Raw genomic sequence first — 208,533 nt, 5'->3', positions numbered from 1 at the left:
AATAGCAAGGCATGGACAATTTATGCAAGTCAAGAAAAGTGGTCAAACTGCTATCTCTAGGGCAGCACGGTGGCCTAGTGGTTAGCACAACCGCCTCACGGCGCTGAGGTCCCAGGTTCGATCCCGGCTCTGGGTCACTGTCCGTGTGGAGTTTGCACATTCTCCCCGTGTCTGCGTGGGTTTCGCCCCCACAACCCAAAAATGTGCAGAGTAGGTGGATTGGCCACGCTAAATTGCCCATTAATTGGAAAAAATAATTGGGTAATCTAAATTTTAAAAAAAAACTGCTATCTCCCCTGCCCTAGATGAATATTGGGCATCTCCTGGCAAGACCAATAGATACATTTTAAACAAATTAATGCAACATCGTAGACTGATTGTTTGCAATTCCTGTGGGACTTCCAGGACATCTCATGAGTCCTAGATAATATGTCTATAGGAAGTGCCTCTACCAGATGGTCAAACTCAAGCTTTGGGTTTTCAAGCTTGAAGAGTGACGTGATTTTCGTCAAAGAATATAGGAGAATTTCCTGGAATGCATATTCCAGAAGGGGATGTAAGGGTCCTTCCTGTTTATTCTCGTATTTCCCCTTCCTTTTATTTTGCCATTATCATTTTTTTGATCCATGGATTATTCATGGACATGTATCTTTAAGTCAAGCAGAAGAGAGAATGAGGAATTCAGAAGTTACAGGAGCGAACAATGCTAGTTTCTCCTAATTTGAAAAGGAGCTTCAGGCCTTTCAGCACCAGAGAGAGAGAGATGTGGTGGCCTGAATGAATCTATAGTAAAGCCTCAGACTGAAAAGAGTTTGAAGAGGAGTAAGGTTTTGGAAACAACCATCTGAAGCAAAGACTCTTTTTCCCTTTTACTTATTTTTTAACCCCATTCTTGGCCTGTGTTTGAATGTCTTGTGCTGGTGTGTGTAGAGGGGGTGGGGCAAGGAAGTTAAAGAAGGAATTATGAATTAATTGTTAACCAGTCGTATTTGCTGCATATTTCATTACAGTTCTTGTTACTACTAAAGTAATTGCGTTTACATTTACAAGCCTAGTGACTGTAATTATTGGCCCATAAGGGCCAAAGACTTTGGGTATTTACCTTAAAATCTTTGGTTAATTGTATTGTGACTCCGGGTCAAGTGTGGCTGGAATTGAGCGCGCACTAGCCCAGGGTGTCGTAACAGCGGTTACTCTGCAGTCAAAAGAATTCTGAAGAATATTAAACAGTTGCCACCCAGGTATGAAGAGACAGGCAGTGCAACAACCCATCAGGAGCATGGCACTCTCAAACCTATTTTCAGCATCACTAATGCAAGCGATGACACCTTGGAGAATTTTAATCCAGAGCACATTCATAGCAGTGAGGAGAATGATTGCACACAGGGCAGAGCAAAATGGTGAATGCAATTGCCAGAGGATATTTGATAGGGGGATAGACAGACATTTCTGCAACTGGTGAGTCTTGCATAGTGTTGTTTTCCTAGTGCCATGGTAAAGGACATCACTGAAAGAGTGCAGGATATTTTTGAGAGGGGAAAGGTACAGCTATAAGTCATAATCCGTGTAGGAACCAATAATGTAGGAAGGAAAAAATGGAGGAACTTCAGTCAGAGTTTAGGAGTTAATGTGGAAGTTAAAAGGCAAATCATCGTGGGTGGCAATCTTTTTCATCAGATTCCAGGGCAGGTCCTGGGGCAACCTGGACTAATTCGGGGCAGGAGGGACCTGATTGAAGTGGAAGAGTCACAGGTCAACAGAGCTAAGAACAATGTCCCTGTGGAACATTAACAGAGCTGAGTGGAAGGGTTTAAACAAAGTTAACAGGATTATGGACATTAGGGCAGCACGGTGGCACAGTGGTTAGCATTGCTGCTTACGCCGCTGAGGACCCGGGCTCGAATCCCGGCCCTGGGTCACTGTCCGTGAGGAGTTTGCACATTCTCTCCGTGTCTGCGTGGGTTTCACCCCCACAACCCAAAAGATGTGCAGGATAGGTGGATTGGCCACGCTAAATTGCCCCTTAATTGGAAAAAATAATTGGGTACTCTAAATTTATTTTTTTAAAAGGATTATGGACATTAGAAGGAAACAATAGTGCACAGAGGACTCAGAGACACAAGCAACAATGGAATTTTTAAAAAATCAGAAACGGGAGGGAGCAGACAATGGGGAAATATGAAGCAATCTAAGGTGGGTTTGGAGTGGTGAGCTGCAGATTCGACACATGGGATTAAGACAAAGTGGAAATAGCAGCACTGGCTCAAAGAAGAGGGGGGGGGGGGGGGGGGGGGGGGGGAGGTAGGAATTTGATATTCCAGGCTACAATGTATTCAGCAAAGATGAGAAAAAAGGTTGAAAATTTTGACCAATGAAATTATTAAAGCAATGTACAAGGATGAGGGATCAAAGCAGAGTCTACTTTCTTAGTATTAAGGAACAATAGGGCAGTTTTTTCTGCTGTTTATACTATAGGCTAACAAATCGTGGAAAGGAGATGGGGGAGTAAATATGCATACAAATTAGAAACAGATGCAAGAATTTCAAGTGACATTGCAGCTCTTAAATTATCCTAATAAAGACTGGGTTCATATGTGTACACAGGGAAATGAGGGAAGAATTACTGAAATGTACCCAGCCCACTGAGAAAGGAAGTAGTGCAGAAACTAGTTCTGGGGAATAATGTGGGGCATGGTTTAGTGGGTGAGTATTTGGGCAACAGTGACCATATCATCATATGGAAAAACATCGGAAGCAAGCAAGGGTAAAAATCCTTAACTGGAGGGGGGGGTCTAACCTTATTCAGTTGAAAGCAATTTGGTTCAGGTAAGTTGGCATCAAAAAATGGTTGAGAAAACAGTAACTGAACACTGGGAGGATTTCAAAGAATAGATCATTCAGATACACGGAAAGGAAAGGCATCTAAAGCTTTCTGGATGACTAAAGATCTGGGGGCGCGATTCTCCGACCCCCACGCCGGGTGGGAGAATCGAGGGAGTGCCGGGCGATTCATGCCACGCCGCCCTGGCACCCGCACGCGATTCTCCCACCCCCCTCAAAACAGCGTGTCGCGTTTTGCGACAGGCCACTCGGAGAATCGCCGCTCCGGTCGAGTGCCGATTCTCCGGCCCAGATGGGCCGAGCGGCCTGCCTAATCCGACCGGTTCTTGCCGGCGCCAACCACACCTGGTTGCTGCCAGCATGAACAGCGCGCGGCCGCTGCATGTGGAGCCTGTGCGGGGGGGGGGGGGGGGGGGGGGGATCAAGCACCAGGGCGGTGCTCAGGAGGGGTCTGGCCCACGATCGGTGCCCACCGATCGTCGGGCCGGCGTACCTGAAAGACGCACTCTTTTCCCTCCGCAGCCCTGCAAGATCAATCCTCCATGTCTTGCGGGGCGGCGGAGGGGAGGACGGCAACCGCACATGCGCGGGTTGGTGCCGGCCAACCTGCGCATGCGCGGGTGATGTCATTTAGGCCCCGCCTGCCGCGTCATTTAGGCAGCGCCGCTTTGACGCGGGCGCCAAGGCCCGGCACGCAAAATTGACGCGCCGCCGCTCCTATCCCCCTGGGGGTGGGAGAATAGGGGGCGAGGAGCGGCCTCCGACGCCAGAGTGAAACACTCCGGTTTTCACTCCGGCGTCGGCACTTTGTCTCCCTTTGGGAGAATCACTCCCATGGAACTTAAAACGAGACAGAAAGAGAAGTTTTGTTGAAACGATACAATGTACTAGTTAGACAACACCTGGAATATTGTGAACAGTTTTGGTCCCCTTATCTAAGATATACTGGTATTGAAGGCAGCCCAAAGTAGGTTCATTAGGTTGATCCCAGGTATGAAGGGATTTTCATATGAGGAGAGGTTGAGTAGTTTGGGCCTGTACTCAATGGAGTTTAGAAGACTGAGTGACGACCTTATTGAGACATATAAGATTCTCAGGGGGCTTGGCAAGGTAGATGCTGAGAGGTTGTTTCCCCTTGTGGGAGAGCTCAGGACCAGAGGGCATAATCTTAGAGCAAGAGGGCGCCCATTTAGATCAGAGATTTGGAATGAATCTGTGGAATCCTTTACTGCAGAGGGCTGTAGAGACTGGGTCATTGAGTATGTTCAAGGCTGAGATAGGGAGATTTTTAATCAGTATCTTATCAGATCAGTTATGCAAAAGCTTTATAAAACAATTCTATCCAACACTAAGTCACAATCGCCCATTACCTCCAATCTACATTTCCCATACCCTAATTATTTTTCTTTATTCTTGAGATGTGGGTGTCGCAGGCATTTTAAAGAGTCTACCACATTGCTGTGGAACTGGAGTCACATGTAGTCCAGACCAGGTAAAGACGGCAGATTTCCTTTCCTAAAGGACATTAGTGAACCTGATGGGGTTTTCTGACAATCGACAATGGATTCATGGTCATCATTAGACTTCTAATTCCAGATTTTTTATTGAATTCAAATTTCATCACCTGCCATGACAGGATTCGAACCTGAGTACCCAGAGCATTACCGGGGTTTCTGGATTACTGATCCAATGACAATATCACTACGCCACCACCTCTGGAATGTGTTAAATTTCAAATACCTGTTCTCATTTTTATGGCATTGCCTTCTGTAACCTCCTCCATTTGTATATCCTCTTGCATTAAACATGTATTTCTTCTATTTCGGCTTTTAATGCAACCTTATCTCACATTGTTGTCTCCCCACCCTCCTCCCTGGTAGTGCCTATTTTATGGAATTTATGGAATTTCACCCCTGAAGCTCTTCAATCGGTTTCCTTTTTTAAAAAAAACTACTTGAAATTCGAACGATTCAAACAAGCCTTTGGACACCCTGTCTCTCCCTTTCTGCCCTTGCATCCGTTTTCTTTATGCTTAACAGAGAAGTCATTCTTTATTTTAAATATGTGACATAAATGCAAGTTGTCTTACTCCGGCTAACGGAAAATCCCATGGGACAGGAGCGTAAGAAGGAAATGAACCTGGATTCTGAAGTGCTCAGTGTGACAAGAGGGAGAAAATGGTGGCCAATGCCTGATTCATTGGATTGGTGGGTATATTAGTATTACTGTCTTGTCAAGTGGGGTGCTTTCGTTTAACTTGAAATATCCCAGTTTGTTGCAAAGTAATGGGCAGGTGTGATATTTGCCTTCATTAGCGTTAGTATAACCGGAATCTAAATTACAGGAGTAATCTCTCGCCGAGAAATGAAGAATCATTGGGGGAGGGGAGAGCAGGGGGGGGGGGGTTGGAAATCCCGGCGACGAACAGGAGTTTTAAAAAAATCATAAACGCCAGTGATTACCTCCCCTAATCCTCATCTGCTAGCGGTGAAATCACCGGGTTTTAAAACGACTGATCGCTCACTCAACTCCACCAACCAATTGCTGAGCCACCCAGGCCCCGGGCCTGGGGGGTTGCCACTGGCAACGAAAGGCGTAAAGCGCAGCAGACATTTTCCGGCAGCGGGAGCCGAGCGGCTTAAATTGTCCGAGAAGTCCGCGCGGGAGGGACGGCAGAGGTACCGATTCTTAAGTTAAACCTGATGTTGTTGTACGACGCACTCACTAATGCACCGATTTTAAAAAAAAACTATTGGATGCCAACCAATTCATTGGCGCAGCAATAAGCTGCTGGGTCCAGGAGGCATAGGTCGGTGTTTGTGCTCCAAACAAGCTGCAGCTTCACCATCATGATCCTCTTATTCTTTTCTGCTGCATGGATTTGTTCTGCTTTATTTCTCCTAGATTCATTTTGTCATCCACCTCACATGATGGCCCAATACAGCGCTGTTAACATTGAGTTCAACAATTTGAGACTGTGAATGCTCTCTTTCACCTTCACCCTATTTATTTCTATCTATTTTCATTTCTTCCATGGGTCCATTTTTCCTTCAACATTGTCTCCTCCGCCATACCCCACTTGAGCCATCTGTTCCCTGTTCCAAGTTATCCTTTGGCACAATATTTACCCTCTGTTCAGCTATTAACACATTCTGATCTCTTAATGTACCACTGTCAGCACCCCACATAGTCATTATCACCCCCATTTTACATTGAGGGAGGGGGCAGTGGCGTGGTGATATTGTTGGACTAGTAATCCAGAGACCCATGATAATGCTCCTGGGACTGGGTTCGAATCCTGCCACGATGGTGAAATTTGTATCTGATTTTTTTTTAAAATCTGGAATTAAAAGTCTTAATGATGACCATGAAATATTGTTGATGTTGGAAAAACCCATCTGGTTCATTAATGGGAAGGTAATTGCTGTCCATACCTGGTCTGGCCTATACGTACATGTATGACACTTAAATGCCCTCAGGGATGGGCAACAAATGCTGGCACAGCCAGTGACGTCCTCATCCCATGAACACATTTTTAAAAAAGATGCCCATAACATCTTTGTCTCTCTCTACCTATTGCTGTCCCTCCATCCAGCTCCACTGCTACAAGCTCCCCCCCCACCCCGCTCTCAAAACAGTATAAATCTGACCCTATTTGCTGTTCCCTCTAGCTTTACAGAGAAATCCAGACTAGAAACGTTAGCTTTGTTCTCTTTCCACAGATGTTGTCAGACCTGTTGAGATTGTCCAACATTTTCTGTTTTTGTTCCACGTTGTGGGTAAAGAAGTTTCTCACTAATATCCTGTTGGATTCATTAATGACTATCTTATGGTCGGGTACAAAAGGTGAAACCCTGGATGCTGGAAATCTGAAGGAAAAACAGGAAATGCTGGAAGTACTCAGCAGATCAGGCAGCATCTATGGAGGAAGAACAAAACAGGTTAACATTTCATGCCTGTGACTTATTGTTAGCTGGGAAAAAGTTTAACAATGCCAACTTGCATTGAAGGGAGTTTAAATATATGTCTATAAATTGAAATATGACACTGAGTTATGTAAAGAGATATAATAATAATCGCTTATTGTCACAAGTAGGCTTCAATGAAGTTACTGTGAAAATCCCCTAGTCGCCACATTCCGGCACCAGTTCGGGAATTGAACCTGCGCTGCTGGCCTTGTTCTGCATTACAAGCCAGCTGTTTAGCCCACTGTGCTAAACCAGCTCCCTCCCCAAGATGGAGCGGACCAAAGTTGAGTGAAGGAGTTGGGTTTGACCAACACCAACCTTGCCATGGCTTCTGCTGGCATACAAGCAAATTTGGCCTTGGCAAAATTCATGTGAAAGTGGGGGTGGGAGATTAATTTTCTTTCAGCCTGGGTTTTCCTCCTCGGGGCCCAGTGTGTAGATACATCCTTCCTCTCTCCCTCCTTCCCTTCCACCCCCTGGCACAGGAGGTTTGGTGATTACTATCACTGTGGGGAGCTGTGAATGTGGCAAGATTTCTCTAATACCCGAGCTGCATTCGGCTTTGTTGCGGTTGCCGCTCCTCTTGGCCTCCCTGGCCTGTTCTGCAATACTAATAATAATATTAGGACAGATGACCAAAATCGTCGTCAAAGCAATGCAGTTTCAAGGAGTGGCCTGAAGATGGAAAGTTAGGTAAGGAAGGTATTCCAGAGACGTGGTCACTGTTCCAAATTGGGGTGTGCAAGAGGCCAGCATCAATAGAGTGCAGTGTTGCCCCCTCATCTCCTCGAGGGTTCATAAATGACACAAGACTGACCGTATTCACTTAAAGACTCTTTATTTGTACGAATTTGTCACACAGACTTTAACTCGATGAATCATGGCTGCATTCGGGTTTCAACCCAACTTTCCTATACAATCCCCAAATCCTTGAGAGACCAAAGATCTCAATATTATTCATTTTCTTACAATAAATTAAATTTAAATGCAAAAATCTCAATATTATTCATTTTCTTACAATAAATTAAATTTAAATGCAAAAATCCACAGTATTTTTAATGTTATACAATTATATGGGTGCACTTCATGCATACATTTATTGTGTAAATTTGTTTTGGTGATTTTTCTATTAGGTCATGATAGGAATTAATATTGTTTAGATGAGGGGTTCACAAGTGGCAGGATTGGTATAATTTTTTGACTAAATGCCAATTCTGGTTCCACTGCCATGTTTTTGGACACCTAGCCAAAACAAAATTCTGGAGGCAGGACCCACAATGTCAGAGTTCACCTCGCCAGAAACCTTAAGCTTCAAGCGATTGGGAGAGTGCCCTGATCTTGAAAAAAAATGGGTCTCCGCCACAGAGACAGGAACCCCATGAAAGGGGGAATTCCCAGCATGGGGTATGTGGTAAACCATGTTATTGCATTATATGTATTGTATTGTGCATGCCTGGGCTTGTCCAGGCTGGCTCCGCCTGTGGCTTCTCCCCTCGGGCTTCGGTATAAAGGTGGCAAGTCTCCGCCTCTGGACCCAGTTCGGGTCCAGAGGCCAGGAGGCTTGCTGTTTAGTATATTAAAGCCTCCGTTACGTTCATCACTCGTCATGTGTTATTGATGGTGTATCAGGGTGACAATAGAGCGGGAAAGCCCGCTAACGATATTTGAATGTATCGTAATGGGGTTCCCGACCTTTCATGGCGGGAGCTCTATTAAGTAATTGGCGGGGGCAAGGACAATTCAGTGGGGAAATCCTGCCAGCATAAATGTCATTTTGGGATTCTCCCTTGATTCTCTGCCCCCAAAATATTTAAATGGACTATATTTAAGTAATAGTCTACATTCTCTTCTATATATGTGTGTGTGTGTATATATATATATATATATATATATATGTTTATATATATATATATATATATATATATATGTGCGTGGGTTTCCTCCGGGTGCTCCGGTTTCTTCCCACAGTCCAAAGATGTGCGGGTTAGGTGGATTGGCCATGCTAAATTGCCCGTAGTGTCCTTAAAAGTAAGGTTGTTGGGTTACGGGTATAGCGTGGGTTTGAGTAGGGTGATCATTGTTCGGCACAACATCGAGGGCCGAAGGGCCTGTTTTGTGCTGTACTGTTCTATGTTCTATGTTTCTTATCCTGTGTACATAACGGTAATTATACCTTGTTCAAAAACCCAATAAAAAAACATTTATAAAAAAAAATAATAGTCTACAGACTGTGGCACCACAGTACATCAGTAGATTTAGCCACAATTAGAATCTTCAAGGCTGCCAGTCTGTTACAAGCTCCTATTCGCCCCCCCTCCCCGTCAAAAACGGGGGGGGGGGGGGGGGGGGGATTCCCAGCCAAGATTTGGAGAAAATGAAGGGAGTTCATCAGGAAGTTCTGCAATGGGAAAAGTGAAATTCAGCTGATCAAAAACCATTAACCAAGCAGAGTTAGAGTAGAACAGACTAAAAAGCAAGTACTCCACACTTGAGTGATTCTTTTGTTACCTTTACTCCGTGACTATAGTATTTCTGCTTGTATGTGAAACTTGCACAGAAATAATGAAGTTGCGTAGTTTGATTATTTCCTCTATATATATATATATATATATATATATATATATATATTAAGAGAGTTGGTGATCTATAATATGAATTTGATTTGTGCCAAAAAAATAGCTCATGTAAATGGCTTATTGTTTTCTCCCTGAACAACTAGCTGTGAATTTGAAAATATGTCAACTGCTCCTTTTTGTATTGCCTTTGAAGGTTGGAACTGATGAGCTATGGATTCACATAGCTTGGAGGCAGTTGTGGGATAGAATCTGTTTATGATCCCTGCAAGTGCATTTAAATACAAGTCAGTATTTTCTCAATTGTTATATTTTCAAATTGAAACTGTTACTCTAGTTAAACCAGGTCAAATGAATTTTCACTGTGTCAGTAGTGTTGCTGGGGATGCTGTGGCACAGTGGTATTGTCACTGGACTTGTAATCCTGAGACCCAACGTACTGCTCTGAATCCCACCATGGCAGATGGTCAAATGATAACCATGAAACCATGGTCAATTGTTGTAAAAACCTATCTGGCTCACTAATGTCCTTTAGGGAAGGAAATCTGCTGTTCTTACCTGGTCAAGGGCAACACGGTAGCAGTGGTTAGCACAGTTGCTTCACAGCTCCAGGGTCCCAGGTTTGATTCCCGGCCTGGGCAGAGTCTGTATATTCTCCCCATGTCTGCGTGGGTTTCCTCCGGGTTCTCCGGTTTCCTCCCACATTCCAAAGATGTGCAGGTGGATTGGCTATGCTAAATTGCCCTTGGTGTCCAAAAATGGTTAGGTGGGGTTACGGGGATAGGGTGGAGGTGTGGATATAGGGTGGAGGTATGGGCTTAGGTAGGGTGCTTTTTCCAAAGGCCGGTGCAGACTCAATGGGCCAAATGGCCTCCTTCTGCACTATACATTCTATGATTCTATATGTGACTCAAGATCCACATCAATGTGGTCGGCTCTTAACTGCCACTCAGTTCAATTGATATTAGGGATGGGCAATAAATGCTGCCCTTGCTAGCGACGCCCACATTCCATGAAAGAATAAAGAGAAAAACTCACGGAACTCTCGCTCTAACAACACTGTGAGTGTATCTACATAACAGCCTCCCCGAATAGGTGCCGGAATGTGGCGACTAGGGGCTTTTCACGGTAACTTAATTTGAAGCCTACTTGTGACAATAAGCGATTTTCATTTCATTTCATAACATGGACTGCAACAATTGAGGCTCACCTCCACCCTTTTTAAGGACAATTAGGGATTCGCAATAAATGTTAGTCTTGCTGAGTACCAACGAATTTAACAAGAGAAAGTTTGCTCTGAAACCTGTTTCTCACATTGTGAATTAAATTCAAAGTTGTGAGTGTGCATGTTCACAGTGCTGGTTTCTCCTCTTCCCCCCCCCCCCCCCCCCCCCCCCTCCACTTCCAATTTTTTCCCAACCTCTCCTGAAGGCTTTAGTTTCCTCACTGGAATACAGTTCAGCAGGCTAACTGACTGCAGAATATATCATAATTGTGCCCAAACCTGTACTTACCCAATATCTATTGTTATAGGCCAGTGTTTAGAAACTCCATAGCATATTATGAAGTTCACCTGACCTACAACCTTTTTGTTGAATTTGGCTAGGATGAGCCTTCCCTTCAGGTGTGATTCACCAGTCTTCCTAGACACTTTAATCAAAACAAGCTTTATTATAAGAGCTTAGTTAACATATAAACACATAGCAAGAATTTTTATCAATTACAAAATAAAGACACCACACAGCTACAGTAATCTATGTATAACACTTTATGAATTCCCCCTTAACTGTTCCAATTCAATAACAAAGTTCAATAAACCAAAAACCCCTTTTCAAGGGCGTGGCCCAGTACACTGTATTCTTGCTTGACTAAGACTGGTCGATTTACTGAAATTCTGATCCAATTTTTAACCAGCAGATTCAGCTCCTTCCGGAAGGCAATTATATATCCAAAGCCACCACCAAGGTGATTTTTACTGGAACAGATATTTAAAATGAAATAGAGAGAAACAGGCCAAAACACTTTTCTCTGTAGTTCACAGCCATCAAAACTGAAAATGTGAGAAGACAAAAATGTTTATTAAAGGGACACTCGCATGAGACTATATACACAATTTGAGTAGAGCTGTCTGAATGCTGGTTTGGAGTAGGAACTGAAGCTGATTTCAATTTTTAACCTGTGAGCAAATTTTGGTGCCCAAGGGCAGCGCAGTGGTTAGCAAAGCTGCCTCACGGCGGCAAGGTCCCAGGTTCCATCCCGGCTCTGAGTCACTGTGTGGAGTTTGCACATTCTCCCTGTGTTTGCGTGGGTTTCACCCCACAACCCAAAAGATGTGCCGGGTAGGTGGATTGGCCACGCTAAATTGCCCCTTAATTGGAAAAATTAAAAAAAATGTTTTTATTAATCTAAAATTAAAAAAAAAAAAAATTGGTGCCCTTACTGTTTTCCTGGCTAGCATCAATAAATTCAACACTGATTTCAGCACAAATCTGGGATCTTCCATGTCCATTGGCTCAGAGAAGCATTTTGCTTAATAAACAACGTCGTGGAACCATCATGCCAATTAATATTGTCAAAGTCAAATTTGTAATATTTTATCAAGTAATTAGGAAGATAAGCAATGGCTATATTCAATATTAAAGCAGTCATTATATTGTTGCATGTAATTTATTTTTAAACTTAATATTTTGTTAGTCTCTTTTTTTTAAAAACAGGTGCAGAGAATGGGATATGATATTGAGCGATTTGTCGGCTATGTAAATGAAGGACTGCTGTGTTGCATCTGCCGAGATGTGTTGGAGAATCCTTTACAGGCTCCGTGTGAACATGCCTTCTGCACATCATGTATCCATGGGTGGTTGGTGCAAAACCATAATTGTCCCGAAGATCGTCAGGCCCTGGATGTATCCATGCTTCGGCCACTATTTAGGTAATCTGGACATCTGTTTGTAATATTTAAAACAAAGGATTTGCATGCTTATTTCTTGCACACTTTCTCAGTCACACTTAATAGTCAAATTTATTCTGGGAAAATTTCTTACAGAAAATTGGCTCAAATGCAAATTTCTTCCAAAAAGATATGCTAAGAGACTTTCCCACCAACTGAACGGAATGCCTGTAGCCTATATCTTAGACAATATAAATTTTTATCCAAGCTGACACTTAACTTCGTATTTTCACGAGCCTCTGTTGTTTTTGAATCAGCCTTTCATTTGGTACTTTGACAAATGTTTTCTTCAAATATATATGGACAACATCCATCGTGTTCCCTTTATCAACTTCGTCTGTTTCGTCAGTAAAAAATTAAATTGGATTAGTCAAACATCTTCTACCTTTTTAAAATCCTTTCTGACCCTCCTTCATTAACTCAAACAAATATTCAGTGCATGTTGATTTCTTCTTTTGAGTATTGATTTTAAACCCTTATAAACTGATAAATTGACTGGCTTATAATTACTAGGAATGTCCTTACACCCTTTCTTGAACAACGGTAATATTTTCTGCTTTAAAATCCTCTGGCACCTCCCCCATACCGAATCAGGGAAGATTGGAATATCACACCAAGCCTTTTGCTATCTGCATTTCCACGTGCCTTAGCAACCTGAGGTACAAGCTATCGGGATCAGCCAGTTTATCCATTATAATCATAGCCAGCCTTTCAGTGTATCCTGACTATCAATTTTCACTCCACAAATTATCTCTATCATCTTCACTTTTCTTCCTGCATGTAAACCTTGACTTTTTCTTTATCTTGGGAATTGTTAATAGAGATGAACATTGCAGTCAATTGCCTCAAATCCCACTGCATAATGCAGAGTTGGTCTCGATGATGCAGCTGAAAATAGTTGAGCCCAGGACACTGCCCTGATGTGGTACTGAGTAAAGAAAGGTGCAAACTTGTTTAACTCGTTCTTAAGTTCATGTATTTCTTCATCCTCACTATAAAATAAAATCACACAGTTAAAATGCCTATTCACATCCTAGGAGTAAATTTGCGCGCGATTCTCCAAATTGGAGACTAAGTGTTCACGCCGTCGCGAATGCCGTCGCGTTTCACAACGGCGCAAAACGGACGCAGGGACTACTGATTCTGTTCCCCACCACAGGGGGCCAACACGGCGCTGGAGCGATTCACGCCACTCCAGCCTCCCTTCGCCGTGCCAAATTTGCGCCACGCCAACCCGCGCATGCGCAGTTGGGCCGCGCCAACCCACGCATGCGCAGGGGACTTCTTCAACGCTCCAGCCCCGACGCAACATGGCGCGGGGGTTCTGGGGCCGGAAGTGGAACAAAGTAGGCCCAGGGGGGGAGAGGCTGGCCCGCCGATCGGTGAGCCCCGTTCGCGGGCCAGACCCCATCAGAGGCCCCTCACCCGGTGAAGGAACGCTTTTCCCCGTCCCACAGGCCACCCCATGACCCTTCGCACAGAGTTTCCCGCCATCAGCGACGAGGGGTGAACGGCGCCAGCGGGACTCTGCTGTTTCCGCGCGTCTGCTTGGCCCACCATGCCGGAGAATCAGCGGCCCGGCCGCAGACAGCAGCCCGCAACTGGAGGCACGGCAAACGCGCCGGCGCCTCAGTGAATCGTGCGCCAGCGGCGTGACGTGGTTGCGGCAAATCTCCGGCCTGGCGAGGGGCTCGGAGAATTGTGCCCCTTATTCTCCCCCTCCCCCTCCCCCCCCCCCCCCCCAGGAGCAGGTAGACTAATTGATTTACCTAACTATGTGTGAAAACCTTTTTTTAGTGCATGTATCTATAGTGAGGATGCAAGATGCTGCTGATTTCTAACAAACTAATATAAATTGCTTGAACTTTCTGTTTCTGAGCTGATGTGCTACAGGCTTGTTTTTGAACAATTCTGTGGGCATGTGCATTGTTCACCAACTCCTTCACCCCAGCGATCACTCACCTTTTCAACAATGTAAACTCCAACTCACTGTGAGCTATGTTATGCAACAGCTCTTATTTTAACTAAGTTTTTTGTCCGTAAAAATAGCAGTTCTACCCCTGTTTTGATAGATAACAACATATCTGTTTGGTACCTGATTGATTTTAGTATTGCTTTTCACCTTGCACTCATCAGGGCACTTCGCAAGAATACTGATTAGATGGTAAACAACAATTTAAAGTCTATTAGAAGAAAGTGCTGATTGGTTGGCAAGTAGACTCTGGTAGGAGTTTTGCTATGGAGAATGCACGAGGTGACTGATAGTTAACTGACAAGCACTGTTTGAATTAGGCAGTTTGATTCTGATTGGTCAAAGCATTGCCCTGAGCGAATGTCTGTCACTTTGTTTAGCTGAAACAAGCACAATACCTGTACATGTTCTTTCTGTCTGCAAAGAATAGGACCTGTTTTTTAATATATGTAGTTTCCAGCACATGCAAATGCCCAACTGTGAGCCTGACTGACAATCTTAAATTGGCTGTCACCGTAATTCTTTTTATGAAAAAAAATATTATATTGCCATTTTTCATATTAATAAACAATTGTGTGTATATATACATCACATTTTTCTTAACCACGTTAATTTACTTTATTGCTGTCACCATAATTCTTAACACACCTGAGGATTTTGCTTTGCCAAAAAGACGTTCTGTCTATCACACAAATGGGTAATGTCAATGGCAAATTTCAATGCCAGTGTGATGCTAGGTTTGTAGGGCATACATCTCAAAGACTGGCAGATGGTATCAAACAGCATGTCCTAGCCACTCTTCGCAATGGGCAAAATACAGTCTGAACCCTACCAGCCCATGTGTGTGAAACTCAAAAACAGTGTCCAACATCAGATATGACTCCATGATTGGACAACATTTGCTAAATAATCCTGAGTGCAAGACTACAGGCTTCAACGTGTCTCTCTTTTTCAGCAATACTCAACTTCCGGAACTAAACAACTTTGATTTATTTCAAATATTGATTTTCATTTACATTGTTTAAGCATGAGGTTTAATGTTCATGATTGTGGTAACTTGACCGCAAAAATGTATTTGAAATGCATTAATTTTAGTCTTTAATATATAAAAATAAAGAAGTGTAAAATACAGTATGGACTCAAGAACGAGAGCAGTTAGTTAAACATCGAAATAACAATAACTGAATAGAATTAGAACTAACGGCAGTTAAATACAAATATACACAAGTAACAATAACTAATAATGTCACAGCACTTACTGATGACATCAGCACTGGATTAAAATAAGAAGATGCATAATAATAACACTTTTCCACCCTTAAATTTTAATCCCTCTTAAAAAAAATAGAAATACAATTAAGGGCGGCACGGTGGTGCAGCAGTTAGTACTGCTGCTTGCGGTGAGGACCCGAGTTCGAATCCCGGCTCTACGTCACTGTCCATGTGGAATTTGCACATTCTTCCCGTGTCTTTATGGGTTTCGCTCCCACAACCCAAAGATGTGCGGGTTTGGTGGATTGGCTGCGGTAAATTGCCCCTTGGAAAAAAAAATTGAGTATTCTAAATAAATTTAAAAAGAAATACAATTCAAACTAATGCCTTAATTATAAGTCAGTCTTTCAGGAGCTTTGCAACTATGCTGTGATCAGTGCAGTGCCACAGATAATTCTGTCAACTCTGGCGATGCGTCTTAGTTCAACTGAACTTGTGGGTGCAGGTGTAGGTTGAGTATCTGTGCATGTGTCCCTCCTGAAGTAGAGTCCGCTGGAAGTCCTGATACAACAGGAACCACTTCTTGTTAAATTTCCACAGCCGCATTCCCTCCTATTGTGCTATCTGGAACTTTTGCCGTTTCCAAGTCATGACGTAAACAAATATGATCTTGGTGCCTATGACCATATCTTCCATTGTTCAATTTCATTATCAAGGATATTGGACCACTTGGGTTAAGAATAACCCCAGGTAGTCAACGACGGTTACTGCCAAAATTCCTGATATAAACGCAACCATTTGGATTAAAACGTCTCGCCTTAGCATGATAATCATGTCTCTCCTGCTTTTCTTGTTTCTTTCCCATTTTGCTTTGACATCTGGATGCAGCAGATCCAGGTGAGACTTTGGTTTTCCAACCAACAATAATTCAGCTGGTGAGAGTCCTGTAGATTGTGGTGTGATGTGATATTGAAATAAGAAGCTTGAGAGCTTGGTCCCTAAAGTATCACCTGCCGACCTCTTCAATCCTTCCTCAATGTCTGAACAGCTTGCTCTGTCAAACTATTTGAAGCTGGATGAAAAGGCACGGAAAGTACATGGAGTCAGCATTTGTTGCCCATCCCTAATTGCCCTTGAACTGATGGTTTACTAGGCCATTTCAGAGGGGGGCAATTAAGAGTCAACCACATTGCTGAGAATCTGGAATCACATGTAGGCCAGACCAGGTAAGGATAGCAGATTTCCTTTCCTGAAGGACATTGGTGAACGAGATGGATTTTTATGACAACCTGCAATGGTTTTATGGTCTTCATTAGACATGTAATTCCAGATTTTTATTGAATTCAAATTTGACCATCTGCCGTGGTGGGATTTGAACCAGGAGCCCCAGAGCATTACCTTGGGTCTCTGGATTACTAGCTTAGTGATGATACCACTACGCCACTGCCCCCCGATACGTTTTCCATTTGTTTACATAAACTCTTCGAACAATTCGTTCAGCATGAAAGAACCTGCCACTCCCAAGGATGTAATGGTGCTGGTGATGCCACCTTCTGGTTAGATTGACATGCAGAACAGGAATACGTTTTGACTCGCTGAAAAGGCTCATCAGGGGGTTGTGGTCAATGTATATATAGTGATCAAATGCTCACAAAGGTACTGATGGAATATTTTTACTCCGGAAATGATAGCTAGACTTTCTTTCTCCAACTGTGACTACCTCTTTTCAGCCTTTGTGAGCGTTCTAGATGTAAAATCAATGGTGTTTTCAGACCCGCCCTCCATTACGTGAGAAAGTACTATCCCCACATTGTAGGGCACAACAGAATAAATTCCCTGCCTGGAACAAAATGGTCTAGCAGATTTTTCAATTGCAGCAGCGCTTTCACATCTTTGAAAGCCTTCTCCTGTGCAGAGTCCCACTTCCGTTTGGTTTCTTTATGCAGAAGTAGGTACAGAGGAGCCAACTATTACGATCCCAGGCCAGCCCCCGACATTGACAAGGACACCCTAATATTTTAGTTTATTTGTAAAACTGTGCGGAAAGATTGATTCACTCCAGGAATGATTTCGTGACGAAACAGGGCTTTGGTATTTTTAAAACAAAACTTTATTATAAATGTAATTTGGGAGGGGGGATGGTAGCGCAGTGGATAGCACTGGGTCTATGGCGCTGAGGACCCGGGTTCGAATCCCGGCCCTGGGTCACTGTCCATGTGGAGTTTGCACATTCTTCCCGTGTCTGCGTGGGTTTCACCCCCACAATCCAAAAGATGTGCAGGTTAGGTGGATTGGTCATGCTAAACTGCCCCTTAATTGGAAAAAATAATAATAATTAAGTACTCTTTAAAAAAAAAAAAAATTTTTTTTAAATGACTATAATTTTTTTTAACCAGGACATAAACAGATGTGCTGAAAGCTATTTACATCTAAGGTGAGAGAGAGTTGGGGGTTAAGGATAGCGAATTTACCTTCAGGTAGAATTGCTAATGTGTCTAATGTTATCATGGGGAAGAAGGCGGAAATTACCATTTATTTTTGAAATAAGAACAGAAAATGCTTGGAAATCTCAGCATGTCTGTGGAGTGACTGTGTCTGGTAGTATCTGTGAAGAGAGAAACAGAGTTAATGTTTCAAGTCCCTATGTCGTCTTCAGAGCCATTTTTGAGATTATGTTGAAAGCTTTTCTACAAATAAGTGAAAATACAGACATATAGTAGTTTGTGTGGTCAGCAAAGAGCAGGCGGAGAAGGTGACTAGTTGAAGAGACGCATTCTGCAGCTTTATACGTATTTCAGGAGATTTGTCCCAGCATGACCTGGGATGAACAGTTGGAATGGGTATTTTTTTGTAAGGGGCAATTTAGCGTGACCAATTCACCTACCCTGCACATCTTTTAGGTTGTGGGGGTGAGACCCACACAGACACAGGGAGAATGTGCAAACTCCACATGGACAGTTACCCGGGGCCGGGATCAAACCTGCATCCTCAGTGCTGTGAGGCAGCAGTACTAATCACTGCCACTGGAATAGGTATTTCAGCTGGTGGTGGGTTTAAGAAACTCTCCAAAAACTGAAAAAATTGCTTGGAGACAGTCGCTCCAAGTTACTACTTGGTGAATCAGGAATATGAAAACCCATTGGAAGCTGAGAGCAACTGTGGACTGTTTATTGTAAGGACTGTAATTCCATGGCATGTGTGATCTGTGATGCATGTAAAAGGGGAAAGTTCCCCTCTCTATTTTAAAGTGTAAGTTGCCTATGAAAAGAAAATAGTGTTTACTCAATGGTGCTTTTGATTATTTGCTAAAGTAAAAGTTTTAAAACACAAAATCTTGCTGTATCATTCTTTCAGCTAGCGAAGTTTGAATCTTTTTTTTTTAGTTTTCTAATTAAGGGGCAATCCACCTACACTGCACATCTTTGAGTTGTGGTGGTGAGACCCACACAGACACTGGGAGAATGTGCAAACTCCACACGGAGAATGACCTGGGGACAGGATAAAACCCCGGTCCTCGGCGCCGTGAGGCTCTGCACCACTGTGCCACCCTCTTTGAATCTTTTAACTTTTACTGGTCTCTCTGGCGATCGTAACACTAATAAAATATAATTTCTGGTAAAGTAAATTGCATGAAAGCCTGAGTGGGGAAATAAAGTTTAACTGACCTGCAATGTGTTTTTTTTCCCTACCAGGTATATGCGAAATGATTTGCATCGCCTTCAGATTAGGTGCAAAAATAGACAGCATGGTTGTGAAACGATTTGTTCTTTAGAAGCTATTGACCGACATGAAAGAGAGTGCGAATACAGCCAGGTTCCTTGCCTAAACGCTGGTAAGTAAAAAGCAACAAAAATCACTTTGAAACAGCATTATTATTAGCTGGAGGAGCTGGGTTTAGGTCTAATGAAAGAGAAGAGCATCCATTAACTGAAGTCAGAAATTGGGCCCGAGTGCAAAATAAAATGTTTTTAGAAATGATTATAGAAAGAGGGGAAACATCTAATGATATTAAAATGTCTACTGGGTGTTAGGCTTAAAAAATTGTATGAGAACAGAACTATTAAATGGTCAGCTATATTTCTTTTTTGTGAAGTAGGAAAATATTTGTATAAACTCTTTGGGCGGGATTCTCCGGCCTCCCAGAGCGTGTTTCTCTGCGGCAGGAGGTGATACACCATTCGCTGGCAGTGGGATTCTCTGCCGCAGTCACTGGGAATTCCCATTAAAGCTACCCCACATCACCCAGAAACCCGCAAGCAGGGGTGCACTGCCAATGGGACCAGAGAAACCTGCCACCAGCGAACAACTGGAGAATTCCGGCCTTTATCCTCTGCCGTAATTGTCTTTATTATTGCCTGAAGTAGTGTTTTTAATATCTCCTAAAATTCTTCAGAATTAGCTCACGAAAGGAAAAACCCAAGTTCAACTTATAAGTTCGTTGTGCGTCAGGTTAATTTCATTCTGATTTCCAACTTCTTTGTCACTATAACTGACGGTGTAGTTGAACTATGCCCCCTGGTGGTTAAATCGATACTTAACCCAAGTCTGTTTAAATGCTCTTGATAGTGGAGATTTTAAAATCTAATATATGAGGAAAGATTTTAATGAGTAAAGTTATTGAATATTTGCAAGCAGTACTGAAAATTATGCTGTGGACTGTCTTGCCTTTGAGAAACGAGAGAATTATCTAACAAAAAAACGTGGCGAGAAATGACGATTTGACCTCGTCATTTTCCTTCTAGAGACCATGTACGTTTTGTCCCTCCTATGTGTGACTTTTATCTTTGCTGATTTTTCATTATAGAAGTTAGGGTGGACTACCTTCTTTAAGCTGAGACCCAAGTCTAACTGTTCATATGTAAAAAAAAATAGTCTCATGTCAAATTTGAAAAAACAATCCCTCATCTTGGAATGTACAGTTTTGATCTCCTCAAGGAAGAAATACTTGCAATGAAAGTAATTCAGATAAGGTTCACTGCTGATTCCTGGGAGAAAGGGTTGTCTTATGAGGAAAGGTTAAGTAGGTTGGGTCTATACTGTGGCGTTTAGAAGGATATATAAGATTCTAAGGATTTTTACAAAGTGAATGCTGAGAGGATGTTTTGCATTGGGAGAATCTAGAACTAGGAGGCGCAGTTTCAAAATAATGGGCTTTTTAAGAATGAAATGAGGAATTTTTTCTCTAAGAGAGTCATTCATTTTTGGAATTCTTTTCCACAGAGAGCAGCGGAAGCTGGGTTATTGGACATATTCAAGGTTGGGTTGGACAGATTTTTGATTGATAAGGGAGTTGAGGGTTATGGGGAACAGGCAGGAAAATTTTAGTTTTTTAAAAAATTCAAAGTACCCAATTAATTTTTTCCAATTAAAGGGGCAATTTAGCATGGCCAATCCACCTACCCTGCACATCTTTGTGTTGTGGGGGCGAAACCCATGCAAACATGGGGAGAATGTGCAAACTCCACACAGACAGTGACCCAGAGCCAGGATCGAACCTGGGACTTCGGCGCCATGAGGCAGCAATACTAACTGTGCCACCGTGCTGCCCAAACAGGCAGGAAAACGGAAGTCTAAAATCTCATCAGCCGTGATCCTGCTGAAAGCCGGAGGAAGCTTGATGGGCAAATTGCCGATTCCTGCTCCTATTTCTCATGATCATATAGGTTCTCAAAATATCCTGGCCAACCAACACCATTATGAAAGAGAGCAATTAGCCATTTAACTCTTTTTAGAATATTAAAATATGGAATGGTTCACCAGAAACAGTGGTGGCAGCTGAATCCATGAATGAAGTTAAATGCCAGTTCCTTCTTTCCATCTTTCATTGTTAAACACATTCAGTCTCCAGATAGAAGAACCTGCAAACTTTCTTCCTCACAAAAAAAAACTCCATAAGACTTCAGAGTAAAAGCCAACTTAAATATCTGAAATTTTGTCCAGTTGCCTTGCTTGGCATGGTATTTCAATGGTCCAATAACTTCTAATATTCATCTCTTCACATAACCTTTTAGCTTTGTTTCCAGCCAGGTCTTTATCTAGCTCTGTGAAGCAAGTTAATTGCTGCATCAGGGAGCCTATCCATCTCAACTATATCAGAAAGAAAGCAGTCTACCTGATACTGCTTTCATATACTTGGCTTCTCTAGTTGTCTGCTTAGAGTTCTATCCTTTCTAAGTCCAATCGCTGGAGCAGCCCAACAGCCTGAATCACTTTGCTGAATCACGCCCTCAACTCAGCCTTTTTTTGTCTTTATTACCAGAAAAATATACATTTCTCTCCATACCCAGTTAATGTCTCTGGAATGGTCTCCTCCTTTGGTCCCTCGGGTCCCGGGGACGCAAACATAAATATATCTGCCGTAGAAATGGCTTAGCAATTTTGGCATCAGCTTTGGCTGGACTACATCAAGCCCAATCAGGATTCTTTGGAAAAGCCTCTCATTACTCTTGGATCGTCTTTGTGAGCAAAGACAATCCTTGGCCTCTTTGCTTTATGACTGACCTTCTTAGCTCCTCCTGTTATCTAACTTGAAGTCCTTGAATGTGTTGCTAACCCCATCTCTCCTGCAGGACTCTGTTTAAATCCCAATCAGGTTTCCACCTCTCCATTAGCACCAAAATGGCCCTAACCAAAAGCATAAATGATATCCACGTTGACTGTGATCCGAGTGGATAGTTTCTTACCATTCTGCTCAATCTCTCCAATCTTTGATCTGGTCAGTCACCCAATTCTCCTCCAGTTCCTCACTTTAGATGTCTTGTAATGTTCTCCATTATGTAATAATAGTGGCAATATAATGGACATTGTCTCTTATATGCCTTGTAACATTCTAAAGATTTATACAAGAGTAAAGCCATACTTTTCATTTATGTTAGCCCAAGTGTTTGAAGTATCATTTTACCAATTTTGTTTTAGGTGGAATTTACATGTGTTATGGATGTGGTATGTATTTAACAATTTTTTTGTTGCAGTGCGATATTTAACCTTTGATTTCACAAAGTTTAATTAACATTCATTGTTTACATTTCTGATTTGCAGTGATTTGATTTTTTTTTCTGTATAAGCTAAATTGGTAGCACACTTAACCCTGGTTCAGATGATGTGACTTCGACACATGAAATAGACTGACACACCAGTGCAGAAGGGAGGACATAATTTTCAAGCATGTTATACTTTGGATGGGATCAACAGTAGAAAAATATAAGATCTGATTGTCATCCCAACTCCACTTTCCTATCTGCCCCCCGTACTCTTGATACCCTTGCCTATCAAAAATCTTTGTGCTTTCCCCATTAGGGTTGGTGGACATTAATAATCCAATGTCATCATTCAAGCTTCGAAGAGTAAAATCTCCCAGTGTTAGTCAATGATTCCTCAAGCAAGCAACAGCGAGAAACATCTGCTTAGTCTTTGGGGAGAAGAATTACCCATGCAACATTTGTTTTTTTTAAAACCCGATTTATATAAAATACAGCTATTTCATTTCTTAATTTGTTCATTCATGGAATGTGGACATCACTGGATAGGCCATCATTTATTGCTTATCCCCAACGGTCTTTGAGAAAATGGGGATGAGCTGCTGTCTGTTTAGTGTAGGTACACCCACAGTGCTGTGAGGAAGGGTGCTCCCAGGTTTTGACCCAGCGATAGTGAAGGAACGGCAACACGTTAGTCACAATGGTGTGTGGCTCAGAAGGAAATCTGCAGGTGATTGTGGCCCCATACGCCTGTTCCCTTTGTCCTTTAAAGTGATAGAGGTTGTGGGTTTGGAAGATGCTGTTGAAGGAGCCTTGGCAAATTGCTTGCAGTGCATCTTGTAGATGGTACACACTGCTGCCACTGTGCATCAGTGGTAGAGGGAATGAAAGTTATTGGTGGTGGATGAGTTGCCAATCAAGCAGGCTTTGGTCCGGATGGTGTCAAGCTTCTTGAGTGCTGTTGCAGCAACACTCATCCAGGCAACTGGAGTGTATTCTATCACACTCCTGACGTGTGCCTTGTAGATGGTGGACAGGCTTTGGGGAGTCGGGAGGTGAGTTATATGCTGCAATTATCAAGACTCTGACCTGCTCTTGTAATCACAGTACCTATGGCTGCTGCAGTTCAGTTTCCTGTCAGTAGTAACCCCCATGATGTTGATACTGGGGGATTCAGTGATAGCAATGCCATTGAATGTCGAGAGGAGATGATTAGATTCTCTTTTTGAGTTGGTAATTGCCCGGCACTTGAGTAGGACCAAATGTTACTTGCCGCTTATCAGCCAAGCCAGAATGTTGTCCAGGTCTTGTTGTATATAGACACAGACAGCTTCCTTATCTGTGGAGTTGTGACCCACGGTCTTTGCTGTATCACTTGGCTGAAGATTGGCATTTGTGATGCTGGGGAAGGATCATCCACTCAGCACTTCTGGCTGAATATGATTGCAAATGCTTCAACCTTGTCATTGTGAAGTGTGCTACAATTGGGCAAGATCTTCCAGTTATTCATGCCGGGGGGATCTTCTGGTCCTGCAGACGGCGCAACCCCGCTGTGGGTTTCCCAGCGGAGTGGGGTGGATTCAGTGGGAAATCCCATTGACAGTGGTGGGACCTGAAGAACCCGCCGCTGATCAATGCTGGCTGCCTCCCACCACCAAGAAACACATTGTAGAGAGGTCAGAGAATCTGACCCATTTTACTATGTCACATATTTAATTCCTCTGAGCTCTATTGCTACAGTGTCCCAAGTCAGCATAATCACATCTGGATCTCTTATTAACTGTTGAAAATAGACATTCAATGAAAAGTTTCACCTAGATTTAATTCTTTTTGATTGTTTCTCAACATCCCCCAGACAGGAGGGCCTTAGTGGACTTTCCCCATTGAGCCTTGGTAAGAGTTGCCTGATGCTCAAGTGCACCCCTCTGCACATAGTCCTCGACCTTGGAAAATGCCAGTCTGCAGCAGTTTGTTGTGGATAGCTCTGGAGAACCACGGTTTCAGGCAGACCAAAGAACATCTTTCCCCTAAGTTGATGGTCCTCCAGCACCAGTCGATGTCTACCTTGGGGTGAGCCACTGTGAATAGCCTGTAGAATACAGGGTCCTGTGTTACAGAACTGCTCAGGATGAGTCTTAAAAAAACAGGCATATTTTTCACCGATCGGCTTTGAAAAGGTACATTCCAGAAGGAGTTGGATGATGTTTTCTTGATGTTTTCTTCCCCATCACAGCGCCTTGAGGGCAACATGTCGAGGGGATGAGATTCAGGTGATAGAAAAAGATAGCATGTTCTCCATCAGATGGCTAGGGAAATTGCAGATGCACTAGTGATAATTTACCGAAATTCACTAGACTCTGGGGTGGTCCCGGTGGATTGGAAATTAGCAAACGTGACGCCACTGTTTAAAAAAGGAGGTAGGCAGAAAGCAGGAAATTATAGGCCAGTGAGCTTAACTTCGGTAATAGGGAACATGCTGGAATCTATCATCAAGGAAGAAATTGCGAGGCATCTGGATAGAAATTATCCCATTGGGCAGACGCAGCATGGGTTCGTTAAAGGCAGGTCATGCCTAACTAATTTAGTGGAATTTTTTGAGGACATTACCAGTGCAGTAGATAACGGGGAGCCGATGGATGTGGTATATCTGGATTTCCAGAAAGCCTTTGACAAGGTGCCACACAAAAGGTTGCTGCATAAGATAAAGATGCATGGCATTAAGGGTAAAGCAGTAGCATGGATAGAGGATTGGTTAATTAATAGAAAGCAAAGAGTTGGGATAAATGGGTGTTTCTCTGGTTGGCAATCAGTAGCTAGTGGTGTCCCTCAGGGATCCGTGTTGGGCCCACAATTGTTCACAATTTACATTGATGATTTGGAGTTGGAGACCAAGGGCAATGTGTCCAAGTTTGCAGATGACACTAAGATGAGTGGTAAAGCGAAAAGTGCAGAGGATACTGGAAGTCTGCAGAGGGATTTGGATAGGTTAAGTGAATGGGCTCGGGTCTGGCAGATGGAATACAATGTTGACAAATGTGAGGTTATCCATTTTGGTAGGAATAACAGCAAACGGGATTATTATTTAAACGATAAAATATTAAAGCATGCCGCTGTTCAGAGAGACTTGGGTGTGCTAGTGCATGAGTCACAGAAGGTTGGTTTACAAGTGCAACAGGTGATTAAGAAGGCAAATGGAATTTTGTCCTTCATTGCTAGAGGGATGGAGTTTAAGACTAGGGAGGTTATGTTGCAATTGTATAAGGTGTTAGTGCGGCCACACCTGGAATATTGTGTTCAGTTTTGGTCTCCTTACTTGAGAAAGGACGTACTGGCGCTGGAGGGTGTGCAGAGGAGATTCACTAGGTTAATCCCAGAGCTGAAGGGGTTGGATTATGAGGAGAGGTTGAGTAGACTGGGACTGTACTCGTTGGAATTTAGAAGGATGAGGGGGGATCTTATAGAAACATATAAAATTATGAAGGGAATAGATAGGATAGATGGGGGCAGGTTGTTTCCACTCGTGGGTGAAAGCAGAACTAGGGGGCATAGCCTCAAAATAAGGGGAAGTAGATTTAGGACTGAGTTTAGGAGGAACTTCTTCACCCAAAGGGTTGTGAATCTATGGAATTCCTTGCCCAGTGAAGCAGTTGAGGCTCCTACATTAAATGTTTTTAAGATAAAGATAGATAGTCTTTTGAAGAATAAAGTGATTAAGGGTTATGGTGTTCGGGCCGGAAAGTGGAGCTGAGTCCACAAAAGATCAGCCATGATCTAATTGAATGGCGGAGCAGGCTCGAGGGGCCAGATGGCCTACTCCTGCTCCTAGTTCTTATGTTCTTATCTTATGTTATCAGCATTTTCCTCCTGCTCTGCTTTTTGGAACTACACTTGTGTTTACAGTTGCTATTTAACTGAACTGAGCCACTGAATCCTCAGCAGTGTCCTCACTTCCCACCCTCACTCTGACTGGATTCTCTGGTTCTTCAACATCCTCCTTGCCAACTCCGCCCTAATGTTCAGCGTATTGTTATCACCTCCCACACCCATTAATCTTCCAACTCTGACCTTCTGTTCATCCATGTCTTTTTCATCCTACCGTTACTGTTAAAGCCCTGAAGTACCTCCAGCAAGGAGGATGCTGGAGTTTCCTTCCTAAACCCCTCCATTTCTGAGCAGCTTTTTAAAAACGTACTTAATATCCATCATTTTAGTTAGGCTACAGGTCACCTGCCTTTAACTCTCACATTTGACATCAGTTCTATTTGTGCGAGTATATTTTTCTCCTTTGAAAACTATTATGCATTAAAGATGTTATGTAATTGCAAATTGTTTTTATTTAAAACAATATAATGTAACCCATGTAGTTAAAAGCTCAAAGATTCTTAAAATGACTAATTTTGGAACACTTCATTTTTACTTCATATAGCTTATATAATGTGTTTGTCAGGGGTGGGGAGGTTGGAAGAGTGAGTGAACAGACTTTAAAAAGACAAAAGGTAACAAAAACAAGTCTCAATATCAAGGCAAAGCTGGTTCAAATGCCAGCAAACGCACAGTGGGCTAAACGCCTTCTTCTGTGCTGTAAACTTGCATGATTCTGAAATAAAATCACCAGCCCCACAGCATGGCCAACGGACAACTAATTTTGAAATGGGGAGGCCATAAGTTGGCTCAAGGAATTGCATGAAATCTTTGTGTCACAATGCCTTGTTCATCAGTTGAGATAAGATTCCCCAACCAATGTGCAAGGGTGCCATATCTCTAAATTTGCTGATGACACAAAGTTAGCTAGGAAAGCAAGTTGTGAAGAGGTCATAAGAAGTCTGCAAATGGATATAGATAGATTAAGTGAGTCGGCAAAAAATTTTCAGATTAGTATAATGTGGATTAATGTGAACTTGCCCACGTTGGCAGGGTATTATTTAAATAGGGAGAGATTGCAGGAATCTGAGGTATGGATGAGTCGGGGTGTCCTGGTAAGTGAATCACAAGTTAATATGCAGGTACAGCAAGTGATCAGGAAGGCAAACTGAATGTTGTTGTTTATTGCAAGGGGAATGGAATACAAAAGTAGGGGTGTTTACTGCAGTTGTATAGGGTATTGATGAGATCACATTGTAGAACTGGGTACAATTTTGGTCTCTTTATTTAAAAAATGAGATTAGTGCATTAGAAACAGTTCAGAGGAAGTTCACTTGACTGATTTCTGGAATGAGGGGGTTATCCTATGGTCTTATTGAAACATGTAAGATCATGAGGGAATTTGTCAAGGTGTTTCCTTGAAAGGATGTTTCCTTTGTGGAAGAGACTAGTGCTAGTTTAAAAATAAGGGGTCTCCTATTAAGACTAATTTCAGAAGAAAAAATTTGACTTTTGAGTCTGTGGAACTTTCTTCCCCATAGTGTGGTGTAGGCAGGGTCATTGAATATTTTTAAGGCTGGTTTAGATATATTCTGCATTGTCAAGGGAGTCAGAGTATAGGGGCTGTGAGGGAGAGTAGAGTTGAGGCAACAATCAGATTGGCATTAACCTATTGTATTTTGGTGCAGGCTCAAGGGGCCGAATGAGCTACGGCTCTTAATGTGTATGTTCCTATGTCTTCCTCTGAGCAGGCATTTTCTTCACTTTTAGAATGGGCGGGAGGGAAATTTAATTGCATTTATTCGCTTATTCCTACTTCGACAAGTAGGCTTACATTAACACTGCAATGACGATACTGTGAAAATCCCCTAGTCGCCACATCCGGCGCCTATTCGGGTACACAGAGGGAGAATTCAGAATGTCCAAATTACCTAACAGCACATCTTTTGGGACTTGTGGGAGGAAACCAGAGCACCAGGAGGAAACCCACACAGACATGGGGAGAACGCGCAGACTCCACACAGGCAGTGACCCAAGCCGGGAATTGAACCTGGGACCCTGGAGCTGTGAAGCCACAGTGCGGCCCATTGTGCTACCATGCTACCCATTAGGCCCATCAAATTAGAAAGTTATATTAGTGTTAAAGTCTTTAACCGGAAAAATAAATTTTAACACAATTTCAGTTACAAACTTATCTTATTGTCCAGAAACTCACTGGCATCTTGTACCTTTTGCATGTTGTTGTGCTGCATTGCATGCCTTGTGATATTTTAATTGGTTTTTGTAATAAGTTTATATAATTTTCTCCAAAGGTTGTACTGTTCAGGTAGAACGACGCAATCTGGAATCTCACCTGGCAGTGTGTGAATATCGAAGTCGCGAATGCCCAAATGGATGTGGCTATGCTATTCTCAGTGCAGATGATGCACAACACAACTGTATAGCAGAATTGAGAACAGAACTGGAATTGCTCAGGTATGTCGTGGATCAACTCGGAATCTGACCTCAAGCTGCGAAATAGATTGATTACTCACTTAAGCTTCTCCATAACTTTCAATCCTGATCCTTGTTGGATTTTTATGATCTGGTCATTTATCCTTCATACAAGTTTGAGGATTAGGAAAAACTCCTTATTTGTTAACTCCACGATACAACACATCCCCTTACATGCAACATCCATGAGATTGGTACTGTTTATACCTGTATGCAGAGGACCAATCAGGATATTGTAAGCATTTCCTCTGTAATGCTCATGCTTGCCAGAGTAAGACTCGGGAACGAGTGCATTTAGCCGCGTGTTTCCCGGCACTGCATTCCATTTGCTTTCTTTATCTGCTGCACCTGCATGCTCGTTTTCTGTCTCTCATGCAGGAGGACACTCTGATCCCTCTGCATCGGAGCACCCTGAAGTCTCTCCCCATTCAGATAACAAGTAGCCTTTCCATTTTTTGGACCAAAATGCATGACTACACACTTACTTTTGTAAAATAAATTGAGAGTACCCAATTCATTTTTTACAATTAAGGGGCAATTTGGCATGGCCAATCCACCTAACCAGCACATCTTTTGGGTTGTGAGGGCGAAACCCACGCAGGCACGGGGAGAATGTGCAAACTCCACACAGACAGTGACCCAGAGCCGGGATCAAAACTAGGACCTCAGCGCCATGAGGCAGCAGTGCTAACCACTGCACCACCGTGCTGCGTTTGACTTCATACTTATACACGTTAAACTCCATCTATCACATTTTGGCCCACTCTCCTAACCTATCTATGTCCATTTGTAACATTCCCATTTCCTCATTGCAGCTTACTGTCCCACCTATTTTTGTGTCATCTGAGAATTTGGCTATAGAACCTTCTATCCCTATACGGGCAGCATGGCAGCACTGTGGTTAGCACAGTTGCTTCACAGCTCCAGGGTTCCAGGTTCGATTCCCAGCTGGGTCACTGTCTGTGCGGAGTCTGCACGTTCTCCCCGTGTCTGCGTGGGTTTACTCCGGGTGCTCCGGTTTCCTTCCACAGTCCAAAGATGTGCAGGTTAGGTAGATTGGCCGTGCTAAATTTCCCTTAGTGTCCATACAAGGTTAAGTGGGGTTACGGGATTGGGTAGATACGTGGGCTTGAGTAGGGTGCTCTTTGTAAGGGCCGGTGCAGACTCGATGGGCCGAATGGCCTCCTTCTGCACTGTAAATTCTATATCCAAGTCGTTGATATAGATTTTAAATAGCTGGTGCCCTAGGACCAAACCCTGTGGCACCCCACTAGTTACACCTAGCCATCCAGAAAAAGACCCATTTATCCTGACTCTGTTTCTGGTAGTGCCTGTGCCAACTAGCAATGCCACTAGCTGGCACTACCAGGGTGCCCAGGTGGCACTGCCAGCTGGCATGGGCACCACCCTACCCAAAGGGCATGCAATTGGAGGCCTCCAGTCCCTTGGTAAGCCCCAGAGTGCCATTCCCTCTGGTCCCCATTTGACTGGACTAGTGCTGAATGGCACTCGCCCGAGGTCTCCGAGGCAAAGGGAATGAATCCCAAAGCTTCAGATACCTCGAGAATCCACACATTAGAGTGAGACTAACTGCCTCGCTCTAATGTGCAGATTTGCCAAATAATTATCCCGTTGGATCTCGCAAAGCATTGCAAGCTGGGTAGATCCAGGGAACAGGGTGCCCTGCCTATTTATCGACCTCACTGCGCCATGGCGAGCTGTTTTTCCGGTACAGCGTGGCCAATGGATTGCGCACTAGATCATAGCCAGACCATCGATTGTTTACATTGATTGTTTCCACTTGTCTTGCATGGTTTTTGTCTTTATCATATGCTAAAGACATTGACAAACAAACTTTGGCATAACTTTTTTTTTTTTAATTTAGATTAGCCAATTATTTTTTCCAATTAAGGGGCAATTTAGCGTGGCCAATCCACCTACTCTGCACATTTTTGGGTTGTGGGGGCGAAACCCACGCAGACACGGGGAGAACGTGCAAACTCCACACTGACAGTGACCCAGAGCCGGGATCGAACCTGGGACCTCAGCGCCGTGAGGCGGTTGTGCTAACCACTAGGCCACCGTGCTGCCCTAACTTTGGCATAACTAGGAAATCTCCAAAAGAAATATTGATGGAACAAGGCGTACCAATTTGAGTTAAATATGGATGATGATGAAGTCAGCTGTACATGCCAGAAAAATGACTGGTCAATAATTAAGTTGATGATTAAGTATGGATGCTGTTTATACACTTGAACTCTTTTATTGATTATGGAAGGAACCTTTCTGAAGGGACACCACTGAAAGTGCACATGTATACATCGAGTGGAGACATAATCGGGCTTTGCTGTGATGCTCTGAAAAAAGAGTCTAGTGAAAGGGAGAAAATTGGGCAAAGTAAATCTAACATCAAGTACCATTTATAAATCTGTTTTTTTAATATAAAAGGTCTGAGATGATTTGTAAAATTGAAGAAGTGAGGCATGAAATGGAGTCCCGTTTAGATTCTCAAAGACGACACATGGTACAGAAAGAAAGTCTTCTGCAAAATGAAATTGAGGAACTTAAAGTTAGTATAAGTTTATTTATCGTCATTATTCTATGAAATTTGAAATGTGTGTGTGATATATATGCTCTGAAAATGTACAGGCATTAATTAATTTGAGGGCATTTTATTTGAGCCAAAGGTGTCTGTGCTACTTTCCCTGTAGCCTAGGTATTTGAGTGAAAACTGCAATGCTGAGCTGTCATCAGAAGGTGAGGGCCCCAGGCCCTTCCCATATTTGGGGTATAAACTGTTTCTCTATCTCCCTCATGGCCCATTTCTGATCACCGGGTAATTTGGTTCATTTCTGGGTTTGAGAAGCAGCAGGTCCTTGAATAGGATGTTTTTATTTCAGACCTCCAGTGTCTGCAGTATTTTTAATTTGCAAGATGTTGGACCTGTGCAGATTAGTGTGGAAATCCTGAAGTTGTAACCTGTCACTTGGGGTTGTCACCTGTCATTTAGGCCTCTGCTGCAGACCGCTGTAGTCGCTGAGATCAGTGAGAATTTCCACTTTCTTGCTTCCATATGGCTGTTTGAACAAGGCAACCAGTTCAAAGGGCTTCAGCCAGGTGTAACTTGGTTTTAAATGGTGATGTGACTAATACAATCTGATGAACAATAGAATTGGTGCCGTGAAAGTAATTTTATGACAGGGAAGTGCTATTAAATTATTGATTTGTAGATTGTTTTAAAAATTAATATCTTTAACTTTCAAATCATACTTACCTTCTACCTTTGCCCCATGTGTTTCCCCCCCCCCCCCAATCTTTCATTTGCTCCATATAGAAATTTATGAAAATGATTTTATTTTACTGTTTTTGTTTCCTATGTGGGTAGCTGAAAATTATTTTAATGTGATGAGCTGCTTGCACCCCCTGATCACATCACTCCAGCTCCATGCTATGAAAATGTAAAGAACACGGCAATCAGTTCCAGTACCACTACGTGGCGGGGAGATTCTCACCAAAGAAATTGTCTATCTTTTACTGAGACTTGCATCAAGTTCAGTGGCAAGCCTCCTTGTTTTGCCACTGACTGTTAAATCTGGCCCATGGTGTGTACTTCCTGTACATACAACACTTAAGAGTGCAGTTTATTTCAAGGGTTATAATGAAAATTCCTCCTTTTTGGACAAAGTTATGAGATGATATTCACACTTTAAAAGAATCCAAGAACTTCATGTGCCGTAGTTGTAAGATGTAGCACAGTGGGTAGCACTGTTGCTTCACAGCTCCAGGGTCCCAGATTTGATTCCCGGCTTGGGTCACTGTCTGTGCGCAGTCTACACGTTCTCCCTGTGTCTGTGTGGGTTTCCTCTTCGTGCTCCGGTTTCCTCCCACAAGTCCCAAAAGAGACCTGCTGTTCGGTGAATTGGACATTCTGAATTCTCCCTCTGTGTATCCGAACAGGCGCCGGAATGTGGCGACTAGGGGCTTGTCACAGTAACTTCATTGCAGTGTTAATGTAAGCTTACTTATGACAATAAAGATTATTATTTTTTAAAAATAAATTTAGAGTACCCAATTATTTTTTCCAATTAACGGGCAATTTAGCGTGGCCAATCCGCCTATCCTGCACATCTTTGGGTTGTGGGGGCGAAACCCACGCAGACACGGGGAAAACGTGCAAACTCCACACGGACAGTGACCCAGAGCCGGGATTCGAACCCAGGTCCTCAGCGCTGTAGGCATCAATGCTAATCACTGTGCCACCGTGCTGCCCTCAATAAAGATTATTATGCTGTAAAGTGAAAAACACAGGTGTGCCCCTTCATTATCATGGTGGCTAGCACTGTTGCTTCACAGCGCCAGGACCGATTCCCGCTTGCGTCACTGTTTGTGCAGAGTCTGCATGTTCTCCCCGTGTCTGTGTGGGTTTCCTCCTGGGTGCTCCGGTTTCCCCCAACAAGTCCCAACAGATGTGCTTGTTAGGTGAATTGGACATTCTGAATTCTCACTCTGTGCACCCGAGCAGGCGCCGGAGTGTGGCGCCTCAGGGATTTTCACAGTAACTTCATTGCAGCCTACTTGTGACACTAATAAAGATTATTATTATTAATATTAATAAATTATTGTCTACCAGGTTAGTTTTATCTTTTTAAAAATAAATTTAGAGTATCCAATTATTTTTTTTCCAATTAAGGGGCAATTTAGCGTGGCTAATCCACCTAACCTGCACATCTTTGGGTTGTGACGGTGAAACCCACACAGAGACGGGGAGAATGTGCAAACTCCACACGGGACAGTGACCCAGGTCCGGGATTCGAACCAGCGCTGTAGTCCAAGTGCTAACCACTGTGCCACATGCCGCCCTAGTTTTATCTATTTTTAATGTTATACATCTATTTTATATTCTTATCCTCTCCCTCTAGTTTCCACCTCTGTGGAGGCTTGTATCGCTCTCTCTATGGAGTCTTTCATTGCTCTCTGTGTGGAGTCGTGCTGTGGTCTCGCTGTGGAGTCTTTCATCGCTGTCTGGAGTCGGGGACTCTTCGTGGTGCGTGGACCACTGGTTTGGCGTCAGACCGCAATAGAGTCCTGTACTCTTACGGAAGTGTGCCCATCCCGCTGAAGACATCTGGGTACTGGGTCAGGAAGTCGTTGATGCTGATCCGGATGAGACGGCGTCATGGTGTAGACCCGTCGGATGAGGTTCAGTTGCTTGCAGGCGTGCACACCTAGCAGGGATGCCCTGTTTGGCTGAACAATCTCTAAGCGTGGGCTTGTCTGTATGTATCGGTTGAACACTGTCAGGTGGCAGCATCTTAATTGCGTTGCCAGTGTAGTCCTGGAGTTTGCAGGCAGCTGGAAGGAGCTTGGGAGCCTTCTAGATTCTCGTGAAGTCCGACTGCGAGATCAGGTTGGCGGAGGCACCTGTGTGCAGTTTGAACCGGATAGGGCATTGGTTGACATCCATCAACAGGCGCCGGAATGTGGTGACTCGGGGCTTTTCACAGTAATTTCATTTGAAGCCTACTTGTGACAATAAGCGATTTTCATTTCATTTTCATTCGTCCTCGAAATCCACGGCAAGGATTGACGGGACTTGCAATGTGCTCGGTGTGGCATATTCGCACTTCATGATGATGCCTACTCGGCATGCATTATCCAGGTAGTCATTGTCTGGATCTGTAGCACTGCCTTAATCAGAGTCATGCGTTTGGTGTCGCAGGCTCCAGATGCCAATGGAGTTGTTCAGTACTCGCTGTGTGGCATCGTTTTCTTCTTGTTCAATGAACAAATCATCATCTTTGGTTTTGGATTTATCATTGTGCTCTTCACTTCGGGTGGTGCAAACTGCTTGTTCCAGGGTGCTGTGGAGGTTATTTTCAACGGCTGGTTGAAGTTCAGGCATTGTTCTGTCTTTTGAGGTGAAAGAATTGTGTTTTGTGGCTTTAAAACTTTTCTTTTTAATTTTCGGACATTTCCCCTTTAAGTGGACGTGGTCGGAGGCCTCTGACATCATGATGCTCGGGATGTCATGCGTAGGACTCAATTGCGCATGTGCACATCGAGGTTCCTTAACTGTGCGCTCTTTTCGCAACTGCGCATGCACGGTTTACGTCTTTTAGGGAAGTGCGCATGTGCGGACTGGTCAGACTAGATGGCTGCTATTCAAAACTGCCGTCTTCTTCTGGTTCAACACTACCTCTGCCTCGTGGTGAGTATTCGTCCCATTTTTACCAAATTTGTTCGTGTCCACCTCAGTGGCTGTCGAATTTGTCCAGGATGGTCTGGTATTTAGTTTTGTCCTGCCTTTGAGTATTGAAACGAGTTGAAGATCTCTATCACACGTTCACCCGCAATGGTGAGTAGAAGAGCTATCTTCCGAGCATCGGTCGTGCCATTCAGGTCGGATGCTTCCATGTATAGTTGGAATTTTTGTTCGAACGAACGCGAGCTAGCACTAAGATTACCGGTGGACCTGAGTTGATGAGGAGCCTGAATCTTGTTCATCGTGCCTGGATTCGGTTGCTGGTTGTCTCTAACCTTGCTGAGTTGAACTAGGGAGATTGAGCAGTCACTCCTGTACCATGTTGTGTTATGTTATTGCTCATAACATAAGCTGCCACTTGATGTAGGCTCTGCTGAAAGATGCTCCAGACTCGGAGATAAGTTTAATGTATTTATTGAACGATTAACAGTGCTCTTAAATGAGTTTGACACTCTACTAATCTGCCTCTAGTAACTCAGTCTATTCTGCTAACTATACAAGCTTGCTCTCGACCATGTGCTAAGGTGTGATGTTGCTGATAATCAACCTTGTCCTGCCCTCTTGGTTTCTGCCGGTGGAAGAGGCAGAGCCTGTGTGCTTTCTATATGGGTCATGTCGTGCCCCCTTGTGGTAATGCCACCTCTTAGGTGTCCTGATTGCCCATTGGTTGTGTCCTGTTCTAATGACCCATTGATTGCGTGTCTGCATGTCATGATATCTCTGATGCTCCCTCTAGTGGTTGCTTAGTTGTAGTGTATTTACATTAACATAGAACAGTACAGCACAGAACAGGCCCTTCGGCCCTCGATGTTGTGCCGAGCAATGATCACCCTACTTAAACCCACGTAACCTGTATACCCATAACCCAACAATCCCCCCATTAACCTTACACTAAGGGCAATTTAGCATGGCCAATCCACCTAACCCGCACATCTTTGGACTGTGGGAGGAAACCGGAGCACCCGGAGGAAACCCACGCACACACAGGGAGGACGTGCAGACTCCACACAGACAGTGACCCAGCCGGGAATCGAACCTGGGACCCTGGAGCTGTGAAGCATTGAACCCCTTGTGTATATACAGTGATGTAGATCGCTACACACATCATATATTGGATTTCTTTGATCTACAAAATATTGCAGCTCTGTAATCTGCAGGCCGATAATCACAGAAATGATCCTAGGTAACTGGGCTAATGGATCCAATTTAGGTGGGAGCTATAAAATAAATGGCAGAACCATCAGGAGCATCGAGACACAGATCCTTAAAAGTGGCAGCACAAGTGGAAATGGTGGTAAAGAAAGCATACGGCATGCTTGCCTTCATAGGATGGGATATAGAGTATAAAAGTTCAAAAATTATGTTGCAGTTATATAGAACGTTGGTTAAGCCACATTTGGAATACTGTATCCAATTCTGGTCACTGCACTGCCAGAAGGAACTGGAGGCTTTGGAGAGAGTACAGAAAAGGTTTACCAGGATTTTACTTGGTATGGAGGGTATTAGCTATGAGGAGAGATTGAATAAACTGGGATTGTTCTCCCTAAAGGTACGGAGGCTGAGGGGCGACCTGATATAAGTATAGAAAATTATTAGGGGTGGGGTATAGATAGGGTGAACAGTTGGAAGCTTTTTCCCAGGATGGAAATTACAATTACAAGGGTGTACAAGTTCAAGGTGAGGGGAAAAGGTGCAGGGGAGATGTGTGAGGCACGTTTTTTTACACAGAGGGTGGTGGTGGCCTGGAATGCACTGCCAGGTGAGGTGGTTGAGGCAGATACATTGGCAACCTTTAAGACTTACCTGAATAGACACGGACGGCAGGATCGCAACAATGGACGAACTGACAGAGAAATTTCAGCCAGCCAGGGGGAACAAGCTAAGGTACCTGCAACTGAAAAACTACGAAAGGAGACAAGGACATACCCACAACCGCCATGACAGACATTACTGGACGCAAGCATACTAGAGAAAGGAAACTAGCGACATGTATGACCAACTGGTAGAAGGGGCCGACACCGTACTGGACGCAGCAAGAATGGAATGGGAGGAGGATTGGGGATCGAAATAGGGTGGGGACTCCGGAGCGAAGCACTGCATAGGGTCAACTCCACCTGACGCAACTAAAAGTGGTACATAGAGCCCACTTAACAAGAACCCGTATGAGTAGGTTCTTCCCGGAGGTGGAGGATAGATGTGAACAGTGCCAAGGAGGCCCGGCCAACCACGCCCACATGTTCTGGTCTTGCCCCAGACCTGTGGAGTACTGGACAGCCTTCTTCGAGGCAATGTCCAAAGTGGTGAGGGTGGAGCCTTGCCCGAAGTGGCGGGCTTCGGGGTTTCAGACCAGCCAGATCTATTTCTGGGGAGGAGGGCAGACGTCCTTGCCTTTGTCTCCGATTGCCCGCCGTAGAATCCTGTTCGGCTGGCGGTCAGCAGCACCACACAAAGCTGCAGACTGGCTGTCCGACCTCTCGGAATCTGTCCAAATGGAGAAAATCAAATTAGTCATCCGAGGGTCAGACGACGGCTTCCACAGAATGTGGGAGCCATTCACCCAATTGTTCTGGGACCTGTTTGTGGCCAACAAACAATCAGAAGAATAGCCAGGTCGCCAAGAACTAGGGGAAAGTAGCCAAATCATGAGAGGGAGAGATAGATGGGAACGTTAACAAATTTGGCATCCACAGGAACAGAGAAAAAGGAGAACACAGGCGGAAGACGGGAGGGCCGGCTGGAGCGGAAGTGAGCACAAGACGACAACGGCAGCGAAATCCGTCCGGGTGGAGCAAGCGACAGCACCAGACCCATTCGAGTATTGCCCTTCGTCAGTTACTTTATTTGATTTTGTATTTCTCTTGTGTTACTTTTTTTCCCTGTGATTTGTGTGTGTGTGCCCTTCTCTTCTATATAATATATATATCATATCCTGTGTACATAACAGCAAATATACTTTGTTCAATAACCCAATAAAATACATTTACATATTTAAAAAAAGACCTATCTGGATGGACACAAGAACAGACGGGGTATAGAAGGATACAGGTGGTTGGTCTAGATAGGACATGTGATAAGCGCAGGCTTGGAGGGCCGATGGGGCTGTTCCTGTGCTGTCTTGTTCTTTGTTCTATTCCAGAGGCCTGAATAATTAATGAGTTCATATTGCACCATGGCAGAATGAGAGTTTGAATTCAGTTTTTAAAATTTGGAAATAAAAAGCTGGTATTGGTATAAGTGACCATGCAATGATAAAGTTGTCATAAAAGCCCAACTGTTTGCTAATAGCCTCTAGATGAGAGAACTTGCCGTTCATTCTCCGGCTGTGCTATACAGTATATGACTCAATTTCCACATCAATGTGATTGACTTTGAACTACCCCCTGAAGTAACCTAGCATGCTACTCAATCCTACTGAACCAGGACCAGAAGTTCAAAACAAAAGCAACTAGGAATGGGCAATAAATTCCCACATCTTGGGAACGCAAAAAATAAAATTCTGACAGGGAGCACAGGTGAGCCCCACAACCCACGATAATCCGGGAAGTGTACCAGGTCTAACCAGACATGATTCGGCCAATCATGTACAAATTTCAGAGAAGGCCAAGTCAGCACTTCAAATCCATGCATGCATTTCCTTCCCCGTTAGGATGATGGCTAATTTCAGCATGGCAGAGGTTCTTGCCCCAAACAAACACTCAAGGAAACTTGTACTTTCAGAGTCAGATGTCACGTGTGATGTCAGATGTGCGGACACTTGTGGCAGAAGAAAGACAGCATCGGCAGGAACTAGAACAAGCAGAACTTGAGAAAAGAGAATTGATGGAGTTGCTAAAAAGCCTGCATAAAGAAAACAAGCTTGCCACTGGAGAGGGAAGTAGCAAACGAAACACTAGTGCCAGACCTCTCAATCGACTGGAAAGCATCAAAAGGAAACCCAAAGAGGTCACTGTTATCTGAGAAATGGTAAGTTACAAAATTTGTGATGGGAAACAGTTCCCTCAGATGCATCTTTAAAAATAAAATTCTAATTTTTTTCTCTTCACCATCCAAAGTACAGAACATTTAACTGAGTATCATGCAGAATGGCAGAACTGCCAAAGTGGCTTTGTGGCAAGCTATTCCCTAATTGGAAACTGAGCTGCTTTAATAATTAAAAAATGAAATGGAAATACCCAGCAAGTCAGGCTGCATCTCTGGCGTGAGGAACGTGTTAACTTTTTAAGTTGCTAGGTTAAAACAGATCAACATAAAGAGTTAACTCTTACTCCTGGGATGTTCTCTGGGCCTTGTAGCCGGTACTCTCAGTTGTTTCTTGATATTACATGGAGTGGAGTGAATGAACTGAATACTGGCACCTTTGCTGATGGGGACCTCAGGAGGAAGTTGAGATGGATCTTCCACTAGGCACTTCTGGTTGAAGATGGTTGTAAATACTTCTGTCTCGTGTTTTGCACTGAACTAGGCTTATCCATTGTTGAGATTTTTAGGGACCTGAGGAGTTACTCCAGTGCCATGTTCTGGGCCAACTTCAAATTTGTTCCTTTTGAGGAGAATCCATAATTGCTATGTGACTCAGTCCCTGGGCAATGAGTCAACCACAGTATGAGACTGGAGTCATATGGGGTTTGTAGGTTCCATTCAATAAAGATAATTAGTGACCCAATTACATTTACAACTATAGAATCCCTACAGTGCAGAAGGAGGCCATTCAGCTCATCAAGTCTGCACCGATCCTCTGAACCTAGGCTCATAAACCTGCACATCTTTGGACTATGGGAGGAAACCGGAGCCCATGGAGGAAACACACGCAGACATGGGGAGAATGTGCAAACACAACACAGTCACCCAAAGCCACAAAAGAACCTGGCCCACTGGCACTTGCTAACCACTGTGCCATCATGCTGAAAATCTGGTGGCTTTTAGACACTAGCCAATAAATTGCAAGATTAATTGAATTCAGTTTCACTATTTTCTATTCCGGTACTTGAATTCATTGGTGGAGAAATTCAATTTACACCCAAAATGGACATGTGCAAAGATACTGGCGAAACAGCACCGAGTGTGCAACCTGGGACCTCAGAAAATTTGTTGGACTATCTTTTAATGCTGTGAGTTGTGAGAATAAAACAGACTATAGATTGGAGACGGTGGGAAATTGATTGATTCATTTACTGAGGTGTTGTGGCAGATGGTAGGTTTTGATAAAAATCTGGTGGGTGTTTTTTTTCCCAGCAACCACCAGATGTCCCTTCAAGTGCACTTTCAGCGCAGTTGATCTAATGCAAAGTTTAACAACGCAAAGAATAAGGTCCATGCAGGGAATAGGCATAAAAAAAAACAACATTGAAGTCATTTTATCTGAATGCGTGGAACATCCAAAGTACATTAGATGAACTGGTGGCACAAAATAGAGATAAATGACTTGGATCTAATCACCCGTTCAAAGATAATAGTTACAAGGCGATTACGACTGGCAACTCCAGGTACACAACATTTTGTAAAGACCTGCAGAATGAGTAGGGGTAGCCCTGATAAGGGCATTAGTGAGAAAGGCTCTGGAATAAGAAAATCAAGTATAATCAATATGGTGGGGATTAGAAATAGCAACGGTCAGAAAATGCTGGTGGGAGTAGTGCATAGGCCTCCCCAACAGCAGTAATACTGTTGGACAGAACATTTAACAAGAAATATTCGGAGCCTGAAGCCCTCCACTGACCCCCCTCAACTCGAACTTTATTTTCTCCAACCAGAGAAAGTCATACAGGTCCCCCAGCCAGGCCGCCACCCCTGGCGGTGTATCCAACCTCCAATTTAGCAGGATCCTTTGCTGGGCAATTGGAGAGGAGAAGGCCACAACATCGGCTCCCTTCCCCTCCAGCACCCCCAGCACTTCTGATACCTCAAAAATCACCACCATTGGGTCCAGCCTGACATCCACGCCCACAATCATAAACAGCGTCTTAACACCGCTTCCTAGTATGTCCAATGTCTCGCAACCCCAAAACGTATGCGTGTGATTCGCTGGGCCTAATCCACACTTCTCGCACTCATCAGCCATCCCCTGAAAGAACCCAATCATCTGTACCCTATGCGCCACCTTAAACTGCATCAAACGCACCCTTGCACAGGAGCAGATTGAGTTCACTCTCCGCATCACCTCGCACCACAGTCCCCAGCCTATCTCCCCTCCCCCACCACCGTCACACACACCAATTTATCCCATTTGTTCTGGACCCTGCCCCAACTCATACAGGAGCAGCGGTTGCTCCAATAAAGTGTTTTCCGGCAATCTGGGAAACGCCCTCCACTCTTTTCACGCAAAATCCCTCGCCTGCATATATCTAAATTCACTCCCCCTCGATAACTCAAACCTCTCCTGCAACTCATCCAGACTTTCCAAGTACAGGCCTCCACCTCTCACACATCCCATCCATCTCCCCTGGTTTAAACCTATGATTCCCACACAGTGGCATCAACACCTACATGCCCTCCAACTTAAAATGATAATTATCAGCTGATTCCACACCCTAACCGTTGACTGTACCACCAGGCTCTCCGTATACTTTCCTGGAGCTAATGGTAGCGGAGTCGTCACTATCACCCTCAGACCGGAACACCTACAGAATCCTCCTCCATCCTGACACACTTCCCCCTCCACGTTCACCGCCCAATAATAGTACAACAGATTCGGTAACGCCAACCCACTCTTTGTCTCTGCCTCTATAACAGAGCCTTCTTTGCCCTCGGCATCATCCCTGCCCATATGAACTCCAAAATCACTATCTCCAAATTCCAGAAGAAGGCCTTGGGGAGAAAGATCGGGAGGGTCTAGAAAACAAACAGGAACCTTGGCAGCACATTCATCTTTACCACTTGCACCCTCCCTGCCAATGTCAGGTGTAATGTATCCCATCTCTTAAAATCCACCTCCACCAACGTTGTCAAATTCCACCCGTGCATCGTAGCCCATTCCCTCGTCACCTGAATCCCCAAATGCCTAAACTTTCCCAGGTCGACCTTAAATGGCAACACCTCCAAGTTGGCTTCCTGCCCCAGCACATTCACCGGAAACACCTCCGTCTTCCCGACATTTAACTCATATACCCGGAGAAAGCCCCAAACATCTCCAATATTCCCTTAATCCTGCTCATACTCCAGTGGGGCCGACACAGATAACAGCAGGTCATCCATGTACAACAACACGCTGTGCTCCCCCTCAAAATCCCCCGCCACTCCACTGACCTCCTGAGGACCATCACCAACGGCTTAATCGCCAGCGTGAACAACAGCGGTGACAGACACCCCTGTCTCATTCTCCTATGCAGTCCAAAACTCCGAACCCATCTCTTATTTGTCCGTACACTTGCAACCGGGGATGCATACAGCAGACGCACCACGCCACGAACTTCAGGCTGAACCCAAACCTACCCAAAATTTCAAATACCTCCACTCCACCAGATCAAAGGCCTTCTCCGCATCCATAGAAACCATAACCCGATAAATTGCCCTTAGTGTCCAAAATTGCCCTTAGTGTTGGGTGGGGTTACTGAGTTAAGGGCAGCATGGTAGCATTGTGGATAGCACAATTGCTTCACAGCTCCAGGGTCCCAGGTTCGATTCCGACTTGGGTCACTGTCTGTGCGGAGTCTGCACATCCTCCCCGTGTGTGCGTGGGTTTCCTCCGGGTGCTCCGGTTTCCTCCCACAGTCCAAAGATGTGCAGGTTAGGTGGATTGGCCATGATAAATTGCCCTTAGAGTCCAAAATTGCCCTTAGTGTTGGGTGGGGTTACTGGGTTATGGGGATAGGGTGGAGTTGTTGACCTTGGGTAGGGTGCTCTTTCCAAGAGCCAGATCAGACTTGATGGGCTGAATGGCCTCCTTCTGCACTGTAATTTCTATGATTCTATGATCTCTTGGCCAGCTCCGCTCCCAGGTCCAGATAGATGCGCACCTCGCTGTTCTCCCATCTGCTGCTCCAGTCTTTCTTGGCCCACCGCAACATGAGTTCTTTGTCCAAAAAACGGTGGAAACGCACCACCATGGCCCTCAGCGGATCATTCGCCTTAGGCTTCCTTGCGAGGGCTCCATGCGCTCCATCCATGCCCCGGCCCCCAGCAGCGCCCCAGCATGCTCATCACATATGCTCCCGCATTTGACCCCTCAATTCCTTCAGGGAGGCCAATGATCCTTAAGTTCTGCCTCCTGGACCTGTTCTCCAGGTCCTCCAACGTCTCCTGCATTCTCTTGTGGCGCTCATCTAACACCTCCACCTTGTGTTCCAGCACGGTTAGATAGTCCTCCTGGCTAGATAACTTCAGCTCAATTTCTTGTATCACTTTCCCTTGGACCGCCTGATTCAAAACCACTTGATCGATCGCAGCCTTGATCGGGTCCAGCATTTCCTTTTTCAGCACAGAGAAACAAACCTTAAAAAACGTCATCTGTTGCTCCTTAGACCACTGAGCCACCGCTCCCTCGTCCTGACGCTCCACCATGCTGCGCCGCTATACCAGCTCCGACTGCTTCACTCTATCCGGGCTGAGTCTTTTCACACAGCCACTTCTAGTCCATTTAGCCATACATCGGAGGGGGAATCCTTCTTAATATCGTCCACTGCACCGATCTATCCCCTAAAGTCGGGAAAAAAGGTCCGAAAGTCCGTTCCTGGCGGGAGCTATCGAATGTGCGACCTACTCCTCCATGGTAGCCACCGGAAGTCCAGCCATGATGTCATTGAATGGCGGAGCAGGCTCAAGGGGCCAGAGGCCTACTCCTGTTCCTAGTTCTTATGTTCTTATGTTCACTGCCAGCACCTGGCCTGCCGACGACAGGAAGATCATCCCACCTCGACAAATCAACCATCTCCACAAATTAGAGAAATTCTACTTCCAAAGACGTACCTAGTCCTGAGCCACCTGCACCCCAGATACCTGAAGTGAGACGCTACTACACGGAATGGCAACCCCTCACCCCAGCCCCCGTCCTTGGAGAGGAAACCACAAAATACTCCCTTTTCCCCAAATTCAGATTATTCCCTTTATGTCCCGCACAAAGGAGCCCGGCTCTAAAGTACAACAGCAAATCATCTGCGTACAAGGATACCCTATGCTCCACCCTGCCCTCACTATCTCCTTCCACAACCCCGAGCTCCTCAACCCAAAAGCCAAGGGCTCCATCACCAACGCAAACAGAAGGGCGAGTTATGGGACACCCCGCCTCGTTTCCCAGTGCAATGAGAAATACCCTGAATTCATATAATTCGCACGCATGCTCACCATCGGCTCCTTATACAGCAACTTCACCCATGCAACAAGCTTAGGCCCAATCCCAAACTTCACCAACACCACAATCAGGTAACTCCACTCCACTTGATCAAATGTCTTCTCTGCATCAAATGACACCTCCAGCTCCCTTCCCTCTGCCTGAGAAAGCACCACATTCAGCAACTGCCGCACATTTGAAGACAGCTGTCTGCCCTTAACAAACCCCGTCTGATCCACCTTAATCACCCCTGGAAGGCACACCTCCAACCTTCACGGCAGCATCTTGGCATCTACATTCAGCAGAGATATGGACTTGTATGACTCACACTCCACCGGGTCCTTATCCTTCTCTAGCAGCAACACTGTCCCAGTGTTTTTGGCAAAAGCCCTCCTAACCGGCCCGTCCTCTAACATTTCCACCAGCAACGGCGCCAACCTATCTTTAAATTTCTTGTAAAATTCCATCGGGAACTCAACCGGCACTGCTGCCTTCCCTTCCTCTGCTACGACCGACTTCTCCACGTTCTTCATTTTATTCAATCTCGGGCACTCTAACCTTCTCAAAAACTTCCTTATTGCCCGCTCATCCTGCGGTGGTTCCGGCTTATACAAGCCCCTAAGAAACTCCTCAAACACCTTGTTAATCTGCTCTGAGGCCACTACCAGCTCCCCCCGTCATACCTCGAACCCAAACTATCTCCCTTGCCTATGATACTGGCCTACCAACGTACGACCTGCTTCTCCCCATACTCATAAACAGCTCCCTTCACCCCTCTCAGTTGACATACCACTTTTCTGTGGACAGCAGTTTGAACCTCGCCTGCAACTCTTTCCTCTCCACCAGGAGCCCTGGATCCAGGTACCCCACATACCTCCCGTCCACCTCCAAAATCTCTTCTATAAACCGCTGGGGCTCCTCTCTCTCCACCTTAGCCTTAACCAAAATCACCTCACCACTGCCTTCAGAGCCTCCCAAACCACCGACAGCGAGACCTCCCCCATACAGTTGAACCCCACGTACTCCTCAGTCACTTTCCCCACCCTATCACCGATATCGCCAACAACCCCACATCCTTCCTCCACCCCGGCCTCTGTGTACAGTTCTGGTCGCCCTATTATAGAAAGATATAATTAAACTAGGAAGTGTGCAGAAAAGATTTACTAGGATGCTACCGGGACTTAATGGTTTATAAGGAGAGGCTGGACAGTCTGGGACTTTATTCCCTGGAGCTTAGGAGGCTATGGGGTGATCTTATAGAGGTTTATAAAATAAAGAGGGGCATGGATAAGATAAATAGTCAACATCTTTTCCCAAAGGCAGGGGAGCCTAAAAACTAGAGGGCACAGGTTTAAGGTGAGAGGGAAGAGATACAAAAGGCTTCAGGGGGTAATTCTTTCTCTCAGAGGATGGTGAGTGTCTGGACTGAGCTGCCAGAGGCAGTAGAAGATGCGAGTACGATTTTGTCTTTTAAAAAGTATTTAGACAGTTATATGGGAAAGCTGGGAATAGAGGGTATCAACCAAATGCGGGCAATTGGGACTGGGACTAGCTTAGTGCTAAAATTTGGCGGCATGGACAATTTGGGCTGAAGGGTCTGTTTTCATGCTGTCAACCTCCAAGACTCGAACCCTTTCTTCAGCACCACATCCCACCAATGTGGGGCATGATCTGAAATCACAATTGCGGAATACTCTGCCCTCTTAACACCAGCCACAGTATCTTCCCCACCACAAAAAAGTCAATCCTCGAGAACACCTTGTACACAGAGAAAAAAAACAAATACTCACAATCCCTCAGGTGTAAAAATCTCCACGGGTTCCTTCTTCCCACTTCATGTTCTGCTTCACTCAGCTCAAAACCTTCTCCTTCACATGGTAGCTGCGGAAGCAGACTATGACCGCCCTTGGTTGTTCTAGGCTTCAGCCGGTGACCAAAAGGCCTGATCCAACTCCTAGAGGGAGGGCTCTCCTCCCTCCCCCATCAAGTTGGCGAACAAGTCTGCAAAGTATTCGGTCGGCTTCCGGCCCTCCACCCCACCGGGCAAGCCCACGATCCTCCAATTCTGTCTCCTCGACCTGTTCTCCAGGTCCTCCACTTTGGCTCTTAGCCCCTTATTGGCGCCCGCTACCCTCCGTAGCTCCTCACCTGTCAAGGTGAACTGATCACTATGATGTGACAATGCCTCCTGCACCCCCTTCTTCATCTCTCCTTGCTCTTGCACCTCAGCCAACGTCTTTGCCAATGCAGCTGTTATCGGGGCAAGCGCCTCCTCCACCCACTCTGAGTAAACTGTCCCTCTGAAGCCATCCATCCAAAGCACCTCTAAATGCTTCAAACTTCCCTGATACCAGGGACTGCAAAGAGGTTAAGTGAGTGGGCAACAAGCTGACAGAGTGCAGATACAGTGGGCGGGATTCTCAGTTTCTGAGACTTGGGTGTTGACGGTAACAGAGAATCCGTGGACAGAAAAACTGGCGCCACATCTGGACCCGATTCCACTACCGTTAAGGGGCTAGCACCGGTGCCACGTGGAACATAATCGATTCCAATGAAAAACGGTGCGGGATTCGCCGGGTCTGTGATCGACACTGGAGAGGCTGACAAGCTGCAACTGCACATACACATTACAATCCCCACACACACTCATTCCAGCCAACAAGATGGCACTGGTTGTACTGGAGTGCACCCATACAGCTGATGGGTCGTCTGGGGCCAGAGGGCACTCGGGGGGGGGGGGGGGGGGGGGGGGGGGGGGGGTGCCCTGGAGGGACACCTATTTGACCCGTGACACCAGGTTCAAAGTGGGCTGTTAGCGGTGTGCACAGCTGCATGGCTGCTGCAATGATGCTCCGTGCATGACCACCCTGACCCCACAGCCCACCTCCTGGCCACCCCCCACTACTCCCCCCAGCCCTGGCAGAAGCTTCCCAGCCGGCGGCACAAATGTCAGCAAACTATGGCAATGTTGGACACCTTCCATAACCCCCTCTCTCTCCCTCAGCAGGCGCCAGGCCGGTTTTAGGATTTTTGAACCACACTGTCGGGAATTCGGCCCATTGGAGGCGGAGAATCGCGGAGGCCCTGGAGAAGACTGGGTCAGGCCCGCTAATGATATGCAAATAGTGTTTACTGTACATGCGGAGTGAAACGCCGTTTGAGGTGACGGAGAATCACGATTTGGCGTCAAATCGGCACCTCCTAATCGCATTTGCCGATTTTGTCGCCGGCTAATGGAGAATCCCGCCCAGTGACTCAAATCCAGCTACCTGAAAACTGGCTATGTCCGAAAACCAGACATTTTTTAAACTCCCTTCCCATGAAGGAATTAGAATTATTATTGATGAATAAAATAACTTAGCGGCTTCTTCAGCTCGATGCTGCATTAGTACAGTCCCTGTCTTTCCCTGTGGTCCAAGCGACTCTCAACCCTACACAACTTGGCCCAAACCACATGACCTTGCAAACTAGCAAGATCCTAAATCCAACACAGCTTCTGCCCCGGAATTGCTGGTTGAGATACTAAATGTGAGGAAGTGTGAGGTTATTCACTTTTATCATAAGCAGAATATTTTTTTTAATGCATTAAACTTGTAAATGTTGCTGTTCAGAGAGACTTAAATATACTGATACAAGGAACATTGTAAGGAGATTGGAAGTACAGGAATAAGTCCTACTACAGTCCAAAGATGTGCGGGTTAGGTGGATTGGCCATGCTAAATTGCCCGTAGTGTCCTAATAAAAGTAGGGTTAAGGGGGAGTTTGTTGGGTTACTGTTATAGGGTGGATACGTGGGTTTGAGTAGGGTGATCATGGCTCGGCACAACATTGAGGGCCGAAGGGCCTGTTCTGTGCTTTACTGTTCTATGTTCTATGTTCTAATTCTACAGGGCTTTGGGGAGACCACAGCTGGAATACTGTGCACAGTTTTGTTGTTTATTGTCCAAGAAAGGATATATTTGCATTGGAGACAGTATAGCAAAGGCTTGCTAGATTGGTACTTGGGCTGAGTGGGTTGTCCTTTTAGAGGCTGAGCACAGTAGATCTATATTATATGAGGATTAGAAGAATGAGACGTGATCTCACTGAAACATTCAAGATGAAGGGACTTCACAGGGCAGATACTGAGAGGTTATTTTCCCGGCTGAGGGATCTGGAACAAGGGCCAGTTTCAGGATAAGAGGTCCATCATTTAAGATTGAGTTGAGAAATCTCTTCACTCAAAAGGTCGGAATCTTTACAATTCTTTACACTGGAGGGTTGTAGACATGTCATCATTGACTAGATTTAAGGCTGGGAGATACAGATGTGTGTCTTCGGGAATCCAAGGATATGGGAGCAGGAAGCCCAAGATGCCATACTGAATGGCAGAGTAGGCTGTATGGTCTTCTCTTTTCTTTTATATCTCATGTTCATTAAACTTCATGTTACAGTGAAATCAATGTTGTGTACCTTTTTTTTCAATGCTGATTTCTTCTCATTCCTTCCTCAGAAACTCTAATTTCCAAGTCATTACCTGCTGAACTTCAGAAGAACTCACTTCCAGTATTGCTGCCAGATGTCTCCAAAAGTACTAAATTCGGACTGATGTTATGGAAAGTTTCTTCACTATTCAAAGTTGTTAAATTGGCAGAGGATAGACATTGTGATTTTGCAACTTACTTCTCCTGCCTCCTCATTTTCCCAACTGAACAGAAACAAAGCAAGGAGCAGTCACTGATTTCTGTCACTATCAATGATTAGATCAACTATTGTGTTTGCACTTTAACCATATAGCCTTCTAAAAGGCACCTATTATTCTTAGGCAAAATATAATAAATTTGAATTTAAAGAAGCAAGCCGCAACATTCAAACTATGTGATTAAGTTATGCCAATTCATTAACCATTCTTCTACTGCCAGTGTGAAACACGACAATTAGTTGAGGCATTGAAGCCTCTTTTAAGGTTAAAAAGTGCCTTCACGCTACAGTGTTGTTACAACACAGGAGGAGGCCATTTGATCAATAATATCGGCACTGGATTTCTTAAATAAGCAATTCACTTAGTGCTATTTATCTGCCTTCTCCCTGTAGCCCTGCACATTTTTCCTTTTCAACTGACTTAGTTCGAGTTGATACGGGGCAAGTAACATTTGCAGCACCCAATGGAAATCTCCAAGAGAGAATGTAACCATCTGTGCATTACTATCACTGAATCCCCCACTATCAACTTCCTTGGGGTAACCACTGAACTGGGCCAGCTACAAATACAGTGGCTACAAGAGCAGGTCAGAGGCTGGAAATATTGTAGAAATTAACTCCCCAAAGCCTGTCCACCATGTACAAGGCACAAGTGTAGGAGAGTGATGGAATACTCTCCACTTGCCTGGTTGAGTGTAGGGTTCAGTGCAGCTCCAACAACAGTCAAGAAGCTCAACACCATCCAGGACAAAGCAGCCTTGTTGATTAGCACCCCATCCACAACCTCCAGCATCTACTCACTCCACCACAGACACACAGTGGCAGCAGTGTGTACCATCTATAAGATGCACTGTAGCAACTCACCAAGGCTTCTTTGACAGCATCTTCCAAACCCATAACTTCTACCACCTAGAAGGTCAAGGGCAGCAGGTGCATGGGAACACCACCACTTGCAAGTTCCCCTTCAAGTCTGAAAATGAATGTGTGTACCTGAAATTGCCAACCTTCTACTTTGATGACCGACTGAGCTTTTACTTTTCTCCCACAAACTCTGAAAACTGGTGAACGTATCTCAGTTCAGCTTATGCAATCAGTACCTATCTGGATAGTATAGACTCATGCTTTTTGAAGATCGGTCAAGTACAAAAATATTCTTTTCCTTGCAAAATACAAATCATATGGTACATATGATTACCTACATATGCCAGGTTCTCAGTTTCAAAGAATTATGGGTAAAACAGCCATTTTAAACCATTTAGTTGCTATATTTAATGACATACATGCAAGACAAAGATAAATGAAACAACAATGTATATATCTACCTGGCACTTAATACAGCTGTTCATTCTTATCATGCTATTGTAATTTTCCGTTTACTGCAGATACCTTTTCAGTGGTATACCAGTGAAATGTTTATAACATTTCAATCAAATACTAGATTATAAACCAGATTGTAACTTGTCACATAAACAGACAAGACCTTGGCCCCTTATGCTTGAGCCCTTCTGCATTGCATGTCCAAATGTAGACAAACAGGCAGTCTCCTTTTCACCAAATTGGAACCTCCCTTTGGAGGTTTTATCAGGAAACATCTGATGGACAAACTATCTAACATTTCTATCGGAGTGATAAGAATGGTGGTTGGTAATTGTGTGTAATGCCTGCAATACTTCTGCTTTCAGTCTGCCTGATTTGGCAAAGGGCAAAATATTGTTACTGTGCTAGAATGGGGTTTTGAAGAAGCAGTGACTCCATTGTCGAGCATAGCCACATACATTGTAGTGGTATGCTTACTTGGCCCTGGAGTAGGTCCAATTTCAGTTTGTCTTTTTCGACAACCCCGAACCTACCAATTGATCATATGTTTTGCATTCATCAGTCAGCATGGTTTTATGAAGGGTAAATAGAGTTTGACTTATTTGCTACAGTTCTTCAAAAATGTAACAAGCCAAGTAGACAATGGGGATCCTGTAGATGTAATATATCTGGACTTCCAGAAGGCATTTGATAAGGTGCCACGCAAATGGTTAATACGCAAGGTAAGATCACATGTGGTTGGGCTAATTTATTAGCTTGGATAGAGGATTGGCTAACCGACATGGAAGGAAATTGGGATAAATGGGTCTTTTTCTGGATGGCAAGATGCAATTTGAGGGTTGCCACATGGTTCGGTGTCATGATGGGGAGATATTAGGAACTTGGGTCCAGATATGGAGTCCAGTACACAGCAGGTAATTTAGACATTAAACTGACCAAAGTAAAAGACTGCTAGCAGCAGAGTCAGTGGGATATGCCCCCAGCCCGAGTTACCTTGTCCCATTCAGACTTAACTTCATTCGTGGGAATACATAGGATGTCCCGGTTCAGTCAGGATGATCCACTCAAGATCCATTGTCATTCGGGACAACAATGTTTTAACGAGAATAGATTCAAGTCTGGGCACCTCGGATGAACCTTTGTTGAGGGAGTGGGTGGAGCTTAGAGAGAGAGAGGAAAAGCTTGTGGAAATTGACCAGGGTTTTTATGAAAGTTGCCACTGAGGCAGCCATTGAAAAAAGGATTCTGAACAAATGTCCTGAATAGAAGAAAAGTGCTTCGTAAATACAAGTATTGCCTTTGTCTGTGATAGTGGAACATGAGCTGCATTTTCATGTACAGTGAAGTTTAATGGGAACTCGTGTGTTATGGTTAAGAAACTGCACGTAATCTGTTAGTGACAGTTGAAGTAAAAGTTTAAATATTGTTTTCTTTTGTTTTAATAAAGATTGTTTATAAAATAACCAAGCTCTTTCTTATATTATCACTCCTGGAACAAATTGATATTTCTGCACCACTTTATTAAATTAAAAATTTACGTGACTGGTTCAGTGTCTTAGCCATTATTGAGTGTTGACCAGGCATCTGTAACAAATTGGGGGCTTGTGTCAGGATACTTATGTATAATTCTTTGTTTAGCTTGGGGTTATCAAAGACAATGTGTGTGGATCGATTGCATTATTTTCTGGTTTAAAATATTGAATAAGGAGTGACTGAAAAAGGTCCTTACAATTGCGAAAGATGTCCTGGGGGTGGTGGAAATCACTCAGGAGGATTTAAAAGGGGACTCGAAAGCAAAGCTGTTGTGTTTGGCAGAGAAATTGCAGTTAGCTCCGCCAAAAGGGTCAAAGAAGGTAGAGATAATATAGACCATAGCTTAATATTGAAATTTACCAGTAACACAGTCTAACCCATTAGAATTAGTTCAAATCCAATTAAAAATGAAAGAATTGGAAATGCAGCAAAAAAAAAACAGAAATAGAGATGACAAATGAGGCCAAAGAAAAATAAAGTTTATTTCTAAGGGAAAGATTAGCAAAGGAAGAGAGAGGACTTGTTGACCACCAGAAAGGCGGAGACACAGTGGAGGAGGACGCAGGGCGCGGTATATGAGTATGGAGAGAAGACGAGCAGGATGTTGGCGCATCAGCTCCGTAGGCGAGATGCGGCTAGGGAAATTGGGGGAGTGAAGGATGGGGGTGGAAATGTAGTGCAGAAGGGGACAGAAGTAAACGGGGTCTTTAGGGACTTTTACGAGGGATTGTACCGGTCGGAACCTCCGAGGGGGAGAGAGGGGATGGAGAGCTTCATGAACAGGCTATGTTTCCCAAGGGTTCAAGAGAGGCTGGTAGAGGGGCTGGGGGCGCCGATAGAGTTGGAGGAGCTAGTCCGGGGGATCGGGCAAATGCAGTCAGGTAAGGCCCCGGGGCCGGACGGGCTCCCGGCAGAATTTTACAAAAAAATATGCAGACCTGGTGGGTCCCCTGCTGGTGCGAACTTTCAATGAGGCGTGGGAGGGGGGGGGGGCTGATCTCTTTGATCCTAAAACGGGATAAGGACCCCTTGCAGTGCGGATCATATAGGCCTATCTCGCTCCTTAACGTAGACGCTAAGTTGCTGCCGAAGATCCTGGCTACCAGGATAGAGGATTGTGCGCCAGAGGTAATTCATGAAGATCAGACAGGATTTGTCAAGGGGCGGCAGCTCAACACGAATGTGCGGAGACTTCTCAATGTTATCATGATGCCGGCAGTGGAGGGGGAGGCGGAGATAGTGGTGGCGCTGGACGCAGAGAAAGCGTTTGATAGAGTTGAGTGGGGGTACCTGTGGGAGGTGCTGGAGAGGTTTGGATTTGGGGAGGGACTCATCAAATGGGTGAGGCTGCTTTACGCGGCGCCGATGGCGAGTGTAGTCACAAATGGAAGGAGATCGGAGTATTTTAGGCTTTATCGTGGGACCAGGCAGGGGTGTCCCCTGTCCCCCCTGCTCTTTGCACTGGCGATTGAACCGCTGGCCATGGCGTTGAGGGAGTCAGGGAAGTGGAGGGGTCTGGTGCGGGGTGGAGAGGAGCACCGGGTATCGCTGTATGCGGACGACCTGCTGTTATATGTGGCGGACCCAGAGGGGGGAATGCCGGGGGTGATGGAGCTGTTAGCGGAATTTGGGGGCTTCTCGGGCTATAAGCTGAACTTAGGAAAGAGCGAGGTATTTGTAGTGCACCCGGGAGATCAGGAGGAGGGAATTGGGAGGCTCCCCTTCAGGAGGGCAGTGAAGAGTTTCAGGTACCTGGGGGTGCAGGTGGCCAGGAGTTGGGGGGCTCTTCATAAGCTTAACTTCACCAGACTAGTGGAACAGATGGAGGAGGAATTTAAAAGGTGGGACATGGTGCTGCTATCGCTGGCGGGCAGAGTGCAATCCGTCAAAATGACGGTTCTCCCGAGGTTCTTGTTCCTCTTCCAGTGCTTGCCCATCTTTATCCCTAGGGCCTTTTTTAAAAGGGTGACCAGCAGCATCATGGGATTTGTTTGGGCGCATGGGACGCCGAGGGTAAAGAGGGTCTTCTTGGAGCGGAGTAGAGATGGGGTGGGGCTGGCGTTGCCCAACCTCTCGGGGTACTACTGGGCGGCCAACGTGTCGATGGTGCGTAAGTGGGTGATGGAGGGGGATGGGGCAGCATGGAAACGGATGGAGAGAGCGTCCTGTGGGGATACAAGCCTGGGGGCCCTGGTAACGGCGCCGTGGCCGCTCCCTCCCATGAGGTATACCACGAGTCCGGTGGTGGCGGCTACCCTCAAGATTTGGGGGCAGTGGAGGCGACATAGGTGGGGGGCTCGATGGAGGCTCCGTTAAGGGGGAACCATAGTTTCGTCCCGGGGAACATGGATGGGGGATTTCGGGGATGGTATAGAGCGGGCATTAGTCAGCTGAGGGACCTGTTTATCGACGGAAGGTTTGCGAGCCTGGGGGAGTTGGAGGAGAAATTTGGGCTCCCGCCGGGAAACATGTTTAGATATCTGCAGGTAAAGGCATTTGCTAGACGGCAGGTGGAGGGATTCCCTGCGCTCCCCGCGAGGGGGGTGAGTGACAGGGTGCTCTCAGGGGTCTGGGTCGGGGAGGGGAAGATATCCGATATCTACAAGCTTATGCAGGAGGTGGAAGAGGCGTCAGTAGAGGAGCTGAAAACAAAGTGGGAGGGGACACTGGGGGAACAGATCGAAGACGGGACATGGGCTGATGCCCTGGAGAGGGTAAATTCTTCCTCCTCGTGTGCGCGGCTTAACCTCATCCAATTCAAGGTGCTGCATAGGGCCCACATGACTGGGACGAGGATGAGTAGGTTCTTTGGGGGTGAAGATAGGTGTGTCGTGCTCGGGGAGTCCAGCGAACCATGCCCATATGTTCTGGGCATGCCCGGCATTGGAGGAGTTCTGGAAGGGGGTGGCGAGGACGGTGTCAAGGGTGGTGGGATCCAGGGTCAAGCCAGGATGGGGACTCGCGATCTTTGGGGTTGGGGTAGAGCCAGAAGTGCAGGAGGCGAAAGAGGCCGGTGTGCTGGCCTTTGCGTCCCTAGTAGCCCGGCGAAGGATTTTGCTACAGTGGAAGGACGCAAGGCCCCCAAGCGTGGAGACCTGGATCAATGACATGGCGGGCTTCATTAAGCTTGAGAAGGTTAAATTCGCCCTGAGAGGATCGGTGCAAGGGTTCTTTAAACGGTGGCAACCTTTCCTCGACTTTCTGGCTCAACGATAGGGTACTGGGACAGTAGTAGCAGCAGCAACCCGGGGGGTGGAGGATGTTGATTATGTTTGCTTATTTTATTTAAATTTGATTTATTTAATTTAAATTTATGGTTAAGTTCTCTTGTTGGGGGGGGGAGTGTGATACATGTGATGTTACGGTATGGGGGGAATTGTGGGTGTTATGGGGCTGTTAGCTGCATATTACTGCTTGTTGCTATACTTGTTGTTATATTTTTATATTTTCTGTAAAAAATTCCAATAAAAAATTTTTTTTTTTTTTAAAAGCAAAGGAAGAGAGAGAGGGTGGCAGAAGCAAAGGAAAGAGAATTTGAACTTCAGAAATTGGCACTGCAAGGAGAGCAACAACTTTAAGTGTTGGAGGCAAAGGCAAGAGCTGAGGAAGTTTTAGGTGAAGAAGAAATAACCCATGGAGAAATGTTTAGTAGGGACATGTTTAAATACATGTAAGCCGTGCCAAGATTCAATGAGAACAATTTTGAAGCGTACTTTATATCCTTTGAGAAAGTAGCTAAACAATTGAATTGGCCAAAGACCATGTGGGTGGTGTTGGTAGAGCTTGTGATGTGTTTGCCTCACTATCAGAGGTGGTGTCTGGGGATTATGATGTGAAGAAAGCCATATTAAGTGCCTATGAACTAGTGTCAGGAGCCTACAGACAGAAGTTTAGAAACCTAAGAACCAGGTCAGGCTTACAAGAAGGAATTAAACAAGCTAATATTGATAGATGGACGAGGGCACTAAAAATAAACCAAACTTATGAGATGCTTCGGGAGATAATTATTTTAGAGGAATTTAAAGATTCATTGGCCGCAGTAGTGAAAGCACATGTGGAAGAGCAGAGTTAAAACGGCTAGACAGGCCGCAGAAACGGTGATGATTTTGAGTTGGTTCATAAATCAAAGTTTAGTGTCAGACATCAATTTCAGTCGACGAAGGATAGAAACTAAGGACATGAGATGTTCACGGGAGGTCCATGCAGAGGAGATATAGTTGGTGATGTTAAGGAGAGTGCCTCAGAGTAAAACGGCTCCAATGACAGTGGTAGAGAGACAAGAAAACTCAAGTGTTTTCATTGTAACAAAGCTGGACATGTGAAGTCGCAGTGTTGATGGCTTACAAAAAGTACTTGGAAGACAGACTGAGTAAAACAGGAGAAGCCAGTAAGATTTATTAAAGTGGGAAGGAAAACCACTGTCCCAGTTGAAGAGGTGCCACAGAGTGTGCAAACTATTCAAAAACTGGTGGATAAGCAAATATCAGTTTATTCGTGTACAAGGTGGACTAAGTAAGAAGATTAAGTCAATCTTTAATGGTAAGAGATAAGGAGATGTGGTTTGGGAGGCATTGTCGGAAAAGGTGGAAATATGTGGGATTGGTGGCGAGAGCAGTAGCTTGCCACTATGTAAGACAAGGTTAGAGAGTCTGTTGAAAAGCGGTAGTAGGGATAATAGAAGAAATACCATTGCCAGAGATACAACTTATCCTGGGGAATGATATAGCTGGATCACAGGTGGGAGTGCAGCCTACTATAGTTGTAAAGCCAGTGGAAAATCAAACAATCAAGATGTTAAGTATATCAGGGAGTGTTTCTTGATTGTGAGGTAACCTGATCACAAAGTCACAGGCTGAGGCAGGAGGAAGAGAATATGAGGAGGATGAGATTGAATTGTTGATTTTGTTCGTTCATGGGACATGGGCATCGCAGGCTGTGCCAGCATTTATTGCCCATCCCCAATTGCCCTTGAGGGGGCAGTTAAGAGTCAACCACATTGCTGTGGGTTTGGAGTCACATGAAGGCCAGACCAGGTAAGGACGGCATATTTCCTTCCCTGAAGATGTTCAAATAGTGAACCAAATGGGTTTTTCCGACAAATAGTTTCATGGTCATCATTAGACTCCTTAAATTCTCAATATTTTATTGAGTTAAAATTCTATCACCTGCCGTGGTCAGATTCAAACCGAGGCCCCCAGATCATTCTCCTGGGTCTCTGGATTACTAGTCCATCAACAATACAACTATGCCACCGCCTCCCCTAAAGAAACAATGTTTGATTATGTGGGCAGCACGGTGGCTGGCACTGCTGCTTCACGGCAGCAAGGACCCGGATTCGATCCCGGCCCCCTGTTTATGTGGAGTTTGCACATTCTCCCCGTGTCTGAGTGGGTCTCACCCCCACAACCCAAGATGTGCAGGGTAGGTGGATTGGCCATGCTAAATTGCCCCTTAATTGGAAAAGTTTTAAAAAAATGTTTGATCAGATGATTAGTCAAGACAAAGAGCAGGTAGCGGGTGAATTGCTGGAACTGTATTTGATCAGATGGCTAGTCAAGGCAAAGTGAAGGCAGTAATCAAACTAGCACCTTTAATACCCATTCCTGCATTCAAGGAACTATTAAAAGCACAACTTAGTGAGTCTTATCAAATCAAAAGGAAACTGAGTGAGGTAAGTGATTTGATAATAATGCTCAAGAGGAGGAGGACTCAGAGTGTCAGGTTAATATACTAAAAAGTTCTTTTGATAGAGAGGAGGAGGAAGTGTTTGTTGTTGTGACTCAGAGAGAAGTGATAATTCCAGACAATTCTGAATTTGACATTCCTCAAAATAAATTGTACAATGAGAAAACATTCAAAATTTGGCATATATTAGAGTCACCTTCCAGAGGAAGGTCAAAATGATCTGAAAGAGTCATTACAGTCGCATACAGCTGGGGGGGGGGATATCTTGGGATGCACAAAAATAATTATGTGGCTATTGGAAATAATGTTCCCATTAAATAACACCCATGGAAGCTCAATACGCTAACAACAGCACAGGCACAAACGGAGTTGGCTGATGTACGTAAACAAACAATAATTGTTCACTTGGCACGAGTGAATGAAGAAAGAAAGGCTAAGAAGCAGCTGCCATGCGAACTTCATCCAGCAGGAGGCATCAGGGATGGAAAAGAAAGCTAGTCTGGAAGGGCAGATTTGGAAGAAAGCAGAGCATCAGATTGCACATGAACTCCAGCATACCAGCAATCATCTGCACGAGATCAAAGAGAAATGACGACAACATCAATAAGGGAGAGAGATACTCACCAGACAACAGGTTGCAATTAGAGAAACTGCAAGAACGGAGGAGTTCCAAGAGCAGTCAAATTCCCATCGTAATGGTAACACAGGAAGTGATGACACTGGGATCTGGTCAGAAGGGACAAATGAAGGACTAAAGTTGTCTCACCGTTTCACGGAGAGCATCGTCCATGATGGAATGCGGAATTTGGAGGTGGGAGAGCTGGTACAAAGGTAGCCAGAATAGTCAGCTTTTCAACAGGAAATGACTGGTGTTTTGTCACTGTCCAATGCACCAGCTGGTACCAATTGTTTTTCCTATCCTCAACAAATGGATACAGAAAGGTTAGGTGATGGACCAAAATTTGGCAGATGAATTTTAACGTGGATAAGTGTGAGGTTACCCATTTTGATCACAAAAATGGAAAGGCAACTTATAACTTCAAAGTGCTTCGATGCAGAGGGATCTGGGTGTCCTTCAGTATTAATTGCAGAAAACTAGTACAGGTATGCAGGTACAGCAGGTAATAAGGAAGGCAAATTGAATTTTGGCATTTATGTCTAAAGGAATAGAGTATACAAGTAGGGAAATGTTGCTGCAACTGTACAAGGCATTGATGAGACCTCACCTAGAGTACAGTGTACAGTTTTAGTCCCCTTATTTGAGGAGGGGATGTATTTGCATTAGAGGTAGTCAGAGGAGGTTCATTAGATATATTCCAAAGATGAGGGATTTGTCTTATGAAAAGAGATTCAGCAGTGTTGGCCTATACTCTCTCAAGTTTAGAATAATAAGAGATCTAATTGAGTTATACAAAATGATAAAAAGTATTGACAAAGTAGACGTAAAGCCGATGTTTTCTCTTATGGAGCAATCCAGAATGAGAGGTCATAGTTTTAGGATAAGGGGTAGCAGATTTAGAAGAGACAAGGGGAAATTACTTCTCTCAAAGGGTCATGAATCTGTGGAATTTACTACCCCAGAATGTGGCAGATGCCAGGACATTAATAATAATCTTTATTATTGTCACAAGTAGGTTTACATTAACACTGCAATGAAGTTACTTTGAAATTCCCTTAGTCGCCACACTCCGGCGCCTGTTCGGGTACACTGAGGGAGAATTCAGAATGTCCAATTCACCTAACAGCACGTCTTTCAGGACTTGTGGAAGGAAACTGGAGCATCCGGAGAAAACCCACGCAGAGAAAATGCAGACTCCGCACAGTGACCCAAGGCAGGAATCGAACATTGGACCTTGGGGCTGTGAAGCAACAGTGTTAACCATTGTGCTACCATGCCGCCCGTTATGTAAATTTGAGAAGATAGAAAGATTTAAAATTAATAATGGGTTGAAGGGTTATAGAGAACGGGCAGGAAAGTGGAGTTGAGGCAGAGATGAGATCAGCCATGATCATATTGAATGGCGGAGCAGGCTCGAGGGGCTGAATTGCCTCATCCTGCTCCTTGTTCTTATGTTCTTCATGTTCAAATTCGGAGTACTTTCCCATCTTAGACAAGTCCCAAGTCATTTTAACAGAAGCTACACATCAGTCTCTTTTGCATTCCCTTACCCTGGAACTGTATTCTGGGTGCATAGCCATTTCGGATTGAAACAACACTTGCTCATAAAGAAACAGAAAATACGAGACCATCTCAACAGGTCTGACAGCATCTGTGGAGAGAGAAGGGAGCAAACATTTCGAGTCTGGATGACTCTTTGTCAGTCAGCTAGAATCTGAAAATGTACTGTATCAAATACTCAAGTAGTAGATTGTACTTACATACTTACACAAGTTATCAGTAACAGCCAGGCTGATGTCACCATTTACTTCCGATACAGAGTTGCATGCGAAAAATGCATGTTTGTTTTGTGTGTGGTGTAAGCAAGGCCACATTAATTCACACTGTCTGCCCTCTGCCGTTCAGCTAGACTGTTATTTGATATTGCACCATATTGCGTCTGTATTGTGCAAGACCTGCGAACATTGCATCATGACTTGGTTCACACCTTCTTAACAAACCTTTATTCGCAATGAGGCAGGTTTAATCTTAACCAGGGGTTAGATCCACTGCTAATTACAGAATGCCATTGAAGTGTAAATTGACAGAAGTTGATATGATGAGCAAGTTTGCCTGTAATTAGGAGTTTGGAACATTTAATGCTTGAATAAAACAATTGTATTTCAAGAGGGATTGGAAAAAAATGACAAGAAATATGCCCTGAATTTCCATTCCCACATCATAAGAAATTCATGTGGTTCATCGCTTCAAAAAAATTCCACCTGATTTACATTAAATATAGCAGCATTTTTGTTGTGCATCATACAGCCAACAGAATGTGCAAGTCCCCCTCTAATCACAAAACGCAGAATTGACTTGAATCAAAACAGGCATAGATGAATATTGCTCACTTGAATTGCAAGATGTAAATGCAACTATGTCAATTGCATTGATGTCAGTAATTATGGTATTCTAAATGCTAGCATAGAACATAGAACAGTACAGCACAGAACAGGCCCTTCGGCCCTCGATGTTGTGCCGAGCAATGATCACCCTACTCAAACCCACGTATCCACCCTATACCCGTAACCCAACAACCCCCCCTTAACCTTACTTTTTTTAGGACACTACGGGCAATTTAGCATGGCCAATCCACCTAACCCGCACATCTTTGGACTGTGGGAGGAAACCAGAGCACCCGGAGGAAACCCACGCACACACGGGGAGGACGTGCAGACTCCGCACAGTGACTCAGCCGGGAATCGAACCTGGGACCATGGTCATAAATTACCTTAAAAAAAAATCAGCTTGAGAGCAGAGTGGCCTACTACTCCTAACTTGTAAGCATGTTCTTACAAATCATTACTCAAGAGCACTGAACACGTGACTTTCTAATCCTGTCTCCTTTTAATAAGCATACTCCCATTATTTTACTGTGTGTCTCCAGTCCTGTCCTGATCCTGTTTGCATTGCTCCTTCCCCATCCTGCTCCCATGTGTCCCACTCCCATCCATTCTTCATTCCCTTCGGTCATTATTTCTACCCCATCTGTTCCAATATAATTTCAACTCTGTTACTCACACTCCACTATTTTTGCTGTTGTTTCCTCTTTCTCACTCCCGCTCAATTTTCAATTGTTAAAACCCCATCTCAGCATTGCGGGAATCTAGTGATGGCATCAAATAAATGAATATTTTGGCTATTAAATAATTTTGAATAAGCAGTAGCATTCACAACAAGTTTGCATAAAAGAAGCAAAGATGGGCAGGCATATAAATAAATCAGAGAAGTAAGGATTATGATACCTTTTATATAGCACACATGCACAGCTTGCCTTGTATGTGCGTTTTGTTGAGCTTGGACTACATTTGCCCGCATTATTGGGAGATTTTGTTCGGCCATGAAGATAGTATTGCATGGGTAGATAGCATATGCATGTACTTACCACTGACTTTGAATAAAGAATTAAGAGCATGCTGTAACTGCAAAACAATTTATTATAGATTAAGAACTTTTTTTTTGGGAATACTAGCTTGTCCATCAAGATAAGTTCCTTAAACAAGTAGTTCTGGAAACTGTAAAAGGCACCAGAATAGGAAATCTCTATGGGCTGAATGGCCTCCTTCTGCATGGTAGGAATTCTATGGTTCTAAGTACAGAAGTGTGAGACATTTGTGTGATTTTTTTGGGATAAAATATTTTATTGAGGCATTTATAATTTTAACAATTTTACACATCAAATTTTCAACAAAAAGAAAAACAACAATCTCACCAACCCCCCCACCCCGCCCCCCCCCCCCCACCTCCCCCCGCGCAAGCATAAAACCCCGTCCAACATGGCTTCAACAGTGCCACCTTCCCAACCACCCCTCCATTGGTTCTCCTGCCCCTACTGGTCTCTGTTATGCCTCCCCTCCCTCCCTCCCCGCTGACAGCTTAATTCTTCGCGAAGAAGTCGATGAACGGCTGCCACCTCTGAGCAAACCCCTACAATGACCCCCTCAAGGCAAATTTAATTTTCTCGAGTCTGAGAAACCCCGCCATGTTGCTAACCCACACCCCCAACTTCGGGGGCTCCGGATCCCTCCACCCTAGTAAGATCCATCTCCGGGCCACCAGGGAGGTAAAGACAGGACAAAGGCAGGAGAACCAACCTTTGGACTTGGTGCCACCCTCATTTTTAAGACCTCCGACATGACATCAGCAAATCCCTACCAGAAACCCCTTAGCCTCGGACATGCCCAAAACATATGGACATGATTCGCAAGACCCCCTGCACAGCACCTGCACCTACCCTCCACCTCTTCAAAGAACTAGGCATGTTGCTCTGTGGACCATCTTAAACTGTAGCAGGCTGAACCTGGCGCACAATGAGGATGCATTAACTCTCCTCAGGGCCCCCTCCCATAACCCAGCCTCCAACTCCCCACCCAACTCCTCTTCCCACTTTCTCTTCACCTCCCCTATCGGGGCACCCTCCCACTCCATCAGCTCCTTATAGATCTCTGAGACCTTCCCTTCTCCCACTCCTATTCTCGACACCACCTTATCCAGTAGCCCCTAGGGCGGCTGGTGCGGGAAGGTCGAAACCTGCCTCCGCACAAAATCTCTCACCTGCAGATACTGGAACCCATTCCCCCCTGGCAACTCAAACTCCTCCTCCAGGCTCCGGAAACCCTCATCAATAAATAAGATCCCCAAATCTCTCAACCCCCCTCCCGGAGCGAACCGGTGGCTCACACCAACCCCCCCTCCCCCCCCCCCCCCCCCCCCCACCACAACCCCATGTGCTGCCTCCACTGTCCCTAAGCCCTCAGGGCTCTCACCACCACCAGGATTGTGGAGTACAGAGCCGGCGAGAATGGCAGAGGTGCCATTAACAGCACTCCCAAACTAGTGTCCTTACATGAGGCCACCTCCACCCGCTCCCATACCGACTCCTCCCCCCACTTCCTGACCATTGCAAAATTCGCCGCCCAGTAGTAGTTAATAAAATTCAGGAGAGCCAGCCCCCACCCCTGCTCCAGCAGCACCTTTTTCACCCGGTTTGGGGGGGGGGGGCGGTTTACCTGCCCAAGCAAATCCCGAGATCTCTGCATTTATCTTTTTGAAGAACGCCATGGGAATAGAAATTGAGAGGCTCCGGAAAAAAAAAACCTCAGGAGGACTGTCATTTTAATTGTCTGAACCCGCCCCACCAATGACAACGGGAGCATGTCATTGGGCAGCACGGTAGCATTGTGGATAGCACAAATGCTTCACAGCTCCAGGGTCTCAAGTTCGATTCCGGCTTGGGTCACTGTCTGTGCGGAGTCTGCACATCCTCCCCGTGTGTGCGCGGGTTTCCTCCGGGTGCTCCGGTTTCCTCCCACAGTCCAAAGATGTGCAGGTTAGGTGGATTGGCCATGATCAATTGCCCTTAGCGTCCAAAATTGCCCTGTGTTGGGTGGGGCTACTGGGTTATGGGGATAGGGTGGAGGTGTTGACCTTGGGTAGGGTGCTCTTTCCAAGAGCCGGTGCAGACTCGATGGGCCGAATGGCCTCCTTCTGCACTGCAAATTCTATGATCTATGTCCCACTTACGAAAGTCCCCCCTCATCTGATCTACCAACCAACCCAAACTTAGTTTATGCAGCCGCTCCCACTCACGTGCCACCTGGATACCCAAATACCGAAAACTCCCACCCACCACCTTGAATGGCATCTCTCCCAATTTCTTCTCTTGTTCCCTCACCTGGACCGCAAAGGTCTCACTCCGATCCATATACAATTTGTATCCCAAAAACCAGCCGAATTCCTCTCATATCCCCATAATCCCTCCAATTTCCCCCAGCGAGTCCGGTATGTACAGGAGCAAATCGTCCGTGAAGAGCGTTCCACCAGCCCTCCCCCCCCATACCACCCTCTGCCAGACCCTCGACGCCCTCAATGCCAATGGCTCTATAACCAAGGCAAACAACAGTGGGGAAAGGGGATATCCCTGCCTTGTCTGCCGGTACAACCCGAGTAGTCCAATCTCACCCGATTCGTCCGCACGTTCGCCACCGGCGCCTGGTATAGCAACCGAAGCCGATCCACAAATCCCTGCCCAAACCCAAATCACCCCAGGACCTCCCATAAATATTCGCACTGCTTTGCATCCATGGCCACCACCACCTCAACCTCGCGTCCCTCTGGAAGCATCATAATAACATTAAGCAACCTCCTAATGTTGGTCGCCAAGTGCTGCCCCTTAAAAAACCACGTCCAATTCTCCCCTATTACCCCTCAATCCTTGTGACCAAGATCTTCACCAATATTTTGGCATCCACATTTAACAGTGAGATCGGCCTATATTACCCACAATTTTCCAGATCCTTATTCCGTTTTAAGATGAGGGAGATAAACGCCTGTGACAACTTCGGGGGGAGCACTCCCAACCTTTGCTTCATTGAAGGCCCTTGCCAGCAGCAATCCCAGAACCCCTGAGAACTTCTAATAGAATTCCACCGGGTCACCCATCCGGTCCCAGGGCCTTACCCGCTTGCATCACCTCCATCCCCTCTTATACTTCTACAAGCCCAATTGGGACCCCCAAGCCCTCCACCAGCTCATCAACCCTCGAGAACTCCATCCCTCTTCCTCTGATGGGGAGTTCTGACTTATACAATTTGCTATAAAACTCCCTAAACATCCCATTCACCCTCGCCTGGTCCGAGACCGTGTTCCCTCCTGTGTCCTTCACTTTCCCAATTTCTTTCGCTGCCTCCTGCTTCTTCAACTGGTGCGTTAACATCCTGCTCGCTTTCTCCCCATACTCGTATACCGCCCCTCTCACACTTCGCAACTGCCCAACTGCCTTACCAGTGCTTAACAGCCCAAACTCCATTTGCAGCCTCTGGCGTTCCTTTAACAGCCGTTCCTCCGGGGCCTCTGCATATGTCCTGTCCACCTACAGGATTTCCTCCACTAGCCTTTATCTCCACCCTCTCTGCCTTCTCCGTGTGCCCTAAATCTACCCAGTGCGGGGCATGGTTCGTCACCACTATTGACGAATATTCGACATCCACCACCCCTGCCAGTAACGTCTTATCCACCACAAAAAAAATCTATTCGGGAGTACACCTTGTGCACAAGAGAGTAAAACGAAAATTCTTTCGTCCTTGGCCTCCCAAATCTCCACGGATCCACCCCCACAATGTGCTCCATGAACCCCCGAAGCTCCTTAGCTGTAGCTGACACCCTCCCCGACCTCGTAGTCAAGCGGTCCAATTTCAGATCCAGGGCCGTATTAAAGTGCCCCCATCATAATCAGCCGATGAGAGTCCAGATCCGGAACCTTCACCAGCACCCGCCTCGTAAATTCCACATCGCACCAGTTCAGAGCACACCCTCCAATTTCCCGCTTACCATTACTTACCTCCTCCCAGAGTACGCCACCCATTTAATGACCGAAATCACCACCCCTAATCTGGTCACCCACCTTCAGTCGATTCAAGTATGCAAACACATAGGCCCTCTTGACTGGCCAATTTAATCCTTGCATGTTCCACCTGACCAGACTGGTCGGGGGGGGCGCACCCTGCACTGCCCTACACCCCCCCCCCCCCCCCCCCCCCGGCCGATCAACCACAGGACCACAGTCCCTCTTGGGCCAGCCTCCAGCTTGTGTTCCGCACCTCCCCAGGCCCGCCCTCGGGCACCCACCGTCATCAATGTTCCACCCTTTACACTTTAAATATCCCTTCCCTAAGACAGCACGGGGGCGCAGTGGATTAGCACTGCGGTCTCACGGCGCCGAGGTCCCAGGTTCGATCCCAGCTCTGGATCACTGTCTGTGTGGAGTTTGCACATTCTCCCCGTGTTTGCGTGGGTTTCGCCCCCACAACCCAAAGATGTGCAGGGTAGGTGGATTGGCCACGCTAAATTGCCCCTTAATTGGAAAAAATGAATTGGGTACTCTAAATTTAAAAATAAATAAATAAATATCCTTCCCGTCAGCAGTACTTTCCCTCACACCCAGCAACAGCCCCTACCCCCATCCCCCCACATGGGGGTCATTGCACTTCCGTGAACTAACATGCCCAGCTAACCTGGTGGCCACCACCCATGGCACCTAGCGTGCTAGATTCCCCTCCCCCCTACTCAAACAAACCAAAAACAACTCCTCCCCAAACCCAAAGAGATCAACTTAACAAAGAGATCTCTGAACAAAGGACAAAAAATAAACCTGAAGCCAAAAAAGAAATTACCCCAATCATAAATTAACTGTAACATCATAACAGCATCCCCACCAAAGTTCAAGGTCCACCTTCTCTGTTCATAGAAGTTACAGTGCAGACGGAGGCCGTTCGGCCCATCGAGTCTGCACCAGCTCTTGGAAAGAGCACCCTACCCAAGCCCACACCCCCACCCTATCCCCATAACCCAGTAACCCCACCCAACACTAAGGGCAATTTTGGACACCAAGGGCAATATAGCATGGCAAATCCACCTAACCTGCACATCTTTGGACTGTGAGAGGAAACCGGAGCACCCGGAGGAAACCCACCCAGACATGGGGAGAACGTGCAGACTCCGCACAGACAGTGACCCAAGCCGGGAATTGAACCCGAGACCCTGGAGTTGTGAAGCAATTATGCTAACCACTATGCTACCATGCTGCCCAAGTCCTGCCAGTCCATTGTCTCTGACAAATTCTACCACCCCCTCCGCCAATCCAAAGTAAAATTCCCGGTCTTCATAGGTCACCCACAGACGTGCCGGGCACAGTCGCCCAAACTTCACCCCCTTCTTGTAGAGGGCAGCCGTGACCCTGTTGAAGCTTGCTTTTTTTCTTGGCCAACTGTGCACCCAGGTCCTGGTACACTCTGATTTCACTGCCCTCCCAGATACAGCGCGTCTGCCTGGCCCACCTCATAATTTTCTCCTTGTCCAAGAAACGGTGCAGCCACAGCACCATCGCCCTCGGCGGCTTGTCCCCCTGGGGCTTCCTCATTAGCGCCCTGTGCACTCGATCCACCTCCAACGGCTGTGCAAACGCAATCTCTCCAGGCAGCTTCACCAGCATCCTCTCCACATACGTGCCAGCATCAGCTCCTTCACTTCCCTCCGGCAGGCCCACGATCCTTATATTCTGCCTGCGTGACCCATTCTCTCGGTCCTCGACCTTCTCCGGGAGCCGCTTCTGCTGATTGCGCATCACCCCATCTCCGCTGCCATCGAGGCAAACTGCTCATTTTTGTTTTAAATTTAGAGTACCCAATTATTTTTTTCCAATTAAGGGGCAATTTAGCGTGGCCAATCCACCAACCCTGCACATATTTTGGGTTGTGGGGGCGAAACCCATGCAGACACGGGAAGAATGTGCAAACTCCACACGGACAGTGACCCAGAGCCGGGATCAAACCTGGGACCTCGGCGCCGTGAGGCAGCAGGGCTAACCCACTGTGCCACCGTGCTGCCCTGCAAACTGCTCCTCATGATCCCATGTCACCTCCTTCATCTTCGTTTCCATGCAGCCGACCACAGCCCTGATCGAATCCACCACCCGGGCCAGGTGCTCCAGACTCTCCTTACGTTGCTGGGTGAACCTCCCATTTAAGAAGCTCACCAGTTGGTCCGTCAACCACTGAGCCCGCAGGGCCGCTCCCTACCCCTCCACCATCTCCACGCGTGTGGCAGGCACCACACCAGCTCCAACCGACTGATTCCCTCTTTTTTGACCGGTTCTGTCCCTCAGCTCCTTAACCGAGAGGGTCAATCTCTTCCCCTCACTTCCCTGCACCTATATTCCACCTCACATCCACCCGTAAACTGGGGGAAAGGTCCAAAAAAAAAAACACACCACGAGCGGGAGCCACCAAACATGCAATCACTCACTCCATGGTCGCCTCCAGAAGTGACATTTGTGTGATTGACGTTGTGATCCATTCCCTTCAGGCAGTCAGGTTCAAACACCCGAAACCCAGACAGCAAATCTAGCTTTGTTATCAAGGCATATTATTTAAAAATTTTTTTTTTTTTTTTTTTAAAGAGTGCCCAATTATTTTTTTTCCAATTAAGGGGCAATTTAGCGTGGGCAATTCACCTAACCGGCACATCTTTGGGTTGTGGGGTGAAACCCATGCAGACACGGGGAGAATGTGCAAACTCCACACGGACAGTGACCCAGGCGGGGATTCAAACACGGGTCCTCGTCGCCGCAGTCCCAGTGCTAACCACTGCACCACATGCCGCCCCATCCAGGCATATTATGGGGGAAACTGGATTACTGCCCATTTTTTCTGAGCCAATTATCAGTTATTCAGGTGCTATACCTGGGGAAATTACCATTTGTTTTCAATGTCCTGAAAATAATAAATAATAGCATAATACTTTCTGGACTGATACTAACTGATATTAATGCCTTAACAGCCTGAAAAACTTAAACGTAAACACAAAGATCCAGACTAGCTGTGCAAGCTGTCAAAATGTTTTATGGTCTAATGTAAGACAATTGTTTCTGTAGAGGAGCTGGAGAATGGTGTAAAATGGAGGGGGGAGGTGTGGCATAAGTAACAAAGAACTCTAACTGTGGCATATTAAACTGGCATAATGAAGTAGGTCTTGGAAGTGTTAAACAAAGCAAAAGTAGGCCACCAGGCAAAGTACTACCTATCTACCATATATCATTGGCATACGGTTAGTCTTTAGAGAATGGGGAATAAAGAGTGCAAAATGAGTGCAATGGTTACACCAGTAATTTTATATTCAGCTGATCTAATGCTTATTTTAGAATGTTATCAGCACATTCTCAGGTTACTGGGATTAAAATGTCAAAAAGGATTGCACTTACTTGACTTTACACTTTTGGTTTAAAAATTATATTTCTGCACTGATATCTGCTTTAGAAAAGTGCTTGAATGGAATAGTTTAAATAGGAGTTCTAGACCTGTTCAGTCAGCAATAACCTTAAGCACTTTTCTTGATATAAATGATCTTCATTTATAAATCTGAACCACTCTGCAATTTAGTCTCTCGTAAAATTTAGCAAACCAGTATGAATTAGTCATGAGAAAGCATGATTGAGAGTTAGTCCATTAACTGTATATGGCACAACATATTGAATGGAAGATGGCATGCTGTCACAATCTTGACAACATTTTGTACTGCACCTGTCATTCAGTTAGTGATCGCAATTATGAAAATGAAATCAAAATGCACTTGCCTTTTTTAATGATCCATTTTATTAAAATTTCAATACTGCTATAAAAGGACAACATCTTCCAAATTTCTTCAACGAAAATATCCACTTTTCTTGAAACTAAATCTCACAACCAGAAATTACTGGAGTCAAATAATGGTCCTTCAGTGCCACAAACTCCACTAGAATCTTTCACACAACTTCATCCTCTTGAGGGCAATTTTATTTTACTTGTTCACAGAAAGAAAACGTGCAAAAATCTCCCTTTAGCGTGTAAAGGATCGCACGTGTCTACCCCTTCCACCACTTCCTCCACTGAACTTTCCCCTTGAGCCGCCTCCTCCCCATGATGGTCCAGCTCCTCGACCTCTTGACGTACGGTCACGGGGACTCTGGCGATATCCTAAAATAAGAGACACAAAACAGCAAAATATTTGTCAAGTTTTGATAGAAAAGCTAATCTCAGGCACTAAATTGTAATATTCCCCAGGTATTAAAATGTATGCGAAAATGCTTTTCGAACACACTGATGTGTAATTCAGCTGTAGTTTCAATAAATGATAACAATATCCTTAAAGAGTCCACTTTCCAATGAATAAAAAACAAAATACTGCACATGCTAGAGATCTGAAATAAAAGCAGAAAATGCTGGAAATGCTCAGCATATCTGGCAGCATCTGTGGAGAGAGAAACTGAGCGAATGATTCAGATCAATGATCTTTACTAGAAATGTTGGGTTAGATTTTCATCTAGGAGACAGTGGGAGACAGAATGTTTCCTGGTTCGATGCACCCACCTCAGGAGAGAATGCCTACAAAAGGTAGCCATGATGTGGAGATGCCGGCATTGGACTGGGGTGAGCACAGTAAGTCTTACAACACCAGGTTAAAGTCCAACAGGTTTGTTTCAAATCACTAGCTCAGGTGATTCAGCTGAGGAAGGAGCAGTGCTCCGAAAGCTAGTGATTTGAAACAAACCTGTTGAACTTTAACCTGGTGTTGTAAGACTTCTTCCTATAGAAAAGGTAGGGTTTTAATTCTGGGGAGTAGGTGCTAATTGGAGTAGGGCTTGTCACCCCAGAAACAGCTCAAAGGCATCCACAGGAGTTGCAAAGTGTCGAAATCCCAGACCACCAAAGTGGGCTATGTGCCAATTATAAAAACAGAGGTCCTCTGGCCCTCGCACACCACCTATTACCCCTGCCCCCCCCCCCCCCCCCCCACACACACACAATCCATGTTAACCCAAGTCCCTCTACCCATCTCTTTCCCCTCATACTCAGTGCCAACCTGTCCTTCCACCCACCTCCAATAGCCCCTCATAGCCTCCATGCCAACCATTGCACTCCATGCCCATTCAGTGCTATACGGAACCAATGAACCCTATAGTAAAAACGGCATGTGTGGAAAAGCTTTAACTAACATTATTCATCCATAACGTTAGTAGGAACTGTTTATATTGCAGTCCTATAAGCAGATCAATTATCCAGACCTTCAAAGTATCAACAGCTGAAAGTACAAGCACTGACACCTTTACCTTGTGTAAATAAACATTGTGAATTTGACAAAATAGATCTCAGAGAAAGGACTGTCAATCAAGCAGTGTTTTCCCTTGGGTGCACCTGTTTCAGCAATCTAATGAATGTCTGGGCGCCAAGCCTCGTAATGCTTTTTTACATGTGGGCACAGGTTGGCATGGATGGCATGAAGGCCATGGGGGGGGGGGGGGGGGGGGAGAAGGACATAGGTCAGCATCAAAAGGTTCCCTCATCCAGACTACGATGCATGACACCTCTGAGGAGCCTTGAACCAGGAGGGAGCCCACATCCTTATCCCATGCTGATGAAAACTGGGGGCGCTGGGAATCCTGGAATTGGGTCTTGCCCATCATTTTGTAGGCCCAGAGTCTCCCCAGCTCTGCTAAAATCCAGACCATTAACTGTTTTTCGCTCTCCATGGACGCTGCTAGACCAGAGTGTTTTCAGTCATTTTTGTTTTTATTCCATTTCCCAGTGAGAAAGATTGAGGATCATATCGCCCTTTATCCTAATGTAACTGCTGTCTTATACTACGCACTGCTGCTTGTCTCCTCCAGTCAACCTTAAAAAATATCCATCTGGGCTAGAAGTATGAGTATTCCAATCAAAGCAGGATATGGATATTAGACCATAAGACCATAAGACATAGGAGCGGAAGTAAGGCCATTCGGCCCATCGAGTCCACTCCACCATTCAATCATGGTTGATTTCAACTCCATTTACCCGCTCTCTCCCCATAGCCCTTAATTCCTCGAGAAATCAAGAATTTATCAATTTCTGTCTTAAAGACACTCAATGTCCCGGCCTCCACCGCCCTCTGTGGCAATGAATTCCACAGACCCACCACTCTCTGGCTGAAGAAATTTCTCCTCATCTCTGTTCTAAAGTGACTCCCTTTTATTCTAAGGCTGTGCCCCCGCGTCCTAGTCTCCCCTGCTAATGAAAACAACTTCCCTACGTCCATCCTATCCAAGCCATTCATTATCTTGTAAGTTTCTATTAGATCTCCCCTCAACCTCCTAAACTCCAATGAATATAATCCCACGATCCTCAGACGTTCATCGTATGTTAGGCCTACCATTCCTGGGATCATCCGTGTGAATCTCCGCTGGACCCGCTCCAGTGCCAGTATGTCCTTCCGGAGGTGTGGGGCCCAAAATTGCTCACAGTATTCTAAATGGGGCCTAACTAGTGCTTTATAAAGCCTCAGAAGTACATCCCTGCTTTTATATTCCAAGCCTCTTGAGATAAATGACAACATTACATTGCTCTTTTGCTCTTTAACACATATTGCTCTTTAACACATGATAAATAGTTTAAGGGACTGTCTTGTCACTTTTCCTCTTTTAGAGAATGTAAGATAGATTCAAACTAGAATCAAGTTAAATAAAGAACAAAAGGCACCAAGTGTAACTATTAGACTCACACTTTGACTTCTAATTAGGAAGTCTGATGCAAGGGCAGCACAGTGGCGCGATGGTTAGCACTGCTGCCTCACGGCGCCAAGGACCCGGGTTGGATCCTGGCCCCGGGTCACTGTCTGTGGGGAGTTTGCACATTTGCTCATGTCTGCATGGGTCTCACCCCCACAACCCAAAAAGACGTGGATGATTGGCTTTTCTAAATTGCCCCTTAATTGGAAAAAATAATTGGTAACTCTAAAAAGGAAGTCTGATGCTGTGGTGTGGTATCACTAACTAGCACTGCAACAGTTATCCAATGGTAGGGTGGCAGAAACCTTCAGAACCAAATAGGCAACTTTAATCCTAAAATACTAAAAGGTGGTATTTGCAAATACTGCATTGGCACATCCTTATATTTAAGAAAAACGTTTCCCTGGACCAAATTATGGTCATCCAAGACGGCATTATCCTGACAGATGAGGTAAACAGAATATTGGTTCTAACTATTTTTTAATTGCTGTTTTCCCAGTTTTCACTCCCATTGACATGATTCACAAGGTGTTTTCCTGTGAAATCTCTCTGATCACCAAGCCGAAATACAGACATTACTGATTAAACACCTTTACCATTGCTGAATAGGCTAATAACTATTCTTCTGAGCTTTTATCTCATGTTAAAGTATTTTATTACTTGATACTGTCCACTCAATATTTTAGGGGTGTCTGTCATCACTATCTCCTTTTTATACTCACAAGATCTTTTAATAAGAAATATACCAGATTACATTTACTGTTTAAAAAATAGGACATCAACACTCTACTGAGCAAAAGTATCCAACTTAAAATCTGTGTTATTTGCCTACCCAATCTACCTCGGTCCATTCGATTCTTCTTCCTTAATATATCAGTCTTAAAACTATAAAGTAAGCAATAAGAACTGCAGATAGATTTTGAGTAGCCTTACCTGCTGAAGGCTGTCTTGATGGCAGTCCTTTGTTAAAGTTGCTTTGACCACCCCGATTTTCACTGTATGTTCCACGGGGGCTATTCTGGACACTCCAGCTTGAGCCACGTCCTCCTTCACGACGGCTGTAATTTCCTACAGTAAAAATACATTTTTTCAAAAAACACTCCAGAAATAACTAATAAACACATAATGCATTAGAAGAATAAACACAAATTACAGCTGAAAAGAGTTGCCTCAATCTCTAATATATTTAAATATTTTGTAAGGAATATACCTTCACCATGCAATCATTAAACACAGACATAGCGAGCTTCCCAAGGAGTGGGGAAATGGCACATGTTTAGAAGGTCAAGAAAGCCACAAGAAGACAAACAGCTATGCACAGAGGAGTGGGAGAATGATTTACAAGCCAAACCATAGCATGCTTCCCACTACTATCCTGGGTAAGTAGAGTTGCAGTGGGCATCCTTCCCAACAAGAGGATGCCATCTTTTCTGTTGCATATCCTTGAGTTTTGTTAACCGTTAAATACTGTGCAAACAGATATAAATATGAAATGTAGTATTGTAGTACCCCATTCATCCAGACTGTTTGCTGCATAAAAAGGGCTTGAAATACCACCGCACAAATGAAATTCTGTAGAAATGAAAGGGACTTTAAAAAAATTGTTTATTCATCAAAAAGCACAATTGTGACACTGTTAAAATTAAATTCACAAAATAATCTGCAGATGAAACATTTAGCTGCAGTGAAACTTATTCTTACAGCAAGATGGCCAGTTTTGGTTCTGACATTTTACAGCCAAATGCATGAGATTTAAAATGTATCTGTAGCTGACTGGGAATTGATTCATTTATGGGACACATGCAATTTCACATATTTGTCAGTAAAATAACTGGAAGTAAGTGACTTTGAATGTTATATTTTCATGTAGTCATATGCATTGTTTTTGCTTTTTGATAAAACAAAATTATAGTTGCTCACTTAATTTGTTAATCATTTCAACATCTTGAATGGACATCTATATTAATAATTTTAGAAAAAGGTGAAATTTAAACTCAAAGTGAGAACTGAGAAACAGAGTAAACCATCATTAACAAATACACAGTCAACAAAGGGTACTGTGTAGACTTAAAAGTTTGACAACCTTGCAGTATTATTTAAATACATCCACTAGCCTAATAACAGCAAAAATATTTAAGTGCTCTAACATTTACAACATCTTCCCAATTTTCTCCCTCCCTCTCATGAAGGTACTAACTCATCAAAGTGGCCACCTTAAAGTCTGAGCCTTGACTGCAAGTTTTAAAGGCCTATTTAACTGCAAGTAACTACATAGCCAGTCCGATCTTGTTCTCAACACATATTTATGCTCTTGCAGAGATCACTGAAAGCAATGAGGAACAAAAAAAGTGATTTTAACTCCCTCCTCTTTAGCTCAGAGGCATTCAGGTCACTTGTCGTAACCAGTATGATTACCTCAACCTACATATAATGTAAATCAAACCCAGGATTTTGTGGTCTTAATGTCTTCACTCACAACACCATCAGTAGAGCTCCAGGTACTTAATATTTTCCATAGCATTAAAATTTTTAAGTACATTTGTTTGTCTCAGTTGACAATGCTGTTAATAGTAAATTCTTTCTAATGTTTAGGGTTGAGATACTACAGCCTTTGTTAGATTATTTTGGAGTGAGAGAGAGAATAGTTATAGTAAATAAGCTAAAGGTAAAGAATGGGTAATAATTACAAGTGTTAGCAATTCTGAAAAAGTCAAAGAAACCAATTTTCAGGAAGTTAGTTAACTGAGCTGGTTAAAGGCAGTTAGTAATATGTGCATCAAGTGAACAGGGTAAATGCTTTTGTAGGACAGTGTTCGGAAGCAAGTGAAAGCTTGGTGAAAAACTAAGGATGGGATAATGGGTTTAGATAATTCTATGGAACAGGTAAACGCTCAACATTTAAATTATACCCTGGATCGTTTCCACAGTCAGGTGAGGATGATGAATAAAAAATTGGGTTAGAAAGAAATGCAGCATCAAAATGCACATTATGGAAAATATAATTTCAAGATGGTTTTAATTGCTATTCATAAAAACAGCATTTCAGTCATTTTGAGGGATATGGGCGAGACAGGAAACCAATCATATACTGAAAAAAACTGAATGATTCACTGAAAGAAATGATTAGTTTAGGCACAATATTCCTCATTATTAAAGAGGAAAACATTATCTTATTCTTTAGCCATCTCCCAGTAATATATATTAGGAGGGTTTGGTCTCTGGCAGAGTGAAGCGTAACTCAAGCTATACTCATCCAATGATGCGGAAACCAATATGTAGCTAATTACTGTCAATGATGAATGAAACAGGCTAACACATGCAACTGGTCTCCAAGCAACTTTTAGTACAGTATTCATTTTAGATTCCTCTGCTGCAAGTCAGTGGACTCGTGTCTGCTGAATGGCAGGTTTGTCCAAACTGTTGAGCACAGTGAACTCTGCAGATGTGTATGGAACTTAAATGAATGTCTTATGCAAGATGGAATTCCAGTGATTCTCATGCACCTTGAAGTAGTGCTGTATTTGTATGACTGAGTCCTGTCCTGTTTATTAACACAATTGTGCTGTCAGTTTATATTTCTGTCGCAACACAATTCACTGGAAGCTGAAGTCAAAAAACATGTAGTGGATGTTGCAAGGAGTCCTCATATCCTCTACATGTGGATTTTGCTTCAACCACTCCTTGTGGAAAAGCATTCCATGCTTTACCAACTCTGTAAAAGGAATTCTCCTAACCTCTCCCCTCACTGACACCCACCACCCTCATCACTGACTTCCCAAACTAGATGAATGAGGTAAAAGCTATCTGAGCATTTCAAATGTTTAAAAAATGCTCAATCAAATTTTATAATAATCTTTGTTCCAGTAGAAATAATCCCATTATCTCAGGTCCCTCCTCATAACTATAGTTTCTCATCTCTGATATCACACACACATAGAGCTTGACAGCACATTCGGCCCACCGTGTCAGAACGGCCATCTAACACCAATCTATTCTAATCCCATTTTCCAGCACTTGAAATGCCATGGCATACCAGGGTGGGGACCAAGTGCTCACCTAAATGCTCCGTAAATGTTGAGAGTTCCTGTTTCTACCACCCTTTCAGGCAGTGAGTTCCAGATACCCACTATCCTCTGGGTGAAAACATTTTCCCTCAAATTACCTATAAATCTATACCCCTTGATTATTGACCCTTCTACTAAGGGGAAAGGTTCTTCATATCTATGTTCCTCATAATTTTGTACACCTCACTGAGTTCCCTCCAGCCCAGGCAACATCATGGCAAACCTCCTCTGCAACTTTCTGGTGCAATTACACAGAACTCTAGCTGTTGCCCAACAAGCTGTTTATGCAGCTCCATCATAACCTCCCTGCTTTTATATTATATGTCTTAGCTAATAAAGACAAGGGCCAGGATTCTCCTCTACCCGGCGGGGCGGGGAGTCCCGGCGTGATGGAGTGTCTGAACCACTCCGGCGTCGGGCCGCCCCAAAGGTGGGGACGTCTCCGCACCTTTAGGGGCCAAGCACTTACCTTGAGGGGCTAGCCCCGCGCCGGAGTGGTTGGCCCCGATCGCGGGCCAGGCCATTGTGGAGGCACCCCCCGGGGTCAGATCGGCCCACGCACCCCCCCCCCCCCCCCCCCCCCCCCCCCCCCCGGAGCCCGCCCGCGCCGCCTGCTCCCGCCGGTAAGGTAGATGGTTTGATTCACGCCGGCGGGAGAGGGTTGACAGCGACGGGACTTCAACCCAACGCGGAGAATCGCTGGGGGGCGCCGACCAGCGCGGCGCAATTCCCGCCCCCGCCGAATCTCTGGTGCGGAGAATTTGGGACACGGCACGAGCGGGATTGACGCCGCCCACCAGCGATTCTCTGGCCCGGCCCGGGGGGGGGGGGGGGTGTCGGAGAATCCCGCCCCAGTAATCTACATGCCTTGTTAACTATTTTATCTACCTGTTGTGCTGCCTTCAGGGATCTTTGGACATACACCCCAAGGTCCCTCTGAACTTCGAATCGTTCTACCATTCATTGTGTATTCCCTTGCCTTGTTAGTTCTCCCAAAATGCATCACCCCACACTTTTCAGGGTTAAATTCTTTTTCCACTGTTCTGCCCATCTGATTAAACTGTCTATATCATAGTGTAATTCAAGGCTTTTCTCCTTGCTACTTACTACTACATCACCAAAGTTCATGTCATCTGTGAGCTTATTGCTCATACCTCCCCACATCCAGATCTGGATTATTTTTTTTTTTTAATTTAGAGTACCCAATTCATTTTTTCTAAATTAAGGGGCAATTTAGCATGGCCAATCCACCTACCCGGCACATCTTTTTCGGTTGTGGGAGCGAAACCCAAGCAAACACGGGGAGAATGTGCAAACTCCACACGGACAGTGACCCAGAGCCGGGATCGAACCTGGGACCTTGGCACATGAGGCACAGGTCTGGATTATTAATGTACACTACAAACAGCAAGGGTCCAGCATCAATCCCTGCAGTACACCCATGGACACAGGCTTCCAGTCACAGAAAAAAAAACACTTTCAACCAACACCCTACCCTACCAGTAAAACAATTTTGGATCCAATTTGCCAAATTGCCCTGGATCATATGGGTTCTTACTTTCTAGAGTGGTCTCCCATTAGAGACCTTGTCAAAATCCTTACTGAAAACCATATACATTACATCAACTGAACTGCCCTCATCTACAGAGTCAACTCCTCGAAAAATTCAATCAAATTTGTTACGAAGAGCACCATAGCTTTAAAATGACTGAGTAGGTAAACGCACCAATGATTGAATACAAAAAGCAACAAGTTCCAAATTTGCTTCCTTGCCTCCATAGAATTAGCTAGAGACTGTGAATGACTTCAATCCTCTGATTGGTATATTAGATATATTAGGAAAGTGCCTGTGTGGTTATTATTTAAGGACAGACTGGGCTTGTCAACCATACACCCAGGGAAGAGAGTTCATGTCAGATCAACGACCACTTGGGCAAGGTGGTGGATGGCTGCTGGCATAAATGAATCAAGGACAAAATGGGAAGAAAGTTTTTTTTTACAAAAGGCCAGACTGCAGTTGGTGAGGAAACATTATGGAAGCATGCCAGGAAATACTGATAGTTCAAAGAACATAGAAAAGCAAATACAATATAAATTTTCAAGAAAGAAAAGAGAGAGGATCTCAGAAACTCCAAGTGAAGCAAGCTGAAAATTAGTTTAAAGAAAGTGTTAACGAAAATTCTATAGGATGTATTATAGTATTATTTTGTAAAATTGAGAGGGTTGGCAGAAATACCACATTTGGGAGTATTCTGCACTGTTAATTAGATTCAATGCACTGGTTAACCTTAAGTCAATGTTAACTAAGGGATCGAATTTGGTTCTCCCTAGTCACAATATTTTGGATAATAATGAATTTAGGCCTGGAACAATGAAGCAAACAATTAACTGAACTGAATAACTTTACTCATTAAATATTGCTAACCAATCGGATGAATACTTGGAAGTTCAAAAAAACTTTAAAATTGAAAATCAGTAAAAATCTTTTCAATTTAAGAAGAACACATTTGTATTCTCCACATGTGCATTTGGATCATGTCAGGAGGATCATCAGAAGCATGGATTCTCAACGCAAGAAGTAAAATTTGAGGGCAATTTCATAAGACTTGCACCTTTCTCACTACACCAGATTTAGTTCTCCATTGTTTAATATGTAAAATCCACAACAGCTGATACTACATTTGTACAGAGGAACAAGCCAACATACCTGTCTACTTTTTAATTCAGAACTAAAGGCATTAGAGCAAGTTTAGAGTTAAATTGCATTTTAGGATTAAAGTCATTGGTTTCCAGAATAACCAGCTATTGGGATAGTAGGCCGAAATGTATTTATAAATTTTAGCTTTAAAATAAAATTGTTTTCAAAGAAACTGCCAATTTATCACAGTGGTCAACTTGCAGTATCCTGTTCTATTCAGATTGTTTAACTTTAACAATGAAATCAGAGGAAAGAGGTTTCTTCTGGAACTGAAATGTATAGTCAGCTGATGAATTAGCTGAATTACTTTACGTGTGGTAAGGTTCTGTGCTTATTTAAATGGTGTACAGCACATTCTCACAGCCTTATTCTTAGAAGAATATACCTAACTGTACCACAGTACGTTTCATTTCCCACACTAGTCATCCTTGGAACCTCTCTGATTAAGATTGTCAGTTTATAGTCAAATTTAATCCCATTAATATGGGATGGATTCAAGCCCCTTTGTGCCACTAACTATCATGGATGGAATATAGTGCATGAGCAATCACATCCAAAAACCATTACAAGAAGGGATACTTACTGCCCAAATATTATTTCAGATAAATTCAACTGTGATCAAGTTTACAATGATTATAACAGATTCTACTTTGTAAATTCTTTCTACTCTTTATGTAGATTGATATACAATTGTTTTACACAAAAAGAGACACTAAATTACTTACGATTTCTGGTGCTAGGATGCAGGAGTCCTACAGCATGACCTGGAAGAAAAGTTAGATCTTCTACAAAGAGAAAAAGAAAAAGGTTGAAAAAGAACCACCAACTATCTGGTTGCTATTTCTGACTTATTCCTCCTTTGTATTATACACAATCACTATATCACATTTTTTTGAAACACAGTATTTAAAATTCCCAGAGCAAAGAGTACAATGAATATTTTTTTTAAAATTTAGAGTACCCAATTATTTTTTTCCAATTAAGGAGCAATTTAGAAGGGCAGCACGGTGGCCTAGTGGTTAGCACAACCGCCTCACGGCGCTGAGGTCCCAGGTTCGATCCCGGCTCTGGGTCACTGTCCGTGTGGAGTTTGCACATTTGCCCCGTGTCTGCGTGGGTTTCGCCCCCACAACCCAAAAATGTGCAGAGTAGGTGGATTGGCCACGCTAAATTGCCCCTTAATTGGAAAAAATAATTGGGTAATCTAAATTTATTTTAAAAAAGGAGCAATTTAGCGTGGCCAATCCACCTACTCTGCACATCTTTGGCTTGTGGGGGTGAGACCACACAGACACGGGGAGAATGTGCAAACTCCACATGGAGAGTGACCTGGGGCCGGGATGGAACCTGGGTCCTCAGCGTCATCAGGCAGCAGTGCTGACCACTGCACCACCGTGCCACCCAAATATTTATTCTTCATTGGTTGAGTTCTCTTTCCCAGGTCCAATTCCACTGTCAAGAGGGAATCTTGGTTTGGAACTAAAAAACGCCAGTGCTGGGATCCAGATGATAATTTCTGAGGAGACGGCGGAGCCCTGTCCAATTAAGAACGAAAAGCACACTCTCAAGATTGGAGGGTCAATAGGAGGCTGCAAGCACTGAAAGATCTGCAACAGCATCGTCAGATTTAGGAGCTGCTAATGCAGGTAGGGGACCTAGAGTTATAATCTCTGGATTATTAGTTAAACCAGATACAAATTGACAAATTGATTATTGGATTAGGGAGGTGAACCCGTGGTTGAAGGAATGTGGGAAGGCGGCATTCCATTTCATGGGGAACTAGCACCAGTACTAGGACAGGAAGGAACTGTACCATTGGGACGGGCTCCACCAGAACCGGGCTGGGACTGGATTCCAAGAAGTGTTAAACAGGGCAGACACAAGCACTTCACCCAGTAAATGGGAGGGGATGTGTAGAGGAGTCAGGAGGAAAAGGTTAAAATCAGGTCAGCCATGGCCGTATTGAATGGCAGGGCAGGCTCAAAGGGCAGAGTAGTCTACTCCTGCTCCCAATTCATATATTTGTTTACCAATGGTTTGTCTCAGCCTCAAGCAGTGGACAGGAACATGGCATGGAATGGAATTTGTGCCAGAGGCTACAAGTAATGCTTCAATCTTCCCAATGGCCATGCAAGCAGTCTGACAACACAAAGGTCATAAAGGATCTAAAGTGACGATTTTGAGGAAGACCACAGTATTACCAGCTTACATATGGAGCCTGGGGTCATGACTTTGGATGATGTTTCTCTGAGGTAGAATGCAGATGAGAAATGGGAAGGGAAATCAGCGCAGGTAATTCTTTGGCTATAATTAGATGGGTGAGAGGGGAATAAGGTGAGGGCAGTCCTACCCAGCTGGACTAGAGTCATTGGATGAGAATGGCACGGTCAATCATATTAAAGCTTTCAGACAGGTTGAGAATTAGGCAGAATAGTGCACCGTGGTCACTGTCAAAGAGGATATAACTTATCGAACATAGAGAAATACAGCACAGAACAGGCCCTTCGGCCCACGACGTTGTGCCGCTCTTTTGTCCTAGTTTAATCATAGTGTCCAAAATTCTATGATAATCTAAGGGCAATTTATCATGGCCAATCCACCCAACATGCACATCTTTGGACTGCAGGAGGAAACCGGAGCACCCGGAGGAAACCCACGCACACACGGGGAGAATGTGCAGACTCCACACAGATAGTGACCCAAGCTTTAATCGAACCTGGGACCCTGGAGCTGTGAAGCAATTGTGCTATCCACAATGCTACCGTGCTGCCCTTAAGAACAAATTAATCTACACTCCATTATTTTACCATAATCCATGTACCTATCCAATAGCCGCTTGAAGGTCCCTAATGTTTCCGACTCAACTACTTGCACAGGCAGTGCATTCCATGCCCCCACTAATCTCTGGGTAAAGAAATATGATTTGGTTAGTGCCATTATAGTGCCGTGGAAAGAGTCGAATCCTAATTGGAGAGGTTCAAGCATTGAGCTCTGGAAAAGATGGATATAGATTTGGGAGGCGATAACACGTTTGGGCAGGAAAGGAGGATTGGATTTGGAGCAGTAGATTGCAAGGATGGAGGAATCAAGAATGTTTTCGAGGAAAAGTGTGTTTACAGATTGGAAAGGAAGGGGAACAATATAGAAAGACAGGGGATTATTTATTTTGGTTCAGAGTTGGAAGAAAAATATTACCATGATTTTTGCATACTGGTAAAGCTGTCTACAATAGATACCTTTTTTAGTGCACATTTGCAACCACTGAAAGAGCTGCTTTGTTCAACAAGTAGATACAAGTATGATGAATGCATGCTAACCAGGACCAATAAGGAAACCCAAATTCTGGAACATTCCTCTCCAACTCCCTCAGGCAATGGAAACAGATCCAGGTGATCATGTTGGTCATGTGTTTATCAGCTGTTAAGTTACTTACCTCCCTCATCATGCAATTTTGCCTCAACGAAGGGCCTGACCCAGCTCCCTCTCTAAGGCTTACAGAGTCAGCATACTCCACAAAGCCGACAAAGCATTCCAGAGTCTTACAACACTTGGGGGGGGGGGGGGGGGGGGGGGGGGCTAACATTTAGCCTCTTCCTACTTTTTTATAGTTTAAATACAGGTCCCTGGTTCTCCACAATCTGTCAAACTGAAATAATCTATCAATAAGCACAAACAAGCAGTTTCATTATTTCATATACCTATATCAGGTCGCCTCCAAGTCTTTGCTTCTCTAAATTAAATTGATGGCACTTTTTAAGCCTGAGTAAATATGGTTCTTTGAGCTAGAAATAATTCTTCTAACTCTCCTCTGAACCTTTTTGCAAGACATAAATATCACCCACCATGAGGGGTCCAAAACTAGGCTCAGTATGTCAGATGTGGTTTGACCAACGATCTGTATAATGACAGAATTGTGTCCTTCAATTTATACTGAAGGATTCTAATAATATAACCCAGTTTGCTTTGCCGACAGCTTCTCTGTAATGTTTGCAAAGCCTCCGTGATCTATGGGCAATAACACCTCGATATTTCTCTCTTAACGCTTTTCAGTTTCATTCCTTGTAAATGGTAAATATGTTATATATTAGTCCTACCTACATGCATGACACCACAATTATCCAATTTAAATGTAATTTGCCATAGTTTGGTCCATTCCTCGAGCCCATCTAAATCTCTGTATTAGATTGTAACCTTTGATTCCTTTAACCATTGAATACATTTTAATATTATTTGAAAACATACCAATCCTATTCCCCAACCATTGTCTAAATCATTAACAAAAACAATAAACAGACACTGGTCTAACACCACTAGTACCTGTCTCCAGAGTGATCCACAACTGTTGGCTACACTTCTTTAGCTGTAGAATTGGAGCCAATTCCTAATCCAGATTCCCACTTTTACCACAAGATTCTATCTCATAAAGCATCTTACTGAAGTTACTTCATCAAAGGCTTTCTGGAAATCCGGGTAGGTACTGGAAACCAGAAAGCCGTTAATCACTAAGCTGGTGAGTTCCTCAAAATTCTTGAATCAAGTTTATAAGAAACAACATTCTTTTCTCAAAGCCATGTTGAGCATTTCAAATGGCCTCCTCTTTCCCCGTGGTCATAAATGATATCTCTTCGGATCCCTTCCAGCATCTTATCAATGATGGATGTAAGGGCCGACAGTTTGCTAGATCAGATTTATCCTTTTTTTTTCTAGAATTGGAATTTTGTAAGTCATGCTGCAATCTAAGGCAACTATCCCTTATTTTATTGAGCTCTTGAAAATAGTTCTTTTTGTAAATGAATTAAATTTGAAAATGCAAACAACCAGATTACTTTAGTTTGCTCAGTATCATACTAAATAACATGGGAGTTGTGATTAGCAAACGTTAACAAACCTTTGGGAGCAGGTGGAGAAAAGAAACGGTTCTGACTGTGAAATACACCTCGTCCTCGATTTCCAGAAAATCCACCACGAGGAGCTTTCTGAGGTCCTTTATTTGTCCTTTTTGCTGGGGGTGGGCCAGAGGAAGGAACGTCTTTGCATTCTGCTGCTACAAAATCGTCTACGTGCATTGAAGGCGGTCTGCTGGTATTTTGCTTTCGTTGCCGAAATATGTCATGAGGTCTACAATTTGACCCAAATCCCCCTCTACCTCGACCTCGGGGAGGCGGCACTATATGGGCTCGTTTAGCAGGCTCAATGTATTCAGATTTTCCACTAAAATAAAATTCAGAAATAAATCATAGAAAATTGTAAAATGATTATGAATGCTGTTACACATACCATCACTTAAAACTGCAAATATAACTTAGTATACCATAGGTATATTTTCAGCAAATGATTATATTCAATGTTAAAGTTATGATGATGAACATAAATTTCTATCAAAGTTTAATTTCCATAACAACCTCATCTTTCAGAATTATCCTCCAGTGGCCTTCCATTCACTGGATACATTTTAATTTGAGATCAAATTAGAACCTACAAAAAAATGTTTTATATATTTTTAACCTCCTGAAAGCAGATGATAATAGCACTGGGGAATGGAATGTCTTCTGATTTTAATCACCTAGTGACCACATCAGATAACTGTGAAAATAATCTGTCCAGACTTCCTCTTACTATTTCAGTCAGACATTTGCATTTAATAGGCCAAAAAATCTGTAGCTTCTCTGAATTATATTGTGATTAGTACCAAGCTTGAGACAATTGCATGTTATGGCCCACACTCACGAGAAACTCAATTGCGACGGCTCAAATCCATTTTATATAGGACCTTTACACTTCCAGTCCACAAATCTACGAGACAATCACCACATCACTATTGACTGCATTTAAACTCAAGCTCTGTGAATGAAAGAGCACTTTTTTTTGGTATAAATATGCCATGGGTGCAGTAGGTTGATTTTAATCCTACCAATTTACCCCGAAAGTGCAACTTTGCTTCACCCTTTCCTTCTACCCGATTCTTGCAACCATGCAACAAATACAATAGATTCTTCCGATGCTGTTTGCTCTGACTCTAGTGTCTATGCAATTATGGCCAAGTGATATATCTCCTTTAATTTGTTTCACTTCATAATTTTAAAAAAGTTAAAATAATGGATGAAGGGCTTTGGGAGAAAGGGGACTTTTACAGGTACTTGATATTGAGAGCCGTGATATACATAAGTGGTTAGAAAGGATGGTGTGAACTTTATAGCTCGGAGCCCCCCGTGGGGCCGGAGGGGATGAGACGCTTATTAGACAGCCTGACATTCCCAAAAGTGGGCAGGAAGCTAGTAGAAGGGCTGGTATTACTAGTAGAGGAGATATTAGAGGGCTTAAAGGCCATGCAGTCAGGTAAGGCCCCGGGGCCGGATGGGTACCCGGTAGAATTTTATAAAAAGTTCTCCGGGATATTGGGGCCGCTGCTGGTCAAAGTTTTTAATGAGGCATGGGACAGAGGGGTGCTTCCCCAGACGATGTCGCAGGCTACCATCTCTTTGATTTTAAAATGGGACAAGAACCCGAGTTGTGTGGGTCTTATAGGCCGATCTCCCTTCTTAATGTGGATGCCAAACTGCTGGCAAAGCTTTTGGCCACTAGGATTGAGGATTATGTACTGGGTGTTATTAGGGAGGACCAAACAGGGTTCGTTAAAGGTAGGCAACTGGGGCGAATATAAGAAGATTGCTCAATGTGATCATATGCCCCTGGAGGGAAAGGAGGTTGAGGTAGTGGTGGCTATGGACGCGGAGAAGGCATTTGACCGGATAGAGTGGGACTACTTATGGGAGGTGCTCGGGATTTGGGGTGGGTTTCATCGACTGGGTCAGGCTGCTATATCAGGCCCCGGAGGAGAGTGTGAGGACAAACAGACGACTTCCAACTATTTCAGACTGTACGAGCTGTTTGTGCTAGCTATAAAGCCGCTGACAATTGCTCTGAGGGCTTCAAGGGGTTGGAAGGGGCTTGTTCGGGGGGTGGAGCATAGGGTTTCATTGTATGCAGATGATTTGCTTTTGTACGTTTCGGACCCAATGGCGGGGATGGACGGAATCATGGCGACCCTGGGGGAATTCGGTTGGTTTTCGGGGTATAAATTGAATATGACAAAAAGTGAAATGTTTTTAGTCCAGGAGAGGGGCCAAGGGGACCGGCTGAGGGAACTGCTGTTCCGACTAGTTGGGGACAGTTTCAGGTACCTGGGAATACAAGTGGCGCGGGAATGGGGTCGACTACACAAGCTGAACCTGTCCCGGCTGGTAGATCAAATGCGAAGGGAGTTCCGGAGGTGGGATGCGCTCCCGCTGTCGTTAGCTGGGAGAGTTCAGACAGTTAAAATGACGGTCCTCCCGAGGTTCTTATTCGTGTCCCAGTGTCTCCCCATTTTCATTCCACGTTCCTTTTTTAAGAGGGTAAGCAAGATCATTTTGGGCTTTGTACGGGCGGGCAAGTCTCCGCGAGTAAAGAGGGTGATGCTCGAGCGGAACTGGGGGGAAGGGGGGGGCTTGCACTGCCGAATTTCAGCAATTATTATTGGGCAGCTAACATAGCCATGATAAGGAAGTGGTGGGGGGGGGTCGACTTGGGAGCGGATGGAGGCAGCCTCATGTAGGGGCACCAGTCTGGGGGTGTTGGTGACGACGCCTCTGCCGTTCCCGCCGGCGCACTTCTCCACCTGTCCTGTAGTGGTGGCGGCCCTTCAGATCTGGGGACAGTGGAGGAGGCATGTGGGAGCATTGGTCTGGTCCCCAATGTGTGACAACCATCGGTTTGCTCCGGGGAGGTTGGACAGGAGGTATCGGGTATGGCGGGGATTGAGCAGATGGGAGAATTGTTCTTGGAAGGGAGCTTCCCTGGCTTGAGGGCGCTGGAGGGCACGTTTGGGTTGACGAAGGGGAATGAATTCCGGTATATTCAGGTGCGGGACTTTTTGCGCAGGCAGGTGCCATCTTTTCCACTCTTGCCACTAAGGGGGATCCAAGATAGGGTAGTGTCTAGAGGATGGCGGGGGGGGGGGGGGGGGGGGGGGGGTCTCGGATATTTACAAGGAGCTCATGGGGGTGGAGGAGATGCAGACTGAGGAACTGAGGCATAAATGGGAGGAGGAGTTGAGAGGGGAGATTGGGGAAGGCCTGTGGGCAGTCGCGCTGAGCAGGGTTAATGCGACTGCAACTTGTGCCAGGCTCAGCCCGATTCAGTTTAAGGTCATCCACCGGGCCCATATGACAGTGTCCCGGATGAGCAGATTCTTCGGTGTAGAGGACAGGTGTGTAAAGTGTCTGAGAGGACCAGCAGACTATGTCCAAATGTTTTGGGCGTGTCCAAAACTTAGGAGATACTGGCAGGGGTTCGAGGACGTCATGTCTAGAGTATTGAACATAAGGGTGGCAATGGGTCCGGAGGTGGCGATTTTTGGGGTTTCAGAGGCCCTGGAAGTCCGGGGGAAGAAAGAGGCCGACGTTTTGGCCTTTGCTTCCCTGGTAGCCCAGAGACGGATAATTCTAGCTTGGAGGGAGTCAAAGCCCCCGAAGTCGGAAGCCTGGCTGTCAGAAATGGCGAGTTTCCTGGGCTTGGAGAACATCAAGTTTGCCTTGAGAGGGTCGTTGTTGGGGTTCGCCCAGAGGTGGCAACCCTTCATTGACTTCTTTGCGGAGAATTAATTGTCAGCAGGAGGGCGGGGGGGGGGGGGGTTTTGAGTTTAGGGGGACAATAAGGCAGGTCCGGGTAGAACGGGTTAGGGCAACTGTACTGTGTACTTTGTTGACTGTACAGTCCTTTTGTTTTCACGTTATGTAATTTTACTGTTTGCAATGCCAAAAAATACCTCATTAAAATTGTTTATCAAAAAAAAAGGATGGTGTGATAGTAGAAATACTGGAGAAAGACTTGGGAGTAATTAGTTTGGGAGATATTTTGAAGCTAAGTGCATTTAAAAAATAGCTATCTTGGTCCAGATGGTAGGATCTCAAATAACAGTGGCATTTTCAATGAAAACATGGAAGTAGCAGACATGTTGAAGAGTTACTTTGCATCAGTGTTTACAGTGGAAGAGGAGGAATCAGGAAAGGACAACCTACCAAAATTAACATTAATAAAAGTTGAGTAATGAAAAAATAATAGTTACATACACAGCCTTTGCACCGGATGGTTTCCACCCTAATTTAAAGGAAGTCGGTGAGAATATTGCAGATGCCCTACTCAATCTTCCAAAGTTTGCTTGATTCAAGAACCATTCCGTCAGGTAGGAAAATGTATGTCACTTGCTCTTTAAGAAATATAGGAGACGGAATCAGGGGAATTATGGACCAATTACTTAAACCTCGATTGTTGGGAAATCAAGCATTGACATTTAGGGATGACATCTTGAAAATTTTCAGCTAATCAGAGAAAGCTAGTTTATAAAGCCAGGTAGGGATGTTTTGAAGAGGTAATAATAATCTTTTATTGTCACAAGTATGAATTAATGTGAAAAGCCCCTAGTCGCCACATTCCAGCGCCTGTTCGGGTAAGCTGCTATGGGAATTGAACCCGCGCTGCTGGCCTTGGCATTACAAACCAGCTGTCTAGCCCATTGAGCTAAACCAGGTGACTGCACAATGACATGGGACCATCTACGGATATAACTAATATAAACTTTCAGAAGGCATTCAATAGTATCCTTTTAAAGAAACGATTAGCTAAAGTTAAAGCTGATGTAATTTGTGGTAAACTATTAACCTGGTTAGGAAACTGGCTGAGCAGGAAGAGGCAAAATCAGGATAATGGATACAGTGCTCAAATTGGCAGCATATGCTAGCAGTATCGGTTTTGGGTTTCACAACGATTCATCATTCTTATTAATGACATAGTGATGAAATAGAAATCCATGTACCCAAGTTTATTGATGACAACAATTACCAACATAGTAAGCAGTGTAGAGGAGGCATAAAATTACAAATAAATATTATTAGGTTAAGTTAATGGGCACAAACTTTGGCAAACAGATTTCATGATTGGCAAATGTGCAATCATCCACTTTTGACCTAACAAGGATATTTCAGAATACTTTCTAAATTGTGAAAAACTGGAAACAGTGGAGGTGCAAAGAAACTTGAAAATCCATGCACATTGATCATGAAAATGTCACAGACTGATACAAAAAATGATCAAAACGGCTAAATGGAATGCTAACCTTGATATGTAGAAGACAATAATATTTGGGGATAGAAATCATGCTGAGTTATACAAAGCCCCAGTTAGACCACACCTAAGTACTATGCGCAGTTCTGGACCTTAGGAATTATATATTGGCCTTGCAGAGAGTGCACCATATATTTACCAAAATCATACCTGGATTCCAAGAATTAAATTACGAGGAGAGATTACACAAACTAAGGCTGTATTCCATAAAACGTATAAGGCAAGCCTGATCAAAGCTCCAAAATATTAAGGGAAGGCATTGGTTAAGGCATTTAAGATGAGGGGATATAGCCTAAAGATAATCTAAGAGGTTAGGAAATACTTCTACATGCAAAGGGTGGTCTCTTCTCCAAATGGCAATAAATAGTGCATCAAATGTTAATTTCAAATCTGAGATTTATAACATTTTTGCTAACTGATTGTATAAAGGGAAATGGGGCAACAGCAGATCACAGGTCAATCACGATACAGCTTAATGAATAGCAGAACAGGCTTCAGCAACTACATGACAAACTCCAATGCGCCTGAGGAATCCCAGGAGGTTTAAACTTTAAATCTTAAGAAATTAGAAGAGTAGCAAAAAGGGCTGCATGGCAGCAAACATCGTACCCTTTTTCAAAATAGAGGGGGACAAAAACGTCATCAAACAACTGAATTCAAAGACAGGCAATATGGATTTGTGAAGGGCTGATTATGCTTTACGACCTTAATTAACTTTGAGCAAATCACAGTGTATAGTTAATGGGAATGCAATGGACAATGTAGATCAAACAGTTTTAGGATATGTTCAGGCCTGTGCACCCCAGAAATGTGCGCTTGGACCTCTTATTTTCCATTTAAATAAATAAGTTGGACATACGTACAACAGGGAGTTTACTGACAATATTATGTTAGAAGGCATGGAAGAAAAATGCAGGAAAATATAGACAGACAGATGGAAGATATAATAATAATCGCTTATTGTCACAAGTAGGCTTCAATGAGGTTACTGTGAAAAGCTCCTAGTCGCCACATTCTGGCGCCTGTTCGGGGAGGCTAGTACGGGAAATGAACCCGTGCTACTGGCCTTGTTCTGCATTACAAGCCAGCTGTTTAGCAAACTGTGCTAAACCAGCCCCCTGTTACTGTTCAATAAATAAAATGTGAACACGTCGCCTCAAGGAGAAGAACAGTTACAGGAAGTGTACCCTAATGGCAAGATTTTCAACAGAGAGCTAGAGATAAATACATGTATTCATAGATACAATGACAAAGATTGTTAAAAGTTCCAGTGCAGTCACACAAAAAAAATCAAAAAACAGGCACATGGGATTCTGGGTTATATGTGGGATACAAAGTAAAGACAAAAATGTGTTTACTTTGCACAAGAGATGAGTTACAACAAATCTGGAGTCGTTCATACAGTACTGGGCAAAGACTCACTAAACTGGCTTCAAGTATGACAACTATAATCATTTATTTTATTCTTTCACAGAATGTAGGGGTCACTGCTATTATTTAATGCCCTTCCCTAATTGCTCCCGCGAAGGTGGTGGTGAGCCACCTTCGAGAACTACTGCAGTCCATGCAGTGTTGTGTTTTCCTAGTGATCTGGGACCCACAGTGCTGTTAGGAAGGGATCATGAAAGAAGATTTAAATATTGAGGCTTTGTTCACTTGCACAGTGATGTTCAATGGGGAATCAAATATTATGAAATGTTCTCAAGATATAAAATATTTGAGTGGTAGTCAAAGATTGTTCCTTCTCATTGAGTGAACAGTAATAAGGAAACATAGAATTAGATTTAATCAGTAGGACAATGAAGAGAAAGTTATAAAATAAATGTTTCCACAAAGGTTATTAGAAAATGGACTGCTTTGCCACAAGTGGCTATTGAACTAAAAATTAATATCCAGTTTAATTTACAAGCATTTGCAAACTTTACAATGCTTAAAGAGAAAGAGCAAGGAAACAGGGTTAGAAGATAGTTCCAGGTGAGAAGTTAGTATTGGCATAAGCTTTCTCCTGTCATGTCTTCCTTTGATTCTAACCCTAATCCTCGGGCTTCTGTGGAGCTTAGATAACAACTAAGCAGCATGGAGAATCAAACATTTCATCCAGAGGAGGGTAGGATTACAGGAAGTTAGGAAAAGAGGAAGGAAAATGATGGAAAAAGCCATAATTCCAACTCACAACTGATAACCAGTGTCCCTTATTGGAAAGAATGTTGGGCTCAACTGTGAAAATATTGCTAGTTTCAGACAGGATTGGGCTGAGATAATGTCTTGATTCTCAAATAGCCTTCCAACATGCTGAATTCAGTCTCACACATGAAGCACCGTAATTTGGAAAAGTACCAGACTGGCACACACAAACAACTCTCTAAGGCAGTCAGTGTCTCCAATCAAAGACAATTAGTTTGGAGGAAGAAACAGTGTAAATACATAAAATAAAGTTAATTGGATATATTGGTATGGATTTGAAATAAAACATTCAGAACTACAGTCAGGAATTAAAGTCTAGAGGTGAATCCTCTCCAGAGCGGTTGATTCTTGACTTTGGGGGGGGGGGGGGGGGGGGGGGGGGGGTTCTCAAGAGTGTTTTGTGCCGCTTCGCTTGTTTCAAATGGGCCCTGTGGCCTACCATTTACTTTCTTCAGTCATGACGCTTGGGTTCCTGTTTGGTGTTGAAAGGGTTGACATCCAGATAGTAGTTTGAACAATTGCAATGTCATCCATTCCTTCAATTGGCTCCCTTGCAGCAACCCATGACTATTACAGGAGGCACCTTGGTTCTACCTCCAGTAATAGTTCATGTAGCAGCTGAGCATGTTGGAGTTAGATTCCACACCATCCAGGATTACCAAAGTCTACAGCGGGCCAATGGTGGATCAGTTTTTTCTTTGGGAAAACTCAGAACCATCCAGTAAGGACAACCCTGTCGGAGTCCTCTGAGAGTTGGAAGATAAACAGTATCCTGCCTCAAGAGATGGTGAGGAAATGACATGTCAGTGAGCCCAGCAAACCTTCATCTTAATGATTTGGCTTCTGAAGTCAACGTTAGGAATTTCAGGCATTCCAAAATATAAATCTTTAAAATAAGATCGTGCTTTTTTAATAAATTAATCCTTGTTTTTAATTGGTGGGGGATTGTTGTAAATGTATGTCCATTTGGCATTCTTTGAACATCTAATAAATGAAATACTTAAGCAGCCAAAAAAAAAGGAATTAAAAGTCTAATGATCATAGAATCATAGAATTTACATGCAGAAGGAGGCCATTCAGCCCATCGAGTCTGCACTAGCCCTTGGAAAGAGCATCCTACTTAAGCCCCACGCCCCCACCCTATCCCCTTTATCCCCGTAACCCAGTAACCCCACCGAACATTTTGGACACTAAGGGCAATTTAGAATGGCCAATCCACCTAACCTGCACGTCTTTGGACTGTGGGAGGAAACCGGAGCACCCAGAGGAAACCCACGCACACACGGGGAGAATGTGCAGACTCCACACAGACAGTGACCCAAGCCAGGAATCAAACTTGGTACCCTAGAGCTATGAAGCAACTGTCTAACCACTGTGCTACCGTGCTGCCCATGATGGCCATGAAACCATTGTCGATTGTCGTAAAAATGTCACGCGGGGAAGGAAATCTGCCAGCTTTATGTGGTCTGGCCTACACGTGACTCCTGATCCACAGCAATGTGATTGACTCCTAAAATCCTCCATTTGAGAGCAAATAAAGATGGGAAATAAATGCTGGCCCATCCAGCAATGCCCACATCTCATGAATGAATTAAAAAAAACTTGAGAGGAAATGATAATGATAAGTACTTAATGTTGGAACAGCCAATTAGGTGACAGGAAGCTAGTATTACAGAGTGAGTTGTGGCTGATCTACATCACAAATACATCTATCTGCCCTAGTCTATAAACCTTAATGTTTAAAACATTATCAAAGAGTAATCCAGGTTCAAAACATTAGCTCCTCCCTCCACAGATGCTGTCAGATCTTCTGAGATTGTCCAGCATTTTCTGTTTTTGTTTTAGTTTCCAGCATCCTCAGTAATTTGCTTTTGAAAAATTATCAATCTGATTTGAATTTTCTCCTGACCTTGCCTCAATATTAGGGGGACAGGGTCTAGTGGGGGAAAGAGAAGGTCCAGATCTCTATTTTAACTGTATGTATCCAGTCTTAAATAACATTTTAAATTGTAACGTATTATTTCCACACAAGTTGTAATCATTTGGAATAGATTCCCAGATCACTAACCAAACTTGATGATATAATTATTAAAGGAGGCCAGAGTCAATCAATAGGACAGATTGTGATGCATTCGAAGTTCTGCATTTTTGATACAATGAATTTGATTTTAAAAATGGAAATTTCTGCCCAAAATAGCTAATGGAATAAAAAAACATTTAAAGATTTAAAAAGGTATATGAGAAAATAGAGATGTGTAATGTAACTGGTACAACGGTAAGCAGAAGTAGAGAGCCAGTTAGAATCAACTAACATTGCATTTCAAAATATGTTTTATATTCATAAGTTATATGCAGAATTCTCTAGATCTAGAAAAGAATGAAACTATTTTTTAGTTTCTTTATCTTGTGGTTTAAAGAAATAGTCTCAGCTTTTGACATCTCACCTTGAAGTAATGAAGGTTTCATGCTTGTGTTTTCCTAGTTTAAAGCCTTTTGCTACCTTGGCGACACCAGGAGATGACGGCTCTGACAGGAATGACCTTTCCAGTTCTGCCTTCAGGTCCATATCACAACAGTACTTCTCAGCTAGCTCAATCAAATCAACCTTGACCTGAAAAGAACATTCCCGCAAATCAATTAATGCATGGCACCTAATCATGACTTATAGAAGAGTACACAAGAATTTAAGTTTCAATATCACTGTCATTGTCAATTCATTGTCATTCCCGTCATTCATTGTCAATCACTGTCATTCCCGTATCAGCCTCCCCGGACAGGCGCCGGAATGTGGCGACTAGAGGCTTTTCACAGTAACTTCATTGAAGCCTACTCGTGACAATAAGCGACTTTCATTTTCATTTTTTCATTGCATAACAGGAAGAGGCCATTCAGCTCATAGAGTCCATGCAATATTTAGCTTTCTTCTCTTCCTTTCCTCAAAGACATGGAATTGACGTCCCCTGGGCATACTTTCCCCACTTCACTCAAGTCATGTCTGTGAGTCTAGTCAGTGAAAACATTGGGTGACTTGGACCACAAAACTTGTCACAGCCAATCATCCAGTTCACCGTCACGAACACTTACACACTTTTGAGGATTATCACTTATGGCTGATGTTTTTTAAATTTCCCATCTCTTCAACCAGAAACACGAAGTCAACTGCATTTATTATTGGAGAACCTTTCCTCCAACTATCCAATATGAAATACTAAAAGATTTCAACACATTTATAAAATAATGAGTGGCAGCATGGAATGAAGAGAAAAAAAATTCTTTCTTAGATTGGAAAAAACTAAATGAACAAATGGAAAATGTCTGGAAAGTGTTAGTGAGCATTTTCTACTAACAGGCTGGGTGAAACTGATAGCACTAAGATAAGTTTTGGAGGGAAGAACTGCCTTTAATTTCAGATAACAGCAACATCTTTGCTTAGTCATGCACCAAAAACTTCTGGTATGAGATTGTGTGTGATGGTTGCGAGCGTATCAATATTGAAACAGTACATTTCTTTACATAGCATGTTACCACTAATGTATCAACTAGGCCCAGTGGTCAATATAGAACAGACAACAGTTTTAAAAAATGAAAAGCTGAATTTTAAAAAAATGTTAGCTTGAAACAAAATGCAATTTATATTCAAGGTAAGAAATCAAAAGAATTCAAGATCTATCACTACTTCAAAATAATGGAGGTACTGGTCAGTACCGCGAATTCGAACCTTCACCTGGAGAGTGTGAATTTAAATCCAGCACAGACATTTAAGAGATGGGGCGGGATTCCCCAAGTCAAAATCGCACTCGGGGAATGGGAGTCAAACCCGGGATCGGTCCGACGCTGCTCCCGCGATTCTTCAGTCCCCGGCGCGTGCAGTCGACGTGGCGCTGGTCGGGGGTCATTGAAAGAGGCCCTCGCGGCGATTCTCCAAGTGCAGCTGGCCAAGTTCCTGCCAGCGTGATTCTCTCCTATCTTCTTGATGCTGACCCACAGTATGGGTCGGCCATGTCGCGTGGGATGGCCGACACGGGCCACCGCCGTGCGCATGAGCGGATCCCCAACCGGAGGTGCAAGGCCCCGTTTCAGCAGCCAGAGGTACAAGGAGCACTCCAGGGCCCTGCGAGCCCCCTCCAGGTAGGAGAATCACACTGGACTTTCTGCAGGTAAGTCCAGAGTGATTCACGCGTGTATTTTCACTGGCGTGGGGACATAGCCCCATTATTGGAGAATCCCGCCCAGGTGATTTCCAAGAGCAAGTTAAATTAAATGGCCGAAATTCTCCGCTTCCGTGATAAATTGGGAAGGCCGTCGTGAACTCGGCAGAGTTTCACGACGGCCTTGGAGGCCGCTCCTCGCACCTAATTCACCCCCACCTGGGGGGCTAGGAGCGGCGCTCCGTAAATATCGGCTGCCGGGCCTTGGCGCTTGCGTCAAGGCGGCGCGCCGAGAATGACGCGACAGCGGCGCCTATGTGACGTCAGCCACGCATGCGCAGGTTGGCCGGCTCCAACCCGCGCATGCACGGCTGACGGCTCCAACCCGCGCATGCGCGGTTGCCATCTTCCCCTCCGCTGCTCCGCAAGACATGGCGGCTTGATCTTGCGGGGCGGCAGAGGGGAAAGAGTGCGTCACTTTAAGACGTCGGCCCGACAATCCGTGGGCACCGATCGCGGGCCAGTCCCCTCCCGAGCACGGCAGTGGTGCTCACTCCCCTCTCCGCTCCCCACAAGCTTCAAACTAGCATTTGACACCCATGTTCACTACGGCAGCGACCAGGTGTGGTTGCCACCGTCGTGAACCGGTCGGGAACGGTGGGCTGCTCGGCCCATCCGGGCCGGAGAATCGCCGGTCGCCGTTTTTCACGGCGACCGGCGGTTCTTCCGAGCTGGGGTGGGAGAATCGCGGGGGGGGGGGGGGGGGGGGGGGGGGCGCCAGGGGGGCATATCGTGAGTCGCCCGTCCATCCCGCGATTCTCCCACCCGGCGTGGGCAGCGGAGCATTCCACCCAATAAATTTGGTTTGGCAGTTTGGTTAATACCACGCATGAATATAAAGTGTAATGGTTCCCATAAACTAGCAGTGCCTTTCGAATCATTGAGAGAGAGCATAACTGGTATATTAATAGAAATTGAATACTGCAGGGATGCTGTTCTGCAGCACATTATAGGGGAGAGCAATTTTAATTCTACAATGAATATATACTTTACTTACTGGACATGCCAAAAGTTGAAAAATGTTCAATTTCTCAGCATTGCCAAGTATGTACATGCATGTACATGTGCACTCTTTTTATCTCCAGTTGTCAAGTATTTTACATAGTTTTTTTATTCTTTCCTGGAATGAGAGTTGGTTATGCCCTTGAGAAGATTGTGATGACCCACCTCCATGAGCCACTGCAGTCCATCGGATATAGGTACAATCAGAGTGCCAATGGGGCAGGACATACTGACAGATAATGATGGAGGAGTCGAGCATACTGTCAAACCTGGCACACCATAACTTACAGCCAATGGCAGACTGATGTTTAACCAGTCTGTGGGACAGCTCTCCCAAATTTGGCACAAGCCGTTAGTAGGGAGGGCTTTCTAGAGTTGATTAGGAAGGGCAACTGTATCATTGCTGTTTCCGGTGCCTAGGTCAATGCGGGTGGTCTATCTGGCAATATTCCTTTCTTACTCCTCGGTCATGATTTGCTACGACTGAGTGGCTTGGTAGGCCATTTCTGAGGGCAGGTAAGAATCAACCACATTGTTTGGGTCTCAAATGACATGTCGGCTAGACCAGGCAAAGTGAGTAGGTTTACTTCCCTAAAGGAAGTAGTGAACCAAAAAGGTTTTCACGACAACCTAATAAATTCAGTCACCATTATAGTGACTAGCTTTTAACTCAAAAGACTTATTAACCAACTGAATTAAAATTCCACCAATTGCTGTTTATATTTCATATAGGACAAGACCAGCAGATACCTGGGAACCCCACCACCTGGATGTTCCCCTCCAACTCACTCACCACCCTGACTTGGAAATATATCGCCGCTCCTTCACTGTCGCTGGGGCAACTTCCTGGAACTCTTCCCAACAGCACAGTGGGTGTACCTGCACTTCAAGGACTGCAGCGGTTCAAGAAGGCAACTCACCACTACCTTCTGAAGGGCAATGAGGGATGGGCAATAAATGCTGGCCGAACGAGCGATGCCCTCATCCCGCAAACGAATAAAAAATATATACATTTATATACTTTTCAATTTTTGTACTTACCATATCCAAGTCTGTGTCAAGCTCCTCGGTTTGGAAGGGAGAAAGCCATAATGTCTTTAGCTGGTCATCCAGAACATCGGCCAACACATATGCAGTCCTAGAATAAGAAAACAAAATGTTTTTTTTTGTCTGTCCGCTCTGGAAATTCAAACTCTGGCTAATGAACAAATCTGTAATCATTTTAAAGCTCAAAGAATATTCCTTTCTCAGAATATGAAAACGCTCAAGCGTTATTTTAAATACCACTAGCAAGATCAGTTATACTGCACAGTTTGATATTATAATGATTCCACTATAAATTATTCCATTTGTTTAATATAATTCAGGTGTGAAGTCACCTGGACCTGAATGAAGCAAGCAGCGAGAGGCACAAAGCAAAGTTTAAAATGTTTATGGATCATTTGGGAATGTCTTAATAGAAACTAGGAGCAGGAGTAGGCCACTTGGCCTTGCTCTGCCATTCAATATAATCATTTCACAGATTTCATAGAATTGGCATGAATCTGCACTGGCCTTTTGAAAGCGCACCCCACTTGAGCACACGCCTCCACCACATCCCAGTAACCCCACCTAACCTTTTGGACACTAAGGGGCAATTTAGCATGGCCAATCCACCTAACCTGCACATCTTTGACTGTAGGAGGAAACCGGAGCACCCTGAGGAAACCCACGCAGACATGGGGAGAACGTACAAACTCCACACAGACACCAGAGGCTGGAATTGAATCTGGAACCCTGGAGCTGTGATGCAGCAGTGCTAACCACTGTGTATCACAGTTGATCTTTGGTCTCAATGACTGCTTCCTGCTTTCTCCCATACCCCTTGATGCATTCATATCTTTTTTTAAAAATCTCTATCTCTTTCTTGAATACAGTGACTTGGCCTCCACAGTCTTTTGTGGTAGAGAATTCCACAGGTTCACTACCCTTTAAGTGAAGTAAGGTTTCCTCATCTGAGTCCTAAATGGTCTACCCTGTATCCTGAGGCTCTGTCTCCTGATACTCAATTCCCCAACCTGGGAAAACTCCTTCCTGCATCTAGTCTGCCCAGACCAGATTGAATTTTATACGTTTTAATCAGATCTCCTCCCATCCTTTTAAACTCTAGTGAATACCGGCCCATACAAAGCAATCTCTCCCCATTGGACAGTCCCGCCGACCCCAATATCAGCCAAGTGAACCTCCGCTCACTCCCTCTATGGCAAGTATATCCTTTCTGTCATAATATCCACTCATGTATATCATGAGATGCAGACAGGCAGTGATTGACACACAGGATAACCAATGAACACACGACACAGAACAATCAATCACCAGACAGGACACCACCACTATAAAGCCCACAGGGCATTAAGGCTCTCGCTCTCTCACAGGATACGCTAGGGAGATTGTCGCAGGTTACAGGCAAATGAACATCATCACCATGTGATAGAGAGCTAGTCTGGTCAAGCCAGTAGGATGTTATCAGTTAGGTTAATAGAGTGTCAATCCACAGCAGAATATGTACAGAAATCAACAGGTTCAATAAAACAGCGTTGGACCATCTCCTGTGTCGGAAGCCTGTTTCTCGTTTTACTGCATCCAGTTGCAGTCGATGTTAGACCAACACAGATAGCACATCACTTTCTTAGGCAGAGAAATCAAAACTGCACGCAATACTCCAGGTGTGGTCTCACCAAGAGATATAACTCCTCTTGCAGTGAAGGCCAATATGCCATTGGCCTTCCTAATTGCTTGCTGCGTCTGCCTTTCCACTTTCATTGACTGGTGCACAAAGACACCCAGACCCGGTTGCACACCCACACGTCCCAATTTATCACCATTTAAATAATATTCTTCCTTTCTGTTTTTCACTCCAAATTGTATAAGTTCATTTGCCCACTGCATCTGCCATGTGTTTATGCACTCACTCAACTCGTGTAAATCACCTTGAAGCCTTTTTGAAATCTCCTCATAACTCTCAATGCCTCCCAGTTTTATGTCACCAACAAGCTTGCAAGGGCACCACTGCTGCCTCACAGCTCCTAAGCCCCACGTTCAATTCCGGCCTCAGGTGACTCTCTGTGTGGGGTTTGCACTTTCTTCTCGTGTCTGCAAGGGTTTCCTCCGGGAGATGCGGTTTCCTCCCACAGTCCAAAGATGTACATGTTAGGTGAATTGGTCATGCTAAATAGCCCCTTAGTGACCAAAAGGTTAGGTTAGGTAGGGTTACGCGGATGTGGTGGAACCGTGGGTGCTCTTTCCAAGGGCCAGTGCAAACTTGATGAGCCGAATGACCTCCTTCTGCACTATAAATTCTATGATTCTATAAGTTACATTTGCTTCCCTTATCTAGGACATTTATATATATCGTGAACACCTGGGGCCCTTTCATTGATCCCTGTGGAACCCGCTACCATCGGGGAAAGACCCATTTACACCTACTCTGTTTCTAGTCTGTCAACCAATTCTCAATCCATGCTAATACGCCTATCGTATGTGGTTTAATTCTGCCAACTCAGCACGGTGGCGTAGTGGGTAGCACTGCAGTCTCACAACACCAAGGTCCCAGGTTCAATCCCGACTCTGGGTCACTGACTGTGGAATTTGTACGTTCTCCCAGTGTTTGTATGGGTTCCGCCCCCACGACCCAAAGGTGTGCAGGGTAGGTGGATTGGCCATGCTCAATTACCCTTTAATTGGAAAAAATTAGTTGGGTACTCTAAATTTATATATTTTTTTAAAATTCTGCCCACTAACCTCAAATGACGGACCTTATCAAAAGTCTTCTGGAAACCCAAATATACCCTATCCATCTTAATTATCAACAGAGGTATTGAACAGTCTTACATTGTTATAAAATGAGATGCAGGGTGGCACGGTAGCATAATGGTTAGCACTATTGCTTCACAGCTCCAGGGTCCCAAGTTCGATTCCCGGCTTGGATCACTGTCTGTGTAGTGTCTGCACGGGTTTCCACCGGGTGCTCCTGTTTCCTCCCACAGTCCAAAGATGTGCAGGTTAGGTGGATTGGCCAGGCTAAATTCCCCTTACTGTCCAAAAAGGTTAGCTGGGGCTACTGGGTTACAGGGACGGGGTGGAAGTGTGGGCTTAAGTAGGATGCTCTTTCCAAGGGCTGGTGCAGACTTGATGGGCCGAATGGCCTGCTTCTGCACTGTAAATTCTATGATTCTTGAGGACATGGCCTGAGAATATATGTTTTATGTTTCTTTTGTATCTCATAACTAGGTTTCAAAATAGCTTCAGCTTTAAGAATTGGACCCAATTGCTTATCTTTAAGTCACCACCATCCTAGCAAAAAGTAATTGTTTCTTTAAACGATACAAAGAAATTTGGTGGCCCTCTTAATAAAAGATCAATTGAATCTGCAAATATAGATAGGTTCAATGGTATATGTTCAGTACCTGTTGTTAAACTGGATTGGAAGAGACTCTGAGACAGGAAGGACAGGCTCCACATCCTGTACAGTGACCGGCAATACATCTGGAGATGTTTCCAACATCTGTCTCAATCCAACAACATTTTCTAATAGAGAGTCAAAACTATCATCCTCTTTACACAGTTCCTGTGCCAAAAAGGAATTTTTTTTTTCACAAATCTGCCATGTTGCCACATACACTTATAAGAACAAGACAGCTTTAAAATCTTTTAAATTCAAGACTAATTTTAGGATATAGATTAAACATTTTGTAATATTTTTGGTGCACATTATTCACCATAAACAAGTAAAATATAATCATTTCTAGACTGTAATGCAATGCTAATTTTTCAACTATCCTCAAGTCTACTAGTTTAAAAATATCAGCGGAAATGTTTTAATTCCTAAACACACATTCAGTTTCTGACTCAATGCTATTCAAACCTGACAGGATAACATGAAGTGTAAAGCGTAAATACCCAGTAGAAGAATATAACAATGTGTTCAGCCAGCACTGAAGTCAGGATAACATCGGACACAATGCATTTCCCATCACCCAATGTCAACCTCAACCTACAAGTTTTAAGTAATGCAGGAATCGGAAATTTGTGTGCGACGGCTATAGATTTATAATGGATACATATCTGGTGATAGCAAGGTAAAAGTTACGAAAGATTTACCTATGGCAAGTCTCACTCAAACAACACCGGTCTGTCTTTCCTTTTGTAGTGTTTCTTCCAAAATAAATTCCGAAGTCAGAAGGTTAATGCAGAGATAGGCCATTTGGGAGAAAACTCCAAACAGCAGCAGCAAAATTCTTATTTTTCTAAGTAGGCATGTGCCCAAATTGACAAATGAATTTGTAATTAATAAAATCTAAGAATCATCATAGGTCAGTAACCTTAAAAGATTATTAGAAGAGCTTGAGTATCCTAGGCCACAAACGCATCTGCCAGAATGTTGTTAATTGGGATATTCTATATAAGTGAAGAAGTGAACACACCAGGTGACTGGTATATTCAGGGTACTGAATTAAGTGGGAACAAATTAAAAAATATATATTTTCTCTTGATCGGGAACTAGCGCATTTTGCAAAATTCATGATTTGTTGCAATTATAAACAGGATATTTTAATTTCCCTCTCCCAGTCACTTAACAATTCCTGCATTCTTATAATGATGTCAGAGTAAAATGTCATAGTCAAGACAAGTGATGTTAAATTCTCACAATAAATGTTTATGCAGCAGTTTATAACGTGGTACACAGCATATTGAAAAATGTTAATATATAGACCATAAGACGTTGGAGCAGAATTAGGTCATTCGGCCCATCGAGTCTGCTCCATCATTCAATCATGGCTCATAATCCCGAAAGACATACTTGTCCTGCCTTCACCCCATAACTCCTGATTAATCAAGGACCTATCTGTCTCTGTTCACCTCCCACCGCACTTTGTCTTTTGGCCCCACCTCCATTCTCCTTCCCCCACCGCATCTATTTTAGGTGTTTCTTTGGGGGCTTCTTTTCTTCTAGCCTTGCTCTTTGCCCCCTGATATGGACCGTTCTGCAGCCTCCACTGCCTCTCTCTCTCTGGCCTCCGCTACTCATATGACAAGTCCTTAATTCTGGGGATCACTTTTGTGAACCTCCTCTGGACCCTCGCCAATGACTGCACACATTCATCCTTCGATACGGGACCCGATGCCACTCACAATATTCCAAATGGAGGAGGTCATGGGTGGAACCGGCCATGAGGAAGCGGGACACATGGCTGGGGGGCTAGCCAAGGAAAGGAGATGCCTGATCGGCAAAGTGGGGGGGGGGGGGGGGGAAGAGAGAGAGAGAGTGCCCCCCAACCAGGCTGATCACCTGGAATGTTAGAGGGTTAAACGGGCCAGTTAAGAGGGTGCGTGTGTTTGCGCTTCTGCGGGTTCTGAAGGCGGACATAGTCTTGTGCAGGAGACGCACCTGAAAGTGGCAGATCAGGTTAGGTTAAGGAAGAGCTGGGTCAGTCAGGTCTTTCATTTGAGGCTTGATTCTAAGACAAGGGGGGTTGCGATCCTGATTAACAAAAGGGTACAATTTGAGGCGGAGGGCACAGTCGTGGATGGGGGTGGCAGGTTTGTTATGATGAGGGGTAAGCTCGAAGGGGTGAAAGTAGTCCTGGTCAGTGTGTATGCCCCTAATTGGGACGATGTGGATTTTATTAGGAGAATGCTAAGGAAGATCCCCGACTTGGACTCGCGCAAGTTATCCTGGGCGGGGACTTTAATACAGTCCTGGACCCGAGCCTGGACAGGTCATGCTCAAGAACGGGCAGGTAGCCAGCGATGGCAAAGGAACTGAGAGGGTTCATGGAGCAAATGGGGGGAGCAGATCAGTGGAGATTTAGCCGGCCGACGGCGAGGGAGTTCTCGTATTACTCCCACGTCCACAATGTGTATTCCCGAAGTGACTACTTTGTGGTGAGTAAGGACCTGCTGGCCGGAATGGTGGGGGCAGAATATTCGGCAATTGCCATATCTGACCATGCTCCGCACTGGGTAGACCTGCAGTTTTGTACGGACAGCTTTCAGCGCCCACCATGGAGGCTGGAAGTTGGACTACTCGCGGACGAGGCGGTGTGTGAGAGGCTGAGGAAATGCATGCAGGTGAACGACATAGGAGAAGTCTCGGCAGCGGTACTCTGGGAGGCACTGAAGGCAGTGGTGAGAGGGGAGCTGATTCCAATCCGGTCGTACAGGGACAGGACGGATAGGGCAGAGACGGACCGACTGATTAAGGAAATTCTATGGATGGACAGGAGTTACACGGAATCCCCGATGCCAGAGTTACTCAGGAAACGTCAGAGGCTGTAGGCCGGGTTTGGGGTGCTGACTACAGGCAAGGCTGTAGAGCAGCTTAGAAAGGTAAAAGGGACGATTTGTGAGCATGGGGAGAAGGCCAGGAGAATGCCTGCGCAGCAAGTGAGGAGGAGGGGAGCGGCTAGGGAAATAGGGAGGGTAGTGGATGGGGAAGGTAATCTAGTGGAACCATCCGGGGGACAGGGGGGGAAATGAGGCGATTCCTGGACGGACTGACCTTCCCCAAGAGTGGGGAGGGGGGTTGGTGAATGGACTGGGGGCCCTGGTCAGGATTGAAGAGGCATTGGGGGGCCTGAAGGTCATGCAGTCGGGTAAAGCCCCTGGGCCGGACGAGTACCCAGTGGAGTTTTACAAAACATTTGCCGGGATGGTGGGCCTGGTCAGGGTCTTTAATGAGGCAAGAGACAGAGGGAATTTACCCCCGACTATGTCGCAGGCCACCATCTCGCTCATTCTGAAACGGGATAAGGACCCGAAGGCCTGTGGGTTATACAGGCCGATCTCCTTGATCAACGTAGACGTCAAGTTACTGGCCAAGATTTTGGCGACCAGACTTGAGGACTGTGTACCGGATGTAATTGTGGAGGACCAAACTGGGTTTGTAAAGGGGAGGCAATTGGTGGGCAACATAAGAAGGCTGCTCAACGTGATTATGATGCCCCCGGAGAGTAGGGAGGTAGAGATAGTGGTAGCCATGGATGCTGAAAAGTCTTTTGACCGGGTCGAGTGGGATTATCTGTGGGAGGTACTAGGACGGTTCGGGTTCGGGGCGGGGTTCATCGACTGGGTTAGGCTATTGTATCAGGCCCCGGAGGCGAGTGTAAGGACGAACAGGACAACATCGGACTACTTTAGACTGCACCGTATGCGGATGATCTGCTGTTTATATGTATCGGACCCAATGGTGGGGATGGACGGTATTATGGCAATCCTGAGGGAATTTGGCCGGTTCTCCGGATACAAAATGAACATGGCGACGGTCCTTCTTTGAGAGGCTGAATAAAATTATTCTGGGATTTGTATGTGCAGGGAAGTCCCTGCGGGTGAAGAGGGTGATGCTTGAAAGGAGCAGAGGAGAAGGAGGGCTGGTGTTGCCGAACTTCAGCAACTATTACTGGGCGGCCAACATAGCGATGATATGGAAATGGATGGTGGGTGCAGGGTCGGTTTGGGAGCGGACGGAGGCTGCTTCGTGCAGGGGCACTAGCTTAGCACCCCTGGTCACGGCACCTCTGCCGCTTCCGCCGGCACGGTACTCCACCAGTCCGATAGTGGTGGCGGCTCTTCGGCTCTGGGGCCAGTGGAGGCGCCATGTAGGGGAGCTAAGAGCATTGGTGTGGACCCCAATCTGCAGCAACCACCGATTTGCCCCGGGGAACATGGACGGGGGATATCGACTGTGGAGGAGGGTGGGGATTGTGAGGATGGGGGATCTGTTCCTGGAAGGGAGCTTTCCGAGCATGAGGGCGCTGGAGGAGAAGTTTGGGCTGGTGAGAGGGAACGACTTTAGATACTTGCAGGTGAGGGATTTTGTACGCAGACTGGTGCCATCCTTCCCACATCTCCGGCCGAAGGGGAGGCAGGACAGAGTAGTTTCTAAAGGAGAGGTGGGAGAGGGTAGAGTTTCAGACATCTGCAAGGAGCTAATGAGAGCTGAGGATACGCAGAGCGACGACCTGAAGCTTAAGTGGGAAGAGGAGCTCGGGGTGGGGGGGGGGGGGGGGGGGGGGGGGGGGGGGGGGGGGGCTGGAGGACGGTATTTGGTCAGAAGCCCTGAGCAGAGTAAACACGACCGCAACATGCTCCAGGCTCAGCCTGATCCAGTTTAAGGTCATGCACCGGGCCCACATGATGGTGGCCCGGATGAGCAGATTCTTCGGGCTGGAGGACAAGTGTGCTAGATGCGCCGGAGTTCCGGCTAACCATGTACACATGTTCTGGTCGTGCCCTAAACTCAGGGGGTATTGGCAGGGATTCGCAGATGTCATGTCCCGGGTATTGAAAACTGGGGTGGTAATGAGCCCGGAGGTGGCAATCTTTGGGGTTTCGGAGGACCCGGGAAGATCCAGGAAGAGAGAGGCCGACGTTCTCGTTCTGGCCTTTGCTTCCCTGGTAGCCCGGCAACAAATACTGTTAGCATGGAGGGACTCAAAGCCCCCGAGTGCTGAGGTATGGCTATCGGACATGGTGAGCTTTCTTGGGCTAGAGAAAGTCAAGTTCGCCTGGAGTGGTTCGCTACTAGGGTTCGCCTGAAGGTGGCAGCCATTTATTGACTGGGGTGGGGGCAAGGGTAGAGTAGAGTAGAGTGGGGGGATATTGAGGCAGGTCCGTGCGTGAACAGAGCCGTGGTTTGCACTATGTTTATTTTGTAATTTGTGTCTTGACTTTTTTTTTGTACTGGAAAATGTCACTTTTTCTATATGCATAAAATACCTCAATAAAATTGTTTGTTAAAAAAAACAATATTCCAAATGGGGTCTGACCAGAACCTTGTAGAGCCTCAACAGTAAATCCCTGCTCTTGGATTCTAGCCCTCACAACATGAATGCTAACATTGAATTTGCCTTCGTAACTGCCAACTGAACCTACACGTCAATCTTAAGAGAATCCTGAACTTGGACTCCTAAGAGCTTCTGATTTCCGAAGCCTTTTCCCATTTAGAAAATAGTCTGTGCCTCTATTCTTCCTACCAAAGTGCATAACCTCACACTTTTCTACATTGTATTCCACCTGCCTCTCCTAGCCTGTCCAGGTCCTTCTGCAGCCTCTCGGCTTCCTCAACACGACATGTCCCTCTGCATATCTTTGTATCATCTGCAAACTTAGCAAAATGCCCTCAGTTCTTTCCTTCAGATCATTATTGTAAATCGTGAATAGGTGCTTCACGACTGTAAAAAGAATTTGTATTTTGTGAAAAGTGTAAATGAAAACAGCTAAATCACTATGAACCACCCTACGGTATATTTTTGTTGTAAAAGCTCATACCGTTACAACTTTATCCAGTTCAAACAGCAAATGATCATCAGCAGATTCCTTCCACTTTAATAGCTGCTTCACTTCTGCAGCACTGAGTGCTGAAGAGCGGGGAGTCTGAAGCCCATCTACCTCCATAGGAGCACCTTCATCTCCACAACTGGCCTGCGGAACAACAAATTACACACTACAGCCGTTAAATCTCAAGTCATCAAAAATGGATTTATTAAGCTAGTATACTAAATATAATGAAGATATGTAAAAATGATCAAGGGCAATGATAAAATTCAGCTTTTTAAAAACAATTTGTTCCAATCATTCAAGTCTTTCTTCCAGATTACATGACTTTTATTTTATTTAAATATAAATTTAGAGTACCCAATTCTTTTTTCCCCCCAAATTAAAGGAAAATTTAGCATAGCCAATTAATAATAATAATTGCTTATTATCACAAGTGGGGTTCAATGAAGTTACTGTGGAAAGCCCCTAGTCACCACATTCCGGCGCCTGTTCGGGGGAGGCTAGAATTGAACCCGCACTGCTGCCTTGTTCTATATTACAAGGCAGCTGTTTAGCCCATTGTGCTAAACCAGCCCCTGTACATTCACCTACCCTCACATATTTTTGGGCTGTGGGGGTGAGACCCACACAGACAAGGGGAGAATGTGCAAACTCCACGTGGACAGTGACCTGGGGCCATAACCGATCCTGGGTTCTCGGCGCCATGTGCCAGCAGTGCTGACCACTGCGCCATTGTGCCACCCTCTGAAATGTTGACGTTATATTAATTTTATTCTTTTTTGATTTGGTTGTGGAGCTGGGAGAGAAAAAATGTAACTAAAGTGCCATCACTGGTAGGACAATATTTTACAGTATGACATGTTTACATTACTTTTATTTAGAACAATCGGCATTTTTAAAAACACAAACAATATTTAACATGGATATTGCAAAAGCAGATAGTACTTGTTGGACAGATTAGACTTTTTCCTTCCCCTAAAATAATTAACCAAAGTTGGCTTTGATTCTGGTATAGAATACTGATGGTAGTATTCAAGTGAATGACAAAAACTTCTGAAATTCCGAAAGCACTGATATTGTCCCTGGTCAATCTTGCAACACTTAGTTAATAAACTAATTTGTCTCGAAAAATGTGACAGTTGTGGGAGCTGTGCAGACAGGAATGTGTCTTCTTTTGTATACGATGCAAGTGTAAATGAGTTCCACATGTGCTTGAACATTTTTAATGAAATAATTTTCTTTGTTGCATTGTTATATTTTATCAGAATTATATTTAATTCACTAAGTAGAACACAGCAAGTGAAGGGACCATTGCCAAGACAAATGATCTGATAAAAGTCAGATCACTTGCAAAAATACAAATTTTTGAATTGCAAGAAACAGAATTTCCTTATAGAAACTTGTGAATCAATTGAAAGGGATTCGTTCTATAAGAATTGAAGACTATTACAACCTGTTAAATGATGCAGAATCTGTATAATCATATCAATTTAACATGAATAAACTATGCAATGCTGCCAAGTGAATTTTTGAGCACATAACCATGTCCACGTTGACTCTTACCAATTTTTTAATTTTAAATTTTATGCACTTTAATGCAACTTGGAAATTATGGTAGTTTTCTTATACATAATAATTATGAAAAACTTGTTGAACATTTTATCAGCAAAAAGACCCAAGTAAGAAACATTTTTGTTTTGCATTTGACACACGTTCTTGGGTTTAATTTGCAGAACACAATAGCCTTAGCTAACTAATTTTGGAAGCATAGTACTATTTCCATTTGAATCGGACATTTGCACCAAATTGGTCCTTAGTTTGGTGCCTGTGCCAATATTTGAGGGCAACTTGGAAATAATTCCAGGCAAGGAACTACTGCTACCTGGCGTAGATTTAACTGTCGTGGTCTTCTCCACAGTGGGTGGTTTGGGTAAACGTCTAACTAGCCAAGAATGTCTCAAAGCTTGGGTGGGTGTTATGCGATTAGATGGTTCTCAGTCCAAACATCTCTTTAGGAAGCTGATGAACAGCGAGTCATCGCAACCCTTCAATGCGGTCACCCAGCTCCTGCTACCTGGTGGACCTCTTGGCTTACCTCTTCTAGAGCGACCACCATTCACAATCACGGTGTTATCTGGAAGTGTGGTGATAGTGCAATAGCGAGGCTGATTCTTGGAGTTGAAGAAGTTCTTAGCTCGTTTGCACTGATCCAACATTTTTTGAGGTGGCATCCCCAAACGTTCCATCATGTAAGCCAATTGATCTCCTTCATCTCCCCCAGGAAACAGAGGGTACCCAGTCAATAATTCAGCAAGGATACAACCAAAGCTCCACATGTCAATGGGCATCCCATATCGTGAGCCGAGGATAACCTCAGGGGCTCGGTAAAATCGTGACTGGATGTATGTGAAAACACGCTGATGCTCGTAGCAGCTGGAGCCAAAATCTATGACTTTGATGCCACTGCGGCCTTGCTGCTTCAGCAAGATATTTTCAGGCTTCAAATCGCAATGAATGATTTGATTTTTTTTACAATGCTTCCAGACACTGTAGGATGGAATGGGCAAACGTCCGCACCAACTGCAGGCTGAACCCTTGGAACTTGTTTTTTGATCAGTTCATACAGATTCATGCTCAGTAATTCAAAGGTCATGCAGGTGTGGTTGCGGAATGTGAAATTATGCGTAATATGTGGTTGATATTCATCTGCAGGTTTTTGTCTTGCTTCTTCAAGAGCTCCAGAATTCAGATCTCCTCTACCGCTTGCCAGTGGAACCGCTTCTCGTTTCGCACTATTTTCAATGCCATGTGCTGCCGCTGTTTGTGGTCATACACTTTAGCCACCTGCCCAAAGCTTCCCTTTCCAATACCTTTTGAGTATCTTCTATCTATATGCTATATGGTCATGAGGCAGAAGTATGTAGGCTGCTTGATCATCATCATAACCACAGTTGTTTGATCCACCCACTATCCCTTGTCGTTTTTTTGCATTTAAACCCATAAAGTAAATTTCGGGATAGTTAAACATTTCCTGATGCTCAAAGGAAGACAACTGATGCATGTGCATCTTCATGGCTTGTGTAGGCATTATAGCAGCTTTTGCTTTAAGCAAACCGGCGTCTGATTTTGTCAAGGCTGTACAATCCGGGTTCTTCTCTTTAAGTGAAGGGAGCGCTGTTTTACAAGTTCGAGGCACAATGGACTGCGCAGTTGCAGTATTTCATCTGCAAATAAATGTTGCACCTTGACCTGAATCCGACATGAAGGTGGTAGATGGTCCTTCATAGTGCTTTTGCCAATCGTTAAGCTATTAAGAGGTGGTAATCCCACAGGGCTTTCTTTCTCCACGCACGTGGCTTTGCTCTCACCCTGACCTATACGCATGTATGAGTCATACAAGACATCCCCAAATTGGGCCGCTGCCGCTGCTTTCCGAGTTAACATGGCTCCGGGAGGGGGATCTGCCGGGTGCCCGCCATCTGCACCGCCTCCCTCAGCAGCCCATCGCCCACGGCCAGGCCTCCGCTCCAGGCCGGGCCTGCTCCCCGCTCCGGGCCGGGCCTGCTGCCCACTCTGCTCTGGGCCGGACCTGCTCCCCGCTCCGGGCCGGGCCTGCTCCCCACTCTGCTCTGGGCCAGACCTGCTCGCCGCTCCCTCGCTCAGGCCGCACCGCCAATCACTCCCCGCCCGCCGGCCCGGACCCGCTGCCTGGACCTGCCGCTTGTCCGTTAACCGCCTGCGCGCTGCAGCTGCTCAGCCCGGGGGAGGGCACTCTTACCAATTTTTACAGATGCACCTATAGAAAGCATTCTAGCTGGCTGCATCACAGCCTGGTATGGCAACTGGTCGGCCCAAGACCAGAACAAACTACAGAGAGTCATGAACATAGCCCAGTCCATCATGCAAACCCACTCCCATCCATTAACTCTGTCTACACCTCCCGCTGCCTTGGGAAAGCAGGCAACATAATCAAAGACCCCTCCCACCGGGTTATTCTCTCTTCCAACCTCTTCCCTCAGGCAGAAGATACAAAAGTCTGAGAACATGCACCAACAAATTCAAAAACAGCTTCTTCCCCTCTGCTACTGAATGGACCTCCAATGGACCGAACTGATCTCTCCAAGCATCTTCTCTACTGTTGTAGCACTATAATCCATATGCTTCACCCGATGTCCGTCTATACGTTAACAGTGTATTTATCATATGTCCCATGTTTTCACCAATGGAACAATTTGCCTGGACTCTATGCAGAACAATACCTTTCACTGTACCTCGGTACACGTGACAATAAATCTAAAAATCTAAATCTAGTAGAGAAAAGCCTTCCTAATAATTGAACCAGGTACAAAAGTAATTTGTTTTGATTTTTTAGGAGAACTAGCCTTAGACTGGTTGTGCAGATTAGTAATTTAAAAAACACTCTTTTGTTCAAGTTACAAGTAACATTATAGTCAAAACCAAAAGAAGTTACGGTTTAGATTGCACTTTCCAATTAAAGGCTTAAATTTCTTGTACAAATGTGAAAGCACAGGTATTGCATTCAAGGTCTGACAGTCCATTTGAAGAAGAGTAGTGGCTTGAGAATGGACAATGTGAGCCATAGCTAAACTAAGACATCATGGTTTTGGAGTAACATCAGTAGTATAAAAAATGGAAGCCAACTGATATGACCTGGTTTTGAAAAAAACTACAAAATAGCCTGCGCATTTTTAAAAAGAATATAATTGAATATGAAACAACTGAACTGTCTTTCTAGGAGTAAATTCATTATTATAGGTAGTTGCAACACTACGGGCGTCAATGCACAGCACCTGACACAAAACCATTGCTGGATACAAGCAAAATAGTTGTTGTTTCCAAAATGTAAAAACAAGCTGCAGGTTAATAAAAAGCTCCACTTTGATGTAGACTTTACTTTGTGCAAATATAGAGGTAAAAATTATATGGTGAAACTGATAAAGGTTTTATTAAAACTACAATCATAAAACAGACAAGCGGTTCATTCACTAGCAACATCCATTAATTCCAAGGGCACACTGCAATGTCTCTGTTGCAGCACAAGGAAATCATTTCAACCCACCATTACTATTCCTGCGCTTTATATGAAACAAATATTCCGATTCTCATTCAGTTTTCAAAATGCTGGTGAGAAATGGCACTCTTGAACTTTACAGCAACCTGCCCATCTAAACAAGTGAAGCGTGCACAAACATTCACACACATATACATCACTTAATCAGTAAATCAGTAGTTAAATATTATTTTCAAAAAGTTTTAATTTCTACCTTTGGAAACATTTTGTGTGCACCATGGTGAGGCATGTTAGTCTAGAGAATGGAATACATTTTTACTTTTGGCATTACACTTAATCAATAAACATTCACAAGTTAGATGACTAGCAATGCTAATGTTTTATTTACCACAAGCCAGTCCCAACTCCAAATTGTAAATAACAATGTTAAATTTACATTCGTAAACTGTAAATCATGTGGAACAGTAATAATTCTAATTTTATAATTATAATCAAGTTACATCTCCCAGTTATTTCAATTAATTCTTTTGGCCTGACACCACATTGCTGTTGGTTTTGTTAATAAAAGAGATTCTGGTGAAGGGACTTCTGCCTCTGTGGACTTATTACAAAGGCCAAGGAGAATGGGGAGAGGCAGCTGAACTTTGTCACAGCAACACAGTGACTTTGATAAAATATGTTTTGGCACCGTGTCAGGGCAGAAACCCAATTGGAGGGATTCAAATTAGCAGTTCAGGGAAAGATGCACTAATTTGGGAAGTGACAGCTTATTTAAGGACTTGGGAGGAAAGTAAAGTTAGAGATGGAAGAAAGAGGATAGCGCCGCCGTCACCATGGCCCTCAGGCTGGACCCCCTACAGGACTCTTCCTCCATCCTAACCCACTCAAACCACTCTCATTCCCACCACTGCCTCACTTCCTCCAAATTTGCTGCCCAATAGTAATGCAGCAAGTTCGGTAACGCCAACCTCTCCTTACTCTCTCTGCAGCAGGGCCCTCTTCACCCTTGGCACCTTCCCGCCCATACAAACTCTGAAATAACTGTATCCAACTTCCCAAAAAAGGACGTTCGAATAAAAATCGGGAGCATCTGAAATATAATTAAGAACCTTGGCAGGACATGCATTTTCACCACTTTCACCACTTGATCCCTCCCTGCCAGCGTCAGGTGCAGTGCGTCCAACCTCCTAAAGTCCTCACTTATCTCCTCCACCAATCTTAAGTTCCACTTATGTAGCGTTACCCACTCTCCCATCACCTGGATCCCCAAATACCTAAACCTATCGCTGGCTACCCCGAATGGCAAACCCTCTAAATTGGCTCTCCGACCCGACTCATTCACCGGGAACACCTCAGTTTTCCCCACGTTCAATTTACAACACGATAAAGCCCCAAACCTCTCCAATAGGTTCATAATCCACCCCATACTCTCCAGTAGGATAATACGTTGTCTGCATACAGTGACACCCGGTGCTCCCTACGCCCCCTCCAAATGCCCTCCCACTCTACTGACCCCCTAAGGACCATCACCAAGGGCTCTATCACCAACACAAATCCTTTAATTAAAAAAATATATATTGTTTTGTACAGTGCCTCATTCACCGGTGCAACCTGAAGCTCCTTGAGCTCATTACATTGGTCTGTACGCTCATCACTAACAACAGACACACCCATTCCACAAACCTCGACTCGAACCCAAACCTTCCCAGGACCTCGAAAGGTATCGCCACTCCACCCGATTAAATGCCTTCTCCACGTCCATAGACACCATTACCTCGGGTACCCGTCCACTCGACGAGGTCATGATCACATTTAGTAATTGCCTTATATTGCTCAAGAGTTGCCTGCCATATGCGAAGCCCGTTGGTCCTCTGCAACCACCCTTGGAACGCATCCTCCCATCCTCCCTGCCACGAGCTTAGCCAGCACTTCACGACTGTATTTACAGCGATATGGGCCTGTACGATCCACATTCGAATGGGTCCTTCCCTTTCTTTGGTATAAGCTTAATCGTTGCCTGAGTCATCGTCTCCGACAGACCCCCTTCTCCAGTGCCTTGCAAAATGCCCCCATTAAGTGTGGTGTCAATTCTGCTGCAAACTCGTTATAAAATTCTGCTGGGTACTTATTTGACCCCAGGGCCTTCACTGACTTCATTCCTCTTATACTCTCCATTATCTTCTCATGGGCAATGTGGAATGGGCAATAAATACTGGCCTAGTCAGCGAAGCCCAAACCCTGTATGTGAAGAACAAGGACTGGAGTTAGCTTTTATGGACAAGCCCAGCTCGGAGGTCAGGAGACAAGGTAGGAGAGAAACCAGAGAAAGATTCGGACATTCTGCATAACATAATATGAATCAACACACACTGGTTTCTGCTTCTGAAATATAATCTTACAGTAATTCTGACACAACTCAAGATCACATAGGTTAGGAGTAGGAGGCCATGTGGCCTCTCCAGCCTGCTCTGCCATTCAATGAGATGATGGATGATTTTATTGTGGCCGAAATTCCACTTTCTTATTTGCCCCGCAAATCCTAAGGCACTTTAACATGTAAACGGCTTAAAGAATCTCAAAAATCCAAAGTTACTGAGGTTTCAAGACTACCTAATTTTCATAGTTTATTTTACCAACCACTGTCCAAAAATGGTGAGAATCATAACAATTTGTAAAGACATTTGACATTAAATGCTGCAAATAAAGATGTTTTAAAAACTGATCAATTAGTAAAACAAAATACATCATCACTTACCAAATTATCTGTGTTTATGATCTGACGCAAAAAATCTAACAACGAGGAAGCCAGCTCAGCCATTTCTTTGTTGAAATTATGAACGACACGTTTTAGCAGACTATGGAGGGCATTATTGTTTTGTCTCAGAGCACTATTCAGAGAAAAAATAAAGACTAACTTTATATACAAAATCAAATATTCTCATAATTCATCATTGCAAATTGACTTATAGGCACAACCAAAATCATGACTTTTGGGTACAATTTAAAGTATAACCTTTTGTTGCATTCAGCCACGAAAGATCCACTTTATTCATGGTAGATGTGTGACTAAACTACAAATCATTGTCTATTTTTGTGGAGGGGAGGCAGTGCAAGAGAACAGGAAATGCTCCGAATGTTGCTTATTTGGATATTCAAATAGCATTTGGTAAAACCACCGAAAAACCACTGGCTGTTGGGATAAAGAGACAGTTGGGGGAGTAAAAGAAAAAAAAAAGCTTCTCAGAATGAACGTTTGTTGAGAGGTACCATGCAGGTTGTGTTGAAGCCATTGTTACGTGAAACTCTTGGAGGTAATATTGACTTAAGAGCTCAGGGAACAATAACAGAATTTGTATAGGGCAACAAATATTAGGGGTGAGGTGTGGCAAAACCTAACAAAAGTATGGAAAGACTGCAAAAGGACCCAAGTAGGCGAGTAGGATGACAGATAGTCAGGAATTTTATATGAAACCGCACCTGAAGTAATGAGATTTTTATGGGAATAGAAAAGCAAAGGACTTTCTTCTTTGCATGCAGATGTACAGGTCATTAAAGGTTGGAGCACATAAGAAAATAAAGGCTATCGTAAAAAGGACAAGCTTGGTTTCGTACCAAGAGACACAGAATATTAAAGCAGGAAGATAATATTGAACTTGGACTGAGCTTTAAGTTTTCTGTACAATTTTGGGAAAGTTGGCATCGGAATTATAGAAAGGAATGAATTTGCATGTACATGATGCTTTTTTGGGATGTCCCCAAGAGCTTCCAGGCCAATGAACTATGTCACTAATTTTATGGTCAATTTTCACACAGCAAGATTTGGCAAACAAAAATGTGATAAAATGACATGGGAATCTGTTTCTGATGGTACTGATAGAGGGAAGAACACAGAACAGGTGAAGCTCGCTTCCAGCCCTCTCTGTCACTCAGTGAGATCACAGCTGATCTGTAATTGAACTCTATTTATCCAAGTTTTCTCCATATCTCTTGCATCCCTTAACTAGGTTGAAAGTCTGAATGGAATGTTGAGCTATATATAGCACTGCACAAACTAAAACTAAATGCAAGTAGGATGCGCACAACTTTCATTCAAGCTTAAATGCATTAAACCAAACAGCAGCAAACAAAAAAGGATTTGGGCATGGAAATGCAGTCACAGTGTGCAAGGAGAGAGGGACCCAGGCTGAGAATTCTTTGAAGGTTTGCCGACAGCAGTTTCGAAAAGGAAAGGAAAGTTAGAGGAGGAGGTAGTTCCAATCTGAGCCAGTATGAGGATCAGTAAGGAAAAGTTGAGTAATCAGCAGTTCAACAGGATCAAGGGAGCAAAAGTCAGGAATTATGGAAAAGGTTATGGCAAACCTAGAGAAATATGTAGTTTCATGCTAAGGTAAAGGAAAGCTTTGAAAGAGATTTGCTTGGAGATTCAGAGGAAAGAAAAGAATGCAGCACAGGCATCTTACTGGATGGTGTCAAAAAGTACTTGTTGGCAGCATTGAGTCTGCTGCGCAGGAGAGAGATCGTGTTTAACCAGCTGGGAGGTAGTGAAGAAAATAAAGAGCAAAACTAACAGCCACTGTCATGGAGCAAAAATACAAGCAGTAATCAGCAATCAGAAGAGCAGAGGTGATTGTAGAAGTTCAAGGTTAAATGGCAATCAAATCAGAAGGAAGTGATGTAAATTCAGAGAAGCAGTGGTCACAATAGTACCAGTAAAATTGAAAATGTCAATCAAGGGTTCAACTGTTGGAGAGAGATTGTAAATTAGAATTTAGGTCAGCAGATGACAGCTTCATCTTATATCCTGTTCAAGAGACAGAAAAAGATTATTTAAAACCTCAAAAATCATAGAGACTTCAGAAAATTAAACGTTTTTGAACAGAAAAGGAATGCCTGAGAAAAGAAAGAAAACATTGTTTTTTGGAAGCAGATTTATGATGGAGGTGATGTGTGATGAGGTTAAAGCAGGTAACAATGCCAAGAATGTTGACAAAAAAATTAAAGGAACTTCTACTGAAGTAAAAGGTATCAGCTATCTGTTAGTGTTAGGATAATAAAGGCAGGGGAGTTCCAGTGACGGCAGGCGGGAGGCAGCCGTGTGTTGGAGGGCTCTCGTTCGGGAACAGCATTGTCGGGGGATAACGCCCGGTCCTAAGGGCAGCGGAGGCAGCAAAAGTCAGGAGACAGCACAGGAAGGGGAAATGTCGAAGATCCGCAAAAAAGTCATGAAAAAAGCGGCTGCAAGTACGTCGGGGAGTGGAAAGGTCACCGCGGGGTCAGTAAAGAAAATGGAGGCTGGAGCAACAGGGGAGGCCGCATTGCTTACGGCTGAAGAAATAGCTACGGTGATGGCCGTGGAAGTCGAAAGGCAGTTTACACAACACATGGAGGCAAGGAGGAAGGATATGGGGGCGGTTTTGAAAGTGCTGGTGGAGGAGGTAATTACCCCGGTGAGGACGGCGGTGGGAACGCAGTGGCGTAGGTGCGGAAACAAGGCGAGGCGCTGAAGGAAGTGGAAGAGACATTACTGCAGCACAGTGATCAACTTACCTCGATGGGGAAGGAGATGCGGAAGGTGATAGAGATTAACAAGGATCTGCAAGACAAAATAGAAGACCTGGAAAATAGATCCAGGCAACAGAATTTAAGGATTGTGGGGCTGCCCGAAGGAGTTGAAGGACCGAGGCCGACTGAGTATTTTGCCGCGATGCTGGCGAAGCTATTGGGGGAGGGGGAGGATCCCTCCCGATATGAGCTGGATCGGGGTCATCAGTTGTGGAGGCCTGTACCAAAGGCGAGTGAGCCGCCAACGGTAGTGACTCTGTGCTTCCGTAGGTACAGTGTGAAGGAGAAGGTCCTGCGCTGGGCTAAGCAGAAGCGGGTGGTGCAGTGGGCTGGAGCTGGTATGCGCGTATACCAGGACTTTACGGTGGTGCTGGCGAGGAGGCGGGCTGCCTTCAACCGGGTGAAGAGGGCACTGTACATTAGCACGGTGCAGTGCGGCATTGCATATCCAGCGAATCTCAGGGTGACCTACAAGTTCAAGGACTGTTATTTCGGGACGGCGGAAGCAGCGGAGGAGTTTGCGAAGGTAGAAGGACTGTGGCAGAATTGAGAAATGGCCATGTACCGATGTAGCCTCATGGCTGTATTTTTTCTTTTTTTTCACTGCGTGCTGGTGTATGGGCTATAGGAGCCAACGTTGTATATATTTGGACAAGGGAAGAAATAGGACTTTCAGTCGTAATGAGGGTTCTTGGGGTGTGGGTGTGTATGCAGGGTTTGTGTGCTAAAGCGGACTTCTGGGTTTTTCCTGGGGCCGGGCACGGAGGCCTCCACGCTGGCTGGTTTAAGCCAGCCAGTGAACGGGGGTGAGGTGGGGGGAGGGGCTGCGGCCATCGGAGCCTGGCAGAATAGGGTCAGAGGAGTCTAGCCGGGGTGGAAATTTGGGGGGAAGAAACCAAGGTTGGGAGGAGGATTTTTACAAGAAGTGGAGGGGAGGAGTTGGGGAGGGGGGGGCATTTACAACTCTTCGGTGTTATTTGTCTCTTTCGGAGGTTGGATGGCATTGGTGGTGGGAGGATGGGATCGTTGTTGATGTTAAGGATATTGACTTTGTATCTGTTACCGTTTACTGCTTGTTGGTGAGGTGTACATTTTGAAGGAAAATGTGAAAATGGAGAAAACATTTATAAAAAAAAAGAAAAAAAGGATAATAAAGGCAGTTTTACGGGATTTATATTTGATTTCGCAAACATTAGAAATGAGGTAAAATTTTAAGTGAGATTAATTTAATGTTTCTGTGCCTAAGAAGGTAAAACCTATAGTTAGATTCATGCCGGACAAAGGTGTTTTTATGTGCGGCGGTTAGTTTCAATTCCAACTGTGATTCTGTTCTTCTTAAAGAGAGCAACGACATGAACAGTAAATAAACCAGCAGTGGTTGCATAGCAACTGGAGCCTTGTAAGGTAGCAAGTTTTTAAATTTTAGTTTAGCGAATTAGTTGGAGATGCGTAGTGAGAGATAAGGTAGCTCTCAAATACTGCTGGAAGCAGAAGGCTAAAGAAGGAACATCTCTGTCTTGCTAGAAGAAAAACCATACTATGGGATAATGGTTAAGAAAATAGATGCCAGAAACATGGGCGGCCTTCTCCGACCCCCCCCGCCAGGTGGGAGAATTGGCGGGGTGGGGGGGAGGCGCGGCGGAATCCCGCCCCGCCGCCGGTTGCCAAATTCTCTGGCGGCGGTTTTCGAGTGGCGGAGGGGATCACGCCACGCCGGTCGGGGGCCGTTGGCAGTGCCCCCCCCCCGGCAATTCACTGATGGGTCAAGTGCCCCCCCCCCCCCCCCGCCGTTTCCGGCCAGTCCCGCCGCCGTGAAATAGACAAGGTCCATACTGGCGGGACCTGGCTTGGAGGGCGGCTTGCAAAGTCCTTGGGGGCGCACGGGGGTAACCGGCTGCGGGGGGGGGGGGGAAAGCACGGTGGCCTGGCCCGCGATCGGGGCTCACCAATCTGCACGCGGGCCTGTGCCGGGGGGCACTCCTTCCCTCCACGCCTGCCTGTGTAAGGCTCCGCGATGGCCGGCGCGGTGAAGAAACCCACTGCGCATGCACAGGAAACACGCCAGCGGTACTGCGCATGTGGTAGAACACGCTGGCGCTCCTGCGTATGCACCAACTCACGCCAGCCGGCAGAGGCCCTTTGGCGCCAACCCCTCCAGCGCCGGCCTAGCCCCCGGAAGTGCGGAGGATTCAGTAACTTCTGGGCGGCCCGATGCCGGAGTGGTTCACGCCGCTCTTCGGCGCCGGTACGGGCCGCCCCGCCGATTCCGGGAGAATCCCGGCCCATATGTGCAGACAAAAGAAATCGTAAAGGGAGTGATGTATATCTTGGGACTGGATTTGTTGCTAAAAGTGGAGCGGAAGCTTTGTTTAAAAGAGTCATTTGTAAAACCCGGATTGGATTTCAAATGCAAACTGCCAAGGAAAAGCATTATTATGAGAGAAGATTTTAAAGCATGTTTTTGGAGCGGATGTTGGAAACACTCACGTGACAATCATCTGGGGGGATTCGGAGGAGAAATCCACAGACACTAACTTAGGTTCAGTTGAGTGACTTTTTGACCACAGCCAATCTGTGTGCTTAAGGGGACTTTGTGTTACTGGGATTATTGTAGTTTAAGATATACTTTGTAATCCGTGTTACTCTTAAAATGTGTGTATTTGTTAAGCTAAGGGGGGATTTTTTTTTCTTTCTTATAAATTTAGAGCACCCAATTATGTTTTTACAATTAAGGGGTAATTTAGCGAGGCCAATCCACCTTCCCTGCACATCTTGGGTTGTGTGGGTGAAACCCAAGCAGACACGGGGAGAATGTGTAAACTCCACACGGACAGTGACCCAGGGCCGTGATGCGAACCCGGGTCCTCACTGCCGTAAGCAGCAGTGCGAACCACTGTGCCACCATGCTGCCAGAACTAAGGGGGGATTAAATGAGTATTGTATAATATTGCAACTTTTCATGTTTAATATTTTTTTTCTTGTTGTCAAAACTAATTAGCAGTTCCGTTACTCGGTTCCTCCATGTTTTATTTTGAAAAAGTAAAAATTATGGTGCGGTATTCTCCGTTTCCCGATGCCTATTTCGTAATCAGCGATCGGGCGGAGAATCCATTTTTACGATCGAATCGGGGGTGGCGCCTGTTTTACACAGGTTGCCTATGTTCTGCCCCCTCCAAAACAACGGGATCGTGGCGCGCGCTGCTCGTTGTCGGGATGATCTCAGGACGTCACTGGAGGCCCTCCCCCGATGGTCCAAGTTCCCGACCCGCGGTCAACATGTGGTCTCAGCGGTCAGGAACCCAGCATGGCGGCTGCAGACTGTGTCCAGCGCCACCACAGTCAGGCGGGAGCCGTGCTGCTGGCCGGGGAGGCTTCGGCGATGGCTGGGGGACTGGTGGGGGGTGGCCAGGGGGTGTGCAGAGGGGCACTATCTGGCAGGTCGGGTCCACGCATGTCCTGCGCCATTTGTATGGCACAACTGCAGGTCGACGCCGTGCGCAAGCGCGGCCACAGACCGGGCAATTCTCCAGCAGTTTATTTCATGGAGGCCAGGGGTTTTATGTGGCACGGCTGCTAGCCCCTCACTGGTCAGAGGATTGGTGCTGGAGCTGCCGATTTACCACGTAAAATGCTACGGATCCTCCAGACATAGCCTCAAAATCGGAGAATCCAGCCCGTGGTCTTTTTTGCCATTCGGTGATCTTCCCTTACAGTTTTGACGCCAACTGAGATCATAACAGTTAGATTTTCGAAAGTAATAAGAAACTGTGTCATGTAAGAATTGAAAGGCACAAAGATTTTCACTGCTGCTTCGAATGGTGTGGATGAGCTGAAGTTGTAGTGCCTTCAGTCACTACGTAATGAAAGAACTGGAAATCATAAGTTTGTAAAACAGGAATCTGAATAAAGAGTGGCATTGTTAGCACAAAAAAAAACTTTGATGATGAGTGCAGAAGATGATTAACATGAAAGAACTGACTGGGTTAAGAAGCAGCAATTAAAAAATCCTCTAAATTAATAGAACAAAGAGTAAGATTTGCCATCAACTTTGGCAGAAATGGTGTTTTCAAAAGAAACATCCATCCATGTACATAATTTGGTAGGAGGTCATACAAGGGCAGCATGTTTAGAAGTACATTACCAGACCCTGGAGAAATCTTTGGCACAACCAACAGATGATTCAGCAAACTGTTGAAGTGCAGAGTCCAGAAGTGTGGAACAACCAACATTCCAACAATGGAACAACCATACCAAATCTATATTGGTGATCAGAAGTTACGCCATGATTTTCAAGGTAACAAACAATTTGAAAGCAGTTTATGCGATCTTAGAAAATACACATTTGATTAAGGAATATTTCAATACTTTTCTATTTGACAAAACGCTCCAAAGGATTATTGTAGTCTTTTAAACTGTACCGCGCATGTTTTGGCTTCAAGCAACAAATTTCACTGCTATAGCAAAGCCTCGACCTGATTCACGACTAATTTAACATTTAGATGCTCAATAGTCTAAAAAGGTTTAAAGTAAAAGCTTTGAAACTGTTTTAGTACCATTACCTCTTCAAATAGTAAAACCCATATTCATGTTCTGTTAAAAACATCATGGTCCTGAGGCATGTAAGTACTGTGGTATAAGTGGTCTCTTTGTTAGCTAGTGCTTGCAAGAAACTGTCACATATTTGTGACAGAAGTTCTCCATTTGGCAGGGAATTGGATAGCTGCTCCAAGTCAGAACCAGGTCCCTCACTTGAGTTAGTCAAGATCAACGAATTGTCCTGCAAGGGTGAAAAGGAACCAATAATGAGAATACCATATACTAATCTTTGTTTCACGTTGCATTGTGGAACATAATTTATCATGTCTCATTGAGCGAAAAGCAATTACTAATCATTCTCATTGGTGGGTAAACTAACAACTACAACTTACAAAGTAATTAAATTTATGTTATTAAAATCCTATTTTTGTCTCAAAAGTAGAACTAGACTTCAATGTTTTTTGTTGTGTAGGAACCAGCATTCAAAAACAGGGAGGACTGGAACACGATCAAAAGATTAGCAACTGGCCAAAGATAAAACTGGATTCATCAATCAAGTGAGTCTTCTCCAAGCAGAACATCTTCTTATTGGATTTGCACAACTAATAATTTATGAACAATTTTATATTTTACGAAACAGAATGGTGGGGAAATGGAGATGGTTTTCTTCTTTCACCTTCCCTCCAGGATTAACATTCTGCTTCAATGCAGATCTATAAATTTGACAAGGAGGCAGAGTTGTCTTAAAGCTTGCTGTCCGATTAGTGAAATAATTTCATGTAATCCATTTGAAAACCAATAGAAAGAACTCTTTAGTTTATTTACAACGGTCTTTCAGCAATTTATGAATTTGTATTTATACAAATGAGTGGACATTCTCAATGCTATTCTCATACAAGTTCTTTCTCACACTACAAATTCTTCTAAAATACTGCATATATTCAAAAAGATGACCATTTACAAGCTACATGCAGTAAAATTACTTCAGACGGAATGGGAAGAGCTAGATAACCAGGATTTCTTTAGTCTTTGCTTGAATTTTGTGTTCATAAAGATGAGCGATGATCCAGCTGGGAGAGAATATTTTTCAGGTACTCAGTGTCAGGATCAAGGAATCGCAGGCCAGTTGCAGTGTAAAATTTCCTCTACTCTGACCCCAAATTGTGCTTCTATCCGACATTAGAAAAGAATCTCAGTGCAATATTTTTCTACTTTCCTTACAAAGCATCTTGTGGTTTCTTAATGATTGCTAGTTGGGGATAAATTAGGAGCAGCTTTATGCTTGGGGCCCAAATCAGTACAATTCAGTACTCTTACAGCAAGATGAAAGCGGAGACATGGATATCATCAGTCTGGGCAGAGCTGGAGTAAAGTCAGGTACAAAAGAAAAAAAGGGCAGTGGTTAACCAAAAATGCCCAGTTTCTTTATATTGGAGTTTTCAACCAGTGCAAATCAGGAAAATTCAACTCAATTTCATGTTAAGTTCAATTTAACTTTCCGATTGTCTTTCACTATATTGAAAACAGCCCACTGATCCTGCTGCAGGGTTACAGGGCCATATCAGTTATAAGACCATAAAACATAGGAGCAGAATTAGGCCACTCGGTCCATCAAGTCTGCTCCACCATTCAATCATGGCTGATATTTTCAGATATATTAAAGATAACTGTTCAGCCTTACTTTATGCTGAGAACAGAAACTCAGCTAGCTTCATGTATAAACATTCTATTTTCACAGCACAACAATAAATGCTGTTAAAACAAAAGCTCTATGGAAAATTCATTGAAACTTGGCATTATGTGTTCCCCTGTACCAGAACAGAGTGCATGTTGCTATATATTGTTGAAAATAACAATTAATTAACATTTTTATTGGAAAATATTACTATTTTTTCCTGCAGCTATTCTCGAGATGTCACTATGCTTGGAGAACTAGCGTGAGAAGATTAATCCACACTTGTTTTCACTAGATTAAAACTGATACAGATCAATAAACCTAAGTTGGCATTTGAAATTCACTTCTAAAATAATATTCTTGATTTGTAGACCCTCTGCTTTATCAGAATAGTTGTGTCCATTTACAGAACTGCGGTTTCAAACCAATGTGTTCGCAAAATAAACTGTATACGTCGAGATGGCCTTGACATCTATCATTATGAAGCGCTTCGCAAGGTTGGTCATGAGACACATCAACTCCATACTCCTAGACTGCCTTGAACCACTGCAATTCGCATACCGCCACAACCGGTCCACAGCAGAAGCCTCTCAATGGCCCTACATTCAACCCTGGAGCATCTCGACAACAAAGATTCCTACGTCAGACTCTTATTCATTGGCTACAGCTCTGCCTTCAACACCATAATCCCAGCCACGCTCACATCATAACTCAGAAACCTAGGATTTGGCTCCTCCCTCTGCAACTGGATCCTTGACTTCCTGGGCTATAGACCACAATCAGTGAGGAGAAACAACACCTCCTCCATGATAGTCCTCAATACCGGGGCCCCGCAAGGCTGCGTACATAGCCCCTTACTATACTCTCTATGCACACGAGATTGGATGGCTCCAAATCCATCTACAATTTTGCTGATGACACCACCGTAGTGGATCGTATCTCGAACAACGATGAGTCAGAATACAGGAGGGTAGAGGACCTAGTGACGTGGTGTAAAGACAACAATCTCTCCCTCAATGTCAGCAAAACTATGTCAACTATGTCATTGACTTCAGGAAGTGAAGTATTGTACACAGCCCCTGTCTGCATCAATGGTGCTGAGGTGGAGATGGTTGACAGCTTCAAATTTCTAGGTGTGCACATCACCAGCAATCTGTCCTGGTCCACTCACATTGATGCTACAACCAAGAAAGCACAACAGCATCTACACTACTTCAGGAAACTAAGGAAATTTGGCATGTCACAGTGACTCTTACCAATTTTTACAGATGCACCATAGAAAGTATCCTATCTGGTTGCATCACAGCCTGGTATGGCAACTACTTGGCCCAAGACCGTAAGAAACTACGGAGAGTTGTGAACACAGCCCAGTCCATCACGCAAAACCGCGTCCCATCCATTGACTCCGTCTACACCTCCTGCTGCCTTGGGAAAGTGAGCAGCATAATCAAAGACCTCTTCCACCTGCGTTCTTCTCTCTTCCAACCTCTTCATTCAGGCAGGAGATACAAAAGTCTGAGAACATGCACTAAAAAGGTTCAAAAACAGCTTCTTCTCCGCTGTTACCAGACTCCCGAATGATCCTCTTATGGACTGGACTGATCTCGCCACACAGTGCTACCCTTTGTATGCTTCACTCGATGTCTGTGTCAATGTATTTACATTGTGTATTCTCCATGTCCGATATACTTTCATGCATGGAACGATCTGTCTGGACTGTACGCAGAACAATACTTTTCACTGTGCCTTAGTACGCGGGACAATAAATCAAATCAAATCTAGTGTTTACATTTGGGGATTCTTTATCTTGCAAAATGCAGGCCAGAAATATTTTGTCCACTTCACCAGACTGAGTTTGCCCATTTCAATAAAGCTGCTCTTAAGAATAACACCCAGATTATTTGAAATATAAAATTATGTGTGAAATAAAGAGTACCAAGTTTAATTAACAGAAGAAGTGAGCTCATTTTTCAGATTTCACTTTTTAAACTCTCTCTCCTTTATTCTACTCAGGGGATTCAATGAAGAATGCAGAATATAAAAGTCTGTTTACAAGAATGTGTGTCTGGTATTTGATTCTGTCAGCAGTTGGGAATATTGTCTTGTCACTGTCACAGGCTCAGCAATGTGAAGGCAAAGATCTGTATTTGTTTCAAGGCAACTGAGTTACTTTGTTAACATTGAGAGGAGGGTTTTGTTTCTGTAAATGTACAAGATTAATCAAAAAATTAGATGAGACAAAGGTTACCTTTTTAAATAAAAAGCAATACCTGGTCACAGAGGGACTGCACAAAAGAAGCAACATATTCAGCACAATGTTGATGATGTACATTGTCGACCACTGTTTGTAGCAATTCCAGCATCACCTGAAATACCTCCGCAAATCTTTCATCACCTTTGCTGGTTCCACTTAAAAGATGCAAAAGGGCAGCCTTGCAAGCTCCATGTGAAGCTAAAGAATCCAACAGTGCAAGCAGACGTGATGTCTGGGCAGTGAAGAGCCTCTCTTTCCCTTCTAAAGGACTGTGAGATAGAAATTATTTGAATGATGCAACAATTAATTTCTTATTTGAATAAAAAAAAGGCTTCCTGTTCACACAAATAGAATCATTTAAAATTAAATTTCTTACATGTTATATTTCATCTTCCAAATCAAACTTGATTGTTGTAAAAGAAAGCTAATACAATAAAAATGTTTTTAGCAACTCCCATAAAACAAAGCCTGAAAACTGGCAGCACTATAAACAGGTAAAATAGCCCAGAGCACAAAATAATTATTACCTGCTCAATTCTTCTACAATCAGATCCAATACTGTTCTGAGGATAAGGAGAGCTGTGGGAGAAGCCAGATCACACAGTTGTACGCACACACGCCTGAGTATCTGTTGCAGGGGTTGGCAGGTGGATCCAAAGGTGGAACGCACTATTTCTTGCAGAAACCTTGCTTGCATTTGAAGGTGAATGCTCCACAGTTTTCGGGTGTTCAGTGCAATAGCTATACCTTCTGCTGAAATTGGCTGTCAAACAATGCAATATTTATGTGGTCATACATAGCATATAATAATATTGGTTACACTTGCAATGATACACCTATAAGGGCAGCACAGTAGCACAAGTAGGGCAGCACGGTAGCACAAGTGGATAGCACTGTGGCTTCACAGCACCAGGGTCCCAGGTTCGATTCCCCGCTGGGTCACTGTCTGTGCGGAGTCTGCACGTTCTCCCCATGTCTGCGTGGGTTTCCTCCGGGTGCTCCGGTTTCCTCCCACAGTCTAAAGATGTGCAGGCTAGGTGGATTGGCCATGATAAATTGCCCTTAGTGCCCAAAAAGCTTAGGCGGGGTTATTGGGTTACGGGGATAGGGTGGAAGTGAGGGCTTAAGTGGGTCGGTGCAGACTCGATGGGCCAAATGGCCTCCTTCTGCACTGTATGTTCTATGTTCGTGTTCTACGTTCTAAGTGATAGTATATCCTAAAGGTGCAGTCACCTTCATAACAGCTTTAGAAATTAACAAATATTTGTTTACGGACATTTATCACACATCTGGTCACTTTTATGATTAGAGTGCAAAATATGCCTCATCAATGAAACATTGTAGCTAATGTTACCCTTGCAATTACATTTTTAAAGAGCAGTTGAAATCTCATTTTACACAGTCTCATGAGCCAAACGTTCTTGGGTGACAGTTATAATTCTATTTTCTGCTAAAGTTATTCTTGGAAAATAAGGTTCCTCCTGTGGCCTAGTGGTATAGTCCACTGAACTGGTAAACCACAAACCTAGAACAATGCTCTGGGGTTCTCAGCTCGAATCCCACCAAAGTAAATGGTAAACATTGTCCTGTGTCCCGGCCTGGGTGAGCTGAAAAATTCAGCACATTGTTAGACTGGAGGAGGTTCCAAAGTAAAAGCTTGGCACGGTTATAGAGGCATTTGAAAATAAGATTGAAAATGTTAAACTTGAGACTTTGCAGGACCCACAGCCAATGTAGGTCAGTGAGAACAATGTTAATTGCATATCAATTGTGGTTAACTATGTGCAGATGGAGGGCACTGATTTAGCTGTGACTTGAGCACATATAAAGAGACACTTATTGACACTGTGGTGTGGTCGGGTTTGGAGGAATATATTCGGAAGGTTTCACTTTGGAAATAAAGCTAAACTAAGTATAGATTGACTCTGGTTTCGTCTCTCACCAACTGTATCACTCACAATATTGGATTTGGCACAAGTTTGAATACAAGCATCAAGTGTTTCTTTATGTGTTTACGTTTATCAGGGTGGAAGATGAGCAGCTATCCAGGTATTTGTTTAAAACATCAAAATAACACAAACACAGTCCCCGCCATTTATAGTGGGCATATTGGCGTCAAAGTGATATTTTTGACAACCAAATATGGTGGATATTGTAAACCAAGGACCTTTTGATTCGATACTCATCTCCTTCCAAAGCCTGAGCAAGAATGGTCTTCAAACTCCTGGAGTAATGCAGCTTCCCCTGCAAAGATGTTGGCAAAAAGAGATGCAGCCAATCTAGAAATCTTGGGGTTCAGTTGTGGGGGAGGGGGCACAAACTGTGTGTCTGAGTACAAGCAGTTCCAATTATGTAGTCATCTTGATTGAGCAGTCATTTTCCTTTCTTGCCCTCAAATAATGAATTTGTGAAAGGTTTACCAAGAACTCTGGAAGGACTTAAAATGTACTTACATTAATATCAGAAATTAATAATTAAGATTCATGAATTACCAGGAATGAATGGTTATAGTTATGACAAAAAGCTTGAATGTGCAGGGATTTTTCAACTTCAATGGAGCCAATTAAAGGCAGGAGAACCTAAAAAAGATTTTAACAATTTTTTAAAATAAAAAAAAGTTTCCATGAGCAATAATTGAAGAACACACTGATGAAATGGTTTTTGAAACAGTGTCTGGCTAGAACAGAAACCAGGACAAGTTTTCTGGAGGAGTTTCTTAATTGGGTTTTTTTCGGTGACATTGGACTTCTGACAAATGAGCCTGTGCCTTTGTTTGCTAAGGAAATAGAAGCTAATTGGGTTTCAGCCTGTGGTCAGAACCAAGTACTATCAGAAGTTCTGTTTAGCAGAAAGAATAGACACAGGGATGCTAAGTGAAGCAGTGTGTGAGCTAGTTGAAATGAATGAGACATAAAAGACTCTGCGAGTCATCCATGCATGCTAAAAAGTTGGGTGTTTTTTTAAAAAATAAATTTAAATTAAGGGGCAATTTATTGGGGCCAATCCACCTACACTGCACATCTTGGGATTGTGGGAGCGAGTAATGTCCACATCGCATGAATAAATAGGAAGAAAAAACATTTCACTAGGAGAACGAGGGGCGCAGTTAGAAAACGGTTTTCACATAAATGGTTATTAGAACATGTAACACTTCATCAAAGTGACTATGGAGCCAGACTATGCTGGATGAAGAAGCAGAGAGCTAACTGAAGCAGAAGGTTTAGACAGATGCTATCCCTTGGTAAGACACCCTGGAAACTTTGTTACAGCTATTAACGTTTGATTTGAACTTTCAAGTATCACCTTAGAATACAAAATTTTAAAAGGCTTATAAAAACACTACTGCAACTAATTCTAAAATATCCAATTTAACAAGATCCAATTCAACTAGCCTTTCAATCAAGATATCATTGCTTTCAACATTTTGGTTCAGGTAAGAGAAAAATCCCTGAACTCTGTTGAATACACCGTTGTTCATCAGCAATGATAGAGGTGCTGTGGACCAAAGTCCAGAAACAGGTCATCATGTTTCTACACCAAGCAGCAGTAGTAAAATAATGAAATGAAATGAAAAATGAAAATCGCTTATTGTCACAAGTAGGCTTCAAATGAAGTTACTGTGAAAAGCCCCTAGTCGCCACATTCCTGCGCCTGTTCGGGGAGGCTGTTATGGGAATCGAACCATGCTGCTGGCCTGCTTGGTCTGCTTTCAAGGCCAGCGATTAAGCCCTGTGCTAAACAGCCCCAATCCAATCCGATCCGAAGACCAGCTATAGTATGGTCAACTTTAAAAACGTAATTCAGTGATAACGTGTGTATTTATTGGACAAGTGTTCAATGTGAAGGTTATTATAAAATACAGACTTAAGCTGGCCAGGGATCGAATTATGGACTTGCCCAACAATCTGCCGCAGGTATTCATTGAATAAAATTACTGATAAAACAGTTTTCTGATGATTCATATCTTCTTTTTTGTCCCTGCAGAACATTTGTCAATACATATGCCCTCTAGTAATGATTTCATCACTAGATATCAACAAAGATGGGCGGCACCATGGTGCAGTGGTTAGCACTGCTGCCTATGGCGCTGAGGACCTGGGTTCGATCCTAGCCCCAGGTTGCTGTGTGTGAGGAGTTTGCACATTCTCCTCGTGTCTTCGTGGGTTTCACCCCCATAAACCAGAAAATGTGCAGGTTAGGTGGATTGGCCATGTTAAATTGCCCCTTAATTGGAAAAGATAATTGGGTACTTTAATGGGCGGCAGGGTAGCACTGTTGCTTCACAGCTCCAGGGTCCCAGGTTAGATTCCAGCTTGGGTCACTGTCTGTGTGGAGTCTGCACTTTCTCCCCGTGTCTGCGTGGGTTTCCTCCCACAAGTCCCGAAATACGAGCTATTAGGTGAATTGGACATTCTGAATTCTCCCGTGTACCCGAACAGGCATCGAAATGTGGCAACTAGGGGTTTTTCACAGTAACTTCATTGCAGTGTTAATGTAAGTCTACTTGTGACAATAAATATATATATTTTTTAAAGTAGATATCAACAAAGTAAGCTATGAAGAATGCATCATTCATTTACTCAAAACAAGTTCCTTTAAGAGACCTTCCACTGTATGATCCACTAAATTAAGATTCAAAGCCAAATATGTATTCACTCTCCAATAAATTAACAAGTATTAGATTTACAGAAGAATAAATATGTATTTGCCTTTGAGTATTGATAATACAGTAGCACACTTTAAAATTTCAGACATGGTCTCAATATTAAATTCTATAAAATTAATAAAAGGATCACCAAGAGACTGCAATTACTTTCATTTCTCTCCCTGACCACTGTGATCCTTCTTCAGTCAGAAGACAGTAACTGTCTGTTCTTCAGCTTCTGCGTGGCCATCACCATTTGATTCTACTTCAGCTTGTTAAGAATGGCTCAGTCTTCTCCTTCTTGCCAGACATCAACTATTTGCAAGACAACCAATCACCACTCACTGAGGGCCACAAAGGTTAATGACAGAGTAACAGGATACCAAGGGAGTGTTCTGCTTATTTGGAAATTGCAATGACTTATAATTTATTTTAATTATTAGATTTGAGGCTGTACTCGTCAACATGTCTCAATGTTTCAGATATTGACTCTATTTGACATTAGTCTTTGATGGTTTTTAAGTGAACTCGGCTTCGGAATATTTTCTATTGAGGCAGATTGTTTCTCAGGTAAAATTGAAACCTACAGACACAATGCTCCGTGTGCTACTGGCAGGGCTTCAATAATCGCAGTCTATTTGAGGGCAAGTTTAGAGACAGAATCTCACCTGTGTGGTTTGCATGGGCAGTGGAAAAGGCAAGAGTTCTGAAAGCAGCAACATTCCAGAGAAAAATCCTTCTGGTGTTTTCATTACAAAGGAAAGGACTTCCTTTAACATTAATGACCACGTGTTGTTTGCCAAAGATTCCTCAGAATAAGTAACCTGCTCGTTGACTCCTTGAGTAAAAGTAAGTAGAATATCAACTATATCATTTTGAATCTTTTGTTCTTCATCATCCAGTCGCCCGGACAGAGGTATAGAGCAAAGGACCATGTGGAGAGTAACCAGCACTGTAGGAACTCGCACATCCTTAAATTCAAAAGACCCTCCTCTCAGAAGTTCTGTCAGCATAGACTTTAAAAGGGAAAGAGTGCATCTTGTGATGGAAAGGATCATAATCCTCTGCAATGTAGTTCCCATATTTGCATGCAGTCTCCAGGGTAATATTAAGACACTGTTTAATTTTTGCAGAATTCGAATAAAGATGTCCATTCCTTCTGCAGAAAACAATTGAATAACTGCAAGATTCCACTTCAGATCTTTCTGCTGACCTAGTGAAAGAAATACAACAATATTTAAGGAAAAATCTAAATCAGATTCACATCGTTTTCGAAATAAAAAATATGGCCACTGTCCATTACCTCAAAAGATTGAAATTCCAATCTATTTTAGGAATGATAGGTTAAACTGCCAATTTTTTTAAGACAAGTAGTTTACCAAATTGTAAAGCTGTAGTAATACCAGACATGTTTACTTACTGATAAGGATAAATCCCCCACTACAACATTTCTGTTAGTTTGCCAGTTCCAGATCTGAAAATGTTGAAAACCAACTTTCTTTGAAGTTAGCAGTGAGGTTTGATAATGAGTGTATCATTTGTATTGACAATGGCAAACTAGAACTGTGAAATTTATTTTTCACTACGAGGAACAAAGCAGAGAACGTTCAAGCTAGGAAATTAAGATGTGGAGATGCCGGAGTTGGACTGGGGTGAAAACAGTAAGAAGTCTTACAACACTAGAGTAAAGTCCAACAGGTTTGTTTCAAATCATTAGCTTTCGGAGCGCTGCTCCTTCCTCAGGTGAATGAAGAGGTAGGTTCCAGAAATATATAGACAAAGTCAAAGATGCAAGACAATGCTTTGAATGCGAGCATTTGCAGGTAATTAAGTCTTTCCAGATCCAGAGATAGGGGTAACACCAGGTTAAAGAGGTGTGAATTGTTTCAAGCCAGGACAGTTGGTAGAATTTTGCAAGCCCAGGCCAGATGGTGGGGGATGAATGTAATGCGACATGAATCCAAGATCCCGGTTGAGGCCATACTCATGTGTGCGGAATTTGGCTATAAGTTTCTGCTCAGCGATTTTGCATTGTTGACTTGAAACAATTCACGCCTCTTTAACTTGGGGTTACCCCTATTTCTGGATCTGTGAAGACTTAATTACCTGCAAATGCTCGCATTCAAAGCATTGTCTTGCATCTTTGACTTTGTCTATCTATATGTTTCTGGAACATACCTCTTCATTCACCTGAGGAAGGAGCAGTTCTCCGAAAGCTAGTGATTTGAAACAAACCTGTTGGACTTTAACCTGGTATTATAAGACTTCTTACTAGAAAATTAAGGATTGAGAATTTACTGTTAAAATAACAGCGAGCCTAATGATGTTCTCTGCTACTTATGTACAAATGCTACTGCAAATTGAGGCAAATTCATACACAGTTAAATTCAAAAATCTATGTCAGAGATAGACTAAAAGAAACTCATTGAATAACATGAGGCTCCTGTATTTGCATTGTAAATACAAAATAAACTCTCCACACAAAGTCTTGTCTATTTCAGTCCAAGTCACTGGGGGGATTTTCTGGCAATTCTCGCCAGCTGGATCTTCCAGTCCCACTGATGGCGAACCCCCAATGCGGGTTTCCTGGCAGGGGGGGGTGGATTCAAGGGGAAATACCATCGACAGCGGCAGGATCAGTGCTGGGACCGCAACTGTTTACGATATATATGAATAACCGAGGAAGAAAGTGAACATTCTATAGCCAAATTTGCAGGCGACACAAAAATAGGTGGAACGGCAAGTTGCGAGGGGGATACAAACAGTTTGCAGAGAGATATTGATAGGTAAGTAAGTGGGCAAACAGTTGGTAAATGGGGTGGGAAATGGAGTACAATGTGGGAAACGTTCATTTTGGAAGGGAGAACAAAAGAACAAAGTATTATTTTAATGGAGAAAGCTGCACCACAAAGGGACATGCGGGTACTTGTGCATGAAACACAGAAAGCTAGCACACAGGTGCAGCAGGTAATCAGGAAGACTAATGGAATGTTGGCCCTTATTTCAAGGGGGTTGGCGCATAAGAGTAGGGAAGCCTTGTTGCAACTGTACAAGGTATTAGTGAGTCCGCATCTGGAATACTATGAGCAGTTTTGGTCCGTTTATTTAAGGAAAGACATTATTTCATTGAAGGTTGTTCAGAGAAGGTTCACTAGGATGATACCCTGTATGGAGGGATTGTCTTATGAGCAAAGTTTAAACAGGTTGGGACTCTACCCATTGGAATTTAGAAGAATGAGAGGCAATCTCATTGAAACATATAGGATTCTTAAGGGCCTTGACAGGATAACTGCTGAGAGGATGTTTCCTCTCATGGGACAGTCTAGGATTAGAGGACATAGTCTAAGAATAAAGGGTTCCCATTTAAGACTGAGATGAGGAAGAATTTCTTCTCTCTGTCGGTCGAGTGTCTTTTGAACTCCTTGCCACAGAGAGTTCTAGGGGCATGGTCCTACAGTGCAGGAGGTCATATGGCCTATCGAGTCTGCACCGACCCTCTGAAACAGCACCTTACCTAAGCCCACTCCTCGCCCTATCCCCATAACCGCATTAACCCACCTTATCTGCATATCCCTGGACAATAAAAGGCAATTTAGCATAGCCAATCCAGCTAACCTGCACACCTTTGAACTGAGGGAGGAAACCGAAAAACCGAGAGGAAACCCACACCGATACAGGGAAAATGTGCAAACTACACACAGTCACCCAAGGCTGGAATCGAACCCCGGTGCTGTGAGGCAAGAGTGCTAACCATTACACCACCGTGTCACCTCCTTGTGTCCTTTTGCTTTTTAAGGCCAAGATAGATAGATTTTTGATCAGTAAGGAATCAAGGGTTATGAGGAAAGGGCAGGAAGGTGGACGTGAGGAATGCCGGATCTGCCATGAATCTACTGAATAGTAGAACCGGTTCGAAGGGCCGAACGCCTTATCCCTGTTCCTATTTCTTGTGGTTTTATCCTGCCACCGACCATTAGCGGGCCACTTCCCAGTGTCAGGAAACACGCCGTGGGGCACAGAAAATTCTACCTCCACCCTTTTTAAACATGATCATTGTTGGTCAACTACCTGACATTGAAAATTAACTCACTCCTGGTTTAATTATTGTTGGGAGATTTTAAAAATGCAACACGTTCGATTATTGCATTATTTTCTCTCTCTTTTCACGCTCAATCTTTCTATTCTACTTTTCTTTCTAAACCTTATTTGACATTGAATTCACTCGTTCAAATTTGTACTTCCTTCTCAGTACTTGTGCTGCTAATTTCACGATTCCTCAACCTGAGGAAATACAGTTGCTTAGTCTGTTAACACATCCCATTTCCCTCACTGCAACTTTATTAGCTCACATGTGCAGCAACATCTCTCACAAAAAATGGAAAAACCCAAATTTAAACAGACACGTTTAACTAACAGCAGATGCCATTAGATGCCCTCCTACAACAAATTATGTTGCATTATCCTTTGAACCACTTTACCATCACTTCCGGCATAATAGTAAATGCTTGGTTTACGAACATACGAATTGGGAGCAGTAATAGGCCACTATGGTTTATTTTGGTTTTAATTCTCATCTTTGATCCACATTACATTTTTAAATAAAATAATCAAAAAAATTTTCCAAAAGATTATCTGCTGGAACAAAGTAGTAGTTACCCAAAAATAATTACTATTCTATCAATACTATCACATTTATATATCATACCTTCAAGGGGAGGAGGTGGGCATGCAATATGGCAAAGGACACGCAATGCAGTAGTCAGTCCAGCACCTTCCTGAGTCATCTGAATGGTTAAATTATCCAGATTCTAAAAGCACAAAATAAAACCATATTGTCATTGAAATGTTCAAATCCAAATAATCGTAGACTGAACTGGTAGGCTACTGAAACAGTCTTTTGCAAATCTCATCTTTATGCCAACAATTTTTTTTTTAAAGTACCGATACATACAACATGATATATGTGTTAATTATCTTGCATATCTCTGAATTTGTAGATTTTTAAAGAAACACTACGGTCAGGCAATTTGGAGTTTAAAAACCAAGAATATTCAAGCCAACTGCTTTATTTAAATGATTTTGAACTTAAAACTATTAGGCCGAAGTAAAAATACCAGTATCCATTTTCTCTAATCAAGGAAAATACTTCATAAAAAAATAAACCTACAGTACTCTTTTCTAGTCATCAAACTAGCAGTATTTCCAAGGAAGATTTCACCTTCCTGGGCAGACTGGTTGTGTTTGTTCTTTTGTTCATTCGCATTGATACTGCAAAGAAAGTGATATTGCAGCAATAAAACTGCTTAGTCTATAGAACAGTTACTACTGCAATGTTAAACTCAACATCAATTTAGAATACCCAATTCTTTTTCTCCAATTAAGGGCAATTTATTGTGGCCAATCCAGCTACTCTGCACATCTCTGGGTCGTGGGGACGAGACTCACACAGACACGGGGAGAATGTGCAAACTCCACACAGACAGTGACTCAGGGCCCAGGTCGAACCCAGGTCCTCAGCGCTGTGAGGCAGCAGTGCTAACCACCGCACCACCCCCAACTAACAGATACTTAAAAGACAATTATGTTGAAATAAAAAAATTGTAACATTGTCTTCATCTCATCATTTCCTCCATTTTATTCCATATTTGTACTTCAACTTTCTTTTGCAGTGTAATAAGCTTTCACTTACCTTTATTTTTCTACCTTCCTACACATACACCTATTTTACAAGTCTAACGGGCTGAAGGGTGTTTGGTTTTAACTATGTGAAAGCCCACTATCTATCGATGAGAAAATCATATCTCAATGCAGGAGTGTAAGCAGTTGCTGAATTTTCCTTTTACCAGACAGGTCATTCACAATTTTTCAACTTTTCCTCGCAGGTTGCTTCCTTCAACCAAGAGTAGGAAGAAACTCAGAAACCTGACAGTTCAAAAACAGACCCGAATATAGGCCTCATGGCACAGCATGGCAAGGAGGCAGACAGAAGAGCTAGTGTGACACACAATATTCCTGCCATCCTTTCAGCCACACTAGTGCTGAAAACACCGCACAGGCCTTGTTCTGTGATAAATAATACACGTGCACAGTCATGCCACTCAAAAGAAAATTGTAATTTCTTGCATTTTAAAACCAACTATAAATGTATATTTCAAACCAAAAGGTATTCCAAAAGGCTCCTCAAAAGGTATTTTTAAAAATTGAAATAAAACTAACTGTTGGAGAGTCAAAGCTATTTTAGAGTCTAGTTTCGCTCATTAGGAACATTATGTACTTAAAATTCTTTACAACAACACATATCTACAATAATCCGAACAAGCAATCCATTGCGCATTGTGATGCATACCTAGATCATGGTTCATATTAATATTTATAGGTAATGTTTAGTTCTGGGAAGATTGTTGCTGTGAGGACAAGGTAACTAAAGTGCTGGGCTTCATAAATTTTGAGTACACCAAAATTAATTTAGTTCAGAAGATTGCCCATGGTTGTTTAAGAGTCAAAATAGAAGAGGTGGAGCCAGAAAACAGTAGGTGGGCTTACTTGATTGAAGAATTGGAGACGTGATGTCTACGCTGCTTGCAAAGAAATGTAGTCCAGAGAGATGTTTTATTTTGGGAGTAAAGATTAATTAATTTCAAAGCATTCAGTGAACTCTGAAAGGCTATGTTGTCAAGGAAATGGATGGAGGTTAAGACAATCGTCTGGATTCAATTTATCTGACTGTTCTACAGCAGGGCAGGAGGATACCAAAAGTGTTATGTTGTTGCCAGGCTCCAGGCAATTAAGAGGTTCTTGGGGTCTTTCAATGAAAAGGTGGCAGAAAGTTTCTGGTTCTGTGCCAGAGAAGATATGGGGCTCAGAAGCAGCCCGAGGAGCCATTTATAGCTTAGTACTGTTGAGAAACTGAATTTTGGAGAAATACGGGCAGTGCCAGCTTAGGGAGTATAGCGGTCTGCGAACGAGTTAGAACTGCGCTCGTAATTAGAGGCAGAAGTGCTGTCTGTGAATCCCGTAGAACATAGTCTCAGGAGAAGAGATTGAAGTGTGGGGAAGTGAGCAGTCATGGAGACATTCCCAGTCGGGGCAGTTTCTGATGAGATTCAAAGGCTAGATCTTTGAAAGTGAAAAGTTCAAATCCCTTATGAAAGAGACAGAATTTTCAAGATATTGTGACTCAGAGTGGTCATTGAGATCTGGATGGGTTGCTGAGAAATATGTGGGATATGCCTTGGCCGCATCCGCCATTTAATGTCCAGTGTGAAATCAGTTTGCCTGTTAATTTATATTTACCTCACGTTGATTCTAAATTTTATAGAGTACACAATATATTATAGATTGATTTACTTGTTAAGACTTTGGATAATAAAGTTTGTTTTCCTGGATTAAAGCAGTGGAGTTTTGTAGCTTTATTCTCCTAGTGGGTAACTTGGGATTTCAAACTTTGTCTACTTTAAACAGTAACAAAGCTGCCCTTGTTCTTAGTAGGATTATTATTCTTTCAGTGCCTTTCACTACACAATGCTCAAGTTGTAAAGTAAATTGGTTCACCTGAAGAAAAGTATCCCTAAACCTGCAAGCAATCAAATGGGATACACCTGAATCAAAACCAAAAATCAGACCATAACCCTACAAATCGCAAGAGCATCTGTCCTCGGACAATTGATCTAATCAGCTCTTGTTCCCAAGACAATAAATTTTGTTTATTTGAATCAAGAGAAAAATTGAAATTTCACAGAAATACCACAATCTTAAAAGCAGAATTTGATATTTTAATACTTGGTTTACCCTATTTTTAAAGTGCACAAAATATTTCACTCACCTGTTTAATATATTCAAGAAGGCTTGGAATACAATTAATTTCAAACTTTAGATTCTTCAGTGGCTCAAGCCATTTACCTAATTCTAAAAATTAATGAAGAAAAAATGAATTAATGGGTACCATAATTCATCACATTCACTCTATAATCAGGTACCTGAACAGGACATTTATAAAAGAAGTACATTTTGAAAGCTGTCATTTGGTGTTAATGTTTTTCAAATCTGTGGAATTAATTTTCTTTTGGGGGGGTGGATTATGTTGGTAATGAGTGTAGATAAAGAAAGCAGTCTGTGTGTGTCCAGCACTAGTTAAACAGGGGAAGACAGAGACAGGTTGTCTGTGAGGGCTAAGAGATGAAAACTTAAAAGGTGTTAAACTGATGCATTTGAATGAAAGGTTGTGGTGAGTTGAGTAACAAGTAAATAGGTTGGATCTAAAATTTGTATTGAGAGTTATGTGGGAAACTTGATTTTTCAGCTGTTGAATTTCAAAGGAAGTTCAGAGATGAGAAGGAACCTTTCCATCTTTCAAGAATCTCATGGGTAAACAGGGAAAGGTATATTCATTTTTATGAACCCAAAAGTAGAGGCAAAACAGAAAAACATGAAAGATTTTATATTTGGAGACGTTGCGTTCAAAGAGGTGCTGGAGGACAATAGAGCCGGAGATGGAAATGGAAAAGAATATTTAAAGAAGGATGTTTGACAGAATTGGTGTGGCTGGGGCGTAAAGACCTGAAGACCAGCTCTTTTGTGCTGGGAAGCTGGAAAAGCTTTGAATTGCAGGTAGCCATCCAGTGTTATGCCAGACTCGTCTTCATTTAAAAAGTTGCAATTCCTTGATTTGGGTAAAACCTGTAAGGGGGCTGTTACCAAGAAGGTAGTTTCTGTACTTTTCATCACACAGGTTTTTTTAGGGGGGTTTGTTCTCCAAAGCTGTTTTAACCATGTCATTTTAATATTGTGTACACAAGTTTTTTTTTTCATTTTAAAAAATCTTTTAGTTTTTACAATTCTAAAGATGTTACTGGAGTTCTATGCTTTTTAGGTCAGCAGCTCTTCCTCCTCAATTTAATAAAGACTCATGATCAATAAGACAAACTTTACTCTGGGAGTCTAGCCCGTTAAGCAATAACATCTGCTGTGATCGTCACACAAAACATCAAAATATTTCAAATTTTTATATTTAGTTCTGGTGCATGTAACTGTTTTGAAAAGATACAAACCAATGATTAAGCCCAATACAATTGTTAAGATATCACAGTTTCACAAGAACTGTTACAGTTCAGGAGGCTATTCATCCCATCCTGTCTCCATTAGCTCTTGGAAATACATCCAATATCATTCCCCTGTTATCTCCCCATATCCCTGCACCTTCTTCCTTTTCAGGTAATAATTTGATGACTGAATTTTCCCCAGTAATGAAAAGAATTCAGTCATTCTGTCTTATATACATATATGCACAAGGCTAGGATTTGGTTACTAAGAACTAGAAGCAGGAGTAGGCCATCTGGCCCTTCGAGCCTGCTCCGCCATTCAACAAGATCATGGCTGATCTTTTGTGGACTCAGCTTCACTTTCCTGCCCGAACACCATAATCCTTTATTTCTCGAAAAAATATCTATCTTTATTTTCAAAACATTTAATGAAGGAGCCTCAACTGCTTTACTGGGCAGGGAATTCCATAGATTCACAACCCTTTGGGGGAAGATGTTCCTCCTGAGCTCAGTCCTAAATCTACTTCCCCTTATTTTGAGGCTACGTCACCGAGTTCTGCTTTCACCCGCCAGTGGAAACAACCTACCCGCATCTAACCTATCTATTCCCTTCATAATTTTATATGTTTTGAAATTACGGTTTTCATTTTACTTGTAAATAGCTTGTGGATTTATACTATAACCAGAAACAATGAACGAGTTAAAGTTTCTTATTCCCAAGATGCATTAGGGTTTAATGTGTCAGGGTACAATTTAGCTGACCATGCTGTTTAGCTTCTGCTAAAAAGTGCAACTTGCATCATTTTGCACCTGCTGACTATGTTGGTCATCACTCGGGGGCACGGTAGGAGAGTGGTTATCACAGTTGCTTCACAGCTCCAGGGTTCCAGGTTCGATTCCCAGCTTGGGTCACTGTGCAGAGTCTGCACGTTCTCCCTGTGTCTGCGTGGGTTTCCTCCGGGTGCTCCGGTTTCTTCCCACAGTCTAAAGATGTGCAGGTTAGGTGGATTGGCAATGCTAAATTGTCCTTAGTGTCCAAAAAGGTTAGGTGGGGTTACTGGGTTACGGGAATAGGGTGGAGGCGTGGGTTTGAAGAAGGTGTTCTTGCCAAGGGCTGGTACTGCCTCGATGGGCTGAATGGCCTCCTTCTGCACTGTAAATTCTATGATTCTATCACATTGTAAAACAAAATAGCCAGGACAGTTTTGAGATAGAAAGAGAGACATAAGCTAGGATGGAAAACAAATTAGCTCCAGGTGTTTTTAGGAAATATCTCATTTTTGGGCTGTTGTTCACAATAACCTTGCCAGGTCATAATGCTTTCCACGCACCCTGCCACGTGCTTTATGGCGACAGTCTCCCAATGGCCAGAGGTAGGATCTTCTGGGCCCGCTGTCATCTCCAGGGTTTCCCATTGAATAACCTCCTACCACCACCCTGCCGCCAGGAACCCCGTGGTTGGGGTGAGCTGTCAGCGGAGCCAGTAGATACCACCGGCACAAATGGCCGGAAAATTCCAGCTAGTGTGTGTATGTCTGTGTGTGTTCTATAAAGGTTTTAAGCTTTCCTTGATCTCAAGCGAAAGTCTGAGTTGAAAGGATCAGGTTGTGTTTCTACTCGCAGGGGGGGGAATGAGGTAATTGCATTTATTTCTCCAAATGTCTACAGTTTAAAGACACTGTCTATGTCTAAGGCTGGTTGGTTTGTCAAACTCCAATTTTCTTACAATACTGACATCCCGTTATATTTGAAGAAGTAACCAAAAGAGCCTGGCTGAAATTTATCTGACTGTGAGCGCAGCCTGCCTTCAAATTAACATCTCACACTTGCAGAAAAGATCATTAACTGTCATGTGCAGTGCAACTGCTGACCAGGGACACAAGTAAACTTCATTGCCAATGTTTTGCTTCAGCTAGCTCAGCATACAACATTGATTGAAACTGGGAACCTCATTCAGTCGGATTGTTTTGAGAACTCACTTTAACCTTTGACATGCACCATAATCTGCTTCTAGCCAGATTGCTGGCTTCCTACTTCTTTTTCATTGATTTACTGACTTGCTTCTTCCATTTTGTTTTGTTTTGTTCTCCCCCTGTTCTTGTTGGAGATTGTCTGCCACCCAACAACACATTTGGGACTAACCACCTTAAGTGCAATTTCATCCTTTTCCTTCTCGTGTCTTGGAAAGAGCTTGCTAAATGTAGGAGACCTGTGAGGGGAATACTAAGTGGGAAGTGTCTTGGTGATTCCGGGATATGTGAGGACAGGAGGTAGGATAAGGGAAATGTAGGAAATAGATTACTGAGAACAGATGGGAACAGTGGCAATGTTTGGCAGAGATGGTTGGGAATTTGGCGTGTGGCAGCGCTGGTGTATTGGTGATAGGGTGTGTAAGCATTTGAGAAGGAGGTTTTTGCAAGTCTGAAAGTACTGAGAAAAGGCTCAAGGAGCACCAATGGTACCGTGTAAGAGATGTCAGGGTAATGGAAATTGGATAATGTGGTTTCAGAGCAACATACAAGGTTTCAGGTCATTGGGGAAGAGAGTACCTACAATACTGATACCAACTACAGATGGCAAAAAAGATGAACCAATCAAATAATGAATCAGAAACCTCCTACATAAGGCACCAACGTTTTGGGAGTTGTGTTAACATCTTTGCTTACTGTGATCAGATGCATTTTTTCAGGGCATGAACATTCAGCTCCTCAAACATACATTTTTTTTTCATGTTTTTATTCTCCATTTTCACATTTTCCTTCAAAATTTCCACACCACCCACAGACAGTAAACGGTAACAAGTACAAAATCAATCTCCTTAACAATAACAACGATCCCATCCTCCCATCACCCAATATACGGCCCACCAGTCAATATATGCATCCAATAAAACAAACCCTCCCACGGTGGAAACAAAAAACAAAGGAGAAAAAGAAAAAGGAGTCCGGGACCACCCATGATAACCATTAACCTATAGAGTCCACTCCCCACCCCCTACACTCAATACCATCCAACCTCTGAAAGAGTACCGTACATGGTACCCAAGAGTTGTAAACACCCCAACCCCCTCCAACTCCTTTGGGGCCTCACGGTAGCATGGTGGTTAGCATCAATGCTTCACAGCTCCAGGGTCCCAGGTTCGATTCCCGGCTGGGTCACTGTCTGTGTGGAGTCTGCACATCCTCCCTGTGTGTGCGTGGGTTTCCTCCGGGTGCTCCGGTTTCCTCCCACAGTCCAAAGATGTGCGGGTTAGGTGGATTGGCCATGCTAAATTGCCCGTAGTGTAAGGTTAATGGGGGGATTGTTGGGTTACGGGTATACGGGTTACGTGGGTTTAAGTAGGGTGATCATTGCTCGGCACAACATCGAGGGCCGAAGGGCCTGTTCTGTGCTGTACTGTTCTATGTTCTATGTTCCTCCCCTCCACTGCCTCTTTTAAAACTCCTCCCCCCAACCTCGGTTCCTTTCCCCCAACTTTCCACCCTGGCTAGACCACTTGGACCCTGTTCTGCCAGGCTCCGATGGCCGCAGCCCCTCCCCCCCACCTCACTCCCGTTCACTAGCCGGCTTAAACCAGCCAGCGTGGAGGCCCCCGGCCTGGGTCTCTTTCCCCCTTGCCCGGCCCTAGGAAAGCCCAGAAATCCCCTTTTAGCACACAAACCCCGCCTATCCACCTACACCCCAAACAGCCCTCATTTCGAGTGAAAGTCCCATCACTTCCCTTGTCCAAATATATACAACATTGGCTCCTTTAGCCCATACACCCGCACGCAGTGAAACAAAAAGAAGAAAATACAGTCATGAGGTTACATCGGCACATGGCCATTTCTCAATTTCTCAGTTCTGCCACAGTCCTTCTACCTTCGCAAACTCCTCCACTGCTTCCGCTGTTCCAAAATAAAAGTCCTTGAGCTTGTAAGTCACCCTCAGCTTCGCTGGATATACAATGCCACACTGCACCTTGCTAATGTACAGTGCCCTCTTCACCCTGTTGAAGGCCTCCTCGCCAGCTCCACCGTAAAGTCCTGGTATACACGCATACCAGCTCCAGCCCACTGCACCACCCGCTTCTGCTTAGCCCAGCACAGGACCTTCTCCTTCACACTGTACCTAAGGAAGCACAGAGTCACTACCCTTGGCGGCTCACTCGCCTTTGGTACAGGCCTCCACGACCAATGAGCCCGATCCAGTTCATATTGGGAGGGATCCTCCCCCTCCCTCAATAGCTTCGCCAACATCATGGCAAAATACTCAGTCGGCCTCGGGCCTTCCACTCCTTCGGGCAGCCCCACAATCCTCAAATTCTGTCGCCTGGATCTGTTTTCCAGGTCTTCCATTTTTCATCGCAAATCCTTGTTAATCTCTATCACCTTCCGCATCTCCTTCCTCATCGAGGTAAGTTGATCACCGTGCTGCAATAATGTCTCCTCAATTTCCTTCAGCGCCTCCCCCTTGCTCCCGCACCTCTGCCACTGCACTCGCCACCGCAGTCATCACCGGGGAAATCGCCTCCTCCACCATCTCCTTCCTCATTGTCTCCATGTATTTTGTAAACTGCCTTTCGAATTCCGCAGCCATCACCGTAGTCATTTCTTCAGCCGTAAACAATGCGGCCTCCTGGTGCTCCAGCCTCCATTTTCCTTGGTGACCCCGCGGTGACCTTTCCACTCCCCAACGGACCTTCAGCTATTTTTTTTACGGCCGTTTGTTTGCTCACCCTCGACATTTTCCTTCACTGTACCTTCTCCCTGCTTTTGCTGCCTCTGTGGACCCTGGGACCGGGCCTAAAGCCCCGGAAATGCCGTTCCCGAACGGGAGCCCTCCATTGTGCGGCTGCCTCCTGCCCGCCATCACCAGAAGTCCCAGCTCCTCAAACATAGTCAGCATTTTTTCAATTGCTGTTTCTTTTTTTAAAAGACTTTTGAGATATCCTTCGATCTCAAACACAACTATGAATCAATATCTTTTTCCCCCTAAATGCTCAAACACTGGCTGAAATATATTTAATCGAATTTACCATGCAGAAGGAGGCCATTCGGCCCATCGAGTCTGCACCGGCCCTTAGGTTAGAGCACCCTACCCAAGCCAGCACCCCCACCCAATCCCCGTAACCTCACCCGACCTTTTTGAACACTAAGGACAATTTAGCATAGCCAATCCACCTAACCTGCACATCTTTGGACTGTGGGAGGAAACCGGAGCACCCGGAGGAAACCTACGCAGGCACGGGGAGAACGTGCCGACTCCATACGGACGGTGACCCAAGCCGGGAATCAAACCTGGGACCCTGGAGCTGTGAAGCAACTGTGCTAACCACTATGCTACCGTGCTGCCCCTTTCAAAAGCATAGAATGAATATATATTTAATCTAATCGTTCATAAGAAATCCAGGAAGGGTACATAAATAACAAATTCTTAAAAATTACTCAGTTCATTTTCCGAATCCCTTGATTTTCAATACCAAGCAAAGTCATAGAACCTTCTCCAAGCTCCTATGAATGTTAACCACAAGAACGTTTTGGAATAAGTTGATTTTTATTCATTGTCACCTTGGTGACAGCATGGCCAAGACATGCCAATTAAGTTGTAAGCACAAACCTGCATCTGACCATACTGTGATACATGCAGACATATTAAAAATAACTAAAGTTACTCCACCTTGTAGTTTGGGATTGGTGTCATCAGCCTTGCAGAGTCTCTGTAATCCAGCAGAATGCTGTTCCATCATTTGTCCATCATGAGTAGACTGTATTGTTAGCAAAATAAGCATGCAGGCATAATTGCATGCAACAGATTTTCTGGACTTTGTGTCCCTGGAATTTAAAAATTAAGTGCATCATATTACATTACAAATTATGCAGGTTTTGTTTGTTATCAATGTCATTAACGTTCACAAATTTTACATCCATTCCACCAAGGAACGCTGCACTTTGATGTGTAGAGACAGCAATATTCTGCCACCACTGAGTTAGAGACATTGAATGAGGATGCCGTCCATCAATGGTTGCAGAGAGTCGATGAAGAATAATTAGAGGCAGAAAGTCAAGGTAAAAGTCACATGAATGTTATTTTTTACTCTAACTATGCTACAGGTATATGCAGTGTCTCAAGCAGGAAGTAATAAGAGAGATGGGAGTATTCTCGGACCAGAACCAAGGGAAATGTTGAAGACTGGATAGTGGTTAGAGTGAACTGAGTGATTGAGTGTGGACTTTTTGAAGGAAGAATAAAAGCAATCTTGAGGGAAATGCGCATAGTGCTGGGGAAAGGGACAAAGTTACCAAGCAGAATAATACACAACATATCTGATAATCATAGACCAAAAAATGGAATGAATAGAAGCACAGCTGCAGTATGTTCAAGCTTTTACTGTAAAATGGAACACAAAAGTTTATAGCCCACTCTCCTGATCTGTTTTATATGTGGGATAGTGCAAATTAGCATGCATCCTATTTCCCAATAAAATATTACCAGATAAAACACATGATGCAATTGCAAAACTTTAACAGTATTTTATGCATTAATAGGCATATCAGATTTAAAACATGGGTTTGAAGAAACTACAATGTTTCCAAAGATAATTTTAAAATGGTTTCAATTTCACCATTGACAAAATCTAACATTTTTGTCTGCAAAATATGCAAACATTTTGATTTCTATGAGATCAATATTAGTGTTCTGCATAAATATTTAAAAAACATGGCTTATATTACTTAATAAACATTTTCATCTCTCTTCCACACTCCAACCTAACAATATAAATTTGTAACTACATCATCATGATGTTTGTCCTCATTTGCAATGAGAAATGTTTAGAGTTTTCTCTGTAAAAATAGAGTTTTTCACTTTAGAAACAGCAACATATACCAACGAAAACAAAATGACAGGAAAACTATTCAATGTATGTATTATAATGAACACAACTTTTTACCTCAAAAATAAATTGAAATAGATCAACAACAAAGAAGAACACTTCCAAACAAACATGCAAGGCAACCTCAGTCACAGAGCAGTTCACTGCATTCATTTGTGCTATATAAGCTGACATAATGATCCATTAAAATAAGATACGTTACCCAAAGAGCTCTTTGGAATAGTATTCCACAAGGGTAATGAGACTAGAAAGATTTTTGTCCAGCTGAAGCACATGGGACACAGCATTTCGTCCGATTGGGTTGAATGTAATCAGATAGAGGCTATGAAGAGTTCCTAATACGTCTGCACGGTCTGTTTCCTCAACTGCTAAACCTCGATTTAAGTAATCAAAAAGTTCAGAAACATATTGCAATGCCTGTAATGAATACAACAGCCATATAGACAATGCATCATCAGTGCTACTATCAGACTGGATACCCTCCTCTTGGTCTTGATCAGAAGTTTGAGACAAAGCTCTTATCAACAGATTTGTCGCTTCATGTTCTGCACTGAGAAATAAAAGACCAGTTTGTATCTGAATGAGGAACTTAATCAGGTCTTTAATAGATTGTAACAGGTTAGGATGAGCGTTCGTTGCAGGAATAGACAGAAGCAGGGTGAGTGATTCCAGAAAATGGCAGCTGTTAAGATACCTGCAGGGAAAAAAAAAAATCAAATAGACGTTATTCCAATTTTATGCATTTTGTAATAAATTTTGGCTTCCCGGCATTTAAACTCTATGGTAAATCAATTATATATGATGAGCACATTGATCTGGACAATAAGTTCACAAATTGACCTTAAGCTATAATTTTAACATATTGATCATATTTATACAGTTGAAAATTTGATAAATTTAGGCTGGAGGACTTTCAATCAAGTTTGAACGAACAGAGTTATTTGGTTTCATGCTTTCAAACACTGCAATTGAATTATTCTAGATTTTACCAACACTTCATTCAATGCATGCAGTTAACTGGATTAAAATGCATTTGAATTTTGTAGCTGTTTAATGTTTTTACTCTGCCTGGTGCTGGGAAATGTGCATTGCCGTGTAAACTAAGTAAAGTCGCCATAGTCCCAGATGACCATAGGTTGATTTCCCCTTTGAGGGGGAGAGCTGACTGGTGGTGGTTTAACCTGACCACACCTCCGGTGAAGCGCAAGGTTGAGAAGGCAGGGCCTTCATGAATAACCTCAGTAGATACTGAACTGAACCTGCATCGCAAACCAGCTGTCCAGGCAACTGAACTAAACCGGCTCCCAAATCAAAGTGGAGAATGTAGGCATCTATCGCACCACCTCTCACATGCTAAGCGAGTGCTCTAGCATTTGAGTTCATTCCCCCAAGCTGCACCGTGCTGTATTAAGTGTGTGGGTAGATTTTGCTTAAACAATAATTATAAAGCAATATGGCAACAGTCACTCCCATGTGGCCAAGGTTATCGATACAGTTGGTAGAGTGGATGTGTTAGTAGAGAGTAGGTGTTGATGACACCTAAAAGTAAAATGGTTAAAAAATTAAATACAGTAATATAAGAAACAAGAATAATAAGGAAGCTAAGTTATATTTCATAGCTCACTACATATCTCTGGCATGATGTGATAGGAGTAGAATTACTAGGGTAAAATGAGTGGTTTTGAGTCATGTAAATTGGTGCTAGTTTTACAAGTGAGATGTAACATTATTTGGGGTAAAACTTATTGGTACAAGAGAAACAGGTTGTATTTGTAGCCATCTGGGATGGCCACTTACAACTAGGAACAGAGAAGCTCGCAAACCATAGCGGGTAAAATGGGCAATGCGAGATTCAGGCAGGCTCATAGCCTGAAATGCATATTTGCAAGTCAGGAATCCAGACGGTATCGAAACTCTGACCAATTAGCATTTTGATGGGCCAATTGGCATTTGATGGCCCATCTCCACCAAGACAAAGGACTGGTACTTGAGCAACCGGTACGATCCCAGACATTTTGGCGCCCATTCCCTGTACTAGGGAAGCGTAAACAACAGGGTCAGTGACCGCTTGGGACGCGCCCAGCCATCCAGGCACCCGCCCATTGATTGGTTCGAAATCGAACATAGTGATCAGGGATCACCCAATTAGTGGGGTCCAAACTGAAGGAACGCCCAAAAGAGTGCGAAAACCACCAAGCATAAGAAAGTCCACCATGTGTTTGTCCTCTTTTGGACCTGGCGTCCCGGCACCGACCATCTCCATTTGCAGCACCACCAGAAGCAAGTCCAAGTTCAACGCCCATTACCGGATGGATGAGCCTAGCTTCTCCAGACTCAATAGATCCAGAATCGAACAACGGCCACTGTTCCTCTGACCTAAGCCGGGCGCGTGAAGTTAAGCACAGGTTGTCTTAGTCAATAGGTGTAGTTAACTGGTAGTGTATGTTGCATGATCAATTGTGTGTGTAAATAAAGTACCCTTGACCTTGAACTAACTAACTGGTGTTTGGCTCTTTGATCGATAGCCGGTTGAAACTTGTGGTGGTATCATTTGATACATGGCGATTCTGAGCATTAGAATATAGATATCAAAAGAAAGGAGGGCAACCTCACTGATTGCCATAGTTACAGCAGAGCTACAGAAAAGGCAACATATTGCTAAGTGAAGAACAGAAAAACTAGCCAATAGAGATTGAAATAAAGACTTATTTAAACTAGAAATAAAGGCGGAAGGGAAACAAACTAACTAAGGACTGGAAATCGGATAGTGATGAAAAAAAACAGATGAAACAAAAAATGAATTTAAGCATAGTAAACAAAGAGGAATTTTATTAAAAACAAGGATAAAAGTGATAAACGTGCCATCAGTTAAATGTTAGAAGCAATTCAAATATAAACTGGATTTGTAGGCATTTGAACATAGAAAAATACAGCACAGAACAGGCCCTTCGGCCCACGATGTTGTGCCGAACCTTTGTCCAAGGTTAGGAACAAATTAATCTACACCCCATCATTCTACCGTAATCCATGTGCCTATCCAATAGCCGCTTGAAGGTCCCTAATGTTTCCGACTCAACTACTTCCACAGGCAGTGCATCCCATGCCCCCAGTTGTGGAAGAAAATTATGGCATAGTTATTGTGAAATCGTGGCTCATTCTAGAATACAATATATATTTGTTCATGAAAAATAGAGGTGATAGCAGATAAGCAGAGATTATCCAATTAATTAATTAGGAAATTATGTACATTTTAATTATATCTCATGTGCAGGGTATGTGGATTGGCCACGCTAAATTGCCCCTTAATTGGAAAATCTAAAAAAAAATTATATCTCAAGGAGAGATTTTTTTTAAAAACCTGTCTCGATGCATAAAATGAGTAAAATGCGGGCATGTCAAAGAATTCAGCTACAAGCCTTCAGGACAAGTGAAGAGAAATAGTATTTACATAAGGAGTGAGAAGGGAGTATTCAGACAACAGGTTTCAGTACAACCAGAGGTAATTTTTAAAATTGTTTTTTAATACAAATTTAGTGTACTCAACTTTTTTCCCCCAATTAAGGGACAACATAGTGCGGCCAATCCACCTACCCTGCATATCTTTGGGTTGCGGGGGTGAGACACATGCAGACAAGGGGAAAATGCGCAAACACCACATGGATAGTGACCCAGGGCCGGGAGGTAAGTGGGAAAGTATTGCTGAAAGTAATTTATTATGGTAAATTATATTTTCATATACAAGTTAGCAACATAGAACATAAAAAGTATTGACCGAAAATAAATCACAAAATGTATTAACAAAAGCAATCCAAAATGGAAATGGGAAGGAAAATCTCATAAAACCTCGACATCATGATAGGAAGAATGGTAAAGCTAAAAACACAGTGGATACTCGGAATTAAAAAGGCAGCACCACCGATAACAACAATTGCTTCTGTACCAAAACAGGACTTCTTCATTAACCATTTGGATTATGTTATCATTTTTTGAGTTTAGGAGGAACTTCTTCACCCAAAGGGTTGTGAATCTATGGAATTCCTTGCCCAGTGAAGCAGTTGAGGCTCCTTCATTAAATGTTTTTAAGATAAAGATAGATAGTTTTTTTGAAGAATAAAGGGATTAAGGGTTATGGTGTTCGGGCCGGAAAGTGGAGCTGAATCCACAAAAGATCAGCCATGATCTCATTGAATGGCGGAGCAGGCTCGAGGGGCCAGATGGCCTACTCCTGCTCCTAGTTCTTATGTTCTTATAAAGATTAAACTGATGTAGCAATGCTGCAAATAGTAGAACTAATGATTAACCTTAAACAGAATCACCAAGATGGGAAAGAGTTTATTTTGAGGCTTTAAACTGCACTGGTCAGAACTTATTTGGATTATTCAGTACAGTTTGATCATCAGGCTTCAACATAGATGATCAGGCACTGCAGAGGATGCAGAAATGGCAACAAGAATGATTTGGTGCAAAAGGAATAAGCCATGAGCGAAGATTACAAAAACTTCAAATCCATAGTTCAAAAACATGACGACGGAAAGGCCCCAACAAGACACCCGGTATATAGAGTAACAACTGTTTTAAATAAAATGAACCCAGAATGTATTTAATTATGGGGCAGAGGAAGAATAGGCCATTCAGCCCATCAAGCCTGAATGACTGATCATTCATTGCAATGCTTTTTTCCCCCCACGCAATTCCCGCTTCCCTTTGTGTCTCCCAGAGTTCTAAAGAGACAGCTAAGGAGATGGTAGAGGCATTTGTGGTGACCTTTCAGGAATCACTGGAGGCAGGAAGGGTCCCAGAGGACTGGAAAGTGGCTAATGTAACAACCCTGTTTAAGAAGGGAGGGAGGCGGAAGACGGGAAATTATAGGCCAGTTAGCCTGACTTCAGTCATTGGTAAGATTATAGAGTCCATTATTAAAGATGAGATCACGGAATACTTAGAAATGGATGATAAAATAGGACAGAGTCAGCACGGCTTTGTCAAAGGGAGGTCGTGTCTGACAATTCTGTTAGAGTTCTTTGAGGAGGTAACAAGGACGTTAGACAAAGGAGAACCAGTGGACATGATTTATTTAGATTTCCAGAAGACCTTTGACAACGTGCATCATTGGACTCTGTTAAATAAGTTAAGAGCCCATGATGTTACGGATAAGATCCTGGCATGGATAGAGGATTGGCTGACTGGCAGAAAGCAGAGAGTGGGGATAAAGGGGTATTTTTCAGGATGGCAGCCGGTGACTAGTGGTGTGCCTCATGGGTCGGTGCTGGGACCACAACTTTTCACAATATACATTAATGATCTGGAAGAAGGAACTGAAGGCACTGAATTAAAAGCTAGTCTCAGTAATAGTGTTGAAACCCATGTTAATTGTCGTTAAAAACCCATCTGCTTCACTAAGTAAGGTTTTCACGCAGAGAGTGGTGGGTGCCTGAACCTCTGCCAGAGGATGTGGTGGAAGTAGGCACATTAGCAACATTTAAGAGGCATCTGGGTGGATACAAGAATAGGAAGGAAATAGAAGGATATGGACCGAGCAATGGCAGAAGGTTTTTTTTAAAGTTAGGGCATCATGATCGGCACATGCTTGGAGGGCTGAAGGGCCTGTTCCTGTGCTGTATTTGTTCGTTTTTCTAATGTCCTTGAGGGAAGGCAATTTGCTGTCCTTACCTGGTTTGGCCTACATTCATCTCTAACTGCCCTCTGAATTGGCCAAAGCAATTATAAAGCACGTTCTTCAATAGCACCTGACAAACAACAACCTCCACCACTGAGGACAAGGACAGCAGGTACATCAGAACATCATCAGCTGCAAGTTCTTCTTTAAGTCAGCCACCAACCTGACTTGAAACATAGCATTGTTCTTTCATTCTCACTGGATCAAAATCCTAAAACTCCCAGCTGAACAGCACTGTGAGAGTCCCTGCACCACATGGACTGCAAAGTTCAATGCGGCAGCTCACTTCTCAAGTGTATTTAGGCATGGTCAATAAATACTGGCCTTGCCAGCATCACTGACATCTCATTAATGAATAAAGAGAATCATACATTTGTACCCAGAGCCAGGAAGCATTGCTTTTAATAAAGATATATTATCTATAGAGAGAAAATACTTACCTTAACAAAGCAGGTGCAGGATCATCCCTTTCTGGAGGGCCTGTGATGCGAGCTGCTGTTGGAAATGACTTAACAGGCGGCTGGATCATTGAATAGGGTGCAGCCTCCAACAAATGCAGAAGTTCATCGAGAATGCTTACAAGTTTTTCCACTTCCACTTCACTTATATTAGAAGCTTCTAACAAATGGTCCAAATCCGAAGGAGTCGCGAGATCTACTTCTTCATTATCTTTACTGCCTTTCTCCCGTCCAGTATGAACATCCTGGTCTGCCTCATTGATATGTGAGGGGACAGGAGTACTCTCTGCAAGGTGGGAAGCCAACCTTTCCAAATCTGATAAGATCTCATAAAAATGACATTTTTGTACGATAGCACTGCCTGCCGTCACAACTCTTACAGTTTGGTCAGTCAGTATAAGTTCCACTAATCTTTGATACCCACTTTTTTCTTGCTCCTCTGTCTTATTGTTCAAGAATTTTTCCATTCCCTCTGTGACACTAACGACGCTATCTAAAGCTTTGAGTGTGTTTAGTTTTAATGAAGATGACATATGTTCTGCAAACAACAGAACAAAGAGTTTATCGATAATACCTGCATCTGAAAGGGCTGAAACTCCTTCAGATCCACATTCAGCCAAAGATGAGACAAGTTTTGTCCCAGCTTTTAGCTGTCTGACATTCAGTGCTATTGGTTGTGTTATAGCTGTGTGAAGGCTTAAAGCATCCATGGTCCAGTCTACCAGTTGTTTCAGATGGTCCTGATTACTTTCAAATAGCTGAACATAACTCAGACCCTTAACCAGTAAACTTGGGACCTCTTCCAAAGCCATTACCCATTTGGCACCTCTGTCATCTTTGTATAGTTCAAGTAGTTCCTTTAACTTAACCGCAGCATCTATATTTGCTACACCTACTTTTTCTTGGTCAAGTTCCTTTAATCTAGCTACTTCATTCTCATATTTAGTCCTATAGGGAGGATTAAAGTATAAAAGAGGTCCTATCTCTCTGTCATAAGGGTCATATGCCATGGTAGGCACGGATGCTAAATCTTCAGCGGTATACTCAATGTCGAAGCCTAGTTTATAATTTTCACGTTCCATGTCTGCAATTCCATCTTCATCGCTGGATATTTGCTCATAGCCATCATCTTCTACAAAATAAAAACAAAAAACAGTTATGCATGAGGTCAAATCTCACTATGGCAGTTTGAGAACTTCAAACTCAGTTAAAAATAAACAAATCTGCAAAACTGGTATCATTAAAAGTGGCCATTAAGCTCTTAGATTTTTTTGTTTAAATTTAGTCACTGAGGTCCTTTTGGAAGGGCCTGCATTCCTTACCCAGTCTGACTATATATGTACTAAAGGAAAAACATTCCTTTTCATATAATTTGAGGTATTTGTAAGGAAAATACATCAAAGATAACCACATTTTTCGAACGACCCCAAGTCACATTTGACACATCCAGGAATCATAACCCATTGTGATTTACGAGAGATGAATACAGGCAGATTCATTCAGAGGAAGCTGCCTGGTACAAACTGCAGTGCAACTTCCTGTTCCCTTACTTTTATATTTTATCTACCCTGGACTGTAATTGCCAACTCCCCTCTTCGTCTTTTCTTCTCCCAAATTTGCCTGGATATACATGTTAACTTTAGTTCTCAAAGTTGTATCTAGATTTTCCTTTCGTATTACAGTTATAAAACTCATTCTACAATTTAATTACATAATCTTCCATTAAATTTGTTATGCTTAATTAATGATTTATTTGGTCATTTTCTAATCCTTCTCAGTCTGACAAAATATTGACTTGTACAATTTTGTAATTTTTACATACAAGACTGCACATACCATCAACTTCTTCTCCTGGCTCCTCCTCTATTTCATCTTCTTCTTCTTCAATGCTTTCCACAGTGTGACCATCTTCATCTTCTTCTTCTACTTCTGCATCTTCCTCCTCATCTTCCTCTTCCTCCTCTGGAGGCTCTTCCTCTTCCTCACCATCAGTAAACTGTGCCTCCTGGTGATTGGAAGAACGATCTGGAGAAATGGGCTCAAAATAATCCTCTCTGCTTTCGCTTTCATCCACTTTATCCACACCCACTGAAATAAGAAATCATTGAATTTAGCCATTATTGGTACCTTAAATCTTGGTCTTGTTCAAAACTCACTACTTCACCAATATGAGAATGCTTGTTACATACCTCCCTAAAATTAGTTTAACATTATTTGCATGGTAAAGAAGAAATCCGGTTGTAAACATTTATTTAGCTATTGCTACAGATGCACATGAAAATTACCTACTGACATCAATTTAAAGTGCATTTTTTCTTTGCTAGCTAAACAGGTACAACAAGTAATTAGGAACGTTAATATAATGTTATCATTTACTGAGAGGGTAATTTAATACTAAAGTAGGGAGGTTATGCTTCAGTTGTTAGGGCACGAGCGAGATCACATCTGGAGTATTATGTTGGTCACCTTATTGAAGGAAGGATGTAAGTGCGTTGGAGGCAGTTCAGAGAAGGTTTACTAGATTAATACCTGGAATAGATGGGTTGTCTTATGGGGAAAGATTCATAGAATTTACAGCACAGAAGGAGGCCATTCGGCCCATCAAGTCTGCACCGGCTCCTGGAAAGAGCACCCTACCAAGGTCCACACCTCCACCCTAGCCCCAGAACCCAGCAACCCCACCCAACATTAAGAGCAATTTTGGACACTAAGGGCAATTTAGCATGGCCAATCCACCTAACCTGCAAATCTTTGGACTGTGGGAGGAAACCAGAGCACCCGGAGGAAACCCACGCACACACGGGGAGAATGTGCAGACTCCGCACAGACAGTGACCCAAGCCGGGAATCGAACCTGGGACCCTGGAGCTGTGAAGCAACTGTGCTAACCACAATGCTAACGTGCTGCCCTAAGATTGGGCAAGCTAGGCTTGCATCTGCTGGTGTTTAGAAGAGTAATAGGTGACTTGATGAAAACATACAAGATTCTGAGAGGTCTTGACAGGGTGGATGTGGCGAAGATGTTTTCGTTTGTGGGAGAGTCTAGCACGAATTAAAAATAGGGGTCGCCCAATTGAAACAGAAATGAGACGAAATTCTTTCATTCAAGATTGTCACAACACTTTGGAACTCTTTTTCTGAAAAGGTGGTGGAAGCAGAATCTTGGAACATTTTTAAGGTAGAGGTGGAGAGATTCTTGGATATCAGGGATCGGATTGCAGAATTGAAGTTACTATCAGATCGGCCACAATCTTATTCAATGCCAAAGTAGGCTTGAGGGGCTGAATGGTCTTATTCATATGTTTGTGCATTTAGGACAGCTGTATATTCAACAAATCCGCTACTTAAATTAGAAGTCCAATATAGATTCAGTGAGCAAAAAGAAAATTCAGAACACGGTAAGATACTCCACAGATTCTGATGAGAGGAAGACAACCTGATCTCTTTGGCTGTCTGGCCTTTCACTTGTTCAGTTACAAAAAGCTCTCCCAGCACAAATGGAAGAATGTTTGGACAATTATCATCTTAAACAGGATCATGTCTAAAATGCTGACTGTAACACAAGCTTTACATTCAACACCTACCTACACAACATTTGGAGCAGTTGGTCGGACTGCAGTAAATATTTGCAGTCAAAAGCAAAGGAAGTAAAGTTCACTTTTAGATGTTTTAAGGTTTCCTAAGGCTGTAACCAAGTTTGAAATCACTCAGGGCAGGAGAATCCAATTTGAAAACCTAGTCTTGGAAATCCAGCTGTCACAACGCACGCAACTCCATTCCATTTATGCTTTTATGCTTCTTCAACACCAGTTTATCCTTTTTCAACTCTGTGAATCTGGAAGCTCACAAGGGGTCATTGTACTGCTGTTGCTTAATTTGAAGATAAATCCAAACCAGAGAAAGCAATTTCATCAAGATCACAGCCACAAAATTACTTAATTCCCTTACTCTTGGGGGTCTGAAGAGGGTGACAACCTGGAATATTGTCCAAACGTAGAACTGAATTGTAAAGCACTGAATCCAATTGGTCTATTGCATCGATGACAGCTCTTTTCAAGAGCTACCCTCCCTTTCCGAATACCCTTACAACAAAACAAATATTTTCCCACTTGCTTTTAAAAATTGCCCTCAATTCTGCATCCACCATTTCTGGGAGAGCATCCCATGTCCTATACATCCTATAAATCCGAGCCAAATTCCCCCATTGTTTAATTTTAGCTATGAGTGGGACTTGAACCAAAGCTTCTGCTCTGGTAGGTGCGCTACCTACTGAGCCACAAGACCTCCGGCCCTTTTACTACTAGTCGCATGCCACATATATTTCTGATGGGGTGACTAATACCACCTCGCAGTCAAGAATGAAAAACACCACTTTAATCAGGTTATAACATTTCCACAACCATCTCACCCACTCCAACACTGGCTCACAGTGCAAACCAGCAGTCAGTAATGAGAACAGCTTGGTTTGTACAACCAAGTTTCACAATGGGTACTAAATTATGCAGGAAGAAACTGAAATCCACAATAAACCATGATACAAGACGCGAGGTCCATAATACAGCTAAGTTGAAAAACTATATTCCTGTCAGTTGCAGAAAAGCTTTGATCTCCAAAATTTGATTAATTTCAGCTTCAGGGTCTGGAAATCTAGAGCAGATTTTTTTTCGTCTAGCCCCCAACACTAGGGTCAAATATGGGGAACAGTCACCCAGCTGTGATTTTGCCCAGGTTTGACAATTAATGGCCAGAGGCCAGGCGTATTGTCCAATTAAAAGACAGCTGGCCGGCCCTTGAAACTGAAAGGGCAATAGGACGCAGGACAGCACTAAAGAAATAGACCGTCTTTTGAGGTAGAACAAAGATAGAGCACCTCAAGATGGATGTACCCTCTCTCGAATTTTAAACTTTAAAATAATAAAATGCCCTCAGTAGCCAATCCACATTGCAGAAGATGAACTCCTCAACAGGGTAGTTTTAGTAACCAAAGACGATTAAGAGAAGAGTGGATATGAGAAACTAGCTTTATTACGAAGTTATAGTATGTACAATACTCTCCAGATCCCAACCAGATCGGAGGTGTCAGTTCCAAAACTGGCCACCATTGATATTACAGGTTCCTGGAGTGTCCATGAGCTCCCTGCCTCTCAGCGAGGAGCTCGTTCTCAACGAGGTTCAGGGGAGGCTAATTGCTGCTACCGCAGAGGTCTTGTCCAGGTTATAACAGCGGTCTATGGCTACCGCTGAAATAAGGCAGGTGGGGAGCCAGCCTGGAGAGCTGGGCGCCAGCTGTAGTCCCGGGAAGGTGCTGGGAAACCAGCATGCCAACTGGCAGCATAAATCTTTGCACCTACTCACTCCTGTGCTTACCCCCCCAAATGGGCGCTAAAAATCCTTCCCCTAATTCCCAACACATCTTTGATTAGGATTTGAACTTGTACGGCATGAACAGAGGCAGAACAAAACTTGCGTTTACAGGTCTGAGGCAGTGTCTCTTCTTCATCATCATCAGGTGGAGGAGGACCTGGAGGCGTTCGAGGTCCCCTTGGCTGTGGTCTTGGAGGGTTTTCATTGTATTGCTCCTCTTTGTCCCAATCTAAAAAGACAAACGTTTTGGAAAAGCACATTTTAAAAATAGAAATATTTAGACACTTAAACACTCAATGGCTTCAAATAACCAGTTTCTAAGAAAATTATTCCTGAACAATTGTAAAGCTGAAAACAGCTGAGGCTGCAAATAAAACATGTGCCATTGTAACTGAATACTGTAAGCATATCGTAAAGTCTACACTTCTTTTAAATAAATATTAATGAGAATCGTCTATTTTTTCATGAGGTGAAACAGGGAAAACGAAAACTGCAGCTAGCATATTTGCAAGTTATGAGAGGAAAAACTGAACTTCAAGCAGACAGTTTAAGTTTGCCAAATTGAATATTAATCATTAATGTACATATGAGCATATGAGTTAGGAGCAGAAGCCGGCCACTGAACCCAGTGAGCCTGCTCCACCATTCAATAAGATTATGGCTGATCTGTTTGAAATCTCAACTCCCCATTCCTACCTACCCCTGATAACATTGTTTATTAAGATTCTAGCGAGCTCCGCCTTAAAAGAATTCAAAGACTGCTTCCACCACCTTTTGAGGAAGAGAGTTCCAAAGACTCATGACCCTCTGGGAGAAAAATAAATTCTCATCCCCGTCTTAAATGGGTGACCCCTAGGTTTAGATTCTCACAAAAGAGCAACACTCTCGCCATATCGGCTCTGTCTGGACACCTCAGGATATTGTATGTTTCAATCAAGTCGCTTCTTCATAAGTTCATAAGATTCCGGAGCAGAATTAGGCCATTCGGCCCATTGGGTCTGCTCCGCCATTCTATCATGGCTGATATGTTCGTCACTTGCTACCTGCAATGTTACAGGCTGGATTACGAAATCAGTCAGAGTCTCTCCTCCCTAGAACACATGACCTCGGAGCGGGAGTAGGCTATTTAGCCTACCGAGCCTAAACACCGTCAATGTGATCATGGCTGATCCCACCCTGACCTCAACGCCACCGTCCTGCCCATTCTCCATAACCCTTCAACCCATTACCAACTAAAACACTGTCTAATTCCTCCTTATATTTACTCACTGTCCTTGCATCCACTGCACTCTGGGGTAGTGAATTTCACAACCCTTTGGAAGCAGTAGTCTTTCCTCAAATCTGTTTTAAATTTGCTACCTCTTATTCTAACTCTTCTGAACTCCAGCAGGTGCAAGCCTAGCTTGCCCAGTCTTTCCTCACAAGATAACCCTTCCATTCCAGGTATTAGTCTGGTAAATCTACTCTGAACTGCCTCCAACGCATAATAAATGATAATGTTCGATTAGCTTTCATAATTACTTTGAACATTCTCCCCATGTGTGGAAGCGTCTCACCCACACAACCCAAAGATGTGCAGGGTAGGTGGATTGGCCACGCTAATTTGAAAATGAAAAATGAAAATCGCTTATTGTCACGAGTAGGCTTCAATAAAGTTACTGTGAAAAGCCCCTAGTTGCCACATTCCTGTCCGGGGAGGCTGGTACAGGAATCGAACCGTGCTACTGGCCTGCTTGGTCTGCTTTAAAAGCCAGCGATTTAGCCGAGTGAGCTAAGCCAGCCCCTTAATTGGAAACATTTCTTTTTAAAAGCTTTCCAAATTACTTGCTGCAAGTGCATACCTACTTTTTGCAATTCATGCACGAGGACACTCGGATTCCTCTGCATCTCAGAGCTCTGCAATTTTGCACCATTTAGATCAGGGGTGGGCAAACTTTTCCGTGCAAGGGCCACATTCAGAAATTCACAATTTTAAAGGGCCGCATAGTATATTAAGTAAAATAATTACTTCACCCGGTTATGATTCTGGGCGCCTCATATAGAACATAGAACAGTACAGCACAAAACAGGCCCTTCGGCCCTCGATGTTGTGCCGAGCAATGATCACCCTACTCAAGTCAACGTATCCACCCTATACCAGTAAGTAACCCAACAGCCCCCCCCCCCATTGACCTCAAAAAAAAATTTTTTTTTTTTTTTTAAATGACTTGGTGGGCCGCATAAAGACCTTTGGCGGGCCGCAGTTTGCCCACCCCTGATTTAGGCTGACTGCCTGATTATCTTGAATTTATCTACATGTCCTGCTACAATGTGCTTAATTATAACTTCTCACATTTTCGCTATGACAAATGTTATGCTAACTGGCCTGTAGTTTTCTGCTTTCTGTACCCCTTCTTTTTTGAATAAAGGAGTTACATTCCCTACTTCCCAATCTAATGGAACCCTCCCTGAATCCAGGGATTTTGAAAAATTAAAACCAATGCACTAGCCACTTCTTTTAAGACCCAAGGATGCAGTCCATCAGGACCCAGGGACTTGTCAGCCCTCAGCAGAAATCATTTCCTGAATGAAACTCCACTCCACATATCATGTCCATTCCTTTCAACCAATAAGTCACAAAGACAAACTCTCTTTAACCTATGTAACTTTTGCGAAACACATTCGTATAAAAAGGAAACACCATGTACCCTGCATTGGCTCTTTTTAGCCAGAATAATTCTGGTGCATTCAGATCACACAATGAGAAGCAATATCTAATATCAGATTCAAAAGAATGGTTAAAATCTTGCTTTAGTCATCCTTTGATTTGAAAGGATAAATAAATTCCTAATAAAGCCTTATATTTGCTAAATCTTCTCCTCGAATTCGGAGGGGGTTCTTTCAGAGGAAAAGGTAGGTGGGGGGATTGGCTTGGCTGAATTTATTGTTTTATTATTGAGTGACCAATGCGGAGGTGGTGTTGGGGTGGTGTGGCGAGAAAGCTACCTGAGTGCAGATGGATGCGGGGGCGTGCAGAGGGTTCAGCTTTGAGACGTGGCGACAAAGTGTCGGCTATTCGCGTGGCAAAATATTCCTCAAACCCAGTGATATGACTCTGAAGATATGGAGACAACATTTTAAGCTGAGAGCAGCATCAAGATGGGCCTCTATCTGCAGGAATCATTTGTTTGAGCTGGCGAGATTAGATGCCACATTTGGGGGGTAGAAAGGGATGGGGTTGGAGAGAGAAAGAGATTTGTTTCTGGAGGAGCAGTTTGTCACCTTGGAAGTGCTGAAGAAGTAGGACTGGTGGGAGGCAGATATGTTTTAGGTACTTCCAGGTACGGAATTTTGTTTGTCGGACATTCCCAGTGGTAGCACCGTTCACTTTATTGGAGAGGATTCTTTCCTGCGCAGGTTCATATAAGGTCAGTACATCTGGAAAATATGGATGGGTCTTGGGGGCAGGCCCTGATAGAAGAGGTGACGGCCAGGTGGGAGGAGTTCGCACCCATTTTTGAGGAGGCGTGGGGATGGATTCTCTGGCCCGCCATGTCACATTTCTATTTCACCCCGCCAGCAGGGTGCTCCGTTGCGGCGGCTGGTCAATGGGGTTTCCCATTGTGGGGCAGCCCCACGCCATCGGGAAACCCCCGGGCTGCTGGCAAAACGGAGCATCCTGCCGGCGGAGAATCCAGCCCATGGAGTTGAGTCTCTCCGCAGAATGAATGCTACGTCATCCTGCACGAGGTTGAGTTGGTGCTCAGGGCGCACCTCACCAAGGCCAGAATGAATCAATTTTTTGCGGGGGTTGAAGAGTTGGGATTAAAGCACTTTGTTGATACCTTTTCCTTTTTTTTTTTAAATTTACGGTATCCAGTTATTTCTTTTCCCCAATTTAGGGTCAATTTAGCGTGGCCAATCCACCCACCTACCCAATCCGCCTTCGGCGCTGAGGACCTGGGTTCGATCCCGGCCCCGGGTCACTGTCTGTGTGCGGTTCGCACATTCTCAGTGTCTGTATGGGTTCACCCCCACAACCCAAAGATGTGCAGGGTAGGTGGATTGGCCCCTTAATTGGAAAAAAATAATTGGGTGCCCTAAATTTTTTTTTTACAAAAACAAGTATAAATCCTGCAAGATTTTTCTTTCTACTGCACAGCTCAGAGACACTAAAACCATTGACTGCATCCCTTCTCGTTGCCACTATAGCCGAGATTAGTTAACTCACCGTGAACCACAAATCAAAATTGAGCTATGCATCAAATTGCCTCCCACACTCACACCATGCATCCACCTACTAAGCCATCAGCAGACTTATTAGTATCAATGTTAATGCAGCAAAATGCCGCATTCCTCTGCGCTTCAATATCATCTCTTACCATGTTTAATGTTCCTTTTAAGAGATGATTGTTGCTGCTGTAGTTGATGTTGCTGCTGTTGAAGTTGTTGTTGCTGCTGCTGTTGTTGTGGTGGAGGGGGAGGAGGTGGAGGTGGAGGAGGAGACTCTCGGTCATGGCTTATCACTCTGTCTACAGTTCCATAAATTGCCACGGTCAAACAGTTGTACCAACCTCTCAGGACAATTCCATCTGTATTGACCTGTGGAGAGTAATTAAGGAAACAATGTTGAAAATTGAATTGAGATGAGCAGCGATAAACTTCAGAATCACCCAAGAGCACTGCCTGAGCCAAGGTGCAGCCCACCTCTTATTCTAAACCTAAATCAAAAAACACAATACTGTGGATGCTGGAAATCTGAAATTAAAACAGAAAAAGATGGATGTACCCAGCAGGTTCTGGCAGCATCCGTGGAGGGTGAATCAAAATTAATGTTTCAGGTCAATAACTTGAAAGGTTAAGAACGCAACGGGCGCGATTCTGCGCTTCCGCGGAAAATCGCGAAGACCGTCGTGAAATCGGCCGACTTTCACGACGGCCCGATACGCCCCGCTCACAAGCTATTCATGCCCCGGAAATGGGCTAGGACCGGGGCCACGGACCTCACGTGAAAAATGACGCCATAACCCTGCGACGCCCGAATGACGCCGCTCTGCGTCGTAAAAAGGCGCGAGCGAGCACAACAACGGGAGGAGAAAGATGTCGGAGCCACGGAGGGCCGCCCCGAGGATTGGAGAGGCAGATATCGAAACGCTCCTGGGTGAGGTGGAGCAGAGGAGGAGCATCATCTGCCCTAGAAGAGGGCACCGCCACCCTGCCAGTGTAGTGCGACTGGCCTGGCGTAAGGTGGGCGCTGCCGTGAGTGCAGTGGGGCAGACCCCTCGGTCTGGGGAGCAATGCAGGAAGAAGCTCCACGACCTCACCAGGGCTGCCAGGCTAAGTGCCAAGAGGGTGCCCGTGCCCCTGGGTCACAACAATCCTCCCCCCCCCAATGTACTTAATCACCCACCTCTCCCCCCCCCCCCCCCCCCCCCCCCCCCGGCACGAGGGGGAGGGGGGCAGAGTGAGTGGAGGGTGGTTTACCAAGTAGTCACAGACCGACATGAGCGCTGCGACCCCCTGGAGAGATGCAATGGTTTAGTTACAACTTGACCCCCCAACCTTCTCCAATATGTGAACGCCCTGATGATACCTGCCGAATTGATGATCTATCTATGCCCCCTCAACCGCTCACAATACCCGGGAGCGCAGCAGGACCGGAGGGGGTTCGCCCATTTTCCACCCCCTGATCACGTTTGAGCAGAGGGCACTGGACCTTGCTGGGGGATCTGCCACCCGGGAGGTCGCGCAATGCAGGGTTGGAGGTGCTGAACCAAGTGAGACAACCCTGCATGACAACCCCCCCCCCCCCCCCACCCCCCCATCCTCTGTCCCTTCACATTCTGCCAACTGCCCCCCCCCCCCCCATCCTCTGTCCCTTCACACTCTGCCCACTGGACAACCCCCACCCCCAACCTCTGTCCCTTCACACTCTGCCCACTGGACACCCCCCCCCCCCCCCCCATCCTCTGTCCCTTCACACTCTGCCCATTGGACACCCCCCCATCCTCTGTCCCTTCACACTCTTCCCACTGGACACCCCACCCCCCCCCCCCCCCCCCCCCCACCCCATCCTCTGTCCCTTCACACTCTGCCCACTGGACCGTCCTACGCCCGGCCGAGCGTTTCTAAATAACCCTGTTTCATTCTGTTCCCTAGAACGTGCTGCCGAACAACCAGGGCCGTCTGCGTCCAGGAAAACATGAGCACCTGCCACCACCACCACACCCAGGGCCGCACGCCAGAGTGTGCCGGGAGCACAGTCAGGGGTGCCATCCTCCCAAACAGATTCTGTGGAGCAGGAGGCGCAGGGGACGGTGACAGAGGGAAAGGGAGAAATGGGCCACAAATGCTCTGCGGCCACTCATCAGTGGGCCGATGACCCCGATGACATTTGTACGGACGAGGACCTCGAGCTTGCGGCACTACTATCTCCCACACAGCGCCGGCCCTAGGGTTGCTGGCGCCCCGGGCAAGCTGAACTTCGCCACCCTTCGGGGGGGGGGGGCTGGTTGGCACCGGCCCAACTGCGCATGCGCGGGACCCGCACTCCTTGATGGCGCCCCGTAGCACATGGCGCCCCGGGCGACTGCCCGAGTTGCCGGTACCTTGAGCCGGCCCTGCTCCCACACCATCCACCATCCCAGAGACACTCACCTCGGTTGGGCAATTCAGTAATGAGGCTCCCGGGTCACGGTCTGGTTTGCACAACACAGCTGAGCAGGTACAGCAGGTAGAGGTCGGAGCAGCCGAGGGCCTGGACTGTCGGAGGGCAGGCTAGGCCCAGCATCCAGCTGGCTCCCAGACGTTTCCTGGGTTCCTGGATTTACTTGACCCACCCGCACAGCCGATGCATCTCGAAACCCAGGGACACAATGACGGGATGAGGGCCGTCTTCCAGCAGCTGCAGGCGCAGATACAGGAGTCGAACCGTGTCCAGGAGCAGGGAGTGGTGCCGCTCATGGCAGCCACCCAGGCCGACACCACACGGGTGGCATCCGCGGTCGAGGCAATGGGTGAAACAGTTTCGGCCATGGGTCAGGTTATGCAAGGCGTTGGGCTTCATTTGCAGGCGTTATCCTCGGCCCTGGACAGGGCTGCCCTCTCACAGGCAGAAATGCACCAGAACCAACATGACATTGCCAGCGCGCTGTGGGCCTTGGCCGAGTCTCACCAGGCCATGGCACAGTCCCAGCAGGAAATGGCACAGTCCCACCAGACAGTTGCGGAGAGAATCAACCGCCTGACACACGTGCTGGATGGCTTTGCGCACTCACAGGTTGAGGTCGCACAGTCCCTGGAGGGAATGTCTCACTCCCTGGACTCCGTCTCAGCGAACATTCGGACCCTGGTCGATACCGTTGCAGGCCTCCAGGACTGGCAGCGCCAGGTGTCGGTGGGGCGACGGGGAACCTCCCCGCTCGCACCTCCATCCAAAAGTGAGGCCCGGGGACCACCGGGCTCCCCGAGCGAGGAGGTGGTTAACTCCATCACGGGACGTCCCGGGACGCTCAGCCTCCCCCCTTCCCATCCCTGGTGCATCAGGTGGGCAGCGGGCAGAGCAGGGTGGCACCACGTCATCCGAAACGCCCGCAGAGCAACCTGGCCCATCAAGGCTGGGTCTCCCCAGGAAACGAGTGCCGACGGGGAGACATGTCGAAGGGGGCGATTCGCAGCAGTCCTCCTCCAGTCCTGCTGTATCATCTGGGGAATCACTTAGACGTAGTGGTAGGGCCCATAAGGCAACGAAGAGGGACACAAAGTAAGTTGGCACGGATGAAGGGCACAGATTAGTTATAGGGGCTAGGGCATCTGTAAACTATGTTAACCTTAAACTCACTGTTGCACCTAACTTGTAAGACTGTAATTTTTCCGTTGCCACAGGGATCGTGGTGTTGACCATCTGCGCGACTGGCAATGCAGGTGGTAGTGTTGGTGTTCAGCGGTGCCGTCACGCGCGACGCGTTAATCTGACTGCCACCAAGGCGTCGCATGCCTGCCGGGTCCGTCATGCAGCCTCCTGGGCATCACCAGCAGCCGGGTCCTGTCTGAGTGCTGCGCCCGCCACTCCACCAACCACCTCCTCTTCCTCTGTGCTGGCACCACTACCACTGGCTTCTCCCTCCGCCTCCTCCAGCAGGGCATCTCCCCGCTGCATCGCGATGTTGTGCAGCGCCCAGCAGACCACAACAATGCGAGCGACCCTTTCGGCCTGGTACTGCAGGGCCCCTCCGGAGCGGTCCAGGCACCTGAATCTCATCTTCAGGAGACCAAGGCAGCGCTCCACCACACCCCTGGTTGCAGCATGGGCCTCGTTGTATCGGGTTTCCGCATTGGTCTGAGGCCTCCGTATAGGCGTCATCAGCCAAGACCTCAGTGGATAACCCCTGTCGCCCAGCAACCAGCCCCTCTGCCGAGGGGGCCGTCCCTCAAACATTGCTTGGATGTATGACTGCGCCAGAATGTAGTCGTCATACACACTCCCTGGGAACCTTGCGCAGATGTTCATGAACCTCATGTGGGGGTTGCATACCACCTGTATATTCATGGAGTATGTCCCCCTCCTGTTTGTGAAGACCTCCCTGTCCCCTGCAGGCGGGCGCATGGGGATGTGAATACAATTGATGACCCCCTGCACCATCGGTATCCCGGCCACGCTGGCAAATCCACGAGCTCGTGAATGTTGACTTGCTCGGTCCTCGGGAAAGGTGATGTAGCGGTCCACGATGGCATAGAGGGCGTCGGTCACATCCCAGATGCACCTGTGCACCGATGACTGGGAGATCCCGGGGAGATGGCTGGGAGATCCCGGGGAGATGGCTGGGAGATCCCGGGGAGATGGCTGGGAGATCCCGGGGAGATGGCTGGGAGATCCCGGGGAGATGGCTGGGAGATCCCGGGGAGATGGCTGGGAGATCCCGGGGAGATGGCTGGGAGATCCCGGGGAGATGGCTGGGAGATCCCGGGGAGATGGCTGGGAGATCCCGGGGAGATGGCTGGGAGATCCCGGGGAGATGGCTGGGAGATCCCGGGGAGATGGCTGGGAGATCCCGGGGAGATGGCTGGGAGATCCCGGGGAGATGGCTGGGAGATCCCGGGGAGATGGCTGGGAGATCCCGGGGAGATGGCTGGGAGATCCCGGGGAGATGGCTGGGAGATCCCGGGGAGATGGCTGGGAGATCCCGGGGAGATGGCTGGGAGATCCCGGGGAGATGGCTGGGAGATCCCGGGGAGATGGCTGGGAGATCCCGGGGAGATGGCTGGGAGATCCCGGGGAGATGGCTGGGAGATCCCGGGGAGATGGCTGGGAGATCCCGGGGAGATGACTGGGAGATGACTGGGAGATCCCGGGGAGATGACTGGGAGATCCCGGGGAGATGACTGGGAGATCCCGGGGAGATGACTGGGAGATCCCGGGGAGATGACTGGGAGATCCCGGGGAGATGACTGGGAGATCCCGGGGAGATGACTGGGAGATCCCGGGGAGATGACTGGGAGATCCCGGGGAGATGACTGGGAGATCCCGGGGAGATGACTGGGAGATCCCGGGGAGATGACTGGGAGATCCCGGGGAGATGACTGGGAGATCCCGGGGAGATGACTGGGAGATCCCGGGGAGATGACTGAGAGATCCCGGGGAGATGACTGGGAGATCCCGGGGAGATGACTGGGAGATCCCGGGGAGATGACTGGGAGATCCCGGGGAGATGACTGGGAGATCCCGGGGAGATGACTGGGAGATCCCGGGGAGATGACGGGGAGATCCCGGGGAGATGACGGGGAGATCCCGGGGAGATGACGGGGAGATCCCGGGGAGATGACGGGGAGATGACGGGGAGATGACGGGGAGATGACGGGGAGATGACGGGGAGATCCCGGGGAGATCCCGGGGAGATGACGGGGAGATGACGGGGAGATGACGGGGAGATGACGGGGAGATGACGGGGAGATGACGGGGAGATGACGGGGAGATGACGGGGGGATGACGGGGAGATGACTGGGAGATCCCGGGGAGATGACTGGGAGATCCCGGGGAGATGACTGGGAGATCCCGGGGAGATGACTGGGAGATCCCGGGGAGATGACTGGGAGATCCCGGGGAGATGACTGGGAGATCCCGGGGAGATGACTGGGAGATGACTGGGAGATCCCGGGGAGATCCCGGGGAGATGACGGGGAGATCCCGGGGAGATGACGGGGAGATCCCGGGGAGATGACGGGGAGATGACGGGGAGATCCCGGGGAGATCCCGGGGAGATCCCGGGGAGATGACGGGGAGATGACGGGGAGATGACGGGGAGATGACGGGGAGATCCCGGGGAGATGACGGGGAGATCCCGGGGAGATGACGGGGAGATGACGGGGAGATGACGGGGAGATGACGGGGAGATGACGGGGAGATGACGGGGAGATGACGGGGAGATGACGGGGAGATGACGGGGAGATGACGGGGAGATGACGGGGAGATGACGGGGAGATCCCGGGGAGATCCCGGGGAGATGACGGGGAGATCCCGGGGAGATGACGGGGAGATCCCGGGGAGATCCCGGGGAGATCCCGGGGAGATGACGGGGAGATCCCGGGGAGATGACGGGGAGATCCCGGGGAGATGACGGGGAGATCCCGGGGAGATGACGGGGAGATCCCGGGGAGATGACGGGGAGATCCCGGGGAGATGACGGGGAGATCCCGGGGAGATCCCGGGGAGATGACGGGGAGATCCCGGGGAGATGACGGGGAGATCACCGCTCGGAGACCGGAAGGAGCCGGTTGCACAGAAGTTAAGAGCGACCGTCACCTTGACGGCAACCGGGATCGCGTGTCCTCCTCCTGTTCCACGTGGCGCGAGATGGGCCACGAGGTGACAGATATGTGTCACGTTCTCTCTACTCAACCGGAGTCTCCTCCTGCAGGTGATGTCCGGTATTGTCTGGAAAGAGATCCGGGCACGGTACACCCTCGGCCTCGGTCGTCGCCTCTGGCGCCCTGGCTGCACCCTCACTCTCTCCTCCTCCTCCCCCCCGCCCCCATGCTGCTCAACGACTGGCAACTCCTCGGCCATTCCCTCTGCTGCTGCAGGTGGCCCTGCATCCACTGCGGGTTGTGGCTGTGGACTCTATGGACGAGTCACTCCTTCCCTCTCTCTCTCCCTCCCCTCTCTCTCTCCCCCCCCCCCCAACCCCCTACTCACCCTCCCTCTCCCCCTCTCTCTCTCCCCCCCCACCGCCCCTACTCACCCTCCCTCTCCCCCCCACCGCCCCTACTCACCCTCCCTCTCCCCCCTCTCCTCACCCTCCCCCTTCCTCACCCTCCCTCCATCCCCCTCCCACCCCACTCTTCCCCCCTCCCTCCACCCCCCCAACACCTCCACCCCCCCCACCCCCCAAACCCCTCCACCCCAACCCCTCCACCACCCAGCCCCTCCACCCCCTCCACCCCAGCCCCCCTCCTCACCACCCCACCCCTACCCCCTCTCCACTCCCCCCCCCTCCACCCCTACCCCCTCTCCACTCCCCCCCACCCCTACCCCCTCCCCTACCCCCCACCCCTACCCCCAACCCCCTCCCCCCCACCCCTCTCCCCTCCCCTACCCCTACCCCCTCCCCCCACCCCTCTCCCCTCCCCTCCCCTCTCCCCTCTCCCCTCCCCCACCCCTCTCCCCACCCCTTTCCCCTCCACCCCACCCCTACCCCCTCTCCACTCCCCCCCACCCCTACCCCCTCCCCACTCCCCCCCACCCCTACCCCCACCCCCCACCCCTCTCCCCTCCCCTACCCCCTCCCCTACCCCCTCCCCCCACCCCTCCCCACCCCCCCCCCCTCCCCCCACCCCTCTCCCCTCCCACCCCTCTCCCCACCCCTCTCCCCTCCACCCCTCTCCCCTCCTCCCCACCCCTTTCCCCTCCACCCCACCCCTTTCCCCTCCACCCCCACCCCCTACCCCTCCTCCCCCACCCCTCCCCCACCCCTCTCCCCTCCACCCCTCTCCCCTCGCCCCACCCCTCTCCCCACCCCCCCACCCCTCTCCCCTCCCCCTCTCGCCCTTACCCCCCACCCCTCTCCCCTCCACCCCTCGCCCCACCCCTCCTCCCCACCCCTTTCCCCTCCACCCCACCCCTTTCCCCTCCACCCCCACCCCTCCCCCACCCCTCTCCCCTCGCCCCACCCCTCTCCCCACCCCCCTCCCCTCCCCCTCTCGCCCTTACCCCCCACCCCTCTCCCCTCCACCCCTCTCCCCTCCACCCCTCCCGCCCTTCCCCCCACCCCCCACCCCTCTCCCCCCACCCCTCTCCCCTCCTCCCCACCCCACCCCTCTCCCCTCCACCCCTCTCCCCTCGCCCCACCCCTCTCCCCTCCCCCTCTCGCCCTTACCCCCCACCCCTCTCCCCTCCACCCCTCTCCCCTCCACCCCTCTCCCCTCCACCCCTCCCCCCTCTCGCCCTTCCCCCCCACCCCCCACCCCTCTCCCCCCACCCTTCTCCCCTCCTCCCCACCCCACCCCTCTCGCCCTTCCCCCCCACCCCCCACCCCTCTCCCCCCACCCCTCTCCCCTCCTCCCCACCCCACCCCTCTCGCCCCACCCCTCTCCCCCCACCCCTCTCCCCTCCTCCCCACCCCACCCCTCTCCCCCACCCATCTCCCTCCTCCCCTCTCCCCTCCCTCCCACACCTCTCCCCTCCCCCCACACCTCTCCCCTCCTCCCCTCTCCCTCCCACCCCTCTCCCCTCCCCCCACACCTCTCCCCCTCCTCCCCTCTCCCCCACACCTCTCCCCTCCTCCCCCCCACCCCTCCTCCCTCCTCCCCTCTCTCCCCCCCACCCCTCTCCCCCCACCCCTCTCCCCCACCCCTCTCCCCCCACCCCTCTCCCCTCCCCCCACCCCTCTCCCCTCTCCCCCCTCCCCTCTCCCCGCACCCCTCTCCCCACCCCTCTCCCCTCTCCCCGCACCCCTCTCCCCCACCCCTCTCCCCTCCTCCCCACCCCACCCCTCTCCCCGCACCCCTCTCCCCCACCCCTCTCCCCTCCTCCCCACCCCTCTCCCCCACCCCTCTCCCCTCCTCCCCACCCCACCCCTCTCCCCTCCTCCCTCTCCCCCACCCCTCCTCCCCACCCCACCCCTCTCCCCTCCTCCCCACCCCACCCCTCTCCCCTCCTCCCCACCCCACCCTCTCCCCTCCTCCCCACCCCTCTCCCCTCCTCCCCACCCCACCCCTCTCCCCTCCTCCCCACCCCACCCCTCTCCCCTCCTCCCCACCCCTCTCCCCTCCTCCCCACCCCACCCCTCTCCCCTCCTCCCCACCCCACCCCTCTCCCCTCCTCCCCACCCCACCCCTCTCCCCTCCTCCCCACCCCACCCCTCTCCCCTCCTCCCCACCCCACCCCTCTCCCCTCCTCCCCACCCCACCCCTCTCCCCTCCTCCCCACCCCACCCCTCTCCCCTCCTCCCCACCCCACCCCTCTCCCCTCCTCCCCACCCCACCCCTCTCCCCTCCTCCCCACCCCACCCCTCTCCCCTCCTCCCCACCCCACCCCTCTCCCCTCCTCCCCACCCCACCCCTCTCCCCTCCTCCCCACCCCACCCCTCTCCCCTCTCCCCCACCTATCTCCCCTCCCATCTCCACCCCTCTCCCCCCACCCATCTCCCCTCCCATCTCCACCCCTCTCCCCCCACCCATCTCCCCTCTCACCCATCTCCCCTCCCCTCTCCACCGCTCTCCCCCCACCCCTCTCCCCCACCCATCTCCCCTCCCATCTCCCCTCTCACCCATCTCCCCTCCCCTCTCCACCCCTCTCCCCCCCACCCATCTCCCCTCTTACCCCACCCCTCTCCCCTCCCCCCCACCCACCCATCTCCCCTCCCCCCCACCCACCCATCTCCCCTCCCCCCCACCCACCCATCTCCCCTCCCCCCCACCCACCCATCTCCCCTCCCCCCACCCACCCATCTCCCCTCCCCCCACCCACCCATCTCCCCTCCCCCCCACCCACCCATCTCCCCTCCCCCCACCCACCCATCTCCCCTCCCCCCCACCCACCCATCTCCCCTCCCCCCCACCCACCCATCTCCCCCCCCCTCCCCCCCACCCATCTCCCCCCCTCCCCCCCACCCATCTCCCCCCCCTCCCCCCCACCCACCCACCTCCCCTCCCCCCCACCCACCCACCTCCCCTCCCCCCCACCCACCTCCCCTCCCCCACACACACACACCTCCCCTCCCCCCCACCCACCCATCTCCCCTCCCCCCCTCCCACCCACCCACCTCCCCTCCCCCCCACCCACCCACCTCCCCTCCCCCCCACCCACCCATCTCCCCTCCCCCCCCACCCACCCATCTCCCTCCCCCCCCACCCATCCATCTCCCCCCCCACCCATCCATCTCCCCTCCCCCTCCCCCCTCCCCTCCCCCACCCCCCACCCTCCCCCACCCCTCCCCCCCCCACCCCCCCACCCCTCCCCCCCCCACAACCCCTCCCCCCACCCTCCCCCACCCCTCCACCCCTTCCCCCCCACCCCCTCCCCCACCCCACCCCTCCCCCCACCCCACCCCTCCCCCCACACCCTCACCCCTCCCCACCCCCCCCCCCACACCCTCCCCCACCCCTCACCCCTCCCCCACCCCCCCTCCCCTCCCCACCCCCCTCCACCCCTACCCCTCTCCCTCCCCCCCCTCCCACACCTCTCCCCACCCCCCTCCCCACCCCTCTCTCCTCTCTCCTCCCCCCACCCCCCACCCCTCTACCCCACCCCTACCCCTCTCCTCCCCCCCACCCCTCTACCCCCCATCCTTCTACCCCCCCACCCCTCTACCCCCCCACCCCCTCCCCCCCACCCTTCTACACCCCTCCCCCCCACTACCCCCTCCCCCCCACTACCCCCTCCCCCCCACTACCCCCTCCCCCCACTACCCCCTCCCCCCCCCTCTACCCCACCCACCCCTTTACCCCACCCACCCCTCTACTCCCTCCCCCCACCCCTCTCCCCTACCCCCTCCTTCTCTCCCTCTCCCCCCTCCCTCCTCGCCCCCTCACTCTCCCCCCTCCCTCTCAACCCCCCACCCCTCCTCTCCCTCTTCCCCCCCCCCTGTTTGCTGCCTTCTCGGGGATGCTTCCCCCGGTCTGCCCAGACTCTGGCGGTCCGCTCACCTTCTCGCTCCTCTCGTCAGCCAGCACGACTGGCTGCGACTTTAAAAAGCAGCTGTGATAGCCGGCGTCATAACCTGGCGTCACGACGTCGGGACTTCGGCCCATCTGGGCCGGAGAATAACGGAGGGCCGGATAGTCAGCTGTTTGGCCGTATCGGGGCGTTTGACAAGGTTATCCGTGGGAAAACCGATGTAAAAATATTTCTAATTTCGGAGAATAGCGGGAGCGCGTCGGACCAGCGTCGCGTGAAAAACCGGCGCGGCCTGCTATTCTCCGAACCGGCGTGAGGTCAGAGAATCGCGCCCAATAGATTTTGAGCAAGGAATGGGTGGGTCAAGGTCAAAAAGATCTGTGATAGAGTGAAAAGTGATAGAAGTGTGCGAACCAGGGCCAAGGAAAGAAACAAAGAAACAAAAAGAGGCATCTAGAGCAGATGTGCTGTTGACTGGAATTTAAAATGGAGCAGAGATTATAGTCTGAAATTGTTGAACTCCATGTTTAACCTGGAAAGCTGTACAAGTGCATAATTGAATGAAGAGGTGCTGTTCCTCAAGCATACATTGAGCTTCACTGGAACAGTGCAGTAGGCAGAGGATGTAAATGTCAGTGGAAAGTAAGGTGGCGAATTGAAATGACAGGCCACTAGAAGCTCACGGTCATACTTGTGGACTAAATGAAAATGTGTTTAGTCGCATCCAATATAGGAGACCACATAATCTGTTCAAAATGTTTATTTTCTCTCCCCCCCCCCCCCCCCCCCATCACTATTCTCTTTGGCCCTGTCATTCACTCTCTCCTGACTTTCATGCTATCAGGCCTTTCTTTTGTCCTTGTTCCATCTGTAGATCCACAGAATCTGTACAGTGCTGGAGGCAGTCAGTCGGCCCATCGAGTCTGCGCCGACACTTTAAAATAGAACCCTACCAGACTACCCCGCCCTATCCCAGTAACACCATTGGTGCTCTCCACCTGTTGATCAAAACCTATTACATCTTTAACTTTTCCAAGTTCTAATTAAAGGATATCAACACAAAATATTCCTCTCCACAGATGCTGCCATAACCTCCAAAGTGTTTGTAGCATTTTCTGCTTTTAGTTTTGTTCTAAACAGGTTTTAAACACAATTATGGGGCTCCAGCTACAAAATTTGATGACTGATTTGAAGATTAACATGCTTTGCCAACTTTTTGTTATCGACACGACAAGCATTTTGGAACAACTAAATGAACACTACATTTAAATTTTGATGATATACAGGTAAAATGGCAAACAATGTAATTATTAGTGGTACCAAATTAAAATTGACGCATTGGAAGGGGAAATTTGACTGGTTCTGTACAAATGTATCTCCTTCAGTTAACTGAAAGAAATCAGAATTGTCTAATAAAAGTGAGAACAAATCATGTAGCAATCGGGTAACCAATTTAGGAGTCATGGCAGATCACTGCTGCATCCGTTCACTGACAATGCACATAATTTAAAGTAGAAGAAAGACAAATTACTAACTGAAGGGAAGATCAAGACAAACTGCATGCAGCTTATAAAAGCATTTGAACACCACAAAACACAGTGAGTAATGCAAAAAAAAACTTACCTTATTGTTTGGTCTAAAAATAATCGATGCATTTTCATCATAATCAAAGCTAAGGAAAAATAAGAATCAAAGAACATTTCTTTAAAATATTGCTTCATTTAACTGCATACCCAAGACGCATCAACAAAACAATCTCATTGATGAAACTTCTTTAATACACAACCAATTCAACAAAACAGCTCAACGTTTTGCTTATTTTCGAATTTTCAATGTTCAGTTTGAAAGTTGAAACATTGTCTCCACATTGTTTATTGGTCCTTTTATTAATCACTCACAAAATACAAGTCATTTTTTTTGTAAAAATCCGAAATAATTACTTCTCTGACACTTGAGGTGGCAAATATGCCACATGTAGTGACCTAGTAAGGCACAGATTCACTCGCTAGTCTGTAGTAAGTTAGTATATCTCAGCTAGGCAACAGGAAGGATTTGGGTTTATTGTCACATGTACCGAGGTACAGCAGAGCTGCCAACCTTTCCAAATAGAAATCAATATTCCAGATACCAAAATTCAGTATTTTGGCAGAAAGATTTTCTTCCAAAGGAAAAATGACCATCAATTGAAGTATAGCTTTACACCTTCATTGCACAAATCTAAAACACAAATGGAAAATGCAAATCCAATGCTTTGTACATGTACATCATTGTGAGTGGGTGTTTTCAAATTAAGTTTCAAACATTCAGTAAATCTAATGACAAACGTGAACAAACATTTGCCTTTTTATATGAAGTTCAAAATTGTCCTGAACGTTTGATTAACTTATTTGAATTCTTACAAGAAACTGTATCTAGACAAAGGAATCCAGTGCATTTCTTTTTTCAAAACATATTTTCATGAAGTAGCACTATCAGATTTGATGTTCAAATTAGGGTTTATGATAGTAAAAGGTAAAAGAGCACAAAGAAAAGAATGGTCACAAAAAGTAGAAAGCAGAAGGTGTGGTTAAATAGATGCATAATCAATTTAAGGTAGTTCACCGGGCACACATGATGGTGTCCCGGATGAGCAAGTTTTTGGGGGTAGAGGACAGGTGTGTGAAGCGTACCCGGGAGGGGGGGGGGGGGGGGGGGGGCAGCAAATCTTGCCCATATATTTTGACGTGCCTGAAGCTTAGCGGATTCTGGCAGGGTTTTGCGGATGTCATGTCCACGGTACTAAAAACATGGGTGGTGCCGAGTCCAGAGGTGGCGATCTTTGGAGTGTCGGAAGATCCGGGGGTCCAGGGGGCGAGAGAGGCTGACCTTTGCCCCCCTGGTAGCCCAGAGACGGATATTGCTAGCATGGAGGGTCACAAAGCCCCCAAGATCAGAGACCTGGGTTAGCAAAATGGCTGGGTTTCTCAGTCTTGAGAAAATCAAGTTCGCCCGAAGGGGGTCAACGCTAGGGTTCATCCGGAGGTGGCAGCCGTTTATCGACTTCTTCGGGAAAAATTAACTTTCAGCAGAGTCAATAATCTAAAGGGGGGAGGGGAGAAGTTAGGCTATTTTCTGTTAAGGGTAGGAGGGACTTGTTAGGGATGGAAATGATGTATCATGTTTATATTTGGATTTGCTTTCTTTTCTGTTGTTGTTATTGTTATTATTAGAAAATTACAAATACTTTAATAAAATGTTTCATTTTTAAAAATAGATGCATGATGATTCAGCATTTTTGTTTCACGCTCACAGCAAAAAACGCAGATTCCACAAGCAACACAAGGATTTATGAACTGAATTCTGCTGAAACTTAATGTGTAATGTATTATAGCTGCACTCCATCACTATAGAAAGAGAAAAGTGGAGTTAAAATTTCAGATCAATGACCTTTCAACAATTCGGAAACGTCAACTCTGCTTCTCTCCCCATTGATGCTGCCTGACCAGAGTATTTCCAGCCCTTTCTTTTCTTTAAATACATAACAGTGCTCTACAAAGATCAATGATAGAGCTAGTGTTGCGTCTACTTACTGTAGTCTACTCTCCCTTGATGTGATTGTTTTATCACAATAAAATTCAGGCACCTCAATGCCTCAGAGACTGCTCGAACTGTCAGACACTGTCAGGTGATCCTGATCTTTGCACGGTCTCGCATATGAGGCATCGAGGCACGTATTGGTTTCCTTGGCGACAGGACTCCATGCAGAGGCCCCGCCCCTCCTCTCTGCATACGATTGTGCGGGGTGGAGAGGAGAGGAGGCAGGGCCTCTGCACGAGGCCCTGTCACCAAGGAAACCAAATAACGTGTTTCGGGAGGTGGCTTTTTTGTATCCCAATGAGAGAAAGCGTACTTCCGTATTCAAACGGATTTTCCGTATAAAATACAGAAAACCCGTACTAGTTGGCAACTCTGGTAGCGTGAAAAGTATTGTTCTGCATAAAATCCAGACAGATCGTTCCATACATGAAAAAGTAGGACATAATATAAATACAGAATCTGAATACATAAAACATAAGACATCGGGTGAAGCATACAGAGTGTAGTGCTACTCAGTAGAGAACATGTGTGGAGAGGTCAGTTCAGTCCATATGAGGATCATTCAGGAGTCTGGTAACAGCGGGGAAGAAGATGTTTTTGAATCTGTTAATGCGTGTTCTCAGACTTTTGTGTCTCCTGCCCGATGGAAGAAGTTGGAAGAGAGAATTACCCGGGTGGGAGGGGTCTTTGATTAAGCTGCCCATTTTCCTATGGCAGTGGGAGGTGGCAGGTGGCGGAAGGTGTAGACAGAGTCAATGGATGGGAGGTGGGTTAGCATGATGGACTGGGATGTGTTCACAATTCTCTGTAGTTGCTTACGATCTTGTGCTGAGCAGTTACCATACCAGGCTGTGATGCAGCCAAATAGAATGCTTTCTATGGCGGATCTGTAAAACTTGATAGAGTCAACGTGGACATGACGAATTTCCTTAGTTTCCTGTGGAAGTATTAACGCTTTTGTGCTTTCTTGGCTGTAGCATCGCATGGGTGGACCGGAACAGACTGTTGATGATGTGCAAACGTAGGAATTTGAAGCTGTCAACCATCTTCACCTCGGCAATATTGATGCAGACAGGGGCTGTGTACGATACTTTGCTTCCTGAAGTCAATGACCAGCTCCTTAGTTTTGCTGACATTGAGGGGGAGATTGTTGTCATTACACCACGCCACTAGGTTCTATCTCTCCCTCCTGTACTCTGATTCATCATTGTTCAAGATCCGAACCCACTACGGTTGTGTCACCAGCAAACTCGTAGATGGAGTTGCAGCCAAATTTTGCCACACAATCATGTTTGTATAGGGAGTATAGTAGGGGGCTGAGTACGCACAGCTGTGGGAAGTACACGGCAAGTGGATTGTTAGAACAGTCACTGTTCTTAGCTATTCGATCATGGTGAAAGTTTAAATCGGTTGTTTGGAGTGATGTCATAGCAACATGTACAGGTTAATTTTCTTCTTCCTCGCACACTGCTACACCTTACAGTGCTACTTATCCCCATCGATAGATAGTGAGAAGACACCAGTTGGAGGTTAAGCCATTATGACAAATGTAATGTGAAAATCAGGACTGCAGGAGGTGATGAATTGAATGAGGATGGCTGGATGTACTTGGCTGCACGTCACTTGAATGCCACAGCTGACTGAAATACAACAGGCAGAGATAAAAAGCCAAAAAAAAAACACTGTTCCAACAAGAGAGTTCTAGAATTACACTGCTCTCTTTGGTTTAATACATTTTAACAGGTTATACAATTTAAGTGCGTCATTGGGAATCATAAAAATGTGATAACATTATTTACAGATGGGTTGTTTATGGATCATGTAATTGAGTTTCACTATCTCATTGCCAAACTTTTCAAGAAATCTAATAGTGCACTTTTTTGCGGCAGGAAGATCTGGCTGTGATGTTGCTCTGTAATTGGGAAGACAAACACCTTGGAGTAAAAACACACCATTTACAGTCAAGGACTGCAGCAGTTCAAGAAGGCAACTCACCATCACCTTCTGAAGGGCAACTAGGGATGGGCAATAAATGCTGACCAAACCAGCGACACCCACATCCCATAAATTTATACATATATATATGTATATATTTTATACTTTCTAATTAAAAGTGCAAAATAACCAGTGATCCTTGGATAGAAGCAAATTCCACTTTTTGTGAAAGACATGGCTTCACCTTGCCTACCAATAGAAGCTTATCGGATCACGTTCCTATAAAAACAGATCCATGTTGTAGCACAAATTTGCAAGCCAAACTATAGACTGGAGTCCACCTGTGATCTTAAACTGGATGGAATGCAATTATGCAATTGTGAAAGGGAAAGGAGATTTTAAAAATCAGTTATCCACAAATAAACAAAGTTTGGCTCAGATGCATGTTTGATGGAACACAGTTTAAAGCATAGATAAATGATGAGGAAAGAAATGTTCACGGCGATCAGTATTTAATTCAGGCTAAGTTCATAATGAAAGGCAAAATAAAAACAACTGTAGAAACAATCTTTCACAGTGCTGAATGTAACATTTCAGTCAGGGCTTACACTTTGACAAGTCATACCTTCCTAATCGGTCAAAAACAGGTGCACTTGGTTTGCTGACATTGTTGAAAAACAGGTCCAGCTGAAATGTATGTGGTGATGTCTCCCTGCATAACATGAAACAATTACATTGGTCAGATAAAACCCTCTACATTCTAATCTAGGGGGTTTACAATATAAGCATAAACACAATCTATACGGATATTAAATATTATTTTTATTTGTTTTTTTGGAATGCGGGCGTCGCTGGCTCGGCCAGCATTTGTTACCCATCCCTAAATACCCTTAAACTGAGTGGCTTGCTAGGCCATTTCAATGGTGGGAAGTTAAGAGTCAACTGGATTGCAATGTGGGTCTGGAGTCACATGTAGACCAGACCGGGTAAGGACGGCAGGTTTCCTTCCCTGAAGGACATTAGTGAACAAATGGGTTTTTACAAGAATCGGCAATGGTCTCATGGTCATCATTAGACTTTTAATTCCAGATTTTTACTGAATTCAAATTTCACCATCTAATAATAATAATCGCTTATTATCACGAGTAGGCTTCAATGAAGTTACTGTGAAAAGCCCCTAGAAGCCACATTCTGGCGCCTGTTCAGGGAGGCTGGTACGGGAATTGAACCCACGCTGTTGGCCTGGTTCTGCATTACAAGCAAGCTGTTTAGCCCACTGTGCTAAACCATCTGCTAAGGTGGGGTTCAAGCCAGGGGCCCCAGAGCATTACTCTGGAATTACTAGTCCAGCGACAATACCATTATGCCACCGCCTTCCTATATATATACACACACACATACACGTGTGCACTGTTTGCATGCGATATACATATTTATTATATTAATTCAGAAGTAAACATTTTAAGCAAATCAAAGCATTAATGCGATCAAATATTACAAGCCACCATGTTATTTTAGATGCAAACAGCCTGCCAATGACACTGAGACTTAAATTACTTTCAAGAAAAGATATTAACCTTCCTCCACACTTACCCATATGCCCTGCTGTCAGGCAAGCTATTGTGAGCTTTGATTCCAGGAGGAATGACGCGAACTTCATTTATGTAAACCACACAAGGAAAGCGAACTACATCCACATGAGTATTCTGCTACAAGGTAAGAGAATAAAAAACATTTAAGTATGGTTTTTGAATTTGGATACATATTCTAAAATTTAACACAAGTACATTTTCTTAGTTTCATACTGGGGAGTGTGTAATCTTAGAATTTACAGTGCAGAAGGAGGCTATTCGGCCCATCAGGTCTGCTCCACTATTCGGCCATGGCTGATATGTTTCTTACCCCATTTTCCTGCCTTCTCCCTGTAACCCCTGATCCCTTTATTAATCAAGAACCTATCTATCTCTGTCTTAAAGACACCGTGATTAGGCCTCCAGAGCCTTCTGCTGCAAAGAGTTCCACAGATTCACCACCCTCTGGCTGAAGAAATTCCTCCTCATCTCTGTTTTAAAGGATCATCCCATCAGTCTGAGGCTGTGTCTTCGAGCTCTAGTTTTTCCTACAAGTGGAATCATCCTCTCCACATCCACTCTATCTAGGCCTTTCAGTATTCTGCAAATTTCAATGAGATTCCGCCTCATCCTTCAAAATTCCATTGAGTACACCAGCTCCTCATATGACAAGGCCTTCAATCCCTGGATCATTCTTGTGAACCTCCTCTGGACCCCTCCAAGGCCAGCACATCCTTCCTTAGATACAGGGCCCAAAACTGCTCACAATATTCTAAATGGGGTCTGGCCAGAGCCTTACAAGCTTAAGCAGTACATCCCTGATCTTAATTCTAGCTCTCTTGACATGAATGCTAACATTGCATTTGCCTTCCTAACTGCCAACTGAACTTGCATGTTAACCTTAAGAGAATTCTGAACAAGGACTCACATGCCCCTTTGTGTTTCAGATTCCCAAAGCCTTTCCCCATCTAGGAAATAGTCTACGCCTCTATTCTTCCAACCAAAGTGCATAACCTCACATTTTTCCACACTGTAGTCCATCTGCCACTTCTTTGCCCACTCTCCCAGCCTGTCCAAGTCCTTCTGCAGCCTCCCCGATTCCTCAATAATACATGTCCCTCGACAGATTTTTGCATCATCTGCATCTGTAAAATTAGCAACAATGCCCTCAGTTCCTTCTTCCAGATCGTTAATGTATAATTGTGAATAGTCGTGGTTCCAACACTGACCACTGTAGAACACTACTCGTCTCCGGCTGCCATCCTGAAAAAGGCCCCTTCATCCCGACTCTCTGCCTTCAGTCAATCAGCCAATCCTCTATCCATGCCAGTACCTTGCTCCGATCACCATGGGCTCTAATCTTATTTAGCAGCCTCCCGTACGCACCTTGTCAATGGAAATCCAAATATATCAAGTCCACAGGCTCTCCTTTCTCTAACTTCCTCGTTACCTCCTCAAAGAATTCTAACCCACTGTAATCTTTCACAGGATATAGCGTCACTGATTAGGCCAACAGTTATTTCCCATCCCAAAATGCCCCTAAGGTGATAGTGAACTGCCCTTCTGGAACTGCTGCAGTCCATGTGGCTTTGGCATACCCACATTGCTACGAGGAAAGAAGTTCCAGAATTTTGGCCGAGCTACAGTAAGGAAGAGCATTATAGTTTCATGTCAGGGTGGTATGTAACTTGAAGGGAAACTTGCAGGTGACGCTGTTCCCATGCATCTGCTGCCTTTGGCCTAGGTGGTCGAGGTCATGGGTTCGGAAGGTGCTGTTCAAGGACCCTTGCAGAGTTGCTGGAGTGCGTCTTGTAGGTGGTACAAACTTGGCCATGCTGCACCAGTGGTGGAGGAAGTGAATGTTTAAAGTGATAGATGGGGTGTAAACCAAGCAAGATGCTTTGTTCTGGAAGGTGTTGAGCTTCTTGAATGCTGTCGGAGCTGCACTCACATAGGCAATTGGAGAGTACTCCATCACACCCCTGACTTGTGCCTTGCAAATGGTGGACGGGCTTTGGAAGAGAGTTACTCGCTGCACAATTCCAGCCTCTGGCGTGCACTTTTAGCTACAGTAAGTATATGGCTAGTCCAGTCAGTTTTTGGGCAACTGTAAACCCCCAGGATGTTGATAATGGGGTAATTCAGCGGTAATAGTGCCACTGAATGTCACGGGGAGAGGGTTAGATTCTCTCTTGCTGGAATGGTCAATGCCTCCACTTGTGTGGCACCAATGTTACCTGCCACTTGTTGGATTGGATTTTATTTATTGTCACGTGTACAGAGGTACAGTGAAAAGTATTTTTCTGAGAGAAGCTCAACAGATCATTAAGTACATGAAAAGAAAAGAAAATAGATAATAGGGCAACACAAGGTACACAATGTAACTACACAGACACCGGCACAGGTGAAGCATACAGGGGTGTAGTGTTAATCAGGTCAGTCCATAAGAGGGCCGTTTAGGAGACTGGTAACAGTGGGGAAGAAGTTTTTTTTGAGTCTGTTCGTGCATGTTCCCAGACTTTTGTATCTCGTGCCCGATGAAAGGAGTTGAAAGAGTGAGTAAGCCGGGTGGGAGGGGCCTTTGATTATGCTGCCCGCTTTCCCCAGGCAGCGGGAGGTATAGTTGGAGTCAATGGATGGGAGGCAGGTTTGTGGGATAGACTGGGCTGTGTTCACGACTCTCTGAAATTTCTTGCGGTCTTGGGCCGAGCAGTTGCCATACCAGGCTGTGATGCAGCCAGATAGGATGCTTTCTATGGTGCATCTGTAAAAGTTGCTAAGAGTTAATGTGGACATGCCGAATTTCCTTAGTTTCCTGAGGAAGTAGAGGTGCTGTTGTACTTTCTTGGTGGTAGTGTCGACGTGGATGGACAAGGGCAAAGTTTTGGAGATGTGTACCCCTAGGAATTTCAAACTGCTAACCACCTCCACCTCGGCCCCGTTGATGCTGACAGGGGTGCATACAGTATTTTTCTTCCTTAAGTCAATGACCAGCTCTTTAGTTTTGCTGCCATTGAGTGATAGCTTGTTGTTGCTGCATCACTCCACTAGGTTCTCTATCTCCCTCCTGTATTCTGACTCGTCGTTATTCGAGATCCGGCCCACTGTGGTCGTTTCGTCAACAAACTTGTGGATGGAGTTGTAACAAAATTTTGCCACGCAGTCGTGTGTGTACAGGGAGTATAGTAGGGGTCTAAGTATGCAGCCTTGCGGGACCCAGTATTAAGGACTATTGTGGAAGAGATGTTGTTGTTTATTCTTATTGATCAGCCAAGTATTCTTACTCGTCAGCCCAAACCGGAATATCGTCCCGATCATGCTGCATATCGACATGGACTGTTTCAGCATCAGAGAAGTTGAGAATGGTGTTGACCATCCCCATTTCACACCTTATGATGTTGGAAAGGTCATAAAGCAGTTGTAGACTGTCCAGGCCAAGGTCACACATGAAGAATGATCACTTAGGTTAATAGGTTGTACTGTCTTAACATGTCGTCAGCATTAGGAGAGCAAAAGCGCAAATATTAAAGTGCACATATGTAACATTCTGCAAAGAAAATTCTACAAGCCTCACATTTCTTTTGAGTAGGAGAAGCAACAGCATACTCCAATATTACTTCTTTTTGCTTTTCCTCTCATTTTCCTTTCCCTTCTAAAGCTTCAGCTCCTTGTTAGGTTTCACAGGCTCGGGTTTCACAGGCTCGGAGTGCCTTCAGCTACCTCATCAATTTCACCATTTTCCATAAGCATGTCAGTACACTTTCTTTTTTTTAAATAAATTTAGAATTCCCAATTCATTTTTTTCCAATTAAGGGGCAATTTAGCGTGGCCAATCCACCTACCCTGCACATTTTTTTGGGTTGTGAGGGTAAAACCCACGCAAACATGGGGAAAACATGCAAACTCCACACGGACAGTGACCCAGAGCCGGAATCGAACCTGGGACCTCGGCGCCATGAGGCCGCAGTGCTAACCACTGCGCCACCATGCTGCCCTTCAGCACATTATCAAGAAGCAGAAGATAACGGAGCTTTTCCTGCCCTCACCCAATATCCTGCCCACAAGGGATGCTGGACAAAAAGAATGCTTGCCAATTATCACCGCACCTAACCCGAGGGCACTAATCCAAACCTACCATTAGGTCAAAATGGGCAGCACGGTAACACAGTGGTTAGCTGTGCGTGTGGAGTTTGTGCATTCTCCCCATGTCTGCGTCGGTCTCAACCCCACAACCCTAAAAGATGTGCAGGGTAGGTGACTGGCTGCGCTAAATTGCCCATTAATTGGGAAAAAAATAATTGGGTACTCTAACTTTATTTTAAAAGCTTCCCCCACTGCCACGCGGACACACACACATGAAAATGTGCCGTTATACGTGGATGAATGGGCTCGTGAAAAATAGGAATTTTGGAGCTAAAAGTAATTCAGTTAGCAGAATCAAACAAAATGAATACAAAAAGCTAAGCATTTGAACTTAAATGTTTATAATATAAAATATTACAAAAATGTTGGAAAACAAAAATATATTATGTCACAGCAATCTGTAGAGTATAAAGCAATTTTAAAATTAATAATTCATAATTAATTAAAATCAATCAACCCCAACACCTCATCCCACATGCATATGCAGGAGATGCAACACCTGCCATTTTACCTCTTCTCTCCTCACTGTCTAAGCCCCATAGACTCCTTTAAGGGGAGCACTTGTTTGCATGTACTCCTTTCAACTTAGTCCACATATTTGCTGCTCATTATGTGAGCCCTGTTATTCTACTGGACCAAACACAGCTTGAGTGACCACTGTTCAGTCCGCAAACATGATTCCAAGCTTCTGCTGGTCTGTCATTTTAATTCTCCACCTTGTTCTCAGAGAGTTTATTAATCCCTTGTAGGACTGACCACCTGTTTTACGCTCCTACCTTCAGTTCTACCCTTAGCCCCAGTCCTACTTTACTAACATTCATGCTGTTCCTCCTTTGCGTTCAAATGGAACTTTAATTTCCTTTGTTAAGGCTACCTCAAAGAAAATAGTTTTTTGCTTTTCACTGAGTCTTATCTTTGCATACTTAAGAGTGACAGCAATTCAAAAGGTGGCATGGTAGCACAGTGGTTAGCACTGTTGCTTCACAGCGCCAGGGTCCCAGGTTCAATTCCCGGCTTGGGTCACTGTCTGTGGGGAGTCTGCACGTTCTCCGTGTCTGCTGTTAGTGAATTGGGCATTCTGAGTTCTCCTCTGTGTACCCGAACAGGCGACGAGGGGCTTTTTACAGTAACTTCATCACAGTGTTAATGTAAACCTACTTGTGACAATAGAATCATAGACTTTACAGTGCAGAAGGAGGCCACACAGCCCATCGAGTCTGCACCGGCTCTTGGAAAGAGCACCCTACTTAAACCCACACCTCCACCCTATCCCCGTAACCCAGCAACCCCACCTTAACCCAAGGGCAATTTACCATGGCCAATCCACCTAAACTGCACGTCTTTGGACTGTGGAAGGAAGCCGGAGCACCCGGAGGAAACCCACGCAGACATGGGGAGAACGTGCAGACTCCGCACAGTCACCCAAGCCGGGAATCAAACCTGGGACCCTGGAGCTGTGAAGCAACTATGCTAACTACTGTGCTGCCGTGCCAGAAAGATCATTATTATTATTATAGACATCTCTGTCTTGGTCTTGTGCACTATTCCAGTGAAGATCAATGTAAGCATGAGGAACAGCATCTCATCTTTTGGCAAGGCACTTTATAGCCTTTTGGATTCAACACAGAAATCAAAATTTCAGACCGTAAATTCTGTCCCCCCAGTTTGTTTCCTTCTCTTTTCAGTTTTCAGACAGCAGTTGAACAGCATCGATCTTTCAAATAACACATTCATCACCACTTGCACATACACAACAGATATCCCTGGCTAATAAATTCAAAATTTTTTTAAACCTTCACTTGGCTTCCAACCAAGAGAGGTGTGGGGTCGTGATAGCCAAAGATCAATATGAATATAACTAAGTACTAACTCAAGAGTACTGCAAGCACTCACAATTAAAACAAGCGTTTTCCGTACTCTGTCATATTATACAGAACAGGAGCGCATTTGGCCCATCACGTAGTGCCCATGATTTAGAACAGTTATCCAATTAGTCTCAAGCCCTACTATTTTCCACACAGCCCTGCATGTTCTGTTGTAAAACAATCAAGAGTTTGTGCGCTGTCCACTGTTCAGTATTAAGCCCATAAATAATCCCATTCAATTATATTGTATGAAAACCTTTTCCAAATAAAACAGTTGGTCGACACAGAAAGATCCCAGCTCTATATTAAACATGCAAAATTCTCCATCTTGACCGCAATATATTGGTATAAATAATTTTGCTTCACTGTCCCTATGAAAGTGTCCCCCTTAGCACCCTTCCCCCTCCCACCACCTTCCCCCACTACCCCAAGTATAATTTGAAATAAACTATCAGCATGCTGCTTAGAGTTTGGGTTTGATGATAAAAGCCTGTGAAATTCAAGGAAATGAAAAGTCCCAAATTGGACTTGTCAGTCTGATGTTGATATTTACATATAGAAATGTCAGGGCAGCACGGTGGCATAGTGGTTAGCACTGGGACTGCTGCACTGCAGGTTCGAATCCCGGCCCTGGGTCACTATCCGTGTGGAGTTTGCACATCCTCCCCGTGTCTGCATGGGTTTCACCCCCACAACCCAAAGGTGTGCAGGGTAGCTGCATTGGACATGCTAATTGCCCCTTATAATAATTGGGCATTCTAAAGTTATAAGAAAAATATATAGAAATGTTATTTTCAAATAAATACTAAAGAATAATACTCTTGTGGAGCACTTTCTCAAGCTCAAGTTAGCAAGAGCTCAATAGCCCATGTCAATTATTCAGCAATAAATGACTGAATGTATCCCAATGACAATTTGCATTCACTACCATCAAGTGAGGAGACACCAAGTTCCAAAAAATCTTACACCCAAAACATGAATCTGTCTTCAATTTTTAAAGAATCACAGAATTGCTACAGTGCAGGAGGCCATCATTTAGCCTATCATGTCTGCATAAATAATTTACTTAGTGCCATTCCCCCACCTTCTTCCCATAATCCTAATTCTTCCTTTATCCTTTTAATTACATTAACATCACTTGTACATTTTCATAGCTCTTGCAGACATTGCGTGTAAGTTAAAAGCGTAAACCGCTACAATGTAGAACTGAAGTAAGCAATGTTTCAGTTTTTAGATACAGTGGTTAACTAGGGACTTAATGGTATTCCATGTAATGATTTATGGATCTGAATCTTCCAAAACATCCAACCACAGATAGTGTGGGACCTTCATGGCACGGTAGCACAGTGGTTAGCACTGTTGCTTCATAGCGCAAGGGATATGGGTTCCCTTCCTGTCTTGGGTTGCTGCCTGTGCGGAGTTTGCTCGTTCTCCCAGTGTCTGCGTGGGTTTCCTCCGGGTGCTATGGTTTCCTCCCACAGTCCAAAGATGTGCAGGTTAGGTGGATTGGAGATGCTAAATTGCCCCTTTGTGTCCAAAAAGGTTAGGTGGGGTTACTGAGTTACAGGGATAGGGTGGAGGTGTTGGCTTAAGTGGGGTGCTCTTTCCAAGGGCCGGTGCAGACACAATGGGCCGAATGGCCTCCTTCTGCACTCTAAATTCTATGATCCACCTTTTGGGCCTGCTACTGGAAAATGGTCGGAGTGAAGCAGAACAGGAGCTTAGGGATAGAGTACAGCGCAGCCCCAAGCAATGTTCTACCCACGCTGATGCACAAAAGAAAATCACAGATGTGGACATTTTTAATTTTCTTCTTTCCTTATTCTTCGAAGGGACCTATAACCATTAGTCAATGTAGATAACTATCTCAGCTGCTTAAAACAATGCTAACGGCAGCAAAATCAGCTCTCTGATGTCCTCTTCTTACAAGAGACTTTGTAGACTCCATTAGGTCAAGATTACAGAAGTGGAAGGGAACATCAGTTCTATACTTCAACCTTCAAAAGCAAAAACGTTATAAGATCAAGATTTTGGCTATTAGAACACAAATCTGCTTACTGGGAAAACACACCCAAGCTTCCCAAAGATTCACGGTAGTGAACACAATGGTATTGATCCAGTCCAAGAAAGTCTAAGTTCAAACACTGCCCTGAGCTAATTTAACCAATTTTAACCACAAGTTTCAATAGATATATAATTTTGTTCAGCACCCCTGGCCAACTAGGATATCCAATCAACTTCCACACCGTAGCTGAAATATATATACTTGGAGCAACGTCAAAATCAGGCTCACTTCTAATGTCAAAAGCAAAAGTGGTTGCTGGAAATCTGAAATAAAAGCAAAAAATGCTGGAAATACTCAGCAGGTTAATGCTTCAGGTCAATTACCTTGTATTGGAAGAGAAAGATCATCAACCTGAAACATTAACTCTTTCTCTCCACAGATGTTGTCTGACCTGCTGAGCATTTCCAGCATTTTTGCTTTCATTTCACTTCTATCCCCTCCTCAATAGCAGCCTGTCAATCTGTCTTAGTTCCTAGAAAACAAAGCCACTGAAGAAATGACAGCATCATGAATTTCAATTTAAATCAGCATCTTTAGCAGAAACAAAAATTGAGATAAAAATGAAGATAGCTTATAAGGTAACAACAGTTTGAAAATTATATCTGGGCTATTCTTTCTATTACAATCTACCAATTAACTATACAATAATCATTTTATTTTCCTGCATCAGGTTATGAAAATTAAATCTAATTTTCACTGCAAGTGAAGCCATGTTGTACAACATAACTTCAGTTCAAATATGCAGTTTGTTCATGAAAGCCAATCATTTTTGCTGTGCTATATCTATACCAGGCAAATTCAATTAAAAAACACTGAAATAAATGACACCACCAGCACTGTACAGAATAATCAACCAAAGAAACAGCAGCAGTGTATAATATTACTTAAAACTGATACACTACATTCCCCAGCTGTAATTTCCAGGATAGGGTGTGTTACAAGCCTCTTATACATCAGTGAGGTTACAGAGAATTTGTAAACATTTCCAGATAAATTCTAAACCAGACGTAACCCAGATGGCTGGACTATTCGGAGGCAAGAGTTCAAAACTAGTAAGATTTAAATTCAATTAACAACTAGGTCTAGGATACAAAACTAACCTCATTAATAATGACCACAAGTATTGGATTGTCATAAAAACCTGGTTCACTCATGTCCTTTGGAGAAGAAAATCTGCTGGTTTAATCCAGTTTGGATGTTACCCCTGGTCCATGACAATGTGCTGACTCTTAACCGTTCTCTGAAAAGGCTTGACAATCCACTTAATTGTGCCAGACTGTTAAAAGCAAAGTTTGCTTAGGGGAAGTACAGTGGCACAATAGCACTGCTGCCTCACGCCGCTGAGGACCCCCAGGTTAGATCCTGGCCCTCAGGTCACCAAAATAAAAAGAAAAGTTTGTTTAAATGATCATCAGTTACAGTTAGGACAATGGTACAATTCATTCTTATTCTCCGTAACCTCACTGATGTATAACAGGCTTGTTACTGTGGGCAGCACGGTAGCATAGTGGTTAGCACTATGGCTTCACAGCACCAGGGTCCCAGGTTCAATACCTGGCTTGGGTCACTGTCTGTGCTGAGTCTGCACGATCTCCCCTTCTTTTCTTTTTATTTTGGTGACCTGGGGCCAGGATCTAACCTGGGGGTCCTCAGCGGCGTGAGACAGCAGTGCTATTGTGCCACTGTGCTGCCCCCAAGCAAACTTTTCTGTAGCAGTTTGGCACAATTAAGTGGATTGTCAAGCCTTTTCAGAGAAGGGTTTCCTCTGGGTACTCCGGTTTCCTCCCACAAGTCCCAAAAGTCGTGCTATTAGGTAATGTGGACATTCTGAATTCTTCCTAGGTGTACCCGAACAGGCGCCGAAATGGGGCGACTAGGGGCTTTTCACAGTAAATTCATTGCAGTGTTAATGTAAGCCTCCTTGTGACAATGAAGATTATTATCCTTAAAATTATATGTGGGGAATGTAGTGCATCAATTTTAACATTCACTTATTTGCAACTACAGGAATTCCACAGACATATTAAACAGCCATGTACTAATTTTCCCATAGCATGAGGAGGACCTTTGTATTATCCTGTAAACATTTCCAAACCAAACGTAATGCCATTATACATGTGGAAACAAACATTTACTTTAGCTGAAAAAAATAGATGTTTTGATGACTCAGTTACAACACCTCAGACAATTGTAACCATCAGTAGTCCTGACCTATAAAGGTAGTCTCCTTCAATTTTTCAGTCTTGCCCCTTAAAATCCAACCCATATAGAATGCAGATCGGCAAAAATAGCTTACAATGTTTTATATGTGTGGCATGTTGACTGATGTCCCTGTCAAAAAACACAGCTTCATCTATTCAACGGTTTGCAACCTGCGCATCTCACTTTCGTTCATCACCAATCATCACGGAAAGTTCAAATCTATTGGGAACTACTTTAAAATCCCGACACTATGTCCAGATCAACTCTTGATTCTGGCTCCACTTTTCAACACGGCTACCCTTTCACCTGAAACAAAACATAAACATGCCACGCGGGACGAGGTGGTCGGGAAGACACCAGCAAGCGGAAACTGCAGCTTCTGCTGCGCGGCCCTAATGTCGGACAGGAGCCCCCCGGGGGGGGGGGGGGGGGGGAGCTCTGCGCTCGGTGTGCGATCCCAGCCCGATCCCTGCATCGCCTCCTGTTAAAGGCCCAGCCCAGCCAAAGCAGAAGCCCTGGGCGCGATTGACAGTGGCAACTGCGGCAGTGAAAGCCAAGTGGGCCTCGGAGGGGAAGCGGCTCCCGATGAGGGCCTAAAGCGAACGGATCCAGGACTTTACCTCGGAGTTGGGATGTTTGAACGTGTCTAAAAACAGCAGCTCTGCTGCTGTGTCCGCCATGACCCTGCGGCGCGTCACTTCCGCCCGGCCACTTCCGGCTGACGCGGGGGGGCGGGGCTGGGGGAGGGGCTGTCGTTCGGCGTCTTCATTTTGTTCCGTTAAAACACTCGGAGCCGTTGCGTTTAGCTCTTTAATGGTCAGCGGCTTTTACAACCATTTTTTAAAAACGTGTCGTTGGTAATGAAGGAGAGTCAGTGGGCTTGGATTAACGGGACGATTCACATGCGTGTGTGTCTTCAATTTTCAAACAGAGATTGTGTTGAGGAAAGAGACGAGAGCGTCCTTGTCCACACCTTGTCAGCGCTGGGCCAGATTCAAGTCAGCAACTACCGGGACTCTCGGAAACCTTTATGAATCCAAACACAAATGGAGCAGGTGGTCTCTCTATTCCTAATACTCCGTTTTTGGTCCTTTCTGAAGTCGAGCAAAACCATAATATCACATTTTGGGGCATTTTCACCATATCTTACAGGTTCTCCATGATGGTCTGCCGAGAATACAATGTCATCTGTTTTCCTTTCTCCAACATTATGTCTCCAACAATGTCCATAATGATACAATAAAAAAACATCCCCCTAACCTTGGCTTGCTAGGCCATTTCAGAAGGTTGAGAGTCAACCACATTTCTGTGGGTCTGGGGTAACATCTAGTAGGCCAGACCAGGTAAGGACAGCAGATTTCCTAGTGAACCAGAGGGGCATTCTTTTAAACCACAATTGATACATATATGGACATTATTACTGTGACTAGCATTACAGTAGCACAGTGGTTAGTACTGTTGCTTCATAGCATCTGGGATTCGGGTTCGATTTCTGGCTTGGGTCACTGCGGAGTTTGCACGTTCTCTGCGTATCTGCGTGGGTTTTCTCCGGTTTCCTCCCACAAGTCTTGAAAGATGTGCTTGTTAGGTGAATTGGATATTCTGAATTCAGTGGGAGGGAGGGGCTGGAGAGTTTTAGGGACATGTTTTCAGAGGGAAACTTCACCAGTTTTGAGAAATTGTTGGATAAATTCCAACTCACAAAGACTAATGTATTTAGGTTTTTTCAGTTCCGCAATTTTTTTCACAGAGATTCTTTCCTTGGTACCCTTGCTGTCTCCAATGGATTGGGCCCTTTCGCTGGCTGAGTTGGCAGAGGGGCATTTATGGTCAGATCTTGTCGATGGAGCAAGTTCCGTTGGATGAGGTAAAGAGGAAATGGGAGAGGGAGCTGGGTCCGGTTTTTGATAGGGGGTTGTGGAGTGAGGCTCTTCACAGTCAACTCCATAGAATCCCTACAGTGCAGAAGGAGGCCATTCGGCCCATAGAATCTGCACCGACCCTTCAGACGACCACCCTCCCTAGGCCCAATCCTCTGCCCTATTCCTGCAACCCCACCCCAAGAGGTAATTTAGCATGGCCAATCCATCTAACCTGGATTGTGGGAGGAAACCGGAGCACCAGGAGGAAACCCACGCAGACACGGGGAGAATGTGCAAACTCCACACAGTTAGTCACCGATGGTCAGAATCAAACTTGGGTCCCTGGTGCTGTGAGACAGCAATGCTAACCAGTATGCCACCGTGCTGCCCTCCACCTCCAGAATCGGCCTGATTCAGTTCAGGGTGGTGCATAGCGCACATCTGACCAGGGAACAGATGAGTTTTTTTCCAAGTGCGAATGTTGTTTTCGGGGGCCAGCGAATCATACACACATGTTCTGGTCATGTCCTAAACTGGTAAGCTTTTGGCTCTCTTTCAACGCCATGTCAGGGATTCGTGACATTGAACTGGAGGCGTGCCCGTTGGTGGCCATTTTTGGGGTCTTGGATACACCGAAGCTGCAGATGGGGGTGAAGATGGATGCTCTCACCTCTGCCTCATTGATAGCCTGGAGGTGAGTTCTGCATGGGTGGAGACCCAGGTTGCTAACTCACAGACTTTGGAAAAAGCATTGCTCAGGAACTTGCCTGAGAATGAAGATCAAAGTCTATAAAGCTGTGGTTCTTACATCATTTATTTATGGGTGTGAGACTTGGACAACCTACTGGCATCACATAAAGCAAGTAGAACGATTCCATCTTTGCTGTCTGAAATCTATTTGTGACATCAGGTGGCAGGATAAAATCCCCCAAACCAAAGTTGTTTTGCAAAGTGCTGCATTTCTGACAAAGAGAGCATGCCCATCAGAGATCAGCTTCACTGGGTCAGTGATGTGGTTTGAATGGCGGGTTCCCACATAGCAAAAGTAGAATTCTATAGGCAGCAGAGCATGGCAACCCACACTACAGGACATCCCATTTTTAGATATAATATAAAGACAGTTTTAAAGCCAACATCATAGCTTGCAAGCTGGATCCCAATTCATGGGAAAAAACAACCTTGGAGACAAACCCAAATGGAGAAGTCTATGATGAAGCAATTTCAGCATTTGAGCAGAACAGAGTCAAGTGCCTTCAGGATAGGCAAAGATGACACAAAAACCAGTGTCTCCATCCATCCCTCCAACTGACTTCACATTTAATGAGACTTGCTAAACTTCACACGAGATGACATCAACCTAGACTGTAAATGTTTACTTTCTTCCTTGCTGAACACTCATCCATCAAAGCTTCAGGAGAATTCATCATCATGCTCTTGTCTGTAATCTTGAGTAAAGTTGCATTCTGAAGGAGTTGTTAGTGCTTAGGGGGAATCCTGCTTGTGCAGTCATTTCCATCCTTGATAGCAACCTTTTTCTTCTATTGGACTGCTGGATCAGAATAAAGTCTCAAACTGAAAGAACAGGTTGGTGCTTGAGGTGGGGAAAGCCCAAGTCAGAATATTGTGCTGGTACAGGTGGCATGGTGGTGCAGTGGTTAGCATTGCTGCCTCGGCGCTGAAGACCCAGGTTTCATCCCGGCCCCAGATACCTGTCCGTGTGCAGTTTGCAGATTCTCCCCGTGTCTGCGTAGGTCTCAACCCCACAGCCCAAAACAATGTGCAGTGTTGGCCACGCTAAATTGCCCCTTAGTTACAAAAAAAAAGAATTGGGTACTCTGAATTTAAAAAAAGGAGAGAGGTAAAGAAAATATTAATAAAAATAAAAGGATAAAGGATCTTTGATGCACGAGGATGGCTTCCAGTTAATGTCTTCTTCCATTCCGGTATTTCTTCCTTCTAGGCTTGAGATGTTTTTTTCTCTGGCAAGGTTGTCTACTTCCTCTGTAGATTCATGATTAGTTCAAGTTTACAGCAAATATGTGCCAGACATTCACTGCTTTTAGAACAATAAAGCAGTTCTTCAGAAGCGAGAGAGAGACTGTACCTTATGCTTCCAAGGTCTAAACACTTCAGCCAATTTCCTCAAAAAGCATCACGTCACCTCCGAGCCCCCCAATGGGGATGCAGGGATGATACAGTTCCTAAACGGGCTGGAACTACCAGTTGTGGGGGAAAACAGAAGGGGTGAGCTGGAAGCACCAATAGATTTGGGAGAAATCATGGAGAGCATCAACTCCATGCAGGCGGAGAAAGCACCGGAACCCGACAGGTTCCCGGCAGACTTCTACAAAGAATTTGCACCAGTCCTGACCCCACACCTAAGGGACATATTCACGGACTCACTGACAAGGGACACCCTGACCCCCACGCAAGCGCAGGCCACAAGTTCAATGATACCTTAAAAAGACCTGACTTGAATGTGGATCATACAGACCCATTTCACTGCTCAATGTTGACGTGAAAATACTCGCAAAGGTCCAAGCCAAAAGGCTAGAGAACTGCGTACCAGAGATGGTCGCAGAGGACCAGATGGGCTTTGTCAAGGGTAGGCAGCTAACAGCAAACACCAGGCGGCTGCTGAATGTGGATGACACCACCCCCCCCCCCCCCCCACCCCCCCAGGGGAGAGAACACCTGAGGTGATCATCTCCCTGGAAGCAGAAACGGCCTTCGCCAGAGTCGAATGGAACTACCTCCTCGAGGTACTGGAATGGTTTGGACTAGAAGCGGTGTTCACCGCCTGGGTAAGGCCCCTGTAGTCGGGGACTTTTACGTAGGGCGCAGACTGGATACAGGACGAACTGACAAGCAAACTAGCAACAGGACAGGAAATGAGACACCTCCAAATAAAACACTTCCTCCGCAAAGAGACAGTAGGGTGCCACAGGGCCCCAGAAACTGCACTACTAGAGGACCTGATAGGCACAAGCAACGAGATGGGGGGGGGGGGGGGCTATGTGGGGAAATATTAGAACAGTTTTTTTTTTAAATAATTTTTCTTAAAGTTTTCACAAAATATCAACAACAAAATGTAAAAGGAACTCAATAGAATTAAATACAAAACAGAACAAAACAACTCAATGCCCCCTGCCTATACATAAATAATACATTAACACCCGTCGAAACACATAACAAACATAGCAAATATATACACCCCCCAGATCCCCCAGTATAGAAAAACAAAAATAAAATAGAACCCAACCCCCTCCTCCCCTGCCCGGGTTGCTGCTGCTGCTGACAATTGTCTACCGTTTTGCCAGGAAGTCTAGGAACGGTTGCCACCGCCTGAAAAACCCTTGCACTGACCCCCTCAAAGCAAATTTCACCCATTCCAATTTAATCAACCCCGCCACATCATTGGTCCAGGCCTCCACGCTTGGGGGCCTCGCATCCTTCCACTGAAGAAGAATCCTCCACCGGGCTACCAGGGACGCAAAGGCCAGAATACCTTCCTCTTTCGCCTCCTGCACTCTCGGCTCCTCTGCAACCCCAAATATTGCGAACCCCCAGCCCGGTTTGACCCTGGATCCTACCACCCTCGACACCATCCTCGCTACGCCCTTCCAAAATTCCTCCAGCGCTGGGCATGCCCAGAACATATGGGCATGGTTTGCTGGGCTCCCTGAGCACCTAACACACCTGTCCTCACCCCCAAAATACCGGCTCATCCTTGTCCCGGTCATGTGTGCCCTGTGCAGCACCTTAAGCTGTATGAGGCTGAGCCTCGCGCACGAAGAGGAAGAGTTCACCCTCCATAGGGCATCTACCCACGTCCTCTCCTCGATCTCCTCCCCCAACTCCTCCTCCCACTTACCTTTCAGCTCCTCCACCGAGGCCTCATCCACCTCCTGCATCACCTGGTATGTTGCCGAAATCCTCCCCTCTCCAACCCACACCCCGAGAGAACCCTGTCCTGTACCGTGCTTGATGGCAGCACCGGGAATTCCACTACTTGCTGCCTGGCAAACGCCCTTACCTGTAGATACCTAAAGGTGTTTCCCGGAGTGAGCCCGTACCTCTCCTCCAGCTCACCCAGGCTCCCGAATTTCCCATCCACCAACAGGTCCCCCAACCTTCTTATCTCTGCCCTGTGCCGCCCCAAAAACCCTCCATCTATTCTCCCCGGGACAAACTGGTGGTTCCCCCGTATCGGGGTCCACACCGAGGCCCCCACCTCCCCCCTGTGCCGCCTCTATTGCCCCCAAATTTTGAGGGTAGCCGCCACCACCGGGCTAGTGGTATACCTCGTTGGAGGGAGCAGCAGCGGCGCCGTTGCCAGCGCCTCCAGACTCGTACCCTCACAACACGCCGTCTCCAGCCTCTTCCATGCCCCTCCCCCTCCATCACCCACTTGCGCACCATCGCTGCATTAGCGGCCCAGTAGTACCCACAGAGGTTGGGCAGCGTCAGCCCACCCACCATCCCTACTCCGCTCACCCTCGGAGTCCCTCGCGCCCATACCAACCCCGTTATGCTCCTGTTGACCCGCTTAAAGAAGGCCTTCGGGATAAGAATGGGGAGGCCCTGAAACAGGAACAAAAACCTTGGGAGCACCGTCATCTTGACTGGCTGCACCCTACCTGCCAGGGACAGCGGCAACGCGTCCCACCTCTTATACTCCTCCTCCATTTGCTCCACCAGCCTCGTGAAATTAAGTCTATGCAGGGCCTCCCAGCTCCTGGCCACCTGGACCCCCAAATACCTGAAGCTCCTCTCCGCCCTTTTTAGTGGGAGCTCGCCAATCCCCCTCTCCTGGTTACCTGGGTGAACCACGAACAACTCGCTCTTCCCCATGTTGAGCTTGTACCCTGAGAAATCCCCGAACTCCCTCAGGATCCTCATTACCTCCGGCATCCCCCCACTGGGTCCGCCACATATAGCAGCAAGTCGTCCGCATAGAGCGACACCCTATGCTCCTCCCCACCGTGCACCAGCCCCCTCCAGTTCCTCGACTCCCTCAGTGCCATAGCCAGGGGTTCAATCGCCAATGCGAAGAGCAGGGGGGACAAGGGACAGCCCTGCCTCGTCCCTCAAGACAACCAAAAGTACTCAGACTTCCTCTTGTTCGTGGCCACACTCGCCATCGGGATCTCGTATAACAGCCTAACCCACCTGACAAACCCCTCTCCAAACCCGAACCTGTTCAGCACCTCCCACAAGTACCCCCACTCTACCCTATCAAAAGCCTTCTCAGTGTGCATCGCCGCCACTATCTCCGCCTCCCCCTCACTCGCCGGCATTATAATAACGTTCAGGAGCCTCCGCACATGCGCGTTCAACTGCCTCCCCTTCACGGACCCTGTCTGGTCTTCGTGGATGACCTGCGGCACACAATCCTCAATTCTCGTGGCTAAGACCTTTGCCAGCACCTTGGCATCTACATTTAACAACAAAATCGGCCTGTCAGACCCACACTGCAGGGGATCCTTGTCCCGCTTCAGGATCAAGGAGATCAGTGCCCGGGACATCGTCGGGGGCAAAGCCCCCCCCCTCCCTTGACTCATTGAAGGTCCTAACCAGCAGCGGGCCCAACAGGTCCACATATTTTTTGTAAAATTCGACCGGGAAACCGTCTGGCCCCGGTGCCTTCCCCACCTGCATGCTCCCTATCCCTTTGGCCAGCTCTTCCGGGGCCCCTAATCCCACCACCAGTCCCTCCTCCACCTTCGGGAACCTCAGTTGGTCCAGGAAGCGGCCCATCCCTCCCTCCTCCAGTGAGGGCTCGGACCGATACAGTTCCTCATAAAAGTCCCTGAAGACCCCATTGATGCCAACCCCACTCCGCACCACACTCCCTCTCCTATCCTTAACTCCCCCAATCTGCCTAGCTATGTCCAAATTCCTCCACAACTATTTCCTAAGATTCACACGCCGCCCCCGAGTCTGTTTCTCCTCTCCAAAATACAAAACCTAGGAACACAATGTTCTGCCAAGCAGGCTGCTTCAGCTTGAGTCCTCTTCTTAAAGACACATTCCAAATATGGGTCTACAAACCAAAAACAATAAAAGAAAAGAAAATGGGAACAAAGGAAATAAGCAGGAAGGACTCTCCCGGTACTCAAACTAGTTAAGTACTCAAACTATCTCTTTAAAGGCAGCCCACTGTCCATTCAGTTTTGTCTGCCAGTCTGTCATTCCAATTTACCTGGGCAAGATCTGTTCTCACCCTCCCCTGATTATTTGTTTTTATTTTGAATTTCTCCTTATTTTTTCTATTGCAAACCTAAATCTTAATATACCATGGTCACTATCCTAGAAATGTTCCCTTACTGACACTTTTTTTTAAATTTCCAATTGAGGGGCAATTTTAGCATGACCAATCCACCTACCATGCACATCTTTGTGTTCTGGGGGTGAGACCAGCGCAGACACGGGGAGAATGTGCAAACTTCACATGGACAGTCACCCAGGGTCAGGATCGAACCTTGGCCCTTGGTGCTATGAGCCACTGTGCCGCCCTCCCTTACTGACACTTGATCTTTTCCCACCTCATTCTCCAAAACCAGATCCAACAGTGCCTCCTTCCTTGTTGGATGGGGAACATAACTATCTACAAAATTCTCTGGAACACACGTCAGAAATTCTTTCCCCTCCCTGCCCACTGCACTCTGACCCAGATTTTCACCATGAGAGAGAGGCTCTCCGTTGTGACGAATATTCCTGAAATGGCCAAAAATTCTAAGTTCTGCTTCCAAACTCAGCATTTCTCATCTTTGCAGGGGAGGGCCTGAAGTCAGGCCAAGCTTTGTGCATGTGGAATTCGTGGAGGCAGCTTGTCATTTAAATCACCAGGCGCCTGCACTGAAGTGAGATTTTGGAAAACAGGAATGTGGAATCTAGAGTGTACAGATTAGAACAGGTAGGAGGAGTTCTGAACCTTTTGGATAGCTAGACACTTTGGATAGGGTCTCAAGGCACCTATGAGAGAGGTAAGGCACCCTTTGGAATTGTTAAAAGTGAACACAATTATACAACTGTCAAGAAATTGCTAAAGAGCTTTCCAGTTGTCAAGGGGCTGTCTAATTGGCAAGGAATTGTTAAATAGCTGTCCAGCTGTCAAAGTTAACCAGGAACTGTCAAAACCATCCAAGTAACGTCAAAGCTGTTTGGCAAGTGTTAAATCAGTCAAGGAACTGTCCAACAATACGAGGTGAATTAAAAGATTCAAGGTAGCTTTGAGAGCTCCAGGGTCCCAGGTTCGATTCCCGGTTTGGGTCACTGACTGTGTGGAGTCTGCACGTTCTCCTTGTGTCTGCATGGGTTTCCTCCGTTGCTGCGGTTTCCTCCCACAAGTCCTGAAAGAAGTGCCGTTAGGTAATTTGGACATGCTGAATTCTCCCTCTGTGTACCCGAACAGGCGCTGAAATGTGGCGACTCGGGGCATTTCATTGCAGTGTTAATGTAAGCCTATTTGTGACAATAAAGATTATTATTATTATGAAGGGGGTGAGGGCAAAGAGTGGTAGTTGGGGTATGAGTTGGCACTAAGTTAGCACAGGGTGTATGGGGTAGGTAACTGAAGGTCTAGAACATCGCCAATAAAGCATTGAAGGGACAAAAAGACCCACGGTTGAAAGAGACAATACCAGAGCAAACTACAGATGGTCGCGGACCATGACAATAGAATGAACTGCATGAGTGGATATATTTAGTGCTAGCTGGTTTAGCACATGTGGTGAATGTGATTCACACCGGATTATAATCTGTATATACATGTGTCTATATTGTAAGTGCAGTTACACTACCTGACCACCAGGGGGAGTAGCTCTGGGAATGCTTGAGAATTGTACTTGGCTTCTGCCTTAGCTCCGCCCAGGACTCCTCCCCCTGGAGCTGCTGTATAAAGATCAGTGCCACATGGTCAGCCGGCCAGTTCACCGAAAGTTCAATGGTTAACAGGCTGGCTCTGTTGTGAGTATATTAAAACCGCTATTCTAATCCTACAAGCACGTGTCCGTAGAATTGTTGGTTCCAACAGCACACTGGGCTAAATCGCTGGCTTTTAAATCAGACCAAGGCAGGCCAGCATCACGGTTCAATTCCCATACCAGCCTCCCCGAACAGGCGCCGGAATGTGGCGACTAGGGGCTTTTCACAGTAACTTCATCGAAGCCTACTCGTGACAATAAGTGATTTTCATTTCATTTTTCAAAAGGGACTTGAGAAGCAGTCAAAGGGCTTTTTTTAAAAAAAGCCAACCAACACATTACCCAAACCACAACAGCAGGTGGCAGTGCAGAAGAAGCTTATTGCTGTGAATGAAGGAAAGCTATCTGATGTAACACAAAAAAAACAGCTGCAAAAAGAAAAGGAAACTATTCCACAGGAAAATGTATAAAACCTGAGTTGGAAGAATTCAACCAAAAGTACAGCCAGGCACCACATCAGACAGAAAAGGTACCCTGGAATCACTGCCCTGAAAAACCTTTGAAAAATCAATACAGCCCTGGGAGGATTTAAAAATCATGTTGAATACTATTTCAGAAAAAGCTGCCTTGAAACTATCAGTAAGAGAGGCAGTGGCATAGTGTTATTGTCATTGGATTAACAATCGTGTGATCCATTATAATACTACGGGCACTCTGAATCCCACCATGGCAGATCGTGGAATTTGAATTCAATAAAACTTGAATGATGACCATGAACCATTGTCATTATAAAAAAGCATCTGATTCACTCATTTCATTTAGGGAAGGAAATCTACCCTCCTCACCCTACTCGGCCTGACATTTGACTCCAAATCCACAGCAATGTGGTTGACTCTTAAATGCCCTTTGAAATGGCCTCGCAAGCCACTCAGTTCAAGGGCAATTAGGGATGGGCAATAAATATTGGCCTAGCCAGTGACACCCAAATCCCGTAAATTAATTTTTAAAAGTAGTAAATCAATGCACTGAAGCGCAGAGTGAGTGGTGACAAGAAAATAAAAGAGGTCACAGGAAAATAAACAGTTGAAAAAACAGCTAATTATCCTTGAAGATCAAATGCAAAAAGAGTACATAACGTTTCAGCAGCATGAAAAAATGAAGACTGCCTTAATTAGCAAAATTGAAGAACACCAGAACAAAGTCAAGGTGACTATTGAATTACAAGAAAAGTCAAGACAAAGCATTTGAGCTTCACAAAGAAAAGGAAAACCTGAGCAGTGGATAGCAGTGTTGCCTATGGGCGCTGAGCATCCAGGTTCAATCCCGGCCCCGGGTCACTATCTGTGTGGAGTTTGCACATTCTACCCATGTCTGCATGGGTCTCACCCCCACAACCCAAAGATGTGAAGGTCAGGTGGATTGGCCACACTAAATTGGTCCTTAATTTAAAATAATAATCATAATAATTTTTATGATTGTCACAAGTAGGCTTACATTAACACTGCAATGAAGTTACTGTGAATATCCCCTGTGAAAAAAAAAATTGGGTACTCGAAATTTGTTTTTTTTTAAAAGAGAGGGCGGCATGTGACACAGTGGTTACTCCAACCGACGGCGCCGAGGACCCGGTTCGAATCCCGGCCCTGGGTTACTGTCCATGTGGAGTTTGCACATTCTCCCCGTGTCTGCATGGGTTTCACCCCCACAATCCAAAGATGTGCAGAATAGGTGGATTGGCCACGCTAAATTGCACCTTAATTGGAAACAAAGATAATTGGGTATTCTAATTTTTTTTTAAAAAGGAAAGCCTGTTAAGGACCTTCATGTGCCACAAGGATCCCTCAGCTCAAAATTTGTTCCTCTGGAAAATTACAAAGAGAAGCAAAATTAATTTAATGTCACTATGAGCGAACAGATGGACCAGTTGTCCCGGAGAGTTCAGCAATATTGTGTATTCCAGGGGGAAACAAAGAGGTGCAAGAAAGAGACTGAAGATCTGAAGAAAAGAGAAGGCATTGAAAGGAAAAGTTGTGGAACTTTCCAAGCTGCAAGTGGATAATGAAGCCAACAGGAGCACAAAAACAGAAGTGAAACAAATGTAAGATATTGCCAGATAGAGACCTGGCTAACAGTGAAACCAAAACATAGAATATAGAACATACAGTGCAGAAGGAGGCCATTCAGCCCATCGCGTCTGCACCAACCCACTTAAACCCTAACTTCCACCCTATCCCCCTAACCCAATAACCCCATCTAACCTTTTTTTGGACACTAAGGGCAATTTAGCGTGGCCAATCCACCTAACCTGCACATCTTTGGACTGTGGGAGGAAACCGGAGCACCCTGAGGAAACCCACGCAGACACGGGGAACATACAAACGCACAGACCCAGCAGGGAATCGAACCTGGGACACAAGCGCTGTGAAGACACAGTGCTATCCACTTGTGCTACTGTGCTGCCCTGAACCATTGTATTGGTTGAATAGCTTCTGTCTCCATGATGTCTCCTTCTAGACTCTATTGCACAGTCTACTATCATGTGACTCTCTACATCATACTATGGGTATAACTGTTCTTCAGTCCCACATTAACCTTTACTCTTCCTGAACACCTTTATTCTACACCTTCCCCGCTGGGTCACTGTCTGTACGGCATCTGCACGTTCTCCCCGTGCCTGCGTGGGTTTCCTCCGGGTGCTCCGGTTTCCTCCCACAGTCCAAAGACGTGCAGGTTAGGTGGATTGGCCATGATAAATTGCCCTTAGTGACCAAAAAGATTAGGAGGGGTTATTGAGCTACGGGGATAGGGTGGAAGTGAGGGCTTAAGTGGGTCGGTGCAGACCTCTCAGTGAGACACCAATAACCTTGCAACAGACAATTGCCCTCTTTTGATCTATATTAATGATGTTGCCTTGGGCACAGTGGACACAATTTGAAATTTTGTAAAATGCACAGGATTGGAGGAGGATAATTACATTCTTCAGACTAGTTTAATGGGCAGACACATGGCAGATGAAAATGATATTTTGTTTTCATTCACAATGTGAACTATATATTTCTACCATGCATTGAATCCAAATTGTCCTCACCATCAATCCCCATCTTGTGGACAGACACTGTAACAGTGTTCAGGAATACTGGGAAAATATGCATCAAGCAGAATCTCATTTACCAGCCTCAAAAGGGCAGGACCAAAGTGATGCAATAGTTCCTGGCACTGCTTACAGGATTTTTGTCATCTCTTTTCTCACTTACACGTTCAGAATTCAGTGTGAATACCATTCATTCCATTGCCCTATCATTTTCCAGGTGGCACAATGTGGAGCCTATTTCATCCAATTGAAATGGCTCACTGAGACCTTACATCTGAGTAGCACACTCCATTTGTTATTCTACCCTCACGCTGTTGGATCCTTGCTACATCCTGCCAAGTCAGATGGCAACTTAGTGTAATGCTATTTACAAACACTGAAGATGCTGTATCCTCATGAATTTATTGGAGAGGGCAACATGGTGGTGCAGTGGCTAGCACTGCTGCCTCACGGCGCCGAGGATCCTGTTTCGATCCCGGCCCCGGGTCACTGTCCGTGTGGCGTTTGCATATTCTCCCCGTGTCTGCCTGTGTCTCACTCCTACAACTCAAAGATGTGCAGAGTAGGTGAATTGGCCACACTAAATTGCCTCTTAATTGGAAAAAATATAATTGGGCACTTTAAAATCTTTTTTAAAATAATTTATTGGAGAGAACAGACTTGGCAATCATTTCATTTGCCTAGAGAGCCTCTATTGATCATAAATATCAATATTTATTGATCTATTGGAAAAATAATTTAGGATAATTTTTAGTGTGCTTGTGCACTGCTGGAGATGAATGTAACCCACTGATCCTGATTCATGTCCTTCATGACCCTTCATGCCGTAACAACAAGCTATGTCATAAATTTCCATTGAACATAAGAACTCGGAGTAGGCAATTCAGCCCCCCAAGCCCACTCCACCATTCAATATGATCATGACTGATCTCTGCTCGGCCTTAACTCCACAGCACGGTAGCATGGTGGTTAGCATAAATGCTTCACAGCTCCAGGGTCCCAGGTTCGGTTCCCGGCTGGGTCACTGTCTGTGCGGAGTCTGCACGTCCTCCCCGTGTGTGCGTGGGTTTCCTCCGGGTGCTCCGGTTTCCTCCCACAGTCCAAAGATGCGCGGGTTAGGTGGATTGGCTATGCTAAATTGCCCGTAGTGTCCTAAAAAGTAAGGTTAAGGGGGGGTTGTTGGGTTACGGGTATAGGGTGGATACGTGGGTTTGAGTAGGGTGATCATTGCTCGGCACAACATCGAGGGCCGAAGGGCCTGTTCTGTGCTGTACTGTTCTATGTTCTATGTTCTATTCCTGCCCATTCTCCATAACCCTTCAAACTGTTACCAATAAAAATCTGTCTATCTTCTTCTTAAATTTACTCAAAGTCTTGGCATCCGCCGCACTCTTGGGTAATGAATTCCATAGATTCACGACCCTTTGAGAGATGCAATTTCTTCTCATCTCTCTTTTAAACTGCTACCCCTTATCCTAAATCTATGACCTCTCATGCTAGATTGCCCCACAAGAGGAAGCATCTGATCTCTGTCCACTTTGTCAGTACCTTTTATCATCTCACGTGCCTCAATTAGATCTCCTCTCATTCTTCTAAATTCTCATCATAAGTCAAACCCCTCATCACTGGAATCAATCTAGTAAACCTCGTCTGAACTGACCGTAATGCACCACTTTTAACTAAAGCAACTCCAGCCTCGCACACGAGATCGAGGCATTAATCCTTCGCAGAAATATCCTGGTTTATCCCTATTACACTTCTTGAATAATGGTACCACATTAGCTGTTTGCCACAGGTTTCTGTTTTAGTTCCAATAACTACAGTTTTTTTTTGCCAAGGTAATTCTTTCAAGGGGTGGATAGCTTGGCCCTGTCATTTGTGTGAGCAGGGAAGGTAGCGAGGATAAGGAAGGTGGTGCTCCAAAGGGGGCAGCAGTTGGGGATTGGCCCTTCCGAATTTGTTGTACTATTACTGGGTGGCGAATGTGGAAAAGATGCGGGGCTGGAGTAAGGAGACGGAGGCTCCGTGGGTGCAGATGGAGGCGGGTTCTTGTAAAGGGTCGGGGTTGCGGGAGCTGACAAGGCACCACTACCATTTGCCCCAAGGAGGTATTCGGGTAATCCTGTAGTGGTAGCCACGCTGACGATTTAGAGGCAATTTTGGCAGCACTTCAGGTTGGGGGTAGGGTCGAAGGCGATGCTGATAAGAGGGAATCACGGGTTGGAGCCAGGAAGGATGGCAAGGTTCCAGGCATGGGAGGAGAAAGGAGTAAAAGAGATGAAGAATTTGTTTCTAGAGGGATGATTTGCAAGTTTGGAGGAGTTGGGGGTGAAGTATGGACTCCAGAGTGAGGAAACCTCACAACATTTAAGAAGTATTCAGATGAACATTTGAAATGCCGCAGCATAAATGGGATTGGAGTAGGCAGGTGCTTGATGGCCATGATGGGCCAAAGTAAAAACTCTCTGACTCTTGGTGAGCATTGGTATTGTTGATTGAAGATAACAACAGCATGGCTGAGGGTTTCTGTTTGTGCAAACATGCGAGGCCTGGTCTCTTGCAAAGTGGAACTGTAGCCAGACCAGAGTTCTCAGTAAAAGTAATTTACAAGATGTCCAAAAGGTGTTACCAGTCATAGAGTCATAGACATTTATTGCATGAAAACAGGTCCTTTGGTCCATATCCCTCCATTCCCAGCTTTCCCATTTAACTATTGATGTACCATCGATTGCACGCGAGGCGAGTGATTTACCAAAGTCTGGCTTTAATTAACGCATGCGCCCCCTGATGGAACTCCCTCTCCCCAATACCCCCAAATCCCTCAAACGCCGCCATCTTGGGGAACAGACCTCACATGTGGATCCTGGCCACCGACTTCCAGATCTGCCACGCAAGGTCCCTCCAGCATCGAATCGGACAGCGACGACGGATTTTCTCCACGGCTCGCGGCCGTTCACCTCACATATGGATCCTGGCCACCGACTTCCTGGGGAAAACAAGAAGACGCTCATGAGGTGTCTGATTAGTTGCAGTACAGAGGAGTGAGCGGATAGAGTGCAGTGCATCGGGGAGCACCTCTTGCCATCGGGAAATAGGGAGATTTCTAGACCGGAGGGCCAGTAGTATGGTCTTCCAGATGGTACCATTCTCCCGCTCGACCTGTCCGTTACCCCGGGGGTTATAGCTGGTCGTCCTGCTAGAGGCGATGCCCCTGTCGAGCAGGAATTGACGCAGCTCGTCGCTCATAAATGAGGACCCCCGATCGCTGTGAATGTACGCGGGGTAGCCGAACAGTGAGAAGATGGAGAGTAGGGCCTTAATGACGGTCGATGTGGTCATGTCGGGACAGGGAATGGCGAAGGGGAAGCGGGAGTGTTCGTCGATAACCGCCAGGAAGTAAATGTTGCGGTTGTTAGAGGGAAGGGGCCCCTTGAAGTCAATGCTAAGTCGTTCGAAGGGGCGGGATGCTTTGATCAGGTGTGCGCGCTCGGGGCGGTAGAAGTGCGGTTTACACTCGGCGCAGATGTGGCAGTCATGGGTTACTGACCTGACTTCCTCGATGGAGTAGGGCAGGTTGCGGGCCTTAAATGAAGTGGTGTAGGCGGGTCACCCCTGGATGGCAGAGGTCTGCGTGGAGGGAGCGGAGGCGGTCTATCTGCGCGCTGGCGCAGGTACCGCGGGACAGGGCATCAGGAGGCTCATTGAGCTTCCCAGGACGATACAAGATATCATAGTTGTACGTGGACAACTCGATCCGCCACCGTAAAATCTTGTCATTTTTGATCTTGCCCCTTTGTGCATTATCTTTTTTTTTAAAATAATTTTTATTGAGAAATTTTGATTTTATACAACAATAACGCACCTTAGTAAAATACCGAAAAGAACAATAATATTAACAATCATATACATTCGCCCCATCCCCATGAACAACCCAGCATTTTAACAACAACGCAAATTAACACACTATAAAGTTACAGAATAAACACTACAATAATGCACCCCCCCCCCCCCCCCCCCCCCCCCCCCGGGTTGCTGCTGCTATTGACCCAGTTACCTATCTCTGAGCCAGGAAGTCCAGAAAAGGCTGCCATCGTTTATAGAACCCTTGTATTGATCCTCTCAGGGCAAATTTGACCTTTTCCAATTTTATAAATCCCGCCATGTCACTGATCCAGGTCTCCACGCTTGGGGGCCTTGCATCCTTCCATTGTAACAGAATCCTTCGACGGGCTACTAGGGACGCAAAGGCCAGGACACCGGCCTCTTTCGCCTCCTGCACTCCCGGCTCCACCCCAACCCCAAAAATCGCGAGTCCCCACCCTGGTTTGACCCTGGATCCAACCACCCTCGACACCGTCCCCGCCACCCCCTTCCAGAATTCTTCCAGTGCTGGGCATGCCCAGAACATATGGGCGTGGTTCGCAGGACTCCCCGAACATCTGGTGCACCTGTCCTCACCCCCGAAGAACCTACTCATCCTAGTCCCGGACATATGGGCCCGGTGCAGCACCTTAAATTGGATGAGACTAAGCCTCGCACATGAGGAGGAGGAGTTGACTCTCTCCAAGGCCTCCGCCCAAGTCCCGTCCTCTATCTGCTCCCCGAGTTCCTCCTCCCATTTAGCCTTCAGCTCCTCCACTGATGACTCCTCCATTACCTTATAGATGTCAGACACCTTCCTCTCTCCTACCCACACCCCCGAAAGCACTCTGTCCATCGTCCCCTGCGAGGGCAGCAAAGGGAATCCCTCTACCTGTCGCCTAGCAAACGCCTTTACCTGCAGGTATCTGAACATGTTCCCCTGGGGAAGGCCAAATTTATCTTCCAGTTCCCCCAGGCCCGCAAACCTCCCGACAATAAACAGGTCCCTCAATTTGCTGATGCCCGCCCTTTGCCATCCCCTGAATCCCCCATCCGTGTTCCCCGGGATGAACCGATGGTTGCCACCCAGTGGAGCCTCCATCGAGCCCCCTGTTTCCCCCCGATGCCGTCTCCACTGTCCCCAGATTCTTAGGGTCGCCGCCACCACCGGGCTCGTGGTAACCCTCTTGGGGGAGAGCGGCAACGGTGCCGTTACCATGGCACCCAGGCTTGTACCTCTACATGACGCCATCTCCATTCTTTTCCACGCCGCCCCTCCC

General features: G+C 45.3%; 2 protein-coding genes and 2 pseudogenes across 13 annotated transcripts; 2 read left to right on the top strand and 2 right to left on the bottom strand.

Annotated features, from left to right (window-relative positions):
- The first annotated feature begins 4,800 nt into the window (after positions 1-4,800).
- rnf41l (ring finger protein 41, like) lies at positions 4,801-51,828 on the top strand. Of its 10 annotated transcripts, none has more exons than XM_038809022.1 (9): positions 4,802-5,048; positions 9,579-9,669; positions 12,097-12,311; positions 16,402-16,410; positions 19,206-19,345; positions 28,664-28,826; positions 31,293-31,413; positions 38,824-39,069; positions 48,861-51,828. In XM_038809022.1, exons 3-8 carry the CDS (start codon positions 12,106-12,108, stop codon positions 39,061-39,063), a joined length of 879 nt encoding a protein of 292 aa, XP_038664950.1. In that variant the 5' UTR covers positions 4,802-5,048; positions 9,579-9,669; positions 12,097-12,105; the 3' UTR covers positions 39,064-39,069; positions 48,861-51,828. The 10 variants fall into 10 exon arrangements, with proteins under 10 accessions (XP_038664955.1, XP_038664950.1, XP_038664952.1 ...); XM_038809024.1 differs by having other exon boundaries at positions 12,077-12,311; XM_038809029.1 differs by lacking the exon at positions 4,802-5,048 and adding an exon at positions 5,346-5,519 and having other exon boundaries at positions 16,405-16,410.
- Positions 51,829-69,368: 17,540 nt separating this feature from the next.
- virma (vir like m6A methyltransferase associated) lies at positions 69,369-191,230 on the bottom strand. 3 transcript variants are annotated; one of them, XM_038809011.1, is made up of 26 exons: positions 191,132-191,230; positions 180,259-180,374; positions 179,291-179,377; positions 174,778-174,826; positions 162,425-162,644; positions 158,167-158,292; positions 154,537-154,788; positions 152,683-153,832; positions 146,768-147,259; positions 145,350-145,504; positions 138,476-138,558; positions 135,359-135,461; positions 131,322-131,866; positions 126,536-126,771; positions 126,025-126,277; positions 122,103-122,320; positions 114,737-114,869; positions 106,941-107,093; positions 101,078-101,238; positions 97,674-97,770; positions 93,867-94,033; positions 83,966-84,288; positions 79,803-79,862; positions 73,825-73,887; positions 73,249-73,383; positions 69,369-69,748 (listed from the first exon to the last, which is right to left on the bottom strand). In XM_038809011.1, the coding sequence occupies exons 1-26, from the start codon at positions 191,189-191,191 to the stop codon at positions 69,612-69,614; spliced, it is 5,574 nt and encodes a 1,857-aa protein (XP_038664939.1). In that variant the 5' UTR covers positions 191,192-191,230; the 3' UTR covers positions 69,369-69,611. The 3 variants fall into 3 exon arrangements, with proteins under 3 accessions (XP_038664939.1, XP_038664940.1, XP_038664941.1); XM_038809012.1 differs by having other exon boundaries at positions 158,173-158,292; XM_038809013.1 differs by lacking the exon at positions 73,825-73,887.
- Positions 91,871-92,254, top strand: LOC119972399 (annotated as a pseudogene).
- LOC119972398 lies at positions 107,779-110,388 on the bottom strand (annotated as a pseudogene).
- Positions 191,231-208,533: the final 17,303 nt, after the last annotated feature.

The sequence above is a fragment of the Scyliorhinus canicula genome, chromosome 10 (genome assembly GCF_902713615.1).
Source record: "Scyliorhinus canicula chromosome 10, sScyCan1.1, whole genome shotgun sequence".
Lineage (NCBI taxonomy): Eukaryota > Metazoa > Chordata > Chondrichthyes > Carcharhiniformes > Scyliorhinidae > Scyliorhinus > Scyliorhinus canicula.
Note: the sequence above shows the minus strand (reverse complement) of the source record. Positions and strands in the feature narration are given on the sequence as shown.

What these genes read in the sequence shown, in the direction of transcription:
- rnf41l (XM_038809027.1), top strand. Translation starts at nt 12,106, where the DNA reads ATGGGATATGATATTGAGCGATTTGTCGGCTATGTAAATGAAGGACTG. An exon ending in GGTTCCTTGCCTAAACGCTG is followed by an intron (nt 19,346 to 28,663) that starts GTAAGTAAAAAG and finishes TTTTCTCCAAAG; the next exon opens with GTTGTACTGTTCAGGTAGAA. An exon ending in ACAGAACTGGAATTGCTCAG is followed by an intron (nt 28,827 to 31,292) that starts GTATGTCGTGGA and finishes TTAATATAAAAG; the next exon opens with GTCTGAGATGATTTGTAAAA.
- virma (XM_038809011.1), bottom strand. Translation starts at nt 191,191, where the DNA reads ATGGCGGACACAGCAGCAGAGCTGCTGTTTTTAGACACGTTCAAACAT. An exon ending in AACTGGATAAAGTTGTAACG is followed by an intron (nt 101,239 to 106,940) that starts GTATGAGCTTTT and finishes TTTTTGGCACAG; the next exon opens with GAACTGTGTAAAGAGGATGA. An exon ending in GAAACCTTCATTACTTCAAG is followed by an intron (nt 84,289 to 93,866) that starts GTGAGATGTCAA and finishes ATTTTATTTTAG; the next exon opens with TGGAAAATCTGAATACATTG.